General features: G+C 38.4%; 1 protein-coding gene and 1 pseudogene across 11 annotated transcripts; both read left to right on the top strand.

Moving 5' to 3' along the window:
- Nucleotides 1-126,339: 126,339 nt before the first annotated feature.
- Nucleotides 126,340-146,973, top strand: LOC111749446 (large ribosomal subunit protein uL29-like; annotated as a pseudogene).
- A 4,147-nt stretch (nucleotides 146,974-151,120) lies between these two features.
- TANK (TRAF family member associated NFKB activator) lies at nucleotides 151,121-250,376 on the top strand. 11 transcript variants are annotated; one of them, XR_010322303.1, is made up of 11 exons: nucleotides 151,936-152,346; nucleotides 183,764-183,911; nucleotides 217,103-217,214; nucleotides 218,499-218,617; nucleotides 221,584-221,628; nucleotides 222,420-222,506; nucleotides 237,900-237,973; nucleotides 238,657-238,772; nucleotides 244,359-244,924; nucleotides 246,105-246,273; nucleotides 248,429-248,541. XR_010322303.1 is itself a non-coding variant. In XM_064287063.1 (10 exons), the coding sequence occupies exons 2-10, from the start codon at nucleotides 183,813-183,815 to the stop codon at nucleotides 248,603-248,605; spliced, it is 1,395 nt and encodes a 464-aa protein (XP_064143133.1). In that variant the 5' UTR covers nucleotides 151,121-151,911; nucleotides 183,764-183,812; the 3' UTR covers nucleotides 248,606-250,374. The 11 variants fall into 11 exon arrangements, 10 of the variants coding, with proteins under 10 accessions (XP_064143133.1, XP_064143132.1, XP_064143128.1 ...); XM_064287063.1 differs by lacking the exons at nucleotides 151,936-152,346; nucleotides 246,105-246,273 and adding an exon at nucleotides 151,121-151,911 and having other exon boundaries at nucleotides 248,429-250,374; XM_064287062.1 differs by lacking the exons at nucleotides 151,936-152,346; nucleotides 246,105-246,273 and adding an exon at nucleotides 151,121-151,274 and having other exon boundaries at nucleotides 248,429-250,373.
- Nucleotides 250,377-288,358: the final 37,982 nt, after the last annotated feature.

Raw genomic sequence — 288,358 nt, 5'->3', positions numbered from 1 at the left:
AACAGAATACTATGAAAAACTGTACTCTAACAAATTTGAGAACCTAAAGGAAATGGACAATTTTCTAGAAACATACTACCTACCTAAACTAACACAAGCTGAGATAGAAAATATGAACAGACCCATAAAAAGAGAAAAGATTGAAGAGATAATAACAACAACAACAACAACAAAAGCTCTGGCCCGGACAGCTTTACTGGAGAATTCTACCAAACATTCAGAGAACAGCTCACACCAGTACTACTCAAATAATTTAAGAGCATAGAAAAGGGAGGAATACTTCCAAATTCATTCTATTAAGCCAGCATAACCCTGATAACAAAGCCAGACAAAGACACCAGAGAAAGAAAACTACACACCAATATCTCTCATGAGAATAGATGTAAAAATTCTCTACAGAATCCTAGCCAATAAAATTCAGCATCATATCAAAAAAATAATACACTCCAACCAAGTGGGATTCATATCAGATATGCAAGGGTGCTTCAACATTAGAAAATCAATTACAGTCCACCATAAAAATAGAACAAAAGAAAAGTATCGTATGATCATCTCAATCGACACAAAAAAGGCATTTGAAGTACAACACCAATTTCTGATAAAAACTCTCAATAAAATAGGAATAGAAGGGAATTTCCTCAACTTAATAAAGGGCTTCCGGTGGAAAGGGTTAAGAGCTACAACTGCTAATGAAAAGTTTAGCAGTTTGAAGCCATCAACCACTCCTTGGAAACCCTATAGGGCAGATCTGTCCTATAGGGTCACTCTAAGTCAGAATCGATTCAATGGCAACAGGTTTGGTTTTTGTTTTTAATACAAAACCAACAGTAAACATCATTCTCAATGGAGAGAGTCTGAAAGCATTCCCTGTGAGAACAGGAGCAAGACTGGCACTAATCACTAGTTTGTGTATAAAATTTTTGAATGAAAAACTAATATTTGCTGTAAACTTTCACCTAAAACAAAATTAAATTTAAAAACAAAGAAAGAAAGAAACTGAAACAGACCTACAAAAATGGATAAACTTACCATACCTGTGGACAGGAAGACTCAACATTGTGAAAATGTCGATACTACCCAAAGCAATCTACAGATATAATGCAATCCCGATCCAAATTCCAATAACATTCTTTAACAAGATGGAAAAACTAATCACCAACTTTATATGGAAAGGGAAGAAGCCCTGGGTAAGTAATGTATTATTGAAGAAGAAAAACAAAGTAGGAAGCCTCACACTACCTGATCTTAGAACCTACTATACAGCCACAGTAGTCAAAACAGCCTGGAACTGGTACAACAACAGACACATAGACAAATGGAACAAAACTGAGAACCCGGGTGAAAATCCATTCACGTATGGGCAGCTGATCTTTGACAAAGTGTCAAAGTCTATTCAATGGGAAAAAAACTGTCTCTTTAACAAATGGTGTTGGCAAAATTGGATGTCCATCTGTAAAAAAAAGAAACAGGACCCATACCTCACGTCATACACAAAAACTAACTAAAATGAATCAAAGTCCTAAATATAAAACCTAGAATTACATAGATCATGGATGAAAAAATAGGGACAATGATAGGGACCCTAATATATGGCATAAATAGAACACAAACCTAACTAAAAATACACAAAAAGAAGAAGATGAACTATATAAATGATATCTCCTAAAAATTAAACACTTACGTTTATCAAAAGATTAAAAAGAGAACCTACAGACTGGGAAAAAATTTGGGGTTACAACATATCCGACAAGGTCCTAATCTCTAAAATCTATAGAAGAAATAAAAAGCCTTGACACTAATAAACATATGTACACCCATGTTTATGGCAGCATTATCTACAATAGAAAAAAGATAGAAACAACTTAAGTGCCCATCAACAGACAATTGATTAACGAACTGTGGTATGTACACACAATGGAATACTACACAATGATAATGAATAATGATGAATCCATAAAACATCTTACAACATGTATGAATTTGGAGGATATTTTTTTTTATATTGAGTGAAATAAGTCAATCACAAGAGTATAAATATTGTATGAGACCACTACTATAAAGAAACAAGAAGAGGTTTATACACAGGGGGGAAAAAAAACTTTCTTTGATGGTTTCCAGGAATGGAGTGGGAGAAGGAGGGAAAATTACCAAATGGGTAGAAGATACTGTTAACATTGGTGAAGGGAAAGACAATACACAATAGGGGGGAAGTCAGCAAAACATGACCAAGGCATGGAAGGACACTAAGAGGAATGCAAGAACAAAGGGCAACAATGGTAATTACTATAGCATAGACAATCCTGCAACAATAGTATTGTTGTTGTTACATGCCATCGAGTTGGATCTTATGTACAACAGAACAAAACACTGCCCAGTCCTGTGCCATCCTCACAATCATTGTTATGCTTAAGCTCATTGTTTATCCACTGTGTCAATCCATCTTGTTGAGGGTCTTCCTCTTTTTCACTGACCCTCTACTTTACCAAGCATGATGTCCTTCTCCAGGGACTGACCCCTCCTAATAACATGTCCAAAGAATGTGAGACTCAGTCTCACCATCCTTGCTTCTAAGGAGCGTTATGGTTGTACATCTTCTAAAACAGATGTGTTCATTCTTTTGGCAGTCCATGGTATATTCAACATTTTTTATCAACACCACAATTCAAAAGTGTCAATTCTTCTTTGGTCTTCCTTTTTCATTGTTCAGCATTTACATGCATATAAGACAATTAAAAACACCACGGCTTGGGTCAGGAGCACCTTAGTCCTCAAGGGGATATGTTTGTTTTTCAACATAAAGTCTAGAGATCTTTTGCAGAAGATTTGCCCAATGCAATGTGTCTTTTGATTTCTTGACTGCTGCTTCCATGACTGTTGATTGTGGATCCAAGTAAAATGAAATCCTTGACAACTTCAATCTTTTCTCCATTTATCATGATGTTGCTCATTGGTCCAGTTGTGAGGATTTTTGTTTTCTTTATGTTGAGGTATAATTCAGACTGGAGGCTGTGGTCTTTGACCTTCATCAGTAAGTGCATTGAGTCCTCTTCACTTTCAGCAAGCAAGGTTGTGTCATCTGCATAACAAAAGTTGTTAAGGAGTCGTCCTGCAATCCTGATGCCCCTTTCTCTTCATATAGTCCACCTTCTCATATTATTTGCTCGGCATACAGACTGAATAGGTATGGTGAAAGGATACAACCCTGATGCACACCTTTCCTGACTTTAAGCCACACAGTATTCCCCTGTTCTGTTTGAACAGCTGTCTCTTGATCTATGTACAGGTCTCTCATAAGCACAATTAAATGTTCTGGAATTTCCATTCTTTGCAATGTTATCCATAATTTGTTATGATCCACACAATCGAATGCCTTTGCATAGTCAATAAAACACAGGTAAACATTCTTCTGGTGTTCTCTGCTTTCAGCCAGGACCCATCTGACATCAGCAATGATATCCCTGGTTCCTCGTCCTCTTCTGAATCTGGCTTGAATTTTTGGCAGATCTCTGTTGATATAGCACTGCAGCCACTTTTGAATAATCTTCAGCAAATTTTACTTGCGTGTGATATCGATGATATTGTTCAATAGATAATTTCCAAATGCAGTTGGATCACCTTTTTTTAGGAATAGGCATAAATATGGATCTCTTCCAGCTGGGTGGCCAGGTAGCTGTCTTCCAAATTTCTTGGCATAAACGAGTGAACACTTCTAGCACTGCGTCAGTTTGTTGAAACATCTCACTTGGTGTTCCGTCAATTCCTGGATCCTTGTTTTTTGCCAGTGCCTTCAGTGTAGCTTGGACTTCTTCCCTTCAGTACTATCGGTTCCTAATCATATGCTACCTCCTGAAATGGTTGAACATCAACCCATTTTTTTGGTACAGTGACTCTGTGTATCTCTTCCATCTTCTTTTGATGCTTCCTGTGTGGTTTAATATTTTCCCCCATAGAATTGTTCAATATTGTAACTTGAGACTTGAATTTTTCTTCAGTTTTTTTAGCTTGAGAAATGCTAAGTGTGTTCTTCCCTTCTGATTTTCTGTCTCCAGCTCTTTGCACATGTCATTATAGTATTTTATTTTGTCTTCTTGAGCCACCATTTGAAATCTTCTGTTCAGCTCTTTCACTTTATCATTAATTAACACTAATGTACAAATGGATACATAGCTACACAGATATGCCAAGAGGTGTTTTGGATTTGAAGCACCAAACCTTTGGTTAGCAGCCAAGCTCTTAACCACTGTGCCACCAAAGCTCCACGATAAATAAGGTGACCTTACAATTGATTGTCCAAAACAATATACTTCTGAGAGTAAGGACATAATTTTTCCAACATCTATTTATTGACCAACAAATTGGCTTTATTTATTAGTGCATATATAAAATAGTTCTATTTAAAAACTATTTCAGAAATAAAATTTTTCCAAAAAATATATATATATATGTATCAGCATACACTAAAGCAAAGTTTTTTTTAACTTTTTTATATTGATTTTCTGAACATTACAAAAGTAATATAGGGGAAAGGATGGCTAGGTGGAGCACAGGAGATATTTAGGACAGTGAAACTATTCTGTATGGTACTGCAATAGTGAATATATGACACTATGCATTTGTCAAAACCCATAAAACTGTAAAACACAAAGAGTGAATCCTAATGTAAACTTTAGTTAATAATGTATCACTATTAGCTTACCAATTATAACAAATGTACTATTAACTTACCAATTGTAACAAATGTACCACATTAATGGAAGATGTTAATAATAGAGAAAATGGGGATGGGGTTAGAGGACTCTGCTTAATTTTTCTGTAAAGCTAAAATTGTGTAAAAATAAAGTCTAGTAATTAAAAGACAGAGAAAAGGAGGAAGGAAAACAAATGTGACCCAATTCACACACACACACACAAGAGCTCGGCTACTAACCAAAAGATTGTCAGTTCAAATCCACCAGCCGCTCCTTGAAAACCCTAGGGGGCAGTTCTACTCTGTCCTCTAGGGTCGCTATGACTCAGAATCAACTCAACAGCAGAATAATCTTTCTTGGTACAAATTCACATACTTTAATCAGTTTCGTAGTCATATCTGTCTCTGATACTTGTTTGATAGGCCACGCACAGCTCATCTGGGTGGTCCACCAAGTGGCCAGCAAGGACAGCGGTATGGAATACTCTTCCTAACACCACCAACCTGGGAGGAGTTAGCTGTCCCTCATTGCTCCTACCTAAGCACACTTCATTTTAACAGTGAAACTTCTGAATGCAGTCCATGAAAGGCAAGTTTTACTTATGTTGTACCTGGAAGGTATGGGAAAAAAAGAGATGAGTTATCACTGGTCAATTTTATCATAAGCTAGGTAAAGTAATGACAGACTCATTCTGACTTATCATAACACAGCTATTAATAAAAATTCATCACCCATCTGTCAGTTTGAGGTACTGTGATGGCTTGCATGTTGCTATGATGCTGGAAACTATGCCATCAGTATTCCAAGTACCAGCAGGGCCACGCATAGTGGACAGGTTTCAGCAGAGCCTCCAGACTAAGACAGACTAGGAAGAAAGGCCTGGCCATCTACTTCCGAGAATTAGCTAATGAAAATCATCTGAATCACAACAGAATATTCTTTGATATAACGCTGGAAAGTGAACCCCCTAGACTGGAAGGCACTCAAAATACACAATGGACTTGAGCATGTGATTGTGAAGATGGTGCAGGACCAAGTAACATTTTGTTCTGTTGTACGCAGGGTCTCCATGAGTCAGAGCCAACTCAACAGCAACTAACAACAATGAACAATAATGAATAAAAATACCATTTTTTAATTAATTAAGTGAAAGATCCAGGATAAATCTAAACTGAATAGGATGCCAGGACAGCAGGCATACACCAGAACTCTCCCCACTAAATTCCCTATATAGGCATCCTAAGAATAAAGTACTTTAGACCATGGTCTAGTTCACAATAAGCACTCAGCAAGAACTAGCTCTTTTATTGAGCCAGTCCTCATTATTGTTGTTAAAATGGTGCCTCTTTTGTGCATTTTCTATAAACTATGTACTGTGCTTTATAAATAACATATCATTTAATTTTTCCATAACCCCCACCTGCTTCATTTATTTACTTAATCTGCATGGCCCTTGTTATGGATTGAATAGTATCCTCCCAAAATATGTGTCAATTCATTAGGCCACAATTCCCAGTATTGTGTGATTGTCTACCATTTTGTCATCTGATGTGATTTTCCAGTGGGTTGTAAATCCTACCTCTATGATGTTAATGAGGCAGGATTAGAAGCAGTTATGTTAATGAGACAGGACTCAATCTACAAGATTAGATTGTATCTTGAGTCAATCTCTTTTGAGATATAAAAGAGAGAAGTGAACAGAGAGAAAGGGGGATCTCATATCACCAAGAAAAAATCACCAGAAGAACAGCATGTCCTTTGGTCCCAGGACCCCTGCACTGAGAAGCTCCTTGACTGGGGAAGGACCTTCCTCCAGAGCCAACAGAAAGAGAAAGACTTCCCCTGGAGCTGACACCCTGAATTTGGACTTCTAGCCTACTAGACTGTGAGAAGACAAATATCTCTTCGTTAAAGCCATCCACTTGTGGTATTTCTGTAATAGCAGCCCTGTATGACTAAGATAACCATTAAAGGTATTTGAGTTGGTAATCCCTGAATCTAGCCTGGAGCCTGAGTTCTCTTTCTATTTGCTATTGCTATAGTATTTCTATTATAAAACACAAACTATTGGGCATAAGATGATTCACTATATTTTATATTCCAGATGTTTCATATGTATTAGTCAACTCCACCCCAAAATTATAAAACCCTTGAAGGTGATCATGGTTCTCAGATGCAAACAGCAGGAATCAACTCTGGCTAATTAAAGCAGAAAAAAACTTGTTTATTAAAACATATTACCTAGCTCACAGAATCTCCTGGAAGGCTGGAGAACCAGGCTTAAGGGCTATGCAACCAAGGACAAGGCCCCAGATCATGCCACAGAACTAGTCCCGTTCAACACAAACTGCCAGCATCACTAGACACAGGCTCCCAATTTGCACCTTCAACAGACCCATTGCTGGGCAGTATCCACTGCCAATACCACTGTTGTCACAACCACCCCAGAAACCTCTGCCTGGTTGCTGCTGTAATCACCACCATCCTTAGGGTAAAATCCACATGCTCTGGGTTTCCTTGCCTCACCAGCTTCTAAAAAAATAGTGAGGGAATCTGGTTGGTAGAACCCAGGTCATATGTCTATGCTTTAGCTGTGAGGAAGGTCAGCAAAGCAAGTGTTTGGCATTTATCACTTCCTTTGGTGATTGGATGACTTTTTCTCATAAGATGGAAATTGCTACCAAACATAGGCACGGCGTTCAGGTACTAGGCAGTCAAAAATAATGACAAATGCCCATGTTAGAGCTATGGCTTGCATTTTTTCAGTGTCTGTCTCAGAACTGATCACCTCCCAACCCTGAAGACTTTCTCCCTACTGACATCATAAATCGTCAAAATGACACCATTGGGAACAATTTTAAAACCAGTGCTTCGGACAACTGAGGAAAATGAGAATGTGCATATTAACAACCCAGAACTCTTTCCACTTAAGTTCTGTTTAGCAATATAGGCATTTAAAGTAGTCTAAAAATTCACTGATAAACTTAGAACAAAAGGAGATGACAAGAACTACAGCAATCTGCTTTGGTCTCTCAAGATTTAAGCAAACTAGGAAGAAAATAATGGAAAAATGTGTCACTGTATCCACTAATCAAGTGGCTGCTTCCCATTAAAACTCTTGACACCTGAGGGGTGGAGCCAAGACAGTGGAATAGCCAGATGCTTCCAGTGATCCCTCTTACAGCAAAGACCCAAAAATCAAGTGAAACAATTATATTTATGACAAGCTAGGAGCCCTGAACATCAAAGGCAAAGTTAGAAAATGGACTGAGTGGCAGGTGGAGAGAGACACGGTTCAGAAGCGGGGAGGAGTTGCCAGACCTTAATCACTGGGAACCCTCAGGCACCATTCCCAGGAGCTGCTGCAGCAGGCTGGTAGTAGCATTCGGCCTCAGTTTCCTCAGGGAGAAACAGCCAGTTGCATAGCCTACTCACACCTCCGGAACCAGAGAAGAATGGCACTCTGGGTAAAAGCTAAGTACTTGCGTATATTTTACCACGCCCCCAGTCTTCAACCCAGTTTCAGTGGCTGGTGATTTCTCTGGGCCTGAGAGAGGCCCATTTGGGCACCCTGAGCCATGCTCCTTGCCTTGGAGAAGGAATAAGTTCACATCAGGGGGAAAAGATAATTTGCCAGCTCCACTAACCAGGGGAGTGCAGGACAGAAGCAGCTCCTGGCCAGGTATAAACAGTCCATGGACTTTGAATACCTTTCCCCCCTACATGGACCTGTGTGGGCCTATTTGAGGAGAATAGGCTCTTGCTGGCAGACTGCAACTGTTTAAGCTGTGTGGTGGAGAGGTGGGTGTTTGATATTTGACACCACTTTGCCTATTAAACAGAGTCCTCACCTACCTACATCAAGGGCCTAAGGACTGGTGACTCCACTCAGGTCACATAGCCACCCACAACAAGGGTCCAAGGATAACTGGTATCTCCCAGCCCTTATGACCAAAAGCTCTGAGTGCCCATGATCCATCTGCAGAACCCACCCACCTGTACGCTTTGGAGAATAGGGACATGCTTTCCTCAGAGACACTCAGGGGATGGTTCTCAGCCCCCTGCCTTGTTCAGAGTGTGACCCCCAGCTGCAACCAGATACTGGTACCTACACCAAATACCCTTGACCCTCTAAGACTGTACAGCAGAGGCCGTACCACACACTTGATGACCAGCTACCTGGACACCTGAGCTGAATCCACACAAGAAAAGTAAATGGACTCCTAAGCTCATATACCTGATAACAGCTCTAGCCATCTGGTGACAGGATGTCAGAGCTCCAAAGGTGAAAATAATCAAGCTATCTCACTCAAGCAACCTATCTGGGCAAATCAAAGCAAGAAAGAAGGATACAATAAGCAAACGTAAAATAAACTAATACAATAACTTATAGACGGCTTGGAGACAACAGTCAATGTTAAACACATAAAGAAACAGAACATGATAGCTTCAACAAGCTCTCAAAACAGAGAATCAAAGGATCTTCCAGATGAAGATGACTTCCTGGAATTACCAGATGCAGAATACAAAAGATTAATACACAGAACTCTTCAAGACGTCAGGAAGGAGATCAGGCAATATGCAGAACAAGCCAAGGGACACACAGATAAAACAGTTGAAGAAATTATAAAGGTTATTCAAGAACATAAGGAAAAATTTAATAAGCTGCAAGAATCCATAGAGAGACAGCAATCAGAAATTCAGAAGATTAACAATAAAATTACAGAATTAGACAACTCAATAGAAACTCAGAGAAGCAGAATCAAGCAAGTGGAAGGCAGAATTGGTGACCTTGAAGATAAAGTACTTGGCACCAATATATTTGAAGAAAAAGCAGATAAAAAACTCTTGACACCTTAATAGTCATTGCTCAAGTAAGCCTCAAATCTTTCCTACCAAATCTCCCTGATTTTCAAGACTGCTAAGGTTACAGAAGTTGTAGGGCCCCTTTAGTACTACAGTGCTGGGCCCAAGGACCATAATCCAGTAGAAAGTTGAAGTAGAATATGAAACACGCAAGATGACTCCAAACAATCCAAAATAAAATGTTTCAGCTACGACAGATCAGACCAAGGATCTTGAGTGAGTGAGTAGCACAGTCAGGTTCCCTGACTCCAAAACTTGAGTTGTCTTAGTTTCCTAGAGCTGCTATAACAAAATACCACAAAGTGGGTGGCTTTAAAGAACACAAATTTATTGTCTCTGAGTTCTGGAGTCTATAAAAGTCCAAACTCTGAGCATCAGCAGAACTATGCAGTCTCTGTCCACAATAGGGAAAGAGCCTTCCTTGCCCCTTCCAGGTTTGGTAGCCCCATGCGTTTCTTGTTGTTCCTTGGCTTTTAGAAGCATCTTCACATGACAGCTGTCTTCTCCTGTGTGTAACTCTGTTTCTGTGTTTGTTCTCCCCTTTTACAGAACACCACTCAGAAGGCATTAGGACCCACCCTACTCCAATACAATGTCATTAATTTACCTGATAACATCTTCAAAGAAAAACTATTTCTAAACAAGGTTGCATTCACAAGTCCAGGGGCTTTGGACTTCAAAATCTCTTTTGGGAGGACACAATTCAATCCATAACAATAGTCATAAGACACTCAAGGAAAAAAATTCCTATCCTTTCCTGTACCTTAAGTACCACTTACATCCCTATCTTTATGCCACAAATATGATGAAAGGCCATTTGGGCCTGTCAGTTGGTGGTGTGGCAGTGTGATGTATCTGTTTGGGAGAGGAGAGTGATCACAGGGACTCGTGCTTAATGTATATGTTTGGGAGACGAGGGTGATCACAGGGATTGACCTGGTATCTTGCAGGACAACTACTTAGCTGAGATGCTGGCCATACCAACTGTTCTAAAAAAAGTTCTTTAATACATAGGTCGCCTGTGATGATGGGGACAGGAGCAGAGATTGCCAATATCTGATGCAGGGGCTTAGCGCTCTGAAGTGAGAACTCAAAACTCAATCTGAAATTGAGCCGTTTTGACTGCAGCTGTCTCTGAGCAGGTGTGAACTCAGATATCTCAGTTTTTGGACATGGCCAGGTGATACTTATGGACACACTGCAAGGCAAGCTTGGCAGCAGCATAGAAAGAAATTAGAACGCCACACACTTTGTCTAGAGCCAAGAAATCAGAGACACAGAGGCCTAATTGGGCTTTGAAATTAACACTGCATGAAAGGGAGGTTGATTCTTACTTGGTTCCTTGGCAACATATTCCATCTAGTAATTAGCTGGTAATATTCCATATTATTTCCTTCCTAGGAAGCCCCAGAATTGCATAAACTCTTGATACACCCATGTTAATTTTTCTTTTCCTCAACTTTCTGGGCAAGGTTTCTTGACTTTGTTGTTGTCTTGTTCTGTTTTGTTTATTATTTACTTGTTTTTGGTCCCAGATGAGGTTAATTGGCCTCTTAGCTAATCTTGATTTTCAGTTGTTTCTTCCCTTTAATGTCAAGACCAGGAAACAGCTATTAGCAAATATCTTGACCTCAGTCTGGAGTCCCGAGTCTTCATGGTATCACTAAGCTCCTTACTGGAATGTAGCAGGCACAGAGATAACCATACCGGTCACCTTATTGACATCGAGGCTTTCTGGTGGGAACATATTTCCTGCAAGTAATGGGCATGCTGCAGTTACTTGTGGCTGCTTTGATGTTACTATCACCTTGGCTACCACCAAGAACAAAGCGATACTCAATACATCATACCAAAAACCCAAACCAAACCCAGTGCCGTCGAGTCAATTCCGACTCATAGCGACCCTATAGGACAGAGTAGAACTGCCCCACAGAGTTTCCAAGGAGCACCTGGCGGATTCGAACTGCCGACCCTTTGGTTAGCAGCCGTAGCACTTGACCACTACGCCACCAGGGTTTCCCAATACATCATAGCCTGCTCAATTATCCCACCTGCCAGTTTCCACATCCTTATCTATTACAAACTTTGTGAAGATGACCCTGCAAAAATATTCGCCATCTGCTGAAGTCTGCATGGCATGTTTGTTTGTTTGTTTGTTATCTGAATATTTCTTTAGAGAGGAATCATTAAGTTTCTTTTATATTGACCAGAACGAGGTAATCGGAGAAGGAAAAGCAGACTTCATCTGAAGCCGAAGTATCCCTTGGATTCTGACAGTTGACTGTGGTGAAGAAAGCAGCTTTCTGAGGCAATGGTCAGCCATCATGGCGCGTTCTAGATGGCAGCGCAGTGCTGAATGCCTTGGGAGCGTCACGCAAAGACATGATTTTGCCCGTAAATCCTTCACACTTGTTCCTCAGAGACGACCAAGAGGCAAACTGGCTAGTGTAACTTGGAATCAGGAGACCACAGCGATTCCTGGATCCTTATCTGGAATGCTGAATGGAACGCAGTTTCCTCCTCAGTCACCTCTTTACAGTGCAAATAGACTGGAAAAGATCATACTTTGGAAACTTTAGAGTATCTACAAAAGAAAGAACTGTGTATACAGGACATTTCTCTTTCAGCCTGTGGGAATGACAGTACTTCCTCACTACTTGCAAGGAGCTGCGTTCAGAATCCAGATTAGAATGCTCAGAGACTCTTTATCTCGCTCTTCCAGCCCTACAGGCAAATGTGGTTTATCTGGCTGGCAAAATAAAGTGCACCACGGCAAATGGGGAGTCTTATTTAGGGGCCACTGAGTTTCTGTTGGAGATCCTGGTGGAGTAATGGTTAAGAGCTACAGCTGCTAATCAAAAGGTCAGCAGTTCAAATCCACCAGGTGCTCCTTAGAAATCCTGTGGGGCAGTTCTACTGTGTACTATAGGGTTGCTATGAGTCATAATCTACTCAACAGCAGTGGTTTTTGTTTTATTTTGTTTGGTTTGGTTTGGAGCTTCTGTTAAAGGTGATGAAAAAAATTGGAAACGGGATAGTGGTGATAGTTGCTCAATATGGTGAGCATAATTAGTGTCACTGAATTGTACATGTAAAAATGGTTGAAATGGCAAATGTATTTTACCACAAAGAAAAAATATATATATGAAAGTGCACTAACTATGCCCTACTTTGTGTTTGATCTTTATGATTTCCAGTGCCCACATTCAGGACTTCCAGGGTAGCTAATTTGCATGAGAATCAGCTTTTTCACATTTTATAGAATAAATGCAAATATGAGGGATTTGAATTAGATGACAAGTTAATACAAGGAAGAATTTTCTTGAGAAAATGGAAGTTCAAACACTAAAACACTGACAGGATATTCCTCTGGACTCCTTCAAAATTAAAGTTGATTATAATGTCTATGTACAATACACAGATTAAGCCAGATGTAGTGAAACCTGTGAGAGCTGGAACTCCACGGGACTGCATTGTTTTTCCAAGTCTTACAAGTTTTTTGCCTTTGACAGGGTGCAGTCTTACCACTTTTCTATTGCTCCTTTTAGTGGAAAATATTGGTGTTTTCCTTCTTTGACAGCCTTCTGCCTTACACAGGGTCCAAACTTCACAGGTTTTACTACAATAGAAAGAAGGGAAATTCACTTTTTTTTTTTGCTAGGCATTGTTAATGTGTCACACTCTCATACACACAGCACTGTGAGGTAGATATTAGAGTACATGTTTTACAGATGAGGAAAAAATGACTTTCTCAAATTCATATAGTTTAGAATTGTTATTGTTGTTAGGTGCCATTGAGTCAGTCCTGCACCATCCTCATGATCATTGTTATGCTTGAACCCATTGTTGCAGCCACTGTGTCAATCTGCCTCATTGAGGGTCTTCCTCTTTTCCATTGACCCTCTACTTTACCAAGCATGATGTCCTTCTCAGGGGGCTGGTCCCTCCTGATAGATAACATATACAAAGTATGTGAGACACAGTCTCACCATCCTTGCTTTTAGGGAGTATTCTGGCTGTACTTCTTCCAATACAGATTTGTTCTTTTGGAAGTCCATGGTATATATTCAACATTGTTCACCAACACCATAACTCAAAGGCATCAATTTTTCTTCCGTCTTCCTTATTCATCATCCAGCTTTCGCATGCATACAAGGCGATTGAAAACACCATGGCTTGGGTCAGGCACACCTTAGTTCTTCAAGTGACATTTTTGCTTTTTAACACTTTAAAGCAGATTTGCCCAATGCAATGCATTGTTTGATTTCTCGACTACTGCTTCCATGGGTGTTGATTGTGGATCCAAGTAAAATGAAATCCTTGACAACTTCAATCTTTTCTCCGGTTATCATGCTGTTGCTTATTGGTCCAGTTGTGAGGATCTTTGTTTTCTTTATGTTGAGGTGTAATCCATACTGAAAGCTGTAGTCTCTGATCTTCATCAGTAAGCGCTTCAAGTCCTCTTCACTTTCAGCAAGCAAGGTCGTGTCACCTGCATAACGCAGGTTGTTAATGAGTCTTCCTCCAATCCTGATACCCCGTTCTTCTTCATATAGGCCCGTTTCTCAGATTATTTGCTCAGCATACAGATTGAATAGGTATGGTGAAAGGATACAACCCTGATGCACACCTTTCCTGACTTTAAACCAATCAGTATCCCTTTGTTCTGTCTGAACAACTGCCTCTTGATCCCTGTAAAGGTTCCTCATGAGCATAATTAAGTATTCTGGAATTCCTATTCTTCGCAATGTTATCCATAATTTGTTATGATCCACACAGTTGAGTGCCTTTGCATAGTCAATAAAACACAGGAAAACATCCTTCTGGTATTCTCTGCTTTCAGCCAGGATCCATCTGACATCAGCAATGATATCCTTGGTTCCACGTTCTCTTCTGAAACTGGCTTGAATTTCTGGCAGTGCCCTGTAGATGTACTATTACAACCACATTTGAATGACCTTCAGCAAAATTTTACTTGCATGTCATATTAACGATATTATTCAATAATTTCCACATTCAGTTTCCAATTTCCAGTCAGTTGGCCAGGTAGCTGTCTTCCAAAATTATCGGCATAGACAAGTGAGCACTTCAAGCATTGCATCTGTTTGTTGAAACGTCTCAATTGGTATTCCATCAATTCCTGGAGCCTTGTTTTTCACCAATGTCTTCTACAGAACTTAGACTTCTTCCTTCAGTATCATCAGTTCTTGATCATATGGTACCTTCTGAAATGACTGAAAGTTGACGAATTCTTTTTGGTGCAGTAACTCTGCATATTCCTTCAATCTTCTTTTGATGCTTCCTGCACTGTTTAATATTTTCCCTGTAAAATCCTTCAATATTGCAACTCGAGGCTTGAATTTTTTCTTCAGCTCTTTCAGCTTGAAAAATGCCAAGAGTGTTCTTCCCTTTTGGTTTTTTAACCCCAGGTCTTTGCACATGTCATTATAATACTTTGTCTTCTCAAGCTGCACTTTGAAATCTTCTGTTCAGCTCTTTTATTTCGTCAGTTCTTCTGTTTGCTTTAGCTACTCCGCATTGAACAGCAAATTTCAGAGTCTCTTCTGACATCCATTTTGATCTTTTCTTTCTCTCCTGTCTTTGTAATGATCTCTTACTTTCTTCATGTATGATGTCCTTGATGTCATTTGACAGCTCATCTGGTCTTCAGTAATTAGTGTTCAATGCATCAAATCTATTCTTGAGATGGTCTCTAAATTCCAGTAGGATATACTCAAACTCATATTTTGGCTCTCATGGACTTATTCTAATTTTCTTCAACTTCAACTTGTATATTAGCAATTGATAGTCTGTTCTGCATTCGGCCCCTGGCCTTGTTCTAACTGATGATATTGAGCTAGCTTTTCCATCATCTTTTTCCACAGATGTAGTTGATTTGACTCCTGTGTATTCCATCTGGCAAGGTCCATGCGTATAGTCGCCATTTGTGTTGTTGAAAAAAGGTATTTGCAGTGAAGAAGTCATTAGTCTTCCAAAATTCTATCTTGTGATCTCTGGCAACATTTCTATTACCAAGGCCATATTTTCCAACTGCCGATCCTTCTTCTTTGTCTCCAACTTTCACATTTCAATCACTAGTAATTATCAATGCAAACTGATTTCATGTTCAATCAATTTCAGACTGCAGAATTTGGTAAAAATCTTCCATTTCTTTGGCCTTAGTGATTGGTGCATTAATTTGAATAGTATTAACTGGTCTTCCTTGTAGGCATACGAATGTTATCCTCTCACTGACAGTGTTGTACTTCAGGATAGATCTTGGAATGTTCTTTATGACAATGAGTGTAACACTATGAAAATGAGTGTAATGCCATTCCTCTGTAATTTGTCATTCCCAGCATAGTAGACCACATGATTGTCTGATTCAAACTGGCCAATACTGTTTCATTTCAACTCATTAATGCCTAGGATGTTGATGCTTATGCATTTCATTTCAGTTTTGAGAATTTCCAATTTTCCTAGGTTCATACTTTGTACATTCCACATTCCAACTATTAATGGATGTTTGCAGCTCATTTTGAGACATGCCACATCAGCAAATGAAGGTCCCAAAAGCTTGATTCCATCCATGTCACTAAGGTCAACTCTATTTTGAGGAAGCAGCTCCTCCTCAGTCATATTTTGAGTGTCTTCCAACCTGAAGGGCTCATCTTCCAGCACTATATCAGGAAATATTCTACTGCTATTCATAAAGGTTTCACTGGCTAACTTTTTTCAGAAGTAGACCACCAGGTCCTTCTTCCTAGTCTGACTTAGCCTGGAAGTCCAGCTGAAACCTGTCCACCATGGGTGACCCTGCTGGTATTTGAATATCAGTGGCATAGCTTCCAGCATCACAGCAACACACAAGCCTTCACAGTACAACAAACTGACAGATGCATGGGTGACATTTTAGAATAAAAACCAAAAATTTTACCTTCTGTCAGATGTTAAAGTTCGTGAATGTTCTAATACTTTAATTCATCCAAAGAAAGACACATCATCATTTCTTTTCAGACCTCTGATTCTACAACTCAGTTCTTTAAACCCCTTGTCTAGCAACATTTGACTCTCTAATTCTTTGTCAGGAAAGCCATATAAAGACTTTGCTTTCCTGAAAAACCTGAAAGATCCTAAATTATTTTGAGATGTAGGAACACTTCAGAAAAATCAAAGAGAAAATGAAACAACTACCCATGTAAAAATCTCTATTTCCTCAGATATAATTGCTTTCTTTTTATTCTTTTTTCCTTATATAGCTGAAGGTTTCTGGCTATGAACTCATTATGGTGAGGAGATTTTTCAAGTCCTTGTGCTAGATTATTACTTCACATACGAACTTTGAGCAGGGCATGGTGCCAGTGCACAGGTGTCGCTCAGGTTGTGGTTCAGAGAACACCCTGCCAGGAGGTGCAGTTCCAGACCCTGTTCCTACAGGCTCAGCACAACTCTGGCCCTTGGGGTAAGTACAGGTACCACTGATCTGACTCCTGGCCTTGTGCTGGCTGCTCAGCTCTAATATCAGGTAGTTCCCATTTGCAGACTGGCAGGGCAGTTACACCCTGGTCATCCTCTGGCCTCATGCAAACCCACCTTCTTGCAGCCTTTTCCTATGTCTTCCAGTATTTATTCAACTGCTCTGGGCCCTATCTGGCACTTTTCCTTCTACATCATTCTCACGCTCCCCTCATGCTTTTTTTTCTTACCTCCCTCACTTGTTCCAAGTGTGCCCCTTAACTCCGGCTCCAATATTACAATCACACTTAATTAGACAAGATACTCTTTATCAGAGATACTCAGAGACAAGTTTATCTTCCCCTCCTGACTTCTACAATTCCAAGTTGCAGAAGCTTTCAAATCTATCTTGCCATACTCTTTCAAAAACCTACTATCTCTTCAATCCCCCCATTTCCCCCTCCATGGATATTCTTGTAAGAGACACCAATACCAAAAACTATCTGGTCCTTGGCAACACCAATAATTGGGCATATCAGCAAGTCTTAAATTCAGGAAGTTGTGGGACAGGGCAATAAAAGTACCAGAAAGTGAAGGAGAATACCATATTCATATAGTTCTCAGCTCTCTGAAACCCTTCCCCTTGCCCTTTGGCTTCCTCTTTACATTGCTGTAGGATTTCCCTGTAAGTGAAGATCCAGAACTACAGTCTGAGATACAGCAGGGTAGAACATATTAACTAACATAATAGCTGCATAATAGAAATTTTCTCCACTTTCATATAGTATGGACTAGACTTAGTAACTTTTTCTTCCTCCAGTCATATACATGACACACACACACACACACACACACACACACATATTTCTCAAAATGAAATAATTTGTGTGTCGAGGCTGGCTGCCTTCTTCCATGATTCATTCCCCCCTTTTCCATATGCTCTCTGCCTACATAAATACCTTTAGCCTGTTCATTAATTCCCTGATAAATGTATTCAATTCTTCCCTCTGTTCCTTTTTTCCAACACTCCAGTTGCTTCTTAGAAGTTTTAGCTCTAACCTTATGCTCTCTGTCTCTCTAGCCCTGCAGTGATTGTCACTATCTTTCTGTGTTTCTCTTTCCTCAAAGTCTTGTAAAATATAACATACTGCAAAGCAGTGGTGTTCCTGGGATTTAGCATTTGGGGTGGCAGATGGGGTGGTAAAGAATCTGCATGTGGGGGCTGGGTATATCCCCCAGCACTTCCAACCCATTGCATACATTTTGAATTAAAAATATTAAAGATAATTGAATTAGAAGCACGTTAATGTGGCATTTGATCCATTTAGTAGTAGTTGAGAAGGCAAACTCTTTACTAATACTTAATCCAAAATATCCAATACATAGCTGAATATAATCCCCTTGATAGTGAATAGATATGCTACCAACTTAGGTAAAGAAGGCATTGGCAAGGGGGTAATTGCAGTACAAGAAGTGGAGGCTACTGACAGTCATGTTTCACTTGGATGCTCTTCTTTAACCCTGCTTACCACCCACTCTTTTCACCCAAACTATTCACAGACTCATTTTTTTTAGTAAGACCAGGACTTCTGTTGCTTAATTTTAGTGTTATAATTATTCTTTTTACATATGCCCCATCCACACTGTAAACTATTTTGCAGATAAGGACTATATCATGCTGCTCTTTGCTATCAAGTTGATTCTGATTCATAGCAACTCGACAGGACATAGTAGAACTGCCCCATAGGGTTTCCTAGGCTGTGGTCTTTATGGGAGCAGATCACCAGGTCTTTTTTCCAGCAGAGCCACTGGTGAGTTCAAATTGCCCCTCCAATGAGATGCACAGTATGCAAAGTAGGAGGAAAGTGAATTATGTTTATAGAACATCTCCTGTCTATGAGTAATACACATACAGGCATTTCACTTACATATTCTCATGTAGTCATTACAACAACACTGTTGTCCATAGATGTCTATATGGAAGCTCAGAAAGGTGAAGTAATTTTACTGAGATCACAAAGCTAGTAAGAAAGCCTGCTTACAAACCCCAATTTTTTTGATTCTAAAGCACATAATCTTTATACCACACCATTCTACTCAATGTTGAATGAATGCATGAATGAGTGATTAGTGAATCAATCAATCAACCCTGGACCCAAGGCACTCAGTTCTGCCAGCTTGACTCTCTGATTACAAAATAAAGGATGGTCATTTAACAGTGCCTGGAAACCTAGGAGTGTTCTGAGGAAAGAATGATATTGAGTTCTAAATTAATATGCTCAACATTTAGACATGTAAAAAATACACAGCAACAACTCCCTTTATAAGACTAGAAGACATATCAGTTTTATTATCCTGTCTAACAATTGACTGAATTGAACCAGACAAACTAAGAGAGGTCTGGGTCAATGTGGTATGGGCTATTGTCAATCAGAATAAAGAGTCTTTGGAAGCTGCATCTTCTGCTCAGCGATTCATAAGTTTTCAAACACTGATGTACAATTCTTGGCCCCAAGTACTAATGGAAACTCTGCACCAGGAGGAAACTTTTATTTTCAGTTAGCCAATACCGAATACCTATCAAAGACAGACATTTAGTATGGTGCTATTGGACTATTGGTTTTTCCAGAGTAGAAAAACAGGCTTCAGCTCCAGCCTCTGTTGTGATGTAACCATAGTGAAGCTAGAGAATTACATCAAACACTGCAGATGGTATAGAATATCCTAACTACAATTCCAAATTGCACTAAATGCTTTTCTAAATACCAAAAAAATCCAATAAATTAATTTGAAAGAACATATAAAATTACAGTCATGGCGAGATAAATCTTTCATTAGCAAATGTTTCCATTTTGCCTGTCCACTTCTAAGTAACTTTTCGATCACTAAGGAGACTCGTACACATACAAAAATTTTTTTCTATGGCTTATGAAAAAAGAAAAATCATTTCCATTATGTTCTGTTTCTTTTGAAGAACTCCCTGAGGAATTCTTCTACAGTTGAGACAAATCAGCATACACAAATACATTCATTTACAATCTCCTTGGAAACTAGAATTGCTGGCCAATTCAGGGAGCAAGCAGTAAAAATGTTTTCTCCAGGTTTACTTGAAGAGGGAAAAACATTGTGAAAAATGAAAAGGGAGGTATATATTGAGTTCCAGGGTTTGATGTGCTATCCTCTAGGGGTCCACGTTTTCATGCATCAGAAAGACTGCAGCTTTATGCCAAGTCTACATGCTGTGCCATTAAAATGAAATAAGCCAAAGAAAAACAATGATAATAAAAATGGCTACCATTTGTAGAGGACTTCGCAGGTTCAGGCACTGTGTTCATTGCATGTAATTCTCACAACCACTCTGTGGTGTTCTTGGGTGCCATAAAGTCGGCTTCAACCTTAGCGATCTTATGTATAATAGAAAGAAACGTTGCCCGGTCCTAGGCCAACAACCACCCTAAAACCAAACCAAACCCGTTGCCATCGAGTCACTTTTGACTCATAGCGACCCTATAGGACAGAGTAGAACTGCCCCATAGTGTTTCCAAGGAGCAGCTGGTGGATTCAAACTGCCCACCTTTTGGTTAGCAGCCAAGCTCTTAACCACTACACTACCAGGGCTCCACAACCACCCTAGGATGTAGGTATTAGTGTACTGGTTTTACAGAATAGGAAATGGAGGCTTAGAGAAGTTAAGGAATTCGCCTAAGGTCACAAGATAATACTAAGTGATGAGGCTGGGTGGATATCAGCTCAGATTTATCCGTTCTCCTTCTCTGAAAGGTGTCTGTGCTCTGAACACAATGCTACATCCTCACAGGCACAAGTACATTGTCAACAAGACCACCTTGGTGGTTCTTCCACAGTTCAGTGATATAATTAACATCAAGCTTCAGATGGGCTTTCCCACTGAAAATACTTAAAAGGAACTACAGGTTTTCAAGGAAGACATTGAACTACTAAAAAATATAACAGCTATTCCTAGAGGTCATATGGCCATTTATTGACCTATTCATGACTCACTTCTGCACAAATCTGTACTGTTAGAAAAAAAAATCTACAATGAGGGAAGTAAAGTTATTTGTGCTTTACTTCTAGATGGACAAAATGATTAAAAGGCATACTGACACACTCGCACACACACAAATGGAAAACACAGATTTGTTTTGACAACCTATTATACTACAAAAATATTTATGAATGTAAGCTGCAGCAAAGTGCATCTATCTTCCAAAAGCACCTCCCCCGCCAAAGACTGCTTAGATTTGGAAAAGGTGAGAATACTCCCTCAAAATTAACTGCCCTCAGGCTAAGGGGGTGCGGAAGAGGGAAGCCTCCAGTTTTGTATTACCAGGATTTTTATAATGTCATTCTTTTCACAGAACACTCCTATTTTTCACAACCACTGTTAAGTGACCACCCTTTATTTTGCAATCAGAAAGTCGAGCTGGCAGAACTGAAGTGCCTTGGCAGCTGCAGAGATGAAACTCAACTGAACAAACAGATTCTTAAGTGATGCTTAGATGGAAGAACTTGGAAATGGTTCAGATTTTTTTTTCTTAATTCATTTAAATGTGTGATTGAATCCTGCTCATTACCCTCTCGGCAGTGTATTATATATTCAGCTTTTTATTGTATAATAATGTTGAGGGTGGAAAATAAGAAAGGTACAATATTACCAACTCTTCTTCTTATAGAAGAAGAGCAGCTTTGTTTATGTCATAAACAATAGTCAATAAATGCATATAACAAGTTAATTTTCACAGCAATCTATACCCAGAACTTGAAATATGTTATTTTGTTCTTTGGTCCAAATTTCTGGTACAGTAATCATACTAAAATCTTGGAGTAAACTGTGTTTAAGAGCATGCAGGTCCAATTTTAGATCAGAATGCTGCTTAAGGCAAACCGATGACGGATGACGGACCGTATCCCTACAGCTCTGTTCACCACGTTTTTGGCCACATTTTCAAACACTCCTCTCCCCTCACCCTCTCTGCACCAGCCATTCAGATCCATTTGCTCTCCTTGAACTTTCCAAACATGCTCCCTCCTCAGGGTCATTGTCCTTTCTATTTCATCTGCCTGGGACATTCTCACTCTAGACAGCCACATTGCTTAAACCCTCACTTCTTTCAGTATCTGTTCAAACGTTACCTTCCATCTTCACCTATGCTCTCTATCCTTATAGCCTGATTAATTATGTTCTTCATAGTTGCATCGCCCGGTATTCATTCATTTGATTTTTGACTCTCTTCTCCCACTAGAATGTAAGTGCCATGAACAAAGGCATTTTGTTTGTTCACTGTGGTAACCCCAGCACCTAGAATGGTACTAGCACAGAGCAAATGCTCATGAACGAATAAATGAATGAATAGAACCAGAGACAGTTTAGGATTGAGGGGCACTATTGCTGAGACTATTGCCCTAAGATACTCCATAAACCTTGAACAAAACTACCCTCTGAGGGTACCTTTTAGCTAAATAACTGATCGGCTCATAAAATAAAGAATATTACCAGCAAGTACTGTGCACCTTTAAAAAAATCATCTATATGAGATCAAATGGCCAACAATTAGTCTAATACAAAGATGAAAGGGTAAGGGAATGAGGAAACCAGATTACCGGAAGGAAAGCATCCAGAAGGGAATTAATGAGAATGTTTAACATTATGAAGATGTAACCAATGTCCTGAACAATTTGTGTAATAATTGTTGAAGGGGAACCTAATTTGCTGTGTAAACTTTCACCAAAAACACAATAAAATACTAGTTTTAAAAAAATGCCCACTTGGAGATTTTCTACTTTTAGAGTATTTTCTAATCTGCTAAAATGACAGTATTGGCAAATGCTCTTTGCAGCATAGTTGATTTCAGCTTGTATCACAGATCAGATGTGCAGAGTCCTAACAGATTTGATCCAGTGACAGGAAATGCTTAATTTCATTTATGTCTATCAGTTGAGTGTTCCTTCCAAGGACAGAGTTCTCACCTGATACCTACTTTTCCACTCCATCTTGATTCCAAGCACTTTGATGTTGACAGCATGAAAGTCATGATCATACCATGTGGGTACAAATGACTTACCTTAGTGAAAGCAGTACTGTGTCTCACTGCCTAAACACCATCCCCAGTTGCAGTAAATAGACCAAATAAACAATGACACCTGCTTTTCTCTCCAGAATAAGCTCTTGCTTTTCCTAATAAAGAGAATTTGAAGGTTTGTCTTGATACTAAGAAGCTTTTAATTAGCATACATGTCACTGAACAAACTTGCTCTATGGACCTTGTAGAAGCAACCTGGAAAGGTAGCAAGTTTTGAAAGATTTATAATACTGTTCTGTATTTAAAAACATGTATCTGTAAATTTTATTTATCTCACATTTATTCTCATCACAACTGGCATAAATAATAACCAACAGGCTTATACAACCATTCACCAAGAAAACATTTTTTTCATAGCAATGCTACTAGCTTTTATTATACATTGTGTCCATTTTAATACAGATATATTCAGAGAACACCTACAGAGTATCTACTACATGGTTAAAACCTCTCACCTACTATGTGTGGCTTAAATAAAAAAATAAAACTCTTCAGTTTCTCCCCTTCACCTTCGTATGTAAGACCTCTTTGATCTAGTCCCTTCCTAACTTTCCAGCTTTGGTTCCTACCCAATTAAGAGTTGGGTTGCTGCCTTTTAATGCTCCAGCCACTCTAAACTGTTTTTAGCTCCCCACACATGGATACACATCATGATGTCTGCCTTCTATGACCTCACTCATGCTGGTCTTCTTGCCTTTTTTTTTTTTTTTAATCTCCTAGACCTCATTTGCCTTTTTTTTTTTTTTAATCTCCTAAACCTCCAGCCTGAGTAATCCCAGTTTAACCTTTAGATGTTCTTGTTGTTGTTAGGTGCAGTCGAGTCAGTTCTGACTCATAGTGACCCTATGTACCACAGAATGAAATACTGCCCAGTCCTGTGCCATCTTTACAATTGCTGTTATGCTCGAGCCCATTGTTGCAGCCACTGTGTCAGTCCATCTCGTTGAGGGTCTTCCTCTTTTCTACTGACCCTCTGCTTTACCAAGCATGAAGTCCTTCTCCAGGGAATGATCCCTCCTAACAACATGTCCAAAGTATGTAAGACGCAGTCTCGCCACCCTTACTTCTAAGGAGCATTCTGGTTGTACTTCTTCCAAGATAGATTTGTTCATTCTTTTGGCAGTCCATGATATATTCAATATTCTTTGCCAACACCACAGTTCAAAGGTATCTTCTTCAGTCTTCCTTATTCATTGTCCAGCTTTCACATGCATATGATGCAATTGAAAATACCATGGCTTGGGTCAGGCGTACCTTAGTCTTCAAGGTGACATCTCTGCTTTTCAACACTTTAAAGAGGTCTTTTACAGCATATTTGCCCAATGCAACACGTCCTTAGATTTCTTGACTGCTGCTTCCATGGTTGATTGTGGATCCAAGTAAATGAAATCCTTGACAACTTCAACCTTTTCTCCATTTATCATGATGTGGCTTATTGGTCCGGTTGTGAGGATTTTTGTTTTCTTTATGTTGAGGTGCAATCCATACTGAAGGCTTAACCTTTAGACCACAGCCTTAACTTTTGGAATTCAGCTTAAATATCACCTTCTCTAGGAAGCCTCCCTTATCCCCTCCTTAGACTTCCTTACTGCCCTAAAGATTACTACTTCCCTGAGGGCAAAAATGAGATCTTAATCATTTTTGCAATCTTGGGACCTAAAACAGTACTTGACACATAGTAGAGTTTCAATAAATAACTTGAATGAAAAGTTTCAAGCACCAAACCAAAACTAAACCTGTTGCCATCAAGTGGATCCCAACTCATAATGACTCTATAGGACAAGGTAGAACCACTCCATTCAGTTTCCAAGGCTGTAATTTTTATGGGGGCAGACTACCATATCTTCCTCCCGTGGAGCTGCTGATGGGTTCAAACCTCCAACCTTTCATTTGGCAGCTGAGTGCTTAACCACTTCACCGTCTAGTCTCATAAGAAAGCCAAAACATGGGCACAAATATTAAACATCAGTATAAAACATATTACAGGATAGAATAGGTTTATTAGCTTTCTATTACTTCTGTAAAAAATCGCTACAAATGTGGTGGCTTAAAACAACAGCAACATATACTTGCACAATTCTGGAGGCCAGAAATTTGAAAGTAAGATGTCAACAGAGTTGTACTCCAGATGCTTTGGGGGAAAGCGATTCCATGCCTGTCTCCTAGCTTCTAATGACTGCTAGCGATCCTTGGCATTCCTTGCCTTGTAGCCACATTAATCTCTGTCTCCATCTTCACGTAGCCTTCTCCACTTTGTATGTCTTCTCTTCCGTGTGTCTCTCTTATACAAATACATGTGACTGCATTTCACACCCACCTAGAAAATCCAGAATAAGCTCCTCCTCTCAAGATCCTTAACTTAATCTCATCTTTTGCTATGTAAGGTAATATGCACAGGTTCTGGGGATTAAGACATGGACATATACATTTTGGAGGCCACCATTCAATCCACTACCAAAAAAAAAAAAAAAAAACCCATTGCCATCAGTCAATTTCATCTCATAGCAACCCTATAGGAAAGAACAGAACTGCCCCACAGTGTTTCCAAGGCTTTATGGAAGCAGACTACCACACCTTTCTCCTGTGGAGTGGCTGGTGGGCTCAAACCACTGGCCTTTCAGTTAGCAGCCAAGTGCTTGACTACTGCAGCCACCAGGCTCCTCTCAATCCATTACAGCAGGTGTAAAGAAGAGTCATGGGAATTCAGAGGAAAGAGCACAATGGGCTGGGGTGATGGCCACATAGTTTTATAACTCTAAAGTGCCAAGGTAATCTGCACTATCACCATGGCTCCTTTGAGTACACAGTGATGTTGATTCCACTGAAAAGGAAACTAAGGAATGGAAAGGATGTGTGCATATTACAGAAAGGCTAATGATGAGGTCAGGATCGGGATTTATCTCTCCTGTCTGCCAGTCTTTATTTATTATCTATACTCTGTCACTATCCAAAATGAATTTAGGAGGTATTGAATGAAACACACACCACAGAGCTCTAATCATTATTCAATGACAGATTTTTAGTTTTGTCTCCTTTTATTCCTGCTGACTTTTTATAGCAGGGATGCCAATGATACAGTGGACAAAAGAAGCACAAAAGGGGCTTCCCATAGTCAATAAATATTTACTCAGCATCTGCTCTTGGCAAAATATTTTAAGGAATATGAATATGAATTTGACATGCATTCATACCTAGGGAGCTACCACCATCTCATAAAAGACATGTGATTAGATGGCAAGCACAAGGCAGTGTGTCTTACGGCGTCCCAGATAGGACGCTACAAGATTTAGAGCAGGAGGACTCATTCCCAGCTGAAGTCACCAAGAAAGACTTCATACAGCACTTGAAAAGGGCATTTAAAATAAAGGATATCAATAAGTAGAATTGGAGGTGGGGAAGGGGTAAACAATTTAAGTAGAGGGGAGAGTGTATTTTTAAAAATTGTGGAGGTAAAAGGCTATAAAATGAATTTGGTAAACAGCAAGAAATTCAATGTATATGCAGGAGAACAATGGAACATAAAGATGTAAAGAAAAATTGTGATATGTGGTCCTCAACTGTCAAGCAAATGATATGGACTTTATTAAATAGACATGAAGCTGTCATTAAAGATATTTTTAGTAAGAAAAAGCATAATCAGACATAATCAGAGCTGTCTGGGAAGATTACTCTGGCAGTAGTATGAAGAATGTATTAGAAGGCTGGAGAAGCTAGATGCTCAAAGATTATTGCAATAGTACAGACAAGAGTTAAATAAGGGTCTTGATTAGGGAGGCAGCCATGTGAAAAGAAGAGAAGTGGAGCAATTTCAAAGGAAAACTCAATAGAATATAATGACTTGTTGGGTATATGGGATTGGAGCTATAGGAGACATCAGAGATGACTTTGAGATAAAAATATGGTAATGAGGAAATAGCAATGCTATTGGAAGAATTGGGAAAGTCAGGAGGAAGAGCATGCTTAAAAGCGAAAATTCTAAACTTAGTTTACAAGTATTAAGTTTCAAGAACCAGGAGGACATAGAGATGCCAAAGAAAGGATATGATTGGAATAGAAAAGCAAGAATCATTTCCATGGAGAAAATAATGAAGTCATGGGAATCTATAACATTACAAAAGGAGGTAGACAATGTCCGAAAGCTTAAGGAACACTCGTAATTGATAGATGGTAAAAGGGTACGATAAGGAGCCCTGGTGGCACAAACAGTTAAGCACTTGGCTGCTAACCAAAAGGTGGGTGATTCAAACCCACCAAGTGGCTCTGCAGGAGAAAAATCTGACTGTATGCTTCCCTAAAGGTTAAAAAAGGTTACAGCCAAAAAAACCCTATGGGGCAGTTCTACTCTGTCACTTGGTGTCACTATTAGTCTAAGTCGATTCAATGGCACCTTACAACAGAAGGGTAGGAGCTAGCAAAGAATTCAAAACCAAGAAGAAATTATTTGACCAAAGGAGGAATGAGAGTTCACATGCCGAAATGAAGAGAATTCAAGCGAGAAGAGAATTTCAAGGAAGGGTTTCAAGAAATATCAAATATTGAAAATTTCCATAATGTATTATCAAGGCACAGACACTGCATTTGTGTTTAGGACGTCATTTTGGTGGGCACAGAGGCCAAATTGCAAGGGAGTGGATAAATGATAGCTGTTAACAAAAAAGGAGTGTAGATGAATTTTTCTAGATGTTTGAGGATAAAATATCAGAAACCAATACCAGAGTAGGAAGTAAGGTAAAAAGAAAGCTGAGATGTTTAGATGTTTTTTGTCTGTGTTTTGTTTTTTTCTTTTGAAAGTAAACGATTATATTCCAATCAATGATCATCTAGCGCCTATATTGTGCAAAGAGCCCTGGCGGTGCAATGGTTAAGCACTTGGCTGCGAACTAAAAGGCTAGCAGTTCGAATCCCTTAGCCTTTCCATGGAAGAAAGATGTGGTGGTTTGCTTACAGCCTTGGAAATCCTAGGGGGCAGTTCTACTCTGTCCTACAGAGTTCCTGTGAGTCAGAATCAACTCAATGGCACTAGGGTGAGTATACTTTGTGTCACTGTGCTAGATGGTAGGATCCAAAGGTGATTTGAACTTGGTCCTTACTCTCAAGTAGCAAACAATCTAGTGGGGATAATAGAAATGTAAATACATTGCTTAACACAATGTAGTAAGTACTGTAATCAATGTAGGCAGAAGGCTATAGGGGACCCCTAAAAGGAGCATTTAACCTGAATTTTTTTTTTAGGGCCAGGGGAGGTGATGGTCCTGAAGGGCCTTCTGAACAGGTGATGTCCGTTGGGCCTTAATGGAAGAGTAGAAGTTAGATAGGTGTATTTCAGTGAAGAGATAGGGAGAGAAGAACTCTACATGTTTTCTGCAAAGAATCTTACAGAGACTGAAAAGCTGAAGTTGCTGAGAAAGAAAGAGAGTAAATAATGGCAGTTGGTTCTAAATGAGGTGAGAAAAGACAAAACCAGGCAGACTGTTAAAGGAATTAAATTAGCCTTTCCCAGGAGAAGACAAGAGGAAAGGAAACACAATGGATAAAGAAATGGAGCAATGTTCAGGTAGCAAGAAAAGAGACTAAGAAGGCCAGGTGTTCTGCCTGGTTCCTTTGTGTGAAATAGAAAGTCAGCCATCTGCTGAGAACGAAGTGGGGGCTGGGGAGAGCAGAGCTATTAAAAACATTTATTTAAATCAAAGGCAGTTTGGGGCTCAGTCTCTTACTAATGCGCCTAGTGTGAGAGGCAGCTGAGGACAGTGAGGGGTGCAGAGCCAGACTGCCTGTGTTTGCTTACCTGTTCTGCTCTATGTAAGTGGCTTTAAGCTCTCTGTGTCTCCTCATCTATAAAATGAGAAAAATAATAGTACCTAATTCATAGGTTTGTCGTGAGGATTAAGAGAATTAATGTATGTAAAATGCTGGGAACAGTGCCAGCCACATAACAGGCACTCAATAACTGTTAGCTCTTAATATCACTAAAGAAAAACAAAAACCAAAATTGTTGCTGTCGAGTTGATTCCAACTCATAGCGACCCTATAGGACAGAGCAGAATTTCCGCATAGGGTTTCCAAGGAGCAGCTAGTGGATTTGAACTGCGGACATTTTGATCAGTAGCCAAGTCCTTAGCCACTGCGCTGCCAGGGCTCCCTTATTATCAATAGACCAGTCCTATCCACTAGAACTTTCTGAGATGGTGGAAATGTTCGCTGTGTTGTCCAATACTGTAGCCACATGTGGCTACTGAAACTGTGGCTGGTGTGACTGAGAAACTAAACATTTAATTAATTTAAATTTAAATAGCCAGCTTAGTGACCACCAGGCAGAAGACAGAGCAACACCACCTTAAAAAGCTTTTATTGCTACAAGAAAGGACACTGAGTTTCATGCCCTAAGAATCCTGGACCTAAAGTAATGTAGAATTAAAAAACCAGTTGCCATAGTCTGAACTGTGGTCTATTGGGTTTCAATGGCTGATTTCTCAGGAGAAGATCACCAGGCCTTTTTTCTCAGGTACTTCTGGATGTACTCAAACCCCCAACCTTTCAGTTAGCAGTCAAGAGCTTAACCATTTGCATTACCCAGGGACTCCACTGTAGAATGTTGTTGATGTTAGGTGCCGTCAAGTCGGTTCCGACTCATAGTGACCCTATGTGCAACAGAATAGGCCCGAATAATTAATGATACATGGCTGTAGCTCTTAGGACTCAGTTTTATTTTGTTGGTACTGATGATCAAAGATAGGACAGAGAAAAGATGTGTTCACGACACCTGTACCTCCGCAGGAGGTTTCAGTGTCTGGTAGGGTATTTGTCAGATAAACAAGAGGCAAGGGACATCTCTCCAAATGAAAAGAACAGAGATCTGGCCAACTTTCTGTTGAAAAGGATCAGTAGAGAGCCATTAAGAAGGACGGCTGGAATTCTAAAAGAGACAGAGAGCTGCTACAGACATTCTCTTGATGTCTGATGGCAATCGAGTAATTTCACATCACAGCCACCAAAACAGCCAATATCACAGTCTGTGCGATATAAAACTCAGACAGTCTACAGTGTGGATAAAACACAAAAGGAGAGGAGAAAGGTTATCAATGAATAATGCATTTCCTTTTGTGGAAGCAGGAAGAGAAGAAACAAATGGATCGCTAATGGGTTTAATGCGATTAGGGTCCACAGCGATTAAGGAGGCCAGGCTAGCTCCTGCCAGCAGGGCCACCAGCAAAGGCGGCTGCTGTGAAGTGGAAGGGGAGGGGAGGTGTTCGTGGTGAGGCTATTTTGGAGTTGCTTTTTCTTTCCAGTATTTCAAAGCCTCTTCTTGAATCCAGGATTAGTTGTGTTATTTCTCTGTTTCTAGAACAAAATATCAAAGTGGTGAAAACATCATATTTCTGAGAACTTATGAAAAAGTATTATCACATTTGAAAAGCTCAATTAAGATGGTAGTGTGGAGAAATGAAGACTAAAGCAACCCAAATAAAAGGACAGGAAGTAATTAAGTAAAAAAACAAAAAAAATCCTTGAGTATTGCCAAGAAAACAGACACGTGAAAAATGCAAGTTGTAGCTTGCTTTATGTAATCGGCACATTGCTGTAAAGAGGCAAACGTTGATTTTTCCAAATCAAATGTTTGACATTCACTAATAGATTTCACTATTTAGAGGGATCCTGTGTGTTGAATGTGTGTGTACATGAAAAATCTTTGATTGATGTAAATAATCATATCTGATCAAGGTCCCCATTGCAAGAATTTTTCTTCCTGTTCTATAGAGTACATACAGGCTTTGCAGTCCAGTGGACCTGGGTTCAAAACCAAGCTCCACTTAAGTTCTGACCAAGTTCCATTAAGAATAGCTCTGTTGTAGATCGTGATTCACTTTTAGGCCTTGGAATTCACTCCTAGAGATAAAAAAAAAAAAAAAAAAGATACGTTTACAATCATCTGGGGACTGTATTCCATTTCTATCCAGTGCCTTGGTTTTCTTCATAAGTATCCAAAAGGATCGCCACACCCACAGAAGAAACAAGATACTCAACACTTCAAACCCTCCACCCTCTAGAAAATAAGTAAGAATTTGAGTCTGGTGGTGATCCAACAATTCTGATTGGGCAGAACACACCCACCTCCCCTTTCCCCCAAGTCCTCTTATATATATAAGGGCACAAACGGCTTACCAACCTCATCAAGAAGACCTGAGAACTTCCAAAACTCCTGAGTTCCTTGTAGGACAGCTTACATTCCTGAGAATACAAATAGCTACAGAAAAACGCCCTGAACCAAAACTTCTTTCCATTTTAAGGAAACTGGAACAAAAGTTCACTTTGAAATGTAGGAATAAGATTAAAAAAAAAAAAAAAGCAGCCCAGATGTTCTATTTCCCTCTCCACTGTGAATGCTTACTGCAAGTCTTGCTAGGCCTAACTGCAGGTGGGGGCTGTGAGACATTAAATGAAAGCAATTGTTGATTCAGACCACCTGTACTCTAAAACAAACAAACAAACAAATCCAGCTCCCTGGGACTCTGGCCCCAGGTGGATCTCCATCACAGAAGCGCTGGCTTTTCCTCTTTAATAGAATAGCATCACTAACAGATGTGTTCAGAGTAACCTACAAGAAAGAATTAAAACTTAAACCTCTGCCCTATTCCACCGGTGTCCCTTTTTGTCATCCTCCCATCTCTGTACCTTAATAAAGTCTCCTTTCCACTTCAATCCTTGTCTCTCTTCCCTTCTTCTGCTAAAGGAATTAAAGTGGGGTTTGTGAGGAGGGGGCAGCCACAGCCCATATTTCAAGGGCGCTGATCTGGAAGAAGACACTAGCTGCTTCCCACCCACTTTTCCCCAGCAAAGACCATCTCCGTCCCTCTACATCTCAATCTCTATCCTTTGTATTTATTATCTGGGATGCACTTCCTAAGCTATATGTAGTAGAGTTCCGTAAGAATTATCCCCTGTGATTCATTGCTTTAGTAACATTAATTACGTGATAGATATGATATATACATACAGTGGAATATTCCTCAGCCATGAGGAGACAGGAAGTCCTGGTATATGCTACAACATGGATGAACCTTAAAACATTATGCTGAGCGAAGTAAGTCAATCTCAAAAGGACAAATAGTGTGTGATTTCATTCATATGAAATGTCTAGAATAGGCAAATGTGTAGAGACCAAAATGTATTAGTAGTTACCGGGGGTTGGAGGGAGGAGGAATGGGGGAGTCGTTGTGTAGGAAGCGTTGAGTTTCTGCTTATGGTGATGGAAATCTGTCAACAGATGTTGGTGATGGTTGCACAACATGATTAATGTAATTGATGTCACTAAATTGTACATCTGAAAATGTTAAATTAGCAAATGTTGTGCTATATATATATTTACAATAAAAAACACATTTATTGAGCACTTATGCCAAATCAATATACTTGTTTCCCTCCACATTGTGGTTTTGTATAACATACACACAAAATATGCAAGATCCACTGTCTGAATATTACTCATTTCTGGACCATAGGAACTCGAAACACCCTCAATCGACAATTCCATTCTCACAGCTCACCTGCCAAATCTTTTTGTTTTAGAAACGAAAGGGGGCAATCTAGTCAGCTGTTATCTTGAAAATTATTTACGTGCCTTTTTTACCAAAGCTTAGCCCAATAGCCCCCTTCTGGCATTCCTTGGGTTTGTTTTTTGCCTTTTCTTTTCTCCTCCTGAAAATTATAGTCATGGTAATTCACTTGCGATGCACTAAGAATTTTAATCCGGCACCAGTGTTTTTAGTAAATTGGTTCCTTTTAGCATGAGATACGGCAGCTTGCACTTACGTCAATGGATCAAACAGCCATTTTCATGCCTATCAACAATAACAAGCTGGAGCTCACATTTTTTAACATAACACCATGTTTCTTTCTCAGAATAACAAATAAAAACATGATGGCTTATTCTGGAAGAAAAAGAGAGGATCACAACAAAGCACCCCAGTTAGCTTGTCTATTTGTGAGGAGGTGGGGAGAGAAAACAGCAGAAGAGAAATCATCACCTATTTATTACCCTTTTTTCATCAAATGATAAACAACTGTATGAGCAGAATCCGAGAACCCCTGAATTCTCATTGACCTCGGACGCTTGCTGTGAAAGATGGCCAGGACTGCTAAACCAAACGTCAGAAGAATGTGCCATAATTAGTCATATTAATCCTCTCTCTTTCTCCTGTTTCTTAGTTTTCTAATAAGAATGCTTCTAATTGAGCAACTTGCTTTAGGGTCACTTAATACTCTCATTTAGGGGGCTTGGCTCTCGCAATGTTTCTTTGTCAATTGGAGATTGATTCTAAAGGCCAGCCCTGGAAGGCTGGACTGACCTGGCTCTGAACTCATTTGCCATGTGGCTTTACACAAGTAAATGAGCGGCCTCGTCTCTCTCATTTAGAGCAAACTTCCAGAACCGAACAAAAGACAAGCCTCCCGTTAGCCAAAGCTCCACAGTCTTTGAGTTAGCGATACTAACAGCTGTGCAGATACAAAAGAAAAAAAAATTTTTTTTTTTGCAAAATCTGCTTAATGTAAGAGCCTATGTAACATCCATGCAAAGAAGTCTATTGCTAATCTGCACTGCATTTTTAACAACAACAACAACAAAAAGGCAAGGGAATTTTAGACAGGAATGTGTCCTATAACACGAAAGGGCAGCATATCTTTTTATATCATCCCAAGCTTTTTCCAAGCAACTGATATCGTCTAATGTGTAAGATAATATACCTTCAACCCTTTCTGCTTGTCATTTTTGATGTTTTGATTCTGGCTGCTAAATCCACAATTAAACCACCAAGAAAGTAATTAAAATAGTTGTGGTCTCCCTTCATTTTGGCCTGTTCTCTGCGTTATCACCTCTAGATTGCCAGATAGAAAACTGCTGGGCTTTTTTATGAGCTAGACAATGCCTAAGATGCAGTCCTGGACTCCCTTCTTCTCACACACACTGTTTATTGCTTACCTAGTGGCACACCCCAGATTGCCTGTGTAATTCTTACTCTGAAAACCATTCAGAATCTTATTTCCGAGAGAAATTCCCCCTCTTGTGGTGGCTGCGGAATACTGCAGTCCCAGTTTCCAGCTTGAGAGTTTAAGATGCTCATCAACTCCCCACAAGTGGATCTTGTTGGATACTAAGACCTCTGGTCTGCCCAGACTGTTTAAGATTTGAGCTTCTTGCTGTGAGGGTTGAATCCTCTCTAACTGCATCAGGTTTTCAGATAAAGGAAGAATCACATGAAATTGCCAATAGTCTACTTTTTTTAACCTACGAACAGCAATTTCATAACATCCAATGTAGGAAAGATAAGCCAGGCAGGGAAAATTCTTCCTGCCCCTATGGTTTTAGCTGAGCCTTCCTATAATACTAGCCAAAAATGGAAATCCTTTCTATTCAGGTATATACTCTAGAACATACCATAAGGGTTTTTAAACACAATCAATCTTTTTCAAGCCCTAAATGCTAGGTACTTTTCCAAAATCTGGACATAATCTTTCAATGTTTCTTGGTCAATTGACAAAAAAAAAAAAAAAACTCAAGCCAAAACCATTCCCATCGAGTCAATTCCAACTCATAGCAACCCTGTAGGACAGAGTAGAACTGCCCCATAGAGTTTCCAAGGAGCACCTGGTGGATTTGAACCACTGACTTTTCGGTTAGCAGCCATAGCACTTAAACAGTACGCCACCAGGGTTTGCTGGTCAATTGGTAGTTGATTATAGAGAGTAGACATAGAAATTTGGATTTTCTAGATCTGTCGTTTATTTGTTAAGGAGTACAAGCAAATAAATGACAAAGCTACTTCTACTCCAGCACAAGCAGCTGGTACTCGGAACGGACTTATCAAGGCAAAGTAAATAGAGTAACACTAAATGGGGGTTTGTAATTCTTTTCATAGATATAAGTATATTTGTAAGTGTATTCATTTTAATATGAGAAATTAAATAGTTTTTGATGAATTATGTTAAGCAATTTTTTCAGCGATGTTAATTCATCATGCTAGCAAAATTTTAAAATAAAATCATATTTAATTATTCTATATCAAAAATCATTGATGTCAGTGGGAATAAACATCTGCACCTCATATCAGACATTCTTTATAATAAACAGAGATCTTTTGCAAATCAATAAGGAAAAGAAGATGAACAACTCAATAGGCAAAGGATATTGATCAGGCAATTCACATACACACACCAAAAAAAAGATTTAACTACATGAAAACGCTTTCCATTTTACTCAAAATTAGGCCATCAAGTCAGTTCTGACTCATAGCCACCCTGTGTACATCAGAACGAAACACTGCCTGGTCCTGCACCATCCTCACAATCATTGTTATGCTTGAGCTCATTGTCAAACGTACATTGAGATACTGTTTTTACCCCTCAGATTAGCAAAAACTAAAAAGTTTAATAACACACTGTTTTGACAAGGCTATAGACAAACAGGCAATCTCATACAGTGCTGGGGTAAATATAAATTGGCACATCTCCTAAAAAGGGCAATTTAACAATAACTACAAAAATCACAAATACGTATACTCTGACCCCCAAAAATTTCATTTCCGGGAATGTAGCCTGCAGATATGCTTTCACACATGTAATATGGTGTATGCAAATATTGATTGCAGCATTGTTTGTAACAGCACAAAATTGAAAACAACCTAAAAATCAATGAGAATATGGTGAAATAAAAATAGGTACCTCCATATCATGGAATATTATGCAACTGTTAAAAATGATGAGGAAACTGTCCGTGTACCAATATGAAGCAGGCTCCAAGATAAATTATTTAGAAAAAAAAAATTGTTTAGTATGTATAATATGCCACTTGGTGGTCACAGAGAGAGAAGAGTATATTTTCATTTTTGCTTTATAAAGAAACTCTAGAAGAATAGCCAAGAAAGTAACAATATTAGTTAATGAGAATGGGTGGGACCAGGTTGTGGGAGGAAAACATTTCACTGTAGAACTATTAGAGGGGAGGGGAAGCATATGAAAGTATCGCCTATATGAAATTCAATTTAACAGAATCATTTATGTCAGTCAGTTCAAAAAAATTCTCTCTTCTATCTTCAACAAACTTAATGAATTGTGTGTTGATGTGTAGAAAGAGTGTAAGTAAAACTGTTTAAGGGCCTCCTGATACTCACTCTTTCATGATAAACCTCTCTTGTGGCATCAAACAAACTGAGGATGCAGCTTCTCAGCACACAAACAGTAATAGAATTTGAGACCCAGTAGAGCGCCCGACCCCAAGATAAACGCTCTGCTGAGGACCCGACTTTTCTTCATAACCTCAGGCCGCTTTTAACATGAGCAGATGTCCAACAGCCAGCAAATGGGTCGCCGTTGCTCGTTTCCATGTGAAATGAGTTCAACTAATACTTAAATAATTTGAAAGATAAATCTTCTCAGCCCTTCCAAGCCTTTCTCTTCCTGCTCCTGCCAACATTATGCATTATTTCATAATCACGTGCATCCACGGCATGTCAGATCTGCTGTACTAGAGAGAATAGCTCAGGAGCCCCCAGATGCACAGCAGCTTCAACAACACGCATTCCAGGGTCGAGACAACCTCAGGGCCAGCTGACTCCTTGGTGTTGGTCTGCAGAAAGCTGAAGTTTGGTCATTTATAGGTTAATAGTGAGATGAGGACATAAATAAATCCTCTTAGAAAAACCCAGAAAGAAATCAAGTTTAAGTGGAGAACATCACAAGAATATTTTGAGCTTGGCAAGGTGATAAATGGCTTTTGTGCCTTTTTGTTCATAAAAACAGTGAATATTATTTAAAGTACACACACATGTACACCATTGACTAGCTGTGTGACTTTGGGACAGCCACTTCTACTCTCTGACTTTTTTCACCTGTTCCCTGGAAAATAAGGGAGCTTGAATTAGATCAGTGTTTCTAAACCTTTTTTTATTACTACCCCCCTCCAAGGAGCTTTTTTCCCTAATCATTCTCTACCATGAAATTTTAATACCCTGTACTGTATGTGGAGCCCTGGTGGGGCAGTGGTTAAAAGTTCACCTTCTAACCAAAAGGTTAGCAGTTTGAATCCAACAGCCGCTCCTCAGAAACCCTATGGGGCAGTTCTACTCTGTCCTATAGGGTCACTGCAAGTCAGAATCGACTTGACAGCAACGGGTTTGGCTTTTAGGTTTTTTGGTACCGTATTTACTATATGTATATCTGTGCTTAATACACGAAGAGTGAAGTTTTTGCCCCCCAACATCCAGTGTTTGTCCCCATTGAGAACGCATGAATTAGGTGAGCCCCAAGATTCTTTCTAGCTTTAAAACTGAGAGGATGGTATAGTGTTGTGGGAAATGCATCTACTTGGGCACCAAATAAATATGGATCCAAATCCTGACTCCAGTACTTGCTTACCATATGACCTTAATAAGTTATTTAATGTTTCTGATCCTAAATGTCTTCCTGTATCAAATAGCCTCAGTGATACCTCCCACAGGGTTGTAAAAATCAACTGAGACAAAGTAAGTAAAGCCCCTAGTACTAAACCTGGTGCACCATAAGCAATTATTAATTGATATCTTTTTGTTTACGTAATTTAGGACAAATCTGTACCTCACATCTGTCTATCTAAAAATGATACACTGATCACAATAACATGTGAAATACTTATACTTGATGACTCAGTGACCTACAGTGGCCTTTCATTTGTGCCTGGAATATAACCCCACCCCAAATGCCAGCTCCTATCTTGTCCTCAAAATTCTATCCAACTTTCAAGGCCAAGTCAAATGTCACCTCCTTCAATGAAAATTTCCCTGATTTTCACTAAATGTAAATCTCTCCATTCTTTCAATCCCCATTGTATACTCTGTTTACAACACTGTTAGAGTGTTGAACGCATGCTGCTTTATAATTTACATAGATTTTGAGTCCCTTAAGTGTAGGAACCCTATTTTATTCCTCTCCGCTACACACACATGCACGTGCATGCACACACTCAACATAACAGATTTTCAATAAATATTTGTTGAATAATTAATGCTGCCAAGGTGGATCCCAAAGATTGATTGTCGCATCAGCACATAAAAACAAAAGGATACAGGTAAAAAACTCATATTAATGTCTATGTTAACATAATGATCTAGAAGAGTGATTAAACTATAGATAGAATTAAGTTTCTTTTTGTCTTTATTAAGCCAGAAAAGCCTAAACACGAATCCCAAGTAAGAGCTCATCTTTTCATATTGTACAGATTGATGAAAAATAGAAACCCTTCCAGTCAACTCCAGGGAGGCTCAGGCTGCCTCCCTAATATGTATGAAACTTTAGTTCTATTAAAAGTGTACAGAGTGTGTGTGTCACAGCCAGAACAGTCACCCTTACCACAGTGATGGTAGTTCTTTGTCATGTTCCTGCTTTGGCTGGGGAAACTCCGTGATAAAAGAAACACATACGTCAAATGTAATAGCAGAAAGCAAAGAGAAACCAGAAAAAAGAGAGTGACTACGTGAAGCATTTGTTTTTTAGACCCTATGATGTTTTAAGCATATACCTAATGGTTTTTACACATGCTGAACAACCAGGCTAATTAAAAAGCCCATACAGCTCTTGTTAAAATCTGTTCAAAATTTTTGGAGCACCTGTTATAACAGAATGCCCACAGACTTGATAGTTTGGAGCCAAGACACCTGCTACCTTATGTCTCACAGTATGTTCGGCTTTATACTGTTAGCAAAAAAATAAACACTTTTTGACATTTAGCAATCTTATACAAGTGATGTGAAATAATCGGAGCGGCAGTTTAACCCTTCCTGTGCTGCTCTAGGAAACCACACCCTTTCTTCTCTGGCAGAAAAAGGATTTCTATTATTTTCCCATGAAGTTACTTATGGCTTCTTTAGTCATCCCTAATCAAGCAGAGTTTTCTAAAGAGTCCAAATATCTTCTGGAAGTAGGAGCAGTTTCTAGTTAAAAGTTCTCAGTGAGCTTTCTTAGATATCTGCATTTAAGTGATGACCAATTTATAAATTAGCTTTTCAGCAAGACCCTTAAAAAAGCTTATCACTGTTTTGACTTTGTTAACTGTTTATGAAATTCTGAAGATAGGTTTGATTTTATTGATCCTGGTGATATTTTTACCAGAGTATAATTTGAAAATGCATTTACTTTTGAAAGAGAAATATTAATTTTCCACAGTTAAGGAATTTTCATAGTCCAGACATATGCATAGGAACATTTGAATATCTCTGAAGGAGATACAGTTTTATAGTTGATGAACAAATTTTATGAGGATGATGCTAAAGTGGTTTTCAAGATGCATGATTTCTAAATGGCTGCCGTTTTACCTACTGTATTTAAGTCTCTTGAGGTCTGGGACTGTGCCTTATTTGTATTAGCCCAGAATTGGACACATTGATTCAACAAATATTTTACCTTGGTAACAGCTTCTTAAATTTTATGCTGCTGCATAGTTTAAAATTTAATCCATGCTAATGACATTCTATTAAGAAAAGCTGCCTTTGGTCGACCAATTCCACTTCTAGAATTATGTCCTACAGATAATCTCACACGTATATATAAAGATTGAACTGTAAGGGTATTTATTTCCAGAGCTATTTGTATACCAAAAGATTTTAAACAACATAAATGTCCATTGCCAGGGAAAGAGGTGAATAAATTATGACAGATCAAAAGAATACTATGTAGTTGTTAAGTTATTAAAGCAGCTCTGTATATAGTGATATGAAATAATCTTCAAGATATTCTGTCAAGTGAAAAATACAAAGTGTAAGAACAAACAAACAAAAGAACCACAAGTATTTGAAAATTCATGGCAATGTAGAGTATCTTTGGAAGGAAACACAATAGATAACAGTGGTTGTCTCTAAGAGAGAAAAGTCAAGAACTGAGGGACAGGGACAAGAGGAATATTGACTTTGCGCTAAAAAAAAAATCTCTTTTTTTAATTTTAGATATTTTGTTACATCCATGTATTACCTATTGAAAATATTTTAAGATGCAAATTAAAATAATCCATTAAATTCGAGGGGAAGGAAATCTAATACGTTATGGGCACTCTTTAATGTAACATAATATCCTAAAGCAGTTCTATATTTTCAGATTGCTACTTGGTTAACTTCAAAAGAGTATTTAACAATATAAATCACAATTTAATGTCTAATTATCATGATGAAAACAGCTTTCGAATGTTGAATGTGTATAGCTGTATTCAAATACAAGCTGTTTTGACTTTTAACCAACATACCGGAAGTAGGAGTGATTTTTGTTGTATGATTAGAAAAAATACATATATATTTTACTAAGATGTTTTTAAAGATAATGGGAAGCATTTTTTTTAAATGTCCAAGAGAAAGGATGTTTTAATTCCTGTTTGAATTTCAGAAGATAAAGGCGGATTCCGTTTGGATTGGGAAGCATGCCCCTTGTCATTTTGTGATGGAAGCATCCCAAACCTGAGAACTCCTGAGGTCTATTTCCTAAAATGGACAAGAAAGGATTCCGTGACTGCTCCAGAGTTTGCAACAACTAAGCTATACTTGATGCACAGCCCTATAAGTCCTCACATCTGTGGTCAGCACTCACTCTGGACAATATGTTGAAGCAGATGACTTACCTTCGAAATGTCTTTTCTTCCCTTCATGGGAGGGTATGCTAGTCTTTCAGAAACACCTTTTCTACCCTCAAGACCCCTGTAGCAACCAATCCTCTAAAATCATTAGAGGAGTACATTAGAATAATGGTATAAAACCAAGCCCATTGCTAAGTTCATTCCAATTCATAGTGACCCCATGTGTTTCAGAGTAGAACTGCACTCCGTAGGGCTTTCAATGGCTGTAATCTTGTGAAATTTTATGTGGCAGCTCTACTCCATCCTATAGGGTCGCTATGAGTCGGAATCGACTGGACGGCACTGGGTTTTGGGAATCTTGTGAAAACAGATCACTAGGCCTTTCTTCTATGCTGCCACTGGGAGGATTCAAACCACCAACCTTTTGGTTAGTAGACAAGAGCAAACCTTTTGCACTACCCAGGGACCTAAAATAGTATACCAAAAAAAAAAAAAAAAAAGTCTATTTCCATTGATTCCAACTCATAGTAACCTTATAGAACAAAGTAGAACTGCCCCAAAGGGTTTCCAAGGAGAGGCTGGTGGGTTCGAACTGCCTACCTTTTTGTTAGCAGCTGAGCTCTTAACCACTGTGCCGCCAGGGATATTAAAATAGTATACTGAATATTTATTTGAATTTTAAAAGAGAACACAAAAAGATGACTGGAATTAACATAATGAGTAAATTCTGATGAGGGAATGACAATTTTTAGTAGGATAGGTTGGGGAGGGTGTATGAAAGAAGACATGGTGAAACCAACAATTACACCAAGTCAGCCACCCAACCTTCCAGATCAATGCTGGATTGACTTTAAGGATTCACATTACCACCTCATACAAGTAGCAAGAGAGAACTAGTCGTTAGTGATGCTTAACAAATATTTCTGGTTCTTCTCCTTTTGGGCCATGTTAGAATTGTATTTGCTGGCTCCTTTGTGTGGTGGGGTCATGCAACTAGCTCAGATAGGTGCATTGTAAGAAGAGGTGATGTCTGACACTTCTGGGCCAGAGAGTTTACTTGCTGTGGACCATTGTGAGACCCTCCAGAGCTCTCTTTCCCACTGCCCTAGAGACTGGCGATTTTTCAACTAGCAGATGCCGCGTTGACTGGGTGCTGAAGTAAGGACATGTGAAGTAGAGCCCCCAGCCACTCCAGTTCACAAACGGGAAATAATCCTGTGCGAGTAAGAAATATACCTTTGTTGTTTTAGGACAGTAATATTTGGAGGTTATTTGTTACAACACTATAACTCAGTTTCTCCTTACTAATGGGAGACACGATATACATACACAAATGACTCAGAATAGCCTTCAGGTTTGCAAAGCTAGTAATGAGCACTAAGTTACCAAAATGTAAATCCATTTTTTCTCCTCTGATTTTATAAAATATGTTTCACTTGCTCATTAAGACCTTTCTCAAACACAAATTTTGCCTATGTCCCTGGAAGGTGTTAGGATTATCCCATTTGGAGACTAAAGAAACAGGACCTAATATTCTCATTCCTCCCTCCCCTTTTCTCTCTCTCTCTTCCTGCCTCCCTCCCTCCCTTTCTCTTTCCCTCCCTTGTATAGTTTGATGAGAATTTCTCTTTAAAAAAAATAACAAATGTGGATACCTAAATAGATCAGTTTCTACTTAGCACTGCAAGATATGAAAGTGCTATGTAGAAATTGGTCTATTCCTGGAAAGGATTGTTTAAATTACTGGTGCTCTAAATTATTCGCATTGACCCCATGGAAAAGAAGAGGTCACATAGCCATGGAGTAAATTGCTATAAGCACAGAAAGTCTTGGAAAAGATAGAACTTGATTCTAAGGATATCACCATCCCACACTGGTGTATCATTTTACAACCTGAATACTGCTTTCTTCAATATGACCTTTCTCAGACTCTGTATCTCATATATGGTTGCTTTTTGTGCATACATAGCCACCCAGCAACCCTGTAAATTTTCTAGGACAAGTTCTCTTGTCTCCATAATATTAGTATGAAAGTTGAGGCTAGAGAATCTAAGTAACTAATTTGTCCAAGATCTCATAGGCAGTAAGCAACAGTCAAGATTCAAAATCATATTTTCTGACTAAATCCGAGGAATCTTCTTACTGTTTCACTCCACTCCATGGAGATGGAGAAGAGGGAAAGCAAAAGCCCAGAGAAAAATCAACATGTGGTCAGGGATAGCTTCCTGGAAGAAGTGAAACCTGTGCACATTCCTGTCACTGCACTTCCGTGTCCCTCTCTTCCTACTAGCCAGTGATTATCTTATCTTTAGCACTGAACACAGATCACTACTCAATACGTACAGCAAAAAAAAAAAAACAAACCCACTAACGCTGAGTCAATTCCAACTCATGGCAACCCTGTAGGGACAGAGTAGAACTGCCCCATAGGGTTTCCAAGGAGCCCCTGGTGGATTCGAACTGCCGACCTTTTGGTTAAGCATCCATAGCTCATAACCATTATGCCAATAATATGTAAGCACTCGATAAATGTTTCTTGAATGAATGATCAAATGTATTGAATGAGTGATGATTTTTTAGACATACATTGAACTTTCATTTTTAAAAACACACATTTAATTTCTGAACTCACAATCCAGGCCTAGACACCAGAAAAAAACCATCCCTGAAATTTTCAGGATCCAAAGCAAAAGTACAAATTGGGGCCACATACACCCAATTACATAAAAATTAGAAATCAAGCTAACAAATGGTTTGATAAAATGTGTCTATTTGCCTATTTTGACAAGTAATTTATTTATAATGATGATTTTTTAAACATTCGTAAATCTATGATTTTTTTTTTTTTAGCTTGACCTAGAGGACATTTATAATCTTACTACTGCTACCTGTTACTACCCATTGCCACTGAGTCAATTCCGGCTCATAGCGACTCTATGGGACAAAGTAGAACAGTCTGTAGGGTTTCCAACGAGCGGCTGGTGGATTCGAACTGCTGACCTTTTGCTTAGCCCCCAAGCTCTTAAGCACTGGGCCAACAGGGCTCCATTTACAATCTTATATAACCAAAAGACTAGTGACCAGGTAGTTCTAGAATTGGTTCAGCAACATGGTGGTGTCATCAGTGATGTTGTCAAGAACCCAGGAATTCTCCATCTTTCCACTGTGGTACTCAATATGGTGCAGATATCTTTGTGCAAGGTTGGAAGATACCTGCAGCAATCCAGGTGTCACAGACATGATGATATCTAGCAATGGGAGATTATTCTCCTCCCACGGATTTCTTTTTTTTGTTTTAAGCTATGATTTTTCAATGACTGAAATTTGAAAAAATACCAAGTATAACTGAATTTAGTTATTTTCATGCATGTCTATTGATAGGTCAATGATATTGGAATGAGAAATAAAATAAAGACATGCATAATTTATGAGTTATATATTTATTTCAATTTTTTCTTTCTTGCTTTTGTTTAAGTAAAATCACTAATTATGTTATTATAATTTTTTCACACAATTTGTGCTTTATTTGCAATAATGCCAAATTACACAACATTTCCTGCGTAATTGTAGTTTTTGAGTAGATTTCACTAATTATACATTGAAGAAACTTTGCTTTCCTGAGGCAATACAACTGGAATTGTTAAATTACTAAGGTAATATTAGATTTAGAAGTGAATATAATATACATATCACTTTCAAACATTATAATAGGGCCATACATGATAAGTTACTATTATTATGAAAAATATTACAAAATATTTTAACTTAATCATGTGAATAGCTATCACTTACAATTTTTATCATCTCTGAAAGCAATGTCTAGATCCACAGAGTAACGTAAAGAATCAATATCGTACTTTATGCATTTTAAGTTTTCATCTACATATATACTAACTTAAGAGTAATGAGTTATTTAATATTAGTAATATTAATTATTAATATTGCAGAATGGTCTACAGCCTCGTGCAATGGTTTTAAATATTGTACTAGTTTATGAGTATCTCTGGAACCATGAATTGGAACAACAAGAAAGGCAAGAAAATAGTTCTACCGAGATACTTCATCATGCAAGAATCTATTGCTTTCATTCTAATTAAGAGGAAGAATTTAACAAGTTAATACTTTCTTTTTTCTCTTTCCTAAGCCCTTCGACTTCTTAAATTATCCCCTGGACTCTAAGTCTTGTGTATGTCCAATAGTGATAGGGATTCAACCCACAAACCTTCAAGTCATTTAAGCAGTTGACTTTTGTTCTGAGAACATCACGCAGGAGATGTGGAGAAGCATTTTCTTGGGGCCTGAATGGTGTTGGTCATGATTAGGATTCCTGAGTGACAGAGGCACTTATATGTTCTTTAATAAATGTATTTTATGTGTGATATGAGAGGCTTTCTAAATTGTGAGGCCTGTTGCAGGAGCCTCTCTTGTGCGTGCGAACAGCAGTAATTCTGAAGATTAATTGCAACTGTGCTGAGGGGCATTTTAAAAAGGATTAAGCCACTTCTGTAAACTCTTCCATAGAGATTTTGCCAGCCTGAGGTTTTCCCAGCCCCTTTTTCACTTTACCTGTTCATCATCAATCATCCACAGTTGAGGAAATGTAAGAAAAACAAAGCAGTAATTATTTAGCACATATTATGTTCTCAAATATCGATATAAGTATTTTGCATGCATTATCTTATTTAATCCTGACAAGAACCAAGGAGATAATCTTTTTTTTTTTCTTTTAATTTTTATTGTGCTCTAAGTGGAAGTTTACAAATCAAGTCAGTCTCTCACACAAAAACTTATATACACCTTGCTACACACTCCCAGTTGCTTTCCCCCTAATGAGACAGCCTGGTCCCTCCTTCCACTCTCTCTTTTCGTGTCCATTTCGCCAGCTTCTAACCCCCTCTACCCTCTCATCTCCCTTCAGGAAGGAGATGCCAAAATAGTCTCAAGTGTCCACCTGATCCAAGAAGCTCACTCCTCACCAGCATCCCTCTCCATTCTCCAGTCCAATCCCTGTCTGAAGAGTTGGCTTTGGGAATGGTTCCTGTCCTGGGCCAACAGAAGGTCTGGGGGCCATGACCACTGGGGCCCTTCTAGTCTTGGTCAGACCATTAAGTCTGGTCTTTTTAAGAGAATTTGGGGTCTGCCTCCCACTACTCTCCTGCTCCCTCAGGCGTTCTCTGTTGTGTTCCCTGTCAGGGCAGTCATCGGTTGTAGCTGGGCACCACCTAGCTCTTCTGGTCTCAGGCTGTTGTAGTCTCTGCTTTATGTGGCCCTTTCTGTCTCTTGGGCTCGTAATTACCTTGTGTCCTTGATGTTCGTCATTCTCCTTTGATCCAGGTGAGTTGAGACCAATTGATGCATCTTAGATGACTGCTTGCTAGAGTTTAAGACCCCAGATGCCTCTCTCCAAGGTGGGATGCAGAATGTTTTCTTAATAGATTTTATTACGCCAATTGACTTAGATGCCCCCTGAAACCATGGTCCCCAAACTCCTGCCCCTGCTATGCTGGCCTTCGAAGCATTCAGTATATTCCAGAAACGTCTTTGCTTTTGGTTTAGTCCAGTTGTGCTGACCTCTCCTGTATTGTGTGTTGTCTTTCCCTTCACCTAAAGTAGTTCTTATCTAAAATCTAATTAGTGAATATCCGTCTCCCACCCTCCTTCCCTCCCCCCCTTGTTACCATCAAAGGATATTTTCTTCCATGTTTAAACTATTTCTTGAGTTCCTTTAATAGTGGTCTCATACAATATTTGTCCTTTTGCAACTGACTAATTTCACTCAGCATAATGCCTTCAAGATTCCTCCATGTTATGAAACATTTCACAGATTCATCACTGTTCTTTATTGATGCATAGTATTCCATTGTGTGAATATACCATAATTTATCCATTCATCCATTGACGGGCACCTTGGTTGCTTCCATCTTTTTGTTATTGTAAACGGTGCTGCAATGAACATGGGTGTGCATATATCTGTTTGTGTAAAGGCTCTTATTTCTCTAGGATATATTCTAAGGAGTGGGATTGCTGGATCCTATGGTAGTTCTATTTCTAGCTTTCTAAGGAAGTGCCAAATCACATTTCCAAATGGTTGTACCATTTTACTTTCCCACCAGCAGTATAGAAAGGTTCCAATCTCTCCACAGCCTCTCCAACATTTATTGTTTTGTGTTTTTTGGATTAATGCCAGCCTTGTTGGAGTGAGATGGAATTTCATTGCAGTTTTGATTTGCATTTCTCTAATGGTTAATGATTGTGAGCATTCCTCATATATCTGTTAGCTACCTGAATGTCTTCTTTAGTGAAGTGTCTGTTCATATCTTTTGCCCTTTTTTTAATTGGGTTGTCTTTTTGCAGTTGAGTTTTTTCAGTATCATGTAGATTTTAGAGATCAGGTGCTGACTGGAAATATCATTGCTAAAAACTTTTTCCCAGTCTGTAGGTAATCTTTTTACTCTTTTGGCAAAGCCTTTGGATGAGCATAGGCATTTGATTTTTAGGAGCTCCCAGTTATCTAGTTTTTCTTCTGCATTGTTAGTAATGTTTTGTATACTGTTTATGCCATGTCTTAGGGCTCCTAACATTGTACTTGTTTTTCCTTCCACGATCTTTATTGTTTTAGATTTTATATTTAGGTCTTTGGTCCATTTTGATCTCATTTGTGTGCATGGAGTGAGGTATGGGTCTTGTTTCATTTTTTTGCCCAAGGAGATAATCTTAATGTTCCCTGTTTTCCAGATAATAAAATTGAGACACAGAAAGGTTAAGCAACTTACTCAAGGTCACAGAACTGGTAAGTGGTAGATCTTTTTATTCCATGACTTCTTCCCCTCTTTAGTTCTTAATTTTGATTTGTCTTTTTGATCACTTTAAGTAATTTTTCAAAAAGGCACATGTAGTGAAAACTATAGCATAGTATTTAAATGGCTTGGGTTCATATCCTGGATCTACCACTTGCTAGCTGTGTGACCTTGGAAGTCACACTCTGGAAAGCAGAGATAGTCATAGCACCAGCCTTGTAGGGTTGGTATTAGGAATATATGAGTTAATACATGTAAAGCACCCATAATACAAGTGTCATGTAAGTGTTTGCTTTGGTGGTGTTATTATTATTATGTGTAGTTTGTTTTCAGAGCTCTCCAATAGGGATAAAAATGGTATCTTCCTCAGAGGTTTGTTGTGAGAATTAGGAAAACGAAGCCTGACGCAAAGTAAAAACTGCATGTGCTAATTTCATTATCGACATCATGGTCTCCATTACCATCACCAACATTACTATGTAAGCTGTATTATCTAAGCTTTCTAACACATGAGGAAGTCTTTTCATTTCTTTCACTCACAAATAAGAATTCAGATCAATTTAAATAGCTGAGTTACTGCTTTTTTCTTTTTTAATATTTTATCTTTGGTGAAAAAATACACAAAACCCACTCCCATTTCAGTTCCTAAACATAATGATCAGTGACATTGGTTATATTCTTCACACTGTGTCAACGTTCTTGTTATTTCTGTTCTAATTGTTTCACTAGCATTAACTTAAACTCCCTGCCCTCTAACCTTCTTATCTATGCTTTCACATAGCGGATGAGCATTTGCTTTTATGTAGATTTTTTTTTTTAAAAAAGACACAATACTCAAGGGTAACATTCTTTATTTTTGAGCTAGACTGTTAATGTAAAGGTGACTTCAGGGGATAGTTACAATTCAGGGACTTAAGAGTAACTCAGGTGCATACATATCAAAGGAGTTGATCTCAACCTCTCTTTTGCTGCAGATCATTGAAGCATGAGACACTCTCCCAGCAGAATGGGGGCCGATCATAGAAGTGCAGCAGACTCTTCTGCAGAGCTGCCTTTAGTTCAAAAAGGTCCCATGCTACCATGCTTCCCACCCCGCAAGAGAAAATTACCTTACCACCCCTGATTAAGAATCACTGCTGAGGAAATTAGTCAATTACAAAAAGACAAATATTGTATTATCCCACTTAACATTAAATATCTAGAATAAGTAAATATATGAGACCATAGTTTTATTAATGATTACTGGGGCAAGAGGGAGGGGAAAAGAGAGAGTCATTATTTAGGGGGTACAGAGTTTCTGTTTATGGTGATGGGAAATTTGGCAATAATTATTGGTAATGATTGCACAAAGTGATTGTTGTTGTAAGGTGACATCGAGTCAGTTCTGACTCACAGTGACCTTACGTACAACAGAATGAAACACTGCCTGGTCCTGCGCCATCCTCACAATCATTGCCATGTTTGACCTCATTTTTGCACCCACTGTGTCAACTCATCTCGTAGAAAGTCTTCTTCTCTTTAGCCGATCCTCTCTTTTACCAAATGTGATGTCCTTCTCCAGCGGCTGGTCTGTCCTGATAACATGGCCAAAGTACATGACACTTACTCTCTTCTAAGGAGCATTCTGACTGTGCTTCTTCCAAGACAGATTTGTTCATTCTTCTGGCAGTCCAGGGTATATTCAATATTCTTCACCAACACCACAATTCAAAGGCATCAATTCTTTTTCAGTCTTCCTTATTCATTGTTCAGCTTTTGCATGCAGTATCAGGCTATCGAAAATATCATGGCATCCTCAAAGTGACATCTTTGCTTTAGACCACTTTAAAAAGGTCTTTTGCAGACCCAGTGTCAGTTAATTGGGGAAAAGATAGTCTTTTTAACAAATGGTGCTGGCATAACTGGATATTCATTTGCAAAAAAAATGAAACAAGACCCATACCTCACACTATGCACAAAAACTAACTCCAAGTGGATCAAAGACCTAAACATAAAGACTAAAACGATTAAGATCATGGAAGAAAAAATAGGGACAACGTCAGGAGCCCTAATACAAGGCATAAACAGAATACAAAACATGACCAAAAAAGATGAAGAGAAACCAGATAACTGGGAGCTCCTAAAAATCAAACACCTGTGCTCATCTAAAGACTTCACCAAAAGAGTAAAAAGACCACCTACAGACTGGGAAAGAATTTTCAGCTATGACATCTCCGACCAGTGCCTGATCTCTAAAATCTATATGATACTGTCAAAACTCAACCACAAAAAGACAAACAACCCAATCAAAAAGTGGGCAAAGGATATGAACATGCACTTCACTAAAGAAGATATTCAGGCAGCTAACAGATACATGAAAAAATGCTCTTGATCATTAGCCATTAGAGAAATGCAAATTTAAACTACAATGAGATTCCATCTCCAACAAGGCTGGCATTAATCCAAAAAACACAAAATAATAAATGTTGGAGAGGATGCGGAGAGATTGGAACTCTTATACACTGCTGGTAGGAATGTAAAATGGTACAACCACTTTGGAAATCTATCTGGCGTTATCTTAAACAGTTAGAAATAGAACTACCATACAACCCAGAAATCCCACTCCTCGGAATATACCCTAGAGAAATAAGAGCCTTCACACAAACAGATATATGCACACCCATGTTTATTGCAGCTCTGTTTACAATAGCAAAAAGTTGGAAGCAACCAAGGTGTCCATCAATGGATGAATGGTTAAATAAATTGTGGTATATTCACACAATGGAATACTATGCATCGATAAAGAACAGTGACGAATCTGTGAAACATTTCATAACATGGAGGAACCTGGAAGGCATTATGCTGAGTGAAATTAGTCAGAGGCAAAAGGACAAATATTGTATAAGACTACTATTATAAGATCTTGAGAAATAGTATAAACTGAGAAGAACACATACTTTTGTGGTTATGAGGCGGGGAGGGAGGGAGGGTGGGAGAGGGTTTTTTACTGATTAGTTAGTAGATAAGAACTACTTTAGGTGAAGGGAAGGACAATCAATACTCAATACATGTAAGGTCAGCTCAACTGGACTGGACCAAAAGCAAAGAAGTTTCTGGGATAAACTGAATGCTTCAAAGGTCAGTGGAGCAAAGACGGGGGTTTGGGGACCATGGTTTAAGGGGACTTCTAAGTCATTTGGCAAAATAATTCTATTATGAAAACATTCTGCATCCCACTTTGAAATGTGGTGCCTGGGGTCTTAAATGCTAACAAGCGGCCATCTAAGGTGCATCAATTGGTCTCAACCCACCTGAATCAAAGGAGAATGAAGAACACCAAGGTCACACGATAACTAAGAGCCCAAGAGACAGAAAGGGCAACATGAACCAGAGACTTACATCATCCTGAGACCAGAAGAACTAGTTGGTGCCCGGCCATAACCGATGACTGCCCTGACAGGGAGCACAACAGAGAACTCCTGAGGGGGCAGGAGATCAGTGGGATGCAGACCCCAAATTCTCACAAAAAGACCGTACTTAATGGTCTGACTGAGACTAGAGGAATCCCGGCGGTCATGGTCCCCAAACCTTCTGTTGGCCCAGGATAGGAACCATTCCCAAAGACAACTCATCAGACATGGAAGAGACTGGCCAGTGGATAGGAGAGAGATGCTGATGAAGAGTGAGCTAATTATATCAGGTGGACACTTGAGACTGTGTTGGCATCTCCTGTCTTAAGGGGGGATGGGACGGTAGAGAGGGTTGGAAGCTGGCAAAATTGTCACGAAAGGAGAGACTGGAAGGGCTGACTCATAGGGGGAGAGCAAGTGGGAGTATGGAGTAAGGTGTATATAAACTTATATGTGACAGACTGACTTGATTTGTAAAAGGTCACTTGAAGCTCAATAAAAAAAAAAAAAAAAAAAAGGTCTTTTGCAGCAAATTTGCCCAGTGCAAAATGTCATTTGATTTCTTGGCTGCTGCTTCCATAGGTGTTCATTGTGGATCCAAGTAAAATGAAATTGTTGACAACTTCAGTATTTTCTTCATTTTTATCATGATGTTGCTTATTGGTCCAGTTGTGATGATTTTTGTTCTCTTTATGTTGAGTTGTCATCCATACTGAAGGTTGTAGTCTTTGACAGTCCTCTTCATTTTCAGCAAGCAAGATTGTGTCATCAGCAAGCCACAAGTTGCAGCACACATCTGTCAGTTTGTCAGACTGTGGTGGCTTATGTGTTGCTGTGATGCTGGAAGCTATACCACTGGTATTTCAAATACCAGCAGGGTCACACATGGTGGACAGGTTTCAGTGGAGCTTCCGGACTAAGGCAGACTAGGAAAAAGGACCTGGTGGTCTACTTCTGAAAAGAATTGGCCAGTGCAAACCTTATGAATAGCTGTGGAACACTGTCTGATATAGTGCTGGAAGGTGAGCCTCTTGGGTTGGGAAGGACACAAACTACTACTGGGGAAAAGCTGCCTCCTCAAAGCAGAGTTAACTTTAATAACGTGGATGGAGTCACACTTTTGGAACCTTTACTTGTTCAGGCACCACAACTCAAAATGAGAACAAATAGCTACAAACATCACATCCATTAACAATTGGAATGTGAAATGTACAAAGCGTGAATCTAGGAAAATTGGAAATAGTCAAAAATGAAATGGAACATATAAAGATCAATATCCTAGGCATTAATGACCTGAAATTGACTGGTATTGGCCATTTTGAATCAGACAATCATGTGGTCTACTATGCTGGAAACGACAAATTGAGCATTTGTCAAAAGGAACATTTCAAGATCTATCCTGAAGTACAAGGCTGTCAGTGATAGTGATAATATCCACACAAAATGATTAATGTAATTGGTATTACTAAATTGTACACATGAAAAATGTTGAATTGGCAAATGATGTGTATATATGTGTGTGTGTATATATATATATATATTTACAATAATTTTTTAAAAAAAGAATCATTGTTCCAAATGTTACTCCATTGTCTTCTGGTATTTCAGGAGAGTAGTGTGGTCCAACTCAGTTGTATTGCTTTCTGGGTAACTTTTTTTCCCTGCCTGGATTTTAATGAATTTTGTCCTTTATTCTTGAAATTTAAAATGACTTTATAGAAGGTCTCTTCATTCATTATTTCCTGGTTCTCCAAGTGCACCAGTGATTGGCATACTCAGCATTTTGCAGATACTGTTCCCTGTGACTGCAGCATACTTTGTCTCTGCACTTTCAGTCTCATTCAATTATTTCCTACTTATCCTTCAGATCTCAGTTCAGACCCATGTCCCCAAATGTCTTATTATTGCTTTTTTTTTTTTTTAATTTTCTGATTCCTTCCTCGAAACTAGATATAATTCTTAAGTTGGGTCTCATTCTCTACCTTCCATGTTATCATCTTGCCCCCATTTTTTTTGTTGTTGTTGTTTTGTTTTGTTTTGTTTTGGTCTTTTCATCTGTATTCTGGAAAACTTCTCAAGTTGTCCTCTATAACAGTGATTGCATTTTTTTGCATTATCAACTCTGTTTATCACTCCTGCAATACAGATTTAAATTCTATTATTACATATAATGTTTACCCATTACCCATTGCCATCAAGTCAATTCCGACTCATAGCGACCCTATAAGACAAACTGAAACTGCCCTGTATGGTTTCCAAGGAGCACCTGGTGGATTCGAACTGCTGACCTTTTGGTTAGCAGCCATAGGTCTTAACCACTATGCTACCAGGGTTTCCATTTAATGTTTACTACTTTTTTTATTTGTCCTGCTCTATTTTTGTCATTCTTTTCTTACTTATTCATTTAACAAATACTTATTTCATTACTATGATGTGCCAGACACAGTGCTTCAAAATGAAAATGTACCAAGAAGAAAATAGGCGTAGTATTTCTCCTCATAGAGTTAATGAGGAACATTGACAATTGCTTGTACAGTTGCTATAGAGTCATACTTTGGTTAACATGCTCTGCTGCTAGCCTAAAGGGTGGATGTTCAAGTCTACCCACAGACCCTCTGGAAGAAAGACCTAGCAACATACTTCCAGAAAATCAGCTATTGAAAACCCTATGGAGCACATTTCTACTCTGACACACATGGGGTCTCCAAGATATTGACAAGCCAGAGGATGAAGTGATAAACCATAACATCTAGACTAAGTTGAGAAAGAAGAAGACAGGAGGAAATTGAAAGGGAGGAAGAGGCATTTATCTGGGAATTTTGGAGAGGTTAAAGGATGGCTAGGGTGGGAGTAGCTTAGTGTGAAGGTTGGAAGGCAATCTGACTCTGGTCAGAGATTCATAAACAGTACAAATTTGAATGCAGTATTTCAAAGGTAAGCAGTTCTGGATTATGACAACATTAGGGTGCTGCTCTGGGGGCGGTGGGTGACTGAAAAGGAATAAAAGTAAAGATCTCTAGACTTCCAGTCAACATGGTGCCATAGACAGGAGCACAACACCTTCCCTCCATAGCAAGGACCCAAAAAACTAAGTAAAACAGAGACAAACATCACTCCTGGAGCTCGAAGTGTCAAATGAAGAGATAAAGAATTCAGCCAAGCAAAGAATGGAATAAGAAACTGACAGAGGCAGAGAGCAAGGAGAGATACATGCAAACATCAGACCACAGCCTGAATCAGATGCAAGATTGTAGCAGCCAGATACCAACCTAGGAAATTAACTCTCAAGGACTACCCAAAACAAAAAGAAATACAACAGGAAAACAGAGAAGGTAATCTGTAAACAACAACAACTTCAGAGCAATAAAAGAGGGAATAAATGATGTAGGTATACAACTTTCTAATGAAGAGGAAGGCAAGGCAATACCAAGTAATAATAGACTGGTTCAAACTTAGGAAGAGAAGGGTAAATTTCAAGGTAAACACAAAGAAAGTTAACAAATCTACTCATCAAAATAAAGAAGAAAAACATAAAGTCTCAATAAAAACAAAATCTACAAAAACAAAACAAATCCACAAACAAAAAGAATTCAGCACAGGAGAGTAAGAGGAACAAAGAAAATGTTAGCACCACAAAAAAAAAAGCACTGCAAAATGACAACAATAAATTCACACCTACCAATGCTAACCAAGAGGTCGGCAGTTGAAATCTGCCAGGCGCTCCTTGGAAACTCTATGGGGCAGTTCTACTCTGTCCTATAGGGTCGCTAGGAGTCAGAATTGACTTAATGACAGTGGGTTTTTTAGTGGACCAATAAATACACTGAATGTAAATGGCCTAAATGCACCCATAAAGAGACAGAGAGTAAAAGGATGGATAAAGAAAACAAGACCCATCAATATGCTGTCTACAAGAGACACACCTTAGAAACAAAGATGTAAATTTATTAAAAATCGAAAAATAGAAAAAAATATATCAAGCAAATAGCTACCAAAAAGACTAGGAGTAACAATACTAATCTCAGATAAAAAAGGCTTTAAAACAAAATCCACCACAAAAGACAAAGAAGGGCACAACATAATGTTTAAAGGAACAATCCACCATGAAGACTTAACCGTAATAAACATCTGTGCACCAATGACAGGGCTCCAAAATACATAAAACAAATTCTAACGCACTGAAAACAGAAATTGACAGTTCCACAATAATAGTAGGAGACTTCAACACACCACTCTTGGTAAAGGACAGAACATCTAAAAAAAAACTCAACAAAGATACAGAAGAACTAAAGGGCACAATCAGCCAACTTGACCTCATAGACATACATAGAACACTCCACCCAATGGCTACAAAGTACACATTTTTTTCCAATGCACGTGGAATGTTCTCCAGAATAGACTGCCTCTTAGGCCACAGAGCAACCCTCAACAATATCCAAAACGCTGAAAGAATACAAAGTATCTTCTCTGACCACAAAGCCATCAATGCAGAAATTAACAGCAGGAAGAGCAAGAAAAAAAAACAATTACATGGAAAATGAATAACAGCCTGCTTAAAAACCACTGGGTGATAGAAGAAATCAAAGATGGAATCAAAAAATTCCTTGAGAATGAAAATGCATCATACCAAAACATTTGAGACACAGCAAAAGCAGTCCTCAGAGGTCAATTTATACCAAAAGATGTACACATCAAAAAAGAAGAAAAGGACAAAATCAAAACTTTAGCTACACAACTTGAACAAATAAAAAGAGAACAGCAAAAGAAGCCCACAGCCACCAGAAGTAAGGAAATAATAAAGATCAGAGCAGAAATAAATGAAATAGAGAATAGAAAAACAACAGAAAGAATCAACAAAACCAAAAGTTGGTTCTTCGAAAGAATCAACAAATTTGACAAACCACTGGCCAAACTGACAGTTGAGGATGCAAATAACCCAAATAAGAAATGAAATGGGGAACATTACAACAGACCCAACTGAAATAAAAAGGAAAAACTATACTCTAATAAATTTGAAAATCTAGAGAAAATGGACAAATCTCTAGAAACACACTACCTACCCAAACTAACACAATAAGATGTTGAAAATCTGAACAGGTCCATAACAAGAGAAGAGATTGAAAAGGTAAAAAACAAAAAAACAAAAAACTCTCAATAAAAAAAGCCCTGGCCAGGTGGCTTCACTGGAGAATTCTACCAAACATTCAGAGAAGAGTTTACGCCAGTACTACTCAAACTATTTCAGAACATAGAAAAGAAAGTGATACTTCTGAATTCATTCTATGAAGCCTACATAACCCTGATACCAAAACCAGGTGAAGGCACCACAAAAAAAGAAAATTACAGACCAATATCTCTCATGAATAAAGATGGAAAAATTCTCAACAAAATTCTAGCCAACAGAATTCAACATCATGTCAAAAAAATAATATATCACAACAAAGTAGGATTTGTACCAGGTATGCAAGGATGGTTTGACATTAGAAAATCAATGTAATTTACCACATAAATAAAAGGAAAGAAAAGAATCACACGATCATCTCAATTGATGCAGAAAAGGCATTTGACAAAGTCCAACACCCATTTCTGATTAAAAAAAAAACTCTCTATAAAATAGGTATAGAAGGTGCCTTAGTCATCCAGTGCTGCTATAACAGAAATACCACAAGTGGATGGCTTTAACAAAGAGAAATTTATTTTCTCACAATCTAGTTGGTTACAGGTCCAAATTCAGTGTGTCAGCTCCAGGGGAATGCTTTCTCTGTCGGCTCTGGAAGAAGGTCCTTGTCCTCAATCTTCATATGGCCGAGGAGCCTCTCAGGTGCAGGGACCCCGGGTCCAGAGGACTTGCTCTGCTCCTGGTGCTTCTTTCTTGGTGGTATGAGGTCCCCAACTCTCTACCTGCTTCCCTTTCCTTTTATCTCATGACAGAGAAAAGGTGGTACAGGCCACACCCCAGGGAAACTCCCCTTCACTTGGATCAGAGAGGTGACCTGAGTAAGGGTGGTGTTACAATCCCACCCTAAACCTCTCAACATAAAATTGCAATGACAAAATGGAGGACAACCATACAATACTGGAAATCATGGCCTAACCAAGTTGATACACACATTTTCTGGGGGATATAATTCAATCCATGACAGAAGGTAAATTTCTCGACATAATAAAGGGCATCTATGCAAAACCAATGGCCCACATCATTCTTAATGGAAAGAGACTGAAAACATTCCCCTTGAGAATAGGAACAAGACAAGGATGCCCTTTATCACCACCCCTATTTAATCTTGTGCTGGAAGTCCTAGCTAGAGAATAAGGCAAGAAAAAGAAATAAAACACATCCAAATTGGCAATGAAGACATAAACTGTTCCTATTTGCAGATGATATGATACTATACATAGAAAACCCAAAAGACTCCATGAGAAAACTACTGGAACTAATAGAAAGATTCAGCAGAGAAGCAGGATACAAGATAAACATACAAAAATCAATTGGATTCCTATATACCAATAGAGAGAACAATGAAAAAGAAATCAGGAAAATAATAATAGCCCCTAAAAAAATAAAATACTTAGGAATAAATCTAACCAGAGATGCAAAAGACCTATACAAAGAAAACTATAAACCACTAGTGCAAGAAACCAAAAGTGATCTACATAAATGGAAAAACATACCACGCTCATGGATAGGTAGACTAAACATTGTGAAAATGACAATTCTGCTCGAAGAGATTTATAAATACAATGCAATCCCAATCCAAACACCAACAACATTCTTTAAAGAGATGGAAAAAATTATCATTAACTTTATATGGAAAGGGAAGAAGCCCCAGGTAAGTAAAACACTACTGAAGAAGAATAAAGTAGGAGGACTCACAATACCTGACCTCAGAACCTACTATATAGCTATGGTAATCAAAACAGCCTGGTGCTGGTACAATCACAGATACACTGAGAACCCAGATGTAAACCCATCCACCTATGGCCACCTGATCTTCTACAAGGGCCCAAAGTCCATCACATGAGGAAAAAACACTCTTTTTAACAAATATTGCTGGCAAAACTGGAAATCCATCTGCAAAAAAATGAAACAGTACCCACACTTCGCACCATATACAAAAACTAACTCAAAATGGATCAAAGACCTAAATATAAAGCCAAAAACTATAAAGTTCATTGAAGAAAAAAGAGGATCAACACTAGAGGCCCTAATACACAGCATTAACATGATACAAACCACAACAAACAACACAGAAACTCCAGAAGATAAGCTAGATAACTGGGATCTTCTAAATATTATGCTTATGCTCATCAAAAGACTTTACCAAAAGAGTACAAAAGAGAACCTACAGACTGGGGAAAAAAAATTTGCCTATTAGAAATCAGACAAAGATCTACAAGATAATCTAACACCTCCACAACAAACAAAAAGACAAATAATCCAATTAAAAAAATGGGCAAAGGAAATGAACAGACACGTCACCAAAAAAGACAATCAAGCGGCCAACAGACACATGAAGAAATGCTCAGGATATCTAGCCATCAGAGAAATGCAAATCAAAACCACAATGAGACACCATCTCACCCTGGCGTTACTGGCATGAATCAAAAGAAAAATAACAAATGTTGGAGAGGCTGTGGGGAGATAGGAACTCTTAGGCACTGCTGGTGGGAATGCAAAATGATACAGCCATTTTGGAAAATGATATGGTGCTTCCTTAGAAAGCTAGGAATAGAAATACCATATGATCCAGCAATCCTACTCCTAGGAATGTATCCTAGACAAATAAGAGTCGTCACATGAATAGGTATATGTACACCGATGTTCACTGCAGCATTGCTCACAATAGCAAAAATGAAAACAACCTAGATGCCCATCAACAAATGAATGGATAAACAAACTGTGGTACATACACACAATGGAGTATTACACATCGATAAAGAACAACAATGAATCTGTGAAGCATCTCATAACATAGATGAATCTGGAGGGTTTTTATGCTGAGTGAAATAAGTCAATCACAAAAGGGCAAATATTGTATGAGACCACTACTGTAAAAGCCCATGAAAAGGTTTACACACAAAAAGAAACAATCTTTGATGGTTACGAGGGAGGGGAGGGGTGGAGGTGGGAAACCACCAAACAGACAACAGATAAGTGGTAACTTTGGTGAAGGGTGACAGTACACAATACTGGGAAAGCCAGCACAACTTGTACAAGGCAAGGTCATGGAAGCTCCATAGATACATCCAAACTCCCTGAGGAACAAAATTGCTGGGCCAAAGGCTGTGAGGACCATGGTCTCAGGGAACGCCTAGCTCAATTGGCATAACATAGTTTTTAAAGAAAATGTTCTGCATTCTACCTTGGGGAGTAGCATCTGGGGTCATAAAAGCCTGTGAGCGGCCATCTAGTATACCCCCCTGGTCTCACTGCTTCAGTAGCAAGGAAGAATGAAAAAAAACTAAAGATACAAGGGAAAGATTAGTCCAAAGGACTAATGGACCACATCTACCATGGCCTCCACCAGGCTGAGTCCAGTACAACTAGATGATGCCCAGCTATCACCACTGACTGCTCTGACAAAGATCACAATAGAGGGCCCTGGACAGAGCTGGAGAAAAATACAAAACAAAATTCTAATTCTAAAAGAAAGACCAGGCTTGCTGGCCTGACAGACTGGAGAAACCCTGAGAGTATGGCCCCTGGACACACTTTCAGCTCAGTAATGCAGCCAGTCCTGAGGTTCACCCTTCAACCAAAGATTGGACAGGCCCATAAAACAAAACGAGACTAAAGGGGCACGCCAGCCCTGGGGCAAGGACTAGAAGGCAGGAGGGGACAGGAAAGCTGGTAATAGGGAACCTAAGGTTGAGAAGAAGGGAGAGTGTTGACATGTTGTGGGGTTGTTAACGAATGTCATAAAACAATATGTGTACTGTTTAATAAGAAACTAGTTTGTTCTGTAAACCTTCATCTAAAGTGTGATAAAATAAATAAATAAAATAAAGATCTCTAGAGATTAGAAAATAAAGAAACCGAGAGGCCAGGCAATTGAAGGGTCATCCACGAGGCTGCTGAAAGCACCCAGAATACAGAGTAGAGATGAAGAGTGCAAAGGAGGTACCAGGTACCAAATTCTCCAATGATTAAGAGGACGAATCAACTTTATACCATTTCATAGAGATCATGTCCTCTTGTATGTATAGGATTACTAACAGTTTACTTCCTGCAGTTTTTTTTTTTTTCTTTTGAAACCTGTAATCTATGTTCATTTTCTGTTGTAGTGTTAGGTTTTGTCTTTTACCAAAAAACAGGGTGTGTGTCTTGTACACCCCTTCCTATTTGGGTGCTGGTGTGATCCTGTCATTGACTGCACAACTAGAGATCTGGCTGAAGTGGAATGCCTACCACGTCCCAGTATCTGACAGACATTCATCTTGTGTGACAGTGCAAGACTAAGGTAGACCCACTCTGGCCCCACTGCTAGATTCTCTGACACACTGAACATACAGAAGGCATAAAACAAAGCTACAGTCTACATACAACACCCACTGCCAGAAATTGTTAAAACTTTCCCATTTTCTGCCCTTTCTTGCCATAATAAAAACAATAAATACCATTTATTGAATACAGCTTTGGACTAGGCACTGTGCTTTGTGCTTTACATTCGTTATCTCATTTAGTATGTGTAACAACCTCAGGTGAGAAAATTAAGAGAGGTTAAGTAACCTACCCAGGGTCATCAAGTTCTTAAGTGGCAAGCCTGTCTGGCTCTTAAATACTGTACTGCAAATGTGATGCTCTATTTGTGGGGACCATATCTCCCAGAATGCAATGACATACCAACAATCTCCCTCCCCTCATTTCCTGCCTTGAAGTTTATGAATTGATGTAGAAAGTGAGAGTAAAGGGGAACAGTACACCTCAAAAAGTACTTATGCAATCCATTTTCTTCCTATTGTTCTAAACCCTGAATCCTATTCACCAGGAGTCAGTAGAGAAATTCATGTCTTCTCACTTTCTTTCAGCTTGGCAGATTTGCTCTGTTTCAAGAGGCAAAGATTAGATAGGCTACAAATTGTTTTCGCAATTCACTTTTATTTGGTTTGTGGTGATAGGGAATTTCTTCACGGGTTTTAGCAATAGATTATCTGCCAGTTTCAGTTTTTAGCATGAGGTAGTGTGAGGTTTTATCCTTTATCGATGTTTCAGAGACACTTTAGGGGGAGATTGGGAGAGAATAATCGTGGGTTCCTAATTTTATGACATTTTATCATAAAATTTTTACCCCTGTGGTGTGTGTGTTTTTATATATGCATCTTTTTTATTATACCATCTCAGAAAATCATTCTAGTCATTGACAATTTGATGTTTGAAGTTGCTGAGCTGATGATGCTGGAAGAGACATCCATGTTAAATCATCCTAGTGGGAATCTACTTGCCCATTTATTAGAGTTTTCCTCTTTGTAGAAACTTTGGGCTTTGGGGTGTGGATTAAGGTAGAATACAGAGAATAATTTTTTGCAATGGAAATTTACCTTTGCAACACCCATTCTGCTCAACTTGGGTTCAGATTAACAAACATATGACAAAAGAAAAAAAAAAAAAAGACTTCACCGAATTCTAAATTGACTCTTTTAAGAAAGAATCAGGACAATATGCAAGGTAACAGAATAGTAAAGGTCTCATGACTTCAGGCATGGCTTCTGATGTCCCAGTATCTCCATACTTGGGACGTACATGATCATGATGGGCAAGGTTGAGTGTGCACACATCCTCTCAATTCAAGGAAGCCATCAGCTGAAGGGCAGCTTCAGCTTTTATACCTAGCTAGTCATGCAGCCCCCTCTGGAGCACAGGTCCAGCCCCCGTTCTCTGGTGTAGCTGAATCTCATCAATACTTGATACTCATTATTTGATGAGCAATCTCAACAATGTGGTACAGGAGCTTGGTTTGGTATGTAGTAGGATTCTTCTTTATTTTCTGGTATAGGGAACTCGTTACAACTCCTGGCAACACAATCCTTGAGAGTCAAAGACTAAGGGTGAAATCCTCAAATATCACTGAGGCTAGAGTAAAGGGCCAAAATGAGCTGTTAATCCTTTCCTTCAGCTTGAAAACGGCAATTATTAAAACAAACTTCAGACACCTAAAAGTCTACTTAATTTACAGGGCACACGTTTCACTTTTTGAAAGACAAATTCACCTCTTAAAAAATAGGCGGAAAGGAGAATTTCCAATTCCTAAAATTATTCTTTATAGTAAAATAATAAATATTGGCATTCTGACCCAAAAGACATTTCCAAAAATAATAATAATTTTTAAATTATTCTAACTAGTGTCTTGGACTCATTCATCCACTCACAGTGACCCTACATGACAAAGTAGAATTGCCCCATAGGATTTCCAAGGAGTGCCTGGTGGATTCAAACTGCCAACCTTTTGATTAGCAGCCTTAGCCCTTAACTACTGCACCACCAGGGTCACTACGAGTCGGAACCAACTCCACGGCAACAGGTTAGTGTCTTGGGAGAAGTACAGCCAGAATGCTCCTTAGAAGCGAGGATAGAGAGACTTCGTCTCCCATACTTTGTGCGTGTTATCAGGAAGCACCATCCCTGGGGAAGGACATCATGCTTGGTAGGGAGTCAGCAAAAGAGGGGAAGATCCTCAACAAGATGGATTGACACAGTGACTGCAACAATGGGCTCAAGCATAGCAACTATTGTGAAGATGGTGCAGGATCGCAGGATCGGGCAGTGTTTCGTTCTGTTGTACATGGGGTTGTGATGAGTCAGAACTGACTCAATAGCACCTAACAATGACAACAGTGTTCTTTCTATCAAAGGAACACCCAGAAACTTAGTAATTGGAATAAAGTTTGAAAAAAACTAATTGACAAGGAAACAAATAAAAAATCAGACACAAAAATTGACAACTCGTTTCTGCTGCTTTGTTGATACTATACCAAGGAAGATACTGTCTATGATGTATGTATATATGCATGTAGACATTTTTATTTCTATAAGAATATACTATATGTGGATATGCTCAATGTACACTGTATCGTTTAATCTATAAAGCATATATACGTAATGGTTTTCTTTTATATCATCTTGTCCTCTATCATCTGTTACAGTTATTAACTCTGAAAAATATAATAATCAAAAATTTATGCATATATGTATATACAAAGACATAAACTAAATTAAAAAAATTATTTGAGAAAACTTTATTATGCCTTTAAAATCCTTAGTATTTTGACATATTTCATTGCTAAATAAAACTGTTATAATTTAAGCTAAGAAAACTAATTGGTATTAGATACTAAAAGTTCTTGTAAGTTGTTGAAAGTGTTAGTTCTGGGAATAGCATTTTTATATTTTTCATATTGATTTGCCTTTGAGACAAACTACAACAAGAAAGCAGGTGATAAGCCTTTGCTAATGCCTCTGGGAGAAAATGGTGTAGCTACAGACTACTGTTGATAAACAGATTTTGAATTAATTAGTTCTGCATAATTATGTGAGCCATCAAGTCTCGAAAATCAAATGCAACTGGTATTATAATGCATTTATATATAAAGAAAAGAAAAAAATTGTTTTAAAGTTTACTTCTTGTATAGTTTTAATTTTAAAGGCAATGATTCAAAATTTTAAAAGGCTTATATTCAAGGAATGCTAAATATTTAATCTTAGGTTTATAAAAAAGATAAGGAGGAGTTCACTTTTACAAATTGTTACCAATAGTAACAGAACTGGGACTCAGGGCTCTCTACTATTCTTGCCTCATACTTAACAGAAGTTATATTTGTTACTAGCAAATGCCAAAGTGAACATCTTTTAAAAAATAGCCTGACAATCAAAAGGGCAGAGCTTTCAGTTTCAGCTTTTGCCCATGCATTTATAATAACATTTTTATTTTTAAGGCAGAGAAAAAAATGTTTAAAGAGGGAACTAGCAAGAAAGAAACTACAAATATTTCTAAGGGAAGTAAAAGAAGCATCAATAAATGTAGAGATATACCAGGAAACTACATAGGGAGACTCATTAGTGTACAGATGCTAATTATTACCAAATCAATATATGTGTTTAATATACCTTAATCAAAAATTCAATAAGGCTTTTAGGAATTTTGACAAATATATCCTAAAAGTTATTTAGGAGAATAAGCATGAAGACAGGCAAGAAAACTATTTCAAAAAAAAAAATTTGTGGGGGGCAAATTGCCCTATTAGAAATTGAATATATTATAAAGCTATGATAATTTTTTAAAAAGTGATACTGTACATGTGCACAAATGTTCATCGCAGCATGTTTCACAATAGCCGAAAGATGGAAACCTAAATGTCCATCAGCGGATGAATGAGTAAACAAAATGTACAACATACAATGGAATATTACTCTGCCATAAAGAGAAATTAGTTTCTGATAAATGCTACAACATGGACGAACTTTGAAAACATTATGTAGAGTGTCACAAAAGGGCAAACATTGTATGATCCCACTTATATAAAATATCTAGAACAGGTAAGTGTATAGAAACCAAAATTTATTAATGATTACTGGAGTGAGTGGGTGGCGTGATTAAGTGCTACGGCGTAAGAATAGGCAGAAAAATCAATGAAACAGAATAGATGGCCCAAAGACTGATCAACATAAGTAAAAATTTACCCTAAGGAAACAATCCAAACTTTGCACCCAGGAATATGTGTTTTAATATTTCATTGTTGTTGTTGTTGTTAGGTGCCATGAGTCAGTTCCGACTTACAGCGACTCTCTGCACGACAGAACGAAACACTGTGCCTTCCTGCACCATGCTTACAATCGTTGTTATGCTTGAACTCATTCTTGCAGTCACTGTGCCAATCCACCTCATTGAGGGTCTTCCTCTTTTCCACTGACCCTGTGCTTTGCCAATCATAATGTCCTTTTCCAGGGACTGATCCCTCCTGACAACATGTCCAAAGTATGTAAGACACAGTCTTGCCATCCTTGCTTCTAAGCAGCATTTTGGTTGTATTTTTTCCAAGACAGATTTGTTCGTTCTTTTGGCAGTCCATGATATATTCAATATTCTTCACCAACACCACAATGCAAAGGCGTCGATTCTTCTTCAGTCTTCCTTATTCATTGTCCAGCTTTCATATGCATATGATGCGATCGAAAATACCATGGCTTGGGTCAGGCACACCTTAGTGACATCTTTGCTTTTCAATGCTTTGAAGAGGTCCTTTGCGGCAAATTTGCCCAATGCAATGGGTAGTTTGATTTCTTGACTCCTGCTCCATGGGTATTGATTGTGGATCCAAGTAAAGTGAAATCCTCGACAACTTCAATCTTTTCTCCATTTGTCATGATGTTGCTCATTGGTCTAGTTGTGAGGGTTTTTGTTTTCTTTATGTTGAAGTATAATCCCTACTGAAGGCTGTGGTCTTTGATCTTCATTAGTAAGTGCTTCAAGTCCTTTTCACTTTCAGCAAGCAAGGTTGTGTCATCTGCATAACACAGGTTGTTAATGAGTCTTCCTCCAATCCTGATGCCCCTTCTTCTTCATACAGTCCAGCTTTTCGGATTATTTGCTCAGCATACAGACTGAATAGGTATGGTGAAAGGGTACAACCCTGACGCTCACCTTTCCTGACTTTAAACCAGTCAGTATCCCCTTGTTCTGTCAAAACAACTTCCTCTTGATCTTTGTAAAGGCTCCTCATGAGCACACTTAAGTGTTCTGGAATTCCCATTCTTCGCATTGTTATCCATAATTTGTTATGATCCACAAAGTCAAATGCCTTTGCCTTGAGTTGCAGTAGTAAAGGATTCTTTGGGGAAAATATTAAACGGCCCAGGAGGCATCAAAAGAAGATGGAAGGAATACACAGAGCCATTATACCAAAAAGAATTAGTCAATGTTCAAACATTTCAAGAGGTAGCATATGATCAGGAACTGATATTACTGAAGGAAGAAGTCCAAGCTGCTCTGAAGGCATTGGTGAAAAACAAGGCTCCAGGAATTGACGGACTATCAATTGAGATGTTTCAACAAACGGATGCAGCGCTGGAGGTGCTCACTCGTCTATGCCAAGAAATATGGAAGACAGCTTCCTGGCCAAATGACTGGAAGAAATCCATATATGCCTATTCCCAAGAAAGGTGATCCAATCAAATGCAGAAATTATCAAACAATATCAGTAACATCACACACAAGTAAAATTTTGCTGAAGATCATTCAAAAATGGCTGCAGCAGTAGATTGACAGGGATCTGCCAGAAATTCAGGCTGGTTTCAGAAGAGGACATGGAACCAGGTGTATCATTGCTGATGTCAGATGGATCCTGGCTGAAAGCAAAGAATACCAGAAGGATGTTTACCTGTGTCTTATTGACTATGCAAAGGCATTTGACTGTGTGGATCATAACAAATTATAAATAACTTTGCAAAGAATGGGAATTCCAGAACACTGAAGTGTGCTCATGAGGAACCTTTACATAGATCAAGAGGCAATTGTTCAGACAGAACAAGGAGACACTGAATATTTCATTATTTAAAAAAAAAAACTTAATAAATCCCTGAAAATCAACAAGATAATGGGTAAAACAATAATGGCATATCTAGATAATGGAATACTATATAATCATTTAAAGCCATAGTTCTAAGAAATAAATAATTGCATGGAAAAATGTTCATGATAAAATATTAAGTGAAAAATACATGACTCAAGGCTATGTATCTAAATATTTACATATTTTTATTGTTGTTAGATGCCATCGACTCTATTTTGACTCAAAGTGACCATATGTGACAGAGTAGAACTGCCCCCAAAGGGTTTCCTAAGCTGTAATCTTTATGGGAACAGGTCGCCAGGTCTTTTCTCCAGCTGGTGGGTTCAAACCACCAACCTTTCGGTTAGTAGCTGCGACCATAACTATTACACCACCATGACGCCTGTGAATTTTTATAGACAGGCATATATAAATATAAATAAATAAATATATGTTCATTAACTTGTGTTATATATATGTGGTTTTTAAAAGATTTAAAGAATATGCATCAAAGTATTAAAATAAGTTAACTATATTATGTGTTTCTTTTTATATTTCTTTTTTTCATTTGTATTTTCCAGTTTTCCTATAATTGTCAGCATCTAGGAGACTTTGGAGTCCTGGTGGAGCAGTGATTAAGAGCTTGGCTGCTAACCAAAAGGTCAGCAGTTCAAATCTAGAGCAGCTGCTCCTTAGAAACCCTATGGGATAGTTTTACTCTGTCCTGTAGAGTCACTATGAGTTGGAATCAACCCGAGGGCAACAGGTTTGGGTTTTTATCTTTTTTTATTTTTAGGAGACTTTAGAAGCCCTGGTGATGCAGTGGTTAAAAACTCGGCTGCTAACTGAAAGGGCAGATGTTGGACCCCCCAGTCGCTCCGTGGGAGGAAGACATCCAATCTGCTTCCTTAAAAATGACTGCCTTGGAAACCCTACTATGGAGCAGCTCTACTCTGTCCTATAGGGTCGCTATGAGTCAGAATCAACTCTACAGCAACGGGCTTCTTTTAGGAGACTTTATGTCTACTATACCTCAATCAAATAAATAGATACATAGAAGATTTTAAGAGCTAGGCTTTTAAAATTTTATTTTGTTTCAACTTACTTTATTTTTGTACTTAGGTTTCGGCTTATTCAACACTGTTCATACTGACTTCAGAAACTTAAAATCCAAAGCTGGATTTCTCTGCTGCCTCATATTCCAAAAAAATAAATGTCAGATTTTCTTTTGGGTACTGCTTGAGTCATCAAACAATCCAACATGAGTACATAAATAATATATGTGCCAACGTAAGCCAGTAATAATTTGCCATTCCAGACCTGAATGTTGTATGATTGTATTAGGTCCAGTATTATATTTCTCAGTAAGATAAAGCCTATTTTTTTACACCAGGATATAATTCTCAGTAGACCAAGGCCTATTTATAATACATTCTTGAATTATTTCTTAATTATTTGACCATAAATAACAGAGATCCCAACTCAAATTTATTTGAACAATGAGAAAATGTATTACCCCACATAAGAAGGCTGGAGTTTGGGCAGGCTCCAAGTGGTATGATCAGTGGCTCAGTTATGTTGGGGCCCAAGTCCTTTCCACGTCTCCATTTGAGCATTGTTGATGTGCCGGCTTTGTTCCCAGCCTGATTCCTTTCATGGGATCAAGAGAGCTACAGTGGTTTTAGTCATACAAATGTCAAGAGGAATAAAAGGAACCATCTCTTCCTGTGTCTTTTTCTTAGTAGCAAGGAAATCTTGCACAATATTATCCAGCAGACTACTCATCAAACCTCTTTGGCCAAAACTGAGTCTATTCTTAAACTAATCGCTGGCAAGGGGAAGAGGATTAACATAATTGTCATAAACAAATCAGGCTTGAGGTCAGCTTCCCATGAAACACTTGGAGGATGGATATACGCACATAATCTGAGTTCTGTTGTGAAAAAGGGAGGTTGGGTGTGGCAGTAGGGGCAAGGTGGAGATGGGACATGTGGCATGAATGTTAGGTAGGCAATCTTTTCTGTTATAATTGTTCAAGTTCTTAATGACAGGAGAAGAAGGTTTTTTGTTTTGTTTTGTTTTAATTAAAGACGATGGCAGACACTAAGATACATGCCGAGGATATGATAGTGTACAGGACCTGGTCTCTCTCCTCAAGAAATTCACAGTTTTAATAGAAAAGGTACGTAAGTAAACAGACAATTACAACATAGAGTACTACATCATGGTGCCAAGGAAACCCCTTGGATGGTGCACGTAACAAGTCTAGAGCTCCAGAAGAGGCAACATATGAGCTGGACCCTGAAAGATGAGAAAGAGTCAGTTCTGTGGCTTAGAGATGATCGCAGCATATCTGAGGAACTAGCAAGCACTGAGGCTGGAGATGTAAGTAGGATAGAGAGCATACGGGGCCTTGAAGGCCCTGCTAACGAGCTAACATTTCATCCTGAAGACAATAGGTCTCCAATAAATAGCTATAAATAAGGGATAACATAATCTGATTTTCTTTTTAGAGCATTTACTCTATCTTGGAAGAAGTACAGCCAGAATGACCCTTAGAAGCAAGGGTGGTGAGACTTCCTCTCACATACTTTGGACGTGTTATTAGGGGTGATCAGTCCCTGGAGAAGGATATCATGTTTGGTGAGGTAGAGGGTCAGCAGAAGAGAGAAAGAAGTTGTCATGGATTGAATTATGCCCCCCCCAAAAACGTACATGTCAATTTGGCTGGGCCATGATTCCCAGTATTCTGTGATTTTCCTACTCACTAACCAATTTTTTTTTTAACCAATTCCTATATGTTGTAAATCCTGCCTCTATGATGTTAATGAAGTAGGATGCGCAGCAGTTGTGTTAGTGAGGCAGGACTCAATCTTCAAGACCATATTGTGTCTTGAGCCAATCTCTTGAGTTGTAAAAGAGAAAAGCAAGCAGAGAGAGAGGGGGATGTCATACCACCGAGAAAGCAGCGCCGGGAGCAGAGCTGGGGTCCCTCCTTGGAGAAGCTCCTAGTCTGGGAGAAGATTGATGAAAAGACTGACAGATACAGAAAGCCTTCCGCTGGAACTAACACCCTGAATTTGGGATTTTTAGCTACTTTACTGTGAGGAAATTATCTTCTCTCTGTTAAAGCCATCCACTTGTGGTATTTCTGTTATAGCAGCACTAGATGACTAATACAGACATCAACAAAATGGACCGACACGGTGGCTACAACAATGGGCTCAAATATGGCAACAATTGTAAGGATGGCATGGGATGGGATGGTGTTTCTTTCTCTTGTCCTTCAGGTGGCTATGAGTTGGAGCTGATTCAATGGCTCCTAACAGCAGTCTATCTGCAGGAGAATGGATTAGAAGGGGTCAAGCCTTGCTTTACAGAAACCACCTAGATGTTGTTACAGTAATTCAGGTCAGAAATTACAAGATGATTCAAGTTTATGGTTTAGGCTATATGCAGAGATAGAGGACATAGAGGATAAAAACAGGTGTGGGGAAAGATTGAGTTCAGTTTTGGATATTGTGAGTTTGAGGTGCTTATGGAACATCCAAATGGAAATGGACAGTAGATAGTACTGCTTGGTTAGGCTTATTGTGATTATTATTATCAGTATTAAATTGCTATTAAATATCTTCAGGAAAATCTAATCAAATACTATTAGTGATTGCCAGCTTCTATAGGCATTTTTTTTCCTTTCTAGCTCTTACATGATTTGAATGATATGATGTGAAAAAATCATAGCAAATGTTTTACATGCTGACAATTTAAACTAATAGATATTTTTAGATGTTGTGTAAGAAAAAGCTCTAGGCTAAAAATGATGCTGACATTTAAAGGCTCCCTGTAAACTTCAGAAAAGTGTAGCCTTAGACACCAAGGCTAGTAGTTGAGAAACAATGCTTAGCATCTAAACTTAATGCTAAATTAAACTTTCCAACTCTGCTTTCTTTCTCGAGTTGTGATATCCCCACCCCTGTGTAATTTTAAGATGTTTACTTTTCTAAAGATGGGTCCCAAGAGCCTCACTCACATTGGGTTCAGAATATTTCAGGCAGGCTTGTCCTTTATAACAGGATTTTCTCAAACCCCTCTGGAGGCAGAAAGTCTAGGTCTTACACCCCATTTAAGACAAAAGTTCCTCTGTCTGAAGGACATCAATATAAATGTCTTTGAAGGATTTATTTTTTCAATAATATTTTTCTTTTGTGTATTTATGTTGCACAGGTTGATGGTAAAAAAAAAAAAATTGGGAAAATACAGAAAAATATAAAGAAAGTATAACTCAATCATAATCTTACCATCCAGAGATAACAGTGGTTAGCATTTTGTTATCTTCAGAGTATTTTTTCTATGTCTATACATAATATAAATACATTGTTTTCTGACAAATTTGAGATTATACCCTACTGGGGTGCTGGGGTTTATAATATTTTATAAACCTTATTTTTTATCACCTTTCAAGATTTTTAATTTTGCTTTAAGCACAAAATTTTTAAGGGCCAAATTATATTCTATCACATTACATGAACAGTATTTTACCAAGCAATCTCCCTTTCCATGGGCATTTAGGCAGTTTTCAATTTTTTATGATATAAATAAATGCTGGGTGAACATCTTTGAACATAAATCTGTGACCCTCTCTGATTATATTCATTGGAAAATTCCCAAATGTTGAATTACTGAGTCAAAGGCTGTGAATATTTTTAAAGCTTTTGATGCATACTGCCAAACGCATATTGTCAGAAAGTCTGTACAGATTTATCCTCCCACCACTAGTTTATAATACCACCTAGTTCAGAATAAATGACTGGTGTTTTTCCCTCCTATAAAGACCATAACTACAAGCCTTCTTTAATGGTTTCATAATTCCCAGTCAGCTTTCTTAAACTGTGAGACTAGCCAGTGAGGTTCTTCACTTTATTCTGCAACTGCAACCACCTATAAGGAGGGAAGCCTGTAGAAAGAGCTAATGATTTTAGGCTGGAGAACTAGGTATTAGTCTGAGATCTTAGAAACTCACAGTGTCGATTCTGGCAATTTAACCTCCCTGGACCTTGATTTTCTCTGTCCAGTGACAAAACCATACTAAAGGTCTCTATTGTCTCTTTCACTAAGTTGAACAACAACAATTTTTTTTGTAAGTAGAACAATAATTTTTTTTTTTTTTTTTGCAAACAGTCTAATGGTGTCAGTAAATAATGTTGTATAATCTGATCTAAGCACAAGCCATGACGATCTTTTCTAAGCAAGTTTTTCTTTCTTTGACAAGCTGGCATCCTACTCTTGAAAGTCTTTCTGAGGTTTAGACAGGGCCGACCTTGGGAGTAGTGGAGTGGTCAGCCACCTAAATGATGTAATATGGATAGACTCCAGAATTTCTACCACACCTCATATTATTCCACCATTACCACTTAACTCCTTATATTTCGAATGTTAATAATCCTAGGAGGAAATTTGTAATCATGGCCTTCAAGAGGCTGGGCCTTATTAGGAGTCCATATAAACTAGGCCAGGATGAGGACCAAGCATATAAAAACAATACTAACATCCTTTAGAAATCTTCACAAGACAAAGTCTATAAACATTAAAGAAGATTTGACAAGGGTCATCACGAGTCAGAATCTATTCGACAGCAACTAACAACAACACGTAAATTTAACATCTTCCTACAAACCAAAAAAAAAAAAGTTGCTGTGATTATCTACCTATAACCCAAGAAGACCTGAGATTACAACCAAAGGTCACTTAATTCCATTTCTTCTTTTCTTCACCATCCTCCACCAGCAACCAAAAATGTTTTTCAGCCATTTTTCTTCTTACCAGATTTTCAAAGCCTTTTGATCATCCCTCATTTAAATCCTAAAAGGCAATATATCTGTTAAGCAAAATATTCCAGCTATTTCTGGTTGACAGATTTTGTACAATACATATTTTTCCTCTGGAAAAGAAAAGCAAAGTACACATAAAAAAAGAAAAAACACATACACACCAAAAAAAACCCAAAAGATTCAATGAACACTCAAATTATCTTACAGATAATAGTGTACCGTAGCTATTTTTGGTCCTAAGGACCTCTGCTTTGTACACTATTTACTCATGATAAGCAATCAGATATGTACCCATCAAGCGCCTTGTGACTCTTGTAAGAGAACACAGCACAGCAGCAAGGGTTTTGGGTGCAGCACAGGCAAGTGTCATTATGCTGAGACTACTCTGACTGGGTCCCACAGGACTTTGTCTCAAACATGTGATTTAGGAAATAATATTAGAGTCATTATTCCCTGTCCTTGAGCATAGAGAAGGTGACCCAGCTGGAGTAGGACTAGCAAGAGCTCAACAGGACTCACAAGGACACATCAACTGGGCCCTGGGGCATAAAGACAATAGAATAATCTTGGAAAATATCTTTTAGGAAAACTTTCACATAAGCCAGAACACAAAAGAGTTTTCACTCTTATCTTTTTCTATTAACATATTGTTAGTAGAAATTTGTTGGACCAATGAAGACCCTCTGACTGTCATTACTGAAACCTGTACCAATGATCTTTAAGAAAGACAATTCAAAATGTGGGATGACAGTTTCTAGCCAATCTGTGAAAAGCTGAAGCTTTCAATGGTTTTGCCCATTTGTGATGTTAATATATGTTGACGACTCTAACCTTCCTTGGACTTGGGCAGACAGGGCTGTGGCAGCATGCTTGTCCGTTTTTCCTCTGGGGATACCCAATTACTTTTGGGTCTTAGCTTCTTCGGGGGCTATCAGCAGTCGTGTATGTGTGTATGTTGTATCTCAGCCTGAGCCCTCAATCCACACTTTGGGAGTCCTGAGGCTACCCCAGGGGTTCTGACACACCTCAGAGCATCTCTGGTCTTTTTCACAGCCAATTACCACAACACTTAGCTCAGAATTACTGAGAGGGCCCAGAAACATCTCTCTTACTGAGAGGCTAAAGTCAGTTAAGGGGGATGGATATTAATTAATAGATTTTCTGGGCTCTTAGTTCTCTGAAGTCTTTAGGGAAAGTCCGTGGTATAGCAGCATCAAGGGAGAGGGGGAAATGAGAGACAATTCTTAGACCCTCCACAATCTCCATCACCTCTTCGCCCCCTGTTCTTTGATATGGACACTTAACATTTTCTCTATCTTATGTCTTATACATAAGGTACTATAAAAGCAAGCTTCAAAGTACTAGAATGATTCCTTTGGCAAAATGCCAAGTACCCACTAGACCCTTTCTATTTAGTCACCTAGGCTTTCTCCTTGGGCATACACAGATGTCAGAGCACCAAAAATAGTGTATTTCAATTGTCTTGTCAGGATTTTTCTCCTGAACAATTTATAAATATTCACCATGATTTCTGCACAATTGGCCTCCCAAATTCAAAGTCAAAATTTTAAAGTTTTGTTAGTTGTTTTTTTAACTTAGAATGATTACAGTTACACCTACTCATTTATGAAGTAGATAAACGTTGTTGTTTGTGGGCTGCAGTTGTGATGAGCATATTGAATACAATGATTGTCAAGCAAAATTTTCTCGTGTGATTTCAGACAACAGACACCAGAATGTGACCATATATAATAGCCCTTTCTCTACTGAGTTATGACAAAGCAGGACGTTTTATGTTTTAGTCCTTTATCTCAGGCAGTAGGAATATCTTTAGCAAAAACCTGTTTTGCTTAAAAAAAAAAAACTTCACTTTCCTCAGAGACTCACTGAACCCAGACTTATAGAACAAACACATACACTCTCTAGTTCTGTCTAGACTTTTCTGTTGTTGTTGTTGTTGTTGTTGTTTCTCAGCTTTGTTTGCAGGCTGATGTTGCTACCTGTGGGTCTCACCCACTACATCTTCCAGTTTTATACTTCATACAAACTGAATTGCCTGACAAAATAATTCATCTGACAAGTTAATCCACTCCCTTATATTTTGCCTGTTACGCCTTGTGTTCAATTTCATTATCTACGAGACGGCATTGTGCTTCCACGATTGGGATTCGATGAAATTACAGCTCAGTTCAGCATCTCAACAACATGGAGAAGTTTGCAGGGTTTGTTTACAAGTAAGGATGCCATACGCTACTCTAAAGAAAAAAAATACGCTAATTACCAAGAAAGAAATAAGGAAAAAACAGAAATGTTGCAGACCTACTAAGTAAACAAGCTATTTTCTGTGCAATGGGAATAAATGCGGTGATCCTATCCCTGTGTTCTCTAGTTTGGCTGAATCTACACAGAAAAGGTTAAAAAGCAAGAAAAAAAAGCCACTTTTCAGTAGTTATGTACTATTTGTGTAGGATGACATATTTCATATTTAAGTCCAAACTGCCTCAAATTCTTTTTTGGTCCGGGTAAGGTTAAATATAAAATAAAATATTAAGTCAAAAAATCTGTGTACAGTAACAACATAAACTGAGTAATTACACTGACCAAATAAAAGTAAGTTTTTTCCTCCTTTGGAGCCCTGGTGGTACAGTGGTTAAGAGCTCGGCTGCTAACCAAAAGGTCGGCAGTTCAAACCCACCACCCGCTCCTTGGAAACCCTATGGGGCAGTTCTCTGTCTTATAGGGTCGCTGTGAGTCGGAATCGACTTATGGCAACGGGTTTGGTTTGGGTTTTTTTTCTGCTTTACTTTGTGTTACATGAACTTGCTGTTCTTCTCCAAGGTTTCATCTTCACACTAGCACTTGTTGCTGGGCAAAATGTTAAGTTCAGTCAATCATTTTTCTCCAAAATAACTGCTGGTGTTTAAATTCAACTCTTCAGGGTTTTTTTTTTTTTTTTTTCCTTCCTCCAGCTGGTTTGTGATTATAGATAAAGCTTTGTTTGAGGAGAAAATTAAAAAACCATACAGTATTTTTTATCTGACAACACATTGGCAGGAAGTGCTGGCACAGTGCACTATGCTTTAAAACAGAGTTTTTCTACCAAGACACCTTCTTCTATACCGTACACACAACTCAAGTCTATTCTGCCTTCAGACAAGGGCATCCTCACAGAATTTCCTCCAGAAAAAAAAAAGTCAGGCAATATGTTTTAATTAACCATAAATAACTTGGATCCCCACAAGTTAGGATCTGTACTGGCCACCTATAATAAGGGTCGGCCCTCAGGAGCATTGTAAAGTAAGTGAATAGTCTCTTTTGCTGGTAGAACAAAAAAAAAGGCTAGCTGTGATGTTTAATTTTATGTGTGAACTTGGCTAGGCTATGGTGTCCAGTTTGGTCAAACACCAGCCTAGATGTTGCCGTGAAGATTTTTTTGTAGATGTGATTAATATTTATGATCAATTGACTGTCAATAAAAGAGATTACCCTCAGTGATGTGGGTAGGCCTCATCCAATAAGTTGAAGGTTATAAGAGCAAAATCTGAGGTTTCTTGGAGACGAAAAGACCCTAGCATAGCAATCCTGCTGGAGTTTCCATCCGCTCTACAGATTTTGCACTTGCCAGCTCCCACAATCCAATATAAGCCCTCAGCTGCTAACCAAAAAGTCAGTGGTTCAAACTCACCAGTGGCTCCATGGGAGAAAAGACCTGGCAATCTGCTCCCATAAAGATTATAGCCTAGGAAACCCTATGGGGTCGTTCTACTCTGTCCTACAGGGTCACTATGAATCAAAATCAACTTGAAGGTACACAACAACAACAAATACATGTGTGTGTATGTATGTATAAAAATTCCTGTTAATTCTGATAAATACACTAGCCTTTGGCAAATGGCCCCTTACAAGGCAAAAACTTTTGAGCACTAACTACTTTAGCCTGCTAAACCCTGGTGGCCCACTGGTTAAATGGTCAATTGCTAACCAAGAGATTTGTGATTTGAACCCACCAGCTGCTCTGCAGAAAAAAGCTGTGGCAGTCTGCTTCCGTAAAGATTTGTAACCTTGAAAACCCTATGGCGCCGCTCTACTCTGACCTACAGGGTCATTATGAGTTGGAATCGACTCGATGGCAGTTGGTTTGGTTTTTTCGTACTATTACAAGAACTTTAAAAGGGCAAACATTTATCATTGAGCCATGGGGTTTTTCAGGAGACACAAAGCTCTTTATCGCCTTAACTCTCAATATTTTGCCCTTGTGGTATGAGGAAGGTGTATGGCGCCGCTCTACTCTGACCTACAGGGTCATTATGAGTTGGAATCGACTCGATGGCAGTTGGTTTGGTTTTTTCGTACTATTACAAGAACTTCAAAAGGGCAAACATTTATCATTGAGCCATGGGGTTTTTCAGGAGACACAAAGCTCTTTATCGCCTTAACTCTCAATATTTTGCCCTTGTGGTATGAGGAAGGTGTATGTCTTTGGAACCATATAGAACCGCTTTCAAATCCTATTAGTTGTGTACCACAGATCATTTTCAACCTCAGTTTCCTTATCTTCAAAATGGAAATTTTGCAGCAGCATGAGTATTTGAGGAAGATTTTATCCCGTGGTCCAGTTGTAGAATTTCCACCTTCCGTGCAGCAGACTCGAGTTCGATTTCTGGCCAATACGCCTCATATAGAGCCACCACCCATCTGTCAGCAGAGGCCTGTATGTTGCTGTGATGCTGAACAGGTTTCAGTGGAGCTTCCAGATTAAGACAGCCTAGGAAGAAAGGCCTAATCATCTATTTCTGGAAATCAGCCAACGAAAACACTGTGGATTACAACTGTCACGGGGATGTCACAGAACCAGGCAGCATTTTGTTTTGTTCCTTTGTGCATGAGGTTGCCACAAGTTGGGGATGTCTGAGCAGCAGTTAACAATAGTAAGAGGGAGGACATAAAACCCACTGAGCTCTCTCTCCCCAATAAGAAGACAAGTGGTGGAAGGAGCAAAATTTTTCTTTATGTTGGCAAATTTAACACCAGCATATGGGGTCTCCTGCACTGAAGTTTTCAGTAGATTCAGTGACACAATAGGAAATAAAATGAAAACACAGAAGTATATAAGTGTGGCAGAGCAAGAAATTGTTTTGCATGGGAATACAGAGCTGCCACCAAAATAACTGTTGCCATGAGGTCACAGTGCCGGGCTATTTCACCTAGTAGGGTCTTCACTCTGCCCAGACTGCCAAAACTACCAAACTTCAGGTGCATATCTATTTGCCAGCTAAAGAGTGAAACAAAACAAAAGTGACCTTAGGCAAGGCAAGTCATCATTCTTGACAGTGTTTAATCTGACTGAACTTTGTGACCAGGAGCCTCTCTCCAAGAAAGTCTTTGATCCTGTAGCCATTAGAGTGGTTCTGTATTTGTCTCTTTTACAGATGAAAATGTGGTAGAAAACGACAGGTTCAAGGGAGGTTTGACACTCATTGGACTATAAGCCCTTTAAGGCAGGGACCATATGCTGTTCACCACTGTGTTCCTTATGATACCACACTGATGGGTACCTGATAGCTGTTCAATAAATATTTTGTGAATGAGCTAAGTAACTAAAAATTGAATGAACAGACTGCCAGGAGTTTTTTTTTTTTTTTTTAATCTTGGGCAGGGTGGTACCAGCAGCATTGAAACCAGGGTCTAAGGAGAGAACGCTGGACATCCACACACAGTAGCACATTTCTTTTTTTAATTTGGATACCTAATGCCTCAAAAAATGATGTCAAGTTTCTTATAAAGTTAAATACATATCTACCCCAACCAACACCAAAACCCAGAGCCGTCGAGTCAATTCCGACTCATAGCAACCCTATAGGACAGAGTAGAACTGCCCCACGGAGTTTCCAAGGAGCGCCTGGAGGGTTCAAATTGCCGACCCTTTGGTTAGCAGCCATAGCACTTAACCACTACACTACCAGGGTTTCCCCTATATCCACCCCATGACCCAGCAATTCCACACCTAGGTATTTACCAGAAAAAGAAAATGTATGTCCACAAAAGCTTTTCTAAGAATACTCACGGGAGTTTTTATGCAAGACTGTTCATAGTTCATTTTACTCAAAATAGCCAAAAACTACAAACAAGCCAATTGTTCATCAGAAGGTGAATAGATGAACATATGATGGTATATTCATACAAAAGAACACTACTCAGCAATCAAAATAGGAGCACACCTCTGGTATGTATAAAACTGCGTCTTGAACTTCATTAAATGGAATAACACAATGTGTACTTTTGCTCAACAAAATGATTTCAAAATCAATTCAGGGATTGTTGGAGCCAACTTGCACAGCTCACAACAGCCAATTGTACACATATCTTCCCAACTCCAAATTCAGTGATGTCACATCGATAGTTCAAAATTGGAGTATTTACACCATGGAACTCAGTCCTCCTTTGCCTATTTCAGCTTCTAGTAGCTGCCAGCAATCCTCGGAGTTCCTGAGCTCATAGATGCATCTGTCTCCTTCATCTGTCTTCCTCTTTCCCCTGTGTGCATCTCTGTGTCTATTCTGGTCTTTTTATAACTCAGAAGTGATAAGGTTTAAAATCCGCCCTACTCATTGACATAAAAAGCCCCCTATTTCCAAACAGGGTAATATTTACAGGTAGAGGGATCAGGGTTTCAACATACACTTTGGATGGATACAATTCAATTTGTAATACCTTCCGCTGGACATTGAGGACCCCGTTTCCCATTTCTAGGAGGAAGGAAACCACATGAGGCAATCAGATGGAGCTGGGCGAAGTATCAGGTCACAGCTGGGGAGTCACTTTTGTTGAATAACCCACAAGCTATGTGCAGGCAACTTTCTAAGCAAGACCCTCCCTAAACTGAGAATCAAGAAACAGCCACCAGGCTCTCAGCACAGGCTACACGCCCTGGTCTCTAGATGGTGGCAGATGGTTGGCAGGCACTGACTGGACTCCCATGGGACTCCCTACTGCCTGTGACTGGCGGTTCTCAGCTGTCTCACTACTCTTCAGATGACTCCCACTAGCCCAGTCATCTCATCCTGGATCCCACCTACCTATTTTGAAGTCGTTTTCCATCCCACTCTTCTCTTACCTTTACCAGTCACCATCCCAGGTGATTCTCATCTGCTCATGTCCATTGCCTAGTTTTCTTTTGAGTTATGCATCTTTTTCTTATCGATTTGTAAGAATTCTTTGTATATTAAACAAGTTAGTTCTTCACTTTCCACATTTGTTGATTTTTCCCAGTATTTCTCTTAACTTTTTAGATACTGTGTTTTTTCTATTTAAGAGCTTTAAATTTTTACTAGTCTTTCCTCTATGATTTCTAGATTTTGTGTCATGCTTAGAAAATCCTCCCTGCTCCAAGAATTGTTTAACTGGCAATGTTTTTGTCTAGTTTTTTTTTTTACTATTTCATTTTTCACATTGGGTATTTGATTTGTCTGTAATTTATTTCAGATATGAAGCAACCTGGTGACAAAACTTTGTTTTCCAAATGACTACCAGACCTCAATATCTTTGCTAAGTCATGAGTATTTGTTCCACTAATTTGAAATGCCGTCTTTTAGCCCATACTAAATTCCTTATGCATTTGGGTCTGTTTCTAGAGTGTCATTTCTAGTCCATTGGTCTGTCTAGTTTCAAAGTTTTTAAATTTCTGTAGCTTTATAATAAATTTTTCATATGACTGTTCTCCACTCCTGCTCCATCTCCCATTATTATTCTTCCGTTTCACAATTTCCCTGGCTCTTTCCCTATCCCAGGGTCTGCAACGAACTAAAGAATCGTTTTCCATGATGTCCAACCACAGGAATGCAGTTAGGAATGGAAAATGAGAGGCTGGTGATCTGTAACATACAGACTATAGACCTCAACCTACAGACTCTAATTAGTTCCTTATTTTTTATAGGTTTTAGAGTTTCTTCAGAACAAGAAGGCTGGCACTCAAAACTGAGCTTGGCCAAGTGAACTGACCAGTTCAAGCATGTGATACAATTGCTCCTCCAATTGCTGGCAAGCAAGGAAGCCTTAATGAAATCAGCTCTTAGCTGGACTGCAGGCAACACCACCCACACTGAGCTAAGTTTTACTTAGGTTTTTTTTCATCACAGTGAAATGCTATGCTTTTATTCTCCCTTGAAGATCCCTGAGTGGCATGCTTGACTGCTAACCCGAAGATATTGCTGTTGTTATTAGTTGCTGTAAAGTCGATTCTAGACTCATGGCAACCCCAAGTGTGCAGAGTAAAACTACTCCATAGGGTTTTGAAAGCTGTGACCTTTCAGAAGCAGATTGCCAGGTCTGTCTTCCGAGGTGCCCCTAGGTAAGTTTGAACCACCAGCCTTCTGGCAACTAAATGAGTGCTTAACCATTTGCACCACCCAGGAAATCCAAAGTTCAAACCCACCCAACAGCACCCTAGAAGAAAGGCCTGGCAATCTGCTTCTGTAAAGATTACAGCCCCAGGAAAACCCTGTGGGCAGTTCTATTTTATAACACATGGGGTCACCATGAGTCGAAATTGACTCAACGGCAACGAGTTTAGTGGGGTTTTTTGTTTGTTTATTTATTCTCCCTTAATTCTCTAATATATACAATCCTTGAACAGTGTTGAAATATTACCTCACAAATTTCACACCTCTGTTGAAGATGGGATACTTTGCCATCTATGCCCCTGCTTCCCATCCCCATCCCTCCACCTACAGTGCTCCTCTTGGTTTTAGAGGTGCCTGCCAAGAGGGTATTTGCTCTTAGGCTGCAGACAAGCTCCACGATTGCGAGTGAGCAATTGCTTCAAACAGGGAAGAGATTCCATGCCCTTTTATTACCTTCACGGAGGCAGAAATTGGGAGCTTGCAGGAGTCTTACCTTATTTAAGCCGAGGTCCATGCTGATACTGAATCACAAATTTCTTGCTTTATTCAGTACACTGAAAGGCAAGTCCCTCTCTGTTCTCTAACTGAAACCTTAGAAAGTAAACAAGTGTGAGTTTTTGATAATGAGTGGCTTTTCTTGATCCTCGTGCAAACATTACATGATCCCTTCCCTTGCCGCCACATCCATAACTTATCTTTTGGAAGAGACTCAGAGATCCATCCCTAGTACCTCACAGATGCAGTCGGTTTATTAACCCCAAAATATATTAAGAGTCTCTAAAAATCTACATGTTTTTGACCTAGTAAATCCACTTCCAGCACTTTATTTAAAGTAAAAGTTTAGTAACTAAGAGCAAAAAATATTTATATCCATCAAGGAATTATTCCTAATAATAAAAATTGTAAAACAACTAAAATGTCCAGTGAATAATGGTCTATCCATAAACATGTTAAAGATCATGTTTTCAAAGAATAGTTAATGAGACAAAGATATGTGCCAAAACTGTTGTTATTACTTGTTGTTAGGTGCCATCCAGTCAGTTCCTACTCATAGTGACCCTATGTACAACAGAACAAAATACTGCCCGGTCCTGCACCATCCGTCCTCACAATGATTGCTACGTTTAAGTCCATTGTTGCATCCACTGTGTCAATCCATCTCGTTGAGGGTCTTCCTCTTTTTCAGTGACCTTTTCCTTTACCAAGTATGATATCCTTCTCCAGGGACTGGTCCCCCCGATAACATGTCCTAAGTACATTAGACAAAGTCTCACCATCCTCACCTTTAAGAAGCATTCTGGCTGTACTTCCTCCAAGACAGATTTGTTCGTTCTTCTGGCAGCCCGTGGTATAGTCAATATTTTTGCCAACACCATAGTTCAAAGGCATCATTTCTTCTTCTCTCTTTCTTATTCATTGTTCAACATTCACATGCATACGAAGCAATTGAAAATAATATGGCTTCCGTCAGGTGCACCTTAATCCTCAAAGTGACATCTTTGCTTTTGAACACTTTCAAGGGGTCTTTTGCAGCAGATTTATCCAATGCAATACATCAAAACTAGTCTCGAATATTTACTAAAATGTTTATAGAGTATTTATAAATTTTATAAAGCACTCATAAAAATATTAATATGTAAATCCAAATATTTCCTAGATCCTGTCAACTTGTTTGTAATGAAGGCCACTAAAGAAAATGGATCATTAGCTCTTAACTTCCCAGTTACAAACCTTCAAGCTTCCTCCTACTGGAAGTCCCAGAGGGCACCTGGGTTCTCTAAGATGAACAGCATGGGCAGGGTCCATGCTGGAGTAGGCGTATGTACATTTTCTCATTTAGCCTGGAACTCCTGCTGCCTCCCAACAATCTGGTTCTGTGAGTCAAAAGAAAAAGAGGAGCAGGTCCAGGGCAATCAACTTATTGCAAATAACCAGAAATTGCACACATGACTTCTGCTCGTGTCTCACTGATGAGATTTTTGTCACATGGCTACCACACCCAGCCTTAAGGGAACCTGAGATGGCCATGTGTCCAGGAAGAAGAGCAGAATGGATTTGGGGAACAAGCAATAGTCTGCCACATCACATTATACACGTTTTAAAAAATGTGAAAAGGAAATATATCCAAACGATGTCCACAGTGGACAAATCTGGGTATTTGTAGGGCTTGTGGAGACTTTTTCTCTTTATACTTTTCTGAATTATCTAAACTTTCTAGAATGGTTACTTATTTCCTTCATAAGCAGATCATTAGAAATATTAGTAATTTAAAAGAAAAAAGACTGGAAATAAATATTCTAAAAATAGTTTCTGCAGTTCTCTTTAGAAGATAAGACTATGTGTAAAATCTTTATTTTTACTTTCCTATAGTTTCCGACTTTTTTATAATTTATTTGAAGTTTTAGAAAGTAGTTCACCAAATGTCGTAGTTCCTCAGGGGCAGGTAGAAATATTGTTATGGCCTATACTTGGGTTTCACACCTGGTCACAATTGCCATGCGCTTCTGTCATAGCCCTAGGTTTTCTTTGTTTTTAAAATAGAAAATAAGCCTGTTTATATATGACTGTCAGGAAAGCAATAAATGGCATAAAATTCAACCTGTCCCCCCAAAAACAACCATTTTAAGTAACTCGTCTGTTCAATTCTAGAGCGAAAGCTATATTCAACCACTAACTGGCTTTCTTCATACCAGGTTACAACATTCTGTTACTACATAACAGCTTTTCACCTCCCTACTCAGCTACCCTCTGGGACCATCGCTGCCGCTTCTTCCATCTTCTTCAGACACTTATCCTATACAGCATTCAAGCTGGGTTTATCTCACTGAAGTAAGCCTATGTCCACACACTCACCATGGTGGAAGCTCGAGGTGTTATCTTCCACTGCTATTTGCATTTCAATGAGATATTTTTGAAGGCCTGAAGAAATCAATCTTGAAAGGTAAAACCATAGAAAGTGAAAACCAAAAAACCAAATCCATTGCCGTCGAGTCGATTCCAACTCATAACTACCCTATAGGACAGAGTAGAACTGCTCCATAGGGTTTCCAAGGAGCACCTGGTGGATTTGAACCGCTGACCTTTTGGTTAGCAGCCATAGCTCTTAATCACTACGCCACCAGGGTTTCCATAGAGAGTGAAAGAGTAAGAAATTAAAATATTTTGTAGGAAATAGGGCTCTCCCTATTTAACTCCTACCATAAAGGTAGCGCCTAACTCGTAGGAGTGAGCACCTCTGTCTAGGAGCATGTACCACAAAGAAAAATCAATTAAGGCAAACATTTTTAAAATAAAAAAATGAGGCACCAGATCTGGAAATGTCACAAAGTTGTAAAATGCTTCTCCTAGTTCTCCCCCTTCTTGCTTGTCCTACCGTCTACCTTTCTATCACCGGAATCCCCAGTAAATGAACATCACACAGAATGCAAATACCATCGTCAAAAACATTTTACATTTACCAGTAATTACAAGCACAAAAAAAAAAAAAAATTCACCTTCACTTTTTCAGGGGATCTATGATATACGGTTTAGTTCACACTGTGGCATATGACTTTGGGATTCCCACCAAATTATTTAGTCAAAAAAAGAATATTTATTTAAGTACATATACCAAAATCACTCTGAATTAGGGACACTGACATTCTGGATGACTGGTGTACACCGTCACGAGAAACAGGCCAAAGTGACTCTTTGCACTGTCCTTCAACATGATGATTTGGTGGGGCAGGGGACACTGAGAAGAGAGAATAACAGAAAGAAATACAGGTCTATTTCACTGATCACCTTCTTTTTTCCTTCCCCCACGCACCCAAATCTTTCCAAAACTGATCAACTCCTTTGCTCTCAGTCATTTCTTTTCTCCTTCACATTGTTCTCCTGAAACTATAGTTCTTTTAAACTTGTCAGTGTTCTAATTTCTTAATCATCGGGCCTGCTCTAAGCCTTATTTCCTTCAGTTGTTCTTCTTCTTCCCCTGAGAGAGGCAGTACCTTCATTCCTGGCAGCTGTTCCGCTTCTCTATTGTGAAGGCTGAGTGAGACAAAGAGCTAGCTAGGTCTGAAATGCGTCAGTCAAATTATCCTGGGATTTTAAAATTATAACTGATACTTCATTTATAATATAATAAAAGAAACCTTTCACTCATTGTCCTACTTCCAGGTTCCATTTTCCTGACCTAGACTACAAAATACGATAGACAGCAAAGGTAAATAATTTATTTATTTATAAGAAAGGAGGAAAGAATATTTAGTTGAAACACCCAGTAGCTCCAGGCTTTGTAGAATAATCCAAAGATTAGCAACATAGCCTTAAAATAATGCTCCCAGCCCTTTATAATCCTCAGATCATAGACCATTTGACATTCTGAATCAGTAATTGTTATAATGTTTGTACCCACACCAGTAAAACCCCAAACCCAGCGCCGTCGAGTTGATTCCGACTCATAGTGACCCTAAACTCGCTTTTAAATGCTGGTTTAGGTAACTGTGCTAGTTAAAATCATCATTGTCTAGAAAATACTTTTAAAAAAAAAGCCCCTCTCGCCATCTATTTTGAGCTTAAGCTGACATACTACGTCACTGCCAACTTTTTGACTGAACTAGGAAATCTTTCCTTCTAGCAAGTGGGTCTTCCAAAAGAGAATGTCACATCCAGAATGAGGAACTTAATGATAAGCAAACATATTTGTTTTAGTGAACCCAATTCCATCGTCCCCCAGTTAGGAAAATAGTCCCCACAGGCTCCAGGACTGCAAACAGCAGAGCATTAAGCCATGAACCAAGGTTAAGTGGCTCAAATGGTGGACTCTTCCCTAAAATAAAAATTGCCTTTGCCATTTATTCTGCAATGAGGAGACAGAAGAGGGAGAAGCATTCCTGATGTAAATCTGGTAAACCTGTTACATGATAATAAATTGGTAATCAGGACCAAGACATTTTCTTCAGCTCTACGAAATCACAAATACAGCGCATGTAGAGAAAATGTACTTGTTACTGCCATCTGGAAGGCAAACTAGGGAGGTCAAAGACATCTAAGGCCTGGAGAAATGTAGATGAGCAGATAGGATGAGTGGCTGCTCCTTTTTCAAAGGCTGTTGATTTTCTTAACAACTAGCAATTCTAGACTTTTTATTGGATGCTTTATTGATTATTGTTTATAGCAGCATATGATGAAAGGATATAAATATGCAGACGGGTTCTGAACAGTGTATTGCAGGGGAAAAAAATGTCAAAATTTTTTAAAAAGTCTAAACAGGGAATATAAATGGGGTAATTCATTTTGACATTCAAAACTAATTCTGCGTTATGAAATAACACAAAACTCACATTTGCTTCTATGTAATAAATGTTGCCCAGATTTCCATGGCCCTAATACAATAAGATTAAGAATGTTCTATCAGTGTTTATCCTTTGTGATCAGTTGTTTATTCCGTGTTAAACAAATATTGTGGAAAGAATAGATTGGAACAGGCTTCAAAACTACTCCTTGGATGCTCATCAACAGAAACACAGAGAGACAGCAGAGCTCAGAACTTGGACAGATAAAATCCAACAGAAAACCAAAGGAAACTGACTAGAATTTTAAATCTTTAACAATGAATAGAGTCGTGGGATTACTGGTATAAATGCAAACCTGATGTTGCAGAAAATAACTTGGATATTTGATTCCAAAAAATAAATATATCAACTTGCCTTTCCAAGGAGATCCTTAATGATCCATGTACCAGGGTAATGTATGCAAGTATATATATAATATGTGTGTTATATATATAGTCTTTTTTGAAAAAAGCAAGAGAAAAAAAACATGAAGAACATATAACATATGGCATTCCCTATCGCCTCAGCTGGTGTTTGCCATTTCCTGCTTGTAACTTTCTTAATTTTACATCTCCTCCTCAATTTCAATATACTAGACATTTTAATCAGATTTGCAAGTTGGCTTTCCCAGTTTCTTCATTTGCTGCCTCTGCTCCTATTAATCTTTTCACTTATATGACTAGGCCTATTTGATTTTAAGAAGAGCTAATAATTACAATGCCTTGGGTGACTTCAGGAATAATCAATATTGTGATGTGGCTGTCTGGGTAAGCTTGGCTCAGATCTAAGAGGCAATAAAATAAAAAATGTTTCCTAATACTTTAATCAAATTTTATTGGGTTGATACATGTGATGTTAGTGAGAGTAAAAATCAGTGAGTGTCATGGGAGCAGCCTATAAAACAAAAAGTAAAACTGACTTCAAGTAGCTCAAGCATTGCCCTTCAATGTTGGATCTCAGTTTTCCTAACTTTAGCCCTGACAAAAGCCAGGCCACATAATGAAGCAGTTCTCTTTAGGAAAGAAAGGAAAGCAACCCTCAGGCAGATGGGTCGAATGTCCTCCCCAAAGCAACTAACTAAAACAAGAATTCTGGGTCATTAGGTTCCTGTCTGCAGCTGGCAAAACCTTCCTCACCAATTTCAAAGTCAAAAGTGAAAGCCGTTTCACAGGTTAAAAAATAAGTGCCTAGTTGTTCTCTCCAAGAAATTAGAGTAACTGGGAAATGTTAGCAACACAGGGTGATCCACCATTTCAAGCTTCTTAGTGCAGTTCTATAGGGTCGCTATGAGTCAGAATCGACTCGAGGGCACTGGGTTTTTTGTTTTGTTTTTTTTTTAACTGGGTTAGTGCAGTTCTGAGAATGGTCATTTAGAGCTCTCAGTGTTTGCTTCTGTAATTAACTCTGAGCTTTTAGAAACCAAAGGAATATTACTGGCTAATGCAAAGAGAAATCCACTCAAAACACATTCTTTCATACTTTGGCAACACTGCTTAAGGTTAAAAGCAAAACACAAAAAAAATTTAGGCAAGGCAATATTAGTTAAGGTATTAATGTGCCCAGTGTTGACATCTCAGGTGTTAAGGTGTTCCTGAAGGATCCTGAGCTAACCACTCCAAAAGTGTACATACATAAGCAGGCATCCCATCACATTTTCTATGCTTTACTAACTACGGTGGTTATTGGAGAGCTGGGAATTCACATTATCCTGAATTTTCTAGCACATGTAATTGCAAACTCACCCCAGACCCTTCCTTATATACCTCCTCACAAGGTTGTCTCATGAGTGTTTTTGGTTACCTCTTCTCATAAAACGCTTGGAGATACTACTAGAGATGAAGAAAGAAAAAGACACGTGCACACACACACACTTAGCCATTACATCTCAACTGGGCTGCCGGCTTTGTTGGGGTTCTGTTGATAGAGTCATTTCCCATCTATCACCCAGCTCTTGATATAAAAGTTCATATGCCAAAGCATGCGTCCACAAATACAGAACCAGGGCCCCAATAAAAGAATAAAAATCAGAAGAGAATGGGACAGCACAGCCCCAAGGGGGAGAAAAAAAAAAACCTTGGTCAGAAACGGAGAACTGAGATCTAGTCCTTTCTTTACCCTTAGGCCAGTAGCCTAAAATACAAAATGCTAGGAAAAATTTGTATTTCATAGCCATGAAAATAACTAGTACATATTGCTAATCTAAATTTTCCATCTATCAAACAGCATAGAAATTAAAACTTTGATGATCGTAAATAACCTGTTTAGAATTTCAAAATTTTACTCATAAAAAAGCAATCATTGCCTTATGTCGATGTAAAATTAATTTCTCTGCAAAAGGAAATCAACAGACTAATTCGAAATTACAACATTTCAGAACCTCACTTGGATCAGAGTTCCAAATCTAGTAGCTCTGGTTAAGACTAGAGGTGTCAGAATGAAATTTAAAGGCAAGAGAATTTCCAAATCTGTAAGAAAGCATGTCGAAATGATGCTAGATGTAAGAATTTAGATTAACAAATGAAACGGGTACAAAGATAAAAATTACACAATTGAGAAAGGTCAAAATTCAGCCTGTCTTCACATAAAATTTAACAGTTTCATTCTTTCCCCTCATGCCTCAATCTAGCCTAGGGAGTTAATAGGAAATTAAGACCTAAGGCAATTAGGTACCACCATTTGTAAGTCACCCAGAAAATGATTGAAAGTGTAGTATCAAAAGACTGACAAGAAGGAAATTCTTATGATGAGAATTTACAGAATTCAAGAAAAAAAAAAAGAAGCAGTGAAGCCAGATGTCAAAATATGTATTTAGTTGACTCATAAAATTTCATTGCCCCAAAGTGAAAAAAAGAAATACCGCAGTTAGGCAACATTTTCAGCAGATGCCCCTAAAATACTTCTTCTAACCTTAAAACAGTTTTTCAAATCTTCTTGAAGAACTTCCTATTCATATATATTTCTCTTATTTTATTGACATTTTCTTACCACTGTCCTATAGGATAAGAAATGGAACCCGGAGAGGAAGAAATCAGATAAGCTGAATGTCAAGTTCACCATACCCTGCTTATATACAGCTATCTCAAACTTGCTTCAGACATATTGTAAAATGGGATAAACTGAAGGATTAAACGGGAGAATGAAATGGATTCATTGTATCCATCCGCTCTCTTTGTGAAGGAGCTCTGCTGGCTGGCACAGTGGTTAAGAGCTAGGCTTCTAACCAAAGGATAAAAAAAAAAAATAGGCAGTTTGAATCCACCAGCCACTCCTATGGGGCAGTTCTACTCTGTCCTATCTTTGTGAAAGGCAGTCGACAAGATTCATGCCTTACATTTAATGTTTTACCACTGTTTAAAACAAAATAATTAAAAAAAAGAGTATTTCACTTTAGAGAAGCTGGAGAAAACTCCAGTCATGAGAAGAATCGTTCCTTTCCTCCAGCCCCCTCAGAAGACTTCAGACGCAAACAAAAGTGGCAACCAAGGGCCAAATCTGTCCACAGCTGTGCTTTGTTAACTTCAGTGCCTTTCAAAGAGCTTCACTCTCCAATCTGCCACAATCTCTGCCACTCTACCACTATCTATCATATTTCACCAGGCCACTTTGCACATTCCCCTTTTCTACTAGTCCCTGTATGCATCACAGATTTCAAACACTGGGAGTAAAGATTTATCTTCATCCATTCATACAAACTCAGCATTGGCAGGGGCCTTGAATTTTATCTTCTAGAACAATTGTCCATTAGATAACTAGACTTCCTAATATAGTTCTGCCTAGCTGTTAAAGAGTTTTGTCCTAACACTGTGGTTTTTGCCCATCAGAAACACCAGAAGAACTACTTAAAAATATAGAAGCCTAAGCTCCATCTCTGGCCTAAAAACCAAAAAACCAAACCCAGTGCCATCGAGTCGATTCCAACTCATAGCGACCCTATAGGACAGGGTAGAACTGCCCCGCAGAGTTTCCACGGAGCGCCTGGCAGATTTGAACTGCCAACCTTTTGGTTAGCAGCCTAGCACTTAACCACTACGCCACCAGGGTTTCCATCCCTGGCCTACTAAATTAAAATATCCAAGGATGGGCTCTAAGCATCTATACAAGTGCATCTGATGTATAGCTAGGGTCACAAACCATTTCTTCAGTATATCCAGTAATGAAGAATGCACTGCCTCCAATGTATTTTTGAATAACAATGTAAGAAAGTTCTTCCCTCAGGCAATTTTTAGTGTTCAGACTAAAGACAGACAGGGTTATCTGCCTCGAAGCCTTGGGGTGGTTTGACAATATATCAGAGTCTTGTCAAAACTCAAAGGGGTTTGTTATACGGAAACCAGTCTTCACGTCTACTTCCTGCCATATGTCTCATTCCTTGCCGGCTTGATTCTGAGAAAATTTTCCACCTCTATGTCCATGCGAAAGCTAAAGCTACCTATTCAGGTGTTGCAGCTGTCACCAACAATATCTTGGTGGAGGGATAAAATAGATTTTGCTTCAGAAACTATGAAAAGAAAGTCAGTTCACAGAAATGACACATTACAAGATGATGAAGCACAACATCTGGCTCAGAAATGAGTCACACAGGTGCCATTAACAAGACAAACAGGAAGCTTCTTTATTAAACAGCAAAGTTAAATTTCCAGGCTATTTTGGGGTTTCTCTATACAGGACTATTAATCAATTCATTCAAAATATGCTTACAATGGATTTGACCAGATGTTTGGCTGAATTAGCTGAAATGGCTGGTTGCTATAATATAGCAAGGATTCATCCATATAACCGCCAAAAAAAAAAAAAAATTAATAGCTACAGTTTGAAAAATACATAATTATAATACCGAGTCAAAATTGCAGAGCACTTTACACCTTTCAAAACACTCACTCATAAATAATCTCATTGCAACTTTACAAAAACTCTTTTGTCAGGTGATAATAAACCCACATTTTAGATGAAGAACAGAGACTTCTGTCAAACGACTCACCCAAATTCACTCAATCAGTAGCAGAAGCTGCGCAGATCCCAGATACCCCAACTCCAAGACTAAGGCTCAAGCCCTGAGGACCTTCAGGCTTTCAAATTATAGGAGAAAGCTGAAAATAATAATAATTTAACATAAACCTAACCATGCTTCTGGAAAACATGTGACCAAACAGGAAGAAATGCAGTAAAGAAAGAAAACGTATGGAACATCTAGCCCTGACTGCCAAGGGGAGAGGCATCTCAGTTTTCCAGCTGAGTCCTAAGGTACTGCTGTTGACGTAAACATCTGCAAGCGATTCCCAAGCCCATCAGGAGCTAGCTGTCAAAGGCAGATGTAGGACAGAGAACAGAATAATGAAACTACATTGTGGCTGGGTTGCACTTCATATAGCTACACGGAAGGGAGGAGACACATTTCTCTGCCAGGGAAATACTGGCTGAGGAATACTGAGGCACAGGAACGTTTGGGGAAAGAACATATAAGGCGCAGCTGAAAAGGCTTTCTGACAGGACTTCAAACTGGTTCGGTTGACTTCGAACTCCTGCTGAGAATTTGCATTTCTTATGAGTTTCCAGGCGATGCTAATGCTGCTGGTTAAGGACAAGTTCTGAGAACCACTAGTAGAGCAGTGGTTCTCAAAATATATTATGCATAAAAATTGCCCGGGGATCTTGTTGAAATGTAGATTCTAATTCAGTATATCTGGAGTGGAAATGCAAATTCTCAGCACAGGTTCAAACTGGAAGGAAATGGTTCCAAACTCTGCTTTCTGAACCTTAACCATGACTATGCTTCCTGATGGTCCATCATGATAGAGGGGTGGAACTGAGGTCCAGCCCAAATACTCTACTTGATACTGTCAAATAAAAAACAAACCCAGACCTCCATAGAAAAAAAAAAAAAAAAAAGTTGAGGGAGAAGGTTTATTCAGAAAGAAACGGAGAACAGGGAAAGGGACTATTTTAACAGTGGCAGAGAGGGACTCCTACAGTGAAGAGAACCCTCCAACCGTAAGACCTGCCAGCATCTCAAAGAGTTAAGAAAAAAGTGTTTTCTTTTATAGAGACTGAGAGTAAAGAAGGCTAGAAAAAACCCAGGTGTGGGGAAATGGAACAAAAGGGTGATGCCACTGGATAGTATAACAGTCTGCTTTATGCTGAGGCCGGCCTGTTCTCCAGGAAGGGCCCTCAAAGAGGCTCAGGCTGAGGGTGGGCCAAAGTTGAGGGACTTAGGGAAAGGAGAGAAACTTAAGCGAAGTTTGGTTAACATCAGTGGGGACAAGCAATTCAGTCACTCATTTGTGAGGCAAAGAGTGGGAATTTGGAGGGTCTGTGTCTTGCCTTCTCATAGGTAAACATGGGGGCATCCAAAGCCATATGGGAAGGGTGGTTATTTGCAGTAAGCTATTTTCCTGAACAAAAAGGATGGGAGGATTTCTTTAACCATCACTGTTTTCCAGTACCACAGGGTTCAGGTAAAATCCAACTTTAACAGTACTTAAAAGACTTTGGAACATAGTCCGTGGTACAGTATTTGATTTTGCCATATTTGGTCAGCATTCAGAGTTAAGATATGATAAAATGAGGGAGAGTGTCTCACAAATATTAAGAAAGTCTTAATGCCTTAAATGATTAAACCAGTAGATCATTAGTCTGAGAAAAGAAGAAACTGACAATCAAAACAGCAGCACCCACTTCATTAAAACGTATGGTGGTGAAATTAAATGTGGAATTATTCCCTGCTCCAACATAATTCCTGGCTCTTTAGGATATTTTATTAGAACTCTGTGACGGAATTCTTAGAAGATTGTAAATCTCTTATGGGTATGAACCACATAGTTTTATTTCTTTTTATTCTCTGCATTTTATTAATCTTCAATGTTGGCTTTTAGTGTAATGTGGAATTTGCTCAAAATTTTATGTATCCCTTTATCCTAATATTTCTTAAATGGGTTTAATATACATTTCTGCTTTAGGAAAAGTCCATTTAATTAGATACATACATATCCCAGCTTTAGGAAAAGCCAACGTAATAAATTCAAAATAATAAAATGAATAATTAGGGTGATTATTTACATTCATTAATTCAACAAAAATTTACCAAGTACTTACCTTGTGTTAGTCACTATGTGAAATATAAGGATGCAGATATGGGTAATACAGGGGTTCCTGCCCTCAAAAGTTTTACTATGGGAGGATAAAATTTATTGTTATAAGGAAAAAAAGATATTCAGGGTATGCTGGAAACACAAACCAGTAGTAAAGCTTGGATGATAAATAGCTTTATATGATGTACTAAGGAATCTGCACTTTTTATTGTTACCAAAATCATATTTTATAAAGAGCAGAACTCCAGAAAGGTGAGAAGAATAGCTTGAAAGGATCAAGACCAGAGATGGGGGAAACAAATGGCAATAGTTCACATGAAAAATGATCAGGACTTGAACTAGAACCATAGTAGGAACAATGGAAGTTAGGTGGGGGTGCAGTGGAGAGGAGGAAATGAGTATGATTAAGGTACCCTGTTGAGTGGATTCATATATTGCTTTGGGACAATTTTACTCCACAATAAATCCTAAAATAAAGAATCCATCCTTTGATTTTGAGTTTTAAAATAGAATTTTTTAAGTCAATAGGAAGACAATAGTCTAAAACAAGGTATTTTGATTTGCAAGAGCCAGACTTAACTTCTCAAGAGCCAGGTATAGAAGAAGGAACATGAGCATAGGGGAGATAAGGCTGTTAGCTATGGGAATTTTCTGAGCCGGGAAGGGCAGGCTTGTTCCATGAGGTAGGAAAGGGGTGCCAGCAAAAACAAAATAAGGGCAAGAGATAAGACTGAATGCATTCACTTCCCATTACCTCCTCAGGGCTAAACTTCAGATAGGTTGTGTGGAAGAAACACCCAGGTTATTGAGGAGGGGAGGATCCTAGAGCAGGAGCTTTTTTCCTGGACAGGCTGTCTCTCGGAGAGGCCCCACATTCATCCATCAAGGGCCTCATCCAACATAGTATCTGAGCAATAGAGAAGTAACTAAATGAGGTGCCTGGCCAGATGGTCCTAGGAGAGCACCCAGCTCCCCAGGGCCAATACATGGATGGAAAGTGATTGCAAAGATCCCACTTGTCCCAAGGGTGATCACAGAAAATAGTTCCAAGTACTGGCTGTCAAGCTCATAAGAACTTCAACGATGCAGAGACCCACAAAGCAATTGCTAGGCCAGGGATCACAGCCAGACTCCAAAAGACTTGTCTCACTGCAATGTGAGAGCCAAGTCAACAAAGTAGAACAGTATTACACCATAGATTACCCAGGTCAGGGGCACTTCCACAGCTCACCCCAAGAACCCAGAGGACAGCATAAGAGCCTGACTTCCTCCCCCAATGCCAAGAGGATAACTAGTATCTCTTCTTCCCTAGGTGTCATCTTGGGAAACAGGAGGATGAAGGGAACACACTTGAGAAGGGGCAGGAGAAGCATTTGCTGTAGGGTCCATTCTGACTCACGGCAGCCTCACGTGTGTCCGAGTAGAACAGTGCTCCACAGTTTCCAATGGCTGATTTTTTTTGACAGTAGATAGCCAGGCCTTTCTTCCAAGGCACCTCTGGGTAGACTTCAAAATTTCAGTTAGCAGCCAAGCACATTAACCCTTTGCACCACTCAGAGACTCCTGAGAAAGGTGAAGGGAGGGGCAAATCCAAGTTTTGTGGTACCGAAGCTTAAAAAATTTGGGTCCTCTTGAGTAAAGAGAAGTCCTGGTGGCTGCAGTGGTTTAAGCACTTGACTGCAAACCAAATGGTCAATGGTTTGAACCCACCAGCCGCTCCATGGGAGAAAGATGTGACAGTCTGCTTCCATAAAGATTAGAAAACCCAAACCAAACCTGTTATAACCCAAACTCTAAGGGGAAGTTCTACTCTGTCCTGTCAGGTCACTATGAGTATGAATCAACTCGATGTCGATGGATAGGTTTGTTTTGGTTTAGAAAAGAGAGCATAAAATTGCTAGGGCCCCTTCGGGTCCTTGAAAGAGTCCCAGGCAAGTGAGAGGCCCTGAAGCATAATTGAATAATTACTCAAAAGAGACTGTTTTGAACCTGCAAAGTTAAAAGTATGTGTTACTGGCATAGCCAATCAGTGGGAATGAGGACTCTAGAGTGCAATGACATCAGTTGTAGGAAATAAAATAAAAATGAGTCATACTGTGTAAATTTCTACCACCTGCTACATTTTCTATGTTCAGAGGCTTAAAAGTTACTTTACAAATTGCTCAAAAAGGAATAAGCTGCTGAAAGTCAGATTTGAGTTTTACCGCTCTCTGAGTGCATGCATGCCCGTAACAGCAAGGGATGTAAACCACTTGAAAGTAATAAATGTGAAGATGATTAAGATCACCAGATATCTAGCTATGCATGGATTTTTTCCACGTTCCCTGGAATTGCAGCATAGATAGAAATACAGGGCTAAAAGCCACTCTATGACAATGGGTTCTCAGAGAATGTACCAGGTCCTCTCTTCCAACTACATACCTGCCGAAGGCTGGACTTTTTCTTTCTTTTTTTTTTTAATATACTCTTAATCCAAAACAGTATTTCACCACAGATTGAATTCAGGAACACACATGTGAATCCAGCTGTCTTCTATTAAAACCAAACCCGTTGCTATCGAATCACTTCTGACTTGTAGTGACCCTATAGGACAGTGTAGAACTAACCCATTGGGTTTCCAAGGCTGTAATCTTTCCGAAAGCAGACAGCCACATCTTTCACCTGCAAATCACCAACCTTTCAGTTAGGAACTGAGCACTTAACCACCACCCAACCAGGGCTCCTCACCTTCTATTAAAGCCAGGCAATAAAGAGATTTACTAAGCTATAAAACAGTGCCACTCTTCTTATTTTTGACTTAAAAATTTTTTTTCAATTTAAAATAATTTATATTTATGTATTAACATATATAGAAAATACATAACAAAATTATGTCATTTATGTTAACAATAATAAACCTATCACACATCATTTTTAAGTGAATTAATAAATATGCTTAAATTTCTGTAATTTCTAATATAGTAAATATTACTATAACCCACCTGAACCAAGGAAGCCCTGGTGGCATAGTGGTTAAATGCTACGGCTGCTAACCATCAGGTTGGCAGTCAGGCGTTCCTTGGAAACTGTATGGGGCAGTTCTACTCTGCCCTATAGGGTCACTTTGAGTCAAAATCGACTTGAGGGCAACAGATTTGTTTTGGTTTTATATGAACCAAAGCTCTTTGGGGTCCTCAGTAGTTATTAAGAGTGTAAAGGGACCCTGAGATCAGAAGTTAGAGATCCACTGCTCTATGAGAACCAAGGTGGGTGCTGCATTTGTTGTTGTTAGGTGCCTTCTAGTCAGTCCCGACTCTTAGCAGCCCCTACGTACAACAGAACAATACACTGCTGGGTCCTGTGCCATCCTCACCATGGTTGTTATGTCTGAGCCCATTGTTGCAGCCACTGTGTCAATCCATCTCGTTGAGGGCCTTCCTCTTCTTCAATGACCCTCTCCTTTACCAAGCATGATATCCTTTTCCAGGGACTGATCCCTCCTGATAACATGCCCAAAGTAATGTGAGATGTAGTGTCGTGTAGTCAGCTTTATACCAAATCAATAATAAAATATTTATAACATATAAGATCCAGTAGATATTAAGGCAAACAAATGGTACAGGTATCACATTAACAGTGGCTTGAGGCCTCAGCTTCCACGTCGTCCTCTCAGAGAAGTCTCCCCTGATCACCCAATCTAAAGGGATTGCCTCTGTTACTCTCTTTCTCCTTGTTGTTGTTGTTAACTGCCATCAAGTCAGCCCCCCAACTCACGGAGGCCCCATACATAATGGAATAAAATACTGCCTAGTCCTGTGCCATCCTCATGTTTGGTTGCTGATCGAACCATTGTGGTCCACACAGTTTTCATTGGCTGATTTTTGGAAGTGGTTTACCAGACCTTTCTTTCTAGTCTGTCAGTCTAGAAGCTCAGCGGAAACCTGTTAAGGATCAAAGCAACACACAAGCCTGCATTGACAGACGATAGTGGCTGTATGTGAGGTGCACTGGCCAGGGATCAAACCTGGGTCTCTCGCATAGAAGCTGAGAATTCTACCACTGAACCACCACTGCCCCCTCTTTCTCCTTACCTGGTTTACTTCCTCCATAGCACTTAAGGAAATCTCTCATTGTCTTATTTCTTTGTTTGGTTTTCTGTGTGTTTATTTTCTGTAGCCACCACTCTTTTTTATTGTCTAACTCTTCCATTCAAATATCAGTCCCATGCAGAAAAGGACCTTGGCTGTCTTGTTTGCTGCTCTAAAGATCTGACACACAGTAGGGGCTTAATTAATATTTGTTGATTGAATGAATTGACCAAATATATTAATACTTGCTTCCAGAGCTACAAAACTGAGAAGAACTGAGAAACCTAGAGAACATAAAAATTTCTTAAATATTAAAGAAGTCACTGTTGTCTTAGTAGTTTTTCTTGGGAAACATTGTGGTATTGCCTACCACCAAGCCTGCTCAGGCCTCCAAGTGAGAATATCTCCCCTTTTTTTTTTTTAGTAGATGAGGCACAACTGCAGACCCTGAGGAAACCTGCTGGAACGAAGTAAGGATTAACAGAACTTTGTTACATATTTATCACTGACCAGATTTACTGCTGCTTTTTGCCTAAATTTGTCCTAATAATAGTAATTCAGCTTCAGATTTAATCAACATATTAAAAAGTTATATATATATGGCAGGAGTGAACCCAGGCTATGATAAACATAATTCCATCAAAAGGATAAATTTGTGCTCCTGAAAGTCCTTTGTTTCCTCATACACAAAGAACATTTTTTATGCATGCAACCAGCATTTCCTTAAGCAGAAGATCTGATCTTTGCCCACAAGAAGCTTAGACCCTTTGCCATTGAGTCGATTCCAGCTCACACCGACCCTATAGGGCAGAGTAGAACTGCCAGATAGGGTTTCCAAGGCTGTAATCTTTACGGAAGCAGACTGCCACATCTTTCTCCTGTAGAGCAGCTAGTGGATTCAAACCGCCAACCTCTCGGTTAGCAGCCAAGCACTTTAACTACTTAGCCACCTGGGCTCCATCAAGAAGCTTATAGTCTGTGCTTTTTAGATCACTAAAATACATCTGAGTCTGTGTAAATCTAAACATTGTAGCCACTATGAAGGTATACCACAGATATAGCACTTGGTACCCATCCTGTGGAGTTCCTGGGTGTTGCCAACAGTTAAAGTGCTCGACTGCTAACTGAAAGGTTGAAGGTTCGAGTCTACTCAGAGCTACCTTGGAAGAAAGCCCTGGTGAGCTATTTCCAAAAAACTCATCCATTGAAAACCCTGTGGAGCACAGTTCTACTCTGACACACATGGGGTCTTCAGGAGTCAGAATCAATTTGATAGTAACTGGTGGTACACATCCTATGTCTGACCCTGGCTGACAGTGGGATCTTGTTCAAATGACTAAACTCTGTGCAGTGGTGTTTCTATTTGTAAAACATGAATAAAAATGTTCTCAGACACATGCTTTAAAAGGGTGTTGTAAAGATAGATGAGATTAGAGATGGCAAAGCTCTTTGTTTGAAAGATGCTATTTAAATCTCAAGTAGCATTATTAGGGCTCTGTGCAATTTCTCAGCTAATGAATGATGCAACAGATGGGGTCTAAAAGACATTTGATATTATTGATATTCCCCTTGGATTTTTTTCTTCTTCCCACCTCTCTTATTTATTATTTATTAAAATCTAGCTTAGATCTACATAACAAGAAACAACAGAAGGCTTCTGTGTTTGGGCTGAATTTACCAAGATCATTTTATTGAGACAGTTTAAAATGTATTACTTTCGTGCATGTATAAATGTACTAGGGTGTTACGAGCAGGAACAGCTCACTCAGGTGGATTAAATAGTTACTGATGCACTAGTATTGAATGCAGGCAGGTAAATGGATTGTAATTTCTTTTAAAACCTTTTTTTCTGGTGTTTGATGTTGGTGCAATAAAAATTAAATGAAAAATTTTAGAAGTCCGTCTATACTTAAAACGCTTATCTGGAAGGTCTATATACCAACACCTTAGATTAAATTAGTACAGTAGTGTACTACTAGCCAGAGATATACTGTACTGGTCATTTACAGTTAAACGAAGGAGGGCTCAATAATCAGGGCGCTGAACACCAGAAGATGGGAGAAGAGGGTAGAGGGTTTCTCTGGTAGGTGGAGATGTAAGGACAGGGATGTTGTTGTTGTTAGGTGCCATCAAGTTGTTTCCGACTCATAGCGACTCTACAGGATAGAGTAAAACTGCCCTGTAGGGTTTCCTAGGCTGCAGTCCTTATGAAAGCAGGCTGCCACATTTATCTCCTGCAGAGTGGCTTGTGGGTTAGAACTGCTGACCTTTTGATTAGCAGCCAAGCACTTAACCACTGTGCCACCAGGGATCCGTCACAGCAGGGATACCAAACCAAAAACCGAACCCATTGCCATCGAGTCGATTCCAACTCATACTGACCCGATAGGATAGAGTAGAACTGCCCTTATAGGACAGAGTAGAGCTGCCCCCACAGAGTTCCCAAGGAGCACCTGGTAGATTCGAACTGCAGACTTTTTGGTTAGCAGCCATAGCTCTTAACCACTAAGCCACCAGGGTTTCCACAGCAGGGATAGACAACACCAAAAAAGCAGCCTGCTTCATGGGCTTAACACAATCACCGTCTCAGCTGTCTCCACCACCAGTTTGCTGTCTGTCTACATCGACCTCTGGCCAAACCAATTCCAATTTGAGCGTCATTTAGTCTTCATTTCAATACAAGTATTTCAACAGTCAACTCTCTGTCATGACGCACCTTTAAACTGAGAAATACTCTTAAGATTTGGAAGGGAAATGCCAAGCAAGACACTTTACCTGGCCCCAGTTTGGTTTAACCCAGTCACCTAGAGGGTGCTGCTACTTGTGAAGCAAGCATCCAATAAGCAGGCTGCTGCTGGGCAGACTCAGAGGGAGAGGAACAGGCTGTGCCTGTTTATTGCTGCTTTTTGTTGTTCCCAAATAAACGAATGCTAATTGAGAGGGAGTGTGGTTTCATATTTCATGACACCCTGGATACATGCTAGGAAGTCTCAGGAGGGCCGCTTTAAATTAAAGCTAATGTTAAACTCTGCTTAATTAGCATTGTGATAACGGATTTCACTTTCCCCTTTTAGGGGAAGAATGTGCTATATTACAGTTTTCCTGTTGCAGAATGCTAAACTATATGATGGAGGTGAAGAAGTGATTTGGGAACTGAATGACTTGCTGGCAAGGGAGAACCAGACAGGATGGCATTTTACTAATTAAGATGAGTGGCGTACTAACCAGATGGGAGAAGTACAGAGTGGAACAATGGAAAGAAATCCCCAGAATGACACCAGTATTTTGAACGTATTATAAATCAGATGGGGTTGGGGACCTATAAGTAGTTTCCAATAAAAAAAAAAAAAAAAAAACTGAGTCAATTACTCTTGAATATTATGTAGTAAAAGCATCAAGGAGGTGGAAAACCCCTGAATTCCATATGTGGAATTCATCCATACCAGATGGAAGTATAATAAGAATAACAGAAATGGGACTAGCCCCTAGTTTTGCCAAATACCACCACCAATCAGCACAATCCTCCCTACCTTTGGCCTCCCTTAATCTCATTTTGTCTTTTGACTTGCTACCATTTACACATAAACTGTGCAGCCTTCATGCTTTAGAGCAAGTCCCCTTCCTTGAGTACCACAGCAAGAGGTACCGTGCTAGCTACCAGTCACCCAATCTGTTGGCAACTTTATCTTCAACCAACAAGAAAAGAAAAAAATTAGTTGTTTCTGACTGGCCACAAGACACTAAGCTCTGGCCATCCCATAAAGTACAACTGGACCAAAGGTACTTTCACAGATGGATACAGCAACAAGTTGGCCATTGATAACTACACATGGTTTACTAAGTGGACTGTCCTGCTCATTGTCTCAGGAGGAAAATTCTGAGGTTGGCCACTACACAGCTGCCTTACTCTGCCAAAGAGGCCGCTTGTCATCTCAGAATAAAGAGACGATTATGCAGCTCTCAGATGTAAGTCAAAATACACTCACATCTTCTGTTCACAAGCAGCCAGCATCAAATGGGTACCGAGCTGGGAGAACAGGTGTGTTTGTGCTTGGAGGAAGCAGCTAGGGATATGAAAATGACTTAGCAGCTGGTGAAAAAGAAGATTGAAGTTGTGCCAGGCAAAGGGTGTTTTTTCCCTAATTATGCAAAAGCCTTAATTTCATTGATCATGTTGTTCTCTTCTTTCTCCATCTAAATAATATAAAAATCTACATAACAACTCTTTTGAGAAGTCAAAAACTTTGCCAAGGGTACTTATTAAGGGAGTAAGGGTCCATAAACGCCCTTTAGTGGATAACCTTGGTATTTTTTCGGGGATAGTGAACCATGGTAAGCTTAATTAGAAAAAAATCAAAGATATAATAAAATGAGATATAGTCATAACAGCTGAAAAACTGGCAATAGAAAATGTAACCTCTGAAAGCAAGACTCAGGAAACCAGAAAGTCTTTTTTTATATTGGCACTGGGATTGAATTGTTGGCAGTCACTCATTCATTCACCCCACTGACAAAAATTTATCAGACACGTATTTTGTGCAGACATTGAGCTATACATTCAGAACACAAGGGTTAAAACTGCCACTTCTGCCTTCCACAGGTTCCCAACCTAGGAGTGAAAAAAATGTTTTGCCCTAACTTGGTTGTGATAATGGCTAGAGCAGCTGCTTGGAGAGAGTTTTGTTCTAATTGAGGTTAATATGTCCTTTTGTTTCAGGTGCAAAATCAGTTTTTAAAATGTTGGATGTTAAACTCCAGGGATTTGTGAGAAGCATGGCAAATGATTAGAATGAGGACAGGGACCTTGCTCACCCATGTATGACCATACAACCTGGAAGCCTTCATGGGCGCACTTTGTGATTCTATGGGAACATGTAACCCAAATATGCTCTTCTTTTCCAAATCCAAATAAAGCAAAAGACAGACAATAACAAAAGATACAAGTCCCCAGCGCTCACACAAAAAAACAACAACTGCTTGAAAATGTATTAGTAACATCACTGTCCTATGTCTCGTCTCGCTTCTCTCCCAGTCAAGGAAGCAATGCCTTCCAGGAGACCAAGGAGTCAAGGCTACCTTCTGACTTTGCAGCTTGTGGTTGTTAACCAACATTACACATCTCTCCACCCTGTCAGAAACTGTATCAGCAGTCCTCAGAGCTGGAAACAGCAGTCACAGTGTAAGGTTCTCTCTGTTTGACTTATAAAATGTCAATCATTGTGTGGTCTCAGATACATTGACTTGCTTACTGTTTGGTAACATTGCAATGACAATGTGTTTTAAATATATGCTGGAAGGACAATTTAAACACTTGACAGCAGTGAGAGTCAAGACAGACCATATTTCCTTTCTGAATCTAGTATGCAAGAGAATCTGCACATACTGCCAGTGTTTTATTGTCATTTACATAGTCTTCAAATGTGGAAGTGTTGGTGAGGCAGGCATTTTGCTGTTTGGTTTTTACCTTGAGAGTCTGATATGAAGAGAACAAAGAGGACTAGAGGTTAAGGGCTCAACCTACAGTTATCCTAGATCATTTTGCTCACTGTGTACACGCACCACCTCTTTCCTTAAACTCCATTCCTACTCCCAGGCTGCTGTCCTGGAACTTGTACCCCTAAAAAGGTCCATGCAACACTCTAAAAATGGTCACCCATTGTTATTAGGGAAAGGATCCAAGGTAAATATAAACAAGGGAAAAATATAAAACACAGTATGGAAGCTAATTTAGTGAAATATTAAATCGTGTTTTATTCTCAAAATATTTTTTCCTCACCAATCCCCTTCCGGAGCTCTGGTGGCATAGTGGTTAAGAGTCCATCTGCTAACCAAAAGGTCGGCAGTTCGAATCCACCAGCCACCACATGGAAACTCTATGGGGAAGTTCTAGTCTGTCCTATAGGGTCGCTATGAGTAAGAATTGACTCCACAGCAGTGGGTTTGGTTTTTTTTTTTTTTTTTTTTAAACCCCCTTTCCAGAATGTGAGCCAAGCCCTTTGAACTCTTGCTTCAGGACAGAATTCCTTCATGACTTTATTTTCTAAAAATTATGAGCTCCTTGAAGGTATTATGTTATGGGAATGATGAAAGAGAAGTTGGCCTCATGAAAACATTTTTCCTCACTTGGATGGAGAGTGAAGGGCAGAGACCTGCACATTCTTCCTTAAGTAGGGCCTTGGCAGAGACGACCATGACCAAGGATGTCACAGAAGCAGCAGATTTGCTGCTTCAAAGGGGCCACGTTGACTTAGACAAACAGCATATCGGCAGTGACCATAACGGACCATACCACCTCTGCCTCTATTTTTAAACCTCCAGAAGAAAGACAAAGAAGCACATTAATAACAGAGATTTGATTTTCTACCAGCTCAGTGATATACAGAAAATGAATTAATACATTTCTAGTTCGCACAAGTTTGTGATTCCAAATTCAACAGTTTCTAACAATCAAAGTAGGTTAACCACATTAGTTAGCAGTCATTCTACTCAGGTGACTTTTGCACCAGGAAATGTGAACAGCTGCTCTTATTTCTTCTATAGCTGTACTTTTTAGGGCGGTGCTGACTTCTACAAGCGTCATGACTTGACTGTCAGAAGACTTATAGTCTATTATCTGGGTCTTGATTCTACTCCACAATCTTTTATAAAACACCAATTTATGTTTGCCATGAACTGTGAAAGGTCAAAGGGTTTGAAATTTTGCCCTACTTATTAGCTAACAAGTTAGCCTGCCACTGTTTCATGTGTGCTGGCCGAAGACAAGACTCTTGGGTCAAAGACAAAGGACTATACTCATGGCACAGCAAGCAGCATGAGTAGTGAATTTGTGTCTGTTCCTCTGGTGCCCTAGTCCCACAGAGGCAATGCAATGGGCCCAGATGGAGTTGCATTTCAGGAGAGAAACCCTAACTTAGGGAACTTGGGTGTTTTAGACTGGATGGTAAGCATGCTTGCCCTTTACCCCAGAGGGAGGCACTCCTTCTGTCTTTGGAAACTGCTATACAAATCTCCTTGAAAAGACATTCCAGAACAAAGGGCAGTCAGTGCATCTGCTCCTAGGGCATGCAGAAAAATGAGAGACCCATGGAGAACTGTCTCCCAGAAGTGCTAAGGCTGCCGAGTGGCACCAAAGTCTAAAGAAACCTGACCCCAAGCCTCAATGAGGTTAGTAAAAAGGATCAATTAGCTAATATGAAACTGCAAGCAAAGAACTCCACTTCTCAGTGTTTCTCTTTCTGTGATTATAAAATAGGAATGATATCTGCCCACCCATTGCTTATTTTGAGAATTAAAGGAAAAAGAACAGTCTGACAAATGCTTTGAATTTCATGATGGACACTCTAAAATAGGAAGACATCATATAAGAAAACATACCAGGTCTTTTATTCTCTGATGCTTTTATTCTCTGATGCTTTTGGGGGAAGTGTGATTGTGGTGTGATGGATTGTTTTTATATGGCCTTTCTCACCATGGTCTTGTAACTCCCACCAAGTGACTGGGTTCTTGTTGTTGTTAGGTGCTGTCAAGTCTGTTCCGAGTCATAGCAATCCCGTGTACAACTGAACAAAGCAGCACTCAGTCCTGCACCATCCTCACAATTGTTATGCTTGAGCTCATTGTTGCAGCCACTGTGTCAATCCACCTCATAAAGGGTTTTCCTCTTTTCTGCTGACCCTGTGCTTTACCAAGCATTATGTCCTTCTGCAGGGACTGATCCCTCCTGACAACATGTCCAAAGTATGTAAGACGCAGTCTTGCCATCCTTGCTTCTAAGGAGCATTCTGGTTGTACTCCTTCAAAGACGTATTTATTTGTTCTTTTGGCACTCTGTGGTATATTCTTCACCAACACCACAATTCAAAGGCGTCAATTCTTCTTCAGTCTTCCTTATTCATCATCCAGCTTTCACATGCACATGAGGCAATTGAAAACACCGTGGCTTTGATCAGGCCTTCAAGGTGACATGTTTGCTTTTCAACACTTTAAAGGGGTCTTTCACAGCAGATTTGCCCAATGCAATGCGTCTTTTCATTTCTCGACTGCTGCTTCCATGGGTGTTGATTGTGGATCCAAATAAAATGAAATCCTTGACAACTTCATCTGGGTGGGACTATGCAAATAAAGTACTTGTGGCCTACCAAGGGATTGGATAGCTTTCTAGTAATGCAAATTAGGTACATGGTACCTTGTGGACCATGCAAATAATGTGTATGGAGCCCTAGCAAGGGAATTGGTCAGTTTTGCCATCCCACTAGGCTTAAAATGAGCCATCCCAGTGGCAGAAAGGGGAGACTTCACTACCAACAAGAAAGAAGAGCCAGAGCAGAGCATGTCTTTTGGACTCAGGGCCCCTGGGCTGAGAGCCTTCTAGAACCAGGAGACAGAGAGCTGTAACACCAGAGATGGTTCAAGATGGTGAGAAGCAACAGCAAGCAAGACAGAGAACTGGCAGCAGCAGAACCAGGAGACCAGCAGGATATAGTACAGTAGGCTTCCCACCCCATGAAGCAAGAAAGCTTTGTGCCTTTGGATGGGAGCTTACTGATGGAGTGGGGTACCTCCAGGCACATGGCAGAGCTAGGCTGACCAGCCCTTGGAGGAACAGAGCTGAGTACCTTTGAGCAGGAAGCTTGCTGGCAGAGAGGGGTCTTATCAGTGGAGCTAGGCTTCCTGACCCATTGAGCTAGAGAGCTGAACGCCTTCAGGTTGAGACTTACTAGCAGAGTGGGATGGCTTTGGGCACATATCGGTGGAGCTAAAGAGCTCTGTAACATTTGTCCTAGCAGGGCAGAGGCCAGGCCAGCCCAACAGGCCCAAGAAGCTCAAGGGGCTGAGGACCTGAGGGCCAATAGGCCAAGGGCCAGAGAAAGGCCTGTCTGTGGGCACAGCCAAGATGCTGTCCTGACTGAAGAACTATATCCTGAGTCATTCCTGATCTTGAATTGTAACCTGTTACCAGTGACGTCCCTAGGGTTGTTGTCACCCAGTGCGGTAACTCATGATGTCACCCCCCCAACTTGGGATGGGCGGGGATAGCCAGCAAACCCCCTGGTGGGCGGAGCAGCCTATCCCCCCTACATGGCCAAGCCCCATGCAGGCCCCCTCCTGGCCCAGCTCCCCAAAGCTCCTCCCATCTTACGTTGGTCAAAGCAGAGACCTTCCTCTCCACCCAATGGTGGGTGCTGCAACCTGGCCGCCCACAACCTGATTGGTGGGTGATCAGTTGTGGGAAGGTGAGTGGGGGCCTACAAATTGTCACACTGGGTGATGGGTGACACCAATCCTAGTGACACCACTCCCTTGGTGGCCCTTCCACCAGAGATGCCAGCTCACCCTCTGCTGCTGCTATCCCCACAGACCCTGGGGTCATTTTGGTGTCATCCCCTCTGACAGTACCAAGGAATATGCCCTGATAGCACAGTGGCTAAGAACTCAGGCTGCTAACCAAAAGGTCGGCAGTTCAAATCCACCAGTGGCTCCTTGAAAACCCTATGGGGCAGTGCTACTCCGTCCTGTGAGTCGGAATTAACTCAGTGGCAACAAGCTTGGTTTACGGTTTCAACTTAGGGAGACACATTCTGTTCCTTCTACTTACAAGCTGAGAACATACTGATATAGAGAATCTAAAGGTAAAATATTCTTCTTAAACCATTCTCTTATTTTATAAGCATTTTTTTCTGCACTCGTCCCCCACGTGTCTGTCAGTTTGTCATACTGTGGGGGCTTGCATGTTGCTATGATGCTGGAAGCTATGCCACTGGTATTCAGATACCAGCAGGGTCATCCATGGAGGCCAGGTTCCAGGTGAGCTTCCAGACTGAGACAGACTAGGAAGAAGGACCCAGCAGTCTACTTCTGCAAAGCATTAGCCAGTGAAAACCTTATAAATAGCAGTGGAACATTGTCTGATATAGTGCTGGAAGATGAGCCCCCAAGGTTGGAAGGCAAGCAAAAGATGACTGGGGAAGAGCTGCCTCCTCAAAGTAGAGTCGACCTTAGTGATGTGGATGGAGTAAAGCTTTCAGGACCTTCATTTGCTGATGTGGCACAACTCAAAATGAGAAGAAACAGCTGCAAACATCCATTAATAATCTGAGCCTGGAACGTACCAAGTATAAATCTTGGAAAATTAGAAATCGTCATAAATGAAATGGAATGTATAAACATCGATATCCTAGGCATTAGTGAACTGAAATGGACTGATACTGGCCATTTTGAATCTGACAATCCTGTAGTCTACTATGCTGGGAATGACAACTTGAAGAGGAATGGTGTTGCATTCATCATCAAAAAGAACATTTCAAGATCTATCCTGAAGTACAATGCTGTCAGTGATAGGATAATATGCATATGCCTACAAGGAAGACCAGTTAATACGACTATTATTCAAATATATGCACCAACCACTAGGGCCAAAGATGAAGAAATAGAACATTTTTATCAGCTGCTGCTGTCTGAAATTGATCGAACATGCAATCAAGACGCATTGATAATTACTGGCAATTGGAATGGGAAAGTTGGAAACAAAGAAGAAGGATCAGTAGTTGGAAAACATGGCCTTGGTGATAGAAACAATGCCGGACATCGAATGATAGAATTTTGCAAGACCAATGACTTGTTCATTGCAAATACCTTCTTTCACCAACATAAACGGTGACTACACACATGGACCTGTTCAGATGGAATACACAGAAATCAAATTGACTACATCTATGGAAAGAGATGATGGAAAAGCTCAATATCATCAGTTAGAACAAGGCCGGGGGCCAACTGTGGAACAGACCATCAATACAAGTTCAAGCTGAAACTGAGGAAAATCAGAGCAAGTCCACGAGAGCCAAAATATGACCTTGAGTATATCCCACCTGAATTTAGAGACCACCTGAAGAATAGATTTGATGCATTGAACACTGGTGACTGCAGACCAGACGAGTTGTGGAATGACATTAAGGACATCATACATGAAGAAAGCAAGAAGTCATTGAAAAGACAGGAAAGAAAGAAAAGACCAAGATGGATGTCGGAGGAGACTCTGAAGCTTGCTCTCAAACTTCGAGCAGCTAAAGCAAAAGGAAGAATTGATGAAGTAAAAAAACTGAACAGAAGATTTCAAAGGGCAGCTCGAGAAGACAAAGTAAAGTATTACAATGACATGTGCAAAGAGCTGGAAATGGAAAAACAAAAGCGAAGAACATGCTTGGTGTTTCTCAAGTTGAAAGAACTGAAGAAAAAATTCAAGCCTCGAGTTGCAATAGTGAAGGATTCCATGGGGAAAATATTAAATGATGCAGGAAGCATCAAAAGAAGATGGAAGGAATACACAGAGTCATTATACCAAAAAGAATTAGTCGATATTCAAACATTTCAAAAGGTAGCATATGATCAGGAACCGATAGTACTGAAGGAAGAAGGCCAAGCTGCTCTGAAGCCATTGGCAAAAAACAAGGCTCCAGGAATTGACGGATTATCAATTGAGATGTTTCAACAAATGGATGCAGCGCTGGAGGTGCTCACTCGTCTATGCCAAGAAATATGGAAGACAGCTTCCTAGCCAATTGACTGGAAGACATCCATATTTATGCCTATTCCCAAGAAAGGTGATCCAACCGAATGTGGAAATTATAGAACAATATTGTTAACATCATACGCAAGTAAAATTTTGCTGAAAATCATTCAAAATTGGCTGCAGCAGTATATCGACAGGGAACTGCCAGAAATTCAGGCTGGTTTCAGAAGAGGACGTGGAACCAGGGATATCATTGCTGATGTTAGATGGATCCTGGCTGAAAGCAGAGGCTACCAGAAGGATGTTTACCTGTGTTTTATTGATTATGCAAAGGCATTTGACTGTGTGGATCATAACAAATTATGGATAACACTGCGAAGAATGGGAATTCCAGAACACTTAATTGTTCTCATGAGGAACCTTTACATAGATCAAGAGGCAGTTGTTCAGACAGAACAAGGGGATACTGATTGGTTTAAAGTCAGGAAAGATGTGAATCAGGGTTGTATTCTTTCACCGTACCTATTTAATCTGTACGCTGAACAAATAATACGAGATTATTATTAATCTGTATGCTGAACAAATAATACAAGAAGCTGAACAATATGAAGAAGAACGGGGCATCAGGATTGGAGGAAGACTCTTTAACAACCTGCGTTATGCAGATGACACAACCTTGCTTGCTGAAAGTGAAGAGGACTTGAAGCACTTACTAATGAAGATCAAAGATCACAGCCTTCAGTATGGATTGCACCTCAACAAAGAAAACAAAAGTCCTCACAACTGGACCAATGAGCAACATCATGATAAACAAAGAAAAGATTGAATTTGTCAAGGATTTCATTTTACTTGAATCTACAATCAACAGCCATGGAAGCAGCAGTCAAGAAATCAAAAGACGCATTGCATTGGGCAAATCTGCTGCAAAGGACCTCTTCAAAGTGTTGAAGAGCAAAGATGTCACCCTGAAGACTAAGGTGCACCTGACCCAAGCCATGGTATTTTCAATCGCATCATATGCATGTGAAAGCTGGACAATGAATAAGGAAGACCGAAGAAGAGTTGACGCCTTTGAATTGTGGTGTGGGTGAAGAATATTGAATATACTATGGAATGCCAAAAGAAAGAACAAATCTGTCTTAGAAGAAGTACAACCAGAATGCTCCTTAGAAGCAAGGATGGAGAGACTGCTTCTTACATACTTTGGACGTGTTGTCAGGAGGGATCAGTCTCTGGAGAAGGACATCATGCTTGGCAAATTACAGAGTCAGCAGAAAAGAGGAAGATCCTTAATGAGGTGGATTGACACAGTGGCTGCAACAATGGGCTCAAGCATAACAACGATTGTAAGGATGACGCAGGACCGGGCAGTGTTTTGTTCTGTTGTGCGTAGGGTCACTATGAGTCGGAGTCGACTCGACGGCACCTAACAACAACTAACAACACTGTACTTGTGTCAGGGATGCCATGAAAAGCCATTCAGGAAATACAGTACACAAGAGAGTCCAGACAACAGCTCAGCATCCATGGGGCTGCATCTACCTATAAAGGGCACCTTCTCCCAGTTTGCAAAAAGGGGCTGTATGGCCTGGTAGCAGCCATACTTTATGTCACCTTCAATATCCTTCATAGAAAATTGATTCTTTGACATGCTTTTGATATCCTGGGAAACACCTCTTCCAAAAGTCCTACCTACTACAGAAATAGGAAACTTTGTATATCACAGAACTGTGTCACAAGAACCCAGATCCACTGCCTTGTTTTAGCGGGGTAGCAAGTGATGAATTAGTCAGTGTTCTTTTGTAACACCTGGAAGGCAATGTACATTCCCTTCTTGAGGGAAAAAATCTGTTATGTGTTTGACGATTTTTAATGCTCTTTGATGGCATGATTTTTACCTCATCAAAAATGTCTGTTTCAAAAATGAAGTTTCAGTATATCATACGACTTGTGAATACAGAAGAGCTCCTTTTTTTTTTTTTTTTTTTTCGTGCTTTTTTTCTTTGTTGGGAAACAAGAGTTGCATCAGACTTTCCAAGACTACTCCTAGTGCTCGATTTCTTCAGTGCACACAAACTCCTGAACACAGTATGGCTTGTATTTCCCTGATTTAGCTGAAACAATTCTCAACACTAGCATCTGTCCTACCCAAGCACAATTCCAGGGAAGCTGATTAATAATGAGGCTGGTATCTCTGAAAATGGCATAGCTCCTTCATGATGTGGGGTAAAAGAAGTAAGCTGGCACTATATGGCTACACTAAGCCCTCTCTGTTTATGAGCTTTCAACTTCAGAGCTAAAGTACACAAGTCTGTTCATAGCACAATACCTAGGAGAGTTGTTTATCTGATAAATCCTAAATATTATTATCATCACTGTTGTTTCTTTCAAATTCTGGAGCCCTGGTAGCACAGTGGTTAACAGCCTGGCTGTTAACCAAAAAAAGGTCAGCGGTTCAAATTCACCAGCCTCTCCTTTGAAACCCTGTGAGGGAGTTATTATCACCATTATTGTTTCTCTCATTTAAACTCTGAGTAAAGAGGAAACCAGTCAAACATTAAAAAGAAGGTGAGGAGAACCCTAATTAATGCACTGTGTAAGCTTCAGACTAGTTACAAACTGTATTTTCCACTTAGCTAAACCTTACCCAGATTAATGAATGGTCACGCCATGTTTAGTTTTGAAACCATAACTTGTGACAGTCATATGCCCACACATCTGTCCCAAACCACAACTCCGTTCCTATCACTGAACCCATCTTAGAAGCCATTATCAATTCCTAAATCACTGGGTTTTTTTTTAATAGAATAACTCATTTTTAGTACTTTCTCTGGTTCAGACCCAGCAAAAACTACAGCTTTAATTTCAGCTATTCAATATTTAGTGTCTATTTTTTATTTTGTGGAGCTGCTGTAAAACTTTTTTTTTTTCCTCTGAGCTCAGCCTTAGTGTTTTAAGTGCTCTGGAATTCATCAAATTATTAGCCTTTGAGGACATTCTGATATGGTCAATCTAAAGGTAATTTAATCCCATCAAAGATGCAGAAACATGCAGGGCCTCAGGGACCCATGGTACTGACTATTGAGTGTTAAATATAAACTCCCTATGAATTAGAGAGTTTGAGCCTACAATGCTAGTCCTATTCTAATTTCACTGGTTCTAACTCAGTCAAGTCTCAAACAAATACAGCTTACTGAATTTTCTTTGGTGTCTCCAGGCCTGGTTCAATCTGACCCTCCATCTAAACTTCCAAAGACAACCAGGCCAGAATCAGCAGCTACAGGATTTATAGAGTGGTATAAACAGTTTGTAATCAGCTGCTAATCTAAAGGTTGGCAGTTCAAACCCACCCAGTGGCTTTGTGAAAGAAAGGCCTGGTGATCTGCTTCCATAAAGATTGTTGATGTTGTTGGGTGCCATGGAGTCAATTCCAACGCATAGAGATCCCATGAGATAGAGCAGATTATAGCCAAGAAAACACTACGGAGCAGTTCTACTCTGTAACACGTGAGGTCACCATGAGTTGGGGACCAACTCAATAGCAGCTAACAACAATGATTTATAGAAAGTCTGAGAGTTGGGCCAGCATTTGGCTCTTCAGCTCCATAAGGAGAGAAGGAGCATATCATAGGATGGGAATAGCTGAAGAATGACCAGAAAAAGAATGATGGGAAATGACCACAAGTGAGGAGAGACAAAGATCACAGCACACCACCATGATATAGGACACAGCTGCATACATCTACCTAAAGTATGTTTCATATGCAATCCATTTTTTCATTTCTTAAAGAAATAATTTCCAGCCATCTATTATGTATAGAATATATCTTTACGGATCTAAAAACTGTTGCCACCAAGTTCATGCTGACTCATAGTGACCCAATATGACAGAGTAGAACTGCCACATAGGGTTTCCAAAGCTGTATATCTTTACAGAAGCAGATTGCCACATCTTTCTCTTGTGGAGTGGCTGATGGGTTCTAACTGCCAACCTTTCGATTAGCAGCCAAGCGCTTAACCACTGTGCCACGAGGGCTCCTTTTATGGATATACAGAAACATGATATAATGGGCCCTCTGCCCTCTGGGGAACATAGCATATGTGCCATACAAAGTCAGACATCCCGGATTTAAATCCTAGATCTGCTATTTACTATTCATGTCCAAGTTAACTTAGTCTAAGTCTGCTTTCTCCTCTGAAAAATACTTAATTTAGAGGGTTGTTGTGAAAATGAAATGAGAAAGCCAAATACAGAGCCTAGCCAGGCACCCAGTAAAATTTAGCTTCTTGCTCCTTTCCTTCATAGGAATTTGCAAACTAGGTGTTAAGGTAATAAAAAGAATCTCCATGTTTCCAAGATTAGCCTTTTGTGGAGCTGCTCCACTTCAAGGCACTCTAATTAACACCAATTCTTCACCTTCACCCATGCATTCATCAGTTTCAACAATGGTTAATCACTAGCAGGAGGTCACAGAGCAGAGTCAGGCCTCTTCATCCCAATTTATATGTTTGAATATGTTTGCTACAGGAAATTTAAATAAAACAAAAATATAATACTTACTTATAGATTTTTTAAAAAACACATAGATCATCAAATTCTTGCTCCCGCTTATCCTTCTAAATTCTAATACAATAAAAAGGTATTTCTAACTAAATGTTTACTATAGTGTTCATATAATTTGTATAGAAGAGTTATGCTTTAGTAGAGCTGCTTTTTTATAGATAATAAATACTTACTCTTTTTCCCCCAAAGCCTTTATTTTAAAGGAAGGAAGTGTCACAGTATTTGCAAAACTGACTGCATGTAAGAATTAACTGGGGAATTTTAAAATACTGATACTTGGTGCCTACCTCAGACCAATTAAATCAGAATAACTCGGGATAGTGGCCAGGCATTGGTGGGTTTTAAAAGCTTCCCAGGTGATTTTAATGAGCAGTCTGTCCTGAGAACTACAGAGCACAAGGCTTTCCTTCCTTATTATCTCCCCATATCCTCTCCAAAGGTAGCCATTGTCATATTGCTGAATTATTCCTATGTAATTTTTAAACTCTTAATACAATACAATACAATTTTTTTTTAGTTGCACACTCTTTATAATTTTGAGGTCTTTGGGGTTATCAATATGAACATTCATTTATCCCCATTCTATAGAAATGTTACAAGGGGAAAACTGGTCTAGTGTCAATAAGTCCAAGTATAGTTCCCAGCTCTGCCACTACCTAACCAAGTAAAGTAGCCTTGGGCAAATCACTTCATCTCTCTAGACTTCCATTTTCTCAACTTTAAAAGGATGGAGCTGGAGCTGACCCACAGAGCAAGAGAGCTGAGTGCCTTTGGGCAGGAGGCTTCCTGGCGGACTAGGGTGCTTCTGAGCACTTATCAGTGGAGCTAGGATTGCTGACCCACGGAGTGAGACAGCTGAGTACTTTCCAGCCAAGTTTCACTGACAGAGTGGGGTGCTTATCAGTAGAGCCAAAGAGCTTTGTGACACTTGCCCAAGCAGGGCCAAGGCTGGGCCAGCCCAAGTCACCCAAGGGTCCAAGAGACCAAGGAACAAGGAAGCAGAAGCTGAAGAGACAAGGAACACAGGAAGCAGAGCTGCCTCAGTCTCAAATGGTAGAGCAACGACCTCTGGGGTCTTAAAGGGTGGAGCCACAGCCTCTGGGCTTCAAGGGGTGGGGCTATAGTCTCCTAGGCTTCAAAGAGTCAGATCTTCATCAACTCAGCTCTGGAGTGTGAGGCCACATTCACAAGTGCCAGTGGATGGGGCCAGACTTGCTGTCCAAAGCTGAGAGGTCAGGGCTGCCATGCCCAAGGGGCAGAAGAACAAGGCCTTCCAGGGCCAAGGGGGTAGAGCCCATTCAGATGGACTAGAAAATGGGGCCACCCAAATGTGAGGAGCAGAGTTGCTGTTCCAGTGGGCCTGGAAGGCAGAGCTGAAGCCCAGTGTCCTCTACCCAGAATCTGGAGAGTGTGTCCAATACCCAGGGTCTGGATGGCAGGACCATTTCCTAAATGGTTTCAGTGAACAAAGGGTTATTTTCAAGGCTTGAGAACTAATGTAATGTGTTCTGCTATCTTGCTTAGGGCCTGTTATCCCTTCTTTCCCTCCAGTTTCTCTCAATTGTTATGGAAATGTCTACCTTGTGCCTGTTCCATCATTGTACTTTGGAAGCGGATAATTTGTATTCTAGGTTTCATAGATGAAGAGTAATTTTGCCCTAGGAGATTTTGGACTTGGAGTTGATTTAAGACTTTTGCTATGATATGATGGGGTGAATGTGTTTTACATGTGACAAGGAAATGAATTTTGGGGAGCCAAAATAGGAATGTTATGGACTGAACTGTGTCCCCCCAAAAATGTGTATCAACTTGGCTAGACCATGATTCCCAGTACTGTGAGGTTATACATCATTTTGTGTTCTCTTGTGATTATCCTATCTGTTGTAAATCCTAACCTCTGTGATATTAATGAGGCATGATTAAAGGCAGTTATGTTAATGAGGCAGGACTCAATCTCAAGATTAGGTTGGATCTTGAGTCAATCTCTTCTGAGATATAAAAGAGAGAAGTGAGCAGGGAGATAGGGAGACCTCATTACCACCAAGCATAGAGGAGCCAGGAGCGCACATCCTTTGGACCCAGGGTCCCTGTGCTGAAAAGCTCCTAGACCAGGGAAGGACTGATGACAACGACTTTCCCCCAGAGCCAACAGAGAGAGAGACTTCCCCTGGAACTGGCACCCTGAATTAGGACTTTTGACTTCCTAAACTGTGAGAAAATAAATTTTTTGTTAAAGTCAGCCACTTGTATTTTTGTTATAGCAGCACTAGATAACTAAGACAGTGACCTACCAATATCCAGAATCAGAACCCCTGATGCGGCTGTTAAGTATGAGGAGAGTACAGAGGAGGAAACAACCAATTCCAAGTGGGGACAAATCAAACATTATTTCCTAAAAGGAATGTATTTTGATTTGTCTAAGCCAAACAATTCAATAGCATTTCCTTCTTTGTGAAACCAACTTGCCAGTTATAATTAGTATTTTAAGTGCCCACACACTTAAGATAATAACATTATTCATTCTATTTGTAACTATGTAATTATGCAGACATACCTCAGACATATTGCAGGTTTGGTGTTAGACTACCATTATAAAGCAAATATTGCAATAAAATGAGTCACACGAATTTTTTGGGGTCCCAGTGGTTGTAAAAGTTATGTTTACACTATACTGCAGTCTGTTAGGAAACCCTGGTGGCATAGTGTTAAGTGCTACTACTGCTAACCAAAAGGTTGGCAGTTCAAATCCACCAGGCATTCCTTGGAAACTCTATGGTGCAGTTCTACCCTGTTCTATAGGGTCACTATAAGTCGGAATCGACTTGAAGGCAGTGGGTTTGGGTAGTCTATTAAGTATGCAATAGCATTATGTCTAAAAAACAATGTACATACCTTAATTAAAAACTATTTTATTGCTAAAAAATGCTAACCATCATCTGAGTCTTCAGCAAGTCGTAATCTTTTTGCTGTGGGAGGGTCTTGCCGTGATGTTGATGGCTGCTGACTGATAAGGGTGGTGGTTGTTGAAGGTTGGGGTGGCTGTGGCAGTATCTTAAAATAAGACAACAATGATGTTTGCTGCATCAATTATCTCTTCCTTTCGTGATAGATTTCTCTGTAGCATGTGATGCTGTTTGATAGCATTTTACCCACAAAAATTGGAGTCAACTTCTCAAACCGTGCAGCTGCTTTATCAGCTAGGTTTATGTAATATTCTAAATCCTTTGTTGTCATTTCAACAATATTCACAGCATCTTCACCAGGAGAAGTCACCATCTAAAGAAACCACTTTCCTTTCTCATCCATAATAAGCAACTCCTTATCTGTTAAGGTTTTATCATGAGATTGCAGCAATTTAGTCACATTTTCAGACTCCACTTCTAGTTCTCTTGCTATTTCCACCACATCTGCAGTTACTTCCTCCACTAAGTCCTGAACCCCTTAAAGTCATCCATGAGGGTTGGAATCAACTTCTTCCAAACTCTTATTACTGTTGATATTTGACCTCCTCCCATGAATCACAAATGTTCTTAATGACATCTACAATGGTAAATCCTTTCCAGAAGATTTTCAATTTATTTTTCCCAGTTTCATCAGAGGAATCACTGTCTATGGCAGCTAGAGCTTACGAAATGTATTTCTTAAATACTAAGACTTGAAAGTCAAAATTACTCCCTGATCTATAGGCTGCAGAATGGATGTCATGTCAGCAGGCATGGAAATAATCAGAATCTCCTTGTACATCTCCATCAGAGCTCCTGGGTGACCAGGTGCGTTGTCAATGAGCAGTAAGATAACCTTTTTTCTGAGCAGTTGGTCTTAATAATGGGCTTAAAATATTCAGTAAACCATGTTGTAAACAGATGTGCTGTCATCCAGGCTTTGCTGTTCTATTTATAAAGCACAGGAAGAGTAGATTTAGCATAATTCTTAAGGGCCCTAGAATTTTTGGAATGTTAAATGAGCATTGGCTGCATTAGCCCCTAACGAGAAAGTCAGCCTGTCCTTCGAAGCCTTGAAGACAGGTGTTGACTTCTCCTCTCTGGCTGTGGAAGCCCTAGATGGTATCTTCCTCCAGCATTAAGCTGCTTCATTTACATTGAAATCTATTATTCAGTGGAGCCACTGTCATCAGATATCTTACCCAGATCTTCTGGAGAACTTGCTGCAGCTTCTACATCAGCGCTTGCAGCTTCACCTCGCACTTTGATGTCATAGAGATGGCTTCTTTCCTTAAGCCTCATGAACCAGCCTCTGCTAGATTCAACCATTTCTTCTGCAGTTTCCTCACCTCTCTCAGCCTTTGTAGAATTGAAGAGAGTTAGGGCCTTGCTCTGGATTAGGCTTTGGCTCAAGAGAATGTTGTGGCTGGTTTGATCTTCTATCCAGACCCCTGAAACTTTCTCCATAACAGCAATATGTTTCACTTTCTTATCATTCATGTGTTCACTAGAGTAGCACTTTTAATTTCCTGCAAGAACTTTTCCTTTGCAGTCACAGCTTGGCCAACTGTTTGGTGCAACAGGCGTAGCTTTCAGCCTAGCTCAGCTTCTGACATGGCTTCCTCACTAAGCTTAAACATTCGTAGCTTTTGATTTAAAGTGAGAGGTGTGGACTCTTCTTTTTACTTAACACTCAGAGGCCGCTGTAGAGTTATTAATTAGCCTGATTTCAATATTGTCATGTCTCAGGGCATGGAGAGGGAGGGAGACAGGGGAATGGCCAGTTAGTGGAGCAGTCAAAACACAACATTTATGAATTAAGTTTGCAGTCTTACATGGACATGGTTCGTGGCACTCCGAAACAATTACAATAATAACAACAAAGATCACTGACCACAGATCACCATAACAGGTATAATAATAATGAAAAAGTTTGAAATATGGTGAGAAATAACAAAATGTGACATAGAGACATGAAGTGAGCACATGCTGTTGGAAAAATGGTGCTCACAGGCTTGCTGCTCGATGCAGGGTTGCCACAAACCTTCAATTTTCAAAAAACACAACATCTGCAAAGCACAATAAAATGTGGCTTGCTTGTAATTTACGCTTTATTGATACTTCTTGTGAAATTGTTGATTTTCATCCCCCCTGGTTCACTACTAATAGTAATAATAATTCAAATGGGGTTCAGAAGAAGCATTGATTGCAAAGCCATGTGTGGCATCTATGATATGCTCAACTCCTGCAGTTGACTCAGAGAATTTGGTCTGGAGTTTGATGTCATTTTGTTCCACAGTGTTTGCCACTATCAAAAGGACATGGTCTCTATTAGGTTTCCTGATTCTTTTTCATTTAGTATATCGCTGGACATTGTGTGGCTTATAATAAGGACTTCCAAAATGTTTGGATTTTATGAACAAGTAATATTTTCAAAGATATTTGGGGACCAATTTAAGTTTGTCAGTCTCTAATTTGCTAAGGAAAGACATAAAAATCAATAACTACTATCCAGGAACACTGTCCTTTTATTTTTTAAAAGCACATTGATACAATGGAGTGTTTATTATTCAGCAATAAAAAGAAATGAAGTACTCTACACGTATTAGTTCATTTAATCCTACCCTGTGAAAGAGGTACTCTTCTATAGATATGGAAACTGAGGGTAAAGAGGTTAAATAACTTGACCAAAAACACACAGCTAGTAAGGGGAAACCCAGCCATATGACCTCAAAGACTGCTCAAAACAGCACCTACTACAGTACAGCTGGTTTGTCCATTATAGTGCACTTTATCTAGTGCAGATTCTCTCATTCACCACAAGAAGACATGGAGGGACCTTAAGTGCATACTGCTAAGTGATAGAAGCCAGTCCAAAAAGGTTATATACTGTATTCTTCCAACTATATGACATTGTGGAAAAGGTAAAACTTTAGAGGCAGTAAAAATATCAGTGGTTTCTAGGGGGAGGGGGGAAAGGGATGAATAGGGGAAGCACAGGGCATTTTTAGAACAGCGAAATTATTCTCTATGATGTTGTAATGGTGGACACATAACATTTGCATTTGTCAAAACCCGCAGGACTGTACAACACAAAGAGTGAGCCCAGGGGAGGATAACCCAGTAAGCAAGGTGTGCACTGGTTTACTTGTGCTTACTTACTAATCTGTAGTGAACAATTTCACATGGGTATCACTACCTCTTTCTCCTTCTTCAAAAAATAGCTTGTGATTTTACTTGGAACCCATGTTTATTTTATCAGTCATCATGGCCCTGGCATCCCTCTAAATATGATCAGATTAAAAGGGAACTTAGCTGATGATCCAAAGAATAAATAACACAAAAAAACCCAAAAACCCAGGGAACCTTGAAATGTCTCTGCAAGCTTCAGCTAGTTAATTCTTCCAACATTCCCCTGGAGTCAAGCTAAACAGTTTTCAAAGGTCAGATGGCATTAAGAGTCTGCCTTATTTCATTAAAGTAATAGAAAAACCCAGAGTTTCTGAATTATCTTTTCTCTGTCTCTTCTTTTTTTCCTTTCTCTCACTGTCATTGTGTGTCTTACAGGTTATAGATGGGCTAACCTATTTTTAATCTCCTCATTTATAGAAATTACATGTATGAACTATTACTCCTGGATACCAGAAACTGCATCAGAGCTAAATTACTGTACTGTGTGCTCACACTACAGATGGCCTTAGGCAACTCACAGCAATTTCAATTTCATGAATTTATAAATTCAGAAGAAGTATATTTCAAGTAATGCAAATTTGTTTTCTACCACTTATAAATTCTAGACCACTGTGAGTTGAGACAAGTAATTTCTATTTTCTTTATCCTAATATCTAAACCACTTTTTGGGGGGTTTCTCAGTTTAGAAAGAAAATACTTGTAAGACTCATTCTTTTGGTCTGTGGTTCTCATTAACATTAGATAGGAGAAATCCCAGTGCATAGATCAAAATAAAAGGGTTACTATTTGGCAATGAACTAATGTATTACTGCCTTGGCCACTAAAAGAGAAAGCAGAATATATAATACTTGGAACAGATCTTTCTACGGTGAGGTGCCTTCATCCGCTGATGAAATTCTGTCAACTTTATGGAGACTGAGATAGTTCACCTTGTACCTTGTAGGAGGTATCATGAAAATTTTTTTTTATGCAACTTACAAAGCTATACGTAACAGATTAGAAAGGAAAAAATGAAGGATGAGTAAATCTGCAGAAACAAAATGTGCACTGTCATTCTTCCTTAACTAATGGCATTTAGTCTGCTCCAAGGCCACTCCTCTTTCCTAAATTGGTATTTGAGAAGCTGCAGCAAGTCTAATTCAGACCCTCGTTTCAAATCCACACAAAGACCCTCAGAAGACAGGTCTGACTTCCAAAAGGTCACAGTCTGAAAACACTATGGAGCAGTTCTACTGTGACACACACTGGGTCACCATGAGCCAGAACTGACTCAACGGCAACTAACAATAACAACAAAAGCGCTTCTCAAGAAGAGCACTCCTTCTGCACTTTCTTTTACTCTTCCTATCCTCGACGCCAGTGGTTTTTTTTATCCTCTTGCTGTCCCCAGTTATACCATTCTTACATGCCCCTCCTAAGATCAAACTGGTAGATGCTGAAGCAGGAAGAAAAGGTTGTACACTCGCAGTTCATTAGCTTCTTGTTAGGCCAGAAGCTTTTAACAATGGACATAAAAAGGAGTCAGAAATGGTAAGGAAAACATCTGAAATTCTTTCACCTCCCTAAAATTCCACCAAATCAGCGAATGAGAGAATCCGCACTAGATAAAGTACACTATAATGGACAAACCAGCTGTACTGCGGTAGTGCTATTTAGAGCAGAGTCATTGAAGTCAGATGGCTGGGTTTCCACTTACTAGCTGTGTGTTTTTGGTCAAGTTATTTAACCTCTTTATCCTCAGTTTCTGTATCTATAAAAGAGTACCTCCTTCAGAGGGTAGGATTAAATGAAGTAATACACGTACTTAGAATTGTGCCAGGACCATAGGAAATGCTATAAAAGAATTAGTCATTACTATCTTATCCAAGACTCAAATCCCCTTTCAACACCCCCAGGTAGTGATCATTAATTTTATGCTTGATTATCCCCAGGAACAGCAAACTCATTATCTCTCAAAATGGCCTATCTCATCTTCTGGCTATTGGAATGTTGAACTTTCTATATTGAACCAAAATGCGTTTTCCTTATAGTTCCTACTCACTAGTGTGAGGTCTACCTTGGAGCTATATAGTAGAATTTTACCAATATTTGAATGCTCTTATTTCCTTCCCATTTTCACCAAACTAAACATCCTCCACTTATGCAATCATATATATGTAACAAGCACAAGGATGAGCATTCAGTAACTAGTTTGTCTACGGTTTTCTTAAAGAGTGGTATCCAGAAAGATGGGTCATTTTAGAGGGAATTCTAAAGTTCTAATCATTTTGTGGCACCGTGGTGACACAGTGGTTAAGAGCTCGGCTGCTAACAAAATGGCCGGCAGTTTGAATCCACCAGCCACTCCTTGGAAGCCCTAGGGGGCAGTTTTATTCTGTCGAATAGGGTCGCTATGAGTAGGAATCGACACAACAGCAACAGGTTTGGTTTAGTATTCATTTTGCAGAAGCTCTAGTGGCACAGTGGTTAAACCATTCAGCTGCTAACCAAAGGTCAGAAGTTCAAACCCACCAGTGCTCTGTGGAAAGATGTGGCAGTCTCCCTCTGTAAAGATGTACAGCCTTGGAAACCCTACGGGGCAGTTCTACTCTGTCCTATAGTGTCACAATCAACTTGGAGGGTTTGGGTTTGTTTTTTGGGTTAGTAGTTTTAAAATTTTTTACCATCCCATATCCCCACCTCAAGTAAAACTTCTAAGTTCTTTTTGTACTAATTACTACTAAACCATCACATCACCCCCTTTCTAGACTTCAGTGGGTTTTTCTGTTTGTTTGTGGGATGATGGAAGTTATGTGAGCAGTAACTAGAGAACTCTATAATTATCCCAGTTAAGTTTCATGTTGTCATCAGCCTATAACCTGAGTTTGTCAAGGTATTTTTGGATTTTGATTAATCTTAACTTTCATCTCACCATACATCACGAGGTGTTCTCTTTCTTTTGAGGGTCAAAAATATGTAGCTATCATATCAAGAGGAGGATAGAGGGCTGGAGAAATCAGGGTTCTATTATTATTCCTATTATCAAAAAGAACAGGCCTGGATATGTCTTAACTTCTATCTGTGCACCTCAGAGGTTTATTGTTTTAAGGATAGATGCCGAGAATACTAAAAAGATGTCTACCTGCTATCATCAAGACTACAGATGATCCTCCACAACATAAAAAGGCAAATTAATATTTTTTAGAAAAATTTTACTTACGAAGCTATGTAAACAAGCCCAAAACCACAAGGTGAGCCTAAAGGAAATCAGAGCAAACTTACTGAAGATCTGGGAGAAGGAACAAAATTAATTTTAACTCTTTATCCTTTTGCTCAAGGAGCCCTGGTGACACAGTGAGTCAGGTGATCAACTGCTAACCAAAAGGTCAGAGGTTCAAAACCGCCAGCAGCTCTGCAGGAGAAAAACGTGGCAATTTGCTCTCATAGAGACTTACAGCCTTGGAAACTCTATGGGTCACTATGAGTAGGAATTGATTCAATGCCAGTGGGTTATACTTTTGCTCATCCAGTTCCTGGATATCTAAGCATCTCTTCACGAGCAGCTCCAGCTCTGAGAACTGCTTTCCTTCTCCACCTTGTACATATCTCTGGCTCATCTTTGTCAATGGACAAAGTGAATGGTATTTGCGTTTCTTTCTCTTCCTTAAGACTATGAGCTCCTCAAAGGCAAGAAACGCATTTTAATAACCCTTGCACCCAGCACCGAGCCTAACACATAACAGGTAACAAGTAAATGTTTACTGAATAAACAGATAAACAAGCATGCTAACTACATATATAAGGCCAGTCATTAATTTAGGAGAGAGTTTAAATATAAGAATTATAAGGAATAAGGACACTTCCCCTACCCTCCTTATTTCCACCAAATCATCAGCCATTCACTTTTCATTCTGTAACTCTCTAAAGCATAAAATGCAGTATACCGGAGAAGGAGGGGAGCAATTCTTTGGTATAAATGTATGTTAAGATGCAAATTAGTGATACCAGCTACTGTCCCCAATGCACAGTTTTATAGAGATTATGGTAGTAGAGGGGACAGTATCCATCACCCCTGCAGGTCCCAGCCCTCCATTTATAATGAGATCTTACATCTCAGGGTCAGCCCTGTCTTGCTGCTGGGCCAATGAAATTCTGGAGCACACCAGCCCCACCAACAAGTAAAGGCTAGAAAATTCTGCTGCTCCCATGAATGCTGTGCCTGGAGTATGGATTCATCCCAAAGGTGCCCGTGTGATCATCTGCAACAAGATTCTCAATCAAACACTCACCCCATGCAGCCAGGCTGCCTAACTGTCTTCTTGGCCAGATTTACAGGCACCTGGGTCTCCCCCTAGCAGCTCTCTGAAGGAAGTAAGTATATCCCTGAATCTCAGCCAGCAATTAAGAGGGCTGGCTTTCTTGCCCTTTCCAGGATTCTTTTTAGGGAAGCCTTTCACCCAACCAAAAGAGCCCTGGTAGCACAGTGGTTAACAGCTCAGTTGCTAACCAAAAGGTCAGCAATTCAAACTCACCAGTTGTTCTGCAGGTGAAAAATGTGACCATCTACTTATGTAAAGATTTACAGCCTTGAAACCCCATGGGGCAGTTCTACTTTGACCAATAGGGCCTCTGTGAGTCAGAATCAACTCCATGGCAAGGGGTTTGATTTTTGGTTGCACTCAGATCTGCTCTGAGAACCCTACTGCTCCATGGTGGTAAAGTCCTGACTCTTACCTCTTCGGCTATTGATCTCTATCTAAATGGCAACCAGAGTTTTGCCTCCCAACCTCTGGGAATCACCTCGCTCCGCTGTTGCCCTGGTCATTGTATCCTTGTTGTTGTTGCCTGCTGTGGAGTAGGCTCCCAACTCATGGCAACCCCATGTGTTACAAAGTAGAACTGCTCAATAGGGTTTTCTTGGCTATAATCTCTACAGAAGAGATTGCTAAACCTTTTCTTCTATGGAGCCACTGGGTGAGTTTGAACCACCAACCTTTCAGTTAGCCCCTGGTCACAAATGCTTGTGCCACTCAGGCTCCTCCTTCATACCCTAACTCTTGCCAATCCCAGCTTGGTGCCAGTTTGCTCTTTTCTCCCCTCCAGGAACATGGTTTATGATTCTGAGAGAAAAAAGTGAGGGAGGGGGAAAAGAAGGGGGACCATTAAGAAACGATAAAGATAAAAGCTTCCAAGCTTTGCCTAGAGCCAGAACTGGTTCATGGTGCAGGTTTTAAATTCCATGTACTCAGACAGAATTTCCTCAAAAAGCTTCTCTAACTGCAGCTTCTCTGTCTTAGCCTCAGGACTCTCTCAAGCAGTGCTCTACCAGGCCAGGCCAACATACCCAGTACTAGCTCGTTCTGCTGGAGTTTGGATGTCAGCCAAGCTCATATGCCAAAGTAAATAGAGGAGGGAGGGGACACAGGATGGAGAGACCAAGGAAAAGGGGCATTTCCTAGTTAAGGCAGGAACGCTGCTTTTTTTTTTTTTTTTAAGTTGTTTTTAAAACCCTGCTAATTAAAAAACATAAATTCTTGAGAAGAAATTTTTCCTTCCACCAGTGTCGGTCTCATTTTTTTTCCCCCTTTGGTTTGTTTTGCTATATTCACGGTATTAGATACGTTTTATTTTTCCATTGCACACAAGAAAGTTTAATATTTGATATTTCATCAGTAAGATAGTTATAAAACACATGGTGCTGAGGGAAATTAACACTTCATTATATGTTAGATGAGTAATGGGATGTCTTTAATCATACATTAATTTAGCATTTGAAATACTTTCAAAATTATTTCCTTTTTACAGAATAATTTCATCATGAGTAGCAATACCTCAGGTTTACTTAACATAACTTAAGAGAGGGTGGTGTTTTATAGTGGAAAAGAAACTAGACTAAGAACCAAAAGTTCTAAATTCTAGTCCTTTTATTAATCATGGAATTCAGGTAAGGCCTCAGACTCCTTCTCTATAAAATGCGGGAGCTGAACAAGGAGACTGGTCAAATGCTATGGTCTTTTTTCTGGTGTGGTAAGTTGATGACACAGAGTGTAGTGCGGTGAATAAAGAATGTACTTGGTTTCAAGAGGCTCAGATTTTAAGCTGATTGCTGCCTCTAACTTTCTTTGTGACATTGGGCGTTTACTCTCTCCTGTGTCCTCATCCGTAATAAAAAGGAAATGGAACAGATGGCATATTAGAACATTACCAAGTCTAAAATTTTTGTAACAAAGAAAAATGCATGTGGTGCATACACTGACTTCCATTTGCACATAAAACTTGATGTTTTACTCCAAGTAGCTGGAAAGAAATATATGCACTTGTAAAGAGTCCCCAGTATGCAGAGACATACTCATCCACGTGAACCTTATTTCCTCAGAGCATAAAGACTGTCTCAGGAGCTTAAAGCTGAAGATACCTAAGATCTAATTTGTTTCATCCCCCACCCCACCCCAAGTACCTGGGAGGCCTGGTGGCACAGTGGTTAAGAGCTCAGACTGCTAACCAAAAGGTTGGCAGTTCAAATCTACTAGCTGCTCCTTGGAAACCCTATGTGGCAGTCCTACTCTGTCCTATAGGGTCGCAATGAGTCCAAATCAACTCACAGGCAACAGGTTTTTTTGGTCTAAGTACCTGAGGTCAGGCTCTGAAATCCGGCATTATTCTTATTATTATGAGGCTTCATCTTTGTGATCACCATAGGCCATGAGGCAAAGATAACTGTTCGGGATTGAATTGTGTTCCCCAAAAATATGTGTTGTAAATCCTAACCTCTATGCCTGTGTTTGGCATGGTGCTTAAGACCTCAGGCAGCTCAAATCCACCAAATGCTCCTTGGAAGCTCTATGGGGAAGTTCTACTCTGTCCTATAGGTTTGCTATGAGTTGGAATTGACTCATGTGGCTTGGTTTAATTTTTTTGGTATGCCTGTGGTTATAATCCCATTTGGGAATGGGTTTCTTTGTTATGTTGTGTTCTTGAGTCAATCTCTTTTAGATATAAAAGAGATTAAACAAGCAAGCAGAGATCACCAAGGAGCCAAGGAATAAAGGCCTACCCCCAGAGCCAACAGGGAGGAAGTCTTCCCCTAGAGCCAGAGTCCTGAATTTGGACTTCTGGCCTCCTAAACTGTGAGAAAATGATTTCTCTGTGTTAAAGGCACCTACTTGTATTATTTCTGTTATAGCTGCATGAGGTAACTAAGACAACAATTATGCTCAAATCTGGTCTTTGCCTGCTGTTTATAAGTATCCTGCTTAGGTCAAAAGGTGACTTTTTAAAGGTCAAAAGGCCAATTTATCAAATAAACATACTTTAAAAAAAACTTTACCTGAAACTATGCTTAATCCAAAAATACTTTTGTGTTTACAATTTCTGGATTTTTGTTAAAATCTCCTAACTCTTCAAGTAAAGTACCTTAACTTCAAAAGGAAGTCAGAGCTACAGTCACGGGTGGTTTACAGAATATTTTCTGGTAGTCTTTGCTTCATTTCAATATCTTGTCATGATTGGCTGTTGATGGCTGCAAATAAGGAAGTCTTCAAGCCAGGGGATTTCTCAGTGGAAGTTCCCAGTTCAACACAAGGGAGGGCTCGGGAGAGTTTGTTGGACGGCATTGTTAGGGCCTGCTGATACAGCTTCCAGACTGTGTAACTGCCTAGATCGTTAAAGAGGAATAATCTGTGAAGGAAGATTTGTAACCTGGAGAAGAGGTAATCAAAACTTTAGCAGTTCCTACCAATTCTCATCTTAACAAGGTGGCCTGGATGTCTTAAACTGACCCTTTGCAAAAATGTTCTACTCTTGCTTTTGCTATGTAATTTATGACATGATTCAATAATGCTTTTGTATTCATTGTTATAGTGAGAAATTTAGCCTTAAAAAAACGGGTCTCCTAGCCAAGACCCAAGAAAAAATTTAAATACTGTGATCTTTTTACTTTCTTCCCAACTTTCAAGCTAGAATGTATGTCTCTCCCTGAAGTGATTTTTTTTTTAAGTTCCTATCTGGAATATAAGCCTTCTCCAATGAGTGGTTTACTATAAAATAATATAAAACTGAAGGGTACGTATTTGGCCTAAGTTAAGTTGCATATAGCTTACTAGGTTGCTGTTTTCTTGCTGGAAAATAAGTAATTCTATATTGTATTCATAATTTTGTTTGTTTGTTTGTATTTCTAAGAATCGATTCCACTTTGATCTAGCCTGTCCGTACTAAATTCAAGTTTAGTATTCTTCTGTTTCATAAGAAACAAATGCTAACGAATGTTTCTTTACACTGAGGTATTAACTTTAGGGAAATACTGCTGGCGTAGTGGCTAAGTGCTATGGCTGCTAACCAACTTTATAAGCAACTCTGCATTTCCTATCTTAGAACGTTTAAACTTATGTAATTACAGGAATCCGGTCTTACTGTTACCAGTTGGCCCTTTTATTTTCACAGTCAAAAGAGAATGTTAAAATTGTGTAGCATTTTTTAAGAATAATGCTAGGAAAAGTTGATGGTTCATAAAACAAACATGAAGAATCATTACACCATTGTTACATTAATAGCTGCCATTTACTGAGTGCCTGCTGGGCCAGGGTTTAAACCTAAATCCATATATGTTCTTTTTCTTTTTCCATGGCCCTTACAATATTGAAAAAGCATTTTGGAGATTTCTCATCCAAACTACAGATGAAGAAACAAAAATGAGGAGCAAAAAAGGAAGAACTGCCCATGGTCAGAGAGTAGCCAAGTCAGTCCTAGAAACTCGGTCTCTCTTCTTCTCACTGCCCACACCTGTCTTCACACTCCCTGTAAGGTGCACTTTCATGTGTGCACAGGTATACATACTATTCTGCCCCTGTGCAGTCAGCTTCTGAGCCAGCAAAGGGCAGTGGAGCTGTGTACTTGATATAACCTGACTAAGACCAAAAACCAAACCAAATCCATTGCCGCCAAGTCAGTTCTGACTCAGAGTGACCCTATAGAACAGGGTAGAACTGCCCCCTAGGATTTCCAAGGAGCAGCTGATGGACTCAAACTGCTGACCTTTTGGTTAGCAGCTAAGCTCTTAACCACTGCACCACCAGGGCTACTACTAAGGCTCCCGCCCAATAGCCCAAGTCAAGCAGCTAGGTTTCCATGCAGAATTGGAACCCCAGAGCAACATCCATTTCTCTTAAACACATGTGACCATGAAAGAGATCGCTAACTGGAAGATTTAAAATAAATCTGTGAAAATCTCCTATAAAAGTTTTGGTTGGAGTTTCATGAAAATTATGTACTAATTTGAGGGAAATTATAATTAATCCTTATAGTACAGAACCTCCCATTTGTGGACAGTCTATGTCTCTTCATGTATTAAGGCCTCAGTAAACATATAGGTTCTTTGTGTTTATTGTAAAATATGTCCTAATATATTTTGTTTTGTCTTGTTCTTTTGTGTGTGTGTGTGTGTGTGTGTGTGTGTGTGTTTGCATGTGTGTGGGGGGCGGGGTGCATGGACTATTTTGGTAGGAATATTTTTTCTACTTTCTTTTCAAGTTAATTACTGCGGGCGTTTAGGAAAGTTATTGATCTAGCAATTTTATCTTGCATCTGGCTATTTTATCGATCTCTTATTTGTTCTAAATAATTTTAGGTGATTCACATGTAATACCTGGATAGAAAAATCATAATTTTGTCTCCTCACTTTTTTCTTCTTGTCACCTTGGCCAGAACTTCTAGAACAGTATTTAATAATACAGGAGCTAGCAGTCAGCTTGTCCTGTTCCTTATCTCAGTGGGAATTCCCCTAGTGGTTAACTTGAAGAATGACGTTGGCTGTTGGTTTGAGACAAATACGTTTATCATAAATACCAAATGTTCTTCTAGCTCTAGTTTACTAAAAGTGTATTTAAGAAAAAAAGTCAAGACCTCGTGTTAAAGTGAATCCTAAGTTTTTCAGTATCTTTAGAGACAACTGTATAGATTTTCTACTTCAAACTATGTATTGCTCTGTTGACACACGATACAGTAATTACATTTTTTAATTCCACATTATCAAAGGCATATTATTAATAAAATTGCTTCAGTGATAAAGGTAGGTTTGTAGTTATAAAGTGTGTTTTGTTATTGCTCTGGTTAAGATAATAAATTGGTTGATCAAAACGAACCAATACAGATCCCTACGTTTCCTTCTTTTTTTTCAGTCCACATTCTTAGATGCCTCTCTTCTATCATTTTGACTTTGCATTTCAGTTCACAACTCAAACTAACAGAAAAGAACAAAAACAGTGCGGTATAAGCCAAAGAATCCTATCCAGGCCAAGCAATCAGATACTTAAACAAAGAAGCTGTTCCTAAGCTATGTGCAAAAGAGCTTTTTTTCTTACTATAGCACTGCTAGCTTCAGACCATGATTCAGGTACAACGAACAATACTATGCAAAATGTGTGCCCAAATTGATGAACCTTGTATCCAAGATCAAGAAAATGTATTCTGAAAGAGAAACGTCTGTAATTTACGGAGTATTTTCGCATTCATATTCGTAAGGGAAATTAATCTGTATTTTTATTTTCTGAAATTATCACTGATAAGTTTTAGTATTAAGGTTATGCTAGCTTCATAAGACATAATGATAAAAATTCCAAACTCTTTTGTGTTCTGAAAAAGTTTAATTTAATGTAAGTTCTATGCTCTTTGAAATGGCTTTAAAAACTAATCCATAACATTGTTTGGCCTTGACCCTTCTTTGTCAAGTTAGAAGCTTTTCCCATGCCTTCTGTTGTTTTGGGGCTATTTAGACATGACATTAATTTTTTTCATACAGTTTAGGATATTTGTTTATGCTTAGAAAATGATTACTTTATCAAAATGTTCAAATTTATTAGCATAAATGGTATTGTTCTTTTTATCATCATCTCCATATATGTACCCTTTCTTGTTAATAGTTTTGTCCTTTTATATTTTCTTTCCCCCTTTTTTTGCTTGCTGAACATGTCAAAGAGCTGTATCATTTTTATAGTTATCCCTTTTTAATTAGCTAGCTTTTGCTTTTTGGCTTCATTGGTATTTTCTCACTGTCTTTTGGGACGCTATCTTACTTTCCTTTTTCTTGGTTTGTGAGTTGAATGCTTACTCCATTTATTTTATTTTATTTTAAACTTTTATTGTGCTTTAAGTGAAAGTTTACAAATCAAGTCAGTCTCTCCTACAAATATTTATACAAACCTTGCTATATGCTCCTAATTGCTCTCCCCTTAACAAGACAGCACACTCCTTCCCTCCTCTCTCTCTTTTCGTGTCCATTCCGCCAGCTTCTGACCCCCTCTGCCCTCTCATCTCCCCTCCAGATAGGAGATGCCAACATAGTCTCAAGTGTCTACTTGATCCAAGAAGCTCATTTCTCACCATTATCTTTTTCTATCCCATTGTCCAGACCAATCCCTGTCTGAAGAGTTGGCATTGGGAATGGTTTCTGTCTTGGGCTAACAGAAGGTCTGGGGGTATGACGACCAGGGTCCTTCTAGTCTTAGACCATTAAGTCTGGTCTTTTTATGAGAATATGGGGTCTGCATCCCATTGCTCTCCCACTCCCTCAGGGCTTCTCTGTTGTGTTCCCATTCAGGGCAGTCATCAGTTGTAGCCCGGCACCATCTAGTTCTTGTGGTCTCAGGCTGATGTAGTCTCTGGTTTATGTGGCCCTTTCTCTCTCTTAGGCTTATAATTACCTTGTGTCCTTGGTGTCCTTCATTCTCCTTTGCTCCAGGAGGGTTGAAACCAATCCATGCATCTTAGATGGCCACTTGCTAGTGTTTAAGACCCCGGAGGCCACTCTCCAAAGTGGGATGCAGAATGTTATCCTAATAGATTTTATTATGCCAATTGACATAAATGTCCCCTGAAACCATGGTCCCCAAGCCCCCGCCCCTACTATGGTGGCTTTTGAAGCATTCATTTTATTCAGGACACTTCTTTGCTTTTGGATTAGTCCAGTTGTGCTGACCTCTCCTGAATTGTGTGTTGTCTTTCCCTTCCCCTAAAGTAGTTCTTTTCTACTATCTAATTGGTGAGTACTACTCTCCCTCCACCCCTCCTTCCCTCCCCTCCTCGTAACCATCAAAGAATATTTTCTTCTCTGTTTAAATGATTTCTCGAGTTCTTATGATAGTGGTCTTATACAATATTTGTCCTTTTGCAACTGACTAATTTCATTCAGCATAATTCCATCCAGATTCTTCCATGTTATGAAATGTTTCACAGATTCATCACTGTCCTTTCTCAATGCGTGGTATTCCACTGTGTGAATATACCATAATTTCTTTATCCAGTCATCTGTTGATGGGCACCTTGTTTGTTTCCAACTTTTTGCTATTGTAAACAGTGCTGCAGTGAACATGGGTGTGCATATATCTGTTCATGTAAAAGTTCTTATTTCTCTAGGTTATATTCTAAGGAGCAGGATAGCTGGATTGTACGGTGGTTCTATTTCCAGCTTTTTAAGGAAGCAACAAATTGATTTCCAAAGTGGTTGTACCACTTTACATTCCCACTAGCAGTGTGTAAGTCTTCTAGTCTCTCCACAACCTCTCCAACGTTTATTATTTTGTGCTTTTTGGATTAATGCCAGCTTTGTTGGAGTGAGATGTAATCTCATTATAGTTTTGATTTGCATTTCTCTAATGGGTAATGATCACGAGCATTTCGTCATGTATCTGTTAGCTACCTGAATGTCTTCTTTAAAGAAGTGCCTGTTCATATCTTCTGCCCGTTTTTTAATTGGGTTATTTGCTTTTCGTAGTTGAGTTTTTGCAGTATCATGCAGATTTTAGAGATCAGGTGCCGATTAGAAATGTCATGGCTAAAAACTTTTTCCCAGTCTGTAGGTGGTCTTTTTACTCTTCTGGTGAAGTCTTTGGATGAGCATAGGTGTTTGATTTTTAGGAGCTCCTATTTTACCTAGTTTCTCTTCTGCATTGTTAGCAACGTTTTGTATGCTATTTATGCTGTGTGTTAGGGCTCCTAACATAGTCCCTATTTTTTCTTCCATGATCTTTATTATTTTGGACTTTATATTTAGGTCTTTGATCCATTTTGAGTTTGTTTTTGTGCATGGTATGAGGTATGGGTCTTGTTTCATTTCTTTGCAGATGGATATCCAGTTATGCCAACACCGTTTGTTAAAAAGACTGTCTTTTCCCCATTTAACTGATTTGGGGCCTTTGTCAAATATCAGCTGTTCATATGTGGATGGACTTATGTCTGGATTCTCAGTTCTGTTCCATTCGTTTATGTATCCATTGTTGTACCAGTACCAGACTGTTTTGACTACTGTGGCACTATAATAGGTTCTTCTTTTTCAGTAATGCTTTACTCATCCAGGGCCTCTTTCCCTTCCATATGAAGTTGGTGATTTGTTTCTCCATCTCATTAAAGAATGTCCTCAGAATTTGGATCGGAATTGCATTGTGTCTGTAGATCACTTTTGGTAGAATAGACACTTTTACAATGTTAAGTCTTCCTATTCATGAGCAAGGTATGTTTTCCACTTATGTAGGTCTCTTTTGGTTTCTTGCCGAAGTGTTTTGTAGTTTTCTTTGTATAAGTCTTTTACATCTCTGGTAAGATTTATTCCTAAGTATTTTATATTCTTGGGGGCTACTGTAAATGGTACTTGGTTATTTCCTCTTCAATGTTCTTTTTGTTGGTGTAGAGGACTCCAACTGATTTTTGTATGTTTATCATGTATCCTGGTGCTCTGCTGAACTCTTCTGTTAGTTTCGGTAGTTTTCTGGAGGATTCCTTAGGGTTTTCTGTGTATAAGATCATGTCATCTGCAAACATAGATACTTTAACTTCTTCCTTGCCAATCCGGATGCCCGTTATTTCTTTATCGAGGCTAATTGCTCTGGCTAGGACCTCTAACACAATGTTGAATAAGAGTGGTGATAAAGGGCATCCTTGTCTGGTTCCCGATCTCAATGGGAATGCTTTCAGACCCTCTCCGTTTAGGATGATGTTGGCTGTTGGCTTTGTATAAACGCCATTTATTATGTTGAGGAATTTTCCTTCTATTCCTATTTTGCTGAGAGTTTTTATCATGAATCAGTGTGGAACTTTGTCAAATGCCTTTTCTACATCAATTGATAAAATCATGTGATTCTTGTCTTTTGTTTTATTTATGTGGTGGATTACATTAATTGTTTTTCTAATGTTGAACCATCCCTGCATACCTGGTATGAATCCCACTTGGTCATGGTGAGTTATTCTTTGGTATGTTGTTGAATTCTATTGGCTAGAATTTTGTTGTGGATTTTTGCATCTAAGTTCACGAGGGGTATAGGTCTGTAATTTTCTTTTTTTGTGCTGTCTTTACCTGGTTTTGGTGTCAGGGATATGCTGGCTTCATAGAATGCGTTTGGTAGTATTCCGTCCATTTCTACGCTCTGAAATACCTTTAGTAGTAGTGGTGTTAACTCTTCTCTGAAAGTTTAGTAGAACTCTGCAGTGAAGCCGTCTGAGCCAGGGCTTTTTCCTGTTGGGAGTTTTTTGATTACCTTTTCAATCTCTTCTTTTGTTACGAGTCTATTTAGTTGTTCTACCTCCATTTGTGTTAGTTTAGGAAGGTACTGTGTTTCTAGAAATTCTTCCATTTCTCTTAGGTTTTCAAATTTGTTAAAGTACAGTTTTTTATAGTAATCTGATATGATTCTTTTAATTTTGGTTGGGTCTGTTGTAATATTGGCCATCTCATTTCTTATTTGGGTTATTTGCTTCCTCTTCTGTTTTTCTTTTGTCAGTTTGGCCAATGGTTTATCAATTTTGTTAATTTTTTCAAAGAACCAACTTTTGATCTTATTAATCCTTTCAATTGTTTCTCTGTTTTCTATTTCATTTAATTCTGCTCTAATTTTTATTTGCTTTCTTCTGGTACCTGAAGGTTTCTTTTGTTGCTCTCTTTCTATTTGTTCAAGTTGTAGGCATAATTTTTTTATTTTGGCTCTTTCTTCTTTTTGTGTGTCTGCAGTTATTGATATAAATTGGCCTCTGAGCACTGCTTTTGCGGTGTCCCAAACGTTCTGATAGGAAGTGTTTTTGTTCTCATTGGATTGTATGAATTTTTTTATTCCATCCTTAATGCCTTCTATAATCCAGTCTTTTCTGAGCAGGGTATTGTTCAGTTTCCAAGTGTTTGATTTCTTTTCCCTGCGTTTGATTTCTTTTCCCTGCGTTTGATTTCTTTTCCCTGCTTTTTCTGTTATTGATTTCTACTTTTATGGCCTTATGGTCAGAGAAGAGGCTTTGTAATATTTCATTGTTTTGGATTCTGGTAAGGCTTGCTTTATGACCTAATATGCAATCTATTCTAGAGAATGTTCCATGTGTGTCAGAAAAGAAAGTATACTTGGCTGCTGTTGGGTGGAGTGTTCTGTATATGTCTATGAGGTCAAGTTGGTTGATTGTGACATTTAGTTCTTCCATGTCTTTATTGAGCTACTTTCTGGATGTCCTCTCCTTCACCGAAAGTGGTGTGTTGAAGTCTCCACTATTATTGTGGAGCTGTCTATCTCACTTTTCAATGCTGATAGAGTTTGTTTTATGTATCTTCCAGCCCTGTCATTGGGTGAATAAGTAATATGGTTATATCCTCCTGGTATATTGTCCCTTTAATCATTTTATAGTGTCCTTTCTTATTGCCACTCCTGCTCTTTTTAGATTGTTGTTTGCTTGGTACATTTTTTTCCATCCTTTGAGTTTTAGTTTGTTTGTGTCTCTAAGAGTAAGGTGTGTCTCTTGTAGGCAGCATATAAACAGATCGTGTTTTTCAATCCATTCTGCCATTCTCTGTCTCTTTATTGGTTCATTTAGTCCATTTACATTCAGTGTAATTATGGATAGGTATGAATTTAGTGCTATCATTTTGATGTCTTTTTTTGTGTGTTGTTCAGTTTGTTTTTCCCACTTAATTTTTTATGCTGAGTAGTTTATCTTTATATATTGTCTTTTCCTCATATTCTTTGTTGTTGATTTCGTTCCTGTTGAAATTTATTTTTTTCTTGTATTTTATTTTGATGTGTAGGAGGGTTTGTCTCCTTTGTGGTTATCCCTATGTATCTAAATTTAAACCTAACTTTTATTTCTTTGTATTGCCTTGTCTTCCCCTCCATATGAAAGTTCTATGACTACATTTCTTAGTCCCTCTTTATTGTTTTAATGTTGTCTTCGTTTACGTAATAACATCGCTGCTTCCCTGTTTTGAGCGTTTTTTTATCTTGATTTATTTTTGTGATTTCCCTGTCTGGGTTGACATCTGATTGCTCTGTCCAGTGTTCTAGTCTTGGGTTGATACCTGATATTATTGATTTTCTAACCAAGAACTCCTGTTAGTATTTCTCGTATTTTTGGTTTGGTTTTTATGAATTCCTCAAACTTCTGTTTATCTGGAAATGTCCTCATTTCACCTTCATGTTTGAGAGACAGATTTGCTGGATATATGATTCTTGGCTGGCAATTTTTTTCTATCAATGCTTTATATAAGTCGTCCCATTGCCTTCTTGCCTATATGGTTTCTGCTGAGTAGTCTGAGCTTATTCTTATTGACTGTCCTTTGCAGGTGACTTTTCATTTATCCCTAGCTGCTCTTAAAATTCTCTCATTATCTTTGGTTTTGGCAAGTTTGATTATATATGTCTTGGTTACTTTCTTTAAAATCTACTTTATGTGGAGTTCGATGAGCATCTTGGATAGATATCTTCTCTTCTTTCACAATATCAGGGAAGTTTTATGCCAACAAATCTTCAAGAATTCTCTTTCAATTTTTTTGTTATTCCTCCTGTTCTGGTACTTCAATCACTCATTGGTTATTCATCTTGATAGAGTCCCACATGATTCTTAAGGTTTCTTCATTTTTTTTTTTAATTCCTTTATCTGATTTTTCTTCAAGTATATTGGTACCAAATGCTTTATCTTCAAGTTCGCAAATTCTGCCTTCCACTTGCTCCATTCTGCTCCTCTTTCTATTGAGTCATCTAATTCTGTAATTTTATTGTTAATCTTCTGAATTTGTGATTGCTCTTTGTCTATGGATTTTTCCAGCTTATTAAATTTTTCATTATGTTCATGAATAACCTTTTTAATTTCTTCATCTGCTTTATCTCTGTGTTCCTTGGCTTGTTCTGCATATTGCCTGATTTCCTTCCTGATTTCTTGAAGGGTTCTGTATATTAATCTTTTGTATTCTGCCTCTGGTAATTCCAGGAAGGCATTTTCTTCTAGAAAGTCCCTTGATTCTTTGTTATGAGAGCTTTTTGAGGTGATCATGGTCTGTTTCTCAATGTGAGTTGATATTGACTGTTGTCTCAGAGCCATCTATGTTATTATATTAGTTTATTTTATGTTTGCTTACTGTATTGTAGCTTCTTGCTTTGTTTTGTTTTGGTATGCCCAAAAGGGTTGCTTGAGTTAGCTAGCTTGATTATTTTCACCTTGGGAGCTCTGACATCCTGTCCCCAGCTGGCTAGAGCTGTTATCAGGTATATCAGTCTACGAGTCCATTCACTTTTCTTGTATGAATTCAGCTCAAGTGTCCAGGTAGCTGATCATCAAGCATGTGGTACAGGCTCTGTCCTAAAGTCTTAGAGAGGCAGGGGCAATTGGTGTAGGTACTGATACCTGGTTGCAGCAGGGGATCGCGCTCTGAACAAGGCAGGGGGCTGAGAATTGTCCCCCAAATGTCTCTGAGGAAAGCATGTCCCTGTTCCCTAGAGTGTACAGGTGGGTGGGTTCTGCAGATGGACCATGGGCATCCAATGTTTTTGGTTGTAAGGACAGGGAGGTACCGGTTATCCTTGGACCCTTGTCACCAGTGGCTGGATGACCTGTGTGTAGCCATCAGTCTTTAGGCTCCTGATGTGGGTAGGTGAGGACCCTGTTTAATAGGCAAAGCAGTGTCAAACATCAAAAACCCACCTCTCCACCACACGTCTGAAACACCACACATCTGTAGCCTTCCATGCAGGGTGGAAAGGTACTCAAAGTCCATGGACTGTTTATGCCTGGGCAGGAGCTGCTTCTGTCCTGAGCTCCCTTGGTTAATGGAGCTGGCAAATTATCTTTTCCCCCATTTGTGAATTTATTCCTTCTCCAAGGCCAGGAGGATGGCTCTAGGTGCTCAACAGGGCCTATCTTAGGCTCAGGGAAATCAACAGATGCTGAAGCCGGCTTGGGGGCTTCAGAAAAATATACTCAAGTACCTAGCTTTTGCCAAGAGTGCCATTCTTCTCTGTTTCCAGAGGTGTGATAGGCTGTGTGGCTGGCAGCTTCTGCCTGAGGAAACTGTAGCAGAACGCTAGTATCAGCCCACCTCAGCCACTCCCAGGAATGGTGCCTGAGGGCTCCCAGCGATTCAGGTCCGGTAACTCCTCTCTGCTTCTGAATCGTCTGTTCCTCCCCCTGCCACTCAGTTCATTTTCTAACTTTGCCTTTGATGTGCAGGGCTCCTAGCTTGTCATAAATATATTCCTTTCACTTTTTTTCAGGTCGTTGGTATAAGAGGGCTTGCTGGAATTGTCTGTCTATTCTGCCATCTTGGCCCCACCTCCTCAGTCCATTTATTTTTCTTGTGTTATAATGAAAATATTTAAGGCAAGGAATTTTCTCTGAGTACCACTTTGACTACATCTTACAAGTTTTGATGCATTACTTTCATATTATGTTTATTTTATAGTTTTTAATCACAGTTTTGTTTCATTTTTAGTCCAAGAGTTATTTAGGACAGAAAAACTTTTTGAAGTAATTTTTTAAGTAGTTAATACATTCACTTGGAACAAAATTCGAAAGGTAAAAAGAAATGCATATTATAAAATGAGTCTCTCTCCCATACCTATCCCCCAGCCTGCAGGTACCTTGCCCCTGAGGCCACTCTGTTACCACCTTCACGCTTTCCAGAGTGACTGAGTTTTAAACAAATGGTTGCATACTATACTCTTTGTTTTGTTTTTCATTTATTTTGGGGATTGTTCCATATTAGTAAGTGTCAGAGTTGCCTCATTCTTTAAATGGTTATATAGCATTCCTTTGTATGGATGTCCAGTAATTTTTTTTTTTACCAGTCACCTATTAATATCTTTGCGGTTATAATAATACTATAATCAATATCCTTTATTGTGGTAAAATACACAGGACATAAAATTTACCATTAGTAATATTTAGTACATTCACAGTGTTGTGCAGCCACCACCGCTATCTGGTTCCAGAACATTTAAACCACCCACCTGAAAAGAAACTCCATACCCACGAAGCAGTCACTCCCCATTTCTCCCTCCCCCAACCCCTGGCAACCACAAGTCTGCTCTCTGAATATGTCATATAAATGGAATCATATAATATGTGGCCTTCTGTGTCTGGCTTCTTTCACTTAATGTTTTCAAGGTTCATCTATTTTGTAGCATGTGTTAGTGCTTCATTCCTTTTTATGGTTGAATAATATCTCATTGTTTATGTATTCATCTATTGATGGACATTTGGGTTGTTTTCATGTCTTGGTTGTAAATATCTTTTTTTAAGTTCCTAATTTTGCATATGTACTTTAGAAATTGCAAAATTGGGGGCATATTGAAAATATCATATTTAGCATTTAAGTGATGGTCCTTCATGTTGAAGTGCACAACCTCTATGAAAATTCTTTGAAAATTTGAAAATTCTATGCTTTGCTTAAGAGAATCTGTCTTCCTCTACCTCCTCTGTCATGTGGTTTGCTATCTTCAGAGCACACAATGACTTATTTCTTGATATATCACAGCGCAAATGTTTAAAGATATTTTAAGTGATGATTAAGACCACATATTTAAATTAAAAAGCATCTGCTTATAGAACCATCTACTTAAGTGACAGAAATATTCCATGAGAGAGAAACTGAATGGAATAACATTTACAGTTACCTGGAAAAGGTTGACCTAAAAAGTCTACACTTATGCAAGTTATAGTTTCCATGGGAAGGGAAAAGAAGGACATTCTCACATATCTCCAAGTTTAGAAATTTTACCACCCATTTCCTGATACAGTTAATTGAAGATATACTTCAGTTCTGTAAGAAGGGATTCAGAATTAGAAACTCAAGATAGGTAAAATTCTGATATAAAAGAAATATTGGTAAACATTTGAAATAATTTAAATATTGGATTCAGTAAAAAAAAAAATTGCAAATATAAAACAATGAGGATGTTAACAGTAATTTTTGAGACATAAGGTAAAAAATGTAAATAAATAATTAAATAATAATAATTTGGTCTAAATTTCCCAATTATAGCACCAAAAACTCAAGTGAGTGGAAGAGAAGTGGCAGGAAGTAAAAGTGTTCTGCTAATTTGCTCATTGTCTCATCCTACATATGTGGAAATAAGAAAATGAGATATGTAGGATCTTGTTCAGCTGTAACAACTAAAGATATATTATTTTCAGGGGTTTTTTACATTTAAAAGTAATAAACTTGATTAAAAATTGCATATTTATTTTTTCATGTTAATAGAAGAAGAAAGAAAGGGAAATACTGCCCATATAGCGAAGATATCCATAGAATGTGTGAATTTTCCTTGATTCCCCTCATTATCTACCTAATCACTACTGGTTTCTCAGCAAGGACCTTGATCCGGAAGACAAATAGACATGCACGGTTCACAGCTAACTTGTTGACTCAAGCTGACTTTTATCAACTTTATAACTGTGGGTGTTGGGCTGAAGAGAGATCTCTTACCCTCTTGCCCAAGAGAGATTCAAATACACTATTCTGTCTTCCCAGCTCCTTTCATTATTAGCTTCATATCCCTAGATGCACAGCATCACATCTATTCACTAGCACTGGCCCATATTGGTATACTCCAAGCCATAGCCCCAAAATTTATAATAGACAGAGGTGCTAATGAAGGGTTTTGGCGCAAAGTAGTGTTCAAATGCTGCTTGTAGGTCTCACATAGTAGTGGGATTACTGTCCATTTCTCTGGTAGGGACCATGAGGAAGGCAACTTCCTTAATATCTCTCAAGCCGTCAGGTTTGCTCGCCTTTAAACAACAAAGTACATGTTCATTTCAGCCTCATACCTCTTACAGTTGGTTATAAATTCTGTCAGATTCAGGCACTAGACTGATTGTCAGCAGGATTATAGTTTCTCTTATGGTGCCTTTGTGTAACTAGAAATAGGCATCCCTCTGGGAAGACTCTGGCCCAAAAGGGAAAGGCTTGGTAAGTGTGCGCCTACCTAGCTGTCTGTGCTGTACAGGGTACAACCTGCTCAACCATACGCAGCTGTCCTGGTTGTCAGTCCTGCCTGATGATGATATTATGAGGTCTTGTATTTTTCTGATTTTTTGTAGGCATTTTAGTTTGAGAGCCTGAGACAGAAACAGCCAGCCCAGATGTCTTCTTAAAGCAGAAGTCAACTGTATTCTATTAACAGTACTATTTCACATCAAAGATTTAACAGAAGTCATTGATGCATACCTGACATTCCAAGTTGTAGTAAGTGTTTATACTGGCAGCTGTCCTTGTCCCCAGATTTATATTCAAAGCTCTCAAAAAAATATTAAGCAGCTTTGAAAATACATTCCAAAATATTTTTAATAAGTCGGCAGTTTCCCATTTTTACCCCACCCTATCCTACCACCAATGCCAAAATACCACTGACTAACCTGAGCTATATAACAGCACAAGTGACAGAAAATTGGAATCAAATGATGTCATTCCTTTAAAGGATTAGTTCTCAAACAAATGTCTTAATTCCTCACCTTATAAGGCATACTATAGGTCAATTTAAAAAAATTGTAGAAAAACGAAGTTTAACGCCATTTCAGCGCAAGACTCATCCATCTAAAATAATCCTACCACCATTCATGTGTATTTCACATATAGAAGTATGCAGCCACTTCTCTTCATGACTACAACGTCATGGGAGTGGAAAGAAAGAAATACATTTTTAAAGACGTGTATATTTAATTTTTTCATTTCTTATTCAAAGTTTTTAGCCGTATTTCATCCATATTTCAAAATGCTTAAGTGTGCAGTTTCAGATTCTGAATGTATTATTAAATTCCACAATTTCTATCTGAAATCTTCAAAGCAGCTCCTTCAATTTGCTCAAAAACAGTGCTGTATTGTCACATTTAACCTGATTAATTACTACAAGAAAACTGTTGGATTGACCAAAATGCTACATATTAAAAGTTTCTGTTTGTTTAAAAAAGATTTTAGTTATATTTTTTACTTTGACTTTTAAAATAAGCCTGATCTTCAAAATGACTTATGTAGAAGGCAGATTTTTAGATTATCAGAATTATTGGCTCAAGGAAAGAAGTAAGTGGTCCATGATTCAGAAGTACAGGGAGAAATTGGGGTGTCCAGAATTTGATTGTCCTGCTTTGGGAGGAGGAAAAATAATATTTTAGGAGCAGTGAGATGCTGAACTCTTCTGTAGAGAAAGCAGATTCTAAGTTATTTGGGGCCATATAACCAGAAAACGGAGAGCCCAAGAACTCAAGAGTTAGGCTTGAGCCTTTCAAGCTGAAGAATCATGGACCAAAGACTTGCTCAGGCATGGCTCGGCCAAGATCTCTAGGCAAAAGCATTCTCAACTCTGGAAATTTCATCAAGTCTATGGATACAGTTAGATGCTCCAGAGCAAGCTCTACCTGCCAACAATAAAGGGCATTCAAGGTCATTTTAATCTTGGCTATTGAATTGATCCTTCAATGTCGTTAGGGGCTTGTGTTTAGTGATGAGGTATTTTCCAAACACTATTAGCCCATGATGTTAATTTTCCAAACACTATGAGCCCATGGTGTTAGACATGTACAAAAGCAGTGAGTGTTAAAAATAGAGGTCATGTTATATAAATTATGCCTCACTCTTTCTCTGCCTCGGATCAGGCGGCAGCGAGGTTCTAGAGCTCAGCCATGCCCAAGATCAAGGCTCCAGACCTTCCCGGCAAGAAGGAGGAGCAGCTGAAACAGCTGGGCGATCTGAAGGTGGAGCTGTCCCAGCTGCGCATCGCCAAAGTGACAGGCTGTGCGGCACCCAAGTTCCCCCAAATCCTAGTTGTCCACAAGTCCATTCCCCGAGCTCTCATTGTCATCAGTCAAACTCAGGAGAACCACAGAAAGTTCTACCATGGCAAGAAGTACAAGCCCCTGGATCTGCAGCCCGAGAAAATGCATGCTGTGCACCACAGGCTCAACATGTTGGAGGAAAACCTGAAGACCAAGAAACAGCAGAGAAAGGAGCAGCTAGGTGTACCCACTGCAGCAATACACAGTCAAGGCCTGAGCATCTCGGGAGAATAAAACACAAACCTCAATAACACCGTTAATTTTTTTCAACTAAATTGTCTCTCTTAACTCATTTACTTTTTCTGTAACTTAAAAAATCACAAGTCACACATATTTGTTGTAGAGAAGTCAGATAAACAACAGGAAATAAGAAAAACAATCACCCATAATCCCACCATCTTGAAATAGCTACTATTTATATTTTGGTGTCCTGATTTAGTTTGTGTGTGTGTGTTTTGTGGTTTACCCATTTTTAATTATGTCAGGGATTGAATTTCCTTCTGTTTCTTTACATCTAAGATCATCTATGAGTTGGTGGTACCAAGAGAAGATAAACAGCTTTTACTCCCACTCTTTTTGTGTGTGTTTGTGTGTGTGTGTGTGCTTTAAGTGAAAGTTTACAGCTCAAGTTAGTTTCTCATACAAAAATTTATACACACGTTGTTATGTGACCCTAGTTGCTCTCTCTGTAACGTGACAGCACACTCCACCTTTCTACCCCAGCCTTCCCGTGTCCATTCAACTAGCTCCTGTCCCTATCTGCCTTCTCGATTCACCTCTGGACAGGAGCTGCCCATTTAGTCTCATGTATCTACTTGATTGAAGAAGCGCACTCTTCACGAGTATCGTTTTATGTCTTATATTCCAGTCTAATCTTTGTTTGAAGATTTGGCTTCAGGAATGGTTTTTGTTCTGGGTTATAAGAGAGTCCGGGGGCCACGTCTTCTGGGATCTCTCCAGTCTCAGACCATTAAGTCTGGTCTTTTTACTAGAATTTGAGTTCTGTACCCCACTTTTCTCCTGCTCTGTCAGGGACTCTCTGTTGTATTCCCTGTCAGGGCAGTCATTGGTGGTAGCTGGGCACCATCTAGTTCTTCTAGTCTCAGGCTGATAGAGTCTCTGGTTTATGTGACCCTTTCTGTCTCTTGGGCTAATATTTTCTTCGACTCTTTGGTGTTCTTCATTCTCCTTTGCTCCAGGTGCATCGGGACCAACTGATACATCTTAGATGGCTGCTTGCTAGCTTTTAAGATCCCAGATGCCACTCATAAAAGTCTTATTCCCACTCTTATGAGCATATTTTTACTGCAACTATTATCCAATATTTTTCTTTAATATTTTATAATTTTATTGTGGTAAAATATATATAACAAAAATTTTTAATAATATTTTACTGTGTTTAAGGTGAAAGTTTACACAGAAAATTAGGTTTCCTTTTAATAGTTTCTACGTAAATTATTCAGGGATATTGGTTACATTTTTCACAAGGTGTCATCATTCTCATTCATTCTGTTTTGGTTATACTATTTCCAATACTCTAGTTTCCCTATCCCCTTATCTTCTCATCTTTGTTTTAGAATAATATTGGACCACTTGGTCTCATGTAGATCATTTTTTAAAGGAGCTTATTACTCAAGAGATATTCTTTATTTTATGAGCCAATCTGTTATTCAGCTAGGAGGTGACCTCTAGGGGTAATTTCAGTTTAAGGTTTAAAGAGTTTCTCTGGGAGTCCTCTAGTCTCAACTAGACCAGTAAATCTGGACTTTTTAAGAATTTGAGTTCTGTTCCACATTCTTCTCCCATTCTATCAGGATCCATTTATTGTGGCTCTGATTGGAATGGTATAGTAGTGGTAGCTGAGAACCACCTGGTTCTTCTTATCTCAGGGTAGATGAGGCTGTGGTTCCTATAGACTATTAGTCCTATAGACTACTTTCTTCTCTGAGTCTTTGGTTTCCTTCTTTCTCTTTTGTTCCAGACAAATAGAGACCAATAATTTTATCTTAGATGGTGGCTTGCAAGCTTTTAAGACTCCAGACACTATTCACACTTTGGAACGTAGAACATAAACTTGATGAACTATACTATGCCAATTGACTGAGTTGTCCCACAAGACTATGGTCCTAAGCCTTCAAACTCAGAAAACCAACCTCATGAGGTATTTGGTTATGTCTAAGAAGTATCCATAACTGTGTCCCCTTTGTGGTGTATTATATATATGGATATACATGCACGCACACACATACCTGTAGGTACATACGCCTACAGATACATCTATCTGTGCACACATACATACTCATGTATTCATACCCATACACATGCATGCCTATATACATATTCGTGTAACTACACACAATATTTTTTGGTCATTGTCACAAAATTATATTTGTCATATCCTTTACCAAAAATGCCTTTTTCTGTTATGCACTTCTTAATGACATCATTTACGTTGGTCAAACTGTGTGCACTTCACCCACATTCAAAGCTACCTATCCCATCACCAAAAATAATAAGTGTCTACAATCTCCCACCCATCTCTGGTAATCACCAATGAGCGTTGGTTTCTGTGTATATATCTATTCTTGTGTTCTTACAAAAGTGTGATCATACACTATTTGTCCTTTTGCAATTGACTTATTTCACTCAGCATAATGTCCTCCAGATTTATCCACATTATAAGGTATTTTGAGGATTCATTATTTTTTATGGCTGTGTAGCATTCCATTTTTTGTATGTACCACATTTTGTTTATCCGGTCATCTGTTATTGGGCACTTTAGGTTGTTTCCATCTTTTTGCTATTGGGAATAATGGTGCAATGAATATAGGTGTGCATATGTCTGTCCAAGTTTCTTTTAATAGATCTCTAGTGTATACACCTAGGAGTGTGATTGCTGGTTCATAAAGTATGGCTGTTTCTTTTTGAGGAAGTGCCATACCATTGTCCATAGTGCTTGTACCATTTTACAATCCAACCAGCAGTGGATAAGGATTCCAATCTCCTCACCTCCTCACTAACATTTGTTGTTTTCTTTTTTTTTTTAATCAGTGCCATTTTTGTAGGGGTGAGATAGTATCTCATTGTATTCTGATTTGCATCTCTCTAATGGCCAATAATCACAAGCATCTTCTCATGTGTTTGTTGGCCACTTGAATGTCCTCTGTGGTGAAGTGTCTGTTCATGTCCTTTCTCCACTTCTTAATTGGTTAGCTTCTCTTTTTGTTCTTGAGTTGTTGAAGTTTTCTATACATTTTAGAGATTATGTTGTTCCTGAAGATTTTTTTCCAGCCTGTAGGTTGTCTTTTTTACTCTTGGATAAAATCTTATGATGAGCATAGGTGTTTAATTTTTAGGAGGTCCCAGTTATTTAACTTGTCTTCTGTTGCTTGTGCATTTGTAGTTGTGTTTTAAATTAGGTACCATAGCTTTGTCCCTGTGTTATTGTCGTGGATTGAATCGTGTCCCCAAAATATATGTGTCAACTTGGTTAGGCCATGATTCCCAGAATTGTGTGGTCATCCTCCATTTTGTGACTGTAATTTCATACTAAAATTAAAGAGGATTAGGGTGGAATTGTAACACCCTTATTAAGGTCACATCCCTGATCCCATCTAAAGAGAGTTTCCCTGGAGCATGGCCTGCACCACCTTTTATCTTACAAGAGATAAAAGGGAAGGAAAGCAAGCAGAGAGTGGCTCCCAAGAAAGCAGCCCTGGGAGCACAGCACATCCTTTGGACTCAGGGTTCCTGCAACGAGAAGCTACTAATCCAGGGGAAGGTTGATGACAAGAACCTTCCTTCAGAGCTAACAGAGAAAGCATTCCCCTGGAGCTAACACCCTGAATTTGGACTTGTAACCAACTGGACTATGAGAGAATAAATTTCTCTTTCTTAAAGCCACCCTCTTGTGGTATTGCTATTACAGCAGCACTAGATGACTAAGACAGTTATATTCCAGGAATATTATAGTTTTCGCTTTAACATTTAGGTCTTTGATCCATTTTGAGCTAGTTTTTGTGTATGGTGTGAGGTATGGATCCTGTTTCATTTTTCTGTAAATGGATATGCAGTTTTGCCAGCACCATTTTTTGAAGAGACTGTTTCTTCCCCATTGAATGGATTTGGACCTCTTGTTGAAAATCAGCTGCCTATAATTGGGTTCTCAATTCTATTCCATTGGTCTATGTGTCTGTCATTGAAGCAGTACCAGGCTATTTTGATTACTGCAGCTGTATAATATGTTTTGAGATCAAGAACTGTGAGGCTTCCTGCTTTGTTTTTCTTGAATATCACTTTGGCTATTCAAAGCCTCTTTCCATTTAAAGTTGGAGATTAGTTTTTCTGTTTCAGTAAAAAATGTTGGAATTTTGATCAGTGATCTATAGATCACTTTGGGTAGTACTGACATTTTCACAATATTAAATCTTCTAATTCATGAGCACAAAATATATAGGTCTTTTTTAGTTTCTTGGGTAGTGTTTTATAGTTTTCATTTTATAGGTCTTTTACATCCCTGGTTATGTTCATTTCTAGGTACTTTATCATTTGGGGGGCTATTAAACGGTATTGTTTTCTTGACTTCCTTTTCTGAGTTCTCTTTGTTAGTGTAAAGGAACCCAACTGATTTTGCATGTTGATTTTATACCTTGCCACTTTGCTGAAATCTTCTATTAGATCCAGTAACTTTCTTGTGGAATCTCTGGGATTTTCTGTGTACAGGATCATGTCATCTGTGAATAGAGATAGTTTTACTTCTTCACTTTCAATTTGGATATACTTTATTTCCCTTTCTTGCCTTATTGCTCTGGTTAGGACTTTCAGTATAATACTGAATAAGAGTGGTGATAATGGGCACCCTTGTCTCCTCCCCATTCTCAAAGGGAAGGCTTCAGCCTTTCTCCACTGAGAATAATGTCGGCTATTGGTTTTGCTTACATGCCCTTAACTGTGTTGAGAATTGTTATGGATTGAATTGTGTCCCCCAAAAATACGTGTCAGCTTGGCTAGGCCATGATTCCCAATATTCTGTGGTTGTCCTCTATTTTGTGATCTGATGTAATTTTTCTATGTGTTGTAAATTCTAATCTCTACCCGTAGTTAATGAGGCAAGAGTAGGTTATGATTAGGGTGGGATGCAGCACCCTTACTCAGTTCACAGCCCTGATCTGATGTAAGGGGAGTTTCCCCGGGGTGTGGCCTGCATCACCTTTTATCTTACAAAAGATAAAAGGAGAAAAAAGTGAGCAAAGCAATAGGACTTCCTACAACCAAGAAAGCAGAGCCAGGAGCAGAGCACATCCTTTGGACCCAGGGTCGCAGTACTGAGAAGCTCAGGAAAGATTGAGGACAAGAACCTTCCCCAGAACTGATAGAGAGAGAGAGCCTTCTTCTGGAGTTAGTGTCCTGAATTTGGATTTCTAGCCCCCTAGACTGTGAGAGAATAAATATCTGTTTTTTTTAGACTGTGAGAGAATAAATATCTGTTTATTAAAGCCATCCACTTGTGGTATTTCTGTTATAGCAGCACTAGATAACTAAGATAAGGATTTTGCCTTCTCTTCCTATTTTGCTGAGAGTTTTTATTAGGAAAGAGTGTTGGATTTTATCAAATGCCTTTTCTACATCAATTGAGATGATCATGTGATTCTCTTCCTTTGTTTTGTTTATGTGGTAGATTACATTGATTAATTTTCTAACGCTGAACCACCTTGTATTCCTGGTTTGAATCCCAGTTGACCATAATGTATGATTTTCTTAGTATGTTGTTTAATTCTATTTGTTAGAATTTTGTTGAGAATTTTAGATCCGTACTCATGAGGATATAACAAAAAATTTTCCATTTTAAACATTAAGTGTATAATTAAGTGTCATTAATTAGTGTCACAACGTTGTGCAACCATTACCATCCTCTGTTTCCAGAGCTTTTTCGTCATCCCAAACAGCTCTGTAACCATTAAGCCATAAGGCCTCTGCTCCTGGTAACCACTAATCTACTTTCTGTCTCTATGAATTTGCCTGTTGTAGATATTTCATGTAAGTGGAATCATAAAATATTTATCCTTTTGTGTCTACTTTGTTTCATTTAGTATAATGTGTTCAAGGCTCATCCACTGTTGTATCATGTATTATAATTTCATTCCTTTTATGGTAGAATAATATTCCATTGTGTGTATATACCACATTTTGTTTATCCATTCATCTGTTGTTTCCACTTTTTGGCTAACGTGAATAGCGCTGCAGTGAACATTGGTGTACAAGTATCTGCTTGATTCCTGCTTTCAAGTCTTTTGGACTTACTTAGGGGTTGAATTGCTGAATCTTATGGTAATCCTGTTTAACTTCTTGAGGAATTACCACACTGTCTTCCACAGCAGCTGCACCAATTTACAGTCCTACCAGCACTGTACAAGGGTTCTAATTTATCCACGTCCTCATCAACACTTGTTATTTTTTCTGGTAAGAACTATCCTAGTAGGTATGAAATGTATTTCATTGTGGTTTTAATTTGTATTCCCCGAATGACTAATGATGTTGAGCATTTTTTCATGTGCTTATTGGCCACTTGTACTTCTCTTGTTGAAATGTCTATAAAACTTTCCCCCATTTTTTAGTTGGGTTGTTTTGTCTTTTTGTTGTTTAGTTGTAGCAGTTCTTTATATAGATATATGGTTATCAAATATATTCTCCCATTCTGTAGAGACATCTTCACTTTCTTCATAAAGTCCTTTGATGCACAATATTTTTAATTTTGATGAGGTCTAATTTATTTTTCTTTTGTTGTGATTTTTGCATCATATCTAAGAATGCATTGTCAAAAACAAAGACTTGAAGCTTTGCCTGTATATTTTCTTCTAAGAATTTTATGATTTTAGCTCTTATATTTATGTCATTGATCCATTTTTAGTTAATTTTTATATATGGCATGAGGTATGGGTCCAACTTCATTCTTTTCCATATGGAGATCTATTTGTCCCAGCATCATTCGTTGAAAATTGGCTTGGCATCCTTGTTGAAAATTAATTGGCCATAAATGTATGGGTTTATTTCTGGACTCTCAATTCTATTCCTTTGGTCTATATGTCTATCCTTACACCAATACTACACTGTTTTGATTACTGTAGCTTTGTAGTAAGTTTTGAAATTGGAAAGTGTGACTCCTCCTTTGTTCTTCTATTTCATGATTGCTTTGGCAAATCAGGACCCCTTTTCATATGAATTTGAGAATCTGCTTTTCCATTTCCGAAAAAAAGGCTGTCGGAATTTTTACAGGGATTGCATTGACTCTGTGGATCTACAGGAAGTTATAATCCTTCGGATTTACTTGCTGCTCATTCATCTTGCATGAGTTCTGAGACAGGATAAACTGAGATTAATACCTTGCTTCAAAAAAAAAAATTTTTTTTTTTTTTCAGTCCTTCAAGCAGGTCCCAGACAGGTTAAAACAGACACAGGCAATAATTTGTAAAGAAAGTCTGCTTTGCCTATAGCCAGAGAGCAGGTTCCCTCCCTGGGATTACAAACCACACTTTAAGATGGCCATGCCAAGTTGGGGACAGATGGGGGATCGGGCAAATAGAAAACCAGAAGTTTTCTTACAGTTTATATGTTACCTTTTTCTTAATTCAGCATTCGTTTTGTCGTTACAACGTTCTGACTGGTTTCCAGAGTTCCAACAAAGTTGGTTCTGCCAGTTTCCGCTTGGTGTTTTGGTGTTTTTTGAGTGCACAGCTGCTCAGACCACCATCTTGGTCCAGATCCGTCTGTTGACATTTTTTTTTTTTAATTAAATAAGTAAGTTATCACCACGGAGCTTCTGAAAGTGCCACGTGCATTCAGCCAGATGCAGTCATGCTCCAGTCAAAGTGCCCAGTCCCAGCCTCAAGGTTCTCTGAAGCTTCCCCATGTGCTGTGGATTTGACCACAACTTCTTTTTCCTGAAAAGAATCTCAAGGACGACATTGATGGTAAGAAGGAGCCAGCACAACATGAATGACTCCAGACAACACCTTTCATTAGCAGAGCACTCTAAATTTAACCAAATGTTTTGCTAATATTAAAGAATTTGATCCTGGCAACCATCCATCCAATGAAGTAGCTTATCTCTGTCCTCATTTGTGAGATAGGAAAATTAAGGTTCAGTTAGATTAAGCAACTTGCCTGAGCTAGTAGGTATTGTAACTAAAACTGTGAGTACAAATACTTTTGTGGTAGCTATCTAAAATCTCTATCTTGGAGAATATTTAGGCATGGTTGAAAAAGGCATGGTTAGGAAACGGAATAATGGGGAGGTTTTAATTCATGAGAAATTTTCTAATAAAGGTCTATTTCCCTTTACCAACCTTTCAACTTTAGCAAGTACATTTACCAGGTAGGGAAAAACCTATGTGTGTGTATACTTAATGTTTCTTAGAGGGTAGACCTGAACCACCTTAATCATATTTACATGAGGATCTGCTGAAAATGCGTGTTCCTGGGCTTCACGCCAGTTGCTCTGAAGGGGAATTTCTAGGTTAGGGTTGGTGAATCTACATCTTTAACAAGTCTGTCAGGTGATTCTTGGGTACTCTAACTCACTTCCAGGGTGTTCTCAGACTTGGTTATTTATTGTGTGCCAAAAATCTAGCTAAGACCCTCTGGTAATCTTTTAACTTGATAAGGGATTCCTTTCCGTATATTCCTCGAGAGGCGGGGGTGGACTGGGAGGGGCTGGGCGGCGCGAGGCTGGGCGGGGCCGGGCTGAGCAGAGCAAGGCAGAGCGGGCCTCGGCCTGGCCTTGCGGGGTTGAGGGTAAAGGGTTAATGGCTTCACGCGCAGGCGCCGCCCTTTGAACAGGAACGAAAAATAACTTCCGGTTGGAGTCACTCGGCGAGCACCGCAGACTTGAGGCATGAGAGACCAAGGCTGAATCCCTCAACTGTGAGTAAGAAACTTCGTGAGTGAGTTGGTGTGTCTGAATCCATCTAGCACAGCGACGGAGAGCTTGTGTGTGAGAGCGAGAGGCACGCGCTGGCAGCATGAGCGCGTCAGGGAGAGAAGCTGAGGGACTGCGGAGACTACCAGTCGGAGTGGAGAGGGATTTGTGTCAGAGAAGCGGCCCCGTCCCAGTTTTGGAGCGGAGCCCAGAAGGGACTTTCCCGGCCGGTGACGTTGTCGCAGCAACGACGGCCCCCGCCCGGACAGCTCCAGTGGAGGGATTCCGCCCGACTCCACTCTTAGTGACTGACTTCTTTGCCCGGGAGACGGGGGCAACCGGGCCTGCTTGGTCTGGGTGAGATTGGACCCGGTCAGGAATGTCCCCGACTTCCCTTTGGGACAAGGGCTGCCTCCCAGAAGCAAGTACCATTGTGGTTACTTTTTGAAAACTTCTTAATAGATTCTGTCTTGTTTTTCCCAAGGCCGTTGCACAATTTTGCTCTCTGCTTTCCTGTAGGGTGTCATCATAGCCTTGTCAATGAGAAGTTGGGTAACCTCCCAGAGGGTTACGGAGAGAATGAGTGGCCGAGGCAGAAAGAGCAGAAGCAAACCCTGCCCCCTGTGGGAACCCCGGCGTTAGGTAGAGTCCCCACCCCGGTGTAAACAGCGTAAAAAGCTGTACTGATCAAGAAGGGGAAAAAGGGGATTGGAGGGGGAGGGAGATGTTCTAACCAAAGAGGGGTTGTGTCTCTCTTATTGTTATGCTGCAATAAGCAGAAGTAGAGCAGCCTTACTGTGTAAAGTGTCCTTATCTCACGGTAGATGCTTTTGACAAGTTATCCTAAAGGAGAAATGGTAGTAAAGGTTGTATGTTCTGGGAAGGAAAATGTGATGATCTGCTTCCCTACCACGACTGGAGTACACATTTCAAACGAGAAGTAGCAGAGAAGCAAGCCCTGTATGCGGTTGAACAGTTTTTTGTCTCCCTTGTTTTGGAAAGGGAAAAAAATCCTCGAATAATGCAACTGTGCGTAAAGCAGAAAGTGAAACTCCTCAGCCCTCTCCCCAGCCATAGGTAATCCAACAGCTTGCACATCTCTTACATGTCCATAAACAATGTTATTTCTCTTTCTTATAAATGAGATTATATATACTGTTTCATGATTTGCTTTTTTAGACCAAAAATATATGGTAAAAATCCTGTCATCTTTTTAATGTCTGCATGATATGCTGTTTCTCTTAATATGGTCTGCCCATATATTTTGCCCATAATTTTTCAAAATTATTTATTAGGATACAGATATACTGATCTTTTATGAAATATATGGCAAATATTTTTTTGAACTTTTAGTTTAAAATGGCTGGGTTTTGTCTTGCTGAAGAAGGGGGTCCGCACTGAAAAATTACTAAAAGATTCTCCTGTTTTGTCAATTCTTTTTACGGTTTTTTATGCTTTACTTATTAAAGCATCTAAAAGTTATTTTTGTGCATTATATAATGTAGGAGTTTATTTGTTTGATTTTACTGAATGGTTAGCCATTTTTTCTGAGATTATTTGTTGAAATCAACTCTTTCCTAAGTGATTGGAAATGCCACCTTAATATAGTAAATTCTCATGTGTACATGGATTTCCTTTGGATTCTTCCGTTACTTTGATCCATTTGTCTCTTCCTATACAAATACCACTTTGCTTTGATTATGGTATATTTTTAGTAATTCATTGGGCAAATCTCTCATTTTTTCCCCTGAAATTTCTTGACTTTTACTGCATTTTCTTCCAGATAAAGTTTAGAATAAACTGTACATGTTTCATTAAAATAACCCATTTGAGATTTTAGCTGTCATATTCTCCAATGTATTTTGGCTGGTACGTAGTAGATGATTGTTTATATGTCTGGTCAACCTTCTTAGTTTCAATAAATTGTTTCTCTTGAATTTTCTAGAAAAACAATCATTAAATATAATGGTGATCTTACCTCTTCCTTTATACTTCTTTCTTTGGCTTCATGAATTGCTAGCTTCTCCAGAACAGTGACAAATAATAACAGTGATGCCGACCATCCTTATCTTGTTTCTTAATTTGGGGATGTCTTTACTATGTCACCATTAAATATGAAGTCTACTGTTAATTGTCAATAATTTCTATTTATCAAGTTAAGGAAGTGCTCCTTAATATTTGTAGTGTACTAGGACTTTTACAAGAATAGATGTTTGGATTGTGTCTGTATTCTTTTCTCTCTGTCTCTTTCTTTGCACTGGATAGCACTTTCAGAACATTATTACATGAGAGATATTGGGTGTTCTTTTGATATATGTATTTCTTGTCATGTTAAGACAATGTTCTTTTATTACTACTTAACTAAACATTTTTTATCAGGAATGGAGGTTGAATTTGTCAATTGGTTTTTCAGTATCTGTCTTGACCCATCGTTTGTGCTTTTCTTCTTTGACTTATTAGTATTTCTAGTTCATGAACGTGCACTTACTTAACAAAAACACAAACCCATTCCCAGTCAAGTGGGATTCCAACTAAACAGCTCTATAGGTCAGAGTTGAACTACCCCCATAGGGTTTCCAAGAAGCAGCTGGTGAATTCGAACTGCGGACCTTCTAGTTAGCAGCCGAGTTCTTAACCCACTGTGCCATCAAGGCCCTACACACTTACTTAAAAAAAAAAAAAAAAAGGTGTAATATTTAAATGCATATTATTTCTGTTTGATAACATTTTTATTTAAATCAATAAGTGGGTTTCATCTGTAGTCACCTTTTTCTGTGTTATCTTTGCCAGCTTTTGATAAAGCTTATGCTGGTTTCATGAAAAGAACAGAGAAGTAATTGCTCTGAAGTATTTTAAATAGTGTAAGAACTCTCTATTCTTTGAAGATCTGAAGGAATTCACTCATGGAACCCTATGGTCCTAGCAGTACCTTATTCTTAAAACAGCAACATTATTTAGCAAAAAGTCCAGAACTTAAACAAACAAAAACTGAGAGTAAATCCAAATAAATAAGAAGGTCTGAGATACCAATAATGTTAAGAACAAAGAAGAAATGTTGTATTGATCCTGGTCATTTTTATTCTTTTTTTCTTTTTCATAGTCAGAGAAAAGGCTAATCTGCTAAATGCATTGATAGTCTTTCTCTCTCCTATCTACTCTGTTCTCTATTTGTCCCCTAATCTATTCCAGTATGATTATAAAAGAAAGGGTGTTGCTTCCACATGGGCAAGTTCCTCTATGCCCTCAAAGAAGGCAAGAGTGAAATTCAGCTGGGAAGACATCAGATTCTAGCTTCCCAGTTTGGCTGGGAAATTTTTTACTTGGGAGGTAATGACATTCTACTGTAGCCAGATCCCACAGTGGGGTGGGTTTCAACTGAGTGGGTGAGAAAATACACCAGCTCAACATGCTTGTACTTATTTTATGTAAAGCGAAACTTATTAGCATAGTCCAGGTATATATGTGTGGTGTGTGCATGCGTGTAGAACAGGAATACAAAATCAATTAACCAAAAACTACCTTTTTACTCAACTAATAATTAACTTTTAATAGTGGACTATGTAATCTTTGATAAAGTGATTAATTTTTATAAAATTATTTTTTATCACTTCAAAGAATATGATCTTAGGCAAGAAATGTAATTTAGTAATACACAAATGTGAACTGTGAAGGATACCTCAAGATACTCATAAGTGTTATTTACAGAAAGATGCAGGCATTATGTGAATGCTTGAATATTTGTTTGAATACTTTAATTTTTGGTCTTTTGTTGTTAGCTTCTGTAGAGTTGGCCCTGATTTATGGCAACCCCATGCACAACGATCTATTAGTCTGGCAAAAATAATTATTGACATGATTTGGGGGCTTACGTTATGGTTCAGACTTTGTATGCTTTTTAAAACCATACCCATTATCCAAAAGTAAATGGTAAAAATAGATAACCTGTTGATGTAAAACCTCACTATTCTAAATATTCTGATGTGATACATTAGCTGATTAGCTGTTAGTACTATTTACACTTTTTTGTTTTCTAACACCTTGTAAGCATGAATATCACTGTTTAATTTCAGCTCATTTGTGTTCAATTATGTCCAGCCAAGTTTTAGTTTCTATTTCCTGTAGGATTTATGCTGTGGCTGCCATTTCCCCCCTGCTGTCTCCCACATTAGCTGCCATGGTTTTTGAATCATGGGTAAAAGGGAAGAGAAGGCTATTATCTAGAATAGATAACAACAACAACAACAAAATCTCTTTATAGTTCAAGACCAAAACTCTGAATTATCTTCAGGAAGGGGTATACAGAGAATATGAAATGAACTGCCTTGTGGGTAGGTGGCTAATTAGTAAAAATAGTCTTTTGAATTAGGTGTAGTTCAAAAAAGTTGAGGAAGGTTGGAACAGACAATAGTACCAGACCCTATGTAACTGAAAACAAGCCTTTTGAACCGATTTAGTACCTGTATCATAGTTTTATCAACCCCTAATCTAGAAAAACATTGATTGATTGATTGATTGTGCTTTAAGTGAAAGTTTACAGATCAAATCAGTCTCTCATATAAAAAGTTATACACACCCTGCTATGTACTCCTCGCTACTCTCCCCCTAATGAGACAGCACATTACTCCCCTCCATTCTGTATTTCCTGTGTCCATTCAGCCAGTTCCTATCCCCCTCTGCCTTCTCATCTTGTCTCCAGACAGTAGCAGCCCACATAGTCTCATGTATCTACTTGAGCCAAGAAGCTCTCTCCTCACCAATATCATTATTTTATAGTCCAGTCCAATCCCTGTCTGAAGAGTTGTCTTTGGGAATGGTTCCAGTCTTGGGCTAACAAAGGGTCTGGGGACCATGACCTCCAGGATCCCTCTAGTCTCAGTCAGACCATTAAGTCTGGTCTTTTTACGAGAATTTGAGATCTGCGTCCCACTGTTCTCCTGCTGAATGAGGGATTCTCTGTTGTATTCCTTGTCAGGGCAGTGATCAGTAGTAGCTGGGCACCATCTAGTTCTACCGGTCTCAGGCTGATGTATTCTCTGGTTTATGTGGCCCTTTCTGTCTCTTAGGCTCATCTTTACCATATATCTTTGGTGTTCTTCAGTCTCCTTTGCTCCAGGTGGGCTGAGACCAATTGATGCATCTTAGATGGCCACTTGCTAGCATTTAAGACTCCAGACGCCTCTCACCAAAGTGGGATGCAGAATGTAGAAAAGCTTTTTTTTTAATTGAGCTTTAGATGAAGGTTTACAGAACAAACTAGTTTCTCATCAAACAATTAGTACACACATTGTTGTATGGCATTGGTTAACAACCCCACAACATGTCAACACTCTCCCTTCTCAGCCCTGGGTTCCCTGTTACCAGCTTTCCTATTCCTACCTGCCTTCCAGTCCCTGCCCCAGGGCTGGTGTGCCCGTTTAGTCTTGTTTTGTTTTCTGGGCCTGTTCAATCTTTGGCTGAAGGGCGAACCTCAGGAGTAGCCTCATTACTGAGCTGAAAGGGTGTCTCGGGTCCATACTTTGAGTGTTTCTTCAGTCTCTGTCAGGCCAGCAAGTCTGGTCTTTCTTTTTGAGTTAGAATTTTGTTCTGCATTTTCTTCCAGCTCTGTCCAGGACTCTGTATTGTGATCTCTGTCAGAGCAGTCAGTGGTGTTAGCCAGACACCATCTCGTTGTACTGGACTAAGTCTGGTGGAGGCCATGGAAGATGTGGTCCATTAGTCCTTTGGAGTAATCTTTCCCTTGTGTCTTTAATTTTCTTCATTCTTCCTTGCTCTCAAAGGGGTGAGACCAGTGGAGTATCCTAGATGGCTGCTCATAGGCTTTTAAGACCCCAGACGCTACTCCCCAAAGTAGAATGTAGAACATTTTCTTTACTCTGTTATGCCGATTGAGCTAGATGTTCCCTGAGACCATGGTCCCCACAGCCCTCAGCCCAGCAATTTGGTCCCTCAGGGAGTTTGGATATGTCTGTGGTGCTACCATGCCCTTGCCTGTACAGGTTGTGCCGACTTCCCCAGTATTGTGTCTCACCCTTCACCAAAGTTACCACTTCTCTATTGTCTTTTAAGTATTTTTCCATCTTCACCCCTCCTCTCTCTGGTAACCATCAAATATTGTTTCTTTTTGTAAGTAAACCTTTTCATGAGTTTTTACAATAGCGGCCTCGTACAATATTTGTCCTTTTGTGATTGGCTTATTTCACTCAGCATAATGTCCTCCAGGTGCATCCATGTTACGAGATGCTTCACAGATTGATCATTGTTCTTTTTTGTTGCATAATACTCCATTGTGTGTTGGTACCACAGTTTGTTTATCCATTCATCTGTTGATGGGCACCTGGGTTGTTTCCATCTTTTTGCTATTGTGAACAATGCTGCAATGAACATGGGTGTACGTATGTCTCATATTGATGGATCCTTTTTGTTTATCCATTCTGTCACAGAAAAACATTTTTAAGGGACTTATTTTTTGAAGGAAAAAAGTTCAGAGACTAAATAATAATGATAACTGACTCATGGGACAATGTCCTGGACAGTAACCTGAGTTTTATTCCTTTTACCTTCACATATATATTCTCTCTGAAGGTAATTAGGAGTCCCTGGGTGATGCAAACTGTTAACTTACTCATCTGCTAACCGAAAGGTTGGAAGTTTGAGCCCACCCAGAGGTACTGCAGAAGGCAGGCCTGGTGATCTACTTCTGAAAAATCAGCCATTGAAAACCCTATGGAGTGCAGTTCTACTCTGACACACATCGAGTCTGACTCTGTCACCAGGAGTCAGACTCGACCTGATGAAAATTGGTTTGTAATAGTAATTACCATTGATAAATTATGAGAAACAGTTTGAGCACTGATAATCTACAATAGCTTTCACTTATCACCAATACTTTTTCTTTGCCAAAAAAAAAAAAAAAAAAATCTTCTGAAAATAGGTTGTTAATAGTGAAAACCAAGTCTTTTTTTTCTTTTTTTGCATCACTGCTACAAGGAATTTTTGGAAAATGAAGTGGATTAAGAAAACTAATATGAGTCTCATTTTGTGGGTTTCCCTGGTGGTGCAGTGGTTGAGAGTTACAGGTGCTAACCAGAAGGTCGGCAGTTCAGATCCACCAGCTGCTCCTTGGAAACCTTATGCAGCATGTTTACTCTGTCCTAGAGGATCACCGTGGATAGGAATTGACATAACGGCAACAGGTTTGGTTGGGGTTTTTTAGCAAGTTGAAGTTGGAAGAATCTTTGAAATAGGAGAGGAGCCAAGATGGCGGGTTAGTCAGATACACCTTGCCATCCCTCCACAGCAAAGACTGGAGACATCAGGTGAAACAGATACAGAGGACAGTCCTAAAACCTTGATCATCAAATGAAAAAGAATTAGAGCAAATACCGGTTAGAAGAAGGAACTGATCAAAAACAGCAAATGAGGAGAGATAAGGAGCAGAGGTGCCCTACCAGCTAACCCGGCACTATCCCAAGTGAGGAACACAGAAAGGCAACTACATGGAATTCCCAACAGGAAACAGAGAAACTGTCCTAACATACCCAGAGTGAAGCAAGGTGAGCAGGGGATGAACCACATCTAAAGAGGGAAAGTACAAGAAGGTGGGTGAGAGCTCCAGGAACCCTGGCATTCACAGAGCAGAGAGGTAGCCAGGACCCAGAGAAAGGACTACCCACCACCAGCAGCCCCCGAATACTAGAGTGGGTGGTGCACATGGAATAATCAATCTGCAGAGTATTAACGGGAGGTCCCCCACCCGACCGGACTACAGACAGCCTTCCCTCCTCCCACTTGATTGGGGCCAGGTCCCGATTGCTGGCTGCAGCCAACAGGAAGTGCCTAGGACTACCAGAGGAGCACACCCCCCTCCCCCCCACACCCTACTGGTGATTGGAGGCACATATCCCCACAGCATCATGGCCAGGGACCACAGTTACAAATCTCCCTTGTTTTCCCTCACACCAGCCCAGTCTGCCATCCCCCCTGCCCACCTACCAAGTGGTGGTGCTCCAGAGCCCCCAGTGGCCTGACCCAGCCCACCAACTGGCATGAGAGCACTCTAGCACCCCTGGCTGCCCAGTCCCCACCTGCTGACCCACCCTAACAGGTGGCATGGGAGTGCTCCAGTGCCCCCGGTCGCCCAACCCTGCCCCCCTGCCCGCTGACCCACGTTGCTGAGCGGCACAGGAGCACTCTGGCACCTCTGGCTGCCCAACCCCAACCCTGCTGCCTCCAGCGACCCACCATACTCTCAACTGTTGCTCTGCCCACCCGGAAAGCAGCTGTGAGTGCTCCCATGGCACTGGACTGACAACAAGCAGTGGCCAGCGCCTGCCTAGCCCACCCGCAGCCATCTCACATGCCCAGTGAACAATGAGACGAGCTCATCCTGCCTGCTGCAACCCCACCTACTCAGAGGCAGGTGGTGAGTGCTCCTGTGCCGTCAAAAGATCAATCAGTGAAGCATGCCTGACTTGCCCACCCTGATATGTCAAAAAAAAATTTAAAAATCAGGACAAAACAAACATACAATCAATAAATAAAATAACACCTTAGTGCCTCAGAGACAACAGACAATAACAAATACATACAAAGAAACAGGATAAGATAGTTCAAATAAATGACCAAAATAACTGGGCAGAGAACCTTCCTGAGGAAGAAATGGTAATAGAATATCCTAATAAGGAATTTAAAAGACTTGTGTACAGGATCCTCAAAGAAATCAAGGAAAATACAAAACTCTAGAAGAAATTCAGGAAAACAATATAAGGACAAGTGGCAAATTAAATAGATATCAAAACAGCTAGGAATTGAGAAGGTTAACAATAAGATATCAGAAATAGATAACAGAAGGATGTAGAAGTAGAACTGAAGCAAAAAAGAATTAGCGAAATAGAGGATAAATCCCTTGACACTAACCTGTTTGAGGAACAATTAGAAAAAAGAGTGAAGAAAGCATAAGAATTATGTGGGACACTATCAAGAGAAATAGTTTATGCATAATCAGAATTCCAGAAGAGGAGCGATAAAAAAAAAAAGCACAGAGAGAATTTTTGAAGATTTATTGGCAGAGGCCCCCAGACATCCCTTTAGCTCAGTAATGGAATCACTTTTGAGGTTCACCCTTCAGCCAAAGATTAAACGGGCCCATAAAACAAAACGAGACTAAATGGGCACACCAGCCCAGGGGAAAGGACAAGAAGGCAGAAGGGGACAGGAAAGCTGGTAATAGGGAATCCAGGGTCAAGAAGGGAAGAGTGTTGACATGTCGTGAGATTGGCAACCGAGATGTCACAAAACGATATGTGTACTAATTGTTTAAAGAAGCTAGTTTTTCTGTAAACCTTCATCTAAAATACAATAAAAAAAAAGATTTATTGACAGAAAAATTCCCTAATATTGTGAAAGATGAGAAGATGTCACTCCAAGAAGCTCAGTGATCCCCATAAAGGATAAAAGCAAAAAAACAATCTGTTGCCTTCAAGTCAATTCTGACTCATAGTGACCCTATAGGATGGAGTAGAAGTGCCCTGTAGGGTTTCTAAGGAGTGGCTGGTGGATTCGATCCATGGACCTTTTGGTTAGCAGCTGAACGCCTAACCACTGCACCACTAGGATAAACCAAAAACCAAACCCACTGCCGCCGAGTTGATTCCAACTCATAGTGACCCTACAGGACAGAGTAGAACTGCCCATAGAGTTTCCAAGGAGCGCCTGGTAGATTTGAACTGCTGACCGTTTGGTTAGCAGCTGTAGCGCTTAACCACTACGCTACCAGGGTTTCCACACCACCAGGATAGACACCCCAAAAAGTAACCAAGACATATCAGACTTATCAAAGACAGAGAATTCTGACAGCAGCTCGTGAAAAACAAAATATCACCTACAGAGGGGCATCCATAAGTCTAAGCACTGACTTCTCGGCAGAAACCACGCAAGGAAGAAGGGAGTGGAACAACATATATAGTGGAACGAGAGTAAAGAATTGCCAACCAAGAACCATGTATTCAGCAAAATTGTTTTTCAAATATGAAGGTGAAACTAGGACTTCCCAGGTAAACAAAAATTAAGAGCATTTATAAAAATCAGACCAAACTTAGAAGAAATATTAGAGGGAGTCCTTCAGACAGAGAACCGATGATATCAGACAACAACTTGAGATGAAGACACACTACAATGTCACCCAAATACCAACCCAGACAAAGAATTCTCAAATGTAAAATAAAGCTGAGAACAAGGAGCCAGAGATGTGACTCTGTAAATAACGACAACCTCAAAACAAAAAGGGGGAATAAAGAGTATAATTACAGAATGTCCATGTGGAAGGGATACCAAGATATAACAGACTAGTTTAAACTTAGGAAGAGAAAGGTAAATTCCAGAGGAACATAAACAAAATTAATAAATCTACTCATAAAAAAAAATCAAAAAGACTCAGCAAACATAAAAATTCAACAACAATGCTGGAAATGAAAAGAAAATCCATAAACAAAAAGAACTCAGTGCAGAAAATTAAGCAGAACAAAGAAACCATTAACAATACAATGAAAAGCATAACAAAATGGCAACATTAAATGTATACCTTTTGATAATCACACTGAATGTAACTGGTTTAAATGCACCAATCAAGAGACCGAGAGTGGCAAAACAGATAAAAAAAAAAAAAAAAAGACCTGTCAATATGTTACCTACAAGAGACATACCTTAGACACAAAGACATAAATAGGTTAAAAATCAAAGGATGGAAAAATATGTCACGAAAATAGTAACCAAAAGAGAAGCAGAGTGGCAATAATAATCTCTGATAAAATAGACTTTAAGTCACAGTCCATTATTATAGGCAAGGAAGGGCACTGTATGATGATTAAAGGATCAGTGCATGTCTTACATGCTTTGGACATGTCTTCAGGAGGGATCAGTCCCTGGAGAAGGACATCATACTTGGCAGAGTACAGAGTCAGCGGAAAAGACCCTTAACAAGGTGGATTGATACAGTGGCTGCAACAATGAGCTAAAGCATAGCAATGATTGTAAGGATGGTGCAGGACCGGGCAGTGTTCCGCTCTGTTGTGCATAGGGCCGCTATGAGTCAGAACCGACTCAACGGCACCTAACAACAACACCAAAAGGACATAGCTGTAATAAATATTTATGCATCCAATGACAGAGCTCCAAAATACATTTTTAAAAAAGCTCTAACAAAATTGAAAAGAGAAATAATTCTACAATAATAGTAGGAGAATTTAACATACCACTTTTTATGATGGACAAAACAACTAGAAAGAAACTCAACAAAGATACAGAAGATCTAAATAATACAGTGAACCGATTCAACCTCGTAGACATATGCAGAACCTACCACCTAACAGCAGCACAGTATATTCTTCTCTAACGTACCTGGATCATTTTCCAGATAGACCATATATTAGGCCATAAAGCAAGCTTCAATAAATTCAAAAGCATCTAAATAATACAGAGCATCTTCTCTGATCATAACAACATAAAGCTAGAAGTTAAGAGCCGAAAGAACAAGTAAAAAATAATGAAATACATGGAAACTGAGTAATGCCTTACTTAAAAACCATTGGGTAATAGAAGAAATTAAAAATGAAATTTAAAGAAATTCTTAGAATGAAAACACAGTATACCAAAATCTTTGGGACACAGCAAAAGCAGTGCTCAGAGGAGAATTTATAGCAATAAATGCACACATTAAAAAAGAAGAAAGGGCCAAAATCAACAGCTTATCCCTACAACTTAATAGAAAAAGAGCAGCAAAAGAAGTCCATGGTCACCAGAAGAAAGGAAAGATTAGAGCATAAATAAATGAAATAGAAAACAGTAGAAATAATCATCAAGACTAGAAGTTGGTTCTTTGGGAAGATCAATAAAATTGACAGACCACTGGCTAAACTGTTAAGGAAAAAAATGAGAAGATAGCAAATAACCAAAACAAGAAATGAGATGGGTGACATAACAGAACCAACTGGGATAAAAAGGATCATAACAGAATATTTTGAAAAAATTGTGCTCCAACAAATTTGAAAACCTAGAAGAAATGGACAAATTTCTAGAGGCACACAACTTAACTATACTAACAGAAATAGGGGTAGAAAATTTGAACAGACCCATAACAAGAGAAAAAATTGAAGGTGTCATTAAAAAAAACCTCTGCACAAAAAATGCCCAGGCTCACATGGCTTCACTGGAAAATTCTATCAGACATTCAGGGAAGAGTTGACACCAATTCTACTCAAACTATTCTAGAACATAGAAAAGGAAGGAATAATCCTTAATTCGTTCTATTAAGCCAGCATAACCCTGATTCCAAAGCCAGGCAAAAACACCACTAAAAGAGAAAGTTATAGACCAGCATCTCTCATGAGTATAGATGCGAAAATTCTCAAAAATTCTAGCCAATAGAATTCAACAGCATATCAAAAAAATAATATAGCCCGGCAGGATTCATACCAGGGATGCAAGAATGGTTCAACATTAGAAAATCATTCAGGGTAATTCACTATATAAATAAAACAAAGATAAAAAATGACATGATCCTCAATCAATGCAGAAAAGGCATTTGATAAAATCCATCACCCTTTTCCTGATAAAAACACTCACCAAAATAGGAATAAAAGGGAAAATTCTCAACATAATTAAGGTCAAATATGCAAAAGCATCAGCCAACATTACTCTCAATGGAGAAAGATTGAGAGTATTCACCTTGAGAATGGGAATGAGACAAGGATGCCCATTATCACCACTCGTATTCGATATTGTACTGGAAGTTCTAGTTAAAGCAATAAGGCAAGAAAGGGAAATAAAGGGCATCTAGATTGGAAAGGAAGAAGTAAAACTATCCTTATTTGCAGATAACATAATTCTGTAAATAGAAAATCCCAGAGACTCCACAAGGAGGTTAATGGAATTAGTAGAAGAGTTTAGCAAAGTGGCAGGGTACAAGATCAACACACAGAAATCAGTTGGATTCCTCTGCAGTAACAAAGAGGACTCTGAAAAGGAAATCAAGAAATCAATACCATTTACAATAGCTCCACTAAAGGAAAAAATACCAAGGAATAAGCGTAACCAGGGATGTAAAAGGCTTATACAAGGAAAACTGTGAGAAACTAAAAGAGATCTACATAATTGGAAAAATATTCCAAGCTCATAGATTAGAAAACTTAACACTGTGAAAATATCAATACCACCAAAAGTAATCTATAGATATAATGCAGTCCTGATCCAAGCCCCAACAACATTCTTTAATGAATGGAGAAACTAATCTCCAACTTTATATGGAAAGGAAAGAGGCCTCGAATAGCTAAGGCAGCATTGAAGAAGAATAACAAAGTAGGAGGCCTCTCACTTCTCGATCTCAAAACTTGCTGTATAGCCACTCTGATCAAATCAGCCTAGTACTGGCACGAAGACAGTAGACCAGTGAAGTGGACTTTAGAACCCGGAAATAAATCTCCCTACCTAGTGGCAGCTGATCTTCAACAAACAGTCAAAGTCCATTCAATGTGGGAAGAAATATTCTCTTTAACAAATGGTGCTGGCAAAACTGAATATCCATATGCAGAAAAATGAATCAGAATCCATACCTCATACCATGCATAAAAACTAACTCAAAACGGCTCAAAGACCTAAATGTTAAAGCTAAAACCATAAACTTCTGGAAGAAAATACAGGGTCAAAACTAGGGGACCTAATCATCATGAGAGAATAACAAAAAACTCAAAATGGCACAAATGACAGAAGATAAGATTAGATAATTGGGACCTCCTAAAAATTAAATATCTATGTGTATCAAAAGACTTTGCCTGGAGAGTAAAAAGAGAACATACAGACTAGGAAACAACCTTTGGCAAAGAATCCTTGCAATATTTGCAGTAGAATGAGGTAGGGAGAATTGTTCTATTCAGCAGCAGAACAAACATTTAGGTAATGTTGCTGTAGAGAGTACCTTGCTATAAGAACAGAATGAGAGATTTGAGTAGTAACAAGAAAAAGGGTATATTTTTTAAAATTGAGGAAGATTTATCAGAACCAGTCAGCAAATCAACTGTTATTGTGGGGCATTTAATTGGTCTTACTTTTTTTCACTAGTCATAACTATTTATTATGTGGCACTTATTATAGTTTCACAGTTCATATATATAGTCTGTCCCTTGACTAGAAGTGCCCTTTCCTTGTTGTTATTGTTTCCAACCTTTTTAAATCCATTTCCTTTGTGGTAAACATTGAAGTCTCATAAATCATCGGAGATTTTAATTGTATTCCTCCTTCCCACCTGGTCTTTCTCCTCTCCTCCACCTCACCACACTAAATATCTAAACTTTCTCTCCTGGGTCTCCCACCCAGGAAGGTTCTGCAGAGACTTTTTTTCTTTATATTATTCATCAAAACAGATTTTTTAAATATTAAGTAGCCATTTTTAAACTGCATGTCTCTCCCTCCATCTTCAGATTCTAACATGGCCCCTACTCTGGGGAGAGGATACCCTTTGAACATCTCTCAGGTGGCCGAGCACAGCTAACTCAGCAATGCCATGTTTCTGTTTACTTCAGGGGAGTGGGACATCACATGCGCAGTTTCTCTTGTGGTGTTAAACTGTTCAGTTGTGCAGTTTAACCCAAACCATTTTATAAACAGGCTGAGAGAAAGGAGTACCACTGGAAAAAAAAAAGGAAGTAGGGCAAAGCCTGAGATTCGGGGGCATTGTGGTCTGTGATGGAGAAATCTTCATTCCTCTAACTTTTGGCAGCTAGCATAAAAAGTTTTACCAAGTTCTTTTCTCAAAAAGTTAAATGTAGAACTACCACGTAATTTAGAATTCAGTCTCTAGGAATGCAAATGGATACTAGTACAATAGTGTTCATTGCAGCACTATTTCACAACAGCCAAAAGGTGGAAACATCCTAAATGTCCATCAGCAGATGAATGGATAAACAAAATGTGGTACATACATACAATGGAATATTACTCAGCCATAAACAAAAATGAAGTTCTGATATATGCTACAAGATGGATGAGCCTTGAAAATATTATGTTAAGTGAAATAAGGCAGTCACAAAAGGACAAATGTTGTATGACCTCACTTACATGAAATATCAAGAATTGGCAGATATATAGAGACCAAAGTTTATTAGTGGTTTCCAGGGGCAGGTGGGAGGGAGAGTCTTTGCTTAGGGGGCACTGAGTTTCTGTTTAAGTGTGGTAGGAAAAATTGGAAACAGATGGTGGTGCTGCTTGCACAATGTGAACATAATTAATGTCAGTGAATTCTACACATAAAATATGTTGAAACGGCAAATGTTTTGTTATATATATTTTCACCACGGTAAAGAAAAAAAAAAAAGTTTCACCAAGTTCACATATCCAGCACAGTGGAAAGAAAGCCTGGATTGGGGAGCTTTGGGTTTGATCAGTGATGTTGTCTGACCTTGTTTATCCTGATGCATTTAGCCAACCAGCTTATGGGAAAACTACAAAATCCAAATTTTGGTACTGCTATATCTGTGATATTTTAGGTTTCTATTATATCATTTTATTATATCAGCTGCCTGATTGGAACACAGTAAACAGTATAGTGCAGTATACAATGGGTATATCCAGAACTGAAGTTTATAACTTGGAAAATGAGAAGGGAAATGCAAGCCGTCATTTTGGGGAATTGGTTGCTTGTATTAGGGAACACTCTTAAAAGTGGCAAATGATCATAAGTAAAGGTAAGAAGTGACAGTTCTCTTCCATATACTTTTTTGAGTAAAGGAATACACATTTTATTGAGTGTTTTTAAAGTTCTGCCTTAACCATCCAAGTCAAAGGATGTCCTTTTATTTGGCAATGGGTTATACTATATTATTGACTCATTTTCTGGTTTTTGAACCTGAGCCTTTTTGTGGATGAGGTGGCAAATATACACCTGAGATGTAGAAAAGATTGGCTGTCTCTCACTTACCCACATTTTTGTCCACTAAGCTATTATATTCAAAGGTGGCAACTTTTCTGAAATAAAATGTTAATTCTTCTTACTATTCATACCCTCAAGAAATTGGGACTTGAAGGCTAAGGACCATAGTCTCAGGGGACATCTAGGTCTGTTGGCAAAACACATTCATAAAGATAATGTTCTAGATCCTAGTCTGGCCAGTAGCATCTGAGGACTTAAAAGCTCATGAGTAGCCATCTGAGAAGCGACTATTGGTCTCTCCCCATCTGGAGCAAAGGAGAATGAAGAAAACCAAAGACTCAAGGAAGCAATTAATCCAAAGGACTAATGGCCCACATAAGCCATAGTCTCCTGTAACCTGAGACCAGATGAACTAGATGGTGCCTGGCTACCACTACCTACCACTCTGGCCAGGACCACGATAGAAGGACCTGATTAGAATGAGTAAAAAATGTGAAACAATATTCAAATTAAGGGGGGAAAAAAAAAAGACCAGACTTACCGCTCTGAAAGAGACTGGAGGAACCCCTGAGACTATTGCCCTGAGACAACCTTTTAACTTGAAACTGAAGACATTCCCAGCCAAATAATAGAGAAGACTATAGAATAAACAAGAGGATCAGCTCCTTGGAATAATCAAGTATATGAGACCAAAAGGGCAACATATGCCCAAAACCAAAATTGGGAAGACAAGGAGTGACAGGGAAACCAGAGGAATGGAAATGGGGAATCTGGCGGGAAATGGGGAGAGTGCCGACACATTGTGGGGATTACAGTCAATGTCACAGAAAAATTTATGTATGAATTATTGATTGGAAAACTAATTTGCTATGTAAACTTTCATCCAAAGCACAATAAAATGTTCAAAACAAAAGATGGGAAAGGCCGGTGGCTTTCCTTTCTAGGGCAAAATGGAAGGGGTAGCAGTTCCTCAAGATGATTTCCCTTCCCCATCCTGAGACTTGTTTAGATTTGAACTGGACTCTCAAAATTTTGAACCTTGGCAGAACATTTACCCAGAAGCAGAATAGGGTCAAGAATGGGGGAAACCCAGCAGAGGGGCCTTTTTTACCTCCCAGATCACCAACACTTGTCTCTACCACACCACAAAAAATAGACCTTATAAAAGAATTAGAAATCATCCTAAGGTGGAGGTAATAGGAATCCTACATTTAAGCCTATGATCCTTTTCAAATTTGAAATCCCAGTATATAAAAGTGATCAAAGTTAAGCTCCTCTGATTGAACTGGGCAGGTATGGGTGTAACATTGTTTGGTTCTTACAACCCCAGCCTCAGTGGAGCTACAGAAACACCAGTACTTACTCCTCATCTTCATAAGAGTGATTTGAAAATTACTGCCTTGAGCCAGTATTAAATAATAACCTTGATTATTAATTTACCCAGAATTGGTTGACTATTATTCGGCAACATAGTACTATGGCAAGGAAACAAGATTAAGATCAATGAGATGAGGAGGTCCTTTTAAAAAGGGGAGTGGGGAGATATTCAAGATCAAAAGAATCCTTAGAAATTAAAAACATAATAAAAAATGAAAAATTCAATAGATGATTTAGAAGATAAGGTTGAGCCTATCTCTCAAAAAGTAGAGCAAAGAAAGAGAAAATAAGTGAGTAAAGGTCAGACCATTAGAGAACTGGTTCAGGAGATTTGCCATACAAATAGTAGGAATCCCAGAAAAGGGACTGAAGGAAGGAAATTGTCCACAAAATAAAGAAAATTTCCAAGAACTGAAGGATCCATTTCCAGATTGAAAGGGCTCACCAAGCACCCATTGCAGTGGATGTAAAAAAGAAATATGATCCTGAAGTTTTAGAATAGTAGAAACAGGAAAAAAAAAAAAAAAAAAAAACTTTGTTTCCAAAGAGGAAAAGAATGAGTTAAGTACTACAAGATCAAGAATCAAAATGGGTCTGGGCTTTGGCAAAAATAAATTGAAGCTAGAAGACAGCATAGCAAAACTTTCAAAATTCTGGGGAAAAATTACTTCCAACCTAGAACTCTTATTTGGTCAGACTATCGGTTATATAGAAAGTAGAGCACAGGTATTTTCAGTTATGCAAGATCTCAAACAACTTACTTCCCAAGTGTTTTTTCTCAGGAATCTACCAGAGGATTTGCTTCAACAAATGAGGGGGAGGAAGGGTAAATAAATCAAGGAGAAATTCCCCTAAGAAGATGAAATTGATAGAATATCTGAAGTTTGAATGTATTGAGCTGTATTAGTGATAATAGGAAATAAAGCAAACAAAAAATTTTTCAAGAAAAAAGTTGTTCAGGAAAGGAAAAACAGCCATTATATATTATGTCGCTCAACAATGGATGGCATTACACAGTCGTAAGAAAGTAAAAGCCGAATGCTAATCTAACAAAAAGTACAATATAACTATAGCGGGAGAATGGGGAGGATAGGAAGTGTATGTGGGAGGCTGCTGTTTAAAGAGAGTCGAATCCTTATTTTGCATAGTTGGAAGGTGGTAAATAATACCTAAAACTGAAAAATCAATATTGGCAATATTATCATGTTATTTAGAGATAAAGGTAAATACCAAAAGAATCAGGCAAAGAAGTTAAAAGTTGCTGCCATGGTGAAGTAGAAAATGGGGAGAGCAGGGGGCTAGGAAAAACAAGAGACTACTTTTTTCTTGAGCCTTGTAGACTCTTTGACTCATTAAAATGTATGTATATGTAACTGATGAAAATAAAATAACTAAATTAGAGGAAAGAGCTAAAAATTGGAGTTAGCGTCATAGAGACATGGATATATCTGATCCTTCCATTTTCTAATTCCAGGACCTTAGAAAATTTATTTAACCTTTCTAAATGAAGTTTTCTCATCTCTAAAGGGAAGATAACAGATGCTACTGCAGAGGGAAGATTAAAAATGAGGCATTTTATATATATAAAAAAAAAAAGCATCTGATAAACAATATGACCTCAATAGGTGCCAGTTCCCACCCTTGTCCCAATGTTTCCCAACAGAAAATAGAGAACCACTGAGATTGGCCTGAAAACCCTAGTGGACTAGTGGTTAGGAGTTTGGCTGCTAACCAAAAGAATGGCAGTTCAAATCTACCAAGTGCCCCTTGGAAACCCTGTGGGGCGGTTCTGCTCTGTCCTGTGGGGTCACTATGAGTCAGAATTGACTCAACGGCAGTGGGTTTGGTTTTTTGTTTGAGATTGACCTTCTGGTTCATGAACGTGTGCCTCTTTAGATTGAAGGCATGTAGTTGGAGGTGTATGTCCTCTCTCAACTATTTGCAGATAGTTTGAGAATTTACATAGAATTGGGATGATTAGGGCATTGATAAGGGGGAGGATCAAGTTAAAAGAGACATTGCTTGGTGGGAGAAAAGCTCTGTTCACACTTAGCATCTCTTTCAACAGGAACTAAAATGCAAATACCATTTAATAGAGTGTCTTCCATTAATAGAGAAAACATTTGCCACATAGACTGATGAGTTATGGAATTTCATGGTACCAAGATCAATCAAGTGCTATCACTCTGGGCCATTTGCCAAAGTATCAAAATGCCTTTTGACCCCTCACCCATCACATCAAGCGTGTCTAGACTAAACATGTATTCTGCACTCCCGCTCTGACTTTATCTTTGGTGGACTAGCCTTTTTCATTGAGATTCTCTAATCTACAAGTTGTTTTAATAGAAAAATCAGTACGTTTTATGTAAGATGTGGTCTCAGTTAAAAATGAAATTTAGAATATTTTACTGCATCTTTTCATTTTTCCAGAGACCAAAGGAAGTGAAGCTGCAAACCAAAAATTTTAATAAACTCTTGCTTTAACATAATAAAATAGCATAGCAACAGTGTTAGGATGTATTATGTCTGAACATTGACATTTGAGAAAAACTGATGTGGCCCTGAAAAATGTGAAAACATGGGTAATTTTGGCACAGATGCAGGTTTGAAAAGTTGGTTTGTCAGGCTTCCCCAAAATTTTTGGGTCCTGTCTTGTATTCAGAGGTTGGAGGGAGAGTGTTGCAAAAAACAAATCCAAACCACTGCCATGGAGTTGATCTGACTCAAAGCTACCCAGTAGGACAGAGTAGAACCGCCCCATAGGGTTTCCAAAGCTGTAAATCTTTATGGAAGCAGATTGCCACATCATTCTCCCACTGGCGGCTAGTGAGTTCAAACCACCAACTTTTCTGTTAGCACCTGAGCACTTTAACCACTGTGCCACCCAGGTCTCTTGACTGTGTTGCACTCTGTAAAAATATTTTATCTGGTTTTAAACTTTTATCATATTGTATATTTAAAATCATGCCCTAAACATCTTGAGAGTAACTAGTAACAGAGGTCTGGAAATCTCTGAAACCTTATTTATTTTCTCATTGGAGTTCTCACAATTACTTCTAATAAAACAAGTTGTTAACTTGCAAACAGTTGCCATCAGCCTCTAGGTGTCTTCAGGGAAATTAAAAGGAGGGGTATGAAGAGCAATGGAGTCCTGTGCCAATGGTTAAGAGCACAGAGTACAGCTTCATAATTATATAGGCCTTTGCCTGTTCCCATTTATCATTGGTAATATCCTCAAGACTAAATGACTGCTCAACAATTTTAAACTGTAATTTAAAAAGAAAACAAGCCTTTTTGTGAAAGGATCCTCTGTCTCCTGAAGTTTTGCTCTTTTCACAGAAGACCTCTCACATAGTAGTTTTTAGTTTTGTAAATGATTCAGGGATGCTGGGAGGGGCAGCTGATCTGTTAACGCACAATATTTTTAGCTACTTTCAAAACAACTGCCGTTTATGAATCTTATGCAGTCTGTGACATCTCTTACATTATTGCCTTGTGTTTTGGGGGACCTTTTGAGATTACTGAAAATACTTTTTTTCAAACTCTTGTCAAGACCAAAAGATAGATACAAACTCTCCTACTCTTACGAAAAATCTTTAGTAATACTATTTTATTGTCATAAATTTTGTAGAGTAGAAGAGAGAGGCTTTAAAAAAAATCATGCATTCGAACACCCTGCCAGAGAATTATTTTTCCCTTGTTAACAGTGTGTACGGGAAAAAGGCCTGGTGATGTACTGAAAAATCAAGCACTGAAAACTCTATGAAGCACAGTTCTATTCTGATATACCTGGGATTGCCATGAATTAGAATGGACTCCACAGCAGCTGGTTTTGTGTGTGTGTTTTAATAGTGTGTGAGGATTAACAGAAGTCCTTAGGTGGTGCAAACAGTGTGCACTTAACTGTTAAAGGTTGGAGGTTTGAACTTACCCAGCAGTACCACGGAAGAAAGGCCTTCTGGTGTGGTTATTTTCACAACTCTACCCCATTAAAATCATAAGCTCGAATTCTAAGAAAGAAGCAAGGACTATGACTACTCATCTCTTTCCCATGGAAAAAAGAGGAGTGCCTATTATGTGTTCAGCACTGAACTAGTCTTACATATTGTACTAGTTAGGATACAGGCTCAGATCTCTGGGTGGCGCATTGCAATTGGGGGCTAACCTAAGGGTTGGCAGTTAGAACTCACCCACCAGCACCACGGAAGAAAGGCCTGGAGATCTGCTTCCATAAAGATTACAACCAAGGAAACCCAATCCATTGAGCAGTTCTACTCTGTAACATGTGGAGTTGCAACGAGTTGAAGAGTCAAAATTGACTTGATGGCAGTAGGTTTGGGTTTGTTTGTTTGTTTGGTTTTAGTATACAGGCTCAGCTGCTCTCTTAGAGACTCCAAAAGACAGTGGCTCAAATAAGACAGAAATTTCATTTCTCTCACATGTAACAATTGAAAGTATAAGAAATGCGCAGCTGATTTTGCAGCTGTACAATGTCAAAGACCTAAAACTTCTTCCTTCCCGCTCTGTACTATCCCTAAAGTGTTGCTTCATAGCAGTGTTCTAGGTGACTCAACCACCACAGCATTCTTTCCACCTGGAAGAGTGAAAAAGGCAAAGGGGAGAGCTTGTCTTGGAAGTGACACCCACCTTCCAATAATCAGAACCTAGCCACAGGAACACACCAGATAAAACTCAGGAGTTGTAGTACTGTAAAAGACGGGGAGAGTGGATATTGAGGAACAAATAACATATATACTCCAAATATGACCTCACTTAATCTTTACGATAACCCTACAAACTACGTATGAGAAAGCTAAAGCTCAGAGCAACTAAGTAAATGGCTGTAAAATGGCAGATCTGGGTTCTGTACCCAAAGCCTATACATTTTTTTAACTCTACCTAGTAAAATATTTAGGAGGGAATATATAAATATTGTTGAATAAAGTCAGTAATTTTCACAGTATTATATCACATATTTTCACAGTATATCTCTAACTTCTCGAACACTTTATATAACTTTACTCCTTGCTTCTCACCCTCTTGAAATGCAGTGTTATTAAATCATCTGATTTGCAACCAAGGCTTAATTTCTAATACACATTAAAACAAAATGGCTACTCTTTTTAAATCTATAATATCATTTATGAGGAAAAATAAATCACTATGTTTGCCAAGCAAAAGATAGTATAATCTGTATTTGTTTAGCAATGCTATATAATCATAAAGATGAAGTGGATTCTAGAGGCTATATCATCCAACCCTTTCATTTCAAACACAAAGAAAATTGAAGTACAGAGAGGCCATGAGACTTGCCCTGTATTTCATTTCAATCCCTACTTATTTTTCAAGTATCATGGATAAAGCACTGACCTAATCAGCCCTTTCTATAGCATACATCATTGTTATACTTAAGAATTGTCTCAGGTTTGCAGTGTTGTCATTATCAGAAGATCAAGATGAACAGTCCTGACCTGTCTTAATGACGAATGGATATTAAAAAAAAAAAAAAATTATGTGACACTAAAAAACATCTTTTTAAACACTAAATAGACAATAGATAAGTGGTAACTTCGGTGAAGGGTAAGACAGTACACAATACTGGGGAAGCCAGTACAACCTGTACAAGGCAAGGTCACGGAAGCTCCATAACCCGAAACCAAACTCCCCGAGGGACCAGATTACTGGGCCGAGAGCTAAGGGGACCATGGTCTTGGGGAACATCTAGCTCAGTTGGCATAACGTAGTTTATGAAGAAAATGTTCTACATTCTACTTTGGTGAGTAGTGTCTGGGGCCTTAAAAGCTTATGAGCAGCCATCTTAAGATACTCCACTGTTCTCCGTCAGGAGCAGGAAAGAATAAAGAAAACCAAAGACACAAGGGAAAGATTAGTCCAAAGGACTAGTGGATCACAACTACCAGACTGAGTCCAGCACAACTAGATGGTACCCAGCTACCACCACTGACTGCTCTGACAGGGATCACAATAGAGGTTCCTGGACAGAGCTGGAGAAAAATGTAGGACAAAATTCTAATTTGCAAAAGAAGACCAGACTTACTGGCCTGACAGAGACTGGAGAAACCCTGACAGTATAGCCCCTGGATACCCTTTTAGGTCAATAATGAAGTCACTCCTGAGTTCACCCTTTAGCCAAAGATTAGACAGACCCATAAAACAAAATGAGACTAAAGGGGCACACCAGCCCAGGGGCAAGTACTAGAAGGCAGGAGGGGACGAGAAAGTTGGTAATAGGGAACTCAAGTTCGAGAATGGAGAGTGTTGACGTGTCCTGGGGTTGGTAACCGATGTCACAAAACAATATGTGTACTAATTGTTGAATGAGAAGCTAGTTTGTTCTGTAAACCTTTTTCTAAAGTACAACAATAAAAAAAAAAAAAAAAAACTTTTTAGCTATGAGGAATCTGTTTCCAAAAGATGGCTTTTTTTGTGTGTGTGTGTGGTTGTGGTTGAGAATATGAACAGCAAAACATACACCAATTCAACTGTTTCTACATGTACAGTTCAGTGACATTGCTTACATTCTTTAAGTTGTGTAACATTCTCACACTTTTGAGTGGCTCCTCCTCCATTAACATAAACTCACTGGCCCCTAAGAGTCCTATCTAATCTTTCGAGTTGCCGTTGTCAGTTTGATCCCATATAGATAGTTCTTAAAAGAGCATAGGGCTCAAGGCAGACATTTTTTACTAATTAAGCTAAATTATTGTTTGGTTTTAAGAAGACTGTAGGATATTTTTGGTTTAAGTTTTAAAGATTATCTCAGGGCAGTAGTTTCAGGGGTTCATCCAGCCCCCGTGACTCCAGAAAGTCTGGATTCCATGAGAATTTGAAATTCTGTTCTGCATTTTCTCCTTATTTGATCAGGATTCTTCCATAGAATCTTTGATCAAAATGTTCAGTACTAGAAGCCAGGCACCATCCAGTTTTTCTGGTTTCCTGGCCAAGGAGGCAGTTGTTATGGAGGCAATTAACAACACATTCCATATCCTCCTATTCCTGACCCTCTCTCTGTCTTCCTCTGTTGCTCCAGGCAAGTAGAGAACAATTGTTGTGCCCTGAATGGTGCTTGCAAGCTTTTAAGACTCCAGGCACTACACTGCTATACACGACAATCTAGCAGGTGAAACAGAAGCACTAAATACATTATTAGGCCAATTAACTGGAATGTCCCATGAAATCATGATCCTAAACCTCCAAACCAAGGAACCAAATACTATGAAGTTATCGGTTGTACATAAGCAGCCTCAGCTACTGTTTTGTTGTTGTTGTTGTTATAAATGTATCTATCACACAACTTTTGCCAGTTCAGTTTTTTCCGGTATACAGCTTATTGACAGCCATTACAGTAATCAGCTATGCAGCTCTACTGTTAATCGATAAAATTTTTCCATCACCTTTAGCCCCCCTTTCCCACTCCGTCCAGTCCCTGGTAACCACTAATAAACTCTAGTGTCTGTACATATGCCTTTTTTTGTCTTTTTATATAAGTGAGGTTGTACAATATTTATCCTTTTGTGATTGACTTGTTTCACTCAACATAATGTCTTCAAGCTCCATCCATATTGTAGCTTGTATCAAGACTTTGTTTCTTCTACTGTATGTATGTACCACATTTTGTTTACCCATTCATCTGTTGATAGTCAAATAAAAGGAAATGAGTGAGGCCGTTTCTACCCGTACTTCAAAACCTAATCCAAATATCACCTACCTCACAAAGCCTTTCCTAAGCCTCGTAATTAAACATGACCACCTTCCTCTCCAAACTCTATACCCTTTTGATATCTCATAGTACTCACATATATGCTTCAAGTTACAGCTAATGGTACCTTCATGAGGGCAGGTTTCCTGTCTGTTTTGTTCTCACTGCATCACTGGTGCCCAGCACAGGCTTTGCTCATAGTAGGCACTTGGTAAACATTTTATTAAATGAGCACATCCACCATGGCCTTCTGGGAGAATACTTTACAGCTGGATTTAATGAACAGTCCTTGAGCTAGAAATTTAGATCTATTACCAGGTCCTACGCTTACATTTTCATAGCTGTAGGCAAGTCATTAAAGCTCTCTGAGCGTTATCAGTTAAATGCGAATATTAATAATAAGAAATGATGAATTGGTGAAAACTTTGTGAAAGAAATATAACTCTAAGGTGATACTATCTCTGAATCCTTTTTTAGCATCCCACACAGTGCCTTACACATAGTAAGCAAGCTGTTGTTATTGTTAGTTGCTGTTGAGTTAGTTCCAACTCAGGGTGGTCCCATGTGTGCAGAGTAGAACTACCCTATAGGGATTTCAAGGCTGTGAACTTTTGAAAGCAGACTACCAGGCCTGTCTTCCAAGGTGCCTCTGAGTGGGTTTGAACCGCCAACGTTTTGGCTAGTAGTCGAGTACTTTACAGCTTGTGCCCCTCCCGGACTCCAGTAAGTAAGCAAATACTTTTATTTTTCCAATTGAGTTTATTAGTAATGGTGGTATACCGTTTTAAAATCAGAGTTTGACCCTAGCAGTTGACAGACTTTTTTGGGGGCTGGGAAGCTTTATCATGGAAAGGTAAAATCACCTTCCTTGCCCTGGCTTACTCTCCTACCAGGACAGTTTTATTATTTAACCAAGGGATCAATCAAAAGAGAAGGTGGCCTGCTACCCAGAGATTTTCCTGGTGCTTCCTTCTGGGCAGGCACATCACAGGCACATGCCAGCCTGAGAGGTGAGAGGGGAACCAGTCACCCTCCATTTCCCTTCTCCCTGGAACGACCCCATCCTAGGTAGAAGAGAAGCACATAATGCAGAGGTACCGAGACGGTGGTGGGGGAAGTACCCAGGCTTGAGGAGGACTGCAGGTGGGGCTTTGTATTCTGCTCATCCAGCAACCTTCTAGGGCATCAGAGTGGCTTAAGGTTTTCCTTGTGCTGTGGAAGGAAAGGAGCAAAACAAACCCAGACATGCAAAAGTTACCATGGAAGACTTGCCTAAAAATACACTTAAAAGAGCAAAACCCTTACTAGAAAAGCATTTCCGATACAGAAATTGCTCTAGTTTGGGCCTCCTAGGTTTAGGGAACAGAAGTGGCAATGAGATTTGGGTTTGAGCTTGTTTACTATAAATAAAGATAGTCCCCCGAGCCTGGCAAGTTTTGCAGAAAACATACTGAAATATAATTGAAATATGACTGCCTCTTAAATTGTGAAATTAATTTTACACTTAACAAATGCAAAAAAAAAAAAATAGAGGAACAAGTGGCTTTGAAGTTCAGAGTGTTAGTATTTGAAAACTGTCCAATTTAATTAGCTGGGTCCCAGAGACTGTTTCATTTTTCTTTGGTCAGTGTCACTGATACAACACCCATTCTCAGTTGTGAGATAGGAAATAAATTTATCGTTTATTTGGTTGTATTAACCTGATACTTATTTCCCCAACATGCATTCTTATTTGAGGAAATAGGATGCATCAATGTGGAATTTACTCAGTAACTCTTCTTAGTGACATGTGTATAACCTAATCTAATTCAAGCACCTGAAGTGAAGACTTAACATGATTTACTTGCATATGATGTAGATATTTTTAGTGCTGCATTTACATTTTAAAAAACAGGAGTGCACCTTGATGCATTTTTAGATTCACAGACTCAAAAAATGGTAGAACAAAGAAGTTCCTTGGAAATGTAGTCCAAACATCTTTTTTGTAGTAGAAGAAAAACACCTGGGTCCCAAGAGGTTTAGTGACCCTGTGCCAATGTCATGGAGCCCTGGTGGCACAGTGGTTAAGCACTCTGGCTGCTAACTGAAAGGTCAGTGATTTGCACCCACCAGCAGCTCTGTGGGAGAAAGATGTGGCAGTCTGCTTCTGTAAAGATTTGTGACCTTGGGGAGACCATGGTCTTGGGGAACATCTAGCTCAATTGGCATAACATAGTTTATAAAGAAAATGTTTTACATTCTACTTTGGTGTGTAGCGTCTGGGGTCTTAAAAGCCTGTGGGTGGCCATCTAAGATACAACACTGGTCTTACCCCTTCGGGAGCAAGGGAGAATGAAGAAAACTAAAGACACAAGGGAAATATTAGTCCAAAGAACTAAAAGACCACATCTACCACAGCCTTCACCTCACTGAGTCCAGTACAACTAGATGGTGTCTGGCTACCACCAACAACTGCTCTGACGAGGATCACAATAGAGGGTCCCAGACAGAGCTGGAGGAAAGTGTAAAATGAAATTCTAATTCACAGAAAAAGACCAGACTTACTGGCCTGACAGAGACTGGAGAAACGCCAAGAGTATGGTCCCGAGACACCCTTTAGCTCAGTAATGAAGTCATTCCCAGGGTTCACTCTTCAGCCAGAGATTAGACAGGCCCATAAAACAAAACAAGATTCAAGGCACACCAGCCCAGGGGCAAGGACTAGAAGGCAGGAGGGAACAGGAAAGCTGGTAAAAGAAAACCCAAGGTCAAGACGGGAGAGTGTTGATGTGTCATGGGGTTGTTAACAAGTGTCATAAAACAATATGTGTACTAACTGTTTAATGAGAAACGAGTTCTGTAAACTTTCATCTAAAGTACAATAAAAAAATAGAAATTAAAAAAAAAAATTAACAGCCTTGAAAACCAAACCCTATGGGGAAGCTCTACTCTGTCCTGTAGGGTCACTATAAGTCGAAATCAACTCCACAGCAACAAGTTTGGTTTGGATTTACAGGTACTAATGCCACAGGGTTGATCAGTGACAAAACAAAGCAAGAAACTAGATGGATTCCCAGTTCAAAGCTTTGTATTTCTTCTAGGTTTAAAAGCATGTTTTACACATGATAATATGTAAATTGTCGTATTTATCAATTTGTCTTAATGTCTGCAGCTTTTTAAGACATTGATAGATACCCTAGCTACTTGACTACTTAATACCTTTAATTTCTGCATTAGTATGTTATACTCCCTATAGGTACCTATAGCAACCTACCCTTACCCATATTGTTCCTTTGTTCCCTCCTTGCATACTTATTTTTAATCTCTCATGTATTTTTAAGTGGCCCTAAGTCCTTTTTTAAATGAGAGAGTGTCTGGATCAATGAAGTACTCAAAGTAACACTTTGGATTAAAGCTCATTGCTTATGTTTCCATGGTGTGTATGATTAGGCAGAGATCTTGGCAAAGTTAATTATCCTAACAGGACTTTATCTTTTCCGTCTATCAGGTTGCAGTAGTAACTAAATTCCCAAATAGGATGCCTGAAGAATTACCACTCCTTTAGTTCTTCAGAAAGTAATGACATTGTGTAAATACCTTGACTTTTTTTTATTAAGCCTGGGAAATGACTTAGGATTGTGTTTATTATCTTAAAATGAAAAACTTGTACTGCAAGATTGATTGGACTCCTTGGCAATGCTATGTAATCATAAAGTTGAAGTGGATCTTAGAGGCTATATCATCCAACCCTTTCATTTCAAACACAAAGAAAATTGAAGTACAGAGAGGCCATGAGACTTGCCCTGTATATCATTTCAATCCCTACTTATTTTTCAAGTATCATGGATAAAGCACTGACCTAATCAGCCCTTTCTATAGCATACATCATTGTTATACTTAAGAATTGTCTCAGGTTTGCAGTGTTGTCATCAGAAGATCAAGATGAACAGTCCTGACCTGTCTTAATGACGAGTGGATATTAAAAAAAAAAAAAAAAAAAATTATGTGACACTAAAAAACATCTTTTTAAACACTAAATAGATAATAGATAAGTGGTAACTTCGGTGAAGGGTAAGACAGTACACAATACTGGGGAAGCCAGTACAACCTGTACAAGGCAAGGTCACGGAAGCTCCATAACCCGAAACCAAACTCCCCGAGGGACCAGATTACTGGGCCGAGAGCTAAGGGGACCATGGTCTTGGGGAACATCTAGCTCAGTTGGCATAAAGTAGTTTATAAAGAAAATGTTCTACATTCTACTTTGGTGAGTAGCGTCTGGGGCCTTAAAAGCTTATGAGCAGCCATCTTAAGATACTCCACTGTTCTCCGTCAGGAGCAGGAAAGAATAAAGAAAACCAAAGACACAAGGGAAAGATTAGTCCAAAGGACTAATAGACCACAACTACCAGACTGAGTCCAGCACAACTAGATGGTACCCAGCTACCACCACTGACTGCTCTGACAGGGATCACAATAGAGGGTCCTGGACAGAGCTGGAGAAAAATGTAGGACAAAATTCTAATTTGCAAAAGAAGACCAGACTTACTGGCCTGACAGAGACTGGAGAAACCCTGACAGTATAGCCCCTGGATACCCTTTTAGGTCAATAATGAAGTCACTCCTGAGTTCACCCTTTAGCCAAAGATTAGACAGACCCATAAAACAAAATGAGATTAAAGGGGCACACCAGCCCAGGGGCAAGGACTAGAAGGCAAACAGGGCAATGCAAACAGTTAATGTGCTTCGCTGTTAAGTGAAAGGTTGGTGGTTGAGGTTCACCCAGAGTGCCCCAAAAGAAAGGCCTGGCAGTGTACTTTAAAGAAATCAGCCATTGAAAATCTTATGGAACACAGCTCTTTCTACTCTGACACACACAGAGTCACCATGAGTCAGAGTCTACTCAGTAGGAACTGATATTTAAAAGAATGATGTGATTTATGGTTAGTTGGTTTTCAGCAAGGTTGCCAAGGCCATTTACTGGGAAAAGAATAACCTTTCAACAAATGGTGTTTGGACAAATGGAAATCCAAATGCAGAAGAATGAATCTGGACCCCTACCTCACACCATATACAAGAATTAACTCAAAATGAATCAAAGGCCTAAATGTAAGGGCTAAAATTATAACTCTTCAAAGAATGCATAGGTGAAAATCTGTGTAACCTTGGTTTAGTCAGTGGTTTCTTAAATATGACACTAAAAGCATAAGCAATGAAAGATAGATAAATTGGACTTTAAAATTAAACACTTTTCTGTGTCGATGGACCCAGTCAAGAAAGTGAAAAGACAATCCAGAGTGGAAAAAAAAATTTGCAGATCATATGTTTGATAAGGCTCTAGTGTCAGAATACATAAAGAACTCTTACAACTCAACAATAAAAAGACAAATAACCCAATTAAAAAGTAGACAAAGGATTTGAATAGACATTTCTTCAAAGAAGATACACAAATGTCCAATAAGCACATAAAAAGATGCTCAGTTAGAAAAATGAAAATCACACCCACTTTGATATTGTAATTTTTTTAATGGACAATAACAAGTGTTGACGAGGATGTAGAGAAATTGAAACCCTTGTACATTGCTGGTGAAATGTAAAATGGTACAGCCACTGTGCAAAACAATTTCACAGTTCCTCAAAAAATTAAACATAGAATGACTACCTGACCTAAGAATTCCACTCTTAGGATTTCCACTCCTCGGTATATACCTGAAACAAATGAAAATTTTGTTTATACAGAAGTGTATACGTGAATGTTCATAGCAATATCATTAATAATAGCCAAAACATGGAAACAACCCTAATGTCCATCAACAGGAATAGATAACCAAGATGTACATACGTAAAATGGAATACTTCTCAGCCAGTAGAAGAAATGAAATACTGTTTCATGGACTACAACATAGGTGAACCTCAAAAACATCATGCTAAGTGAAAGAACCAGACATAAAAGGCTACATGTTATGCCTCCAGTTATATGAAATGTTCAGAATAGGCAAATCCATGGAGATGGAAAACAGATTAGTGGTTGCCACAGGAGTGGGCAGGGGAAAGAATTGGGACTAACTGCTAGTAAGTATGGGATTGGTATTAGGGCTGGAAATGTTCTGGAATTAGATAGTGGTGATGATTTATGCAACGTGATAAATATACTAAAAACCATTGAAGTACACACTTCAAAATGATGAATTTTTACATTATGTGAATTATATATTCAATTTAAAAAACCAAAGATAAAACGGAAGATGTTGTGACAGATACGGACTGAGTTATAAGGGATTTCCAAAGAAGTGAAATAGTTTGTACTTCCTAAAAAGGAGATGACTGATCAAGAGAACTTTGTCTACTCTGTGGCTTTTAGCGGATGAAGAGAAAGGCTCTGCGTTGTGGTTTTTTACAGTTGGAGAGGAAGAATCAGAGTCATTAGATGGCCCTGTGCTCAGAGCCAAAGAATGTGGTTAGAGATGTTATGCAAACTGAGATGATAAAACCAAATTAACTTCACTGAGCAAAGTACGTGTAGTTCAGAAACAGCAGGGAGGTTGGAAAAGTAATAGGGAGTAGGGGAAGGACTGAAGGGATGTGATTTTTCTTTTTTAATGTACAATCCAACAACAGCACTCCCTAGATTTTGTGCTAAAATAAGAGCATTTTCACACATTTTAATTGCTCTGTGATAACAACAGTGTGAACTTCATCCACAAACATTTATTATCTATTTAATTTTGCTATAAATTCAGTGTAGCAAGAATTCACCTTGTAAGTGGGAGTAACTGTCTGCTTAGTAAAAAGAAATCCCTTCCCACATTGTTAGTCCTGTTGTATAAAACGGCTTTTTATATTTCTCTGTTTTTAGGTTGCATTTGTAGATTACTGTTTTCAAAGTAGCATCTTTATGAACTGAAATACCACTTGCTCCTTACACATTTGTGAAGAATGTTAAAAACAATTTGTAGAAGTTAAGGTTTTGTAATATTTTTGGTCAGGATTTTAGATGAGACTTTTATTCCCATACAAATCTAAAGGTTTATAATGTTAATGGTAAACCTTTATTTGAGGAGAAAAAACAAAACAAAACATTGCTGTCGAGTTAGTTCCAACTCATGCATTATAGAATAGAACTGCTCCGTAGGGTTTTCTTGGCTGTAATCTTAACGGAAGCAAATTGCCAGGTCTTTCGCAGCGCCACCTGGTAGGTTCAAACCGCCAACCTTTAGGTTAGTAGTCAAGTGCAGACCATTTGTGCCAATGAGGAACTTTATTAAAAAAGACAAAAAACCAATCCCATTGCCATTGAGTTGATTCCGACTCATAGCAACCTTACACGGCACAGTAGAACTGCCTCATAGAGTTTCCAAAGGAGTGCCTGGTGGATTCGAACTGCCGACTTTTTGGTTAGCAGCCATAGCACTTAACCACTACGCCACCTGTCTTAAAGTGTGTTCTTCAAATGAGGTTTATATAACTGAATAGCTGTCTAAATTGTTCTGGTTATTTTCCAGACCTGTCATATACTCCATCCTTTATAGTGATGCTACAGGACACAGAGGAATGGATAAAAACATTGGCGAACAACTCAATAAAGCTTATGAAGCCTTCCGACAGGCATGCATGGATAGAGATTCTGCAGTAAAAGAACTACAGCAAAAGGTTTGTGATTCTGACTTTAAAAGTTGTGCTTTATGGTGGTCAGTGGAATTTGAGTTTTTTATAAGCCAAAATTTTGTATTGTTAGAAACTGCCTTGAAGAACTGAAATACAAAGGTATGTTAATGTGTGAAATTTGAGGTTTTTATTTGATGTCTTTTTTAAAAACATTGTGATCTGTCAGAAGAGTTGATGGGTTCATTTTAAAGCACTTGTGTTTAGGAAAGATGAAGAACGTTGTATTCCATAAATAATTTCAGAATATCAGGGCTTACTTTGTGTATAAAAATGAAATAAATGTAAAAAACAGTTTTTGACAAACTGAAAGAAGTATCACTGTCTCAGCTAGTTTATTTGTTCAGGGCTTTTTTGATTTTTGTTTTGTTTTTTAACATTATTATTTGGCTGGCAGGAAGACTACAAAATCCTAAGATATCCTGGAACTAAGTGTGTTATTGTATAATAGCCTTCTTTTTTTTTTTTTTTACTGTGACAGTTAAAAATAAGTAGACTATTCCAGCGAAATCTTTAATGACTTATTAAAAGTCTCAGCTTTTAAAAATTATCCCCGTATACATAACATTTTTGTTTAGTACTTTGAAGTTTCAAAAGAAAGTAAGTTGTAGGAAAGGCATGTCCAGATAAAAATTTCTTAGCCTAGTAGTTCCCAAGCATATGTCTGTTACTATTCCATATTGTATGATGAAGTTTTCACTGATCTGCAGTGAAATGAGAAAAATAAGGATAATGTAATGAACTTTTCATAATGTGAGATTTGTTCAACTGAAAATTGTATCCTTGATGCTGATACTATATTTCCACAATACCAGAATAAAGAGCAGAATTTTATTAAAATGGCCTTTTATGAAATATTGATAGGGTTTTTGGTATACTCGTTTAATATCATTACTTGGCAGTGTTTCAGAGATTCCCAAGACCACCCACATGTTCCAGAGTTTGCAGGAGGACTCCCCATACTCAGTGTAGAGTTGTTCTGTTCGTGGGTGAGATTATAGTGACACAGTAAGGATGCACAGCCAGGTCATTAATGGTAAAAGACCTCAGGCAGAGTCTGGAGGAATCCATGTGCAGGCTTCCTATGTTCTATTCCTCCTGTGAAGGATTATACCTCCCCTCAAAAAATTCAGTTACAGGTATGCAGTGTGCCTATCCAGGGAAGTCCATTTGAGACTCAGAGTTCAGGGTTTTCATTGAGGGCTGGTCACGTAGGCACCCTCTGTCAACCAAAATTCCAGACTCAAAAGGAAAGTAGGTATTTACCATAAATCTTATTGTACAGCCGAAGGATGCTGGCATGGCATAACAACTTTATCACTTAGGAGATGGCAGCCAAGAGCCAACCTTGCAAACATGTCTTTCTAAAGATAGCAGCCTAAGGCCTGCTTTGTTAACTCATTCCTGTACAGACAGTTAAAAGTGGGGACTTTATGTTGGTTACCCCATGTCTTAGTTCTCTGGTGCTACTATAACAGAAATACCATAAGCGGATGGCTTTAACAAACAGAACTTTATTCCCTCACAGTTTAGGAGGCTAGAAGTTCAAATTCAGAGCACCAACTCCAGGGGAGGGCTTTCTTTGTCAACTCTGGAGAAATGTCATTGTCATCAGTCTTCCTCTGGTCTAGGAACATCTCAGCACAGGGACCCCAGGTCCAAAGGATGCACTCTGCTCCTGGCACTACTTTCTTGGTAGTATGAGGTCTCCCTGTCTCTCTGCTCACTTCTCTCTTTTATAGCTCAAAAGAGATTGACTGAAGGTATAATCTAATCTTGTAGATTGAGTCCTGCCTCATTAACATAACTGTCTCTAATCCTGCCTCATTAACGTTACAGAGGTTAGGATTTACAACACACAGGAAAGTCACATCAGATGCAAAATGGTGGACAATCATATAATGCTGGAAATCATGGCTCAGCCAAGATAATATACATTTTTGAGGGGATACAACTCAATCCATAGTACCCCAATTAAAAAAAACTACATCGCTATGAAATTCTGAAATCTAGGAAATACGCTAGCCATACGGTTTTTAGTTTCTTCTATAAATATTATATAGAGGAAACAATTTCCTTCCTTCTTTTTGACTAATATATCTGGTATAACACTAAAAAAAAAAAATTTTTTTTAGCTATCATATATCTCTCTGCATACCTCAGAAACCACTATTATTTCTTGTGATTCTCCTGTTGTTTTATAGGCAATCCCAGTTATGTAGGTAGACAGCACTCACTCACGGGCTTTAAAGTCTCCATTAGGGGTGAAAAGGAGAAACAGGAGCATGATATGATGGGGAGCTTTTTAAAATTATTGACATAAAGTTTATAATTTGGATTTCTTTTCCTTTCCAGTTCAGGTTTAAGACATAATAACTTCTGTTAAAAACAAAAACAGCTTTGGTATTTCTTATTTTTCTATTAGGTTTATTAAGACACTTCGACAATGCTGTACTATGCTGGTGGTGCAGTGGTTAAGAACTATGGCCGCTAACCAAAAGGTCAGCAGTTCAAATCCATCAGCCGCTTCTTGGAAACCCTGTGGGGAGTTCTACTGTGTCCTATACGGTCGCTTTGTGTCGGAATCGGCTCGAGGCAACAGGCTTTTTTTTTTTTTCCTTAATACTGTGCTGGAAAAGTTAGGAAACACAATTAAGGAAGAGGAGTATTGAGATATTCTTAGGTTAACGTAGACAGGAAATTTGTCTGACTCATCTTCCTTCATTGATCAGTGGTAAGCAAATGAAGATGCTTCTAATTTAACTCTTTATCTGCCATGGAACATCCCTGGGTGGTGTAAATGGTTGATGTGCTCAGCTCCTAACTGAAAGGTTGGAGGTTTGAGTTTACCCAGAGTTGTCTCTGAAGAAAGGCCTGGTGATCTGCTTCTGAAAAATCAGCCATTGAAATCCCTATGAAGCACAGTTCTAACGTGACACACATGGGATTGCCATGAGTCAGAGTCGGCTCTGTGGCAACTGAAAGAAAAAAACCTGCCATGAGATAAGCCTTTGATTATATCACAAGTTTTCCCAAAGAAAAGGAAAGGGAAATATTTTTCGAATATGTGTTTTTTAAAGTGGTAGTCTTTCAGGTACTCAGGAATGGCAGAAGAAAAATAAATGAATACCATATATTCTTATATATTAAGCTCAAAATATATTTATTTGAGAAATATTTATTGAGTGTTTACTATATACTGGGCCCTTCATGAGGGTTTTTTTTTTTTAAGGTAAACATACAATTAACCATTTTAAAGCATATGGTTCAGTGATATTCAGTGTATTCATAATGCAGTGCAACCACTACCTCTCTCTACTTTCAAAACTTTTTCATCACCCTGAAAAACACTCCATACCATTAAGCAATCATTCCCCATCTTCCTGCACGCCCCACTCTCTGAGAACCACTGGTCTACTTTCTATCGCTGTGGATTTGCCTGTTCTGGATATATCACATAAAAGGAATTATACAATATGTGACATTTTTGTCTGGCTTCTTTCACTTAGTGTGCTTTCAAGGTTCATCCATGTTGTAGCGTGTATCAGAACTTCAAAGCTCCTTATGGCTGGATAATATTCCATTTTATGTATATATCACAGTTTGTTTATCTGTTCATCCATTGATAGATTTTGGGTTGTTCCTGCCTTTTGCTGCTAGGATAATACTTATAAACATTCATGAACAAGTTTATGTGTTGACATATATTTTTCTTTCTCTTGGGTATGCGCCTAGGAGTAGAATTGCTTGGTCGTGTGTTTAGTCTATTTAACTTTTTTTTTTTAATTTTTATTGCGCTTTAAGTGGAAGTTTACAAATCAAGTCAGTTTCTCATATAAACATTTATATATACCTTGCTATATACTCCTAATTGCTCTCCCCCTAATGAGACAGCCCTCTATTTCTCCACTGTCTCTTTTCGTGTCCATTCCACCAGCTTCTGGCCGCCTCTGTCCTTTCATCTCCCCTCCAGATACGAGATGCCAACATAGTCTCAAGTGTCTATTTGATCCAAGAAGCTCATTCTTCACCAGCATCTTTTTCTGTCCCATTGTCCAGTCCAATCCCTGTCTAAAGAGTTGGCTTTGGGAATGGTTCCTGTCTTGGGCAAACAGAAGGTCGGGGGGCATGACCACTGGGGTCCTTCTAATCTCAGTCAGACCATTAAGTCTGGTCTTTTTATGAGAATTTGGGGTCTGCATCCCACTGCTCCCCTGCTCCCTCAGGGATTCTCTGTTGTGTTCCCTGTCAGGAAAATCATCGGTTGTAGCCGGGTACCATCTAGTTCTTCTGGTCTCAGTCTGATGTAATCTCTGGTTTATGTGGCCCTTTCTGTCTCTTGGGCTCATAATTACCTTGTGTCCTTGGTGTTCTTCATTCTGCTTTGCTGCAGGTGGGTTGAGACCAATTGATGCATCTTAGATGGCTGCTTGCTAGTGTTTAAGACCCCAGATGCCACTCTCCAAAGTAGGATGCAGAATGTTCTTAATAGATTTTATTATGCCAGTTGACTTAGATGTCCTCTGAAACCATGGTCCCCAAACCCCCACCCCTGCTATGCTGGCCTTCGAAGCATTTAGTTTATTCAGGAAACTTCTTTGCTTTTGGTTTAGTCCAGTTGTGCTGACCTCTCCTGTATTGTGTGTTGTCTTTTCCTTCACCTAAAGTAGTTCCTTTCTACTATCTAATTAGTGAATACTCTCTCCCTGCCTTCCTCCCTCCCCCCTCTCATAACCTTCAAAGAGTATTTTCTTCTCTGTTTAAACTATTTCTTGAGCTCTTATACTAGTGATCTTATTCAATATTTGTCTTTTTGTAACTGACTAATTTCACTCAGCATAATGCCTTCCAGATTCCTCCATGTTATGAAATGTTTCACAGACACTGTTCTTTATCGATGCGTAGTATTCTGTTGTGTGAATATACCATAATTTATTTATCCATTCATCTGTTGATGGGCACCTTGGTTGCTTCCATCTTTTTGCTATTGTAAACAGTGCTGCAGTGAACATGGGTGTGCATATATCTGTTCATGTAAAGGCTCTTATTTCTCTAGGATATATTCCAAGGAGTGGGATCGCTGGATCATATGGTAGGTCTATTTCTAGCATTTTAAGGAGGTGCCAAATCGATTTCCAAAGTGGTTGTACCATTTTACACTCCCACCAGCAGTATATAAATGTTTCAGTCTCTCTAAACCTTTGTGTTTTTTGGATTAATGCCAGCATCGTTGGAGTGAGATGGAATCTCTTTGTAGTTTTGATTTGCATTTCTTTAATGGCTAATGACCTGAGCATTTCCTCCTGTACCTGTTAGCTACCTGAATGTCTTCTTTAGTGAAGTGTCTGTTCCTATCTTTTGCCCATTTTTTAATTGGGTTGTCTTTTTGAAATTGAGTTTTTGCAGTATCATGTAGATTTTAGAGATCAGGTGCTGATCGGAAATGTCATAGCTAAAAACTTTTTCCCAGTTTGTATGTAATCTTTTTACTTTTTTGGTGAAGTCTTTGGATGAGCATACCTGTTGCCGTCAAGTCAATTCCGACTCATAGCAACCCCGTAGGACAGAGTAGAACTGCCCCACAGAGTTTCCGAGGAGCGCCTGGTGGATTTGAGCTGCCAACCTTTTTTTGGTTAGCAGCCGTAGTACTTAACCACTATACCACCAGGGTTTCTTGGATGAGCATAGGCGTTTAATTCTTAGGAGCTCCCAGTTATCTAGTATTTCTTCTGCACTGTTAGTAATGTTTTGTATGCTGTTTATGCCATGTATTAGGGCTCCTAGCATTGTCCCTATTTTTTCTTCCATGGTTTTTATTCTTTTAGATTTTATACTTAGGTCTTTGATCCATTTTGAGTTGGTTTTTGTGCATGGTGTGAGGAATGGATCTTGTTTCATGTTTTTGCAGGTGGATATCCAGTTATGCCAACACCATTTGTTAAAGAGACTGTCTTTTCCCCAATTAAAGGACTTTGGGCCTTTGTCAGATATCAACTGACTGCCCATATGTGGATGGATTTATGTCTGGATTCTCAGTTCTGTTCCATGGGTCTACGTATCTGTTGCCGTACCAGTACCAGGCTGTTTTGACTACTGTGGTGGTATAAACAAAACAAAAAACAAACACAGTGCCGTCGAGTTGATTCCAAGTCATAGTAGGTTCTAAAATCAGATAGAGTGAAGCCTCCCACTTTGTTCTTCTTTTTCAGTAATGCTTTACTTACCCGGGGCCTCTTTCCCTTCGACATGAAGTTGATAATTTGTTTCTCCATCTCATTAAAAAATGTCATTGGAATTTGGATCAGAATTGCATTGTATCTATAGATGGATTTTGGTAGAATAGACATTTTTACAATGTTAAGTCTTCGTATCCATGAGCAAGGCATGTTTTTCCACTTATGTACATCTCTTTTGGTTTCTTGCAGTAGTGTCTTGTACTTTGTATAGGTCTTTTACATCTCTGGTGAGATTTATTCCTAAGTATTTTATCTTCTTGTGGGCTACTGTAAATGGTATTGATTTCATGATTTCCTCTTCGATGTTCTTTTTGTTGGTGTACAGGACTCCAACTGATTTTTGTATGTTTATCTTGTATCCTGATACTCTGCTGAACTCTTCTATTAGATTCAGTAGTTTTCTTGAGGATTCTTTAGGGTTTTCTGTGTATAAGATCATGTTATCTGCAAATGGAGATACTTTTACTCCTTCCTTACCAGTCGGGATGCCCTTTATTTCTTTATCTAGCCTAATTGCTCTGGCTAGGACCTCCAACACAATGTTGAATAAGAGTGGTGATAAAGGGCATCCTTGTCTGGTTCCTGATCTCAACGGGAATGCTTTCAGACCCTCTCCGTTTAGGATGATGTTGGTTGTTGGCTTTGGATAAACACCCTTATATTGTGTTGAGGAATTTTCCTTCTATTCCTAGTTCGCTGAGAGTTTTTATCATGAATGGGTGTTGAACTTTGTCAAATGCCTTTTCTGTGTCAATTGGTAAAATCATGTGATTCTTATCTTTTGTTTTATTTATATGATGGATTACATTAATTGTTTTTCTAATGTTGAACCATCCCTGTATACCTGGTATGAATCCCACTTGGTCATTGTGAATTATTTTTTTGATATGTTGTAGAATTCTATTGGCTAGAATTTTGTTGTGGATTTTTGCATCTAAGTTCATATAGGTCTGTAGTTTTCTTTTTTTGTGGTGTCTTTACCTGGTTTTGGTATCAGGGATATGCTGGCTTTATAGAATGAGTTTGGGAGTATTCCATCCTTTTCTATGCTCTGAAATACCTTTAGTAGTAGTGGTGTTAACTCTTCTCTGAAAGTTTGGTAGAACTCTGCAATGAAGCCGTCTGGGCCAGGGTTTTTTTTTTTTGTTGGGAGTTTTTTGATTACCTTTTCAATCTCTTCTTTTGTTACAGGTCTATTTAGTTGTTACCTCTGTGTTAGTTTAGGTAGGTAGTGTGTTTCTAGGAACTCACCCGTTTCTTGTAGGTTTTCAAATTTGTTAGAGTACAATTTTTTATGGTAATCTGATATGATTCTTTTAATTTCAGTTGGGTCTGTTATAATATCACCCATCTTATTTCTTATTCGGGTTATTTGCTTCCTCTCCTGTTTTTCTTTTGTCAGTTTGGCCAATGGTTTATCAATTTTGTTGTTTTCAAAGAACCAGCTTTTGGCCTTGTTAATTCTTTCAATTGTTTTTCTGTTTTCCATTTCATTTAATTCTGCTCTAATTTTTATTATTTGCTTTCTTCTGGTGCCTGAGGGTTTCTTTTGTGCTATTTGTTCAAGTTACAGGGATAATTCTTTGATTTTGGCCCTTTCTTCTTTTTGGATGTTGCATTTATTAATATAAATTGAGCACTGCTTTCACTGTATCCCAAAGGTTTTGATAGGAAGTGTTTTCATTCTCACTGGATTCTATGAATTTCTTTATTCCATCCTTCATGTCTTCTATAATCCAGTCTTTTTTGAGCAGGGTATTGTTCAGTTTCCAAGTGTTTGATTTCTTTTACCTGCTTTTTCTGTTACTGATTTCTACTTTTATGGCCTTATGGTCAGAGAAGATACTTTGTAATAATATTTCAGTGTTTTGGATTCTGCTAAGGCTCGCTTTATGACCGAATATGTGGTCTATTCTAGAGAATGTTCCATGTGCACTAGAAAAGAAAGTATATCTGGCTGCTGTTGGGTGGAGTATCCTGTATATGTCTATGAGGCCAAGTTGGTTGATTGTGGCTTTTAGATCTTCCATGTCTTTGCTGAGCTTCTTTCTGGATGTCCTGTCTTTCACCAAAAGTGTTATGTTAAAGTCTCCTTCTGTTATTGTGGAGCTGTCTATCTCACTTTTCAATGCTGATAGAGTTTGTTTTATGTATCTTGCAGCCCTGTCATTGGGTGCATAAATATTTAATATGGTAATATCCTCTTGGTATATTGTCCCTTTAATCATTATATAGTGTCCTTCCTTATCCTTTATAGTGAATTTAACTTTAAAGTCTGTTTTGTCAGAAATTAATATTGCCACTCGTGCTCTTTTTTGATTGTTGTTTGCTTGATATATTTTTTTCCATCCTTTGAGTTTTGTTTGCTTGTGTCTCTAAGAGTAAGGTGTGTCTCTTGTAGGCAGCATATAGATGGAGTGTGTTTTTTAATCCATTCTGCCATTCTCTGTTTCTTTATTGGTGCATTTAGTCCATTTACATTCAGCGTAATTATGGATAGGTACGAATTTAGTGCTATTATTTTGATGTCTTGTGTGTTGTTGACAGTTTCTTTTTCCCATTTAATTTTTTGTGCTGAGTAGTTTTTTTTTTTTTTTAGTAGTTTGTATATTGTCTTTTCCTCATATTCGTTGTTGTTGATTTTGTTCCTGCTAACATTTATTTTTTTCTTGTATTTTATTTTGATGTGTAGGACAGTTTTTCTCCTTTGTGGTTACCCGTGTACTTCTAAATTTAAAACTAACTTTTATTTCTTTGTATTGCCTTGTCTTCCTCTCCATGTGAAAGATCTGTGACTACATTTCTTTTTTTTTTTAATTTTTATTGAGCTTCAAGTGAACATTTACAAATCAAGTCAGTCTGTCACATATAAGTTTATATACACCTTACTCCATACTCCCACTTCCTCTCCCCCTAATGAGTCAGCCGTTCCAGTCTCTCCTTTCGTGACAATTTTGCCAGTTTCCAACTCTCTCTACCCTCCCATCCCCGCTCCAGACAGGAAATGCCAACACAGTCTCAGGTGTCCACCTGATACAAATAGCTCACTCTTTGTCAGCATCTCTCTCCTACCCACTGTCCAGTCCCTTCCATGCCTGATGAGTTGTCTTTGGGAATGGTTCCTGTCCTGTGCCAACAGAAGGTTTGGGGACCATGACCGCCGGGATTCCTCTAGTCTCAGTCAGACCATTAAGTTTGGTCTTTTTTGTGAGAATTTGGGGTCTGCATTCCACTGATCCCCGGCTCCCTCGGGGGTTCTCTGTTGTGCTCCCTGTCAGGGCAGTCATCGGTTGTGGCTGGGCACCAACTAGTTCTTCTGGTCTCAGGATGATGTAAGTCTCTGGTTCATGTGACCTTTTCTGTCTCTTGGGCTCATAGTTATCGTGTGACCTTGGTGTTCTTCATTCTCCTTTGATCCAGGTGGGTTGAGATCAATTGATGCATCTTAAATGGCCACTTGTTAGCATTTAAGACCCCAGGCGCCACATTTCAAAGCATGATGCAGAATGTTTTCATAATAGAATTATTTTGCCAATTGACTTAGAAGTCCCCTTAAACCATGGTCCCCAAACCCCCGCCCTTGCTCCGCTGACCTTTGAAACATTCAGTTTATCCCAGAAGCTTCTTTGCTTTTGGTCCAGTCCACTTGAGCTGGCCTTCCATGTATTGAGTATTGTGTGACTACATTTCTTAGTCCCTCTTTATTGTTTTAATGTTGTCTTCTTTTTCATAATAACATTGCTGTTTCCCTGTTTTGAGCGTTTTTTTCATCTTGATTTGTTTTTGTGATTTCCCTGTCTGGGTTGACATCTGATTGCTCTGTCCAGTGTTCTAGTCTTGGGATGATACCTGATATTATTGATTTTCTAACCAAAGACCTCCCTTTAGTATTTCCTGTATTTTTGGTTTGGTTTTCATGAATTCCCTAAACTTCTGTTTATCTGGAAATGTCCTCATTTCACCTTCATATTTGAGAGACAGGCTTGCTGGATATATGATTCTTGGCTGGCAATTTTTTTCCTTCAATTTTTTATATAAGTCATCCCATTGCCTTCTTGCCTGTGTGGTTTCTGCTCAGTAGTCTGAACTTATTCTTATTGACTCTCCTTTGTAGGTGACTTCTCATTTATCTCTAGCTGCTCTTAAAATTCTCTCTTTATCTTTGGTTTTGGCAAGTTTGATTATAATATGTTTTAGTGACTTTGTTTTAAAATCTACCTTATGTGGAGTTCACTGAGCATCTTGGGTAGATATCTTCTCATCTTTCACGATATTAAGGAAGTTTTCTGCCAACAAATCTTCAAGAATTCTTTCTGAATTTTCTGTTGTCCCTCCCTGTTCTGGTACTCCAATCACTCATAGATTATTTCTCTTGATAGAGTCCCACATGATTCTTAAGTTTTCTTAATTTTTTTTTAATTCTTTTATCTGGTTTTTCTTCAAATATATTAGCGTCAAGTGCTTTATCTTCAAGTTCACAAATTCTGCGTTCCACTTGCTCAGTTCTGCTCCTCTGACTTTCTACTGAGTTGTCTAATTCTGTAATTTTATTGTTAATCTTCTGAATTTGTGATTGCTGTGTGTCTGTGGATTTTTCCAGCTAATTAAATTTTTCATTATGCTCTTGAATAACCTTTTTAATTTCTTCAACTGCTTTATCTGTGTGTTCCTTGACTTGTTCTGTGTATTGCCTCATTTCCTTCCTGATGCCTTGAAGGGTTCTGTAAATTAATCTTTTTTATTCTGCCTCCTTTTATTCCAGGAAAGCATTTCATCTAGAAGGTCCCTTGATTCTTTGTTTTAAGAGCTTTTTGAGGCAATCATGGTCTGTTTCTTTATATGACTTGATATTGACTATTGTTTCCGCGTCATCTATAAGTTATTGTATTAGTTTATTTTATATTTGCTTACTGTATTGTAGCTTCTAGCCATGTTTTGTTTTGCTATGCCCAGAAGGGTTGCTTGAGTGAGCTAGCTTGATTATTTTCAACTTTGGAGCTCTGACGTCCTGTCCCTGGATGGCTAGAGCTGTTATCGGGTGTATCAGTCTAGGAGTCCATTCACTTTTCTTGTATGAATTCAGCTCAGGTGTCCAGGTAGCTGCTCATCAGGTGTGTGGTACAGGCTCTGTCCTACAGTCTTAGAGGGTTAGGGGTGATTGGTGTAGGTATCGGTATATGGTTGCAGCAGGGGGTCACGCTCTGAACAAGGCAGGGAGCTGAGAATCGTCCCTCAAGTGTCTCTGAGGAAAGCATGTGTCTGTTCCCTAGAGTGTACAGGTGGCTGGGTTTTGCGGACAGACCATGGGCACCAAATGTTTTTGGTTAAGGACTGGGAGGTACCAGTTATCCTTGGACCCCTGTTGCAGGTGGCTGGATGACCTGAGTGGTGTCACCAGTCCTTAGGCCCCTGATATGGGTAGGTGAGGGCCCTGTTTAATAGGCAAAGCAATGTCAAACATCAAACACCCACCTCTCCACTGCACAGTTGAAACAGTTGTAGCCTGCCAACAAGGGCCTCTTCTCTTGAAATAGGCCCACACAGGTCCATGCAGCAGGTAAAGGTACTCAAAGTCCATGGACCGTTTATGCCTGGATGGGAGCCACTTCTGTCCTGGCTCCCCCAGTTAATGGAGCTGGGAAATTATCTTTTCCCCCAATTGCAAATTTATTCCCTCTCCAAGGCTGGGAGGATGGCTCTAGGCGCTCCACAGGGCCTATCTGAGGCCCAGGGAAATCAACGGGATGATGAAGCCAGCTCGGGGACAGGGGGTGCAGTAATATATACACAAGTGCTTAGCTTTTGCCAAGAGCACTGTTCTTCACTTGTTCTGGAGGTATGAGTAGGCTGTGTGGCTGGCTGCTTCTCCCTGAGGAAACTGCGGCTGATTGCAAGTATCAGCCTGTCACTGCTGCTCCTGGGAATGATGGCTGAGGGCTCCTGGCGATTCAGGTCCAGTAACCCCTCTCCGCTTCTGAACCATTGCTTCCTCCCCCTGCTGCTCAGTTCATTTTCTAACTTTGCCTTTGATGTTCAGGTCTCCTAGCTTGCCATAAATATACTTGTTTCTCTTGTTTTTTTAGGTCTTTGTTGTAAGAGGGCTGGCCGGAAGCATCTGTGTATTCTTCTGTCTTGGCCCTGCTTCCTCTATTTTACTTTCTAATGAACCACCAAGCTGTTTTCCACAGTGGCAGCACCATCTTACATTTCTACCAGCAGTGTACAAAGGTTCCAATTGTTTCACATCCTTGCAAACCCTTGTGCTTTCCTGTTTTTTGTTTGTTGTTTTTTTAATTATAGCCATTCTTGTAAGTATAAAGTTTATCTCATTGTGGTTTTGATTTGAGTTACCTTAATGACCATTGATACTGTACATCTTTTCATGTACTTATTGGTCATTTGATATCTTCTTTGGAAAAATGTCTATCCTGGTCCTTTGCCCTTTTTTTTTTTTTAATTGTGCTTTAAGTGAAAGTTTACAAATCAGGTCAGTCTCTCATACACAAATTTACATACACCTTGCTATACACTCCTAATTACTCTTCCTCTGATGAGATAGCACAGTACTTCCCTCCCCTCTCTGTCCTTGCGTACATTTGGGTAGCTTCTGGACACCTTTGCCCTCTCATCTCCCCTCCCAACAGGAGATGCCAACATAGTCTCATGTGTCTACTTGATCCAAGAAGCTTGTTCTTCACCAGTCTCATTTTCCATCCCCTATTCCAGTCCAATCCCTGTCTGAAGAGTTGGCTTTGGGAATGGTTCCTGCCCTGGGGTAACAGAAGATCTGGGGTCCATGGCCTCCGGAGTTCCTCCGGTCCCAGTCTGACCATTAAGTCTGGTCTTTTTATGAGAATTTGGGGTCTTCATCCCACTGCTCTCCTGCTCCCGCAGGGTTTCTATGTTGAGTTACCTGTCAACCTTTGCCCATTTTTTAATGGGGTTGTTGGTCTTTTTTGTTATTGGTTATAAAAGTTTTTTATGTATTCTGAGTATTAAGCCTTTATTAGATATGTGATTTGAAAATATTTTCCCATTTTCTAGGTTGCCTTTTCACATTATTGTTAGTCTTTTGATGCACAAAATATTTAATTTTTATGAAGTCCAATTTATCTGTTTTTTTCTGTTGTTGCTCATACTTTTGTTGTCAAATCTAAGAATCCATTACCAAATCCACGGTCATGAAGATTTATCCCCCTTGGATTTTTATAGTTTGGCTCTTATATATAGGTTGTTGATTCATTTTGAGTTAATGTTTGTTTATGTAGTTAAGGTAAGAATCTAACTTTATTCTTTCATATATGGGTATCTAGTTATCCCAGCACCAGTGTTTAAGAGAGTATTCTTTCTCCATCGAACGGTCTTGGCTCCCTGATCGAAAATCACTTGGCATAGATGTTTGGGTTTGTTTCTAGGCTCTCCATTTTTTTCCATTGGTCTGTATGTCTATCTTTATACCAGTACCACACTATTTTGATACTGTATCTTTATATTGAGATTTAAAATCAAGAAGTGTGACCATTTTTTTCCCCAATATTTTGCGTATTTGGGACCCCTTGTAATTCTATATGAATTTCAAGGATTTGCTTTTCAGTTTCTGCACATAGATGATGTTTTTTGAATAGTGAATACTGAAATAAACAAAACGTAGTTTGTCTTTGAGGAACTCCAGTAAATGAGGCAGATAGAAAGATCACTAGTTACCACAGTATAATAGTGCTACAGTAGAAATCTGTATAGGATATATGTGAACACAGAAGAGGCACCTAACTCATTGAGGCGTAAGGGATTCAGTTCATAAGCCTAACATGTGCCAATAATTGGACCAAGCTTAGGAGGAGTTGAGTAAGTAAAGGGAAATGGCATAGGCTCTAGGATGATACTCAAATATCTGGAACGGGTGACTTGATTGATGGTGGTGCTAATATCAGAAACTAAGAATGAAGAAGAGGTTAGAGATTTCCAAACCCAAATCTAACACATTGCCATCAATTCTGACTCATAGTGACCCTACAGGACAGAGTAGAGCTGCCTCATAGCGTTTTGAAGGCTGTAATATTTATGGAAACAGATGGCCACATCTTTCTCCCATGGAGCAACTGGTGGATTTGAACTGCCGACCTTTGGGTTAGCAGCCAAGTGCTGAACTACTGCACCACCAGGGCTCCTTAGATTATAGATTTAGGAATAGGGAAATAAGATGTGTAATTAGGTTTTAGTTACTGAGTTTAGTTACAGGTGGGAGATAAAGGTGAAAATGTCCAATGTACAGTAGCAAATATGGATCTGGAAGCCTAGAAAGAGTTCCAGATTGGAGATTATAGATACAGAAACAGCTGATTTTGTTGAAGCCTTGAATGTGGATAAAATTTCCCAGTTAGAGTGTATAAGTTGTTGAGAGGGATGAGGAGGGAAACCAGGAGAATACCAGTGTTTTAAACGATAGGCATAGAGGAGGAGGATTCTTCTAAAAACCCTTCTGAGAGGCAGAAAACAAATAAAATGATATCATAGAAGCCATTAAAAAAGACAGTTTCAAAAAGGATGAAGTAGTCAACAGCACCAGGTATCTGAGAGATCTAGTAAGGTGACAGCTGAGAAGCATCTGGTGTATTTGGCTATATGGAGGTTATTGACATTTATGAGAGCAGGTGAGTGCAATGGAGAGGGCAAATCGCAGTAGGCTGAGGAGTGCATTTCTACTCTGACACACGCAGGGTCATCATAAGTCAGAATTGACTCAACAGCAGTGGATATGGTTTTGGGTTTTTTATAGTACTCTGGGTCAAGTTCTAAGAGCTGGAGGTCTGATGATGACAAGCCAGCTGAAGGATCCAGAAAAAGCAAGGGAGCTTTGCCAGAATGCCCATATATATATTGGATGTAGGCCATACCCCCAAGGAAACTCCCCTTAAAACTGATTGGCTAATCACATCAGATCACATCATAGAGGATAACTACATAATTACATGACTACCAAATTACATCCTTACATAAGTGCCAAATTACGTCATTACATAACTGCCAAACAACTGAGAATCATGGCCCAGCCAAGTTGACATAATAATCACAGTCAACCCCTTATCAACTTGGCACCTGTACACATCTCCTTAAAGCATACACAGTCTCTAAATAGATAAAGACAGTTACAAAGCCATACTTGTTCCTAACATGGTACAACTAACATGCATACAACCAAAACACTAGCTCCATTTCTTTCTTATAAGTGAAAAAAATGAAAATGTTTGATACACACATACAAGGAAAAAATACTCATAACAATTACAGTCCTCATTTCTGCACCTGGTCATGTGGTCGTAACTGGTATTTAGAACTATCTTCTACCACCACCCATTCTGTATTCGCTTACCGTCAGCAACTAGCTCAGCAGGTCATGGTTCTTTGCCTAGTGGGGTGACCCAAATCTTCATTCCTGAGGGGTCTGGGCCATTAGTAGTGATGTCAGAATTGAGTTGCTGTAGTTTTCCATTGACTTTAATCACGTGGCATGGTAGTGCTAAGACAGGCTCTAAGGGCTCTCCTGTATTCCAGACATACTCTTTTTACCTCCATTATACAACATCAATTTGGTTTCCTCCTGGTAGGCAGGGTGAATCACACCAGCCAGTATGCCAACTCCCTTTTTTGCCTGTTGATCCAAGAATGTCACCCAAACACTGCTGCCCTTCCCATGATGGAAGCAGTCCAATGTAATCAACCTGCCACCAGGTTGCTGGCTGATTAACTTGGGGAGTGATGGTGTACTGGGGACTCAGTGTTAGTCTCTGCTGCTGGCAGATTGGTCATTCAGCAGTGGCTGTAGCCACATCGGCCTTGGTGCATAGAAGTCCATGTTGTTAAACCGATCCATAACCTTCACCCGTGGCACCATGGCCACTTTTTTCATGAGCCCATCAGGCAATGACAGGAGCAGTTGGGGAAAGAGGATGACTGGTTTCCACAGAATGTGTCATCCTATCCACTTCATTGTTAAAATCCTCCTCTGCTGAGGTCACCATTTGGCCCGCTCAGAGAGGTCTGTCCACATACCTCTTCCCCATAACTCCTTGTCACTAATTTTCCAATCATATTCCTTCCAAATGACCGACCAGCCAAACCATTGGTCATAGCCCATAAATCAGTATACAGTCACACATAGTGGCATTTCTCCTTCCAAACAATATGATGAACTAGGTGCACTGCTTGAAGTTCTGCCCATTGGGAGAATTTCCCTTCACCACTTGCCGTCAGGGAGGTCCCAGAAAGTGGTTGCAGTGCTGCCGCTGTCCACTTTCGATTTGTGCCTGCATATTGCATAGAAACATTTGTAAACCACGCATGAGTTTTCTCTTCCTCAGTCAACTGATCATAAGGAACTCCCTATGAAGCCATAGGTGCAGACTGAGAGAGAGCCAGCAATGTGACAGGAGTGGAGACCATGGGCATTTGGACCACTTCCTCATGCAACTTCAGGTTCTCCTGGAGCACGATCTCATATATACTACTTCCATTTAATGCTAGACTGCTGCTGTGCATATCTGACTTTATGACTCAGGGGATCAGACAACACCCAGTTCATGATGGACAGCTCAGGCTGCATGGTGATGTGGTGGCCCATGGTTAAGCAATCACTCTCTACTAAGGCCTGGTAACAAGTCAAAAGTTGTTTCTCAGAAGGAGAGTAGTTATCTGCAGAGGATGGCAGGATTTTGCTCCAAAATCCTAAGGGCCTGCGGTGTGATTCATCAATAGGTGCCTGCCAGAAACTCCAAACAGCATCTCTATCTGCCACAGACACTTCAAGCACCATTGGATTAGTCAGATCATATGGCCCAAGTGGCAGAACTGCTTGCATAGTAGCCTGAACCTGTTGAAGAGCCTTCTTTTTTCCTGGGCCTCACTCAAAACTAGCAGCTTTTTGGGTCGCTTGATAAATAGGTTGGAGTAGCACACTCAAATGAGGGATATGTTGTCTCCAAAATCCAGAGAGGCCCACCAGGTATTGTACCTCCTTTTTAGTTGTAGGAGGGGACAGATATAACTACCTAAGCCTTTACTTTAGAAGGAATATCTCAATATGCCCCACAGCACAGGACTCCTAGAAATTTCACTGAGGGGGAAGGTACCTGAATTTTTGTCAGATTAATTTCCCACCCTCTGTCACACAAATGTTTACCAATAAGTCCAGAGTCATTGATACTTATTCCTTACTAAGTCCAAACAGCATAATATCATCAATGTAATGGACCAATGTGACATCTTGTGGAAGGGAAAGGTGATCAAGGTCCCTGCAGACTAAATTATGACATAGAGCTGGAGAATTTATATACCTCTGAGATAGAAGAGTGAAGGTGTATTGTTGGCTGTGCCAGCTGAAGGCAAAGTGCTTCTGGTGGTCCTTTGAAATAGGTATGGAGAAAAAGGCATTACCCAGATTGACAGTTGCATATCAGGTACCCGGAGATGTATTAATTACCTCAATCAAGCAACACAACCATATCTTGAACAACAGCTCCAGTTGGAGTCATCACCTGGTTAAGTTTACAATAATCTACTGTTGTTCTCCACTGTAATAACCCTGACTCCACTTGTCAGGAATCTAGTGTGGGGGTTCTGCCAGTTGCTGAGTACATCTCTTCCAGTTCTGGAACTAGGGAAATAACTACAGGATGGGTTCAGGGACTCACTGGACCCACTGTGAGACAAACCCAAGCTAAGACTCCATTAGTAACCTGACCTCCATACACCCCCAGTCTGACTGGTGAGCCACAGTGACATTTTGGGTCTCCTGGAATTAGTATCAATTCAGAGACAGTATCCAGTAATCCCCCAAAAAGGCTGATTATTTCTTTATCCCCAGTGAACAGTTACTTTCGTAAAAGGCCATAGATCCCTGTGGGGAGGGCTGAGGAAAACATTAACAGTATAAATTTTGTCAGCGAAGTGGAGTCTTTCCTCAAGAGGACCCCGCTTCCCCCCATTCAAAGTATCGTAGCTCTGTAAACTAGCTCAAGTCTGGGAATTGATTGAGAGGCTGTGACTCTGTTCTGGTGGGTTGAGTTAGACTGCTGTTGACTTGACCTAGAATTGTTCCACTTGTACAGATCAAGTAAATATTTAGTAGATTGCCCATCTGTTTCGCTCCTAGGGACATCATGACTAAGTAACCAACACCATAAGTCCATATGAGTCAGACTATTTTGATTACTGCTTTGTCTCTGCTGTCTATTACAGTAAACTAACCTACCTTGTCTTTGTCAGTTGAGTTCTCCACTTGGCTCCTACCACCACAGGGTGCGGTCAGCCCCATTGTAGGTAACCAAACCAAACCCAGTGCCGTGAGTTGATTCCAACTTATAGTGACCTATTGTAGTTAGGTGTCTTAATTCAGTTAGAGCAGTTCCCACTGTCAAATCTGACTTACATGAAATAGCAATCACAGCAGTGTTCAGGGATGCTGGGTCTATTTTCACAAACTTGTTCCTCACTGTTGTGGTAAAAGGTGTGTCTTCTGGGCATTCTGTGAATATGTCTGGTAAATCCACTCTAACGTGCCAATTGCCCTGTCTTTGGATACCTTCTTCAACAGTATACCAAGGCAAGTCTGCCATTTCAGCTTGATTTAGTGTAGGCCACTGAGTAATCCATGCTTCAGAAAACCAACCAAATAAACTATTAGATCCCTTCCCAACTGCTTGAGCTGAAACACTGAGTGAAGAATCTGTGCTTAGTGGGCCCATATCAGTAAACTCAGATGGATCCAACTTTATGTTCCTTGCATCATTATTCTATACCCTTAATAGCCATTCTCATACATTTCCCCAGGTTTCTGTTTGTACATATTAAAAAAGTCAAGCAGTTCTTTTGGAGTATAACATACCTCCTCCCGGGTCACACTTTGTACTTCAACTTTTGGGGCTCGCTGGGACTTTAGTCTAGTTATAGGTCTCGAAGCAAAAATGGGCAATGGAGGTGAGTCCTGGGCACATTCAACTATGTATTTTAAGGCACTTACCTCTGGTGATGCCCCAGGCAATGCACCAGGTGCTGCTCCAGGTGATATCTCAGGCAAATACTCTTAACGCATAGCTGTGTTAATCTCATCAGATGGGGGTGGAAGGGATACGTGGCTTAACACACAGATGGAGTTATCTCTTCAGATGGGAGTAAGAGGCTGGTTCTGTTGGCAGGAGGATTTAACGGAATTTAGGGGCTCAGTGTACCCATATGTCCCTATCCCAAGTTTCAGGGTCCCATTTCTTCCTATTCAGTATGGATTGAATTGTGTCCTCACAAAATATCTATCAACTTGGCTAGACCACAATTCCCAGTATTGTGTGATTGTGCACCATTTTGTTATCTGATGTGATTTTCCTATGCGTTGTAAATCCTGTCCCTAAGATATTAATGAGATGGAGTTAGCAGCACTTTTTTTTTATATATTAATGAGGCAGGACTCAATCTACAAGATTAGGTTGTGTCTTAAGCCAATCTTTTTTGAGATATAAAGGACAGAAGCGAGCAGATAGACAGGGGGACCTAATACCACCAAGAAAGAAGCACTGGGAGCATAGTGCACCCTTTGGACCCTGGGTCCTTGTGCTGAGAAGCTTCTCGACCAGAGGATAATTGATGACAAGGACCTGCCCCCAGAGCCAACAGAGAGAGAAAGGCTTCCACTGGAACTGGTGCCATGAATTTGGACTCCTAGCCTCCTAGGCTGTGAGAAAATAAATTTATCTTTGATAGAGCCATCCACTTGTGTTCTTTCTGTTACAGCAGAATTAGATAACTAAGACACCATTCAGTGCCCTCACTTTAACTTCAGACACCATTCGAGGTTGGGAATTCAATTGGTGTTGTAATTCAGCCACTCTTACAATAAGCCTCTACATTGGATTTTCAGCCATATCACCTCTGTTACTACAAGAAATAAGGCTTTCTTTCAGGGCACAAGTGGTATCTTTGAGGTCTTATATGCAGCACTTGAGCTGTGAGTCCAAAGCCCTCAGTGCGTCTCTGTTTCACTACTTTGTCTAGCAAAAATAGGACCAACCAACCAGCTTCCCTATACTTCTCATTCTGACAAAGTTGTGAAAAGTGTCAAACATGCTATCACCCAAAGCCTTGCTTCTCACCAGTACTTGAGCTATTAGTGATATTTTGTGTATTAATATTGCCACTTCATGCCGTGGATTAACAGTGCCCTTTTTACTACTGGAGACTGAGTGCTCATCGCCTTTAAGACTAGTCAGACTTGAGGACCAACTTAGAAAACTCATCCTTAAGATTTTGTTTCTTCAGAGCCACTCTCGGTAACAAATGTCTCAGGCTGGGTTCTCTAGAGAAGCAAAACCAGTGAAGCACATATAGAAAGAGATCTATCTCAAGGAAGTGGCTCACACAGTTGTAGAGGCTGAAAAGTCCCAAGTCTGTGGGATCAGGCATCAGGCTAGAGGCTTCTCCTGACTCATGTAGCTGCAGGGGCTGATAAAGCCGAGATTGGCAGATCAGATGGCAGGCCACTGGTTCAGGTCCAAGAACTGAGGGTCGGATGATGACAAGCTGTATGCAGGATCCAGAACAATCAGTCGAGCGTTGCCAGAACATCTGCATATATTTTCAACGCAGGCCACACCACTGAGGAAATTCCCCTTAAAACTGATTGGATGATCATATCAGATCACATCATGGAGGATGACTGCATCATTATATAACTGCCAAATTACTGAGAATCATGGCCCAGCCAAGTTGACACACAACCTTAACCATCACATCACCTCTTAGTCACTTAGTAACCATCTCAGTTATCAGATTGACTGTCACAGTATTGCAGTGCTTGTGTTCATAAGTAACCCATATTTTACTTAATACTGGCCCTAAATCACAAAAGTAATGATGCTGGCAATCCGTATATGCCAAAGAGATCATATTCACATTACTTCTATTACAGTATATCATTATTTTGATCTGTTTTATTACTAGTTATTGTTAATCTTTCCTGTGCATAATTTATAAATTAAACTTTATCATAGGTATGTATGTATAGGAAAAAACATAGTATATATAGGGTTCAGTACTAGCTGTGCTTTCAGGCATCCACTGGGGATCTTTGGAATGTATACCTTGCAGATAAGGGCAGACTACTGTATGTCCTCCAACCCCATTTTTTTTTCCTCAAAGCATGTATCATTTTGAATTTTTTTTTGTTTAATTTGTCTCATAAATAAGAAAGTAAATCTGTATGAGGGCAAGGGCCTTGTCTTGTTCACCCTTGTATTCCCAGTATATGGTCAGGCGCTCAAATATTTCAAAGCAGAAGGAATGTAGAATAAGAGGAAAGGAAGAAGGCCAAGAAACTGGCCACTGGTGATTCAGAACATAGGTTAAGGAATTGACTTTTAAGAGAAACACCTATTCTTCTGAGGACTAGAGGGAATGAGAAAAAAAAATAGATGCAAATTAAGATAAGCTTAATATGGTATGGGCAGTAGCAAGAAGTTAAAGGAGTTATTGTTTAATTCATTTTTTATGGAGAGGGTTGACATATAAGATAAAATCATCTCCTGAGTGAAATGACTTTAGGTTACTATGGGAGTGATACGAGAAAATTAGAATAACTTCATTTAAGAAATGGAAGAAGAAAAGTGTTATATCCAGCCTTTACCATGAATTTTTAGTGGTACCAATCCATATAGTTATAGGTCATTTTTCCAGCAAACTTCCTTGGTATAGAATTGGAACAGATAGGTGGCCGAATTCAGAATTAGGAGATGGCAGAGTTTAGAGGAGAAGAATGGCAAGGTGGTCAGAAAGTGCTTCCAAAAGTCTTTGAAATTAGGCACTTTGAAGTGTGAGCCAAAGTCAGAAAGAAGTTAATCTAGGAGAAGTACAAAAGAGGCCGAGGTCTTTGTAAAGTGCAAGTCTCTATGAGGTCTCTTTCAAGAGCAGATACAGAAAGAGTAGAGGAATGTAAGAACTAAAAGAATGGGTTATTGTCAATGGGTAAATATTGATGTTTAGGGTCTTCTATCTTCATAATGGACTGTCAGAAGAATGAACAAATCTGTCTTGGTAGAAACACAGCCAGATTGCTCCTTAGAAGCAAGGATGATGAGATTTCATATCATGTACTTTGGATATGTTATCAGAAGAGACCAGTCTCTGGAGAAGGACATCATGCTTGATAAAGTAGAGGGTCAGCAAAAAAGAGGAATACAGATTGACACAGTGGCTACAACAATGGGCTCAAACATAGCAATGATTGTATGGATGGCACAGGAACAGGCAGTGTTTCGTTCTGTTGTACATGGGTTGCTATTAGTCAGAACCAACTCGACATCACCTTAACAACATCTTCATAATGAGTTAGAAAGTAGGCAGCTGGAATGAAGGTGAAGGAGGTCAAAAAACCCTATGACTAGAGCCCGTCTGGAATAGTGGTAGGTCTAGGGGCATTTAGTGTACGTAAAAGGAAGAGCCATAATTCTTGAATGTGAGTGAATGGCTAGTTTGTCAGAAGGTAACAGTTTTGAGGAGAGACAGTGGTATAATTGAATGCCTGTGGAAGGGTTTTTGCAGAGTTTGAAGGAATCACGGCCCAGACGTGACCATGATGAACCAAGGTACCGGTAATGCCTATCATTTTATTCTCCCACACCCCATGCCATCACCCAACCTCTGTGGTTTGATGGGATATTCGACTACTTCATGTGATGGGCTTGCAGGGGCATCTGTCCTCAGGAGACAAGCTTGATTATCTCCATTTTAAATTTAAGATGTCAGGTTTGCTGAAATTCAGATCTTTTGGCCATCCTCCATAGTATAATGAAACAGGAGTTTTGACGTTAGGTTTCATACTTTGATCTCATTATTATCTTTTTTAAATTTAACTTTTTTGCAAGACAATTTTGTGAGATGTGTGTGTATATATATACATACGTGTGTGTGTACATATTTCCTTTTGGTTTTTCTTGTTTTATTTTATAGACAATTCAGTGTTTTTAGAATTATAAAATCAGATGTATCAAGTATAAATCCTAATTTGTCCCCATCTGTCTGCTTCAGGAAATGAAATAAAGTACTGTTGAACTTTGAGGCAAAGCTAGCTGGGTCTTCCTCATTTGGAACCTGTAGTAATAAGATGATACATATGTAAGTCTTCAAATTTCTAGTATGAAAATAAGAGCAAAGTTTCTGAAGTCAGACCTGAGCTTTTAAATACTGTCTCTTCCACTTCCAGTATTTTCAACGTGGATGACTGGAAGATTGATGATACATCCACAGAAATAGAGAAAACTGGTTTTGGTAGAAGAAATGATTATTTGATTTGGATATATTGAGTTTAAGTGTTAGCAGGTCAGCCAGGGAAAGACAGTCAGCAGGCAATTGAAATGTATTGTTGTTCTGGATCTTGGGAGAAAGGTAGCTATTGGGAATACAGATTTTGGAGTCATCCGCTTAAAGATAATATTTTGAGTGATAAGAAAAGGAGTAAAAGAGAACCAAGAGAAGCACGTTAGAAAAGTTTCCTGACATTCTGATGACAGAAAAGGCCTAGCTGTGAGTGAGCCTAGCTGCCCTTCCTAATGTCATGCTCTAAGAATTGTTCTAGCCAAGGGTCTTTTGCTAGCCAAGTTCTATTGCTATTCGTCTGTCATCTATCAGATGTGTGAACTCATCAGGCTTTTCCTGCTTAGCTTTCCATATTCCAGGTTAGTTCTTCTCTCAGTGTTTCTTCTAGTTCACTGTAGTTTGAGATTCAGAAGCTCCTCTTTAAGAGGTCAGTGTATTACATTCACTTAAGAACATTTTGTCAAGGAAAGACATCTGAGTGTTCCAAGTTAATAAGGGAGACAGACAAATCAGGCAGATAAGTGATTTTTTAAAATATTATTGACTTAAATTACAAATGCAGTACACGCTTATTGAAGAAAATGCAAATAATACAAGATGTATAGAATACAACTCACAACTGGACCAATAAGCAACATTATGATAAATGGAGAAAATATCGAAGTTGTCAAGGATTTCATTCTACATCAGTCAAGAAATCACATGACAAATTGCATTGGGTAATTCTGCTGCAAAAGACCTCTTTAAAATATTAAAAAGCAAAGATGTCACCTTGAACACTAAGGTGTACTGGACTCAAGCCATGGTGTTTTCATTTGCCTCATATGCATGCAAAAACTGGACAATGAATAAGGAAGACTGAGGAAGAATTGATGCTTTTGAATTATGGTGTTGGTGAAGAATATTGGATATACCAGAGACTGCCAAAAGAACAGACAATCTGTCTTGGAAGAGATACAGCCAGAATGCTCCTTAGAGGCAAGGATGGCAAGACTGCATGTCACATACTTTGGACATGTTATTAGGAGGGATCAGTATCTGGAGGAGGACAGCATGCTTGGTAAATTAGAGGGTCAGCGAAAAAGAGAAAGACCCTCAACGATATAGACTAACACAGTGGCTGCAACAGTGGACTCAAGCATAACAATGATTGTGAGGATGGCGTGGGACGGGGCAGTGTTTCTTTCTGTTGTACATAGTGTCACTGTGAGTTGAAACCGACTCAAGGGCATGTAACAACAACATAGAATACAAAGTGATAAGTCTCTCCCTCACTTCCCAGGGTAACCGTAGTTAGCAATTTGATATGTAAATCATATTTTTTCAAAAATGGAATCATGCTAATCTGCAAAAGGTTTTCAGTTATCTAATTTAATCCTTATACCAAACTTCTGAGGTATTGGCCTTCCCAAGAGTCTTCTGTCTGTAACTTTTTGCCAAAAATTATAGATAGCCTTTCAGATTAGTACCAGTAGATCTATCTCATTTCATTTAATAGTTGACGATATCCCTTGTACCACCTCCCCCTTAAAACACTATCTGTCTGTAACATATAAGGCACCGTTTGATTTTTTTTTTTTTTTCCTTCCTTTTTGGGCTCCATTTTTTCAAGCTCCTTTGCAGGTTCATTTTCTGCTACCAGGCCACTAAATATTGGAGTTCTTTAAGGCCGCCTTCTCTGTTTTACTTTTCTATTCTTGTATAACCATCTTCTCTTACAGCTTCAGATATCTCTATGACAATGACTCAAAAAGTTTTCTCCCAGTCCAGACCTGCCCTCAGACCCATATGTCTCATATTCAGCTCAACGTCCAAACCTGAGCTTATACACCCACTAGTATTTCTCACCGGTACCATTTCAAGGGCGTAATGAATTCTGTAAGCTGCTGTGTGGAATAATATTGCCTTTATTTATCCTAAATTTGCCATACTTAAGTTTCAAAGGATGATCCCTCACAGTAGTATTGTGAATGTCCGCATCTATTTACTTTATCTGAAAAACTAAGAAGTGTTTTTCTTCTTTAGTTCTATGCCAATTTCCCATTGTTATACCTACATATTCCTACTACCATGCCATTAAAATGTTTCTCTTAGGACCTCTAGACTTTAATAAAAAAATAACCATTTTCAACTTGTTCTTCAGGTGTAGCCATCATTATAGACCAGATAATCCCAGGTACACTTAACCAATGACATCACCTTCCCTCCCTTCAATCCTCAAATTCATATTGCTTCATAAAGCAGAAAGAATTACATTTAATAAGTGAGTATATTTTAAAAGTGCTGCATACCTTGCATGTAAATCCTACAAAGTAGTTGTTATCCCTGTTTTCAAATGAAGAAACTGAGACTCAGAGATAAGTTACTTTTCCAGTTTAAGTGGCAGAATCTATGCTGAAACTAGGTCATTGTGACTCCAAAGCTCATATTCATTGTACTAGCCTAACTAGATTATAAGGAGTCCTGGTGGCATAGTGGTTAAGCACTTGGCTGTTAACTGAAAGGTCAGCATTTCAAACTCACCAGCTGCTCCACAGGAGAAAGACCTGGCAATCTGTTCCCATAAAGATTACGATCTAGGAATTCCTATGGGGCAGTTCTACTCTGTCCTGTAGGGTTGCTATAGGGTCTCTATCAGTTGGAATTGACTTGATAGCAATGGGAACTAGATTATAGCCCATTCCAGGTTTTCAGACTTTTTTCCCATTGCCATGAATAGCCCAGTATAGTACCCTCTTTTTTTTGAATGAATCCTTACTTCATGATTTATACATCTCCTCCTATCAAAGAAGCTAGAGTGTAAAGCTTGCTATTAATATTTATCCGTTCATCCTACAGATAATTTGAAATGCCAGTCACATTATATATACTAGATCCAAAGATAAATAGAACACAGAGCATGCATTTAAAGGATTTGCAGTCTAATATTTATTCTTTTCCTTGCCCCATGTAAGCATCCATACATAAGCACACTAAGACACCTTTGTGGCTGTTCCAAAGTAAAGGTATATTTTTATCACAATAATACCCGACATGGACAGCTTCTAATATGCTTACAGAATAAGAGAAGGGACTGTTGTACAGGATGATGGTAGAGTTGGCTTAGCCCCTAAATTCTTTACATAAACCCAAGAAAACCCATTGCCATCAAATCGATTAGGACTCATAGCAACCCTATAGGACAGAGTAGAACTGCCCCATAGGGTTTCCAAGGAGCGCCTAGAGGATTCGAACTGCCGACCTTTTGATTAGCAGCTGCAACTCTTAACCACTACGCCACCAGGGTTTCCAATTTAGTTACATAGTAGTAATATAAATTAGTTACATGCTAGTTACGTCTAGTTATATAGACTAAGCTGCTATTACAGAGAAACCAAGAAATACAGTGCTTTGATAAGGTAGAAGTTTATTTCTCTCTCATGTAACCGTCCAGAGGTGAGTGGACCAGGGCTGGTAGGACAACTGCACCATCCTTAAGATATGACTTCCCTCTCAGGATCACAGTGGCAGCTCCACTTGTTACCATTTCCCTGCCAGTGAGAAGGGAAAGAGAAGAAATGAATAACAGATACCTTTCTTTTAATAATGTGATCTAGAATTCGTACAGGTCACTTCTATTCTCATCCTGTGAACCAGACCGTAGTCATGTGGGCACACCTAGTGGTGAGGAAGGTTGGTAAATGTAGTCCCTAGCTGGGTGACCATGTATACAGCTGAAACTGTATTACTAAAAGAAAGAATTAAAATGAACATTCGGGGATAGAGATCCAGAGCTTAGAGGAGAAATTTGAGAGTCACTGGTATCCAACCAGCCACTGGCATGGATGAAATCGTGTAGGGAGAGAATCCATAGCAAAAAGAGGGCCTTGGTAGAGCTAAGTGTACGCACATGATACGGCATAGTAGTTGGTAACTTGGACTTTGTGGTCAGGCAAACCTGGATTCAAATCCCAGCTCTACTACTTACTGGGATGCCTTGGACAGTTACTTTGCACTTCTTTGTGCCTTAGTTTTCTCATCTGTAAAATGTGGGAAATAATCTCAAAAGATTAGTGTAAGAATTAAATGAGAGAAAGTAAATGAGCTTGGTAATGATCCTATACGATGATAATGTGTTTTTTCAGTTGAAAAATTTGGTTCCAGAACAGTTCTCTCTCTTTTTTTTTTTTAACGTACACATAACACACATGTACACAAGAGTTCTGAAAGGGTACATACCACAATGCTAGTAATAGTTACCCTTGGGAGACTGAAAGACAAAAGTAAGGGAGAAAACTGTCACTGTTTATTGTGTACATATCTGGGTGTTTTGGTTGTGGTTGATTTTGTTGATTTTTGCATTTTTTTTCCAACAAACTTGCTACTTTTGTAATTTCTAACTGCCATTGATTGTTCTTAAATCATTTTTTTTTTGGGTCCTTTTTGTCTCTTTATAAAGTTTGAGCAACTAGGTTTTTTGTTTTGTTTTTTGCTTGACAGAATGTTTTTGTTTCAATGAAGGCACCACTGATTTCTCAAAGAGAATTTAGGTTGCAGTGAACTAGAAGAAAGACTGAGAAAACTGGCTTAGATTGTCAGGTAGTTGTGTGGTAAGTCTGGTAACCATTTGCCTGTGATCAGTGGTAATCAGACCATTTGTTGATGGATACGTACTGCATGCTATGGTAATAGATACTATGTAGATACCTTGCTCATTATTAGAAGAAAAGAACTAAAATTTAAAAAGGGTTTACTGTGTGCTGGAGTCCCTGGGTGGTGCAAACAGTTAACTAACGCATTTGGCTGCTAACCAGAAGCTTGAAGGTTGGAATCCACCCAAAGGCATGTGAGAAGAAAGGCCTGAAAATCTACTTCCGAAAAATCAGCCACTGAAAACCCTACAGAGCACAGCTCTACTCTGATACACATGGGGTCGCCATGAATCTGAATTGACTTGACCTTTTTTTTTTTAAATTGTGTGCCGGGTATTTCATATATGCCATCTCCTTTATAATCCTTCAGGTAATATTATTTTCATTTGAGAAAGAAAGAAGCCAAGACCCAAAGAGGCTAAGTAAATTAATCAGGACTAAAATGCAAAATTTTAAATTAAGAATAGTTTGTCATAGTTTACCATTTGGCATGTTGAGAAATCAGCAACAGCACTGTCACCTAATAGAAGGTAATCACATTAATAATCTGATCTGTCAAACTGCAGATCTCCTAGATAAGTCTTAGTATGAGGGAGCAGGGGTAGGGAAGAAGAGAACCTAGTGGACAGAGAATAGTTAAAAATGAGCTGTGTACACCAGGATCTCTGAGTTGTTAATCCTATATGATCTCATAGTTTTTTTTTCCAACATAAAATTGAAGTTGATGCTTAGCTTACCAAAGTGGCAAAAACAATGAATTAATGTGTGTCTAAAGTGCTATGTAATGGGATAATTAATGTTTAATTATATTCTTCATGAACTGTAGAGCTCCCTATTGAGAGTATTTCTGGTAGCCAAGCAAATCCATCAATAAAGCTTCATTCTCTTTGTTAATCTTGAAACAGTTTGAGAGGTTTTTAAATTGTGACTATTTAGTTATTTTATCCATTCAATATTTATCTAATTCTTACTCTTTTTACACCTGAAGAAAAGCAATGGTATTTTTTAGAATACTGAGATTAGTTTTGGAGAATGAGAAGAGATAGATAACATTTGACCTATTCAGAGTATTATAGATGACTTAAGGGACACTTGAAGAAGTTTGTTTTTTCCTCAAGTAGGAAATGAGGCAGTGTGCCTTGGAAAATATGAAAAATGAGAATTTTCACTGTCAGCAACAGGAAAAAACTCAACTTATGGAGCTCTGTTTCCATATTTAAGGAGCCCTTTTTGTGGTGTAGTGGTTAAGAGGTTAAAAGGTCGGCAGTTCAAATCCACCAGGTGCTTCTTGGAAACCCTATGGGGCAGTTCTACTCTGTCCTGTAGGGTTACTGTGAGTTGGAATCGACTCGACAGCAACAGGTTTGGTTTTGGTTCACTTTGGTGGTATAACAGTTAAGTGCTCGCTGCTAACCAAAAGGTTGGCTGTTTGAACCCACCCAGCAGCTCTGCAGGAGAAAAGCCCTGGCAATTTGCTTCCATAAAGATGACAGCCTAGAAAACCCTATGGGGCAGTTCTAGTCTGTTACATGGGGGCACTATGAGTTGTAATTGACTCAACAATACCTGAAAACAATAACAACATTTCAGTATTTATGAAACTCATGAAAATTTGAGCAATTGTATGTTCAAAAATTATAGGGAATACGCTGCCTTAGTTTCGAAGATGAAGGATTGAAATTTTGCCTTGGATAAAGACGCAATTATTAAGATAAGTTTTTTTATTTATGATAGTTGAGAGAATATATAGGCAACCATTTTTAATAAATTTGGGATATGTATTGTATTTGATCACCGTTGTTTTAAGTTTTGCTGTTGAATACAAAGTACATTATGGCACAAGTACCTAAGTACCTGTTTACCTTGTTAGATGCTGGTAGACCACTTGTTTTGCTAGTCTTCAAAATTGAATGGAGTGTCAGATACACAGAAGCCAGAGTCATCTTGGCCAGATGGTGTTTGATACAGATGGATGGTTAGTTGTCATGCAGATCTCCTAGTTGGTAACTTGTTGCTGCCATCTGACTCAAAGAATCATTCACACACACTGGCTGTCAAAAGCATCTTCTCTTCTGTCTGTTTTAGCTGTCATGTCTGTGCTCTGTACAGAAGTGTTGACAAGACATTGCTGTTGTACATTTTCAATTTGGTTGTTAGTGATTTTTATGTTTTGTGGGGTATTTGATAGTACTTGCTTTGTAATTGTATTGTTTTTTAAAAAATACCATGATAGTGCAGCAATTACCTGACCTTTCATGGGACTTTTCAGGTTATACATTTATTCAACTCTGTTCAGTGAACAAAACATTTAATGAAAAGAAAAAAAAAAGAACTTTTTGTTTTATTTAGTTTCCAAACATAGTAAATAAACTGAATTTTACTGGTTATTTCCCAATTTCATATAATAACCTGTTCTGGACTTTACCTCTCATTGCTTTGTGCTCACAATCTTCATATTCTTTCTGAATATGTATTTTTTTCCTCAGATTATTACCTTTTTTCTGACAGTATAAGCTTCTTTTTTTCTTCCAAAATATCTTTAGACGTTGTCTGTCCGTTGCATCTGTTTTCTCAAACTTAACTTGCCTTCGTCTCATTCGCCTACAGACCTTGTCTTCACTTTTCCTGTTTCCCTCATAGGAATATAAGCACAGCCATTTCTCCTTCAGTTCACTCCTGAAGGCATATCTATTTCTCTGATAATCATTTAACAACTTAGTTCATTTGTTTCTCCAGGTATATTTACTGAGCATCTCAATATATGGCAGGCACTCTGGTACACTGGAGATACCAGAAAGTATTCTCTGCCCTTGAGAAGTTCGTAGTCTAAAGGGAAATCAGACCTATAGACAATTCAATTAGACTATTGTAATTGCTGTAATGTGTGTGGAAAGTGTAATAGGAGAACATGAACCATTGCTATTCTCTTTCCCCAGTTGTATTTCCAGAATACCTGTTTTTAAAAGTATTACAGAATTTACATGAACTTTTTATAATACTTTATTAAATGGATTTTAAAAATAGTGAAAAACTTTAACTTGAAGTAGCCATTTTTGCCCAGTTAATTAATACATTTCAGCATTATTCATCTATTCTATGTTATGTGCAGACATGCTAAAGTATGTTTTTAAGCCAGGGACTAGAAGATGAAAATTAACTGACAGAAGCTTTCTGAGTTGATTTCAAAAGAAACTATGTGGTCATTTGGTTTCTGCGTTAAGGTAGGAAAACCATAGTGGATGGAGAATGGGCTGAGGCTTGAATAACTTATTTATTGTGGGCCTCTAACTTGCTGTTTTTTCTGCTGGTTACTTAATCTCTGAATAATATCATCAAAATATACTATCAAAATGTAGTGAAAGAATGGGTAACTACTAGTTGATTTTATGAAGAACTTTGTGTTGTTTAGAGAAGGTTCTAAATACACAGAAATAGGTAGAGAAGACTGTAACGTCAACAAGTTTGCTGATTCCACAGACCTGATGGCTCTGTGTAACTCAAGTATATTGAAGGTTTTAAAAATTACTGCCTAACCCAAGTAGATTTAAGGTATTAAAAATTGCCAGAGACGTTTGGATCCTCCTTTTAGTCAGCATACCCACTCTTTGTAGCAGCTCAGATGTGAATATATGGAAACATAAGATGCTTGTCCTGGAACTCATATTCGTAGGATACGTGATCCAAGTGGACTCACAAGATTCATTCTTGTGCTTTTAGTAATAAAATTTGCTTGGATTTATTAATTTTTTTTTTTTTTTTTGTCCCAATAAGAATATACTGAACACCTTCTGTGTGTAAGTTACGGTACAGAACTCTATGGGGAGTGTTAAGTTATCTAAGCTGCCTACAGGAAACTTGCAAAGATAGCATACCACTTGGGTTACTTATCAGCTCTGTCCATTCATGCTGGAAGTATACTACTTATAAAATTTCACCTGTTATTTGGGAAAATGGGGAATTTTGCTTTAATTTCTTCAGCTAATTTGTTTTTGAGAATCTCAGAACAGCTGTGTAACTTATAAAAGACAATAGGTTTCTTGATCTCTGAAAATATTAAAACTTCACTAATTTTGAACTTTAAGACTCTATTAAAAAATCAAATACTTAGTATCTACTGAAGTACATTCAGAGATTTTTGGAACTTCACTCCATAATTTAAGGAATTTACAACAAGTCTTTTATTTAGTTGTTCCTTCAGTGATAGAAATTGGTAAAGAATACTCTTTTTGTGATTTTTTTTTTAAGACTTTTTACTAATTTGGTAACTGTAATGCAGCATTTTCAGTTTTGCTGTAAAGTTTGCAACATCTATATTCCCTAATGCAAACTCATGTCTTTTTTCAATCCTTAATTCTCATAAAAAGCAGCAAGATGAGTGTATTAAAAATATAGGGGAAATTATGGTATTTAAAATATACACTAAAGATCAGCAGTGATATTCTCTTGACTTCTTAAAACTTAATCTTAGAAGTTTCTGGTCAATATTATCTTGTAATTTTTATTTGCCCCTTTATTTTTATAGTATCTTAGTTGTAGTTACTTCCTTCAGTCTTTTTGTATTCCAGAAATAAATTCAGAAATGGGTTTATTTAAAAGACATGAAATCTTAAATGCTTTTCTCCTTGTTATCATTAAGGACTAAGTTATAAATTACAATTTTTTATTTTAACTGAAGGACCAAGAAACCATATACTGAACTCTTGACAAATGGTTTTAATTAAGATGATTTTTAAAAATTTTTATAGTTGCTTTAAGTATTTTAAGTCACTTACATTTGTAATGATTGCAAATACAAGCTGAAGCCAACTTTTAGCTCAAAAATAAGTATTCAATACCTGGGAAATGACAATATGGGCAACCCATATCTATTTAAATTACTCATATCTATTTATAATTATTAGTGGACAGTAAATGTATATGGGTCAGTAAATATCAGGCTAACTGGTTTTTATGTCAGCAGACTGAGAACTATGAGCAGAGAATACGTGAGCAACAGGAACAGCTGTCACTTCAACAAACTATTATTGACAAGCTAAAATCACAGTTACTTCTTGTGAATTCCAGTCGAGGTATGTTCATACTAATTTTTTATATATTTCTTGAACCTCTTGGAAAAAAAAAAGGTGGGAATCAAGTTTTTCTATTCCTCTGTTTATCAGTTCTGTTTTTTTTAATGACTGTGGAAGAGTTATTATGTTTATTTAAGAAATGAACACTTCTAGGACATGGGAAAAGGGGCACTCACATATACTATATGGTGGAACTGTAAGTTGATAAAACTTCTTAGAAGGCAATTTTACCAGTAACTATGATAAGCTTTTTATAATGTCTATACTTTTTTTTATGCCTTTTGAGGAAACCCTGGTGGTGAAGTGGTTAAGTGCTACGGCTGCTAACCAGAGGGTCAGCAGTTCGAATCTGCCAGGCGCTCCTTGGAAACTCTATGGGGCAGTTCTACTCTGTCCTGTAGGGTCGCTAGGAGTCGGAATTGACTCGACAGCACTGGGTTTGGTTTTTGGCTTGGATGCCTTTTGAACCGAAAATTCCAGATGGTAATGAGTATATTGTAAGAAAATACTTGTTCAAGTACTATAAAAGATATATATGCAAGGGTACTCATTATAGCATTATTCTTAATAATGAAAAACTAGAAACAAAGAAATGTCCAACAATTAAATTATGATTATGCACATGATGAGCAACTAGGTAACCAAGAAAAGTATTAATAATAGATTTTAACTTATGGGTGTGAAATATATTCATGGTATATAGTAAAGTGAACAAAGCAGGATACAAAAACAAATATAATGTTATTTCATTTCTACAAAAATGAATTCTTGCATGAATTTATATGTATAGGAAAAGAAAAATCCTGATAGAATATAAACCAGCATGTTAACAGAAGTAATTCGCAGGTGATAAAAATTGTGGGTATATTTTATTTTTATTCTCTTTTGGCATATCAGCATTTTCTAATTTTCCTACAATGAGCATGGAGTAGTTATGTAAATAATTATTATAAACAAGAAATGAATACCTGAAAATATGACTTATGTAAAAGAGTAACTGTTGCTGATGGTAAGATGCAAAGAGCATGTTTCTAATTTTCTAAATTCTACGTATTTTGCACACTCTGGGACAGTGCAGTTTTGTGTGATTTAGTAGGAATAAGAAAAAAATCTAAATGGACAACTTGTCAAAATTATTATCTAAAGAGTTTTTTTTTATAACTCATGGTTTAATTCTCTATACTTTAAAGTTATGGTTTTCAGTTTATATTCTTTTTGTTTTTTTTCAGATGGTATCAAAAACAAGGGTTTCCTACTGATGTCCAAGAGGTTTTTGTTTTGCAGATAATAGCTATGGCTGTGTTCCTGTGCTTGAAGAGAGTGAAACAAGGAAGAATAATGTGACTCTTGATCAGCCACATGATAAAGTAAAATCAGGAATACCGAGAGAAAAACAATCGAAGGTAAATTGCACTGCCAGGTTTATTCCCTGTAAGAAGTGAGAAATCAGGTTCCACAGATTTCCTGAATTATTTAGTCAATATTCTATCACAATTTGGGTGGGAGGAAGTGGGCAAAATTCATTTCAACCCTAGTATTTCATCTGCAGAAAGCATCACTCAAATACTGATACAAAATACATCTTGCTCATTTTATTTTCCTGAGGTGGATCCACCACTAGAATTCTAAACAAAAGGTCTATGTGTATGAACATACGACTTACAGGTTCCTAAATAGAAGCACTATTTCCAAGTAAAATAAAGGAATAGGTTTCATGTTTCCTAGTGTTCTCTTTTCTGTAATGCAAGCATTTAACAAAAAAATAAAAGATTTAACAAAGAAAAAAAGGTTCAACTAAGGTAAACAGTAGACATAGACAATTTTCAATTAGAAAATAACATTCTAATTTTTTTTTAATTGCCTGTGCTTAGTAAAAAAAAAAAAAAATTAATCTAAACAGCTTAAGCAAAAGGCTTCATTGAACCAATATATAAAGAAATAGTCTGTATCTGTAAGGAGACACATACAAGGATATTCATGCACATTGGTTAGAAACAACCTAAACATCCATCAGTAGCAGAATGGTATGTCTTTACGATGAAACACTTTATAAAAATTAAAATAAATATCAATGTGGATATATCTCAGAAAAAGTATTGAGTCAAAAATGGAAATTACAGAACAATAAAATGGGAATAGTTTATGTGAATACTTAAAATGTTACTACATTAATGTTTATGAAAACATGTATATGTAGTAAAAGTATAAAAACATAAACAGGAAGGATATACAACTTTGTTAGAAAATTATCAACTCTGCAGATAAGGAGAGTAGACACTATGTGATAGCCGGAAGGGGAATAAAGGGGTCTTCAGTTGTATCTGTAAATTTTATTTCTTTAAAGAAAGCAGGATCTGAAGCAAATATAACAAAATGTTAACATTTGTTAAATGAGAGTGGTAGGTATGTGAATGTGTTTCTGAATCATTGAAATTTTATAAGTTTAAAAAGGAATTTTTTCAATGAGATGAGTTGGGTTTTAGTGAGGTAATGCATCCTTTAAATAAAATCTAGCAAGTAAGGGCTCTTAACGTCAGCAAGACCAGTGAAAACAGAGTGCTACATTTCTCATTCTAAATAAGGTGGGAGATTTTAACCTAGTTTGTCAGGGTTATTCAGTTACTGATACCAAACTAAGTCTAGCTTACATTTCTGTACTAACTCCTAAGTTACTATTTAACGTCAAATCTGAGAAATCCAGTTTTGAAACTTTTTCTCTAAAAAATTTTATAATGAAAAGTTCTCTAAAGTATTTCTCAGTTCATATTTTTTATTCATAATCATTTTTTCTGTTTGAATCATTCAGTTCTGTATTCATCTCCACTCCAATTTCCATTCATCTAAAAATGCTAATAAATAAACACAAGAAACCATGGTACTAGAATATGTTTAGGTTTATTTTGCAAAGAAGGAATTCAGAAACAATGATTCTGACTTTTAAAATAAAACTTTGTGATTGGGCCTATTATAAACTATAAAATCATTGAGCTGCTATAAAATGCTGATTTATAAACTTAGTGCTTAAGTAAATATTTACAATCTATTTTCTTGTTTCAGGTACTTCTAAATGCCATTATTTAGCACTAATTTTTAATCAGATTTTTTGTTTCTAGTTATAACATTTCTTTGATAATAGAATATCAAAATATATAGAAGGTTACTTTTGGAAAATAACAGTCTTTGTCAGAACAAAAAGGATGATGTGAAAGATTGTAAGATATATTAATAATATATTTTATTTTAAATATGGGTAATTTTTAGTTATTTATGGAAGTTTTACAGTTTATTTTTTAGTCAGAATAAGTAATCCAAGGTACCTGGATGGCACAAACAGTTTTCACTCAGCTGGTAACCGGAAGTTGGTGGTTCAAACCCAGACAGCAGCACCACAGAAGAAATAGGCTTGGTGATCTGCTTCAGTAAAGATTACTACCAAGAAAACCCTATGGAACAGTTCTACTCTGGAACACGTGGGGTCCCCAAAGTCACAAATCAACAACAGAATAAGTAATCAAAGGCAGACTTTCAACAGAAACCTTTTTAAGTTACATCTGTTTTAATTTATAAGATTAATCTTTTACTTTATGTATAAAACATATGTATTCCTGGGCTGAAATTAAGTGTAAGTAGCAGATCATGTCAGAAATAGCTTATTTCCAGAGAAATAATAATGTTGCATCAATTGTAACTACATTTTTAACAGGCAATAAGAGGGAAAAAAAAACTCAAAGTAAGAGAGAAATCTACAATCAGTTCTCTTAATTATCTTTACTAATGGGGGAAAGGTTTATGTGATAGCTACATTTTAGTACTTTGAATAGCTCTTTTTATACTGTAGCCTTTTAACAAAAATCAACATTAGTCATATTGCATCTTAGCTTTCTGTTCTTCTTTGATATATCTCTAGCCAAAGTGCTAATGAGCACTGAATATATAATGGATTAAAGAACAGGAAATACATCCTAAAGAATAGATAAGTTGGATTTATTGAATATTTGAGAGCTGTGTAAAAGATTAGGCCTAATTTAGGAAAATACTGACCAATCAAGCATTGAAATTAAAATATTTTCCATTGGCATGTATGTTAATCTATACTTATTTAATTATAATTAAATTCACTTTTCTCTTGCAAGTCTGAGCCAGGTGAAATCCTTTCCTGTATAACTTTGAATGATTTGATTATAGTAGGGTTTTTCCAAAAATGAGAAAACTCCATGTGGTTGGTTGCAATTTTGTAAAAGTATGTATCCACATGGATGAGAATCAGAAGGCAGTGTGCAGACATGGTTAAGGTGATGGTATGAATCACTTTTTTTTTCTATTTTCAATATACTTTAAAATTGTCTTTTCAAAAATTAATGTATTTCAGGAAATCACATTCCCACGCAGTTGGTCTAGCCTCTGTAATGAATTAGTAAGTTAATAGAAATGCTTTGTAACAGAAGGAAGCTCCTACTGATTACCCACGGTTCTTTCCTCCAGTTTGGGATAGCTTGAGGGTTTTTCTTTAGACTATTTGTTTTGTTTAGTGTTTTTTTTAAGGTTTTGTTTTGTTTAGGATATTGGAGAAGTGAAAAACCCATGTACATTATGGCAAAGGATAACTGTAGCTGCCTTGGAAAATGAGACAAACTTAAGGAAAGAGAGCTGTGTTGAGGAGAAGAGGCCCTTCTGGGAAATTTTACTTGAGAAACATGAAATTTATCGTTAGTCCTCTCTTCATGCCAATCCTACACAAACAGCATGCAAGAGTCCTTTGTCTTCTAAGGAAGTGTAGAGAGGTAAAGACAACAGAGTCTGCATCATTGGGTGATCCCTTAGTTCTCTGTTTATAGCTTGAAGACCTAGGGTGGAAGTACTCAGTTTAATGGAAAGCCAACATTTCATTGCTTATCCACCACTGTAGTTTGTGCAGTCTTTCTTGATGGAATATGATTTGGGGGCGGGTGGGATATTGTATTAGTTATATATTGCAAAACAAATTACCCCGAACATACCCCAAAACATACTGGCTTGAAACAAATATTACTCAGTTTTTGTGGGTTAGGAATTCAAGAGCAGCTTAGCTTAGTGGGTCGTTCTAGCTCAGAGTCTTCTCTTGTGTGGTTGAAGTCAGGATGTAGGCAGGGGCTGCAGTCATCTGAGGGTTTGATTGGAGTTGGAGGATCTACATCCAAGACGATTCACTCACATGACTGTTGGCAGGAGTCCTCACCACATGAGCTTCTCCTCGCAACATGGCAACTAACTTTCTTCAAAGCAAGAGATCTAAGAGAAGGTTCAAGGAGGAAGGTACATTTTATGGCCTAGTCTCTGAAGTCTCATAACTTCACTTCCATTCTATTCTTTTCATTAGAAGCAAATCTCTAAGTGCTCACAGGGCGAGGAATTAAGTTCCACCTCTTGAAGGGGAGGCATTTCAAAGATACTGTAGACATATTTTTAAATCATCACAGGCATGTAGATTGTGGCTTACAGAAGAGGTTACCAAAAATCAAGGTGTATCAGATGTGGTGTTTAATTCACCATGTGGTAAATATTGATGAGAGGCAAAGGAACTTGGCAGAATTTAATAATGAATTCACCTTCCTGAATCCTGTCATTATGATCCTGAAAGTAGCATAGCCTGTCATCTTAAGAACAATTTAAAAAAATTCTAGTGTGAATATAAACTTTCCAGAGAAGAGGAATGATTGAGCAGTGCTTTATGGAACCAAGAAACTCTTGCATGTTTTTGCCAGTTCTTTTTTTTTTTTTTTAATTGTGCTTTAGATGAAAGTTTAGAGGGCGAATTAGTTTCTTGTTAAACAGTTAACACACATTTTATTTGGTGTCATTGGTTGCCAACCCCAGTACGTGTCAACACTCTTCCCTTCTCAAACTTGGATCCCCATTACCAGCTTTCCTGTCTCCTCCTGCCTTCTCGTCCTTGCCCCTGGGTTGGTGTGCCCATTTAGTCTCATTTTGTTTTTATGGGCCTATCTAATCTTTGGCTGAAGGGTGAACCTCACTTCATTACTGAGTTAAAAGGATGTCCAGGGGCCATACTCTTGGGGGTTCTCCAGTCTCTGTCAGGCCACTAAGTCTAGTGTTTTTTTGTGAGTTAGAATTTGGTCTGTGTTTTTCTCTAGCTCTGTCCGGGACCCTCTATTGTGATTCCTGTCAGAGCAGTCAGTGGTGATAGCCAGGTGCCATCTAGTTGTGCTGGACTCAGTCTGGTGGAGGCTGTGGTAGTTGTGCTTCATTAGCCCTTTGGACTAATCTTTCCCTTGTATCTTTGGTTTTCTTCATTCTCCCTTGCTCTAGATAGGATAGGACCAGTGGAGTATCTTAGGTGGCCACTCACAAGCTTTTAAGACCCCAGATGCTACTCACCAAAGTAGAATGTAGAACATTTTCTTTATAAACTATGTTATACCAATTGAGCTGGATGTTCCCCGAGACCATGGTCCCAGCCCTTAGCCCAGTAGTTCAGTCCCTCAGAGTTTGGATGTGTCTGTGAAGCTTCCATGACCTTACTTTGGTCAGGTCGCTCTGTCTTCCCCAGTACTGCACACACTTATTCTTGACAAAGGCTACTTATCTTTTGTTTGCAGGACACCAATGTTAGACATAGTAACTTATGTGCGTGATAAAAATAAAACTCATTGCTGCTGAGTCAATTCATGGGATCCGTGAGTGGCACAAATGGTTTGTGCTCAGCTACAAACCTAAAGCTTGGTGGTTTGAACCCACCCAGTGGTGTCACGGAAGAAAAGCCTGACAACCTGCTTCCATAACGATTACACCCAAGAAAACCCCATGGAGCAATTCTACTCTGTAACAGATGGGGTTACCATATCCATGATAATTAAAAAAAAAAAAAAAAAACATTGCCATCAAGTCAATTCCAACTCATAGCAACCCTGTAGGACAGAATAGAGCTGCCCCATAGGGTTTTCAAGGAGTAGCTGGCTGGTGGATTTGAACTGCCAACCTTTTGGTTAGAGGCTGAGCTCTTAACCACTGCGCCACCAGGGCTCCATGTCCATGATGTTGTTGTTGTTAGGTGCCATTGAGTCGGTTCCGACTCATAGTGACCCTGTGCACAACAGAACCAAACACTGCCCAGTCCTGCACTATCCTTAAAATCGTTGTTATGCTTGAGCTCATTGTTGCAGCCACTGTGTCAGTCCACCTTGTTGAGGGTCTTCCTCTTTTCCACTGACCCTGTACTTTGCTAAGCATGATGTCCTTCTCCAGGGACTGATCCCTCCTAACAACATATCCAAAGTATGTAAGACGTACCTCGCCATCCTTCCTTCTAAGGAGCATTCTGGTTGTACCTCTTCCAAGACAGATTTGTTCATTCTTTTGGCAGTCCATGGTATATTCAATATTCTTCACCAACAACACAATCCGAAGGCGTCAGTTCTTCTTCTGTCTTCCTTATTCATTGTCCAGCTTTCACATGCATGTGATGTGATTGAAAATACCATGGCATGGGTCAGGCGCACCTTAGTTTTCAAGGTGACATCTTTGCTTTTCAACACTTTAAAGAGGTACTTTGCAGCAGATTTACCAAATGCAACCCGTCTTTTGATTTCTTGACTGCTGCTTCCATGGCCGTTGATTGTGGATCCAAGTAAAATGAAATCCTTGACAACTTCATTCTTTTCTCCATTTATCATGATGTTAAATAACAAATTTTGTATTTTAATGTAATTATAAATTGGCATTAATTCCCTTTTTTAAGAACCAGGGTTGTAATATCCTGAACCATTTTCATGATCTTTGCGAAATAGGACATTTTTTATGATACTTGATTCTGGGAAGTAATTCAGTTGCCAAACTAAATACTGTTTTGAATTCTAGGGTTTGGCAGAAATTGTTTACTCTCATCTTTCTGTCTCCTTTTTGTTTTTGTGGGAGTTATACACAGTGCTAGAGTGCTTTCTTATGCAAGTAAATATGCAGGAAGCAAATAATATAGAATACATGAAAAAATTTGGTGATATTTTTACATCGTTTTTCTTCATTAATTCAGTAACTCTGAAATCCTGCTATGTACCTGTCGCTACTAGTCTGGGCTTAAAGTTTTAGTTCAATAACCAAAATAGACATTATTGAATGTTATAAAGTTATTTCAGATTCTAGGATCTGAGATACCAAGTAAATATACCCCCTCCCCCACAAAAAACCCACTGCCGTCAGGTCGATTCCAACTCATAGCGACCCTGTAAATATAGTATGAGTTTATTTGAACTTTTGACTATTTAAATAGAGAGCATGTGTTCTGTGTCCATGTATCTGATTTTATGCTTTATTTCTGATTCTGTGCATATATTCCTAATTTATTCTTTATATGTTTTTTTCTTTTCTCCTCAGTTACATCCTTTAAGCAAAAGCTTTAAAATACAAAGAATGCAGTTGCTTCTGAAAGATACCAGTTAGTTTGCAAATTTGTAATGTAGCTGTCATCATGATTATATCACCAGATAAGATCACTCTGAAGAGCAGGAAAGATTTTATAGGTTTAGAACAGTCAAACAGTAATTAGGCTATGGAGCAGCCATCAGTGCTGACAGTAAGAAAATAAGATGTGCTGTACCTGGCAATTGCAAGTATATATAGAAGCTCTGACATCTTTGAAGAAATCTGATGTCTAAAAATTCACTTGTCAGTCACTTAGACAAGAAGTATGTATTGAGCTCCTTCTATTTGCCCAGCCTTGCTAGTCATTGACAGGAATACAAAAAACAGGATAAGACACGATCCATCTCCTTTAAGGAGCTACAGTCTGGTTAGGGAGACAAAGATGTGGAGATCTAAAGCAATTAGCAAGCATCGTAAGACATTGTGGAGTCCTAATTACATAACAAAATTAAATCCTATTTATAGTTTTATGGCACAGATAAAACATATAGGACCTTAATTTAAAGATAAAAAATTTCCAGTGAGTGAAGGTGGCCACGAGCAGGAGGTCAAATAATAGTTCAAGTAAAAAAAAAAAAAACCCAGGCCACTTTGGAGAATATTATATAAATCAAAGGCTAAAACTGAGGATTTTGATTGACCTGTTATATTTATCATGGACACTTTTTTTTACCCTGGTGGCCTAGTGGTTAAGAGCTATAGCTGCTAACCAAAAGGTCAGCAGTTTAAATCCACCAGGCGCTCCTTGGAAACCCTGTGGGGCAGTTCTACCCTGTCCTGTAGGGTCACTATGAATTAGATTCAGCTCAGCGGCAGCAGGTTTTTTGTTTCATTACATTTATTACCTTTTTTAATGACATAATTATGGTTTAAAGATGAGAGAGAGCTCCTTACTCCTTTGTTACTTTATTCTATAAACATTCCTTCAGTGAGAAGCATTTACCCATGGTATGTTCCTCCAGTTATTATTTTTGGCAGTTTCGGCAGCCAGTGTCTATGAACTTTAACCCTGTTCTGCTTTGTGGTCTTCCATACTTACAAACAATGCAGGAAGCACCAAAACAAGATGGAAGGAATGCACAGTCACTATACCGAACAGCAAACTAGCTTCTCATTAAACAGTTAGTACACATATTGTTTGACATTGATTTAACAACCCCACAACATGTCAACACTCTCCTGTCTCAACCTTGCGTTCTCTATTACCAGCTTTCCTGTCCCCTCCTGCCTTTTAGTCTTTGCCCCTGGGCTGGTGTGCCCCTTTAGGCTGAAGGGTAAACCTGAGCAATGACTTCATTACTGAGCTAATAGAGTGTCCGGGGGCCCTACTCTCAGGGTTTCTCCAGTCTCTGTCAGGTCAGTAAGTTTGGTCTTTTTTTGTGAGTTAGAATTTTGTTCTAAATTTTCCTCCAGCTCTGTCTAGGACCCTCTATTGGGATCCCTATCAAAGCAGTGGGTGGTAGTAGCCAGGCACCATCTAATTGTACTGGAGTCAGTCTGGTGGAGGCCATGGTAGTTGTGGTCCATTAGTCCTTTGGACTAATCCTTCCTTTGTATCTTTAGTTTTCTTCATTCTCCCTTGCTCCCAAAGAGGTGAAACCAGTGGAGTAGTAAGATGCTAGACACTACTCACCAAAGTAGAATGTAGACCATTTTCTTTAAACCATGTTATGCCAGTTGAGCTAGATGTTCCTGAGACCATAGTGCCTGTCACCCTCAGCCCAGCAATTCTGTCCCTCAGGGAGTTTGGATGTGTCTATGGAGTTTCCATGACCTTGCCTTGTACAAGTTGTGCTGGCTTCTCCAGCATTGTGTACTGTCTAACCCTTCACCAAAGTTACCACTTATCTATTGTCTTTTATCTATTGTCTTATTTAGTGTTTTTCCATCTCCACCCCTGCCTTCCCTATAACCATCAAAGATTGTTTCTTTTTGTGTGTAAACCTTTTCATGAATTGTCATAGTGGTGGTCTCATAAAATATCTGTCCTTTTGTGATTGATTTATTTCACTCAGCATGATGCCCTCCAGATTCATTCATGTTGTGAGATGCTTCACAGATTCATTATTGTTCTTTATCAATGCATAATACTCCATTATGCGTATGTTCCATGGTTGGTTTATCCATTCATCCGCTGATGCATCCTAGGTTGTTTTCATCTTTTTGCTATTGTGAACAATGCTGCATCTGTTGCAGAAATTTTGTTTTCAACTCTGAATTAATTCATCCTAACTTTCCCTGCTCTGGGTCTTTGCTTTTTAATTCAGTATATTATTTTAGGTTTTTTTGCCTTGTTGTAATACTAGATGTGGTTTTTGAGAGGAGAAGAAAATAAGCAGTAACATACCCCCCTTTTTTAAATTTTCTTCCCTCACTTTTAAGCAAATTTGAATATCTACCATGGTCTTTCTCCCCTTACTTTCCCCTATTATTCCCTTTCTTACATTTCCCATTTTTCTTTTTCTATTCTCCAAAGCCCACAAAATAGAGTTGGTATGTTCTGTCCAGCCCTGATTTCTCTTGACCAAGGCATGAAAAGCTCTTCTCTCAACCACAATAGGATACAGATAGCCTCTCCAAAAATATCTAATTTCTGTTAATATTGTATTATAATCTGTCACCTAAAAGTTCTCAAAATCTGTTTTGAAGATTTTTGCTTCTTCAGTATTATGAAATGCTTCTGCATTCAATCTGTTTTGATGTTTTGGGTTTTGGGGTTGAATTATATGAAGAAAATCTAGCTTCACAAAGATATGTAGTTGGAAAAGAGGAAAATATTTTAATAGTCCTTCTGTATGTGTGATCAGTATATATATAACAAAACATTAAAATAGCCTTTTTAGGTAATTGTGGATATTCTTCTTTGATACTACACCAAAACTCAACAAATGGTAGTTTCTTAAACATTAGATACAGTATGGAATATGAAACTTTAGCAGTGAACTTTGTTACATTAAAAGCCACTGGTCTATCTTGTACTTTGAATGTATCTTTTACCTATGCATGATTTTGTAACATCATGGATTCATCATTTGGAAAATACCCATTCACTGAGTTATGCAAATCTTCCAAATGTTGGCTTATTTCATTATGTAATGTTTAAAAATCACATTTGTTAACATCAACACTGATCTCATCAGAAAAGTCTTTTGGTATTGGACAGCTGTCGAGATTAATGTAGCAGGCACAAGTTTTCCAAAATTTTAATTTTCACTTGAAAGTTCAAGTTTTATCATTGGCAACAAATCTTGTCAGTTATTTTCCTTAAAGTGACAGGCTAACTTCATTTGCTTTTGAGAAAATGTCTGAATAATCATAGTTTGTATGTCAGTCATTCTTTCAAGTAAAATGGCTTTCCATTAAAAAAAAAAAAAAAAGACTAGTTCAGCTTGCAACTTAGTTGCACAAATGGTTTTCATCAATACAACCATTGCATCATTTTGTCACACAGAATATTAAAAAGGTGTTAACTTAGAGTTTAAAATTCAGTAAGTCAATAATTGTTACTCCATCAAAGACATTCTTAGGTGAAACTGGCATCTTTTTTTTTACTAAGTGTGTGACATTGAAAACTACAGTGACTATTGTACAGTTTGATGCCATGGCCTTGGTTGGTGCTCAAGTACCAGCAGTTTTACTCACCATTGTTTTTAAATCAGCAGTGCAAAAATCAACACCATAAAAAAAGGCAAATAACATCGCAATATTATTGTGACAATAGTTTGACCTCATGGATGTCAGGGTGTGGGATTTGATTTTACCTTAATTAAAGACTAATAAGTTAGCTTGTTACAGTTTCATGGATGCTAGGAAAAGACATAATAAGATTCTTGGGTCAGAGAAAAAAGACTTCACTATTCATAACACAGCAAGTATTTGAAAGAGCATCAAATTTGCGTTGGTCTCCTGGTACCCTCCTCCATCCCCCCAGTGCCTTGGAGGTCATACAGATAGACCTAGATGGATGCCTGTGCATGCAGTGGGTTGCATTAAGAGAGGAACACTGAGCTTGGGTAACCTACCATTTTATAGCAAGCAGTGGGCAAGCCTGCTCTTTGCCACGGAAGGAGGCATTACCTCATCCTTCAGGTTTGCTCTCTGCAAACAAAATTTGAGAAATATCACAGGTAAAGAACAATCAGGACCTTGCATTCTTGGCATGCCCAGAAGAATATGCAGAGACACTCAGGCCTATGGCAGACTCCCTCTCCCAAGAGTGGATTGCCTACAAGTTTCTCAAGACCCTTAGGAAACCTGAACCATATTTTGAGAACTGATTTAGCCAGATTATGATTTCCTGTTAGAAAAGCCATGGTGCCTTTTTCTCAGTACATAATTTACTTTTCATCCTACTGAAAACATTTCATAGTCTAAGAATACTCTAGCCATTTCCTCAGGTGCCCTTATAGAAAGGCAAAGTGAAAGCAGTTTGCAGCTAAGGCTTAAAGAACTGGAATCTGAGCTGCTTCCCTCATTAGTCATGAGAGTTGGGGGTCAAGACTAACCATGTTAATTGCCTGCAAAAACATAGCAGCATCCTTAAAGCACTATGAAATATTATGTCTGCACAAGATAATATTCACAGTGTTCAGGATGTAGTTCAAAATTACTCAACATCGGAAGAGCCAAGAAAATTGTGACCCGGTGTCAAGGGAACAGGTAAGAACCCTGAGGTGAACCAGAGCTTGAAATTATCATCACGTTTTCTACTAGGAGATAGTTGGAGAGGCAAGGAGGGAGTTAAAGTTTTGAGAGAGAATAAAAACAGTAAGGATTCCATTGGCATTTTTTGGAAAATGGCTAACTTCTAGTAGCAAGTTAGAGAAATACTTAAACTATGAAATTTTGGTTAAGAACTTATCGTGAAATTGACTGTGGCAACAGTTGAACTGGTTTGACAGAACATGAATAAATCTAAGTTATTTTTTATGTAATTTTCTGCCCAGACATCCTTGAGCACAGTAAGGACCAGAACAAAGGTCTTCTCCTTCACCCCTCCCCCTGCCCCCAGCCAATACTTAGACATTAAAACTTGGCTTGTAAGTATTTCTTCGTGAGAAATCTGTTTTTTTACTGTGTGACAGGCAAGCTTTAGAATCTTAAAATTAATTTGGATTGATGCAATGTATAAATATTACCATTCTACATCTACTTCTCTGTGCTAGATAATAGTATACCAGTTAGCTTCTCTAACAGCTGAACCCTACAGCTGAGTAGTTAAGCACAAGGAGCAGAAAGGCTTCAGTGCCAGCATCAGCTACTCCACCTACTGGACTGTAGGCAAATTATTTGACCTCTCCAAAGCCTTAATTTTATAGCAAACTTTAGAGTAAGAATTACAGCACTTAATTTTCAAGATCTATCCTGAAGTACAAAGCTGTCAGTGACAGGATAATATCCATACACCTATGAGGAAGACCAATTAATACAACTATTATTCAAATTTACGCACCAAACATTAAGGCCAAAGATGAAGAAACTGAAGATTTTTACCAGTTTCTGCAGTCTGAAAAATTGATCAAAGATAAAATCAGGATGCATTGGTAATTACTGGTGATTGGAATGCAAAATTTGGAAACGAAGGATCGGTAGTTGGAAAATATGGCCTTGGTGATAGAAAGGATACTGGAGATAGAATTTTGCAAGACTAACGACTTCTTCATTGTAAATACCTTTTTTCAACAACATAAACGGTGACTATTGGAGGAAGACTCATTAACAACCTGCAATATGCAGGTGACACAACTTTGCTTGCTGAAAGTCAAGAAGACTTAAAGCACTTACTAATGAAGATCAAAGACCACAGCCTTCAATATAAATTACACCTCAACATAAAACAAAAATGCTCACAACTGGACCAATAAGCAACATCATGATAAATGAAGAAAAGATCAAAATTATTAAGGATTTCATTTTACTTGGATCCACAGTCAACACCCATGAAAGCAGCAGTCAAGAAATCAAACGACGCATTGCATTGGGCAAATCTGCTGCAAAAAAAAAAAAAAAAAAAAACCTCTTTAAAGTGTTAAAAAGTAAAGATGTCTCCTTGAAGACTAAGGTGCACCTGACCCAAGGCGTGGTATTTTCAGTCACCTCATATGCATTTGAAAGCTTGACAATGAATAAGGAAGAGTGAAGAAGAATTGACACCTTTGAATTATGGTATCAGCAAAGAATATTGAATAATACCATGGACTGCCAAAAGAATGAACAAATCTGTCTTGGGAGAAGTACAGCCAGAATGCCCTTTAGATGCCAGGATGGTGAGACTAGATCTCACATACTTTGGACATGTTATCAGGAGGGATCAGTCCCTGGGGAAGGAAATTATGCTTGGTAAAGTAGAGGATGTCCCGCAACAAGATGGACTGACATAGTGGCTGCAGCAGTAGTCTCAAGCATAACGATTATGAGAATGGCGCAGGACCAGGCAGTGTTTCGTTCTGTTGCACATAACGGTCAGTATGAGTCGGAATCAACTTGAGGGCACTTGAAACAACAACAATAATTTACAAGATTATGTGGATTAAATTAAATAATAGATTAAAATGCTTAAATAATAGTTATTTTCATGAAAATACATTTCATTCACCATGGTAATGATATTAGATCTATGGTTAAGGAAAAGAGCTGTTTTTCCAAATCAGTTCATTTTCAATGTAGTATTTGAGGGTGAGGTAGGTAGTATAGGAAACCTTACTTATTTCAGTTGATCGTTTAAGTTAAAGAGAAATGTATTTTCTCACAGCCTGGTAGGTTACAAGTCTGAATTCAGGGTGTCGGCTCCAGGGGAAGACTTTCTTTCTCTGTCAGCTCTGGAGGAAGGTCCTTGTCCTCAATCTTCCCCTGTAGAGGAGCTTCTCAGGCGCAGGGACCGCGTGCCCAAAGGACGTGCTGTGCTCCTGGTGCTGCTTTCTTGGTGGTAGGAGGCCCCCAGCTCTCTGCTTGCTTCCCTTTCCTTTTATCTCTTGAGAGATAAAAGGTGATTCAGGCCACACCCCAGGGAAACTTCCTTTACATTGGATCATGGATCTGCTCTGGGTAAGGGTGGTTTTACAGTCGCACCCTAATCTTTTAACATAAAATCAGAATCACAGAATGGAGGACAACCACAGAATGCTGGGAATCATGGCCTAACCAAGTTGATTCACACATTTTTGGGGGGACATAATTCAATCCATGACAGCATCCCCACAGTTAAATATTTTATTTCTTTTAAGAAAATAAATTCAGAAAGATACATGGAAAAAGTACCTAACAAAAAGTGGAAGACAAAAGACAGTGAAGTATTAATCTCACTCTGCTTCAAATGAACTTCACAGATTTGAAATGATAGTAATGTGGCAGTGTTGGTAAAGGATTTTAACTTTTTTTTAAGATTGTGTTTTATTGTAGCATTGAATTGATAGAAATTGGCGGCGGCGGGGGGGGGAGGTTTACATTAAATCGGAACCCTGTAAAGAACTTGGAAGTAATTGGGGTGTTTAATTTTATTTCTATATTGTTTATTTTCTTGCCACTTCCTTCAGAACTCTGGGCCGGATCCCATTTTGCCCTGGAGTGGTTCCCGCACTGGCAGTGGGTTTGCTTAGCACACTGCGTCATGCAGAACAGACAAGGCTCCTAGAATTTGTGTTCTCTTGCTTTGCTAGATTTTCAGGAATGATAATGCGGGTGAGAGCACCGTAGATTTCCTATGGCCATAGTTATTATAGATTAAATACAATTTCCTGGTGATGGTTTTATTTACTTTTTTGTCCTCATACTCTTATTTTACTATGCTTTTGTATTTATTCTTATCGAATCTCTTTTTCTAATTTTTTTCTGATCCTTTTTTTCCTACCTTATTCTCTTCTCTGTCTCAGCCCTTTTCTCGCTTTTTCCCTAATTCAGTCATATAACATCTTTGGCCTCAATATATCTAAAACTGATAAGGAAATACTCAACCTCATTTCTTCCACTAGCACTTCATTCTTAGGTTTCAAAAAATCTAAGTGACAAGTGAGTCCTTATTTTTAATTTCTCTTTTCTATTGTCCTTGTTTCTTTTTCTCTAGTGAGTTTTTAACTAGCTAGGATTATAACTATTAAAATAGTATAATAGTTCATATTCCCTTTACCAATCTGTCCCATCTCACCTTGGTTTATTTTTTAGTTTATATTTTTCCTAGTAAGAGCGTGTTTCCCTTTTCTGTCTCAAAGATCATAATTCTATTATGACTCATCCAGAAACTAAACAAAATATAACTACACTCAGTCGCCCGAGCCACCTAAAAGTGAATACTCCTTTGCATGCAGGGGTCCCAACTGAAGTTCAGAGGGATTCTTTGCTGTGAACAGTGGAAAAAGTGGTAGGCATTGCTGAAATTCAAATATGTATCATGGAAAATTTACCACCTTTATTCAGTGTTAGCCTTTTAAAGTTTGAGCTTCTTATGTATCAGAAAATACACACTGTAGTAATGAGTTTATTCAGTAACATCTCTGAAAGTTCAAAAATCTCTAATTTTGCTGACTTTAATTGCTTAAAATTTTTAAGAAAGGATATTCTAAATTAAAAAATTTTTGTTGCGCTTTTTAATTTTTTCAAACTATAAGAAGAATAAAATGTTTCCACTTTAGTACTAAATATAACAAAATGCATTGGGGAAATATACATTTCTTTTTTTAAGATGTTAATATCTAACAGATCCTGGAATCTAACACAAAAACATTTTCCATTATCTTTGCATTAAGAATAAACTTGATTTTGGATTAATGAAATAGTAGCCATTTTTTTTTTTAATCTTTATTATCTTTCTCAAATACCATTCAGCTAGTCCTTGGAACACATACATATATATATATATATATATATATATATATATATATATATCCCATATATGAGAAGCTTAGATTGATTTACATGAAAGTAAAATTCTCCGGGTTTATTTAAGAGGACATTTTAGGAATCATTTCACAACGTCTTCCAACAGTTTCAGATGGGTTTATCTTAATGGATTTAGTTGAATAACTTACTGGAAGTGTATATGGAAAGTAGAATGTGTAAAGCTCATATTTCAGCATTCATTCTGTAAATTTGGCATTTCCAAACTAATACTTGGCACAGTTTATGATGTCAAGTATGTTAAGTTTTAGTACTGCAAAATAAATTCATTTTTTGAATGATTTGTTTAAAAGCTTCTGAAATATAATGTTCAGAGTTCTCTTTCTCTCTTATTTCCAAATTAGCAGAACTTCAGCTTCCTGCAGTGTAGGGTCCACTTAGATAATATTTGAGAATAGAAAGAAAAATAAAAGTTATCTCTTTCTAATATTTATTCTCTGAGATGTTCAACAAACGGAGTAATCTTCATTAGGTAAGAAACTTAAACATTGAAAAGAAAGTTTGAGTATCTATGAAAAGTGTTGACTATTCTAATTATACTAATCCTAAATCCTTTGAAAAATAAATGATCATTTTCAGAAAATTCTGTCAGATTGCTATGATACAAGATAGCATTAACATGTGCACCCATTCTAGGTAAACTCCACTTCGAAATGGCAGGGAACTGCTTCCTTTTTTTTTTTTTGCAAGTAGCAAGAGGCTCCCTTTTTGAAATTTTTTTCTTGGAATGCTGGAAACCCAAAATTTTCATTCAAAATATATTAACAGATTTATTTGGTGTGAATGATAGGAGGTGCAATGTAATGCTTAGTACAACAATAATACTTCCTTCAATAATAATAAGAACAAAGTAATAGTAAACAGCTGTTTCTAACCCCCAAGAAGCTGAAGACCTTAGTTTAGATACTTCAGACATTCCTCAGTGAGTCCTTCCTTTTCCCCCCACCAATAACCCAAAGAATCTTTCCCAGATAAATTCATCCACACCAGTTATCAAACTTAAACAGCACAGAAGCTAGACGGCACCAGTTATTTGCCAAGCCAAGCAAAAGTTTATCATTCTTTTACTACTTTTTCTTTCACCCCTCCACTCATTAGTTGTTTTTTGTTTTTAATTGTAGTAAACCGGTTGTTATGAGTCGGAATCAACTCGAAGGCAACGGGTTTGGGTTTTGTTTTATATATATATAAAACAAGACATTTGTCATTTTAACCATTTTTAAGCGTACAATTCAGCGAACATTAATTACATTTACCATGTTGAGCTACCATCACCACTATCCATTTCCAAAAGTTTTTTCATCGCCCCAAGTGGAAATTCAGTACCCCTTCAGCAATAACTCGCAGTTCCGCCTTCTAGTCCCTGGTAACTACTAATAAACTTTCATCTCTGTGCATTTGCGTATCAGTGGAATCACAATATTTATCCTTTTGTGTCTGCCTTATTTCACTCAGCACGTCCAGAACTTCATCCCATTAATTCTTAAGGCTTTCTTAACTTCAGAAGCAATCAGTTCTAGTTTATGTCCAAATCAGGACTTTGGAAACTGGGATATTTTTCTTTACCTCTTTCTGTAACTGTCCTCATTTTTTAGGCTAAAATTATAGAGTACTTTTTGGTTCTTTCTAATGCCAATTTAAAAAATTTTTTTCATATTGAGAATTTTTAGTACCGATTTTTTAAAGGATTCCTATCATTCATTTTAATATAATCATGTATTTTGTTATGATTTGTTTAGCATATTAAATTGCCAAGTTTTTCTGTTCTTTTAGTATACTCCCTTGTCTGATTTGGCTGATAAAAGTTTAATATGAGAATAATCTCATAAAAGTTTCTTTTCATCCTTGTAGTATCCTGAATGACTGGCTGGTTTTAAAATGTTGCCTTTCTTTCTAGTCCACATTGAAATCCATTGAGTGTTCTAACTGCAAATAACACTAAAGAAAAACCTTGTCTACCACTTTTAAAAACAAACTGCAAATGTGAAAATATCTTCTGATGTGACTGCTTTATAAAGCTCAACTGCAGTTTTAATCCAGAAGAAGGCATGGCCTAAATGTTTGTCAGATAAACAGTATGCATCAGTAAAATGATCTTTATTTTACCTCAGTCTGATGATGTAATATATAAAATCACAAATTGTATTGCTAGAATTTTATTTTACTCATTGCTAATGTATAATAATGCTCTATTTTAGAAATGTCAAGAAAGCGTTGGTATTTTTAAAAAACTGGAAAATGAGAGCAATAAACTGAAATAAATTGGAGAAGATATTAATTTTAAGAAAAACAAACTGAACTCATGTCGTTTTTTCTTAAAGAACAAATAAGACTTGTAAGAAATTGATAGAAATCTTCCGAAAAGCAGGAAGATAAGAAACAAATCTTCCACTTTAATAATAAACAGTGACCTTAATTGAATAAAATCTAAAAAGCGACTGAACATAAATATCCACTGGTTTGAATTTGAACTCAAATAAGAACTATACAATTTTAGCTGTTACAATGTGATTATATAATACTAGGAGTTCTTCAAATCTCTGAATTTGTTAGTTTATAGCTTCAGAAGGTACACGTAGAAAGCTTTCTAAGAATGATTAAAGATTTTTTTTTTAATCTGAACGATAGAATCGATTATTACAACATGTTCTTTAATGTTGACTTTTTAAATGTCAGAATAAATGTAATACCCATGTAAGCCACAGGGTGGGAGTGAAAGGTAAGAGCTTGGGTTGAAGTAGCTTAAATACATACTTGGACTATATTTATAAACCTTTAAAATCTCTGTTAAATGCTAAGGAGCTCTACAGCTTGGTTTTTCTTCTTCCTCTAATACAGCTCCATTCCTCAGCAAAGGATAACAAAATACAAAGACATTGATTTAAATGTATAGTCCACTGTTAGTGAATATCATAAGAAGTAATCACACACACAGATTTTTTTTCCCCCTAAAGTCGCTGGTCATATCAGGTGCTTGGTGATTACAGTAGCAGTTGTGACCACTGTTTGAATTTGGGTAACTTTTTTAATTACTGGTACTGAAAATACTATCAGAAATATTCCATGTCTTCATGCTGTTTTTCTACCTCTATTTTCCTCTTTCCTGATTTTTCCCATTTAAAAGTAAATTCTATTGTACATTTTATTTATTTGTAGATACATTTATATATAAAACACACACACAGAAAAAAAATACCCATTGCAGTCAATTCCGACTTCTGGCATTTACATATACAGAAGTATATATATATGTATGTATATAAAGCTTTCTTAACTTTTTTAGTAGGGAAGACAAATAAATTTCCCATTGTATTTTCTGTTAACCCATTCTCATTTGAGTTTGGAAGCACTTTAAAGTGATAATCATTTTTTGTGTTCAAGGTAAGAAGACAAGACGTTTCTTCTAGAAAAGAAAATTCACCAAAGAGTCTTGGCATTCCTTTATTCCATGAAAGGTAATTGTGTATTCTTTTTTGTCAACTCTAAAAATTACAAATAAAAACCAAACTCATTGGTGTCGAGTCGATTCTGACTCATAGCGACCCTATAGGGAAATATATTTTATATATATACCTTTAAAATTTTTCAATAATTGTAAGAAAATCTCAGCCTTCTTTAAGAACTGTAAGAGACCAACAAAACCAAAAACTTGAAGCTCCTACATGTTAAAATGAGCTAATTACATCATACAGTTAATAACAGAGCTCAATCTAAAAACTGAAATCTCCGAAGCTCTACTACTTCGATAGACCAACTATTATGACCATATTGTTTTACATGGACCCTAATGTGAACCTTATCAAAATGAGGAATAATATTCAATTTTTGTTTTCAGAGAACAAAAATCAATACATTAAAATTTCTAATGTAGGTGAGACTAAGAGTCAGCCTGTGATTATGAAAAAGTAGATGTGGTAGTCTGTACTATATATATGTATTAGAACTTTTATCTCTTACTTTGTGCGTAGCTTACCAAACATTGGAGTTGTTTAGGGGGCATTTTCTAGGAATTTAAAATGTTTTAACCTTAACCCTTCAGTAATTATTTTGTGGTAAATGAAAAGTTGCTATATAAGTTGAATTATGATAAAAAAAACATGAAGATACAGCCTTATTTTTTTTTTTTTTTTTTAAATAGGGATTATATAGAGAAGACGTTCTGGGATCTGAAAGAAGAATTTCATAGAATATGCATGCTAGCAAAAGCACAAAAAGAGCACTTAAGCAAACTTAATGTACCAGACACTGCAACTGGTAAGGTTTGATTTAACACACAGTATGGGTAATATTAATTTTATTGGTGTTTACTTAAAATTGATTTCTTTTTGAATGTGAAAATATTTCAAAGCGCAAAGAAGCTGCAGCCTACACCCCTCTTCCTTATATTTGAATGGGTGAGTGCTGTTTAATATATTACATTATATAATTATTGGCTTTTTTTCTCTTTCTGTATTGTGTGTGGTACTGTACAGATTGAATTAATTGACATAATTACTAATCATCTTAAAAAGAAGTCCCACCTTGAAGAAGTATAAAATAAATATAGGTTATATCAAAAGTTTTCAGTTGCTGATCGGGGGTTTTATTAAACATTAAATCATGTTAGTAAGCAACCTTTAAGCCCCATTTCCATCTATGAGTAAGTAAAATTAGAACATAGGTCTGTTTTTATCTTCAGCCTGAAAGCTAGTTGAATGCTATGGATAGATTTTTATAATTTGGTTCAAGAAATAAAGACTTCACATTTCCCGAGCGCGAGTTCTTTTGGAGGCACAAAGTAAAAGTTTAGTATAAAATAAAAGTTAAATGGATCATCTTTTTTACACATTGGTTACACTGTGTTTTTTAAAAGCTCCTCCCATCCCTAAAACCCCAGACTATCTTCTTGGTATTTGCTTTAGTAGTTTAATAGGAATAGCAAAATACCAGGGGTTGAGTTGGCCCCCAAGCAATTCAGTAAATAAAAAGAAAGTTAACTGATCACTTATGATAATTCTCCTTTACTCTTATCACTTAAGATATTCTGTATACAATTCCCAAGAGATGTGATTTACAGTTTTCACTCTGAGAGATGTTTCAGCAGGGCTGACTGGCACCCCCATATTTAAAGATCTCTTCCCATATCTTTCCCATATCTAGGCTGTCTAAAAAATCATTTCATAATTTAAATTCACTTTTTGCTTACCACTACTACTATTTTATTTTCAGCAAAGTTACGCAATGTGGTATTATAGAAATAAAACAGTTTTTGTAGATGGACATACTTTATTTCTTCCTCCTCTTTCCTCTCACCTCCCCAAAAACTCTTAACTCCTCCACCTTAATTTTTGTCATATTTTCATAATAGGTTTTTTGTACAAACTAAAGACACAGTAGGTACTTCTGAGGTAAACAAATTATTTTTATTTAAAATATACTAGCCATACAGATGTAGTCCCTAGAATTCATAAATACGCTTTCTCAACATCACCATCTTATCAAAACATTGTAATGGTGATATAGTCTTTGTTACATAGAGAACTTACCGCATTATCAACAGCTTAATAGTTTGACCATTTTTGAATTACACAGGTCCGAATCTAAGTATGTATCTGTCAACTGGAACACTGTTTCAATTTTTTCCCCACTAAAACTGCTTACTAATGTTATTCTTATGTTTTATATTAACTGTGTCATAAATAATATATACATTATTCTTGAAATGTTTTAGATCTGCTGTGCTACAGGCTCCAGTGAATTTTTGCTGGGACCAAACAGAAACCAGAGTATCAAATACGATGCTTCTGGCAATAGTAGATTAAAAGGGGAAAGAAAGAAAAACAAATGTTCAGAAAAAAAGATGCCTATCCAGGGTTTCTAAGTATGGCTACAACACTAAATAAAAATAGAGGAACTATTTCAAATATGATTTGAATAATATTTCTGGAAAAAGTATATTTAACATTATTAGCCCTATATTTTTTCAATATTTTCATATCAATTTTATTAAAATTCGATCTAATTTTAAATAACCAGATACAGCTCATGAAAAATTACTGAGTTAGTAGAATTGTACATTTTCTTTTTATTACTGTCTTTCTTGTACTCACCCACATATGACAACAGTCTTGAGGAGAAATAAAGACAAAGCATGTTTTTTTAAGGTGCTATTTGGTCCATAGAGTAGGATCCTATTTGAATGGAGATTAGGAAAGAAGAATATAGGATTGATTACGATTACGGGGTTACAAACAACGATCAGGTATCTTTCTTTTATGAATATACAAGATAATTAAACTGAGACGTAATCTAAATGAACAGCCTCTACTTAAATTTTGAAAATCTAAAAATGTTTCCTGTTTTACTTTTTTCTTGGAAAAATAAGTATTCTTGAAATAAACAAAACAGAAAAGTAATTTGCTCATCTGATTGTTTCCCAATAGGGTGTCAGGATGATGAATGCTTTCATGTTCCCGTTTGAGTTTTCTAAGCTTGAATTTCTAGTGGCCCTAGAAATCTTAGGTTTAAATTTTTTTTTTTTTTTTAATAAATGATAACTCTCACTGCTTGGACAAATTACCTCAGAAGATTATTTAAATATAGCTAAGGTTGTATGCCAGCTAGCTATGCTGAGAGAATACATCTGCTTTGTTTTCTCCATGTTTTATTCACAAAGGGAGTAGGTCAGTCATTGGAAAAGTAGTCCAAATCATCTTTCTGTCAATTTCAGGACTTCTGTATTTCTGTATTGAAACCAGCCTTTCTAATTAGTATAATGGTTCAGAGCACAGGCTCTAGAGTTAGACTACCTGAGTTCTAGTGCCAGATCTACTCGCTATCTGTGTGGCCTTGGAATTAACCTCTCAATGTCCCAGTTTCTTCATATGTGAAATGAGTATAATAATAGTGCGGTGCAAACAGTTACCACCATCAGCTTCTAACTGAAAAGTTGGAGGTGTGAATCCACCCAGAGGCATCTCGGAAGAAAGGCCTGGCAACCTACTTTCAAAAAACCAGCCATCGAAAACCCTTTTGAGCACAATTCTACTCTGGCACACATGGGATCACCATGAATCAGAGTCAACTCAATGTCAACTGGTTACCTACAGATTATTTTGAGTATAAAATGAATTAATACATGTATAATGCTTATGAGTCGGAATCAACGCCAACAGGTTTTCGATAATGCTCATAAAGGCACATGGCACATAGAAATGTTAGTAAGTGTTAATGGTCATTGATGGCGGCAGCAGCAGCAGCAGCAGCAAATTCTGCAGCATTCTTCCCGTTTCCTTGTGAAGATCATTTTGATAATTCTTTCCTCATTCTCAGGTGTTAACAGGATTTGGTTACCTCATCAGTTGGTTTTTCTGATTTATTATCCACAGTTAGCAAGTATTATCTACAAAGATGGTGCTGTTTCCTATAATTTCCTGCCACTCACAAATCTACTGCAACAAAAAAAATGACTACTTGAGAGTTAATGAACTTTAAGAACCTCAGAGTTCAAAGAAATGTAGCTAAACAATTTAGCTTGGGCTAGATTGCTGGACCCTCCTTGTCATCAAGCATGGATAGAGTATCTAGTAAATGTAGGATATTATACTAGTTAGGCTTTGTAGAGAAGAGAATATAGATTGATTCAGAATGCATTTATTGATGGTATACTATCTGCCAGGCACTAGGCAAGGTATAGGGGATAAGTGGGGAACAAACCATAGTTTGGGGCCTCAAGAAACCTACTTTAATGAGAGAAATAAAGGTATACTTGCAAGTGCAATACAGAGTGTTTAGTCCTTCAGGACACTTAAAAGTCATGCCTATATCAGTCTTGGGGAGTCAGGGAGAGCCATCCAACAAAATCTATGTCTAAGCCAAGGTATGAAGAACAAGTCAAAAATTAGGCGAAGAGTAGTGGGAGGAAACACTTCAGCAGTCTGCACAGCACATGTAAAGGTCCAGAGACAAGAGAACATGGCTATTTTTAAAAACTGCGCAAAGCTAATTACGGCAAAGTTCATTAAGCCGAACGCTTAATCACTGTGCCACCAGAGCTCCTTGGAGGAAAGAAGGTATAGTGAAAGGTGAGTGTGGGGAGCTGACCAGGGGCCAATTATGGACAGTCTTATATGACTTTTCTGAGAGCTGAAGGCCTTGGAGAGCCATGAAAAGGTTTTAATGGGAAGGTAACGTGACCACATTTGTACTTTAGGAAAGCTACTCTGGGAAGAGGAGAAAAGCTGCAGTATAGAGAATGGATCAGGTAGGAGATAAATTTAGAGACAAGGAAGTAGTTCCAAGGCTGTTGCAAAAAGAAGCAGTAGTACATAACAGGGTGAATCAAAGAAGTTGGTTATATAGTACTACATATCATATCCAAATAGAAAGTATTTTGCATTGGAATGTGCTATGACAAAAAATAGAGAGATGGCATGAGTCTGCCAAGCCCAAAAGGGAAAAGAGCTGACATTTGTCAAGTGCTTTGATGGCAACTGGTTGATTAATTGCCTACTAACCTGGGCAGACACTTTGTATACCCTGTCTACTTAAACCTACATCGTTGTTGAAGTCTTCACTTGTGAATTGGATACACCTTCACTAACTTTAACCTTTTTGAAGCGTGAATGTTTGTTGTTGTTGTTTTTTAACCATTTATCCATTTAAAATCTTTTGCAAACACACACATTACCAGCCTCACTGCCTTTTTGAACTGATATTGTAGACCATAATTTAGCTTTTAGTTTTTTCTAATGTCTCAGGGTCATCAACATGGAGAATGCTTTGATCACCGTTTTTTTTAATTGAGAAATATAGGCCTTGTTGGCCTTACACTAGACTGCAGTGTTTTCTGCAATCTTACATCTGCTTTTTTTGTTTTTCTTGTCTTCTCCATGCTTTCAGCTCTTCTTGTTGATATCTGTGTCTGCCTTTAACAACTCACACACTCTTTTAATTTGGTGCTTCTAACCAGCTAGGGAAACATCATCAAACTTGTTAGAATAAACCTAAAATGAGAATAGGAGTAAAATTCATACATCCATGGGCCTTGTGGCTCTAATTCTGGTTTCTCAGAAGCTCTGTTTACCTAGTTTCTGTCTTTGGCTTATGTCCTGGCAAGTTGAATTTGTCGGATAAGTAACTTTTAAATAAATGAGTTTCAGAGGCCCTGTTATCTACAGAGGCCGTAGTATCTACCCCTGGGTTAAAGTGAAGGCCTTTTTTTATTGATGAGAAAATCGTATAGTCACATACAGTTTTATTAACATGCATCCTGAGGTTTCATCCTTCATCTGCCTCTGCCTTCTTTCTTCTCCCTAACCGTCACCACCACCACTCCAGCACATGGATTATTGACGTTAGACAGTGACTAAATTCATTGGTGATATAGTACATAGTTACATAATAATATTAGGAAGTAAATGACCTAACTTATACAGATTCTTTGCGTGTGTGTGTGTGTGTGTGTGTACATATATATATATGTGCTTAGTAAGGATTTTCCTTCATAACTTACTTGTCGAAGTAAGTTCACAGTTGCAGCTTCCATTACTGACAAAGTGTTTAAATATATATACTATAAGCAAATGTGGTGTGGTATAACTGTGAACAAGATGCAAAGCTTACAGCACAAAATCTAGGGAAAGACAAAGTACTTAGACTAATAAGCTACATTTCCATTCACCCGCAGGATTCTGTTAATACTCCTGTGTGACACAGTAGCAAATGCAGAAATCCCGGTTGTCTTCTATTGCCATAAAAGCTAATAGGAAAATAATACTCATCTGTCCGAAGCTGGTTGAACAGATTTTTAAGAATGATTTGAATGTGACTGTTCCCCTTTTGTGTTCTTTTCCCCTGCAGAAACACAGTGCTCTGTGCCTGTACAGTGTACGGATAAAACCGATAAACAAGAAGCGCTATTTCAGCCTCAGGCTAAAGATGATATAAATAGAGACGCACCGTGCACCACTTCTGTCACACCGAGAGGACTGGGCCAAGATGAGGAAGACACCTCTTTTGAATCACTTTCTAAATTCAATGTCAGGTTTCCACCTATGGACAGTGACTCTACGTTCTTACATAGCACTCCAGAGAGACCCAAAGTCCTTGGTCCTGCCACATCTGAGACAATGTGCCAGGACAAATTTAATATGGAGCTCAGGAACAAGCCAGGAAACTTCATTAAAACAGAAGAAACTTTTTTTGAAAATCAGGGAATTGATCCCATAGCTTCAGCTATACAAAACCTTAAAACAACTGACAAAACAAAACCTTCCAATCTTGTAAACACTGTGGATAATGCTCCATGTTTGCCACCTGGAGACCATAATGCACTATATGTAAAAACATTCCCACTTCAGGACCCGTCTGATGGACCTTTTCCCTCCTTTGATCCCTCAGGAAGAGCTATCCGAGGACCACAGCAGGTAACTGTTTTGCATTAACAAATACATTATGTGTGAACCCACATTTTGCCATAAATGCATAGATATGTATCTCTCTTAGGTTATCGACATTTCTTTTTAAATTAATGGCTAGCCGAAGTTAAAGTTTTCAATAAAAAATAAAATCCTACAATAAATGACATGATTAGAAAATGTGAATACGGTAAAGCCCATAATAAGTACATTAAAATCTATGGCACATTTTAAAATACGTGTAAACCTTATTCATATCTAGTGTGGTGTCACTTTCTTAGTCCCTTATTCAAAGCTCGTTTACTCAATATCAATGTTATCACAGGATTCTTTATTAAATTTTATACTGTGAAACAAATGGTATTTTTTTAATTAAAATGTTCGCATATATCATCCTCATCTTTACAAGAATGAATAATTTTCCATAAGTAAATCATTGCATTGTATATTCCTATTTATCAAAGTAAGTGAACTATCTTTCAGCTGTCATATTCTCAGTTACACGGTATGTAGACCTATAAGGTTTGGTTTAAGTTTTGGTTTCTAGTCTAGCACTGAACATGTAGCCTAATATATTTTTTAAAATAAGCTCTGCATATGTATGATTTCAATCTAATACTTTAATTTTTTTTAAGTTCACATACTATTTACAGTGCCTGTCCCAGTCCTACCCTTCTTTTTAGATTTAGGTTCTATCACAGAATGGTTCCCTTCATTTAAGAAAATTAATCCCTAAAGGCAGTGAACATATATAATTGTTACAGTAATAATAAAAATAAACAAGCTCATGAAAATACATGTTGATGTAAATGTCTGTACAACTTGCATTTGTTTGATTTATCTTCTCTGCCTTGAAATATTTAATTGGAAAAAAAAACTTGAATACAGTTTGGTCTTATAACTACTCTTGTAGTTTATAGACTTTTAAATCATACAAAGGAAGCTGCAGTCATGCTGTGGTACATTTTAGTGGTAGGAAAAACTAAGCAATATCTGACAATAATTCTTAATTATAAACTCACTTATGTTCCACATTGAACCTTATTTCTCATCCTAGTTGCTACTAAATGAAACAAATTAAATAAATTTCATTTATTGCCAGTAGAATTCCTGTGGAGCTGTGAAGTACATCAGTTCTAATACTTGTTACTTTTTTCTCCATTATATCTCTTGCTTGTTCTTTTACTAGTTAGTCTGTGCATTCATGTTTCAGTAGATGGCACCCTGCATTGTGCATTTGCTTTCTATACTACCGCAAGAGAAACAGCTGGTATGTGATTACAACTTGATGGAGAAGTATGCAGCTTAAAAAGTGCAGGAGAATTGGTGTTGAGCTGTCACAAGACATGGGGCATAAGGTTAGATAATTGATATTTTGGCAGACAAAGCAAGAAATTAGTTTGTTTTGAAGTCCATGTTACAGTTTGGAATTGAAAGAATATTTCTAAAATGAATTTTTTTTAATATATATATTATTTTCTTTGTAATAATAAAGTTAGTATGATAAATCCAAAATTCTTGACTTGCTGATAGATACTAGCCAAGGGAAGTGAAATTTTAGTTACATGTTTTAGTTTTGACTTTATATCAGTCATTACTATCTAATACCTTTGTTTACACATTCAAGTAGCATAACAAAGTCTAAAATACATCTGCTTATTTTTGCTCTATGTGATTTTCATTTCTCCCTTACTTTTGCTGAGTCAGTGATTGGGGTCCCAACTGAATTCTTTGAAGAAATCCAATCTGAACTAATAGCTCCCAATGGGATAGGATAAATATGGACTTTGAAGGTAAATTGGCAGTGGAAGATTGGCTTACCAAATTTAGAATCTAAATTGTTTCCCAGTCCATTTCTTACTATTTTATAGATCTCAATAAGGGTTATCTTTAAAGTAGTAATCTTTTATTTAAATCCATACCAATTTCCCATTAGGGTGGTACATAGTAATCAATTACACTTTTTGTTTAAACTGCAAAACAGTAAAATTTGAATCTAGTTCACTCTAGCTAGATTTTTGCTTACATACAAGTATTACTACTTTTCATTTATCATGGAAAAAAATTTTTTTCTGAAGAAAATATTTTACCTCTAAGTTTCCTAACATTTATTTTAAATATTACTATTTTTTTGTGATAAAACTGCCAGATTCTCACAAAGGAATTGAGTCAATGTTATTATAAACTCTTCTGTACTGATATTTGAATGAATCTTGGTGCCTAGACAGACTTTGTATATTTACACCAACTGTACACAGCTGTCCGGTAATGTTTATAAGAAGACAGCAATGTGCAATTCAAATGTTTCAATTAGTAATACTACTGTTTATGTTAATAATTGGTTAACTAGATGCAAGGAAGTTAAGAGGATGAAAACTAACACTTGATCAGGTGCCGGACCTGGCTGTGTTACTGTAAAAACATTAGTGATAGGAGGATGAAAGGGTCTCTTCATGCTTCTCAAAATTGACTTGAGGAGGTGATTCTTCTCAAAGTATCAGAATTTAGAATTATTTTCTTTTGGCTCTTACACCAAGGTAATAAAGCAAATTTTAAAAATAATTTGGTTTATACAATTCATAAAAAATAGTATATTACAGTCAACATTTATTGAGCACCTACTGTTAATATTAAACTAAATATTATTTCTTGCTCTTCTGTCTGTTTTAAAAAAAAGAAAAAATGCAGTTGTTTAAATGTGGATATATGCTGATTATAGTGGAATGGAGGTGGTTCTGCTGAATTATAATTTTCCGTAGTTCTTTAATTGAACAGTTGTTGACAGGTCTCACTTTATTCTGGCACAGGGAAGGGTAAGAAGGCCAAATTATGCACAATAGAATAGGAGCAAAGTAACAAGTCAAAAGTGTGCATCTGATGTTAGATTTTGTTGAATGATTAAATATTTGACATTTCAAAAAACAATAATTGATCAGTGAACTTTGTTTACAAGTTTAAAAGAAAATGTTTTCTTTTCAAAAATCAAAAAACACTGATAAATGATTTATTTATTGCATATTTGCTTATAAATAGTAGTGAAATTTAAATTTCTTTTGATTAAAATGCCTCACACATATACGTGATACCTAGTGTACCATGGACTAATAAAGACCCTATAACTTAATGTTTCTATTATAAAATAGAAAAGATAGAATTTAATAAAGGATCTAAAGTATTGACCTTTATTGCAAAACTACTGCCATTCTAATAGTGGGTGTTAGAAATTGGTAGTGTTAAAGCTGGCATTTGTTTAAATATGTGAAGATAAAATGCAGGAACTTGTGTCTCAAGTGGTTTTTAATCAAAATTTTGTTGTCCCTTATGAAAAAGAGAATTGAGTCATGCCTTCATGTTAACGTTAATGTAAATGTGATTTGCTTTCATATTAAGAAATTTCAGCATTTGGTTGTTGTTTTTAAGGAATTTCAAATACACACACATAACTCATTCAAAATGCAAGTTGATTTTAAACACAAATAACGGAAGATATTTTTGTTTGTTTGTTTCCTGCAGCCTGTTTGGAAGCCCTATCCTAATGAAGACAGTGACTTATTGGTACTAAGTGGTACAGACTCAGAACTGCATATACCTCGAGTATGTGAATTCTGTCAAGCAGTTTTCCCACCATCCATTACATCCAGGGGGGATTTCCTCCGGCATCTTAATTCACACTTTAATGGGGAGACTTAAGACGCATTTGAAAACAGACATATCAAGTTCTATGCAATGATTTTGGGTTTGTAATACTATAAATACTTAATTGTAAACTTCGTTCAGGAAGGATTTTAGAAAAATTCAGTGCTATAGCTATTTGAATTTTTTTCTAAACTTAAATTTTGTAACTTGCTCTTATTATCTTTTAAAGATCATTCTGTACAAATCTGTAATTCATTGTATTCATGTTTAAGTGTTATTTCCATAATTCAAAATTCTGTGACTTTATGAAATTATATAATCATAATTCAAGTTCATTTCAAATATCTAAGCTTACTGCTTGAATTTCCAGTTAGAGCAACTGAATTTAGTAATGTTAAATGTTTATAGGGGTTTTTTTCCATATGTTTTCATTTTACAATATAGATTATTTATGATATAGGTGATGTTCTTTTTTAATAAAACTGTAATAAAGAATAGTAGACAACCTAAACATCTAAGTAAATGCCAAACCTAAGACATTTGTTGGCTAGTGATAAAATCACTGGTAAAAGTAAATACCTTAGGTTTTTTTTTTTAATAATATACATGGTTTTAATTTTTACCTTGTATATAGCTACGTGATAAAAATGAATTAGGCATTAAAAGGGTTACTTATGCTGTAATCACTAATGTGTTCTTTGTTTCTGAGTAAAAAGAAAATAAAGGAAATAAATCACCTTTTGGGAAAGTTCTTAAAAGTCATGTTTTCTTTCCAGTAACCAGATAGAAGGATAATGACCAGATATGATGGCATTTTATCACAACTGGGTCACTTTGAATTTTGAAATTGTTTTTCAAACTAAACTTACTGAAGAAACATGTTCGTATTTAATGGGAGCAAATCTAAAACCCTGTAAGAACTATCCTTATTTGTTAATTCAGATTAGAAATGTCCATATTCTTGTTGAGAAATTTGTTATCCATTGTTAGCAGCTTGACTGTTGGCCACTGGAAGACATATGAGAGAGAAGATTTTGTTTTTAACATTCTAAAATGAAATTCCCTTTTGTTTTTCTTCCCCATGATTTTTGCCTTTTGGGTTTCTTTTTTTCCCCAGACTTTTAAAAAATGCTTCCATTTTATGAAGTAAACATTGATTTGCAACTCTGAAACAGAAATTAAAGCCATCTTGAAGCAAGTGTTTTGAGCCAGAGGGTTTGGGATAGGGGGGATTCAAGCAGGCTCTTGTGCCACCGTGAAGAGCTTAATGTGTAGAAGAATGAGAGTGGTGCCTCAACTTCTCAGGGTGCCAAGCACATCACATTGACATCTTCCTCACCAAGGTGACATAGCGATTATTAGGTATTCACTGTGAAGGGTTCTGAAGCATGTACATCTTTCCTTCATTGCCACTGGGGATGAATGGAAATGCCTAGACAATTACCCAAGCCTCTTCCCATCTCCCTACCTCCCGCCCACCCAGCCTCCCCTCTCACACACATATACAAAATTAAAAATAAAAATGTCCCAGCTTGTACCAGCCAGAATATACCACTGTACCTGTCTTGTGAAAGGGAGTTCTTTTGCCCTCTTCTAGAAGGGGAGAGCCCATCTCACACAGTTGACACCTACTAGCCTGCTGATAACCAAAGGAAACTCTCTAGCCAAGAAGGTGATTCAAACAGTCAGTCACAGACCCGTCTCCTCAGTCCACCCCTTTCCCACCTCCATCACTTTTAGTAAGAGCGGGTGATGCTGTTTTCTTTTGGGTTCCAGCTCTATCCTAAGCCCCATCTTCCGACGGACGGAGGCCCTCTTGGACCACAGAGAGGGGCTTGGAGAGCAGGCTCCTGTCTCTGCCTGCTGAGGTGGCTCTGGCCGCAGCTAGAAAGGTGGAGCGGGCACCCGCCAGGTCTCTCCTATCACTGAGTGGTGCAGGGGCTGCCTCTTGGCATCTGCTAAGCGTGGCCGGGTAAGAACAGCTCCCAGGTAAAAAAGCTGCACACACGAAACGCTGAGTCTGAAAAAAACCACCCCCGCCGAGGCGAGGCAGTTGTGATCGGGATGCCTGAGAAGTGGGAGGTGAATGTCCTCAGGAGGGCCCCCCCAGTGCAGCTTTCCCCGGAGGCTGAGGCTGCTGCCAGCGGGGACATCTGCTTTCTTACACTCCAGCCTGGCTCCCCCCGCCCCCTCAGCCCCGGGTTGCGTGGTTATTTTACCAACATGGGGGGAGGGAGAGCACGAGGAGTTAGAAAAGGGGTGGATAGAAGCTCAGGAGATTTTCTTCCCACTCCCCCACGTCCCCTCCTTTTTTCTTCACATCTTTTAACCTTCAAGGTAAAGACTTTATAAATATGAAACAATAAGTGTGTCCGCTGGCTCCCCGGCCCGCCTTTTCTGCTCGCAGGGGCTGCCCGGTGCCGGGCCTTGCCCTTCTCTCCATCCTCCCCCGAGCTGGGCAGGGTTTCGGCGGTTTCGCTGGGTGCAGGGGCCGGCCGGGTGCGCTCAGGCTGTGGCGCCTTCTCTCCCGGGCTGCTGCCTCGACAGCTGCTTGTAGCTACAGTAATTAGACTGTCAGTGCTTGTTAGAGGAGAGAGGGGAAAACACGCTTCTGACAGCAGATTCCGAGACTACCCAGTTTGTTAATTTCTAAGAGATCTTTAAAGCATTAATTGAGGTCTCCCCAACTCTCCCCTCCCGTCCCTCTCCCCAACTCCTCCTTTCCCAAAAATATCTTTAGGAGAAGAGAATTCTCTCCGCGTAGAAGCAGTGTTTCCCACAAAACTGCAACGCCCCCCCCCCGCCCGCTCCGCACGCACCTACAACCTGTCTTGCATATCCATGTATATGCACACATGTATATGCGTAAGGTTAACTCGGCGGAGGCCTCGTTCGTTCAAATAAGAACCAGGATTACATTTTAAAATAATAATAAATAAATAAGAAGAAAAGGGGGGAGGGAAGCAGAAGTCGGGAAGAAAAGAGAAAAGCAGCAGGCTGATTACGAGGTGTCAAAACTGCCAGGAGCAAGAAGGTGATAGCAATCAGGGGTGAGAAGAGTGCGGCATTCGTGCGGGGCAACTAATTATCCGTCTCATTTGAGAAGAGCAGCATTTGAGGCAGCAGCGTTCGCCTGCTGAACGGTGACAGATTGGCGCGGAGGAGAGGGGAGGTGTTAAAACAATGGAGCCGGGCGCGCGAGCGCTGCTGCATGCTAATCAGCCCTCCCTCCGCCTGCCTGCCGCGCTCCCTCCTTCCTCTCGGCCTCCCTCCTCCGCGCTCCCTCCTCCCGCCTTCTTTCCAGCGGGCCCGCCGCCGTCGCCACCCGCTTCCTGCTCCCTCGTTTTCCCGCGCGTCCTTCCCGCCGCTGGCAAGTGGAACCCAGCCACCGCCACCACGTCCTTCGCGGCCGGGAGCCCGGCGCGCAGCCCCCCGCGGGCACCTCCGCTCGCCAGGCCGCTTGCGCGCCGCCGCGGAGCGCAGCCCCGCGCTGCCAGCGCCCAAAGGCTGGCGCTGCGCGAGCGCCCACGCCCTGGAGGCTTCTTCAGGAGTGGGGTCAGGGCCCGCGTTCTCGACTCTGCGTTTTGGAGAGGCCGAGGAGCCTGCATTCTCGCGCACACTCACTGCCTGTTGGTGACTTGAATGCGTTGGGCAGCGAGTGGGAACAGAAGCAAATTCGGGAGGGTGAGGGACAGGGGAGGGAAGAGAGTCGGGGTCACAAAGGCAAGGAAGGCCCATTTACGGACTGCAGATTCCCTGACCCGGCCCTAGCTTGGCCGCCACCCCAGAGGCCTCCCCAGCCCGTCCTGGGGCAGTCGCGCCCCCGCGGGCCCGCAGCGAGTAGGGGAGTCAGCCCCCAGCAAGTCTCTGGCGTTGCGCCCCTGCCCAGCGTCCTTTCTCCCCACCACGCCAAAACTCTACGTTCAAGATTTAATAAGCCCAGAGAAGACAAGTAAAGGGCCTTAGCATTAGCTGAGTTGTGCTTTCAAGGCTCGACCTCCTGACCCCAACATTAGCCTAAGGGACCGTCTGGACTCCCTCGGATACACCATAAAACTGTCGGGGGTGAGAGAAAAGCCATTAGGGAACTGGTCACTTCACCCCCTTCCCGGGAGGCTGTGGGGACGATAGCAAAGGGCAGGCATTTCAGGCAGCACACCAGCTCCCAGCCTGGCTACTCCCCTCAGTGCTCTGGCCTGAGAGAAGCTGGTTACAAACAGCAGAGCCTTGGCTCTTTGGCGACAGAGGATCCAACAGAATCTGAGCCTCTTTCTGGAAAAAAGTGACGAGGCTGGCGGGGGGCTTAGGAGTTTTGATACAACTTTCCCCTACTTTTTCCCGATTATTGAACTTGTAACTTTTGCTTAAAATGCACTCCCATTCTTACCGTTAAAATATTTCTACTATTACAGATTTACATAAACTGCCCTTAGAAATTAAAAAAAAAAAAAAAAGACGCACTTCTGGTTTAAGTAGGTTAAACAAACAGGGCTATAGGAATTTCGACTGAAGAATGGGATTGCATGCAATTCCTTCTAACTTGTCCCCATGCCATTTAGGTAACCAGGTATCTAACATAATAAAACTTCCTCCCCCCTCCCCCAAGCCATAGGTAGAAAAGGAAAACACTTGAAAGATAATCTATGCACTTATATATATTTTTCTTTTTGCTGACCCTTACCATGGCATAACTTTACATACACAATTATTCCTTTTAAAAAGTCAACTTAAAATGTTAAGCTTTGATAAAGCTCATAATAGTTTCTTTTAAATTATTCTCTCCCCTGTGTTTGTAATGTTTTATGATAAAAGTACATGGAAATAAAGATTATGTGAGTAAATTTTGGCGTTTTTGTATCATCATTATTGATCCCAGTTATATGAAAAGCTACACAAATGTACCGAGAGAATCGTTTTTCTTTTTACCATACGGCCAGGCATGTCAATACAGTAGCCGAGTGCTAGATTATTAGGCTCTACGAAAATAATACAGAGTTTCAAAAAGTTCTAATATTGAGAATTATAAGAGTTACATAAAGAATTGTGTATAAATAACAGTGCTTTTTGGTTTCTACGCTTAGGAAAACCACTAAGCAGTCCTCTCTGCCCTTAGCCCATCACAGCTTTTTCAGTGCTGGAGTATTATTTGGCATTTGAGAAATTCCCTGGCATCCGATTTTATTAAAATAGCAACCTATCTAACAGCAAAGAAAAAAAATTTATTAATATAAACCCGGAGATTCAGGTGCTCCATCAACATCAAAATGAAGCAATTTAGGACATACTCATCAGTCTTTTCTCAATTTTCCAGTTCTACAGAAGAAATCTACCTCTCTGAAGCTGTGAACCTATAGAGTTCAAGTAAATTTAGTTCATTTCCATATTATGTATTTCTAACTTCTAATCAAATTTTTTACCTTCCAACAACTTGGTTTTTATGGCTTTATTCTGGTTTCTTCTCAGTCTCTGAATTTCACTAATTTGCATGATCGTTTTAATGGTGTATTTACAGATAAGTTTTTATTTGCACATAAGGACAAAAAGGTGAAGTGAAATTTGGTCCCAATGGAAACCTGTTAGGTTCCCTGAACATATGGCTCATTGGGCTGTTACTTCCTTTTTGAGATCATTTTCCAAGATTTTTTAATATATACATCAATTTGACATCAGTTATAAAGAAAATATATTGGCTTTGAAGATGCCTCCACCTGGGGCATATCTCTTAATAACAAACCATGTAGTCAGGTGTCCCTCTGAATGTACAGGTTTCCAGTCTCTGCGAACAGGGCATAATTTGGAACCAGTCAGAAGTGACAGTTGATTTGCACTCTCTTTGGAATTAGGTACTTCTTTGCATTCTTAGAACGTCACAATGATTTGACTAATACGGTTTAGGGTTGATGGCTTAAAACTCTTTTTCCGAAGGGTGTGCATTTGGAATCTACAGTATTAACCATGATTTCTCTCAGTAATACAAGTGATGTAAGTCTCAGTTGTTGAAAGTGTGTGGTGCCAACTTAAGACTTAAGGGGAAAATCACAGCACTTTGAAAAAAGATGTAAATGTTCAATTGGTAAAAAAAAAAAAAGGGGGGGGAGGGGGAACCGTGCTAAAACGTGTTCCTATTTCCATTATGCTTAATTTACTATTCAAAACAAGTTTTTCCTAATAAGCTCTATTGTTTCTTTCTGTTTTGTAAAATTTAATATGTGTGAGACAAAAACCAGATTCAGAATGTGAATGAAGTCTGTTTAGCGAAAGATTGTTATGGAGCTTACAGTTCAAGAAGAGCCTCAATAAAAGAAACATGACCTTACATCATTGATAGGATATAGAGAAGCAAGTCTCTTCTGTCTTCATTTCTCAGAACCGGTAACTAGATTGCCAGCTTCCTCCAGGCTCAAAGCTCCTCATGGATGAATTCGTGAACTTAAAGTGCAACGAGCCTAGAATATTCAGAATGATGATGCCACATATATTTACTAAATATCTGTAGCTTTCACTTTATTGCAGACCTCTTCTATCTGAGGCCTCAGTCCCCAAATATGACTGAATTATTTAAGTTCTCAAGCATGTTACCCCCTTGTCCTGCCCTGTCTATACAGGATTATACGTCTTTAAATCACTAGGGCTTTGGAGAATATTTGCGCCTGATTATGGAACCCCTTAATGTTTAACCAGTCTCCTGCCTTTGAATATTCCCTTGGAATCAGGAATGTGCAGATAACCTGGAGTGTGCCTGTTCTCCCTTTGTTGTTTAGGACTAAACCATGAATAAATTCAAAAATATCTTGCTGATATCCTTTGGAAGCATTGTAGAAAAATTAAGTTATTTCTTATTAATTATCTCAAGGAACAATTGTTTTTTTTAAAAAAATTACTAAATCCTAAAGACTGTCTAATTCAACTCCCTTTTTGTGTGTGTGGGCTGGGGAACCTGAGATCTAGAGAGACTAAATGAGTCCCTCAAACCTACTCAGATAGCTAGAACTCAGCTCCAGCTCCCATGGTTTGTAATCCACTATTTTTTCCGTAATAATCCCTCACCTCAAAAAGTATATACATCCTGGCTTTGTACTTGTCTTTCTAGGAAACTTAAATCATTAAGTCAAAAGTCTGTTTACACAGAAACTGACCATTACACTAGAGCACAGAAGACAGTGGGGAGCCTGACATTACCTGACAGTAAAAATAAAAATGGGGTGGGCTTATTATTTAGGGACTGTCCATTGATTGCCACCCTAACAAGGGCCCCAGCACAGTGTTGCTGGGAGGAAGAAGCACATTAACGTACTAAGGGTTAAGCATTTTTCATCCTATCCTGACAAGGCAACAGCAAGCGCTGTAGTGTATTTTTTAGTTTGAGATATAAACTAAGCTAGGAGAGAAGATAAAAAGGATTTGTATCGCTAAAGCATGGAGTTAAACCTCACCATAACCCCCATGCCACAATGCTAATTTCTTAAGAGTCCAAATTCTGAACAAAGGTTTAGGGTTTGTCTGGGAAAGGAAAAAAAAAAAAAAAGTAAACAAAAAACCCAAAGACTAGCAAACCAGTATGAATTGGAAGTGAGCCTATGCATTTTCTAAAACTATTAAACTGGAACTAAAACATTCTCTAAACAAAAGAAATATTTCATCAACCATGTATATGAGACTAAATGGGCACATCAGCCCAAAAGCAAAGTTGAGAAGGCAGGAAAACTGGACAAATGGAAATGGGGAACCCAAGGTCAAGAAGGGGAGAATGCTGATACATCGCAGGGTTGTCAACCAATGTCACAAAACAATTTGTGTATTAATTGCTTAATGAGAAATCAATTTGCTCTGTAAACTTTCACCTAAAGCACAATTTAAATAAAAATTTTATTTGGCTCAAGACTTGGCCTTCACAAGTCTCGAGATGGCTCAGGAGGATGTCTTGGCCTTATACAGTATTGTCTTCCCTTGAGTGTTGGTGAATCAACTCTGAAAATAGCTCTCATTAGACAAGTAGTTTCTCCATTTGCAGTTGTTAAATAGTACTAACCACCAGAGATAAAGGGGCATTCTGTGTGAGCATATTCACACAACTTCAAGCAATTGGCTTAAAAGGAAGGCTAGCTCACTGGGAATCCAAAGTATCAGGAAGGGTGATAAACTTTGCTTGAAAAAGCTCTCTAACCAGGACTGGGCAAGAAATGCAAGCAGCAGGCTTCTACCATATAACAGCTTTCACACACACACACACACCCCAACATGCAAAGACTCACTGGTTTTGTTTAGTTTTTCCTGGGGCTTTATTATTGACATTTTGAAAGTATTTTCTTTCCGCATTTTCAAGACGTGGATGAGAGTATTTCTAAGGTTAGAGTATTTGACAAATTTCAGAGCAGATTCTGCTCTACCCTTCCACCTTTAACGTTTTCAAGTCCCAACTTTGTTTTGAAATAAAGTGCCAGTGAATAATGTGGTTCTCCACTAAGTTTAGAAACACTAAATAATCCCAACAGAGAAATACCATTAAAACTGGCACTTTGCATCCAGACATGGGATGGCATCAGCAATTGGCCGATGAGGGGTGTGCTCCTTCCGGTGAGACCAGCAAGCCAGCCTGAGGGAAGGAACACTGGCCCAATTACTAGTGAAGAATCAATAATGACGCCACCATTTCCTCCTGAAATATGAGGTCATGTCCAAGTTGTTTTAATGTTTCTTCCTCTACCCTACAATATGCTTGGAAAAGTATGCTTAAACTGTAATTCAATTTCCTTTCCAAGACAAGCTTGCATAAAAATGTTCTAAATACACTGATTTAATATTCTTCAGAGCATGAGCCTTGCTTCTGTGTGGTTTCTTTAATAAAATATTACTTAATTAGGCTTGCCAGATTTAGTATATAAAATATCCAGGACTACCAGTTGAATCTTAATTTCAGATAAACAACAAAAAAATTTTTTTGGTCTAAGTATGTCCCATGCAATATTTGCAGTACTATTTTTTAATATCATATTCACCATAAAGTTATATGGTCAAATCTTATGTTTTCCCCTGGCGGGGGAGGGGCAGGGGGCGGTTGTGTGACGCTAACACCCTTTCTCCTGTCCTGAATTTTCTTTCTTCCTTTTGCAACCTACGAGAGGCTCGGTGCCTCTTACACACCACCATTTGCTGGTACATACCACTTCTTTTGCTCTTGACTATACAATGTTTCGTGTGGTGTTTAAATGTGTTTATATAGTCTCCTCCAAGATAATGTGAGCTTTTTTAAAAGAGAGGGCATGTTTATTACATGCTTTCTACTTTTCACTGAGCTCCCGGCGTCCTTCTTGTCTCTCCCTCCACGGTGCCTCAGGCGGCTCAGGAGACACACCTTGGGAATTCTTTCCTCACATCCTCTATGCAGCTGTAAAGCGAAACTGGGCACTCGGGAATAGGGCCCCTGAAGAAGTACGGGAAGGGAAAGGAGAATGCAAGGAGAGCTTTTGGGTCCTTTCTTGTCCTGCATTCGGAAGGGTTGAGGGGCGGACGTAGGCCCTTCCCTGAGGCCTGGCCTAAAGGCGTCCTTCCGGCGCCCGCCGGGCCTTGCCCCTCCAGCCTGCTGCCCTGCAGGGCCCCACGAGGCCAGGAGTCCGGACGTCTGGGGCCCTGGGCCCCTTTGCCCTGCTAGCGGCTTGGCGGGGCCGACTGCTCCCGGCGCCCGAGGTCGAGGGAGGCCGAGAAACCTCGTCTCCAGGGCGGCCGCTGGGCGCCTCCCTTTAGCCAGGCGATTCTTCCCCTCATTTGTTGCATTGTTTGCATTAATATGAATATCTTGTTCTGTTTGTTTTGTCTCCTGGGAGCCAATAAAGCTGTGAGTTTTTTCTTTACACCAAATGCAGCTCTACGGGCGATCAATCAATGGGTAGTCTTTGGATAATCTGTGAGAGTGAGAAATCTAATAAAGCTAGCGACTAAAAAAAGGAAAACAAAATCTATTTTTCTCTTAGGTTAACTACGTCAGGATTAGTGTTTCACTTCTGCTTCTTGAGGTGGGTTTAACTCTTTTTTTTTTTAAGCAAATGGATCTAAATGTCAAGATGGGAGGGGGAGGAGATCTGAGGGGAGAGTGAGAAGAAAGATGAGGGATGTTTAGGGGCCTTTAACATTTTTTCATGGCTGGTCGGTTCTTGCAAGAAGAGGAAAGACTGTACTTTCTGACGTCTTCTTATGTCAGAAAGAGGATTCTAGTTAAGATGCACTTGGGCAAAGGGGCCCTCCTCCAATTTTCCAAGTAGACGGGAAATGTAAATTAATAATGAAGTTAACTAAGTACTTTTAATAATCAAGTTGCTAGTAGTGTCGTTTGCCCCCATGACTTCTTTCCTCCTGCCAGACTATAAACTTACTCAGCAAAATGCATTTTTGGAAGGCCCCTCAGCTATCCTGAAGCAATGCAAGAACGAGGAGAAAGATCTACCTCAGCTGCTGCGGTTCTCCTCACAGCACAACGCAACCTAAATCATTTATAAACAGATCAAAATAACAATCTGAATTATCTAACATTAACAGCTGAACTGAAGGGCCCAAGATTATGTGATGAATTGTTAAATTGCAGTAGCATTGTTTTGGATTGCTAATTAAAAAAAAATAAGCAAACCCCATGACTCTAGATATGACAACTGAAAATACCCACAAATTATTTAATAAATGAAGCGTCTAACAACTTTAACACTTCCTGGTCGCCTTGTTAATAAATGTAATTTGAGGTAGATTTTAAAAATCTTCAACCTAAACAGTGAATTCATTACGCGCCATTCAGATCTCTGGATGCCTATGGACTTCTTGGAATTAGGTGTTAAATAGACAAAAGTGAACCAAACTGCCTTTAAAAGCACAGCATGACCATGTAATTCTTTTTCCAGTTTGTGGTAAAAAATGATGAAACTTCTTTCCAAGTAGCTATCACCCAGATTTAGTGTGAAAAGTAGTGTAATTGTAATTCACGCCATCAGGGTCTATCGCTGATAGACGATCAGCTGTTCTGTAGTGGGGAGAGGCTTTCTTTTCAAATAGGAAAGCTGCCAAGTGCTCTGCGATACCTCCAGCAAGCTTATCGGATTGAGTTCAGAGCCAAAACAGCAGCTGCACACATATGCAAATTGGCAATTAATAGTATAACATTCTGCAAAAAAAAAAAAAAAATGTTTAAAAAATTTTTTAAAGAAAATGAAAGAAGCTACCTGAATGTTAACCTTAAGTGTGACTGGGACGTCTAGGAAGAATGACTAAGGATTAATTACTCTCTGGAGAGGACTTGCTCTTTATTACCTTCTCTCCTGCAGATCAGGTCTTTGTTGTCTTGCTGAGTCTTATGTGTTTCCTGGAACACAACAATGGGCTCTACTGGAAGAAGTTTAAAAACAACAAAAAGCCTTTCTATTTTGATTCCAGAAAAGGAGGAAATTAAGTCCTATCCATTGATCATTCTTTCTAGACACGGAAATCACAAAGCAAGAGCTTTAGCATCTTCTCAAAAGAGACATTTTATTCTGGGTGTCATCATCTCCTTCCATTACAGCTTGCATTACATTAGAAACAAGCCTCACGTCCTGGGGTGCTGCCTGTCTCTGTCTTGCTTTCTGTCTGTCTCTTCCTCCCATTGACAGGAATGCCGTTTGTAAGCATCACGCAGCAGTTTGCAGAAATCCAGCAAGGTTTATGGTTTATGTTACCCAGCATGCATAAACATAACACTCTCAAATGTTTAAAAGAAAAAAGCATATGAATTTGTTAAATTTCTTAACATCCTGGTATCCCCTCCCCCTGCCCTAATTCTCATACACCCAAGAATACTCTTGTCCCTGATACAGTCATACAACAGTTGTGGCTGGGATTAGGTTGACAACCTAAACCCCAAGAAGGCCCTGGCATTTTCACAGCAGTTTCACCAATGCTTTGATTCTCCCTCTTCCACTCTCAGCTCCCTTTTTCTCTCTCCCTCTAGCACAGGAGTGGGGTGATTAGCAAACGTTTCAGATAATCTGTGAATTCTTAATAGTCATATTTCCGTGTATGAGGATCTCCTTATTTCTGGGATGTGGCAAGCTTCAGAAACCTTGGCGTTGAGGGTTTTACAGCTACTTCCAAGTTGCAGGAGTTTGAAATTTGGGTCACTTTCCTCCCATGTGTGAGGGAGAAACCCATTGCCATAGTTTTATTTTGCTTAATTTTTCTGGATGGTTGGGGTGAGATTGTATCCAGCCCTAGTTGTAACACGCACCCTAAGTGCAGAATTGCAACCATTATTTCTGCCTTTTCCTCTCTTTATCGCCTACATTTCTAGTGTTATTACTTTTAGTTTTATTGCAAATCAACTGTCTTTAGTTTAGAAACATTCTTTTTCCTACACAGTAGAGACACTTCTCTTATAATCTGAGACAATTTTAGGATTATTGACCTTCCAGTTGAAAGAATACTGTGCATTTTCATTGACAACATGTGCTTTGAAGCTTGAATATAAAAAAATTTAGTTAAAAAAAATCATTTTCTCCAAAATCATGTAAATTTTAAATATATTTGCTTCGATTTCTTGGAAATAAAAATTTCGGATTACTGTCAATTAACCAATCAATCCCACTTGGGGTGCAGAAAAATTTGAGCCCCTTGATAAGAAGAAAAAAATTCTTCCTCTCAATAAACAGCTCTGGGTCAATAGGTTGCGCTTTTCTAAACATTTAAGACTAACAGCATTTTTTGTTGTTGTTTGGTTCTAATAGAAGCTATGTTCTAAATATTATAAATGTATGGAAGAGAAAATGCCAAGACGAAGTTTTATTCTTAAGTAAACCATTGTTTTTCTTGATTTCTTATCCAATTTGAATGCATTGTTAGATGTTTCCATTTTCTTATGATTAAATGAAAAGTGGTTTAAAATGGTATAGCAAGTCAATTGAAAAGTTGCTTTTGAATAAAACAGTAAAATAAGAATGCCAACTTTCTTTCCTTCTCTATAACTTCATTAACATGGTTGTATAGACATTTGCATGTAAAATGTAGTTAACAAAAATTACACAGAAGTAAATTTAGTCCTTTAGTGCCTACCTCTATGGTGAAATCAGACCATTTGGCATAGTTTGAAGTCTTCCAAGAAGCCTGGTTTCCACCTGGAAAATAAATTACTAAATTTGAATGTGTTACTTATACTATGGTGAGTTGTCTATCTGTTACATTTTATTTTAGTGCATATACTAGAAATTGTATTTAGTGTTCTAAAATTGTCATCTGTCAAGGTAGAGAATTATAATCATATAATTAGACCCAGAAAAACTGTGCTGACTTTAGATTATTTTGGTGCTGTTACAAATATGATGCATTTTTTTTTTAATTCAGAAGCTCATATGTTTAATTGTCAAATTTTGAGATTAATTTAGATTGGCAATAAATGTTATAACCAAAGTGTATTTTCTATGCATTTATTGAAACATAGCTAATGCTTATACACAGGTTTTAACATGACACGTATGCACAATTCCAAACTCTAACTGTACTTACTTTGCTTCACCTTTAAATTGTACTTCATCTCAAAATTTTCTGTTTGATAAATATAGAACATTTATCAAGTTATTGTATTCTCAACTCATCAATGTAGTCTACTGTTTTAAATCATAAACAATTTGATTCTTTCTGGGTTATGAGAACTATTTTAAGATTCTATCATGCTTGGTAGAGGGTCAGAGGAAAAAGGAAGGCCCTCAACGAGATGGATTGACACAGTGGCTGCAACAATGGGCTCAAGCATAACAACAATTATGAGGATGGCACAGAACCAGCAGTGTGTCATTCTGTTGTACACAGGGTAGCTATGAGTCGGAAGTGACTTGACGGCACCTAATGACAACATGTTGTATGACACACAGTGAGATGGTTGGTGAGATGTTTATTGTCAATGAAGATAACACTTGGTTAAATCATCCAGATAAAAACGGTTTTATAATGCTACAGGTGTACAGAGGGGAAAGGAGATGAAGGTGTGAGGCCATGGTTTAGTAAAAATGTATTACTACAGCCAGTGAAAAGAGAAAACCATGTTTCTCATTAAAATGGGGTTGTAGGTTTTTCTTTATTCCAAAGAATAGTGTATTAGTCTCCTAAAGGAAGCAACATTTCTTTCTGAAATTTATATTTTCTAAGTTGAGTTAAATAACCAGAACAGACGTGTACTCTCAAATCCAGAAACCTTATAATTCACTACAATATACTCAAATATGTCTAACTGTTATACCACCTTCACAATGATTATAATTTTTGTTTGTCATTTTTCCATTCTAAAATACTTTGTGAATCCAGGTGAATACGTAATGGATGCCACTTTCTGTGGGAGTGAGAAGAAGAAAAACTTGAGTCATATTTAAAGATGGTATACTTGAGCAACATGATGTTAAAATCTTTTTTCTTACCACAGGGCATTTGTTTTGAAGAATTCATCTGGAAGACTTAGGACATTTCCTACCTAGTAAACTAAACATGGAGCCGTTACGTAAGATGATAAAGGGGGTTATTTTTAGAAAATCATGTCTCTAGGACTTTTACTTGGCTATTGGATTAATAGTCTAAGAAATGATGGCTGTAGAATAATACTAATAATTTCTTGGTTAAGCTCTCTTGCTTTGTGCTAGACACCTCACATGCATTCCCTCATTCAATCGTAATAATCACCTCATAAGACCAACATTAATATTTTTATTTTACTGTTGAGGAAAGGAGGTTAAATTTAAGTCATATAGCTAGTTAAGGCATAAACCCCTAGGTCTCTGGGACTCCAGCATCCATGCTCTTATCACATGATCCACTTCCATCCTGATATCTGAAGGATAGAGGCATAGAGGAAATTAGAAAATGGTCTCTTTCCCCTCTTAAAATTCCACTTTTCTTTTACTAAATCCAAAAAAGCCAATGGAGTGATCCAAGAATTTAGCAGAGTAGTCAAGGTTCATTTGATTAGGAGGTCTTTACATGACTAGAAACAGGATTGCTTTGGCACATGCATGAAGACTCAGGCGATCTACACATCCATCCTCAAATTTAGCAATTCGCAGCAGTTAGCTACACGGACAGTTTTGTATGCATTGCTAAATGCAGACACAAAACTGCATTTGCAAAAAGAGGAAACCCAGTTTAACTAGGTTGCAAATTTGGCCCTAATTTAGCGTAGCATTTGTGATACATATAGGTTAGAGTGACATTTATATAATGGTGTGAAATATGAGAAAGTTCCAATGCTAGACACAAAGACTTTTTAAAAATTGCTTTGCCTACTTTGGTTGGTTTAAGAAACAGGAGGAAAAATTTGGTTTTTCAAGTGATGGGAAGCCTTTAAGGATGTTGGAACACTGTTCGGTCCCCTGGGGTTCTGCCTGCTGTACAATTTTAAATGTCTTTTAGCTAAAAAAATTGGCCAACAAGGGAAACAGAGATGAAATCTCTTCTTCCTTATCTGGGAAGTGAGAAGCTATAGGTGGTTAACATAATCCAATCGTGATAGTCAAATAAATGGCCAGCTTTTGGGGTCAGAAAGCTTTCATCATTCCTCCTAGCTAGCGTATCTGTGTAACTGGAGTAACTATATATTATAATTTAGAAATTTTGTCCTTATGTTCAGTTGTTGATGTAAGTTTCAGTTTGAGAAATATAGCCAGAAATGAGACTAGATAAATATACCATGTTTTACATAAATGCTGCAGTCATGGTACCTGAAGCTAGATCCATCTCTCCGATGAAAACCACTGGAGGGCAGTGTTTTCCCCTTTGGGAACAGTACCTGGTTTTAGATGGAGAATGCATTGATGTGTTAAAAGGCATCTGGGTTGTAGAAAATGAGTTGTACTTCTTTCAGGCTTTGCTTGGAATTTACCCCTTCCCGTTTATATGCCATTCAGGTTGTCACTCGTCATACTACCAGCCAAATTAGTCGTACCTAAACTCAGATCCCAAAAGAAGATCACGTGCAATATACACTATTTGGGTATCCCTTAAAGTTTTTTTTTTTTTTTTTAAAGTTTTATATTAATAAACCATTGGAGGATCATGCAACGTTTATTTTGCTAACTTAAATACCATTGCCCTTGGCAATTTCAGTATTTCGGTAAGATTTCACTAGTTTTATTCTCAACGTAATTTTATTACATATGGTACATGTGTTTATCACCAAATCAACAGTCAACATTTCCTAGAAAATACAAATGAAGACTTTCGCTAGAAGATTATTTAATTAAAAGAACAATAACTTGTTCCCTCAGCAACAGTATGTGGGAAAATATTTAGATTATTTTTATTAAAAAAAAATCTGTTGTGAGTATTCAGTTATAAAGTTGCACCTATTTATGTTCCCATCCATTGAAAATTAAAGCTGGATTACATAATATGGCTTGAAGGGATCAATTTACTTTTACTTAAAGACATATAAAGCTAATTGAATTGTTTTTACTTGTAATAGTTCTGTTTCATTTTTAAAAATGAAATGTCACGTATTTTAGCTCTATGGCTTTATCCAACAAAAGATTGCTATTCTTACAAAATGAACATATAATATTAGTCTAATAATTTATTTGATTTATTTTTTTCAGTGCCTAGAAGCTTACCTGGGACTGTACCTAAACAATGCAAGGCAACCAGGTACTTGAGAAAAATCATTAATTTCAATGTCTGTACCATAATCATTTAAAGAAATGTTTGATTTTTATAACATTGTTTCTCATTACAAAGTAATACATGTTTATTTTGGAGATTATTAAAATAAAAAAGTAATATAATAAAAATCACCCATAACCCAACCACTTAGAGATAACCACTGTTAACAGTTCGGGGTATACCCTTACAGCATATTTTCTATGCATTGAGACATATTAAAAATAATTAGGATACACGACATTACTCATTTGTGAGCTACATTTTTCACTTAAATTATATCACAAACATTTTCTCAGGTCATTAAATATTTTTTAACAGAATTATTTTGAATGAGTATACAGTATTCCATAATATAAATGCACCAAATTTATCTAACAAGTTCTCTAATGTTGTGTCTCTAGGTGATTTCTAATTTTTCCACAATATAAACAATGCTGTGATGAACATCTCTACAGATAAATTTTTGCATATACCTATAATTATATCCTCCAGATATTTCCAAAAGGGGAATTTCAGGGTCAAAAAGCATGTTTTGAACAAGTTTTGATAAAGTGTCTTCCAAAATGGAAGTGTATGAGTGTGTCCATTTACCTATATCTTTACCAAGTCTAAATGTTATCAGGTTTTTAACCTACTCTAACCTGATATTTGGAAAAAAAAAATTTTGTGTGCTTTTAGCTTGTGTTACTTTGGTTACTTAAAAATTTTAATATTTATCATTTATAGTTACTTTATTACTCATTTATTTCTATCCAGCATCCATTTTTTATCTATTGGGATGTTTGCATTTTTTTTTAATTAATTTATGAGAGCTCTTTATATAATAAAGATAGAAACACTGTGATGTATGTTTTCTAAGTTAAACTTTATCATTTTTTATTACTGACTTAAACTATCAGTCTCTCAAGTGTTTTCATTAAAATTTCTAGGATTTAGAAAATTTGTCTCAGGAAGCCCTGATGGAGTAGTGGTTAAGTCCTACGGCTGCGAACCGAAGGTCAGCAGTTGGAATCCGCCAGGCACTCCTTGGAAGCTCTATGGGGCAGTTCTGCTCTGTCCTATAGGGTCGCTATGAGTTGGAATCGACTCGACGGCAGTGGGTTTGATTTTTTTTTTTTTGTCTCACGAAAGGTCAGATAAATATTCACTTATATTTTCTTCTACATATTTGATGACTTTTTTTTTATTAACTTTTATTGAGCTTCAAGTGAATGTTTACAAATCAAGTCAGACTGTCACATATAAGTTTACATACATCTTACTCCTTACTCCCACTTGCTCTCCCCCTAGGGAGTCAGCCCTTCCAGTCTCTCCTTTCGTGACAATTTTGCCAGCTTCCAACTCTCTCTATCCTCCCATCCCCCCTCCAGAAAGGAGATGCCAACACAATCTCAAGTGTCCACCTGATAGAATTAGCTCACTCTTCATCAGCATCTCCCTCCTACCCACTGTCCAGTCCCTTTCATGTCTGCTGAGTTGTCTTCAGGGATGGTTCCTGTCCTGTGCCAACAGAAGATTTGGGGACCATGACCGCCGGGATTCCTCTAGTCTCAGTCAGACCATTAAGTATGGTCTTTTTATGAGAATTTGGGGTCTGCATCCCACTGATCTCCTGCTCCCTCAGGGGTTCTCTGTTGTGCTCCCTGTCAGGGCAGTCATCGATTGTGGCCGGGCACCAACTAGTTCTTCTGGTCTCAGGATGAAGTAGGTCTCTGGTTCATGTGGCTCTTTCTGTCTCTTGGGCTCTTAGTTGTCGTGTGACCTTGGTGTTCTTCATTCTCCTTTGCTCCAGGTGGGTTGAGACCAATTGATGCATCTTAGATGGCCGCTTGTTAGCATTTAAGACCCCAGACGCCACATTCTCAAAGTGGGATGCAGAATGTTTTCATAATAGAATTATTTTGCCAATTGACTTAGAAGTCCCCTTAAACCATGGTCCCCAAACCCCCGCCCTTGCTCCGCTGACCTTTGAAGCATTCATTTTATCCCGGGAACTTTTTTGCTTTTGGTCCAGTCCAATTGAGCTGACCTTCCATGTATTGAGTGTTGTCCTTCCCTTCACCTAAAGCAGTTCTTACCTACTAATTAATCAATAAAAAACCCTCTCCCTCCCTCCTTCCCTCCCCTCTTCGTAACCACAAAAGTATGTGTTCTTCTTGGTTTATATATTTCTCAAGATCTTATAATAGTGGTTTTATGCAATATTTGTCCTTTTGCCTCTAATTTCACTCAGCATAATGCCTTCCAGGTTCCTCCATGTTATGAAATGTTTCAGAGATTCGTCACTGGTCTTTATCGATGCGTAGCATTCCATTGTGTGAATATACCACAATTTATTTACCCATTCATCCGTTGATGGACACCTTGGTTGCTTCCAGCTTTTTGCTATTGTAAACAGAGCTGCAATAAGATGACTTTGTTTTGTTTTTATGTTTTTGTTTTGAAATTTTGTTTTTGTTTTCCATTTTATGCATTTCATGAGTACATTTTTTGCCTATCTTTTCAGAAATTTTCTGTTTATGCAAGGCACACACTCACACGCACATGGTCATATACACATACTTCTATGGTTTTTCTGACTTTTTTTATTATAAAAGGGATAATATTATAATCCTATTCTATGACTTGCTTTTTTCACTTAATGCATTTTTTCATAGCAAAACATATGTTTTTAAATGAATTTTTTTAACTTGATAAAGTAAATCTGAAGTATATGAAGAATAAATAGGCAAGAATGACAACGAAAACTGAAAAAAAATTACTGAAGAAGGACTCAAACTATCAGATGTAACAGGGTATAATTAAAATATTGGTGAAGGTGGGAGACAATAAAGCAGAAAAAAATAATCTCAAGAGTAGGTGCAAGAACATAAAAGTTTTCAGCTTGACTCAAAAGTTTTTTTAAATGAGTAGGAAAGAAGTATATTGTTCAACAGTGCAGGAACAGTTGCTTAACAATTGGGAAAAAATATCAAATCCTCACATGGTAAACCAAAATAAATTTAAGATTGATTAATTATAGGGAAGATAAACTTTTGCTTTTTACTATAAAGCAGTCTTTTTACACAGTTTGCATTTCTACCATAAGCAAGCATTATTCTTACAATAAAAAAAGTATTTTTTAAAGAACTTCCAAAAAGAATATTAAAAAGTTATTTACAATGATTTACTCATGGGGCATTGAACCGGGGAGGAAGGAGGCAGTCCAGTAACAATGCTGTTTATATAGTATCTTTGGAATGGCCTGAAATTTTCACAAGAAGCCTGTATTCATAATTCAAAATATTTTAATATCAGCTAATTTAAAATTTTTCTGAAATTTTAAACAGAATTACATTCATTTTATACATGAATTAGGACATCCTCATAATATTGTCGTTTTCCCATAGGGGAACACTTTTCAAAAATCTTTATCTTCCTGCGTAATTTTATAATTTTCTTCCTATGGAACCTACATCATCTCTGCAGTTTAGTAGTTTATCCCTAGATTTTATATATCTGTATCTATTCACAGAGACATAGATACATAGAGATATATAATATTATAAATATATATTGCTTAGTTGCTATTGTTTATGAAAGAAAATTATTTGTCTTCTTGAAGACTATTGTCTAATTTTTTTTTCTAACTATTGAAGGAAACTGTTGATTATTTTTCTTGACTTTAACCTTAAAAATAATCCTAAAGTAATTGATCAGCTCACATTCAGGTTAAAATTACTGGTTTTTGTAGAAATATTCTAAGTTTAGTCAGTGCAACTGTTTTTATTTATATAATTTTTTTGAATCACATAAACATGGCTTAAGTAAATAGCTATTATGGGGAATATTCTATAATATAAATGACTACAGAATATAATGTATGTCATTTTCTGAAAAGAATGTAAAGAAGTAATGAACAAAAAATAATTATTAGTATAGACAAGATTTTTCTGAGTAATTTATGAGAACTTACATGAGGAAGAAACAATAGATATGATCTATTTTGGTTCCTGTATAATTTTTTGTATACTTGTAGAAGATAAAAAAAAATATTTTTCTTTTCAAATAAGAAAGTGTTTTATTACTATTATTCCTGAGGGTAAATATGGAATCTTCTCATTGCAAAAATCATCCAAATACTATAGAGAAAATATCTTCTTATATGAGGATCAACCATAACCCTATAACCCAGAAAATATTACTGTTGATGGTATTTTGTGGATTCTTCAATTCGTTATATTTCTATATACTTCATATATCTATAAAAACAGGACCACACTATATATGCTGCTTTATATTGTTGTTAAGTGCCCTCCAGTCAGTTTCAACTCATGGCGACCCTATGTACAACGGAATGAAATACTGCCCAGTCAGCAAAACCCTATGAGGCAATTCTACTTTGTCCTATAGGGTCACTATGAGTCGGAATTGACTTGACGGCAACAGGTTTGGTTTGGGGTTTTTTTTTTTTTTTGGTTGGCAGTAGTGATTGGTGCATAAATTTGGATAATAGTCATATTAACTGGTCTTCCTTGTAGGTATATGGATATTATCCTTTGACTGACAGTGTTGTACTTCAGGATGGATCTTGAAATGTTCTTTTCGAGAATGAATGCAATGCCATTCCTCACCAATTTGTTATTCCTGGCATAGTAGACCATATTACTGTCCAATTCAAAATGGCCAGTACCAGTCCATTTCAGCTCACTAATGCCTAGGATATCTATCTTCAAGTATTCCATTTCATTTTTGATGATTCATACTTCATATATTCCTTGTTCCAATTTTAATGGAAGTTTGCAGCTGTCTTTTCTCATTTTGAGGCCTTATAGCCTCCTTTTTTTCCCTCTTAATGTATAATCCCTATTGTCTCTTAATGTCCATAAATACAGATCTTCATAATTCTTAATAACATTAAAATGCATATTTCATTTTAAAGATGTTCTATATTTTGTTTAATCAACCCCTTATTGATTGACATTTAGGTAGTTTCCAATTTTTTACTGAATTTTCTAATATATCTTTTTGTTAGAACAGATTATTTTCTTAAGAAATGGAAACACTAGGTCAAAGAGTTCATAATTTTAGGACTTTTGGTATATTTTGCCAAACTGTCCTCCAAAAAGATCATAGTAATATTGCTCTCAAGTCATTCCAATATTGAGTGTTAATATAATTTTTTTAACACTTTATAATTTGTTAGATGGAAAATGATATTTCATTGTTCTTTTATTGCCCAGAATTTGTTACTAACAAAGTTTATTATGTTTTCACGTCTTTATGGTCTATTATTCTGTCTATATTTGTGAATTAAGTCTTCCATTTTTTTTTTTTTTTCTGGAGTGTACAGCTTATTGTTATTTCATGTAAGTGCTCATTAAAGATTAAAAATAGTAATCTTTTGTTTATGATATGCATTTTTTTTCAGTATGTCTTTTGTCTTTTCACCTTGTTAATAGCATTTTTTCCACATGATGTTCTTAGGTAATCAAATTTACAACTTATCAGTCTATTTAATGTTTTTGGTGTTATTCTTAGAAAGGCATTCTCTATGGTATCATTAGTAAGAAAAAATTCTCCTATGTTTTCTGTATTTATAGCTTCATATTTTGTACTTACATCTTTACATATCTAGAGGTTTCTTTTTTTAAGGTATAAGTTAGAACCTAACCATACTTTCCCCAAATGGTTAGTTAATATTCCCATACAAGTTATGAATAATCTATATTTTCTCCACTAAGTTTAAAATACATTTAATTCTACTTCCAGATTTTATCTTCTGTTCCATGGATCTGTACTAGCTGTGTGATTCTGAGGGTATGTCGGATTTTCCTGCAAGAGTGCTCCATAACAAACACCTCCTCCAAATGTTGGAGGCTTATAACAACAAACATTTATTCCTCTCTCATGGGTATCGCTCACAGAACCAGCAGTCAAGAAATCAAAAGACGCATTGCATTGGCCAAATTGGCTACAAAAGATCTCTTTAAAGTGTTGAAAAGTAAGGATGTCACCCTGGGGACTAAGGTGTACCTGACCCAAGCCATGATGTTTTCAATTGCCTCATAAGCATGTGAAAGCTGGACAATGAATAAGACCAAAGAATTGACTCTTTTGAATTGTGGTGTTGGTAAAGAATATTGAATATACTGTGGACTACCAAAAGAATGAACACATCTGTCCTTGAAGAAATACAACAAGCATGCTCCTTAGAAGCAAGGATGGCGAGACTACATCTCACATACTTTGGACATGTCGTCAGGCAGGATCAGTATCTGGAGAAGGACATCATGCTTGGTAAAGTAGAGGATCAGCGAAAAAGAGGAAGACCCTCAACGAGATGGATTGACACAGTGGCTGCAACAATGGGTTCAAGCAGAGCAACAATTATGAGGATGGTGTAGGACTGGACAGTGTTTCATTCTGTTGTGTGTAAGGTCACTGTGAGTCGGAACCGACTGGACAGCACCTAACAACAACAACAACAACAACATGGGTATCTGGGTCAGCTGTGATATCTCAGTTTTCTGCTGAACACAAATGAACTTTATTCACGCTACACACCAGGTTTGTGACTGCTCTCCATGTCTCTCTTTTCAGGCCAAAGTAGCAATAGTTCCTTAAAATCTATTGTTCTGATGATGAATGGCAGCTGTATGAGAGGGCTGACAAAGATTTGCCACACTACTTAAATTTCAACTCAGCATATTCGCATTTTTACATGCATTCTCTTAGTGTGAGAAAAATCATATGGCCAAGCCCAAAGTGAAGGGGGAGGAAAGTATATTGTATCCACAGGGAATCCATATCAAGGACTGGGAGAGAAGGAAAAATTGTAGTAAAAAATAATGCTATCAACCACACTGAGCTAGTTATATGTTCTAAGCCTCAGGTTCCTCAGTGTCGAAGTGGGTTTACTGTGAAGATTCAATGAGATGGATAATAAATGTCAAACACTTTGCAACTAAAACCATAAAATTAAACCCATTGCTGCCAAGTCAATTCCTACTCATAGCAACCCTATAGGACAGAGAAAAACTGCCCCATAGGATTTCCAAGGAGTGGCTGGAAGATTCGAACTGCTGACCTTTAAGTTAGCAGCTTGAGCTCTTAACCGCTATGCCACCAGGGCTCCACTTTGCACCTACAAAAAGCAGTTACAAAAAGCAGTTAGCACGTAGTAATTCAATAGACGTACATCTGTCTTTTCAGAGTACCACTTAAATTACACTTTACAAGATTTTTTACTATGTGGAAGAGCAAATTAGCTCCTACCCCTATCTGTCCTCTTTTAAAGGATTTTCTTGACTGTTCTCTACCACTTTTTTCCAGATGAACAAATAATTTTTTATTCCATCATATATGTTCATCTCATTTATAACTGTGGAAAATACCTTCTCAGTCATACTGAAAACCCCAATCAACACCCCTTCCTCCCCTTTCTTTGTCTTGCTAACCACAAGCTTGTTTTGAACAACATTTTCAAAAAGTCGCAACAGGTAGTGGCTCCATCCACTGAACTAGCCCAAGCTACACCTTGCAGCACACGCAGATTGAAGAGATCATGTCCTTCAACCCACCCCGGACCTGATTGTCACCGGAAAGAATGGTATTTTCCAGCCCATGATTTCACCTGATTCAATTTTAGAAGCGAGGGGTTCCACTACAGGCACATCCAACGGAAGATGATTTAGTATCTGGACCTCCAAGTATGGGCATGGGAGGACTAAGGGCAGAGAGTTCTGGGTACCAAAAGCAAACCCTGATGCCATTGGAAACAAAAAGCTCCCCAGCCCGTTAGACGGTGAGCACGTGGCCTTATGGTTACTAGACCCCACGTTGCTCCTTGTCTGCACAGACAATAAATTTCCACTTTCTGTTTGCATTGCAACTGGTGGTGTGGCATCCATCTTACTTCGATTGGCTAATAAGACAGGACAAGAGCCCTCGTTCGGTTACAATACTACTTTGAGACTGATGGTCAAGTTGTTTGAAGAGGGAGTGGAGGTATTACTCTCGGGAGCCATAATAATCAACAAGTTTTCTGTGTATTCAAAAGTAAAAACTATATTGCCTAAACTTTCAAATGATATTAAATTAATTGGGATTGTTATTATCCTGATAAAATAAACCAAAATTCAAATTAGGTTGTCAGATAATGTAAAAAAAAAAAAAAATTTTTTTTTTTTTTAAGAGACCCTCAAAAGAAGCAAATGCAAGGATCACTCACAAACATTCAAAGCAAACATAGGATTATATAAGAGTACTGAAGCAAAAAGCCCAAGAGAAAAAGACTTCAAAATCTATCTACATACAGACTACAAATAGTCAACAATGTGATGGGAAAAAAATGAACACAATTTTTATGATTGCCTAAATCATGTATTCATTACACTTTTGTTTGAAAATTATTTTCTGTTTTGGACCACATTTTTAGAGGATGTGGAGAAACTGAAGAGAGTTGAGAGAACAGAAAAATAGCTAAATTGATCTAATTTAGGCCCTTGAGGAAAGCTAACGGAAATGGCATTATTTAGTCTTAAAAGGTGAAGGTGTGACGTGGCTAATGTTCAATTATAAGATTCATTATTAGAGGAGATCCTGAGCAATGGTTCTCTGTGTCTAAATAAGAACAAAAAAAATATTAAAATACATTTTTACTGGACTATAAGGAATTATTGAGTATTTGTTAGGTCAAGGAAACGCTAAAGATAAGTATCAAGACAGGTTTTAAGTTTCTAATTCTGAAAAGAGAAATATTCTATTTTATAAGGAAGAGAGTAGACAATTATGGGTCTGGCTAAAGCTGCATACGAAGATTATTAACAGACCAGATGAACTTGTCTAACACTGTAAGCCTATCAATTTATCTCAAGATAAGTTGTCTAACACTTTAATCTCTATTATTCATTATTAAATTAGCTCAAATATGTATTATGTAATTTCTTCTAGTATCTGATATTTATGCACATTTTAAACATGAAATATAATAGTATACTTGTCTAATTTATTCTTATTTCTACCCAATAAATATTAATAAGTGTACTAGAAATACATTTGGTCAGTTATGCTCTGTGGATCATTTTGGACTATTATTCAAAGGCATCTGATAAAATGTCATCTATCCTTTTTTTTTTTTTTACTGTGGCAAAGTACATATAACAAAACATTTGCCATTTCAACCCCCATTCATTATCCTTTTTTTTTTTTTTACTGTGGCAAAGTACATATAACAAAACATTTGCCATTTCAACCCCCATTCATTTTTCATTATAACATAGAAATTCAGCATTTTAAATGTATTTTTAAGCTTTTTTTTGCAGCTTAATTATAGAGCCATGTGTTCTAAGTTTTCCTCCAAAGGCCCAAACTTTGAGACTATAATGCCCTTTTAAATGTTATTTGTTGGTTCTGAAAAACTAAATTTTGAAAGAGGACATCTTGAACAGAGTTAAGAAGTGGTTTGTAATACAAAACCAAGAAATCTCAGTAAAAAGGCGATGGGAAGGGTTGATACATCCTTTGCTTTCAGTCTTATAAGGCAACGGCTGCTGTGCTGTGGTGGTGGTATTGTTTTTGTTCTCCTTAGTCGCCATCAAATGGATTGTAACTCATGGCGACCCTGTGTGTTTCAGAGTAGAATTTTACTCCATAAGATTTTCAAGGCTGTGACGTTTCAAAGCAGATTGCCCAGCCTATCTTCCCAGGTGCTTCTGGGTGGCTTTGAACTGCCAACCTTTCAGCTAGTAGTGGAGCACTTAATTGCTTGCGCCACCCAGGTTTTCACAGCTTTGAAAACCCTGTGTATACTGCTGCCTGCTGTCTCCAGGATGCCCAGCCGTGCAGTGGAGCCCACGCCAAAAGTCTGAGATCGGTTGTGGATGTTATGAAGGGGCCCCAGGCTGGCCGCGCCACCTCTCCATGCCACGTCCGGAGCTGTGTTCTAAAGCTGTAGGACCTTTTAATGAACAGGTATTCCTAACAATCTTGTCACTTACTTACTTGGGGATGTTCGTCATGTGTTTGGGTCAGAATATCAGTGATCTAAGTTCCAGCAGTAAATGGATTGGTGGGTGTAGTCTTAAAGTTAAATATAAAGCACCGACCTGATACTGCCCAATGTCCACCTTGGGTCAGGCCCCGGACACCAACAGCAGGTCCTTATTCTTTGTGTGTTTATAGGAGACGTTCCCATAAATGTCAGGGAAGAGCAGAAAGCAGGGGCCCCCTCCCCCTCTCCCTTTGTATAGGAGAGCATGTCTTTAGGACTGCCACCACCCTGACCCGACCTCTGAGCTTCTGTTCACAGTGTCACCACTGCGTGCTGTACAACCAATGGAAACTCTAGTTATGATGTTCTCTGGTTATTTCAAATAAATGGTAGAACCCCAGCGGCTCTGGAAAAAAAAAAAATATATATATATATATATATTTATGTATGTCCTCCATAGGGTTTTTATGTGTATATATATATATTTATGTATATATATCCTCCATAGGATTTGCAAGGGTTTTATGTATATATATCTTTAGCCATCTTTAGTGATATATATGTAATGAGATCTAGTTGGCTTCAGTACTCTTGTATAAACCTATATATATGAGATGAGAATTTTTCAAAAATATAATACAAACATGTCATTTAATTTAGATCCAGAATAAGAAATGTGTTTTGGTAGAAAACAAAGATGAACTAACGTAGCTTTGTTTTTATTTAAACATCTGCCTATGGTTCTGCGAAATGTGTCTATATACGTAGAAAGCACGCTAAAATCAGCTTATTCCCAAATCTTAGTCCAGTGTTGTAACTTTTGTGTAAGAAAGCAGTAGATTTGCAGATTATACATGGATCATTTGATCTTCTCCAAGTTTAAAGAAATATCCTTTCCAACCCATTAATACTGGTGCTGTCCAGTTGATTCTGACTCATAGCAACCCTAGGTAAAACAGAACGAAACACTGCCTCTTCCTGCACCATCCTCAAAATCATTGCTATGTTTGAACTCATTGTTGCAGCCACTGTGTCAGTCCATCTCATTGCAGGTCTTCCTCTTTTTCGCTGACCCTCTACTTTACCAAGCATGATGTCCTTCTCCAAGGACAGGTCCCTCCAGATAGCATGTCCAAAGTACATAAGATGAAGTCTTGCCATCCTCACTTCTAAGGAGTATTTTGGCTGTACTTCATCAAGACAGACTTGTTTGTTCTTCTGGCAGTCCATGGTATGCTCAATATTCTTCGCCAACACCATAATTCAAACGCATCAATTCTTCTTCGGTCTTACCTTATTTATTATGTAGCTTTCGCATGCATATGAGGTGAATGAAAATCCCATGGCTTGGGTCAGGCTCATCTTAGTCCTCAAAGTGACATCTTTGCTTTTGAACACTTTAAAGAAGTCTTTTGCAGCAGATTTGCCCAGTTTGATTTCTTGATTGTAGATCTAAGTACTGATCCAAGATACAGCTTCAGTATTTTCTGTTTATTGTGATGTTTCTTATTGGAGCAGTTGTGAGAATTTTTGTATTCTTTATGTTGAGGTATAAGGCTGTAGGCCTTACAACACTGAAGGCTGTAGTGTTTGATCTTCATCAGTAAGTGCTTCAAGTTTTCTTCACTTTCAGCAAGCAAGGTTGTGTCATCTGCATATTGCAGGTTGTCAATGAGTCTTCCTCCAATCCTGATGCCTCATTCTTCTTCACATAGTCCAGCTTCTTGGATTATTTGCTCAGCATACACATTGAGTAAGTATGGTGAACAGATACAACCCTGACGCACACCTTTCCTGATTTTAAAACGCACAGTATCGCCTTGTTTTGCTCTACTACTGCCTCTTGGTTGATGTACAGGTTCTGCACAAGTGAAGACCCATTCTCAATTCTCTATGCTTCACTCCTCTTTACCTGATTAAATGGTCTTCACTGATTGAAAGCCTTCCAACAGGTTTCACAGTTTTGTGTATTCTATTATTCCATCTATTGATAACTTCATATTTACATTACTAATAGACTGTTAAAGTGTGCCAATGTCTGTTAGTTTTGAAAGTCTGTTAAAGTGTTCTTTGCATTGCAGCAAGAGAGATCAATCCGTTTGAATGAGAATGTCACCAGAAGTGAAGGCCTTTCTTTCTTGCTCATGGAATACCCACATAAGCACATAAGCACATAAACTGGAAATAATGTAGGATGTCTACTTCAATGTCAAAATCAATGTAGCTTTATATTAGTTAGCATTTTATTCAAACATTCATTCCTTTGTTGTAAAACAAACAAAACATATGCCATAGAACTGTGCTCTCAGAACTATGATCTTAAGGGTGAGGATAGTTTTATTCTGCTTGTAATTTACTGTCCCTCCTCTGAACAACACTTAACACATGGCAGCACTCAATGCTTGCTTGTAGGCTGGATGAGCTGACAGTGTAATATAATGGTATCAAAAGTGGCCTTTTGGTTCTTTGAACTTCTGCATAACTTTACTGTTTTTAAAGTTACAGTTGAAAGCATTTTGCTGGCATTTTCATTTGCTGTGAATGCCAATTTGGCGGTATTCCTCAAAATTATTACACATGAATTTGACACAGTAATTTCAGTTCTTTGAAGCTATTCTATATAAATGATCAAACATACATACAAATATATGTATACAAGGCTACAAGTTGCATCACTGTTTTCAACAGAAAATGCTTACAAAAACCCACCATAGGCCGATGTACTTTGGAAAACTGTAGCACTTTGAAAGAAATAGGTAGATCTATATATACTTGGAAAGATTCCAAGATGTATTGTTGAAAGTTAAAACAACTCTCCAAACAATTTATGTGATGTAAATGCATTTAAAAATACTCTGAGAAGATAGATTCTTTTTAACCTTATTTATCTTCGGGATGGGGAGGTATATTCACGATAAAGTGTGTTTTAAGCTAGAGGGGAGAGCTTTCCCTTCTTTATTCTATAGTATTGGTGAATTGTTTTGATTTTTAACAAGGGTGTATTTAGGTATTAAATAATTAGATAAACCTCTACTTTTTAAAAATATGTTTTGACAGAGAGAAACTTTTCCCTAGTAAACAATTGTTAAGGTACAACACAAAATATTTATAATTATTTTATCTCTGTCTTTTCTGCCATTCCTGTCTTCATGTATCCTATCCATCACAAAGCTACAAAACACAAAAAAGGAAAAATATCTTAAGGTGCAGGAAAAAAAGAAATAAATAAAGATATGCCTGCTAAATACCTTACTCAGTTTATGTCTCTCTTGTTGCCTATTTCCTGACTTAGTGGCAAAGCACAGTTTTCTGTTTAACCTGGTGGATACTCAACCACATATAGTGAGACCACCAGGAACTGTGGTGTGTTGGTCTGTTTTACTAAGATTCTAGGTAGATGCAGCTGATCATTTCTAATAAATGTTAAAGATAGAACAATTCTCAAATGCTTTCGAATGAGTAGATACAACCTATGTTAGCATTTTATCTGGTTGCATTATATTGAATAATATCTGACCGGGTAAGTATTTTCCTTCGAGTACATTATACATTGGTTTAATCTCACTAGTTATTAATATTTATCCATCATAATACGTTATTCCCTATTTGCTATTTCCCTACATCACATAAGGTATTATTTATTGCTAAGGCTAAGTCTTGCCCATGCCTTTGTAATCCAAATTAAAGAACTACAAATGACATTACTCATCTCCTTGTCATCTCTTAATTTCTGCCTTTACATATGCTTATAAAAAAAAACAAAAAAAAACCCACTGCCGTCGAGTCGATTCCAACTCATAGCAACCCTATAGGACAGAGTAGAACTGCCCCATAGAGTTTGCAAGGAGCGCCTGGTGGATTCAAACTGTTGACCTTTTGGTTAGCAGCAGTAGCACTTAACCACTATGCCTTCTCCTAATTATTAAATTGTTTTCTGTTTCTGTCTATTTTATCATATGAGAAATGTCTTAAATGACAAATAAGGAAGAAAACTGCTGACATACAATGAAAAGTTGCCTTCTACAAGAAAATAATTTTAAAAAATGTTAAAATGCTTAAGCTTACTTACTCTATGATCTTATGGGAGAGGCTAGTTGGATTTCACTCTTACTTGGGTTTCGGCCACGTTTTTATCTCTACTTTTCAAAATTCTGAATACCTAAAAATCAGTCTTTCATTGTTTTTTTCTGATGCTGAACATAAGCTGAACAAAGCTCTTCCTTGAAAAGAGGAAAATCTTTTATAATTGAGGCCAGGTTGACTCGTTCAATGATAGTTTGAGCTGGCTTCTAACACAAAACTATTAAGAAGAAAATTTAGGTATTATCTGTCACATACAGCCTCGACAGAATCTGATCTGGTCAGCAGAAGAGCTACAAACCAAGTAATCATTTCCAGAAACTTATTTTCTAAATGAAAAGATATTATGCTAATAAAATAGAATAAAGTCTAAGGATTGTTACCCCCTTCTGCTCTAAATACTCAAATTCAGAAAGAGCCACCCCTTGTCCCAGGAAGGGAAATTTTTTAACTAAATTAGTAGAAAATAAACCTGTTTTCATACTTTTTTTTTTTTAATAGCATTCCAAGGAGGAGAGAAGGCAGGTAAAAATATTAAAGCACGGGGAATACACCAAGAAATAGTGTGGCTTTTCTTTCTTTTGGTTTGTTTTCAATCATTCATAGTATTTTCTTCATTCCTTAAATTCAATTCTCTTTTTCTTCTGAAGAGCTACCTCTAAAGTCAATGGAAAATGGAGACATTGTTGCAGACCAAGCAATAAAAGGTATGTTAATGATGTGGAACAGTGAAAAACCCTATGGATGTCTTAACAGTGGTTGAGGACATTTGTCTCTGCTTGCATTCCATTTTCTCACCTACCACCTCCATTTTTTTTTGTTTGTTTAATCAGTTCCACCATCTTTATCCACCACCAGCAGAGTAAATGATGCTGAGGCAGGGAGCTACAGCTTTCATTCAGGTGTAGTTCAGATTTTTAAATAGCTGAATGTCTAATAGAAGAGACAAGATAATCTTCAAGTGAATTCCCTTAAAATAAGCTAATATGAGTTAGTTATTCTAGATATTTATTTGTAGGTTTGCTTATTATGTAGGTATTCATATACATCTATTACGTATATTGGAGCCCTGGCGGCGCAATGGTTAAGACCTCAGCAGCTAATCAAAAGGTCGGCACTTCCAATCCACCAGCCACTCCTTCAAAACTCTATGGGGCAGTTTTACTCTGTCCTATGTGGTCACTATAAGTCAAAATCAAACCCACGGCAATGGGTTTGGTTAGTCAAAATCAAACCCACGGCAATGGGTTTGGTTATACATTGCATATATTAAGGAGCCCTGATGGCACAGTGGTTAAGCGTTCAGCGGCTAATCGAAAGGTCAGCGGTTCAAACACACGAGTTTTTGGAGGGTAGAGGGGAGAAGAAAGCTGTGGCAGTCTGCTTCCATAAAAGTCAATGTGGCGAATATAGGGGCCAAGATGGCGGACTAGGTAGACGCTACCTCGGATCCCTCTTGCAACAAAGACTAAAAAGAGGGACTAAATACAGGAGGCATTGAACTGCCATATGGAGAGTGATACAAGGCGATATAGAACAATACAAGTTAGGTTTTTACTTAGAAAAATAGGGGTAAATAATAAGGTAACCACAAAGAGATATAACAACTCCATAACTCAAGATAAAAGCCAAGAAAAACGTAACGACTCAACAAATATAAAGTCAACCACTACGAAAATGAGGATCTCACAATTTACTAAGAAAAACGTCTCAGCACAAAAAAGTAAGTGGAAAAATGAAATTGTAAACAACACACATAAAAAGGAATCAAAATGACAACACTACTTATTTATCTATAATTAAGCTGAATGTAAATGGACTAAATGCACCAATAAAGAGACAGAGAGTCTCAGACTGGATAAAGAAACATGATCCGTCTATAAGCTGCCTACAAGAGACACACCTTAGACTTAGAGACACAAACAAACTAAAACTCAAAGGATGGAAAAAAATATATCAAGCAAACAATAAGCAAAAAAGAAGAGGAATAGCAATATTAATTTCTGACAAAATAGACTTTAGACTTAAATCCACCACAAAGGATAAAGAAGGACACTATATAATGATAAAAGGGACAATTGATCAGGATGACATAACCATATTAAATATTTATGCACCCAATGACAGGGCTGCAAGATACATAAATCAGATTTTAACAGAATTGAAAAGTGAGATAGACACCTCCACAATTATAGTAGGAGACTTCAACACACCACTTTTGGAGAAGGACAGGACATCCAGTAAGAAGCTCAATAGAGACACGGAAGACCTACTTACAACAATCAACCAACTTGACCTCATTGACTTATACAGAACTCTCCACCCAACTGCTGCAAATTATACTTTTTTTTCTAGCGCACATGGAACATTCTCTAGAAGAGACCACATATTAGGTCATAAAACAAACCTTTGCAGAATCCAAAACATCGAAATATTACAAAGCATCTTCGCAGACCACAAGGCAATAAAACTAGAAATCAATAACAGAAAAACTAGGGAAAAGAAATCAAATACTTGGAAACTGAACAATACCCTCCTGAAAAAAGACTGGGTTATAGAAGACATCAAGGAGGGAATAAGGAAATTCATAGAAAGCAACGAGAATGAAAATACTTCCTATCAAAACCTCTGGGACACAGCAAAAGCAGTGCTCAGAGGCCAATTTATATCGATAAATGCACACATACAAAAAGAAGAAAGAGCCAAAATCAGAGAACTGTCCTGACAACTTGAACAAATAGAAAGCGAGCAACAAAAGAATCCATCAGGCACCAGAAGAAAACAAATAATAAAAATTAGAGCTGAACTAAATGAATTAGAGAACAGAAAAACAATTAAAAGAATTAACAAAGCCAAAAGCTGGTTCTTTGAAAAAATTAACACAATTGATAAACCATTGGCTAGACTGACTAAAGAAATACAGAAAGGAAACAGATAACCCGAATAAGAAACGAGAAGGACCACATCACAACAGAACCAAATGAAATTAAAAGAATCATATCAGATTATTACGAAAAATTGTACTCTAACAAATTTGCAAACCTAGAAGAAATGGATGAATTCCTGGAAAAACACTACCTACCTAAACTAACACATTCAGAAGTAGAACAACTAAATAGACCCACAACAAAAACAGAGATTGAAACGGTAATCAAAAAACTCCCAAAAAAAAAAAGCCCTGGCCCGGACGGCTTCACTGCAGAGTTTTACCAAACTTTCAGAGAAGAGTTAACACCACTATTTCAAAGCATAGAAAATGACGGAATACTCCCCAACTCATTCTATGAAGCCACCATCTCCCTGATACCAAAACCAGGTAAAGACATTACAAAAAAAGAAAATTACAGACCTATATCCCTCATGAACATAGATGCAAAAATCCTCAACAAAATTCTAGCCAATAGAATTCAACAACATATCAAAAAAATAATTCACCATGATCAAGTGGGATTTATACCAGGTATGCAAGGCTGGTTTAATATCAGGAAAACCATTAATGTAATCCATCACATAAATAAAACAAAAGACAAAAACCACATGATCTTATCAATTGATGCAGAAAAGGCATTTGACAAAGTCCAACACCCATTTATGATAAAATCTCTCACCAAAATAGGAATTGAAGGAAAATTCCTCAACATAATAAAGGGCATTTATGCAAAGCCAACAGCCAATATCACTCTAAATGGAGAGAACCTGAAAGCATTTCCCTTGAGAACAGGAACCAGACAAGGATGCCCTTTATCACCGCTCTTATTCAACATCGTGCTAGAAGTCCTAGCCAGGGCAATTAGGCTAGACAAAGAAATAAAAGGCATCCAGGTTGGCAAGGAGGAAGTAAAATTATCTCTATTTGCAGATGCCATGATCTTATACACAGAAAACCCTAAGGAATCCTCCAGAAAACTACTGAAACTAATAGAACAGTTTCGCAGAGTCTCAGGTTATAAAATAAACATACAAAAATCACTTGGATTCCTCTACATCAACAAAAAGAACACCGAAGAGGAAATAACCAAATCAATACCATTCACAGTAGCCCTCCAGAAGATAAAATACTTAGGAATAAATCTTACCAAGGATGTAAAAGACCTATACAAAGAAAACTGCAAAGCTCTACTACAAGAAATTCAAAAGGACATACCTAAGTGGAAAAACATGCCTTGCTCATGGATAGGAAGACTTAACATAGTAAAAATGTCTATTCTACCAAAAGCCATCTATACATATAACGCACTTCCGATCCAAAATCTAATGTCATTTTTTAAGGTGATAGAGAAACAAATCTCCAATTTCATATCGAAGGGAAAGAAGCCTCGGATAAGCAAAGCATTACTGAAAAAGAAGAAGAAAGTGGGAGGCCTCACTCCACCTGATTTCAGAACCTATTATACAGCCACAGTAGTCAAAACAGCCTGGTACTGGTACAACAACAGGCACATAGACCAATGGAACAGAATTGAGAACCCAGATATAAATCCATCCATGTATGAGCAGCTGATATTTGACAAAGGACCAGTGTCATTTAATTGGGGAAAAGATAGTCTTTTTAACAAATGGTGCTGGCATAACTGGATATCCATTTGCACAAAAATGAAACAGGACCCATACCTCACACCATGCACAAAAACTAACTCCAACTGGATCAAAGACCTAAACATAAAGACTAAAACGATAAAGACCATGGAAGAAAAAATAGGGACAACCCTAGGAGCCCTAATACAAGGCATAAACAGAATACAAAACATTACCAAAAATGATGAAGAGAAACCCGATAACTGGGAGCTCCTAAAAATCAAACACCTATGCTCATCTAAAGACTTCACCAAAAGAGTAAAAAGACCACCTACAGACTGGGAAAGAATTTTCAGCTATGACATCTCCGACCAGCGCCTGATCTCTAAAATCTACATGATTCTGTCAAAACTCAACCACAAAAAGACAAACAACCCAATCAAGAAGTGGGCAAAGGATATGAACACACACTTCACTAAAGGAGACATTCAGGCAGCTAACAGATACATGAGAAAATGCTCTTGATCATTAGCCATTAGAGAAATGCAAATTAAAACTACGATGAGATTCCATCTCACTCCAACAAAAAGGCTGGCATTAATCCAAAGAACACAAAACAATAAATGTTGGAGAGGCTGCGGAGAGATTGGAACTCTTATACACTGCTGGTGGGAATGTAAAATGATACAACCACTTTGGAAATCTATCTGGCGTTATCTTAAACAGTTAGAAATAGAACTACCATACAACCCAGAAATCCCACTCCTCAGAACGTACCCTAGAGAATCGAGAGCCTTCACACAAACAGATATATGCACACCCATGTTTATTGCAGCTCTGTTTACAATAGCAAAAAGCTGGAAGCAACCAAGGTGTCCATCAACGGATGAATGGGTAAATAAATTGTGGTATATTCACACAATGGAATACTACGCATCGATAAAGAACAGTGACGAATCTGTGAAACATTTCATAACATGGAGGAACCTGGAAGGCATTATGCTGAGTGAAATTAGTCAGAGGCAAAAGGACAAATATTGTATAAGACCACTATTATAAGATCTTGAGAAATAGTAAAAACTGAGAAGAACACATACTTCTGTGGTTAAGAAGAGGGGAGGGAGGGAGGGAGGGAGGGAGAGGGTTTTTTATTGATTAATTAGTAGATAAGAACTGCTTTAGGTGAAGGGAAGGACAACACTCAATACATGGAAGGTCAGCTCAGTTGGACTGGACCAAAAGCAAAGAAGTTCCCAGGATAAAATGAATGCTTCAAAGGTCAGCGGAGCAAGGGCGGGGGTTTAGGGACCGTGGTTTAAGGGGACTTCTAAGTCAATTGGCAAAATAATTCTATTATGAAAACATTCTGCATCCCACTTTGAGAATGTGGCATCTGGGGTCTTAAATGCTAACAAGCGGCCATCTAAGATGCATCAATTGGTCTCAACCCACCTGGAACAAAGGAGAATGAAGAACACCAAGGTCACACGACAACTAAGAGCCCAAGAGACAGAAAGAGCCACATGAACCAGAGACCTACTTCATCCTGAGACCAGAAGAACTAGTTGGTGCCCGGCCACAATCGATGACTGCCCTGACAGGGAGCACAACAGAGAACCCCTGAGGGAGCAGGAGATCAGTGGGATGCAGACCCCAAATTCTCATAAAAAGACCATACTTAATGGTCTGTCTGAGACTAGAGGAATCCCGGCGGTCATGGTCCCCAGACCTTCTGTTGGCACAGGACAGGAACCATCCCTGAAGACAACTCATCAGACATGAAAGGGACTGGACAGTGGGTGGGAGAGAGATGCTGATGAAGAGTGAGCTAATTCTATCAGGTGGACACTTGAGATTGTGTTGCCATCTCCTGTCTGGAGGGGGGATGGGAGGATAGAGAGAGTTGGAAGCTGGCAAAATTGTCACGAAAGGAGAGACTGGAACGGCTGACTCATTAGGGGGAGAGCAAGTGGGAGTACGGAGTAAGATGTATGTAAACTTATATGTGACAGACTGACTTGAATTGTAAACGTTCACTTGAAGCTCAATAAAAGTTAATAAAAAAAAAAAGTCAATGTGGCAGTCTGCTTCCGTGAAGATTTACAGCCTGGAAACCGTATGGGGCAGTTCTACTCTGTCCTGTAGGGTCGCTATGAGTCTGAATCAAGTGGACAGCAATAGGTTTGGTTGGTTTAGGTATCAGGTAGGAGCCCTGATGATGCAGTGGTTAAGCGCTGGGCTGCTAACGGGAAGTTCAAAAGGTCGGCAATTTGAACCCAGAGCTGCTGTGCCCGGAGAGAGATGTGGCAGTCTGCTTCCATAAAGGTAGATGTGACAGTCTGCTTCCATAAAGGTAGATATGACAGTCTCCTTGCATAAACATGTACAGCCTGGAAACCCTATGAGGAGGTTCTACTTTGTCCTATGGGGTCTCTGTGAGTCAGAATACAATTTGACGGTAATTTTTTTTTTTACTACGAATGTTACTACATGTAAGCACATGTATATGACGGAAGTGGTTAATTGTTCCTATTAAAGATGGCCTCTAAGAGTACTGCACATATAGATGGCTCATATTTCCATACTTATACAAAATTTTAGGATTATAAAGGACCTGAGGACTATCTGAACTATTTCTAGAAACTGTAGTGTTGTCACAGGGATTGTTGGTGTGTATGGGGCAACTGAAATATATGTAGTTGTAGTTATATTATGTATCACTATTGACCTTCTGATGAAAAATTCTGGCTTTTCTTTCTTTGAGCTTTGTTTCAAACTGAATTCTGATAAGCCAGAAATAACTTCGTATCTGAAGAAGAAATATTTCCTTCTGTTTTCCATTTCTGTACACAGTTTAGTGACTGACTTCTGCTTTAGAACTATTTTTCACACAAGTCTAAAGAATACACATTGAAAGCAATGTTTATATTGACAGCAGGAATGGAAATTTTAAAATACTAGAAACACAACCAGTCCTCTTGTAACTTTGACTCAAAAGAGCCAAGAGCAGGATAAATGCTTCCCATTTACTGAAACCACCCTTTATTATTCTAACTTTGATGATTTTTATAAGGTTATACTTTTTTAAAATTAACAGCATAAAAGGATTATAGTATTTACATGTGTCTGTATGAAGGAATAAATGAGATCGTAGAATTAATTTAGTCTTTTTTTTTTATTTATTTTTTTATGGTATGTTTCCATTGGAAGTGAGTTCCAATGAATCTACTCCTAGTGATTTACTTCTTGTCCATGGTGGGGTGAGTTGGGATACCATTTCTGATAATTTTTGTACTAAGGATACTTCCATGGTACTTTAAAATCCAAACCATCTTTAAGATCCCATCTAGCAGAACTTTGATTAAACATGTATTACCTACCTTAAATTACAACATAATTTTTTGTTCAACAGCAAAGTGGGGAAAGTATTCTGAGTTACGTTTGAAACTTCATCCATTTCTCGTTAGGGTACACTGGAAAATTTAATTATTTCAACTTTCTTGGTTAAAGCGACTTTCAAGAATAAAACAAGCCAAGAGTGGTTTCCCTTGAAATAGAGAAGTTCTATAAAGACTTTGTTTTACTCTAACCAACACTTTTCATGGTGATCAACATATGATTATGTTCTGAACTGGACTCTTATATGCCTTTCATGGTCAAATTTTAAAGATTCTGAGAAATGGAGCCTCTGCTACTTTCCTGGGAAGACAATTCTCTGCTGTAGCCCCTCTAATTATTTAAGGTAGGTCTTCATTTCCTTAAAACAGCTGAGTTATTTAACTTTGAAAAGCAGCTACTGCGTAAGCAGCTTGACTTAAACTGACAAAAGCAAGGAAATTCTGGATCCATAATTCACCTTCCACCTCTTGACCTCACAAACCGCCATATTAGCGTGATCACACCAAAATACCAGCTTGTGTTTACAGTTTCAGTCTTCCTGATGGCGGACGGGCGCGTGTACACGAGCACTCGCTCTGTGTGCACTGAATAGGATCACGATCCGGAGAGCTGAAAATGTAAACACAAGCTGGTATTATGGTGTGACTGGCGGTTTGTGGTTCTTTGTTTGAATACTTTAAAAATGGGCACCCTGGCAAGAACAAAAGAGGCAGCAAGCAGAAATGCTCTTAAATGGCTTCTCTCATCTTTGTCCCTCCTCAGGTAGATCCAAAATAACCTCTCCACTAGATGGGGTTCCCTCAACCGTTTGTTTTTGCCTAGTTGGCTACACTTCAACGCAACAGTTTTGTTTAAAGACAGGCCGTTAATACTTTGCCTTTGGTAATTTTAAATTATTTCCTGAGTATTTGCAAGCACTCTACTTCTCTAATTATTATTTGTAGCAAAACCTCCATGTAGCAAACCCAGCACAATGTTTGGTGTGTTTAAGCAAGAACTTAAACACCTTAGATGGCCTTGTTTTAATATTTGCAAATTAGCTATGGTTCTTTTTCCTCAAATGAGGATTGTAGTCTACATAATCCTATTAGACAACATATCTACCTAGTGTTCTTGCTTATACTGTTTCAGCTGTTGACTTTGAAGTGCAGAGGTTGACCTCAAGGGAAATGTAAAAGGAAAAAAGCAAAAAT

This window comes from Loxodonta africana, chromosome 6, assembly GCF_030014295.1.
Source record: "Loxodonta africana isolate mLoxAfr1 chromosome 6, mLoxAfr1.hap2, whole genome shotgun sequence".
In the NCBI taxonomy this organism is placed as follows: Eukaryota; Metazoa; Chordata; class Mammalia; order Proboscidea; family Elephantidae; genus Loxodonta; species Loxodonta africana.
The sequence above is the reverse complement of the archived record's forward strand: the minus strand, read 5'-3'. Positions and strand labels throughout refer to the sequence as shown.

Coding starts and splice junctions, on each gene's coding strand:
- TANK (XM_064287058.1), top strand. CDS start 152,141: ATGTTCTGGGAAGGAAAATGTGATGATCTGCTTCCCTACCACGACTGG. Junction 152,347..183,763: donor AGCCCTCTCCCCAGCCATAG/GTAATCCAACAG, acceptor GTTATTTTCCAG/ACCTGTCATATACTCCATCC. Junction 221,629..222,419: donor CTAGCCTCTGTAATGAATTA/GTAAGTTAATAG, acceptor GACTGTTGGCAG/GAGTCCTCACCACATGAGCT.